The sequence below is a fragment of the Bos taurus genome, chromosome 18, assembly GCF_002263795.3.
Source record: "Bos taurus isolate L1 Dominette 01449 registration number 42190680 breed Hereford chromosome 18, ARS-UCD2.0, whole genome shotgun sequence".
NCBI lineage: Eukaryota > Metazoa > Chordata > Mammalia > Artiodactyla > Bovidae > Bos > Bos taurus.
The window spans coordinates 63164741-63441112 of record NC_037345.1 but is presented as its reverse complement, the minus strand read 5'-3'; the positions used below and the strand labels follow the sequence as shown (position 1 = coordinate 63441112).

Here is a 276372-nt window from a genome sequence, read left to right as displayed (position 1 = left end):
ACACCTAAGGCCTGTGTGTCCTTCTTTCTCCTTACCTTTGATCCCCAGACACACCCCAGCTCCTGCCACACCGCTCTGCAGAGGGAGCTGTCCTCAGGCGGGGACCCTAAGGGAGGAGGCTGAACCCCACCCCCAGGACACCCGGAGCCCCGGGGACTTTGCGAAGCGCCTCCAGCCCAGAGACCGCACCGTCCTTTGGAGGCACTAGGGTTGGCTCTGCTGCAGGAGAGGCCCCTGGGTCTGGAGACAGTGGGCTCAGGCAGACGGGAACAGGAAGGCCAGGTCCAGGGGGGCTCACTGCGGGCACAGCCTGCCCAGCGCCCTCAGCCCCGTCCCGCCTGGGGACCCGAGCCTGCTCAGGCCCCAGGGCTGCGACACCAGCCCGGGTGCCCAAGGCCTGAGGGGACAGGGCCAGCGGTTCTTCTGTCCCTTTCTCTCCCTCCCTCCATGTTTTTTTTCAATTGGCGTATATAGGTGAGTTACAATGGTGTGGGATTTGTGTGTGTGTGTGTGTGTTTACAGAAACTTAGTTCATTTATGCGTAGACACACGTGTTCTTTTCTGGTTCTCTCCCATATAGGTGGTTACAGAGTGTTGAGCAGGGTTCCTTGTGCTCCGCAGTGGGTCCTTGTGGATTCTTTTATAAACAGCAGTGTGTCTATGTTCTCCTGTCTGCTGATTTCTCCCTGCCCCACACCTTTCCCTTGGTAACCGTGGTTTCTGGTTTTAGTCTGTGAGGCTGCTTCCGTTTCCTAAGCAAGTTCGTGTGTGTCCATGTTGAGACTCCAGCTCTCAGTGATATTGCACGGCGCTTGTCTCTCCTCTCCTCGCTGACCTCACTTCGTGTGGTCGCCGCTGCGCTTCCCCGCGGCTGAGCGTGGCGTCTCTCGTCCGTTTTCGTGGCGGCTGACACCGCCTTGTGTCCGTGCGCCCCACCTCCTTTATCCAGCCCTCTGCCCTTCTGCACTCAGGTTGCTTCTGCATCTTGGCTGTTGGACCTGGTGCCGCCGTGATCGTTGTGGTGCGGGCGTCCTTAAAGTTGTGGTTTTCTTTGGATCTATGCTTGGGTGTGGGATGGCTGCGTCACATGCATGGTGGGTGTTTAGCTGTCTCCTGCTCCAGCTTAGAGAGCTGGTGATGGACGTGCTGAATCAGTACATTGTAGAACCCGGTAGACGGTGAGCAGTGCAGGGGAGAGGAAAGGAGGGGCAGGGCTGGGGTGGGGAGGGGAGGGGAGGGCGAGTGGGGCCGAGGAAGGCACGTGGTGAGGAAGGCGTGTGATGCATCCTTAACAGGATCGGCAACTACCATTTTTTTTTTTTTTTTGCTTTTACAGCAGTTGGTAGGGTCCAGATATTTTTACTTTCTTTTTAAAAGCCGTCTTTCTGGGAGTATGGCTGCTTACAGTGCTGTCAGTTCCTGCTGTGCAGCAGGGCGTCTAGACCCCTCTCTGGGATTCCCTCCGGTCACGCGGAGCGCTGATAGGAGCTCCGTGCTGGGCAGCAGGGTCTCATTAGGCGCGTGTTTACGCGCAGTCTCCACTGTGCGTCCCCATCTCCAGGCCCCCAGGCCCTCTTGGTGTCCATACGCTCCTTCTCTTCGTCTATTTCTGCTTTATAATTAAGATAATCTCTGCCAATTTTTTCAGACTCCACATATATGTAATCCATATATGATATGTGTATTTCTCTTTCTGACTCACCACATCTGACACACTGTAGGCCCACCCAGGTCACCAGGCGCCAAGATGTGAGCGGAGACTCCGAGGGGATGGAGCGAGCCAAGCGGAAATGGGGTGGGGGGTGGAGGGTGGGGGGAGCATTCCAGACCGGGTGGGGGGTGCTGGCTGGATCCAGGGCTCCAGGCAGTGGTATTTTTTTTTTAAATAATTAAAAAATTTTTTGATTGAAGGATAATTGCTTTACAGACTTTTGTTTTCTGTCAAACCTCAACATGAATCGGTCATAGGTATACACATGCCCCTCCCTCTTGAAGCTCCCTCCCATCTCCCCACCAACCCCACCCCCCCCCCAGGTTGATATGGAGCCCCATTTGAGTTTCCTGAGCCATGTAGCAAATTCCCGATGTCTATCTATTTTACATATGGGAATGCACCTTTCCGTGTTACTCTCTCCATGCATCTCACCCTTTCCTCCCCTCTCCCTGTGTCCATAGGGGTGCACTTTTAACATGAGCTGCAGTTTTGCAAAGGAGCATGTTTTCAGTGTGGTCAGGTTGATAAGCTGGAAGGTATGACTTTCAGTCTCTTTAATTCCCACGTCTGGCAGAGAAATGGTTGGTTCTGCTGAGATCACCCACAGTTCTGAGCTTATTCTCCAGCCGGGCAGAATCTCAGCATCCCATCCTGTTTCGTTTCAGAAATGTCACAGGTGTGCAGACTCCAAGATCCAAACCAGGAAGAACCAGAGACGCTGGAAGAGACAGGTTTGTAGACTACACGATAATCGCAGACAAGCTGCTGGGTGGAACGCCCGTTCCATGCGTTCTACTTTTGCTCCTGCCTTGAAATTGCCTTCCAGTTATAGTGTGCCAGAAACTAGCCGATCTGACCTTCTGATCAAGCCTGGAAGAGCAACAGGTCACCGTTAGCCGGACATTCTCACCGGGTCCCCTCTAAGGGCTTAGGTACAGTGTCTGTCTCTGGATTTTGCGCTGCAGTGATAGGTAGCTCTATTTTATTTTTTACACAATTGTAACAGGAGAAGGCAATGGCACCCCACTCCAGTACTCTTGCCTGGGAAATCCCATGGACGGAGGAGCCTGGTAGGCTGCAGTCCATGGGGTCACGAAGAGTCGGACACGACTGAGCGACTTCACTTTTACTTTTCACTTTCATGCATTGGAGGAGGAAATGGCAACCCACTCCAGTGTTCTTGCCTGGAGAATCCCAGGGACGGGGGAGCCTGGTGGGCTGCCGTCTATGGGGTCGCACAGAGTCGGACACAACTGAAGCGACTTAGCAGCAGCAGCAGCACTGTATTTACAGTTTTTAAAAATATATCTATTGGCTCTATTCCCCGTGTTGTACACAGCATCCCTGTAGCCTTAGGAACGGTAGTTTGTGCCTCCCCTCCCCCTCCCCCATGTTGCCCCTCCCCTTCCCTCCCCACCATGGGCAACCACAGCTTTGTTCTCTGTGTCAGTGCATCTTTTCTGTTATAGTCACGGGTTTGAATTTTTTAGATGTCACATAGGAGTGATATTGTATGTAGGTCTGACTTAGTTCATTTAGTATAGTGGTGTCCAAGTCCATTCCATATTGCTGCAGGGGGCATTATTGTATTCTTTTTATAGCTGAGTAGTAGTCCACCGCACACGTGCGCGCGCACACACGCACACACACACACTCTCGGTCTTTCTTATCCGTCTGTCTGTCAGTGGACATCTAGGCTGCTTCTGCATCCTGGCTGTGGTAAGTGGTGCTGCTGTGAACACTGGGATGCATGTGTCTTTTCAAACTCCGGCTTTCTTCAGATGTATGCCCAGAAGTGGGCATGCGGTAGTTTTTTTAAGGAACCTCCGCACTCTTCTCCTTAGTGGCTGCACCAATTTCCACTCCGCACCCACAGTGTAGGAGGGCTCCCTTTTCTCCGCACCCTCTCCAGCATTTATTTCTCATGGACTTTTTTATGATGGCCATTCTGACCAGTGTGAGGTGATACCTCATTGTAGGTTTTTTTTTTTTTTTTTAAGTTTTTCATTTCATATTGGAGTACAGCTTCCCCACTGGCTCCAGGGTAAAGAATCTGCCTGCCAGTGCAGGAGACTAGGGTTCGATCCCTGGGTGGGGACAATCCCCTGGAGAAAGAAATGGCAACCCACTCCAGTATTCTTGCCTGGAGAATCCCCTGGACAGAGGAGCCTGGTGGGCGCCAGTCCACGGGGTTGCAGAGTCAACACGACTTAGCAACTCTAGAGCGACCACAGTGGATTAACGATGCTGTAACAGTTTCAGGCGGACCGCGAAGGGACTCAGCCATACCTATACCTGTATCGGTTCTCGCCCAAACCTCGCTCCCACCGCCCTGTAGTTCCGACTTGCGTTTCTCTGGTCCTTAGTGATGCTGAGCATCATCTCAGGAGCCTCTGGGCTGTCTGTGTCGCCTCCCTTCCCTTTCAGCCCACAGAAGAAGATACAGGGAGAGGCTGAGGACCCGGATCCTGGCCCTGTGGGACCGCACGCCCTGGCCCGAGGACCACATCTACCTGCGGCACGTGACGCAGCGGGAGCACGCGGAGCTTCGGGGCCTCCTGCGCCCGCGGGGGGCCGGGGCGCCGCCCCTCACCATGCTGCTGGAGGGCGCGGCCGGCGTGGGCAAGACCACCCTGGCCACCAAGCTGGTGCTGCACTGGGCGGAGGGCGTCCTCTTCCGGGGCCGCTTCTCCTACGTTTTCTACATCAGTGGCCACTGGCTGGCCAAGCTCGGTGACATCAGCTTCGCTGGTCTGCTGGCCCTGGACTGGCCGGACTCGCAGGTCCCCGTGGAAGAGTTCAGGGCGCACCCCGAGCGGCTGCTGTTCGTCATCGACGGCGCGGAAGAGGTGACCCTGGGCTCCAAGGGCTCGGCCAGCCGGCCCGGCGCCGACTGGTACCAGGAGCTCCCGGCGGCCAGCATCCTAGTCCGCCTGCTGAAGAAGGAGCTGGTCCCCGAGGCGACCTTGCTTGTCACCGCTGGGCCCCCCGGAGGCCGCGCCCTCCGCGGGCTGCTGCTCAGGCCGTGCCGCGTGGACATCCCGGGCTTCACCGAAGGGGACCGCCGGGAGTATCTCAGGAGGTTCCTGGGGGACCCGGACGTGGCCGAGGAGGCCTGGCGCCGGATGCAGGGGTCAGAGACCCTGGTCCGCTTGTGCGCCGCGCCGCTGGCGTGTTGGGCCGTGTGCGCCGGCCTCAAGCGGCAGCTTGCCGGCAGCCCGGCACCGGCGCCGGGCGCGCCCACCCCCACCGGCCTCTACGCCCAACTCTTCTGCAGCCTCCTCGCGGGGGCGGAGCCGGGTCTGCGGACCGGCAGCTCGGCCGGACAGTGGAGGGCCTTCTGCTCGCTGGCCGCCGAGGGGCTGTGGCTGGCCGCCTTCACCTTTGCAGGAGACGCCCTGGAGCGCTGGCGCCTGGAAGCCCCTTTCATCGACGGTCTGCTGAGGCTGCAGATTCTTCGAAGGGTCAGCGACTGTGAGCACTGCGTGACGTTTGCTCACCGGAGCTTCCAGGAGTTCTTCGGGGCCTTGTTCTACGTGCTCTGGGGGGCCCAAGGCTCGCTGGGCGGGGTCCCCCGGCATCAGGAGATGAGGCGGTGGCTGAACCACGCCTTTGCCGACGCCAACCCCTACTGGCGTCAGATGGTGCGCTTTTTCTTCGGTCTCTTAGGAACAGACCTGGCCAGGCAACTGGAAGAGGCCGTGGGTTGCCGGATGTCCCCCGGGGTGGCCGACGAGGTGTTGGACTGGGCGGAGGAGCTGGAGAGGTGCGGCGCCGTCTCGGGGCGCTTTGACTTCCTGTGGCTCTTCCAGTGCCTGCACGAGACCCAGGACGAAAACTTGGCCCGGCGGGTTTTGAATCGCCTCCCAGTGGCCGATCTGGACATTCAGGGCTGCGAACACCTCCGGGTCTCTTCCTTTTGCCTCAAGCACTGTCAGAAGTTACGAAAGCTGAGGCTCTCTGTCAGCCACCGTGTCCTGGAAAAGAAACGGACTTCCGGCCTGGGAACTCCGGAGTGAGTATTCCGGAGGCCCTCCTCCTTAACTGACTTTGGCTCCCCTTCGCAGGCTCTGCCCACGTTCTTCCAGGAAACACTGGGGGTCTGCTCTGTTGTGTAATCCATGGTTTGTTGTTGTTTGGTTGTTGAGTCATGTCCGGCTCTTTGAGACCCCACGGACTGCAGCACGCCAGGCTCCCCTGTCCTTCAGTATCTCCCGGAGCTTGCTCAGACTCATGTCCATTGAGTCAGTCATGCCATCCAACCATCTTATCCTCTGTCGTCCCCTTCTCCTCCTGCCTTCAATCTTTCCCAGCATCAGGGTCTTTTCCAGTGAGCCAGTTCTTCGCATCAGGTGGCCTAAGTATTGGAGCTTCAGCTTCAGCATCAGTCCTTCCAGTGAATATTCAGGGTTGATTTCTTTTAGGATTGACCAAGCATCCTAGATCAGTTTCCAGTCTGTGAGCACTTTTTCCTTTAGGTTTTATGTAGGGTTCCCTGGATTCTTAACTCATTTACTTAGGGGTAATTTTTGTATCTCAGACCCTGCATGTTGAAGGTTCATGTACCAGGCATCAAGAGATGATATCTACTTGTGTCAAACAGGTGCCCGAAACTCAGTGGAGGGGGGTCTGGTGTTGTCACTCAGAGATAAGAATGCACAGTTCTCTTAGTCCGTGTGGCTCTGAAGTAGCCCGGCCCGGGTCAGTGCCCAGCTCTATTTCAGAGCTCCAGACCGTCCATAAAATGCCCTGTGGCTCTCCTCTGAGCATGTGTTGGAGCCAGAGTGAGGCCAGTGGTGTCACCAAAGTCTTAAAGCTTTCTCTGTGTTTGTCCCTTTGTCCTCCTGAAGGAATAATATTTTAAAATACTTGAGTTTCATCTGGTTCTTCTCCTGTGACCTTTTTCATCCTGTCCCTGACACTTCTGGCTTCCCGGCTGGATGATAAGGAAGCTTAGCTGTTCTCCTAAATTCAGGTCCCAGAAATGTTTTCTAAATTGTTATCTTGAAACAGGAGTTGCTGTATATGTTCTCAAACCCTTTCCTGTTTAACCCTCAAATTTTTGAGAAGCACCAGTTCAGTTTTGAGTGAAGAAGTTGAAATGCTGAGTAGCTTAATTTCTTTGTGTTCACCTGACTGTGATATCAATAAGGTGCTTGGTTTGGGGGTGTGATGGCAGGAGGAGAAGGGGACAACAGAGAATGAGATGGTTGGATGGTGTTACCAACTTGATGGACATGAGTTTCAGCAAGTTCTGGGAACTGGTGATGGACAGGGAGGCCTGGCTTGCTGCAGTCCATGGGATCACAGAGTCGGGTGTGACTGAGCGACTGAGCAACTGAACTGATACTTACTGGTGATCATTTGTCCTGTCCTGGAATCCCTAAAACTTCAATAGGTGACTATTTCGGTGATGTTCAGTATTGGGTCATGTAAGTGCTTTTACTACAAGTGATTTTCCAAAAGTAATCTCACTCATCATCCCTCCCTTTATGTGTGATCATCCTAAGGCATAAGGAAGTTTCAGACCTTCCCTGAAGTGAAGATCTTCTGATGTTGAGATTATTTCTTGCTTCTCTACAGCACAGCTTCTTACTGGCTTTTTTCCCCTCAGTGGTTTAAATGATGTATCAGTAGTACTGTTGCTCAGTTGCTAAGTCGTAGCCTGTCGAACTCTTTGCAACCCCATGGACTGCAGCACGCCAGGCTTCCTTGTCCTTTACTGTCCCCCAGAGTTTACTCAAACTCATGTCCATTGAGCCAATGATGCCATCCAACCATCTCATCCTCTGTCATCCCCTTCTCCTCCTGCCCTCAGTCTTTCCCAGCATCAGGATATCTTCCAATGAGTTGACTCTTCTCATCAGGTGGCCAAAGTATTGGAGTTTCAGCTTCAGCATCAGTCCTTCTAATGAATATTCAGAACTGATGTCCTTTAGGATGGACTGGTTGGATCTCCTTGCAGTCCCAGGGACTCTCAAGAGTCTCCTCCAACACCACAGTTCAAAAGCATCAGTTCTTCGGCATTTAGCTTTCTTTATAGTCCAACTCTCACATCCATACATGACCACTGGAAAAACCATAGCCTTGACTAGACGGACCTTTGTGGGCAAAGTGGTGTCTCTGCTTTTCGGGTTGCACACTTTCATATTCAGGGCCCCAGTGAGTCCCTGGTGAGGGTGTCTTCCTGCTGCCTGTACTTCACATGCTGGGTGTTGGTTGGGTTTCATCTACTCTCATCAGCGTTCTCTCTTGTTTCCCCCACGAAGGATGAGGGTTGCTGATTTCCGGATGCATCAGTGGGAGGATATTTGCTCGGTGTTTTGCAGCGGGAACCTGAGTGAGCTGGACCTGAGTAACAGCAAGCTTAGCACTGCCTCCATGATGAGACTCTGTCTCAAGCTGGGAAACCCACGGTGCAGACTTCAGAAACTGGCGTAAGTGTGAGATGCTCATGATTTGAAGAACATGATTGGAGAATAACCCAACTTACTTTATCTTTTGATGACGGTCATAAGTATCTATCAGCCAGAAAGTGAGCTGGGCGCTTAGGAGAATAAAATCAAGGGACTTAGAGTCACGAAGCTCCTACTTAGGCAGAGTCGACTTAAGTTTTTTTTTAAATGGCCAGCTGATGGAGTTAGAAGTGGCAAGCTGGTCAGAGACTTGACCTCTCTAGAGCAGATTCCTTCAGAGCCATTAACAGCTCAGTTACTGTCATGAATCATGGCTCTAGAATTAGTGTGTGGCATTCCCTTGTACGTGGCACCCTTTATTTCTACTTGGTTTATTTGAGTCTGACCTTTTTGTGTGTTTTTTTTTTTTTTTTTTTAAATTTTGCCGCGTTGTGTTAGCTACTGCCAGACAACAAGGCGGATCAGCCATAATTACACATCCATCGGCCTCCTTTGCCTCCCCGCTTTCTCCCCTGTCGTGGAAGGGGCTCCCCGTGCCACAGAGCAGCTTGTCACGCTCCCCAACCTTACACCGATCGTGTGTACACGTTGGTGCTCCTCTCCATCCGCCCCTCCCTCTCCTTCCCCTGCTGTTTCCACAATTCTGTCTGCTTTCCATCGCTGCCTGCAAATAGTTCATCCATACCATCTTTCTAGATTCCATATACATGCGTTGATATGCAGTATTTGTTTTTCTCTTTCTGACTTTGTATAACAGGCTCTAGGTTCATCCACTTCACTAGAATTGACTCAAATGCATTGTTTTTTACAGCTGAGTGAGATTCCGTTGTATATACGGACCACACGTTCCTTATCCATTCATCTGTCGCTGGACATCTAGGTTGCTTTCGTGTCCTGGCTACTGCAAACAGTGCTGCGGTGAACACTGGGGGACCCGACCCTTTAATCATTTAGCTCTAGGGCGTCTGGGCATCAGGAGTTCTGGCGCATGGGCTTAGTGGCCCTGCAGCATGTGGGATCCTCCTGGATCAGGGATCAAACCTGTGTCCCCAATATAGGCGGGCAAATTCTTAACCTCTGGACCACCAGGGAAGTCCCAGAACAGTTACTTCTTGCCTTATGGAGCTTACGTTATGGCGGAGAAACAAAGTTTTTTTTATTTTAAAGATTTTGTGTGTGTTGATGGGGAGACCATTTTTAAAGTCTTTATTGAATTTGTTGCAGTACTGCTTCTGTTGTTTTTTTTATTTTTTCGCTGGAAGGCCTGTGGGATCTTAGCTCCAGCCAGGGATTGAACCCACACCTCTTGCACTGAGAGGCAGAATCTTAAACACTGGGTCACCAGGGAAGTCCCTGGGGAAACAGACTTCAGTGTCTTTATGAGATGGTGACTTCTCCCAAAGCAGAAGGAAACCAGTTCAGCAACTCCAGGAGTGAAGAGGATGTTTTGTATGTGTGTGTGTGTGTGTGTGTGTGTGTTTTAATTTAATTTTTTTTTAACTTTACAATATTGTATTGCTTTTGCCATATATCGAAATGAATCCGCCACAGGTATACATGTGTTCCCCATCCTGAACCCTCCTCCCTCCTCCCTCCCCATACCATCCCTCTGGGTTGTCCCAGTGCACCAGCCCCAAGCATCCAGTATTGTGCATCGAACCTGGACTGGTGACTCGTTTCATATATGATATTATACATATTTCAATGCCATTCTCCCAAATCATCCCACCCTCTCCCTCTCACACAGAGTCCAAAAGACTGTTCTATACATCAGTGTCTCTTTTGCTGTCTCGTATACAGGTTTATTGTTACCATCTTTCTAAATTCCATATATATGCATTAGTATACTGTATTGGTGTTTTTCTTTCTGGCTTACTTCACTCTGTATAATAGGCTCCAGTTTCATCCAACTCATTAGAACTGATTCAAATGTATTCTTTTTAATGGCTGAGTAATACTCCATTGTGTATATGTACCACAGCTTTCTTATCCATTCATCTGCTGATGGACATTTAGGTTGCTTCCATGTCCTGGCTATTATAAAGAGTGCTGCGATGAACGTTGGGGTACATGTGTTTCTTTCCCTTCTGGTTTCCTCAGTGTGTATGCCCAGCAGTGGGATTGCTGGATCATAAGGCAGTTCTATTTCCAGTTTTTTAAGGAATCTCCACACTGTTCTCCATAGTGGCTGTACTAGTTTGCATTCCCACCAACAGTGTAAGAGGGTTCCCTTTTCTCCACACCCTCTCAGCATTTATTATTTGTAGACTTTTGGATCTCAGCCATTCTGACTGGTGTGAAATGGTACCTCATAGTGGTTTTGATTTGCATTTCTCTGATAATGAGTGATGTTGAGCATCTTTTCATGTGTTTGTTAGCCATCTGTATGTCTTCTCTGGAGAAATGTCTATTTAGTTCTTTGGCCCGTTTTTTGATTGGGTCATTTATTTTTCTGGAATTGAGCTGTAGGAGTTGCTTGTCTATTTTTGAGATTAGTTGTTTGTCCGTTGCTTCATTTGCTATTATTTTCTCCCATTCCGAAGGCTGTCTTTTCACCTTGCTTATAGTTTCCTTTGTTGTGCAGAAGCTTTTAAGTTTAATTAGGTCCCATTTGTTTATTTTTGCCTTTATTTCCAATATTCTGGGAGGTGGGTCATAGAGGATCCTGCTGTGATGTATGTCGGAGAGTGTTTTGCCTATGTTCTCTTCTAGGAGTTTTATAGTTTCTGGTCTTACGTTGAGATCTTTAATCCATTTTGAGTTTATTTTTGTGTATGGTGTTAGAAAGTGCTCTAGTTTCATTCTTTTACAAGTGGTTGACCAGTTTTCCCAGCACCACTTGTTAAAGAGATTGTCTTTAATCCATTGTATATTCTTGCCTCCTTTGTCAAAGATAAGGTGTCCATAGGTGCGTGGATTTATCTCTGGGCTTTCTATTTTGTTCCATTGATCTATATTTCTGTCTTTGTGCCAGTACCATACTGTCTTGATGACTGTGGCATAGTAGTAGAGCCTGAAGTCAGGCAGGTTGATTCCTCCAGTTCCACTCTTCTTTCTCAAGATAGCTTTGGCTATTTGAGGTTTTTTGTAATTCTATACAAATTGTGAAATTATTTGTTCTAGCTCTGTGAAGAATACCGTTGGTAGCTTGATAGGGATTGCATTGAATCTATAAATTGCTTTGGGTAGTATACTCATTTTCACTATATTGATTCTTCCAATCCATGAACATGATATATTTCTCCATCTATTAGTGTCCTCTTTGATTTCTTTCACCAGTGTTTTATAGTTTTCTATATATGGGGGAGCCCCACCCCCGTCTTCCCTTGTTCAGAGTTGTCCAACTCTCTGCGACCCCATGGACTGTAGCCCACCAGGCTCCTCTGTCTATGAGATTCTCCAGGCAGGAATTCTGGAGTGGGTTGCCATTTCCTCCTCTAGGGGATCTTCCTGACCCAGGGATCAAACCTGCACCTCCTGCATTGGCAGGCGGATCTTTACCGCTGAGCCACCTTGGAAGCCCACAGACACACCAAAGTATATAAGCAGACAGCTGGGGGGAAGCTGCTGTATAGCTCAGGGAGCTCAGCCTGGTGTTCCGCGATGACCTAGAGGCTGGGATGAGGCAAGAGGCGGGAAGAGGGTTCAGAGAGAGGGGCCTGTGTATGCCTGTGGCTGGTTCATGTTGATGTATGGCAGAAGCAACACTGTAAAACAATTGTCCTCCAATTAGAAATAAAAATTGAGTACAGTTCTGCACCGTGATGCCCCTCAGTGTCTGGGTTCCTCTTGTATCATGTCCCTCGCCCTGGCGGTTAGGTGTGTGTGCAGTGTTGGAAAGATGAACTGCGGGAGCGCCTCCCCTCCAGCGCTCCGTCCCTGCGTCTCTCCACAGCTGGAAGTCCATGGCCCCTGTGGAGGGTCTGAGGAAGCTTGGTCTTCTGCTTCGTGGTGACCGGCACCTGACCCACCTGGACCTGAGCTCCAACAGCCTGGACGCTGCTGTGTCCAGGGGCGTGTTCAGAATGCTGGGGCACTCAGCCTGTGGCCTCAAGTATCTGTGGTGAGTCGCTGCATTCCAGGGCTGTCCCCAACATCATGTGTGGGTTTGAGGACTCACTGGAAGGGCTGGAGTCAATGTTGCAGGAAAAGCATGTGAAGGCTAGCAAGGGGGGAGAATGCATGGGGGTGGAGCACACGTGCTAAGTTGCTTCAGCCGTGTCCGATTCTTTCTGACCCCGTGGACTGTAGCTGGCCAGGCTCCTCTGTCCCTGAGGATTGTCCAGGCAAGAATACTGGAGTAGGTTGCCGTCTCCTCCAGGGCATCTTCCCGACCCAAGGATCAAACCCTGGTCTCCTGCATTGGCAGGCGGGTTCTTTACTGTCTGAGCCACCAGGGAAGCCCTGGGTCTCTCCAATAGGTTGGAGTCCTGTGGCCTGAGCACTGAGGTTTGCCATCAGCTCTTCACCGAACTCGGCAGGAACTCGAGTCTGAGCTTCCTCAGCCTGGCGGACAACAACCTCTCCCACGTTGAGCTGGAGAGACTGCGGGAGCCCCCGGGGACGGCCACCTGTGCCCTGAAGGAGCTGTCGTAAGTCGCCCTGCTTCCACAGAAAGCCCTTCCTTGCAGGATTGCGGGGCAGAGTGGGGGTATCAGTGGGGCTGCATCTGGGGCACCTCGGGGACCCCTGTGTTGTGTCTCCCTACCCCCGACACGGGTCTCGTCACCCTCATGCCTCCCACCCCTCCCCTTGGGGCCCCTGTCTCGGCCGCCCCTCCCCTTGGGGGCCCGTCTCGGCTGCCCCTCCCCTCGGGGGCCTGTCTCAGCCGCCTCTCCCCTGGGGGCCCTGACTTGGTTGCCTCTCCCCTCTCCCTTCAGGGCCCTGACTTGGTTGCCTCTCCCCTCTCCCCTCGGGGCCCCTTCTCAGCCAGCTTCGCTCTCACCTTGTCTTGGCCGTCTTGACCATCGGCTGCTTTTGTCTCTTTTGTCTCACCTCCTCAGGCCTCTGCCAGCCTCCTCCAAACAGGCTAGTTTTCATCCAGGGGCAATTTTGTCCTGCCAGGGATGCGAGGCAGTGTCTGGACACGTGCTTGGTTTTCACATGTGGGGAGGGGAGTTTGCTCTTGGCATCTAATGGGTCAGGACCACCTGTGTGATCAGACTCTCCGGAGCCCTGGAGCGCACGTGCTCTGTTGCGTCCAACCCTTGGTTGCTCTCTGCGGCCTCTGTCCGTGGGATTCTCCAGGCGAGAAGACTAGAGTGGGTTGGCCATTTCCTCCTGCAGGGGATCTTTCTGACCCAGGGATTGAACGTGGGTCTTCTGCAATTGGCAGGTGGATTCTTTACCACTGAGCCACGTGGGAAGCCCCAATCAAGAACGATCTGGCCCAAAGGTCAGCAGGACTGAGATGGAGAAATCTTTTTTTTTTAATGTTTTATTTTGTATTGGGGTCACTCCAGTACTCTTGCCTGGAAAACTCCATGGACGGGGAGCCTGGTAGGCTGCAGTCCATGGGGTTGCTAAGAGTCGGGCATGACTGAGCAACTTCATTTTCACTTTTTGCTTTCATGCATTGGAGAAGGAAATGGCAACCCACTCCAGTGTTCTTGCCTGGAGAATCCCAGGGACAGGGGAGCCTGGTGGGCTGCCGTCTATGGGGTTGCACAGAGTTGGACACGACTGAAGTGACTTAGCAGCAGCAGTAGCATAGCTGATTAGCAAACAATGTTGTGTTAGTTTCAAGTGAAGACCAAAGAGACTCAGCCAAACATATATATGCATCCGTTCTCCCCCAAAGTCCCGTCCCATCCAGGCTGCCACATGGAGCAGAGTTCCCTGTGCTTACAGCAGGTCCTTGTTGGTGCTCCATGTTAAATACAGCTGTGTGCTCATGTCCATCCCAAACTCCCTAACCATCCCTGCCCTCATCCTCCCCCCCTGGAAACTATAAGTTCATTCTCTGAGTCTGTGAGTTTCCTTTTAAATTAAAAATTTTTTGATACATATTTTATCTTTTTTAATTTTTAAATTATGAAAATATAAACAGGTTTGGAAAACACAGAACAAAGTTACATACAGTTCCATTATATATTACAGTTGTTTAAGTAAATAAATGAAGATTTTTAGTTGGAGTTTCAATTTCAAACTCTCAGGAATTAGAGTGAATGTACAGAGAAGCAGAAGAATGTAGCAGACTTGAAAAGCATTATGAACCAATTCGACATAATTAAGATTTATACAGTTGTGTGAGCCTCCTTCTGTTCCATGAGATCATTTGTGAGATTTAGATTTCACATATGAGGAATGTCATGTGGTAGAGAAGTGTTACCTTCGCCACCTCACTCTCCTTGGTGCTTCTGTCCTTTACCTGACATGATCTTTGCACAGCCTTGGGCCCCGGGACGGAGAGTTGGGGAGCAGAAAGGGAGCCGGGGTACGGCTCACCTGGCGTCTCCCCCTCTGCAGGCTGGAGAAGGGGAACCTGTCAGCGGCCGCCTGTGAGGACTTGGCCTCACTTCTCACCAGCACCCCCCGCCTGACTCGACTGTGCCTGGGACTGAACCCGCTCGGAGATGAGGGCGTGCAGCTGCTGTGTGGCTCCCTGACTCGGCCTGAGTGTGTCCTGCAGAGACTGGAGTGAGTCCCTCCTGGCTCGGTGTCTGGGGCGGACCCTCTGTGGGGGGGCCCCTGGGACAGAAGAGCCTGGTGGGCTACAGTCCATGGGGTCACAAAGAGTCGGACACGACTGGAGTGACCTAACACATTTGTATAAAGCTCAAAAAAGCAAAACAAAAGATGCTTTTATTTTTTTTTAACCCAGCCATGAGTGACGGGCACATCCTTGGTGTGCTCGATGCGTCAGGCTGGGGTGAGAGAGGGTAATGGGCAGGTACTGGGTGTGTCCGGGACGGGGCTCAGGGAGGCCCCGGAGGGGCGGTCGGGCGGGCGTTGCCCCGAGCTGCTGTCCCGAGTGCCCGTCTCTGTGCTTCTGGGAGCGCAGGCTCTGGTGCTGCCGGCTCAGCACGCCCAGCTGCAGGCACCTGTCGGACGCCCTCCTCCGGAGCCGGAGCCTGACGCATCTGAACCTGAGGAGGAACAGCCTAGGAGACGGGGGAGTGAAGCTTCTGAGCTCAGCCCTGGGCCGTGCGGACTGCGCCCTGCAGAGCCTGAAGTGAGTTCCACCACTTCCTGCGGTCAGAGGCCGAGAGGAGGGTCGTGTCACTCGGCCTGAGGTCAGCTGGGATCTGAGTCCTGGGCCTGGTGGCCAGTCCCCAGCAGGCTCTTGGTTTTGTTGGAGGTGGGAATGTGTGGGTGGGTGTTGGTGGTGGTGGTTGTTCAGTCGCTCAGTCGTCTCCAACTCTTTGCGACCCCATGAACTGCAGCACGCCAGGCCTCCCTGTCCATCACCAACTCCCAGAGTCCACCCAAACCCGTGTCCATTGAGTCGGTGATGCCATCCAACCATCTCATCCTCTGTCGTCCCCTTCTCCTCCTGCCTTCAATCTTTCCCAGCATCAGGGGCTTTTCAAATGAGTCAGTTTTTCACATCAGGTGGCCAAAGTATTGGAGCTTCAGCTTCAGCATTAGTCCTTCCAGTGAACACCCAGGACTGATCTCCTTTAGGATGGGATATTCTTTGACAGTAAAAAAGAAAAAGAATGAGTCTGGGGGTCAGTGTTGCAGAGAGAAGTCCTGCACACAGATGAGCCTGTCGGTGGCCTGAGGGTTGGCAGGGAGAGGGCCGCGTGGCTGTTCCTTTTGCTTTCTTCCATTCACGGGTACATGGGGAGCCCAGGTGTTCAGACCTCCTAACCAGCACCCTCCTCTTTCCAGGACTCAGGAGAAGCCTGGTTTTGGAGTCGCTTTCTTCCTTAGAAGGCGGGCTGGAACATGCAGAGAGCAAGGGTTCAGGGGTTGCTTTTCCCTCGTTTGTCTTTTCTTTTATTCATCTTGCAGCTTGTCACACTGTTCTCTCACGGTGGCGGGCTGTCGCGAGCTTGCTCACGCCCTCAAGCACAATGGTCACCTGAAGATTCTGGACGTTGGGAACAATGACATTCAGGACGAGGGGGTGAAGGAGCTGTGCAGCGTCCTGAAAACTCCGAGTTGTGTGTTGCAGACACTTGGGTGAGTCAGTGCTTTTTCTTTCTTTCTTTTTTGGTTACCTTTTCTTCTAGTAATACATTGAATTTACAGAAAAGGTGCAAAAGGGGTACAAAGAATTGCCATTAACCTTTGAACAAGATTCAGTGGTAGTTTACATTCTGCCTGAAAGACTTATTCTGTAATCCCTCTGTCTCCTCTCCCATCTCTCTGTATCTATAACATCTACCATCCAGGTACCTGTGTATCTACCACCTGTGTAAACGTCTGTTATCTATGATTTGTGTGTCAGTTAACATCTACCATCCAGGTACCTGTGTATCTACCACCTGTGTAAACGTCTGTTATCTATGATTTGTGTGTCAGTTAACATCTCCCATCCAGGTACCTGTGTATCTACCACCTGTGTAAACGTCTGTTATCTATGATTTGTGTGTCAGTTAACATCGACCATCCAGGTACCTGTGTATCTACCACCTGTGTATAGGTCTGTTATCTATGATTTGTGTGTCAGTTAACATCTCCCATCCAGGTACCTGTGTATCTACCACCTGTGTAAACATCTGTTATCTATGATTTGTGTGTCAGTTAACATCTCCCATCCAGGTACCTGTGTATCTACCACCTGTGTATAGGTCTGTTATCTATGATTTGTGTGTCAGTTAACATCTACCGTCCAGGTACCTGTGTGTCTACCACCTGTGTATAGGTCTGTTATCTATGATTTGTGTGTCAGTTAACATCTCCCATCCAGGTACCTGTGTGTCTACCACCTGTGTATAGGTCTGTTATCTATGATTTGTGTGTCAGTCTCCTGTAACTTTTGCGTTAGTCTTGCTAGTAGCTAGTATTTTCAGATTTTTGCATTTGAAAATTAGAAGTAGGATGGAAAAAGTGTAATGAGGGGTGGTCGTGTTATTTTTGTCCTTTTAAGGGCCTTGTAAATGAACACGTCCACTTTATAGTGAAACCACTTCTTCCGTATTCGGGCAGGCTAAACTTCAGTTTCCTCACCTGTCAGGTGGGGTTTAGGATAACCCCTGCCTTTCGCAGGATTGGCATATGGATTGAATGTTGCCTGTCGACACTTGGACAGTGTCTGGTGTGTGTTAGCAAGTCTGTTTAAGTAGCATGTGTACTGTGTGCCTGTCTTCAGGGTCCAGCTCTTTGCGACCCTGTGGACTGTAGCCCGCCAGGCTCCTCTGTCCATGGGATTCTCCAGGCAAGTGTACTGGAGGGGGTTGCCATTCCCTTCTCCAGGGGATCTTCCCCACCCAGGGACTGAACCCATGTCTCTTGTGTCTCTCTCCTTGGCAGGTGGATTCTTTACCACTGAGCCACCTGGGAAGCCCTTCAGTATGTGTCCCCCTAAATTCTGTGTCCCTTTTGTCTGTAACTCCTCCGTCTTGGAGGACCATCTTTCACGCTTCTGTCCCACCACCCCTAGGTTGGAGAAATGCAGTTTGACGGCCGCTTGCTGCCGGCCGCTGTCCTCTGTTCTCGGAAGCAGTAAAAGCCTGGAGAACCTGAACCTTTTAGGAAACAACCTGGGGCCAGACGGAGTCAGCAGGCTGTGGATGCCCTTGAGAAAGCCGACGTGCAAGCTGCGGAAACTCGGGTAATCCCCCGACTCCTCCACGGGGAAGCGGCTGTCGGGATGGGGACGAATGGGACGAGGTCCTAAAGCAAGCCCACGGTTTGGTTTCCCAGGGCGTTCAGTTTCCTAGGGCGGTTCGGGCCAGCAAAACTTCCGGCGTCACGCGTGGTGGTCTGCATCCACATTGTCCAGTAGAGGAGCCGCTAGCGGCGTGCGTGTACTGGACGCTTGAAACATGGTTCCTGCAGTGGACAAGCTGACTTTTTAGTCTTTAGGCTGAATTAACCAGCCATGTGTGCCTGTGGTCCCCAGACGATGGCGCGGTCCTACGCACATGGTGTTTTGGGGAGAGTCCCCTACTTTTCTCATTCTGGCGCCTGCCGTGTCTCGCTCAGATGTTCACTCAGTGACTTCCTTCCCAGTGCTGACCTTGGGCCGAGCACGGGGGTGTGGTGGTTGGTGTGACACAAGTCCTGGGCCTTTTCATGCTGGTGTGTGTTTGTCTTTGGGAGATAACAAATCCAAGACCCGTGACAGCAGGGTTAGCTGCGTGAATGCTGGGAGGGAAGCTCCGGGTTGTGGTGGAGAGCAGGGTGGTGAGGGAAGGCGTGTCTGTGGGGGTCCCGGCGAGGCTGGAGGGACGAACCATGTGGCAGGCGGGGAAGACGGACAGTGACTGCAGGTGAGGGCGGCGTGTGCCCCGAGGAAGTCAGAGGAATGTGTGCGGAGCCCCGAGGTTGGACCGAGCTCTGTGTGATCTTTGGGGGCATCACAAGAAGTGCACTTGATTTTTTAAACTTTTGTTTTGTATTGGAGTACAGCCGATGAACAATGTTGTGGTAGTTTCAGGTGAACAGCGGAGGGACTCAGCCATCCATATATATACACCCGTTCTCCCCCAAACTGCCCTCCCATCCAGCCTGCCACATGACACTGAGCAGAGTTCCCTGTGTCTGCAGTAGGGCCTTGTTACCCATTTTAAATACAGCCGTGTGTGCATGTCCATCCCAAACTCTATTTCTTTTGCCACTGGCAACTGTGAGTTCGTTTGAAAGAAGAGCATTTAATTAGAACACTTCCCACCTTGTTTAATATCCTGGAGATGAGGTCAGAAAGATAAGCTGTGGTTTTACTTATTTATTTTTTTGAGAAAGACGTTAAACTAAGCATGCTTTAGCAGGAATCCTCTTCAGTACCAGGGAACCTTGCCCACTTTGAGAAGTTGGTCGAAAGCTGTACACTGAGGATTTCGTGTTATCAACTTCAGAACTAAGACACACATTAAAGTTTTTATTGCGGTCTAGTTGCTTTACAGTGTTGCTAGTTTCTGCCATGCAGCAAAGGGCGTCAGCCGTCTGCTACCTACATCCCCTCGATTTTGCGTTTCCTTCCCATTTAGGCCCCAGAGTATTGAGTAGGGTTCCCTGTGCTGTACAGAGGGTTCTCCTTAGTCACGATTCTATGCATAGTATCAACAGTGGACGAGTGTCAGTTCCAGTCTCCCAGTTCTTCTCACCCCCCTGTCCTTTACGTCTACGTGTGTGTTCTCAATGTCTGGTCTCTACTTCTGCTTTGTAAATAAGGTTGTATACACCAGCATTTTTCGGATTCCACGTATTTGCATTAATACACGGCATTTGTTTTCCGCTGACTGACTTCACTCTGTTTGACAGTCTCTAGGTCCATCTGCGTCTCTGCAGATGCTATGTCATACATTTTAAAAATGGAAGTATGGCTGATTTATAACGGTGCCGCTTTCCGGTGTAAAGCCAAGCGATTCAGTTATGCGTTCCGTGTCTATTATATCTGTTCTTTTCTACTCGCATTCCTTTCCCTTGTGGGTTATTATAGTGTTGAGTATGGTTTTCTGTGCTGTGTAGGCCCTCTGTGGTTGTGCTTTTCATTGGAATACCCCGTCTTACGTTTGTTTCATCATCTTTCCTGGGGATTTCCCGTCTCTTTCCTTTGTGCTCTGCTTTTCTGCGGAAAGGAGCGCTAGTGCCCTGGAATCTCTGCATGAAGCTGGAGGTAGAGAGATCCAGGGGACAGTAAAAGTTAGCTTCTCTGGGACACCCATCTTAGCATCTCATCCTGTCTCCATCTCTTCTCCTTCTGTCTCTGTTTTTGCAGGCTCGAAAAAGACCTGTGCTCTGTAGTGAGTGCCGAGTTGGAGAAACTACATGAGAAGGGGTGCTTTTTGAGAGTCAAGTCTCAGTGGGACTTTAATGACCCTGAAGAGAGATGGTGGTGGTGACACCACAGGTTTACCGCGGCCCGTCCTGGGAGAAAAGCCTCCCTGACGCACCGCATGTGTTGCTCAGGAATTTCTGTTCATGGGGACGAATGAGCCGTCGCCTCCAGGATGCCCCTTCAGTCTGTGACAGGCAGCACGTTAAATGCCCAGTCTGCAGAATACTAACCCAAGTCTCTATTTGGCCCAAGATCCTACATGGGCTCACCTGTTAAGTGTTTTTTTTCCCTCATTGGTGTAATAATTTAAATTCTTGGGGCCATTAAGAGGATTAAATAAAGCAAAGGATATAAAAAAATGTCTTGAGGAAATCAAAAACTTCATTTCTCATGGATTGAGAGGTGGGATAGACGTAGTTATGATTCCATAATTATAATACTGTGATTAAATTAGCCTAATGGACACCTTGACTGATTCTTTTTTGTTTTACAAATTGTATTTATTTATTTATTCTTTAACACTTTATTTTGTATGGAGTATGGCTGATTAACAATGTTGTGACAGTTTCAGGTGGACAGCAAGGGGACTCAGCCATACATACACATGTATCCATTCTCCCCCACACTTCCCTCCTGTCCAGGCTGCCACATAACCCTGAGCAGAGTTCCCTGTGTCTACAGTAGGTCCTTATTGGTTCTGCATTTTAAATACAACCCTGTTTGCATGTCCATCCCACACTCCGGGGGGAGGTGGGGTTAGACTGGTTCTTAATATGCAAACAGGCCCAGTTTCAGCCTTTGCTTCTTGTTGTGAAAGATCACAGGCTGTGTTTCCATCTAAAGCGTAATCCACCAACCTGGAAATACGGAACGTGGATCGCAACAGGATGTGACGCGACATTGATGGTGTCATGCATAAACTTTTGTATATGAAGGGTAGGAACTTACAGAATGGTCATGTTCTCTCCCTTTTCCAAACACCCAAGGTTCTTTCTTATCCTCCTTTCCAACAAGCAGAGGCTACGTGTGGTTGCAGGGCACAGATGGAGACTTTATTTTGAACTTGATGATTTGTAACACCTTCGTGGTTTTGATGTTGTTCAGTAGCTAAGTCACGTCCAGCTCTTTGCAGCCCCATGGACTGCAGCACGCCAGGCTTCCCTTTACTGTTGTTTACTACATTATCCTTCACTATCTCCTGGAGTTTGCTCAAATTCATGTCCATTGAGTCGGCAATGCCACCCAACCATCTCATCCTCTGTCGTCCCCTTCTCGTCCTGCCTTCAATCTTTCCCAGCACCAGGCTCTTTTCCAAGGAGTCAGTTCTTTGCATCAGGTGGCCAAAGTATTGGAGTTTCAGCTTCAGCATCAGTCCTTCCAATGAATATCCAGGACTGATTTCCTTTAGGATGGACTGTTGGATCTCCTTGTAGTCCAAGGGTCTCAAGAGTCTTCTCCAACACCACAGTTCAAAAGCATCAATTCTTCAGCATTCAGCTTTATTTATAGTCCAACTCTCACATCCAAACACGACTACTGGAAAAACCATAGCTTTGACTAGTAGGACCTTTGTTGGCAAAGTAATGTCTCTGCTTTTTAATATGCTGTCTAGGTTGGTCATAGCTTTTCTTCCAAGGAGAAAGCGTCTTTTAATTTCATGGCTGCAGTCACCATCTGCAGTGATTTTGGAGCCCCCCCCCCCCCCGAAAATAAAGTCTGTCACTCTTTCCATTGTTTCCCCAGCTATTTGCCAAGATTCAGGAGCAGAACTTGGGGGTTCTAGGATCCCTAAGGAGTAGCAGGAAGGGGGAAATGGTGGGAAAACACGAAGTCAAGACATCTGAGACCTGCATTAACCACAGGCGAAAATCATCATGGGCCCTGATATAAAAAGTGAAAACAGAATTCAGCAGGTAGAAGATGACAAAGGTGACCACCAGCATCAGGATGGTGTGGGCGGCTCTGGTCTCTGGGCGGCATCTGTGGTGCCCAGTGGGGGTGTGAATATACTGCACCCTCTGGTGGTGTCTGAGCAGGAGAAGCACCATGGAGCCACTGGACCAGACCACGAGGGTAAGAAACACGGCATCTGAGGTGGACCACAAGTAGACACAGCCTGCTTTAGAAGCCGAGGGTGAGCAGAACCACTTGCCTTGGGCATCAGTATAGTTGTGCTCATCCTGTGGACCAGAGATGCTCACAGGAATCCAGATATTCATGAATAGACTGAGCATCCAGCAGACCCAACAGGAAGGACCAGTGACCCTGGGGGCTCTTCCTCTGAGCATCACCCACGCCGCTGTCCTGGGGGTGAGAGTGAAGGACTGATAGGTGCTCAGGATGCAGGTGGAGCACAGGGTGGTGCTGCGAGCCACCCTCTGTATGTAATACACAAGCTTACACCCAAGACTGGACAGGGGCTTCCTTGACACAAAAGCTGCCATCATGTGGGGAACCCCAGCGGAGAGAAGAACCAAGAAGTTGGCCACGGCCACGTGGGTGACAATTGTCTGCGGGGGTCTCTGTTTGTGGCCAAGCAAGACTGGGGAGACATTACAGAAGAAGAGGATGACGTTAGCCAGAGTCCCGTTCCCAACCTGTAACAGAAATAGGGCTTTCAGAAACATTTCCCCTGATTCTTTCTGTGGGGGGAGCATCTTTCTGAATGGGGATTTCTCTGGTGGCTCAGACAGTAAAGAATCCGCCTGCAATGCAGGACACACAGGTTTGATCCCTGGGTCGGGAAGCTGCCCTGCAGAGGGGAATGACAAGCCACTCCAGTATTCTTGCCTGGAGAATCCCATGGACAGAGGAAGCTGGTGGGCTGTGGGCCACAGGGTCACAAAGACTCGGACGTGACCGAGCAACTGGCACCTTTGCTTCCTCACATCCTCCTGAGCACACGTGGAGAGGGCTTCAGAGCGGCCTGGCAGGAAGACCAGGATTTTCTAGTGGAGACATGGGGACTCTCATATCGTACAGGTCCTGGACCTTCTATTCTGAAAAGAGAGACACCATCATCCGTCACACAGGAGGGACTGAACCTGCAGAAGTGCACCATTGACACCTATTTCACGTTTTATCATTATTATTTTGTATTTCTTTCTATTTACTTTTATATTCTGACTCCCTACACAGATGTAAAACCCATGAGCTTAGAAGCCATGCCTGTGTTGGTAAAAAATATATGATTGACACATAATAATAAATTAAATTTAATAAACATGTAGTTGGTAAACAAGTGAAAGGAGACAAAAATAAAAATACACGGTTGTTCTTCAGTTTTTCAGTCGTGTCTGACTCTTTTTTGACCCCATGGACTGCGGCATGCCAGGCTTTCCTGTCCTTCACCATCTCCCGGAGTTTGCTCAAACTCACATCCATGGAGTCAGTGCCTGCACCATATTTATAATTCATTTTCATCTTTTCTACCGTTATCATGCATGAAGAAAATTAAAGGCAGAATAATATACATATTACAGGGTTACAGAAGTTATTAAAATTTTCAGGGAACATAGTTCCAACTGTGGAGAAATCTAAATTATACATTCATGTGATAGTACATAAAACACCCCTGTGAAACTGGTAGCACTCTGACTATACAGGCTGCTGGAAGTCCCTCAGGTAATCTATTTGGTATGGAAAATAACCTTAGTTTGCAAAGAATTTTAATCAATAATTTCGCAAGTCTTGACTTGCTAAGTCTGTCTGTGCAGGGATTTTTCTAGAGCAGTCTCCAGCTTGCCTCAAGCCATATGTAAAAATAAACATTTCAGTCAAAACATCCAGGTGTACACCTTCAATAAGTACAGTTTTTGCTTGTCAACTGTGTCACCTGAAAGCTAATAAAATACTTGGGTTGTTAGACCCAAGGCACAGATAGATTGCTTTACATCTTCATTAGTTTTCATTTTTGTAAAAATGAGAATCTTGCTAAACTTGGAAACGAATATGATAACTAGTCTTTTTTGTTAAGTTTTTTTTTTTTGATGTGGACCATTCTTAAAGTCTTTATTGAATTAGTTACAATTGTTTCTGTCTTTATGTTTTGTTTTTTTGACCTCAAGGTATGTGGGATGCCTTAGCTCCAGGACCAGGGATGGATCCCGTACCCCCTGCATTGGAAGGCGAAGTCTTAACCACTGGACTGCCAGGCAAATCCCAAAAGAAAGATTTTAAGGAACAATCTAACAATCCAGGAACTAAAAGAAAAAAATACTAAGCCCAATGCTCACCAGAAGGAAAGAATTAACAGAAATCAGAGCAGAAGTAAATGAAATACAGACCAGACAAATAAAAGATCAGCAAAGACGAGAGTTGGTTTTTTGAGAAGATAAACTCTCCGCCCGGTAGGAATGTGAGGGATGGTTATAACATTCAAGGTCAGGCACCTAAGGCATTTCCCATCTTACTAGCGTTTCTTGTCCTAAGTCCAGCTGAATTTACTTCCCTTAAAAAAAAAAAAAAAAAGAAACACATTTTCCTTTTATCACAACAATTCACATCCTTCCTTTTTCCTGGAATTCCCTTCTTCCCACTCCTTCAACTGTCTTGCTCCTTCAGACTCCAGCCCACTTGATTTGACTTGCTCACAGTTGCCTGATGATAATCCTCAGTGACCATTTCTGATTCTCTATCTCAGTCTCAAGATGGGATGGGGAGGGAGGTGGGACAGGGGCTCAGGATGGGGGACGCATGTACACCCATGGCTGATTCATGTCAATGTATGGCAAAAACTACTACAATGTTGTAATTAGCCTCCAATTAAAAAAATAATAATATAAGAAAACTTGAAAGAGAAGTTAAGATACTAGAAGAAGCAAAAGTGGCTAAGATCACTACATAAACACAGATGTTACCTTGGGAAAGAAGCTGAAATTCTTGCTCTGTTGGAAAGAAGATGAACTTTCTTTAACATCCCACTGTTCCTATACCCACCTCCCACTGATGCTGCTGCTGAAATGCAAGTCAGTCTATGAGGAGGAAGTGTTTTCCTGTTGCACATTGACACCAGAGAATTTGAATAATAAAATGTCATTTACCCAAAAAAAAAAACCCCACAAAAACTAAATCTATGCTTTTTCTTTTTTTGCTTTTGTTTTTACTCCACCTCTCTCTTTGGGCTTCCCTGGTGGCTCAGATGGTAAAGAATCTGCCTGCAATGCAGGAGACTCATGTTCAGTCCCTGGGTCGGGAAGATCCCCTGGAGAAGGGAATAGCAACTCACTCTTCCTGCCTGGAGAATCCCATGGACAGAGAAGCCTGGCGAGCTACAGTCCATGGGGTTACAAAGAGTTGACTGAGACTGAGCAACCAACACTTTCTCTTCCAATACACTGAGAGTCGTTTGAGGACAAGCACAGCTCACCCTGTTGACTGATAGATTGTCTACCCACAGTGTCTGGACAGTCAACATCCTGTGAGCATCAGCTACTGCTATTCCACAGAGTCTCCAACAACAGAGGGAGGAAACACAAGACTTATGCATTCTTATCTCTGCTTTGAATTACAATTACCTGCAACTTCCATGGCATTCCTAGAAAGCTACATTTCGCCGTGGCCCCAGTCATAACACAGAAGAACAAACCTAACCTCGTATTGGATCTCTTCCGTTAGCTGTGACCTCTGCGCCCTGTTGCCTGTGCTCAGCTGCGCTGGTTTGAGAAACAATGCTGCCTGCATGTGTGCCAAGTGTCTTCAGTCGTGTCCAACTGTTTGCGACCCTGGGTGTGGATGCTCAGAGTGAGGCAGGATCAGCCTGCATCCTGCATAGTCTCAGCTCCAAACTCCTCTCCTGCTGCAGAGCCTGCTCTCCTGTTTCCTGCCCTGAGACTGAACACAGGGGAGCATTTACCTGCCTGCACTCGGCTCCACACTCTGCAGGAAAGTGTCAGTTAGGATGGGCCCCAGTTATAGGGGCAGGGTCCCTGGGCCCGCTCTCCCCACAGAGGAGCCATTATCATGTCATCTGGAGCGGAGGTGACACTGTCTGCATGGAGAGTCTGGGGCGTCTCCAGCGAGGGGCAGATCTTACCCCCAGTGCTCGTCACCCTCACCCACGCCTGGGGACTACTGACAACTCCTGGCAATTACTGAGAAGGTCCCCGTGAGCAGCTGAGCAGAGGGAGGGAGAGTTTTCTGAGTTCCCTGTGGGAGAACCCAAGTTTACAGTGAAAGTCATAGCTGGGGGAGGGACACTCAGAGCACCGGGGTCCCTTCACTGTGTCTCCCGCTGGGCATTTTCCCTCATGGTCTTAAGTGTGTTCTCACTGATCATCAGCATGGGATCTGGAGGATGGGCTTTCTCCTGAGTTGAAGTTCCACAGCCCTTTCTATTTATGGCCTCAGGTCTGTTTAATCTGGAAAATGCCCCCATTGAAGCCAGAGTTTCCCTCCTCAGAATCCTCAGGTCTCCCTTGTGTCCACGTGACTCTGAAGGACTTTGTCATTTGTTTCAAGTCACCCATGGAGCCCCCTCCTTGAGCCTCTCATTGGACCTCCAGCCTGTCCCTGTGTTCTAGTCCATGAGCCTGGTCACATGCATTCCTAGATGTGCAGACAGGGGTTAGCAAGATGAATTTATTAGGACAACATTAGACTTTAGAATTCTTTAAGTTGACTGTTGTAATGATCAATTTCTAGTTGGAGATTTAAATTGGTATTTGGATCCTTGAAACCTGCTCCGTTAGGTGCGCGGTAGGCCTGGGATCATTGTCCCGAGGGAACACGGAGCAGAAGGAACACACGCACTCTCTGCATCACTCTCTGATTCTCCTTCTGTGGAGAATTGGTGCATGAAGGCAGCAGACACATCCATGTTTCATAAACATGGGTTTTCCAAGATAACCCAGGTAGATAGGACATCTGCTGCTTCTATACATGTGCACATTCCTGGCCATCTGGGACAGTGTGCTGGGACATCATCTTAATATGCTGAATGACTGTTCACCATGGGGACGTTGCTTGGCACAAGCACACAGAGATGGTTTGGACCGACTATGTGCCATTCCTCGACTAGGTAATGAAGATACAAAGAGAATTACTAATACCCTGGATTCTGATATGTGAAACCCATGACTTAGCAGATTTTCTAGCTGAGCTGGTGGAAGCGTCCAGATCTGAGCCGTCCAGTGTGGGAGCTCCCATCCCAGGCAACCACTGAGCTCCTGATACGGGCTCATCTGGACCGAGAGGGGCTTGGGTGTAACACACACACTGGATTCGCCTTCTGTATTGAGGTTCTCCCATGTTGGATGCAAAGATATTTACAACTGTTTCATCTTCTTCGTGGACCGATCCTTTGGGCATTATGTAGTGTCCTTCCTTGTCTCTTATAGCAATCTTAGTTTAAAGTCTATTTTGTCTTAATAAGTATTGCTCCTCTGACTTTCTCTTGATTTTCATTCGTGAGGAATGTCTTTTTCCATCCTCTCACTTTCAGTCTGTGTGTCTTTAGAGTGAAAGTGAGTGCTTTGTACAGCATGTGTATGGTATGTTTCTTTATCCATTTTGGTTGGAGCCTTTCAATTCTTAAATATTCTTTGAAATGCTCATAGTAGTTCTAACCAGAATATAAGAATTTGTGAACCCATATGTAATGACTAGAGCATTCTATACAAAGAGTTACACGTTAAGACTACCTATTTTAAAAATACAATAATAAATATACCACATTTTCCTAAAAGATAGTATTAGAGAAAAGGAACTCAGAAAATAGTGATTAGGATAAAACAGAAAACAAAGTCCCAAGATTTTGCACGACAGTGATGAAAACTAAATGTTTATGTGACAAACAGGACTGGGTACCTTCTACTATTCCTTCCTGTTACTCCATCCATCAAGTCAGTGATATATACTGAGGGTCAAATATGGAAAGAAAGTCCAGGTTCAAAGGTAAAATGATCCATTGTACAATATTGGTAATTATGTGTAGCATTACAGCATATTAAAGAAATAGAAGTGAAACAAAGATACAAAAGAGTGTAGAAAATCACTTCCATTTTCCAGGTTTCATAGCATCATCATGAAATAAAATCTCCCCACCACTCAGGAGTGATATTTATCGGGACCAATATTGGAATAAGTGCCAATCAATGTACATCAGGTATTGGTCAAACTAATGTGGAAATAAAGTGAGTGGACACAGTTCAAATGATACCAGATAAAGGAGAATTCTTTCAGAATTACACTGTCCAAGAGGGTAACTGATTTCCTCAATGTTTCTGTGAATAGCTCTTGAGCTGTTATTTCATGGTTTGACTTTCAGATCTCTCAAGGCAGTGCCAACACTGATTTGTCTTCTAGGTTGATGGGATTCCATGTAAAAATTTGGTACTGAGTACACATGTCAGAAGGCACAGGGAATTCCCTGGCTGTCCTGTGGTGGGGGCCTGGTGCTTTCATTGCTGAGGGCACGAGTGTAATCCCTGGTCAGGGACTAGATCCTGCAAGCAGGGTCAAAATTTAAAAAAGAAAGGAAAGAATTAGTCAAGAATACAAAAAAGGTGCAAACTTTCCTTTATAAATAATTATGGAGAGGTGGTATACAAGATGTGACAACAGTACTCTGTTCCATATCTGAACGTCGCTGAGAGCAGTCTTAAAAGTTGTCACATAGAATGAGTTTGGAAGTTTACCTTCCTCTGCAATTTTCTGGAAGAGTTTGAGCAGGATAGGTGTTGGCGCTTCTCTAAATTTTTGGTAGAATTCAGCTGTGAAGCCGTCTGGACCTGGGCTTTCGTTTGCTGGAAGATTTTTGATTACAGTTTCAATTTCCGTGCTTGTGATGGGTCTGTTAAGATTTTCTATTTCTTCCTGGTCCAGTTTTGGAAAGTTGTACTTTTCTAAGAATTTGTCCATTTCTTCCACGTTGTCCATTTTATTGGCATATAATTGTTGATAGTAGTCTCTTATGATCCTTTGTATTTCTGTGTTGTCTGTTGTGATCTCTCCATTTTCATTTCTAATTTTATTGATTTGATTTTTCCTCCTTTCTTTCTTGATGAGTCTGGCTAATGATTTGTCAATTTTATTTATCCTTTCAAAGAACCAGCTTTTGGCTTTGTTGATTTTTGCTATGGTCTCTTTTGTTTCTTTTGCATTTATTTCTGCCCTAATTTTTAAGATTTCGTTCCTTCTACTAACCCTGGGGTTCTTAATTTCTTCCTTTTCTAGTTGCTTTAGGTGTAGAGTTAGGTTATTTATTTGACTTTTTTCTTGGTTCTTGAGGTATGCCTGTATTGCTATGAACTTTCCCCTTAGGACTGCTTTTACAGTGTCCCAAAGGTTTTGGGTTGTTGTGTTTTCATTTTCATTAGTTTCTATGCAAATTTTGATTTCTTTTTTGATTTCATCTGTGATTTGTTGGTTATTCAGCAGCGTGTTGTTCAGCCTCCATATGTTGGAATTTTTAATAGTTTTTCTCCTGTAATTGAGATCTAATCTTACTGCATTGTGGTCAGAAAAGATGCTTGGAATGATTTCTATTTTTTTGAATTTACCAAGGCTAGATTTATGGCCCAGGATGTGATCTATCCTGGAGAAGGTTCCATGTGCGCTTGAGAAAAAGGTGAAATTCATTGTTTTGGGATGAAATGTCCTATAGATATCAATTATGTCTAACTGGTCTATTGTATCATTTAAAGTTTGTGTTTCCTTGTTAATTTTCTGTTTAGTTGATCTATCCATAGGTGTGAGTGGGGTATTAAAGTCTCCCACTATTATTGTGTTATTGTTAACTTCTCCTTTCATTCTTGTTAGCATTTGTCTTACATATTGCGGTGCTCCCGTGTTGGGTGCATATATATTTATAATTGTTATATTTTCTTCTTGGATTGATCCTTTGATCATTATGTAGTGACCTTCTTTGTCTCTTTTCACAGCCTTTGTTTTAAAGTCTATTTTATCTGATATGAGTATTGCTACTCCTGCTTTCTTTTGGTCCCTATTTGCACGGAAAATCTTTTTCCAGCCCTTCACTTTCAGTCTGTATGTGTCCCCTGTTTTGAGGTGGGTCTCTTGTAGACAACATATGTAGGGGTCTTGTTTTTGTATCCATTCAGCCAGTCTTTGTCTTTTGGTTGGGGCATTCAACCCATTTACGTTTAAGGTAATCACTGATAAGTATGATCACATTGCCATTTACTTTATTGTTTTGGGTTCGAATTTATACACCGTTTTTGTGTTTCTTGTCTAGAGAATATCCTTTAGTATTTGTTGGAGAGCTGGTTTGGTGGTGCTGAATTCTTTCAGCTTTTGCTTGTCTGAAAAGCTTTTGATTTCTCCTTTATATTTGAATGAGATCCTTGCTGGGTACAATAATCTGGGCTGTAGGTTATTTTCTTTCATCACTTTAAGTATGTCTTGCCATTCCCTCCTGGCTTGAAGAGTTTCTATTGAAAGATCAGCTGTTATCCTTATGGGAATTCCCTTGTGTGTTATTTGTTGTTTTTCCCTTGCTGCTTTTAATATTTGTTCTTTGTGTTTGATCTTTGTTAATTTGATTAATATGTGTCTTGGGGTGTTTCGCCTTGGGTTTATCCTGTTTGGGACTCTCTGGGTTTCTTGGGCTTGGGTGATTATTTCCTTCCCCATTTTAGGGAAGTTTTCAACTATTATCTCCTCAAGTATTTTCTCATGGTCTTTCTTTTTGTCTTCTTTTTCTGGGACCCCTATGATTCGAATGTTGTAGCGTTTAATATTGTCCTGGAGGTCTCTGAGATTGTCCTCATTTCTTTTAATTCGTATTTCTTTTATCCTCTCTGATTCATTTATTTCTACCATTCTATCTTCTAATTCACTAATCCTATCTTCTGCCTCTGTTATTCTACTATTTGTTGCCTCCAGAGTGTTTTTAACTTCATTTATTGCATTATTCATTATATATTGACTCTTTTTTATTTCTTCTAGGTCCTTGTTAAACCTTTCTTGCATCTTCTCAATCCTTGTCTCCAGGCTATTTATCTGTGATTCCATTTTGATTTCAAGATTTTGGATCAATTTCACTATCATCATTCGGAATTCTTTATCAGGTAGATTCCCTATCTCTTCCTCTTTTGTTTGGTTTGGTGGGCATTTATCCTGTTACTTTATCTGCTGGGTATTCTCACCCTAATACCAAAACCTGACAAAGATGCCACAAAAAAAGAAAACTACAGGCCAATATCACTGATGAACATAGATGCAAAAATCCTTAACAAAATTCTAGCAATCAGAATCCAACAACACATTAAAAAGATCATACACCATGACCAAGTGGGCTTTATCCCAGGGATGCAAGGATTCTTCAATATCCACAAAGCAATCAGTGTAATACACCACATTAACAAATTGAAAAATAAAAACCATATGATTATCTCAATAGATGCAGAGAAAGCCTTTGACAAAATTCAACATCTATTTATGATAAAAACCCCCCAGAAAGCAGGAATAGAAGGAACATACCTCAACATAATAAAAGCTATATACGACAAACCCACAGCAAACATTATCCTCAATGGTGAAAAATTGAAAGCATTTCCTCTAAAGTCAGGAACAAGAGAAGGGTGCCCACTTTCACCATTACTATTCAACATAGTTTTGGAAGTGTTGGCCACAGCAATCAGAGCAGAAAAAGAAATAAAAGGAATCCAAATTGGAAAAGAAGAAGTAAAACTCTCACTGTTTGCAGATGACATGATCCTCTACAGAGAAAACCCTAAAGACTCCACCAGAAAATTACTAGAAATAATCAATGAATATAGTAAAGTTGCAGGATATAAAACCAACACACAGAAATCCCTTGCATTCCTATACACTAATAATGAGAAAACAGAAAGAGACATTAAGGAAACAGTTCCATTCACCATTGCAATGGAAAGAATAAAATACTTAGGAATATATCTACCTAAAGAAATTAAAGACCTATATTTAGAAAACTATAAAACACTGGTGAAAGAAATCAAAGAGGACACTAATAGATGGAGAAATATACCATGTTCATGGATTGGAAGAATCAATATAGTGAAAATGAGTATACTACCCAAAGCAATTTATAGATTCAATGCAATCCCTATCAAGCTACCAATGGTATTCTTCACAGAGCTAGAACAAATAATTTCACAATTCGTATGGAAATACAAAAAACCTCAAATAGCCAAAGCTATCTTGAGAAAGAAGAATGGAACTGGAGGAATCAACCTACCTGACTTCAGGCTCTACTACAAAGCCACAGTCATCAAGACAGTATGGTACTGGCACCAAGACAGAAATATAGATCAATGGAACAAAATAGAAAGCCCAGAGATAAATCCACACACATATGGACACCTTATCTTTGACAAAGGAGGCAAGAATATACAATGGATTAAAGACAATCTCTTTAACAAGTGGTGCTGGGAAAACTGGTCAACCACATGTAAAAGAATGAAACTAGAGCACTTTCTAACACCATACACAAAAATAAACTCAAAATGGATTAAATATCTAAACATAAGACCAGAAACTATAAAACTCCTAGAGGAGAACATAGGCAAAACACTCTCCGACATACATCACAGCAGGATCCTCTATGACCCACCTCCCAGAATATTGGAAATAAAAGCAAAAATAAACAAATGGGACCTAGTTAAACTTAAAAGCTTCTGCACAACAAAGGAAACTATAAGCAAGGTGAAAAGGCAGCCTTCAGAATGGGAGAAAATAATAGCAAGCAACTGACAAACAACTAATCTCAAAAATAGACAAGCAACTCCTATAGCTCAACTGCAGAAAAATAAATGACCCAATCAAAAAATGGGCCAAAGAACTAAATAGACATTTCTCCAAAGAAGACATACAGATGGCTAACAAACACATGAAAAGATGCTCAACATCACTCATTATCAGAGAAATGCAAATCAAAACCACTATGAGGTACCATTTCATGCCAGTCAGAATGGCTGTGATCCAAAAGTCTACAAGCAATAAATGCTGGAGAGGGTGTGGAGAAAAGGGAACCCTCTTACACTGCTGGTGGGAGTGCAAACTAGTACAGCCACTCTGGAGAACAGTGTGGAGATTCCTTAAAAAACTGGAAATAAAACTACCTTATGATCCAGCAGTCCCTCTGCTGGGCATACACACTGAGGAAACCAGAAGGGAAAGAGATATGTGTACCCCAATGTTCATTGCAGCACTGTTTATAATAGCCAGGACATGGAAGCAACCTAAATGTCCATCAGCCGATGAATGGATAAGAAAGCAGTGGTACATATACACAATGGAGTATTACTCAGCCATTAAAAAGAATACATTTGAATCAGTTCTAATGAAGTGGATGCAACTGGAGCCTATTATACAGAGTGAAGTAAGCCAGAAAGAAAAACACCAATACAGTACACTAACGCATATATATGGAATTTAGAAAGATGGTAACAATAACCCTGTGTACGAGACAGCAAAAGAGACACTGATGTATAGAACAGTCTTATGGACTCTGTGGGAGAGGGAGAGGGTGGGAAGATTTGGGAGAATGGCATTGAAGCATGTATAATATCATGTATGAAACGAGTCGCCAGTCCAGGTTTGATGCACGATACTGGATGCTTGGGGCTGGTGCACTGGGACGACCCAGAGGGATGGTATGGGGAGGGAATTGGGAGGAGGGTTCAGGATGGGGAACACATGTATACCTGTGGTGGGTTCATTTCGATATTTGGCAAAACTAACACAATATTGTAAAGTTTAAAAAAAAAAAAAACAAACCTGTGTCTACACATTAAAAAAAAAAAAGTTGTCAGAAGACGAATCTGTGTAACTATATACAGATATGGTATTAACTAGACTTGTGATGTTTTGCATTCTATACAAATACCCAAAGAAGGGCACTGCTGAGGAATGCTCACCCTGCTGGACAACTGCACTCATTTCCCATGCTGGTCAGGTTATGTTCAAAATCCTTCAAGCCAGGCTTCAGCAGTATGTGAACCAAGAATTTCCAGATGTACAGGCAGGGTTTAGAAAAGGCAGAGGAACCAGAGATTAAATTGCCAACGTCCGCTAGATCACAGAAAAAGCAAGGGAATTCCAGAAAAACATCTGCTTCTGCTTTATTGTCTACGCTATATCACAACAAACTGGAAAATTCTTAAAGAGATGGGAATACCAAACCACCTTACCTGCCTCCTGAGAAACCTGTATGGAGGTCAAGGCGCAACAGTTAGAACCTTACATGGAACAATAGACTGGTTCAAAACTGGGAAAGGAGTACGTCAAGGCTGTATATTATCACCCTGCTTATTTAACTTATATGCAGAGAACATCATGCAAAATGATGGGCTGGATGAAGCACAAGCTGGTATCAAGACTGCTGCGAGAAATATCAGCAGTCTCAGATATGCAGATGACACCACTCTAATGGCAGAAAGTGAAGAGGAACTAAAAAGCCTCTTGATGAAAGTGAAAGAGGAGAGTGAAAAAGCTGGCTTAAAACTCAACATTCAGAAAACTAAGATCATGGCATCCGGTCCCATCACTTCAGGGCAACTAGAAGGAGAAAAAGTAGAAGCAGCAGCAGGTTTTGTTTTCTTGGGCTCCAAAATCACTGCAGATGGTGACTGCAGCCATGGTGTTAGAAGATGGTTTCTTCTTGGAGGAAAAGCTATGACAAACCTGATCAGCATATTAAAAAGCAAAGACATCTCTTTGTCAACAAAGGACTGTATAGTCAAAGCTATGGCTTTTCCAGTAGTCATGCACAGATGTGAGAGTTGGACCATACAAAAGGCTGACACCGAAGAATTAATGCTTTCGAATTGTGGTGCTGGAGAAGACTCTTGAGAGTCCCTTGAACTGTGAGGAAATCAAATCTATCAATCCTAAAGGAAATCAACCCTGAACATTCATTGGAAGGACTGATGCTCAAACTGAAGGTCCAATACTTTGTCCTGATACGAAGAGCCAACTCACTGAGAAAGACCTTGATGCTGGGAAATATTGAAGGCAAAAGGAGAAGAGGGTGGCAGAGGATGAGCTGGTTGGTTGCCATCACCGATTCAATGGACATGAATTTGAGCAAACTCTGGGAGATAGTGGAGGACAGGGAAACCTGGAGTGCTTCCATAGCAGACCATAGGGTTGCAAAGAGTCAGACACAACTTAGCAACTGTACAACAACAACAAATACTGTATTATTCTGTTGCACAACCAAAACTTCTGTAATGGTATGTGCTAATTCAGTTCAGTTCAGTTCAGTTCAGTCGCACAATCGTGTCCGACTCTTTGCGACCCCATGAATCGCAGCATGTCAGGCCTCCCTGTCCATCACCATCTCCCAGAGTTCACTCAAACTCATGTCCATCGAGTCAGTGATGCCATCCAGCCATCTCATCCTCTGTCGTCCCCTTCTCCTTCTGCCCCCAATCCCTCCCAGCATCAGAGTCTTTTCCAATGAGTCAACTCTTCACATGAGATGGCCAAAGTACTGGAGTTTCAGCTTTAGCATCATTCCTCCCAAAGAACACCCAGGGATGATCTCCTTTAGAATGGACTGGTTGGATCTCCTTGCAGTCCAAGGGACTCTCAAGAGTCTTCTCCAATACCACAGTTCAAAGCATCAATTCTTCAGCACTCAGCCTTCTTCACAGTCCAACTCTCACACCCATACATGACCACTGGAAAAACCATAGCCTCGACTAAATGGACCTTTGTTGGCAAAGTAATGTCTCTGCTTTTCAATATGCTATCTAGTTTGGTCATAACTTTTCTTCCAAGGAGTAAGCGTCTTTTAATTTCATGGCTACAATCACTATCTGCAGTGATTTTGGAGCCCAAAAAGATAAAGTCTGACACTGTTTCCACTGTTTCCCCATCTATTTGCCATGAAGTGATGGGACCAGATGCCATGATCTTCGTTTTCTGAATGTTGAGCTTTAAGCTAACTAATTATACTTCAAAATAAACAGTTCTCAGTAGATAGTTATAAAATAGAGAACTTGTAGCTAATATTTAAGCTTCATATTTACTATTTCAGCCATGATGCCTAAAAACCCAAGAGCAGCACCCACGAGTTCTAGGATCCCTCAGGAGCAGCAGTAGGGGGCTAACAGTGGGGAAACATGAAGCCAAAACGTTAGTGGTATGAAGCAACGATAGGCGAAAATCTAAAAATGCAGCAATACACAAAGCAAAAATGCAATCCAGTGTGTAGAAGGTGACGAAGGTGACCACCAGCATCAGGATGGTGTGGGCGGCTCTGGTCTCTGGTGGGTGTCTGTAGTGTCCAGTGGGGGTGTGGATATACCGCACCCTCTGGCGGTGTCTGTGCAGGAGAAGCACCATGGAGCCACTGGACCAGACCACGAGGCCAATAAACACGGCATCAGAGATGGACCATAAGTACAGAAAGTGTGCTTTAGGAGCTGAGGAGGAGCAGAACCACTTGCCATGGTTATCAGTATAGTTGTTTGTACCCTGTGGACCAGTGACTGTCACAGGAACATAGATATTCATTAGGAAACTGAGCAACCAGCAGGCGCAACGGGAAGGACCAATGGCCTTGGGGGCCCTTCCTCTGAGTATCACCCACGCCGCTGTCCTGGGGGTAAGAATGAAGGACTGATAGGTGCTCAGGATGCAGGTGGAGCACAGGGTGCTGCCTCGAGCCACCCTCTGTATGTAATACACAAACTTACACCCGAGACCTGACAGGGGCTTCCTCAAAACAAAAGCTACTATTATGTGGGGAATCCCAGGGGAGAAAATAATCAAAAGATTGGCCACAACCACGTGGGCGAGAATCACATCTGTGGGTCTCATCTTGCAGCCAAGCAAGATCGGAGAGATGGTGTGGAAGAAAAGGATGACATTACCCAGAGCCCCAACCACCATCTGTAACAGAGAGATGGTTTCCAGAACCATCTCCCCTGGGTTTCTCAGCGCATTTCTGTGAATAGCCATGGAGAGGACGTCAGAGTGTCCTGGAGCGGAAAGGGGGCTGAGCTGGTAATGACATCAGAAGTCTTCTTATGCAATCAAAGTGGAAAAGGATTCTTGCATTTTCTGTCTCCTGAGAAGGGAGATGTCATGCTCCACAGGAGGGTCTCAGCCTAGACAACAGGTGCATGGTATCAGTTACAATGTCCCACTTACTATTTTGTATTTATTTCTATTCATTTGTATAAGCTGATGCTCCACTAGCCTGTGAGATCCAGGAACTTGAGAACCATGTCTCTCTTGATCAATAACACGACTGACCAATGCGTGTGTCCTTACACACCAAGTTTCAGTTGCATCCGACTCTTAGTGACCCTGTGGACTGTAGTCGACTGGGCTCCTCTGTCCATGGGATTCTGCATGAAAAATACTGGAAGTGGGTTGCCATGCCCTCCCCAGGGGATCTTCCTGACCCAGGGATTGAACTCGAGTCTCTTATGTCTCCTGCATTGCAAGTGGGTTTTTTTTTTTTCCACCAAATAGCACCACCTGGGCAGCCCTGGTTGACCAATAATTGGTGTAAAATACTATGTCCTGAATATACATATTACAGGTGACATGAGAGAAAGACAGTGATATACCCTTCCCCTTTAGAATGTATGATCATCCTGACTATTATAGTAAAATATTAACTTTGAAAAATGAGACAATATTACTGAGATTATAGGAGAGTCTGACTAAATTTAATACAGTTGTCGCTGAACCAGTTGTCCACCTTGGAGAACTCACAGCTCATCAGAGATACAAAAGAACAATAAAACATCAGTCATGCAGTTCTGGCTTCTGCTCCCTCATGGAAGTCAACTTTCTGTCCTAATAATTAAAACACAGAATACTCTGTAAATTCTTGGATTCCTAACAGAGGCGAGAACAGAGGGGAAATCTCTGCTTCCACGATTGGAGAGATGGACAGTGAATAGAAGGGATCGAGGTTATTGGAGCACAGGTTCATGAGGGAAACCCCTCGGACCCAGGGCAGAAAACCCTGAACTTATAATGGATTTATGTAGGCCCTATGGGTTGCTGGAGGCTCTGTGTGGAGAAGTCTGGCACTCAGAAACTCCAGGAAGACCAAGTTATAGGGAGATTCCCACAGTTCTAAGTTTTGTGATTTCTTTGAGGAAAAATCAGTGGAAAAAAAAATCAGTGGCAAAATCTCCTTGTGCTTTCAGTGGGGGCTGGAAGGGGAAAAACCATTTTGAAATACATCAGAGCACGAAGTTCTTCTTAATCTGCCTTTAGGAGAGGTTAGCTAACTGGAGCCTAACCAACTGGGGTCTTCTCAGAGCCTGACTGACCTGGGAAAGGAAATACCCAGCATCCAGCCCACACTAGCCATCCTGCCCAATCTACTGGGGAAGAAAAAGCAGAGAATTGCTGGTGTGGAATCTCCCCTCTCCCCTCACCTCACCACCACATCACTGAAGGTTGATTAACAGTTCCTTTTACCCAGTACATCATGTCCAGATATCAAGAAAAAACTCCTAGGCATACTACAAGGCAAGGACAATTTGGAGACCCAGAGCAAACTTTAGATTCAGACATGGCAGGAATGAGGGAATGATCAGACTTTCTGGACTTCGGATGTGCTGTGACTAAGCACGCACAAGCCAGTGCAAACAGCAGGAGTTAACGCGATGCTGAACCTTCGGAGGAGAATGTAACTCACCTCATCCCAGCTCAGCACAGAAGTCAGGGCTGGTCTGTGCAGGCCTCCTAAGAGAACGAGAAAGCCCTGCTAAGAGAGCGCGTCGTGTGCCCAGGACCATGGACAGAGGAGTCGGGACCTCGGCCCTGCACAGAGGGACACAGGGGGTGCTGGGGAGGGCGGAGCAGGCCGCGTCCAGTGCGGAATCAATCACTCAGCCTCTTCGCAGAGCGCACCTCGATGTAAGTCCTCAGTCTTAGGCAGGACTGCCGCCTGGGGTCCTTCTCTGTGTTCACCTGTTTTAGTCTGCTTGAGGTGTTATTAAACAAAATGTATCACCCACTCAGGGGATTATAAACAACAGAAATTCAGTGCTCACAGTCCTGGAGGCTGGACGCCCACAAACAAGGCTGTAGCAAGGACCCCTCTGTGAGAGCTCCCTTCCTGATTCATGGCTGGTGCTCTCACAGCGTCCTCATGTAATGGAAAAGTCTATGGCACTCTGTAGACCCTCTCTTATAGCAACAGTAATTCCACATGTGAGGGCATGAAGCACCCACCTCCAAAGACGGTCATGTTTGGGGTTAGGTTTTCAAAGCATGAAATTTGCAGGGACTCAAACTTCAGACCCAGACAAGGAAATGGCCAATCACTCCAGTGTTTTTGCCTGGAGAATCCCAGGGACGGGGGAACCTGGTGGGCTGCCCTCTATGGGGTTGCACAGAGTCGGACTCAACTGAAGCGACTTAGCAGCAGCAGCAGCAGCAGTAAACTTCAGACCACGGACAGCCCAAGATATATTTTGGTGCATTTCTGAGTATAAAATGCAAAGTTAACTTACAAAGGCCAGTTATATTCTAATTTCTAAGTTAAAAAAAGTGTACACTGGTTACTTTCCATCACTCACATCTCTTGGCAGACTTGAAAATTATCTGAATTTCATCTCACAGCAGATTCTTTTCCCTTTCCATAATGTCTCAGGTTAAGGAAGGACAGTTGAGATTTTTTTCCATATTCTTGAGAAAAACATGTGGATCACACACAACAACACAAAACCCATGCAGAATGGGGAGAGAGTATTTTTGCTGAAAGTAGTGAAAACCTTCATCCAACTGAACAGGGATTGAAAATAGGAAAAAATGTGTCTGTCATTATTAAGCAGTGTAATTCTGTGTATTTCTGTGTGCGCACCTGTGTGTCTGTGTCATCAGAGCTTATCTGATGCTGCAGGATTTTCCAGTTCTAATGAACTCAGCACAAAAATATGTCCTCATATATTCATACTAACCCTAATCTATTAGGTCTGAGAATATCAAAGACTGCCTTTAAACATGGTTGAAGGACTCAGTAACTCTAGTCATCCAGGACTTAGCACTGATTCCACAGTGACCCTCTACCTCTTCCCCTCATTGTCAGGGACCCCAGGACCCGGGATTTGCACTGAACTCACAGCTCTGGTCCCACTCAGTTACACACCCCAGCACATTGCCCCCTTTCACCTGCCAGCCAGGGCATGGACGGGGCAGCTCAGGACAAGGCAGGGGAGCACCTGTCCTGCCCAAGGTGCTGACAACACAGCTCTGAGCTCCTCTCCTGCTGAGAGCCGGCTCTCCTGTTTCCTGCCCTGAGACTGAACACAAGGGAGCACTCACCTGCCTGCACTTGGTGCCACACTCTGCAGGGAAGTGTCAGTCAGGATGGGCCCCAGTTATAGGGACAGGGTCCCTGGGCCCACACTCCCCACAGAGGAGCCATTATCATGTCATCTGGAGCGGAGGTGACACTGTCTGCATGGAGAGTCCGGGGCGTCTCCAGTGAGGGGCAGATCTTACCCGCAGTGCTCGTCACCCTCACCCACGCCTGGGGACTAGTGACAACTCCTGGCAATTACTGATAAGGTCCGCATGGGCAGCTGAGCAGAGGGAAGGGAGAGTTTTCTGAGTTCCCTGTGGGAGAGACCAAGTTTACAATGAAAGTCATAACTGGGGGAGGGACACTCACAGAGCACCGGGGCTCCCTTCACTGTGTCTCCCGTTGGGCATTTTCCCTCATGGTCTCACTTTTCCAAACTGTTCCAAAGTGTGTTCACACTGATCATCAGCATGGGGTCTTGAGGCTGGGCTTTCTCCTGAGGTTAAGTTACACAGCCCTTTCTATTTATGGCCTCAGGTCTGTTTAACCTGGAAAGCGCCCCCTTTGAAGCCAGAGTTTCCCTTCTCAGAATCCTCAGGTCTCCATTCTGTCCACATGACTCTGCTCCACGTCACCCACAGACCACCTCTTTGAGTCTGTTTGGATCACCAGCCTGCCCTTGTGTTACAGTCCATTAGCTCTGGCAAGATGCACTCTGGGACATGTAGACAGGGGTTGGGGAAAAGAATTTATTAAAATTATATTAGGGAAAAATGTTAGAATTCTTTAATTTCATCCGTGATGATCAATTGCTAGTTGGAAGTTTAACTTGACAATTGGATGTTTGATACCTGATCCATTAGGTAGGCAGTTGGCCTGGTGTTTCTCCTGGGGGACCATGGAGCAGAAGGGACACCACCCACCCTCCCCATCAGGCACCTTCTATGGAGAATTGGTGCATGAAGGCAGCAGACAAGTCTGAATTTCATAAACAAGGGGTTTCCAAGATAACCTGGTAGATAGAATATCTTCCGCTTCTTCAAAAAATAATATTTATTTTGGCTGCGTGAGGCTTCTGGTGCTGTGCACAGCCCTTCTCTAATTGTGGAGAGCTGGGGCCACTCTGTAGTTGCAGTGTGTGGGCTCCTCATTCTGACTTCTCTTACTGCAGAGCCCGGGCTCTAGGGCACAGTGGCTCAGTAGTTGTGACACAAGCTTAGTTGCTTTGTGGCATGTGGAATCCTCCCAGACCAGAGATGGAACCCATGTCCCCTGCACTGGCAAGCGGATTCTTAACCACTGGACCACCAGGGAAGTCCTACTGCTCCTATAAAGTTGTTCATTTGTGGCCTCTGTCTGGGACAGTGTGCATAAAGGTTTTAATGTATTGAATGATTCTTCACTATGGGGATGTTGCTCAACACAAACACATATAGACAGTGTGGACCTACTATGTGCCATTCCTCAACTAGGTAATGAAGATACAGAGAGAGTCACTAACACTTCAGGTTCCCATATTTGAAACACGTGATTCATCCCAGACTTCCAGCTGAGTGGGTGAAAGCATCCAGATCTGAGCCGTCCAGTGTGGAAGCGCCAGTCCCAAGGGGCCACCGAGCTCCTGACATGGGCTCATTTGGACTGAGGGGCTTGGGTGTAACACACACACCCAATTCGCCTTCTGTATTGAGGTGCTCCTATGTTGGGTGCATATGTATTTACAATTGTTACATCTTCTTCATGGATTGATCCTTCAATCAATATGTAGTGTTATTCTTTGTCTCTTGTAATAGTCTTTATTTTCAAGTCTTTTTTGAATAAGTATTTCTCTGATTTTGTTTTGATTTGTGTGGAACAACCTTTTCCATTCCATCACTTTCAGTCTATTCGTGTCTCTAGATGGAAAGTTTTTTGTAAATAGCAGGTATATGGGTCTGTTTCTTTATCTACTCAGCCTGTCTGTGTCCTTTGATTGGAGCACTTCTATTCTGACATTATTTGAAGCAGTCATAATAAATCTAAGGAGAATATTAGAAAATTTGGAAGCTCATATGTAATTGATACAGCAATAAATACAAATAATTGTACCTTCAGTTCAGTTCAGTTCAGTCGCTCAGTCGTGTCTGACTCTTTGTGACCCATGAATCACAGCACGCCAGGCCTCCCTGTTCATCACCAACTCTCGGAGTTCACTGAGACTCATGTCCATCGAGTCGCTGATGCCATCCAGCCATCTCATCCTTTGTCGTCCCCTTCTCCTCCTGCTCCCAATCCCTCCCAGCATCAGAGTCTTTTCCAATGAGTCAACTCTTCACATGAGGTGGCCAGTGTACTGGAGTTTCAGCTTTAGCATCATTCCTTCCAAGGAAATCCCAGAGCTGATCTCCTTCAGAATGGACTGGTTGGATCTCCTTGCAGTCCAAGGGACTCTCAAGAGTCTTCTCCAAAACCACAGTTCAAAAGCATCAAGTCTTCAGTGCTCAGCCTTCTTCACAGTCCAACTCTCACATCCATACATGATCACAGGAAAAACCATAGCCTTGACTAGATGACCTCTGTTGGCAAAGTAATGTCTCTGCTTTTGAATATGCTATCTAGGTTGGACATAACTTTCCTTCCAAGGAGTAAGCATCTTTTAATTTCATGGCTGCAATCACCATCTGCAGTGATTTTGGAGCCCCCCAAAATAAACTCTGACACTGTTTCCCCATCTATTTCCCATGAAGTGATGGGACCGGATGCCATGATCTTTGTTTTCTGAATGTTGAGCTTTAAGCCAACTTTTTCACTCTCCACTTTTCTTTCATCAAGAGGCTTTTTAGTTCCTCATCACTTTCTACCATAAGGGTGGTGTCATCTGCATATCTGAGGTTATTGATATTTCTCCCGGCAATCTTGATTCCAGCTTGTGTTTCTTCCAGTCCAGCATTTCTCATGATGTACTCTGCAAATAAGTTAAATAAGCAGGGTTACAATATACATCCTTGACGTACTCCTTTTCCTATTTGGAACCAGTCTGTTGTTCCATGTCCAGTTCTAACTGTTGCTTCCTGACCTGCATAAAGACTAAGTTCTACAATGGAATATTAAAAATGCCACATTTTCCAAGAAAAAATATATTATGACAAAGCAACACAGAAAACAGTGATTAGGATAAAATATAAAACTAAGCCTCAATATTCTGTGTGTCAGTGACAAAGACTAAACGTTTAAGTGAAAAATATGGAGCAGGAAGATTCTCTTCCCTCCATCATATGACTTCATCTGTCTAATCAATCAAATTTACTGACGGTCAGCCGTGACCAACCTATATAACATATTAAAAAGCAGAGACATTATTTTGCCGACAAAAGTTCATGTAGTCAAAGCTATGTTTTTTCCCATAGTCATGTATGGATGTGAGAGTTGGACTATAAAGAAAGCTGAGCACTGAAGAATTGATGCTTTTGAACTGTAGTGCTGGAGAAGATTCTTGAGAGTCCCTTGGACTGCAAGGAGATTAAACCAGTCAATCCTAAAGGAAATCAGTCCTGAATATTCATTGGAAGGAGAAAGATGCTGAAGCTGAAACTCCAATACTTTGGCCACCTGATGCAAAGAACTGACTCACTAGAAAAGATTCTGAAGCTGGGAAAGATTGAAGGCAAGAGGAAATGGGAACAACAGAGGATGAGATGGTTGGTTGGCATCACTAACTCAATGGACATGAGTGTGAACAAACTCCGGGAGTTGGTGATGGACAGGGAAGCCTGGCGTGCTGCAGTCCATGGGGTCACAAAGAGTCGGACACGACTGAGCGACTGAACTGACTGAACTGAGCCATGTAAAGAAAATCCAATGTGAAAAATGATGTAACCCACTGAATAACATTGATTTTTGTGTAACACTACAGCATATCAGAGAAACACGAGTGAAAAAAAAAAAAAAACCGCAAACAAAAACATAACACCGTCTCCATTTCCCAGGATTCTTATCCTTGCCTATGAAATAAAACATCCACCCCCTCTGGAATAACAATGTAGAGCAATACTGGGTTGTGTGTAAGCATATATCGGATATGAGCTACACCACAGGGAGATAAACTTTGTGAAAACACTTCAGATGTTCCTGAAGAAAGGAGGCTCCTTCAGGCAGCTGAACTGGCCAAGGGGAAAACGGGTTGCCTTAGTAATGGCTGGAATCTTTTTCAAGTTGATAATCTCATGGATTCACTTTCAGACCTCTCAAGGCAGCAAGCCCATTTATCTATTTGACCTTCAAAGTTGTTTGGATTTATGTAAAAATTTGTACTGAGTACAAACATCGGTGGTAACAAATTCTAATTACAAAATAGATTAGTCATGGGTATATAAACGTACAGCATGGAGACAGTAGTTAATAATACTGTATTGCATAATGAAAAGTGGTAAGAGAGTCGATCTTCAAACTTCTTGTCACAAGAAAGTTTTTGTAGTACGTACAGAGGTGGAAATGGTGACAGATTATATTTTGGGGGCTCCAAAGTCACTGTGGATGGTGACTGCAGCCAGGAAATTAAAATACGCTTGCTCCTTGGATGAAAAGCTATGACAAATCTAGACAGTGTATTAAAAAGCAGAGAACATCACTTTGTCCACAAAGGTCCATATAGTCAAAGCTATGTTTTTCCAGTAGTCATGTATGGATGTGAGAGTTGGACCATAAAGAAGTCTGGGCACTGAAGAACTGATGCCTTCAAACTGTGGTGCTGGAGAAGCCTCTTGAGAGTCCCTCCAACAGCAAGGAGATGAAACCAGTCCATCCAAAAGGAAATCAACCCTGAATATTCATTGGGAGGACTGATGTTGAAGCTCAGATACTTCACATCCACCTGATGTGAAGATCTGACTCACTGGAAAAGACCCTGACTGAGAGAGACTGAGGGCAGGAGGGGGGAAGAGGGCAACAGAGGATGAGATGGTTGGATGGCATCACCGACTCAATGGACATATGTTTGAGCAAAATCTGGGAGATGGTGAAGGACAGGGAGGCCTGGTGTGCTGCAGTGCACATGATCATGAAGAATCAGACAAGACAACACTGAAAACAACATGGAGGTAGATAGATATCAACTAGACTTATTTGACTGATTGTCTGTAACATATGCAAATATTCAATCATAATGTTGTAAGACCTGAAGTGATACTGTGTCATGTTATTTATGCTTCAGTAAAAGTGGGTATAAAATAAATATATAAATAATTGCAGAAGAAAGGAATTGGCTGTTATTGAAGCTGTCTACTATGTATCTAAGGGGCTTCCCAGGGGGCACAGTGGTAGAGCCTGCCTGCCAATGCAGGAGATGCAGGAGACACAGGTTGAGCCCTGGTTTAGGGAAATCCCCCGGAGGAGGAAATGGCAACCTGCTCCAATATCTTGCCTAGAAAATTCCATGGACAGAGGAGCCTGGGGTTGCAAAGAGTCAGACATGACTGAGAGATTGAACATGGATGCACTATATATTTAGCTATTAACCATTTTTCTTCAAGAGCAGAACCTAGGAGTTCTAGGACCCATCAGGAGCAACTGGAAGGTGGAATCTGTGGGAAAACACGAAGCCAAGACACTAGAGGTCTGTATCAACCATAGACAAGAATCTAAAAAGGCACTGATATGAAAAGAAAAAATAGAATTCAGCAGGTAGAAGATGACGAAGGTGACCACCAGCATCAGGATGTTGTGGGCGGCTCTGGTCTCCAGGGGGCATCTGTGGTGTCCAGTGGGGGTGTGAATATGCTTCACCCTCTGGCAGTGTTTGAGCAGGAGAAGCACCATGGAGCCACTGGACCAGACCATGAGGGTAAGAAACACGGCATCAGAGATGGACCAAAAGTACATAAAAGCTGCGTAAGGAGCTGTGGGTGAGCAGAACCACTTCTCTTGATTGTCAGTATCACTTCTTGTGTTCTCTGGACCAGTAATCATCAAGGGAATGCAGATATTCATTAATATCTGAGCATCCAGATTCATTAATATCTGAGCTCATTAAACTGAGTATCCAGCAGGTGCAATGGGAAGGACCAATGACCTTGGGGCCCTTCCTCTGAGCATCACCCACTCCAATCTCCTGGGGGTGAGAGTGAAGGACTGATAGGTGCTCAGGATGCAGGTGGAGCACAGGGCAGTGCTCCGAGCCACTCTTTGTATGTAATACACAAAGTTACACAAGAGACTGTTCAGGGGCTTCCTCAAAACAAAAACTGCCATTATACAGGGAATCCCAGAGAAGAAAATAATCAGGAGATTGGCCAGTGCCAAGTGTGTGAGAATCACATCTGTATGTCTCTTTTTCTGGCCAAACAAGATTGGAGAGATGCTGTGGAAGAAAAGGATGACTTTACCCAGAGCCCCAACCACCACTAGGAACAGAAAGATGGTTTTCAGAACCACCTCCCTTGGGTTTCTCAGGGCATCTCTGTGAACAGACATGGAGAGGATGTCAGTGTCCTGAAGGTGAAAGGAAGCTGTGCAGGTGATGACAGAGTCAACATTGGGAAAGAATTCCTGATCTTTTCCTCTCCTGAGAAGGGAGACACTGTCATACTCCACATGTGGGGCTCAACCTGTAGGACACATGCATGACATCAGTTATACTTTTCACTATTAGTACATTAATTTCTACTATGTGGCATATCCTTATTCTCCACAAGCATGTAAGTTCATGAAGTTAAGAACTACATCCGGACTTCCCTGGGGTCCAGGGGTTAAGAAACTGGCTTGCAACGCAAAGACAGAGGATCAAACACTTATCGGGGAACCAAGGTTCCATATGCCAAGGAGCAAGTAAACTACGTGCTTCACCTAAGACCCAATGCAGCCAAATAAATAAATACATATATTTTTTTAAAGGACCACATTTATCTTGTTTACCAACATGGTCGATGCATAATAGATGTTACAAATATGTACTGAGTATATGACTATGTGACAGGAGACAGAAAAGCAGATACACTAAACCTCTTAGAGACATTCCTGCCTATTGTAAGAACGCATTAAGAAAAAATCGCAAATTGCGAAAGTATTGAACTTACACGATTGTCCAGCTGATTTTAATACAGTTTCAACAGAGTCAGTTATCCACACTTAAAACTCATATTTCATCAGAATTACCATGCACGGTATAACTTCAAAAATCATTTGTGGACCTGCACTTTCTAGTTCCTCAGGTAAGGAGCTTGGGAGTCACCTTTCTGTCCTAACAAGGAAAACACCAAATAGACTGAAAATTCTCGAATCAGTAAGAGAGGTGAGAGACGGGGGACATCACTGCCTCCACAAGGGAAGGGACAGCAGGTGAAGAGAAGGAACCAAGATTATATTGGAGCAAAGATTCATGAGCAGAAATCCCTCTGGAATAAGTCCTGGATAGGAAATCCTGCATCATGATCAATGGATCGATGGGGACTCAGTGTGTAGGAGTCTGACAGAATCTCCAGGAGGACCACTCATCCCACAGTTCTGTGAGTCTGGTGATATTTCCCTCAGTTAATATCAGAGAAATCCACCAGATCATGTGGAGTTGTGTATCTGCTGTGACTAAACATGCACACAAGCCAGTAGAAGCAATAATAATTAATGTGATGCTGAATCAGCAGAGAAGTGTGTGACTCACCTCGTCCCAGGTCAGCACAGAAGTCAGAGCTCGTCTGTGCAGGCCTCCTAAGAGAGGGAGAAGCCCTGATGAGAGAGCTCATCATGTGCCCAGGACCATGGACAGAGGAGTCAGGAACTTGGCCCTGGACAGAGGGACACAGGGAGAGCTGTGGAGGGTGGAGCAGGCCGGGTTCGGTGCAGAATCACTATGCCTTTTCTCAGAGATTGCCTCTGATGGCGCTCAATCTTAGCCACGACGACCACCTGGGGTCCTTGTCAATACTGGCCTTAGAATGTCTGAACTGCTACAACAAAACATCACCCACTCGAGAGGATTATAAACAGAAATTTATTGGTCACATTTCTGGAGGTTAGAGGTCCAAGATGAAGGCTGCAGCATGGTTCCTATATGGGGAGAGCTGCCTTCTTGATTCATGACTGGTGCTTCTTGCTGTGTCCTTAGGTGATGGAAAGAGTCATGGAGCTCTGGACGTCTCTTTTATAAGGGCACTTATATAGTTCATGAGGTCTCCACCTGGCAAGGCCCACATCCTGAAACCATCATGTTTGGGGTTATGATATCAATATATGAATTTTGGGCCAGAAATACTCAGACAATTCCATGGTTCAAGGTACACTCCACTGTATTTGAAAATATTAAATTCAGCATTGAATTATCACAGACAGTATTATTCTAATCCTATTACCATTTTTAAAATTTTATTGTTATGAGGTATAGGCGATTGACAATGCTATGATAGTTTCAGGTGAACAGTGAAGGGCCTCAGCCATACATGTACAGGTATCCATTCTCCACCAAACTCCCCTCCCATCCTGGCTGCCAGATCAAATTGACTAGAGTTCCCTGTGCTATATAATAGATCATTTGTTGGATTTCCACTTTCAGTTCAGTTCAGTTCAGTCGCTCAGTCGTGTCTGACTCTTTGCGACCCCATGAATCACAGCACGCCAGGCCTCCCTGTCCATCACCAACTCCCGGAGTTAACTCAGGCACACATCCATCGACTCAGTGATGCCATCCAGCCATCTCATCCTCTGTTGTCCCCTTCTCCTCCTGCCCCCAATCCCTCCCAGCATCAGTCTTTTCCAATGAGTCAACTCTTCACATGAGGTGGCCAAAGTACTGGAGTTTCAGCTTTAGCACCATTCCTTCCAAAGAAATCCCAGGGCTGATCTCCTTCAGAATGGACTGGTTGGATCTCCTTGCAGTCCAAGGGACTCTCAAGAGTCTTCTCCAACACCACAGTTCAAAAGCATCAATTCTTCAGCACTCAGCCTTCTTCACAGTCCAACTCTCGCATCCATACATGACCACAGGAAAAACCATAGCCTTGACTAGATGAACCTTTGTTGGTAAAGTAATGATTTTGCTTTTCAATATCCTATCTAGGTTTGTCATAACTTTTCTTCCAAGGAGTAAGCGTGTTTTAATTTCATGGCTGCAGTCGCCATCTGGAGTGATTTTGGAGCCCCCCCCAAAATAAAGTCTGAAACTGTTTCCACTGTTTCCCCATCTATTTGTCATAAAGTGATGGGATCAGATGCCATGACCTTTGTTTTCTGAATGTTGAGCTTGAAGCCAACTTTTTCACTCTCCTCTTTCACTTTCATCAAGAGGCTTTTTAGTTCCTCTTCACTTTCTGCCATAAGGGTGGTGTCATTTGCATATCTGAGGTTATTGATGTTTCTCCCAGAAATCTTGATTCCAGCTTGTGTTTCTTCCAGTCCAGCATTTCTCACGATGTACTCTGCATAAAAGTTAAATAAGCAGGGTGACAATATACAGCCTTGACATACTCCTTTTCCTATTTAAATCAGTCTGATGTTCCACGTCCAATTCTAACTGTTGCTTCCTCACCTGCATATAGGTTTCTCAAGAGGCAGGTCAGGTGGTCTGTTATTCCCATCTCTTTCAGAATTTTCCATTTTAGTACTTCCAATACTTTAAAAAGGGCATACATTGCTTATTTTCTAGCATTTGCACTGTTTTCACAGAGTTGAAAATTCATTAGATTTCATCTCATTATGAAGTCTTTTTTCTTTGTCCTCCTGCTCCAGAATAAAGTAGGGGGGTAGCATTTCCCCATTCAATCAGAGAGACAAAATATGAGTAACATCTATACACACAACTTAAAAACATCCAGAACTCTGACAGAATGTCTTAGCAGAAATTAGGCTGCTGCTGCTGCTGCGTCACTTTAGTCGTGTCCGACTCTGTGCGACCCCATAGATGGCAGCCTACCAGGCTTCCCGTCCCTGGGATTCTCCAGGCAAGAACACTGGAGTGGGTTGCCATTTCCTTCTCCAATGAATGAAAGTGAAAAGTGAAAGTGAAAGTCAATCAGTCGTGTCCGACTCTAGCGACCCCATGGACTGCAGCCTACCAGGCTCCTCTATCCATGGGATTTTCTAGGCAAAAGTACTGGAGTGGGGTGCCATTGCCTTCTCCAGCAGAAATTTAACCCACAGTCTGATTTGTTAGGTCCTGAGAAGTCACTAGACGCCTTTACAAATGTTCGAGAAGCTCAGTGGCTCTGGTCATGCAGACTCGACAGACTGACAGTGACCACCCCCCGCCCGCCCCCCTCTTTTTCCCTCATTGTCAGGGAACCCAGGGCACAGGGATTTGCAGTGAACTCAGCACCTTGATCCAACTCAGATACACTGTTGTTGAATTATTACAACATCCAAAACCTGGAAATAATCTAAGTGCCCACTATAAAAAAAAGATAAAGAAGCTGTGGTGTATTATACCACAGTGGGATGTTTTTCATTGGAGGATAGTTGTGTTACAATGTTGTAACACATGTTTTTATTGGAGTATGGCTGTGTTGCATTGTGTGCTTTACAATATTATTTAGTTTCATCTGTACAACAAAGTGATTCACTTATATGTATACTTATCCCCTCTTTTCTTCACCTTTAGGTCACCACTGAGCATTGAGTAGAGTTCCCTGTGCTATACAGTAGGTTCTCATCAGCTATCTATTTTACACATCGTAGTGTATACAAGTCAAACTAATAGTATTACTCAAAAGAACGGAATCATTATTTTACCCATGAAACCGACATAACATTATATCAGTTGTATTCCAATTTGAAAAACTGCAAAAACAAAAGTTGGACACTATCTTATACAAAAATGATCTGAACTGGATCACCAGCGAGGTCCCCCAAACAAGTCTTAACAGATTTAAGACTGAAATCCCATCAAGTGTCTTTTCTAACCCCCTGATATGAAACTAGATGCCAATAACAGCAGGAAAGTCAGAAAATTCACAGATACGTGGAGATGAACAACCACCTCTACAGCAAACAGAGGTCAAAGAAAAATCCAAAAGGAAATAAAAGACCTTGAGACAAGAGTGAGTGGAAACATAGCAAACAGAAGGTTATGGGATTCAGCACAAGTTGTTCTAAGAGGGACGTTTTCATAACAGATGACTGCATTAAGAAAAAAGATTCTAGTAATCAAGCTAACTTTTTACCACAAGGATCAATAGCAACCAAAAACCAGCAAAATATCACCACCACCCCTTCCCCCGCCCCCCAAAACCAAACCGAAAACTAAGGAAAAGTTAATGGATACAAGGAAATAAAAAAGAACAGAGTGGAAATAAATGAAATAGAGACCAGAAAAACAATAGAAAAGACCAAGGAAACCACCAGCTGGCGTTTGGAAAGATGAACATTCGCCTTGTCCCTGAGCACCTGCAGCAACGTGAGGAGAAACAGTGACTTTGGGCACCTAAGGCGTTTCTAACCTCACGGCCGACCTCGCTCCTTTTCCCACCACAGCGGCGGTATTACTTCCGCTCAAAGCAGGAAGCGCGTCCTGGCCTCCCCTCCCAGCTCTTAGTCGCCCCTCTTCCCGCCACTTCAACGGTCTGGTCCTTCAGGCTCAGCCTCCTGGCTCCACCTGCTGAGAATCACCTCAGGAACCCCTTCAGTCACCATGACTGACTCGCTCTCTTCAAGATGAAATTCTTACCTTTTTGTTCCTTTCCTCCTCTCCCCTATCTCTTCCTGATAAATCGTGAGCTCTCAGAAACAAGAAATACTCTCCCGGCAGATGCAGCTGTCGCTGACGAGCACCGTGGCTCCCGGCCAGCCTCTCCTTCAGCTGTGGCTCGTGCTGGAGCTTCTGTGTGCAGGCACCACCTCCGATTTTGCTAGAGTTTACCCGGACAAGGACCTAAACACGTACCATGCTCTCGCGACAGTTCCGAGACTCTTACCCCTGCTCTCGCGACAGTTCCTGGAAAGAGGACTTGTGCACATGCTCCTGCTCTCTCGATAGTTCCTGAGGCACAGGCCTGTTCAGACACCTCTGATCTCGCTGTAGCTCCTGGGGCTCGGAGATGGACAAGTCCCCCTGATATCCCGGCAGCCTGAGGAAAGACCCCGGACAGGTGAGTGGACTGTGGGTCCTGCCCTGCACGACCGTACGGCGACTTCTACCTACGCTGTGTCCTGTCCAGCCTCCTTCAGGCTGTGGTGGCCCATCCTGGGGGTTCCCTGAGCCTGGCCCTCCTATGCGACTGCTCCGTGAGTCCGATGGAACTGTATCAGTAGAAGCCCTGACATGAATCTCAACGCACAGTAACTCCTCATAGGATCCTCCAGAAGCCCCCTCATGTCTCCCTACATCACAGCTCCCAGAGACTCCTGTTCGTGCCTGTCCTTTCATCCTCTTGCACCTCTCCTTCTACACACATGGCCCCTGACCTTCCTGTGAGGCTGGGTATTCTGGGGTGAGAGGTGTGGTCAAATCCACCGGATGTACATATCCTGGGAGACACAGAAATCAACCCCACAGGTGAGGTGCCTCCCTGACACCAACAGTAGGACACATCTGCCCCCACACAGTCCATGACCTCCAGCCCCACACGGTCACACACGGGGGACACCACCACAGCCAGAGTCAGAAACTAACTCACAGCAGGTGCTGACAGGGCTCTGCTTTCAGGAAACGCCATTGAAGACAGTTCTGTCACTTTTGTTCCTGAGCACTTTTTGCTACACTAACTTTCTCATATAGTTTTTTTTTTTTTTTTTTACCTTCTGTGAGTAAAAATGCTTACAATGTAGTGGTAGCAGCAGGAATTAATTCTGTTGTGTTGACAGAGGAGTAGGTAACTCATCACAGGTGAGCCCTGAAATCAGAGCTGGTGTGTAGCCCAGTGCTGAGGGAGAGCTGAGAATGAGCTGATTAGAGGCACCATCAGGAGCTGTGGCAACAGGACTCAAGGAGCCTGGAGTAGGGTCCCAGGTGCAGATACACTGAGAAAGGGGACAGGGGGACTCCTTCCCCTGCAAGCATAGGTCTGTGAGGTCTGCTACAATGAGCAGTGAAAGTGGAAGTCACTCAGTCGTGTCCATCTCCTTTGGACCCCGTGGACTATACAGCCTGTGAAATTCTCCAGGCCAGAGTACTGGAGTGGGTGACCATCCCTTCTCCAGGGCATCTTCCCAACCTAGGGATCGAATTCAGGTCTCCAACATTGCAGGCAGATTCTGTACCAGCTGAGCTAACAAGGGAGCCCACAATGAGCAGAGTACTTTTAACAACAGGGAGGAGCTTGGTGATGGGATCATCCAAGGCTTGGCACACATTCCAGAGAGACCACATCCCTCCTCTCATCTTTAGAGACACCAGGGCACAGGGATCTGCGGTGGACCACCCAGCTCTGCTCTGGCCTGAGACACTCCTGGGCTCACAGCCACCCTCCTTCCAGCAGAGCATGGATGTGGATGCTCAAGTGAGGCCATGTTGCCCCTATCCTGCCCACTGTGAGTTAAGTCTTAAATCCCTCTCCTGCTGGAGGCAACGTCTCTCCCAGTCTTTGCCCTGAGATTGAATAGAAGGATGCGCTCACCTGGCTGGTCTTTGCTTCAGAGCTCTGTGCAGGGACGTGTCACTCAAGATGAGCCCCAAGCACCTGAGGTCATGGTTATAGGGACGGTGTTTGTAGCCTTGGTCTCTCCACAGAGATTCCATTATCATGCCACCTGCTGTGTGGGTGACACTGACTGCATGGGGAGTCTGGGGCGTTCCCAGTGAGGAGCAAATGTTATCCCCAGTGTAAATCATCTTCCTTCTTGAGAGATTAAGGACAGCTTTTCGGAATCAATGAAAAGATCTGAATGGGCAGTCAAATAGCTGGCAGAAAACTTTTTTCTGAATTCCCTGTGGAAAATGGTAGTTCAGAATCACAGTTGTCATCGGGTACTATAGGATCGCTTGAAGGTGCATCAAACTTTTTTTTCTTTTACCACACTTCCAACTGGTCTTATTCCTCCAGGTATTTTCTTTATATATAGGCAGGTGTTTACCAATTCGGTTTTGGTACAGGGTCTTTGAGAAGCTTTAATTCACATACCATATAACTCACCCATTTAAAGTATACCGCTCAGTGGTCTTACTTTATTCATAGAGTGGTCTTGGCTGTTGTTTGGTCTCTAAGTCTTGTTGGACTCTTTGCGACCCCTCTGGTTGTAACCCTACAGGCCCTTCTGTCCATGGGATTTCCCAGACAAGAATACTGGAGTGGGTTGCCATTTCCTTCTCCAGGGGATCTTCCCTACCCAGGAGTAAAATCTATGTCTCCTAGTTTAGCTGGTGGATTCTTTACCACTGTGCCACCAGGGAAGCCTTTTGTGGTCTTTACCACACTCATTTTAGGAAATTTTTATCAACCTGGAAAAAAAGCCCAAATCCTATTTTATTCTTTTTTTAGATTTTTACAATTAAACTATATATTTTATATTGGAGTATAGCCAATTAACCATGTTGTCACTGTTTCAGGTGGACAGCAAAGGAGCTCAGGTGTATATATATATATATATATGTGTGTGTGTGTGTGTGTGTGTGTATGTGTGTGTGTGTATATATAAATATATATATCCTTTTTCCTCCAAACTGCCCTCCCATTCAGCCCCCCATGTAACACTCAATGCATTTTCATGTCTCCAAAATAATGAGCATCATCACTGGATCCCGAGTCTAGTATTCCTATGACTTTCTATAAGAAATTTTGGGTGATCTCCTTGCAAGTCCAGTGGTTAGGATTCTACACTTCCAATGCAGAGGGTGCAGTTTCGATCCCTGGTTGGGCAACCAAGTTCCTACATGTCAAAGAGCCAAAAAATTTTTTTTTCTGGTCTAAGAAGTATTTATTACTCTCACGTAGAGAAAGCTCAATAGCGTACATTTAGCCCAGTTTGGTGGCATGTTCTTTGACCCTCGCCTTTTCTACCTTGCTAACGGGAGCCACTGATGTGGGACCCAGGACACGGCGTCCCCAGTGATGGTGGGTCTCATGATATCTGTCATTGTAACAGGTGCTGACAGCTTCCACCAGCTCAGCCAAAGTGGCCTTGTCGTCCAAGCTGACTTGTGTAAAGGCAACGGTAGTACAGGTCTTCTTGTGCACTAGACGCCCTGGCCTGGCCTTGCCTTGGACCACCATCTTTTTTTATTATTAATATTGTTAAAAATTTTAATTGGAGGATAATTGCTTAAAAATGTTGTGTTGGTTTCTGCCATATGACAACATGAATCAGCTATATGTATATATATATCCCCTCTGTCTTGAGCCTCCTTGCCCACCCCATCCCACCCCTCTATGTCCTCAAACAGCACCGAGTTTACCTCCCTGTGCTCTATAGCAGCTTCCAGCTAGCTATCTATTTACACATAGTGTTGTGTATATTTCAGTGCCACCCTTTCAATACATCCCATGCTGGCCTTCCCCCCACTGTATCTACAAGTCTGTTCTCTACCTCTGCGTCTCTATGCCTGCCTGGCAAATAGGTTCATATGGCATTTTTCTAGATTCCATATATTGCGTTAATATATGATATTTGTTGTTCTCTCTCTGATTAACTTCACTGTGTATAACAGGCTCTAGGTTCATCCACCTGAGTTCATCTGACTCACATTAGAGAGCCCCATTCTTACTGTGCCCAATGAGCAGGAGGGCCACCAGTTCTGGGCCACACAGTAGGTTATCTTGTTTATGTCTAGTAGTGTGAAAAATGAAGTAGAGTTGAAGTTACTTCTATTCAATTATTTTAAAGATAAAAATAGTTCATAGGCAGTTAATTCCTTATTGTTTAAGAGGAGGTTGTCTATCACTAAATATACTTCTACTATTGATCACATTTGATTACCTTTTATACACTTTAATAGGAAAACTAGGAAGTAAAGTTATGATATTTTTAGATAAATAGATATTGAAATAATCCACTCATAGTAGAACTACTTAAAAGTCAAAGGGCCTTCTTCACTCAGAAGACAAATTGTACCAAAGAAAAAAAAACACTTACAAAAAAGAACTGCAAGCATTGGAAAAGGCAATCACATTGACACTTGCATAAACTCTGCATTCTCTTCATTTCTTATTTTGTATAAGGCACAACTATCTCATGACAGCTAAAACCATAGCATTACTTGTCAGTAATAATGTATATAGATACAATACTGGGGGATCCTTACATGATGACCAAAAGATCACTGAAAGATAGTTATACATTAACACCTTAAATTTAAAAATAGGACTTAATAAATAACAGACTAAAAGGAAGGCAAAAAAATAGAAAAAAACAAATTAGACAAATAGAAACAAATCTCAAATTCACAAAATGCAATGATGAAAACTATATATGCAAGTGACGAATAAAAAAGAATGCAGCTACTAGTCTTTCCTTCAGCTCACACCATCCATCTAATCGACTAAATTTATTGAGAGTCTACCATGTAAACAATCCATATATAAAGGATAACCAAGCCATTGACCAGCACTGATTTTCCGTGTAACACTACAGCATATTGGAGAAATAGAAGTGAAATAAAGTTACACAATAGAAAAACACAGTATAGAAAAACATATTCTCCATTTTCATGTGTATTACCTTTATCTCAGAAGTCAAATCTCCACCACACAGGAATAATATTTATGGAGATCAATATTGGATTATGTGCCAGTGTGTGTCCAGTATTAGCCGCAACACACAAGGATAAAATTTGGTGAAACTCTTGAAATGTTCCTAAAGAAAGCAGATTTTCTACAGACAGCTGCATTGGTCAAGGGTGAAATGGTTTCCTTAGTAATGGTTTGTACATTTCTCAAGCTGATAATTCGTGGAATGACTTTCAGATCTCCTAAGGCATCTCTGGAATTAAATGAACCTTCTCAGCTCATTGGGAATTATGTAGAAATTTGGTGTTGAGTCCAACCAGTCCATTCTGAAGGAGATCAGCCTTGGGATTTCTTTGGAAGGAATGATGCTAAAGCTGAAACTCCAGTACTCTGGCCACCTCATGCAAAGAGTTGACTCATTGGAAAAGACTCTGATGCTGGGAGGGATTGGGGGCAAGAGGAGAAGGGGACGCCAGAGGATGAGATGGCTGGATGGCATCACTGACTCCATGGACGTGAGTCTGGGTGAACTCCGGGAGTTGGTGATGGACAGGAAGGCCTGGCGTGCTGTGATTCATGGGGTCGCAAAGAGTCGGACACGACTGAGTGACTGGTCTGATCTGACAGACATCAAAAGGTATCAACTTCTAATTATAAAATAAGTCAAGGGGATGTGATGAACCACATGGTGAATATAATCAATTATATTTCATTGCATATGTCGCTTCAGTCATGTCCGACTCCTTCTCAATACTTTAGACCATAGCCTGCCAGGCTCCTTTGTCCTTCTAATTCTCCAGGCAACAATACTGGATTGGATTTCTGTACCCTCCTCCAGGGGATCTTCCTGACCCAGGGATTGATCCCACATCTCCTGCATTGGCAGGTGGGTTCTTTACCTGTAGCACCACCTGGGAAGCCCAGCATGTATGAGAATCAAACACTACAAAAAAACCAAGAACATGGCATCTGGTCCCATCACTTCATGGCAAATAGAAGGGGGAAAATGGAAACAGTGACAGATTTTATTTTCTTGGGCTCCAGAATCACTGTGTATGGTGACTGCAGCCATGAAATGAAAAGACTGAATGAAAAGCTATGATAGGTCAAGACAATATATTAAAAAGCAGAGACATCACTTTGCTGACAAAGGTTCAGATCATCAAAGCTATGGTTTTTCCAGTAGTCATCTATGGATGTGAGAGCTAGACCAAAAAGAAGGCTGAGCAATTAAGAATTGATGCTTTTGAACTGTGGTGTTGGGACTTGAGAGTGCCTTGAACTGCAAGGGAATCTAATTATTCAATCCTAAAGGAAATCAACCCTGAGTATTCATTGGGAGGACTGATACTGAAGCTGAAGCTCCAATACTTTGGCACCTGATGCAAGGAGCCGAATCATTGGAAAAGACCTTGATGCTGGGAAACACTGAAGACAAAAGGAGAAGGGAGTGACAGAGGATGCAATGGTTTAATAGCATCACATTCAGTGGACTTGAATTTTGAGCAAACTCCGGGAGATGGTGAAGGACAGGGGAGCCTGGTGTGCTGCAGTCCATGGGGTAGCAAAGAGTTGGATACAACTTAATGACTGAAGAACAACAACAAGAGAGTCAACCTTCAAAGTTCTCATCACAGGGACTTCCCTGGTGGTTAACACTTGAATCTTCCACTGCAGGGGGTCCTGATTTGATCCTTGGTTTTGGAACGAAGATCCCGTGTGCCCCACAGCCAAATAATTAAAAAACTAAATAGAATCAATAAACATGGCAAAGTTCATATCACAAGAAAGAAAGTCGTATTGTCTGTGAAGGTGCAGGGATGTACTAGACTTACGATGATCATTCTGTAACATAAATAAATGCCCATTCTTTGTGTTGTCTATCTGAAACTAATTCACACAAGGTTATGTGTGAATCATACCTCAAAAAAATGGATACTGAGTGCTTACAGAATAATTTTGATTATTGAAAGTGACTACTAGATATTTAGCACTTTAACCATATATTCTAACAAGTCAAGAGCAGAACCTAGGAGTTCTAGGATCTCTAAGAAGCAGCAGGAAAGGGGAAATGGTGGGAAAACAGGAACCCAAAACATTAGAGGTCTGTATCAACCATAAACGAATATCAAAGAAGGCTGCAATATAAAAAGACAGAATAGAATTTAGGAAGTAGAAGGTGACGAAGGTGACCACCAGCATCAGGATGGTGTGGGCGGCTCTGGTCTCCGGGGTGCATCTGTGGTGCCCAGTGGGGGTGTGAATATACTGCACCCTCTGGCAGTGTCTGAGCAGGAGAAGCACCATGGAGCCACTGGACCAGACCATGAGGCCAATAAACATGGCATCAGAGATAGACCACAAATAGCTCGTACGTATTTCAGTAGGTAAGGGTGAACAGAACCACGTGCCTTTGGTATCAGTATAGTTGTGCATGTTCTGTGGACCAGTGATTTTCAGAGGAACAGGGATGTACATTAAGAAACTGAGCATCCAGCAGGTGCAGCAGGAAGGACCAATGACCTTGGGGGCCCTTCCTCTGAGTACCACCCACTCCAATCTCCTGGAGGTAAGAGTGAAGGACTGATATGTGCTCAGGACGCAGGTGGAGCACAGGGCGGTGCTGCGAGCCATTTTCTGTAAGTAGTACACAAACTTACATCCAAGCCTGGACAGAGGATTCCTTGGAATAAAAGCTGCCATTGTGTGGGGAATGCCAGGGGACAGAAGAACCAAGAGATTGGCAACCGCCATGTGGGTATGAATCATGTCTGTGGGTCTCTGGCTTTGGCCAATCAAGACTGGAGAGATGCTGTGGAAGAAAAGGATGACATTGGCCAGGGACCCTATCACCATCTGTATAAGATACGTGATTTGGAGAGCAGCCTCACTTGTGGTTCTCAGGGCGTCTTTGTGAAAAAACATGGAGAGGATGTCAAGAGTGTCCTGGAGCAGAAAGAAGGCTATGGTGGTGGTGGTGACATCAGCTGTCTTCTTAGAGAACTAGTACTGCACAAGGATTTCCATATTTTATTTTTCCTGGGAAAAAAAAAAAAAAAGAGTCTCACAGTCTAGAGAATGACTTTACCAGTATAAAATAATCCAGACACCAGTTAAAGCATTCACCATTATTTATTTGGTTTTGCTTTGTATTTACTTTTACATCCTGATGTTCACTCTCCATGCAGGGTCTACAAAGTGATGGTTATATCTATTTTGTTCAACAGCATTGTTGATTTAGTTCACCCATTTTTGTCATTATTCACAGAAATAGAAAAAAAAAACCCCAAATTGTATGCAACCATAAAATACTCCCAAATACTCTAAACATCTTGTGAGAGAAGAACAAAACATCGAGCTTCCTCATTTCTAAATATATGTCAAATCTATGGTAACAGAAACAGTATGGTATAGGCATAAAACAGATCAGTGGGACAGAATAGAGAGCACAGAACTAAATGTATGCTCCTTTGGCTAATCAGTCACAAAGGCACTAAGGATACATAATTGTAAAAGGATAGTTTCTTTAATAAATGATGTTTGGAAAATTGGAAATCCACATCTAAAGATACCTTAAAATTCTGACCAGAAGAAAAAAATTGTGACTATGTATATCATAGATTTTAATTAGACACACTGTGATCAACTGCAATACATGCAAACAGTGAATCATTATTTTGTACCCAGAAAACTGACATAACGTTATGTCAATTATATCTCACTTTCAAACACTGAAAAAGACTGGGCGCTATTTTACATCACACACAGAAATGATCTGAACTGGATTAAGATTTGGATGTAAGATGTGAAGCCATGAAATTCCCAGAGGAAAGAAGTAAGCTCCCTGACATTAGTCTTGGTCATAATGGTTTGGATTTGACAACAACAGCAAAGGTAAGTGAGTGGTGCAGCACGTAAGAGCCTCCTCAGAGCAAAGGAAATCATGAAAATGCAGCTGTACAATAGGAGACAATATTAGCAAACCACACACCCAGTAATGAGTGAATATCCAATCTGGGCAGATCCCCAAATAATCCAGTTTGAAACAGGCAGAGGAGGGTCAAAGGCTCAGAGTTTATACCCGGTAGTCACTTAATGGCTCACCAGCAAGGAATTCGCCTGCAATGCAGGAGCTGAGGAGACGCAGTTTCAAGCCCTGGTGCAGGAAGACCCCCTGGAGGAGGAAAGGGCCACACACTCCAGTACTCTTGCCTGGAAAAAATTCCATGGACAGAGGAGCCCTGTGAGATCATTTGTGACATGGCCTTAAGAGTGCTCCTTGGAACTTCCTTGGTGGTCTAGTGGTTAAGAATCTGCCTGACAAGGCAGAGGACATGAGTTTGATCCCTGGTTCGGGAGGATCCCACATGACTTGGGGCAACTAAGCCCGAGTGCCACAACTCTGAGCCCACACCCTAGAGCCGGGAGCTTGAACTACCAAAGCCCGCACACCCTAGAGCCCAAGCTCCACAACAAGAGAAGCCACCGCAGTGAGAAGCCTGTGCATTGCAGTTAGAGAGTAGCCTCTACTCGCAACGAGAGAAAGCCTGCACGCTGCAACAAAGACCCAGTGCAGACAAAAATAAATAAAGGAATCAACAAATATTTTTAAAAATTACAAAGGGCTCCATTATTGTCCCCAGGATTATTCTTCAAACCACTGACACCCATTCTCTTATGTGGACACTTTTCCATTTGATGAAGCCCATAAATTAGGTTTTTCCTCAATTATATACCTCAGCTAAATAGGATGGATTTCTTTTTAACAGCAAGGCCCTCAAACATGCTCTTAAGAACTGGACTTTTCTGTTTTTTAACAGTATCTCAGATTGAACTTAGAGCTTTCCACTTACCTTTTTTTTTTTCAAGTCAGTTCTTGCAAGATACTTTTATATCTTTTTTTCTTTTCTTTTCAGGAGATATTTTTGAAGGGTATAAAGGAAATGTAAAGGGGTCTGGTTGATGGCTGAAAGGGAGTGAGAATTTTAAAAAGTCACCAGAACAGACTGAAGAGCTCTGAGGACTGGAATTTAATTCTACTGGCATGGGGAGTGCCACAATCATATATAACATTGAAAAGCATGAACTTGGGACTATGTGGACAGTGAGTGGAGAGGCAGAGATACCTGGGAAGATGCTGCGACCATGAGGCAAGAGGTAGCTGTGGTCTTTACCAGAGTAATGGCAGAGACATGGGGATAAAGGATGGACTAAATCTGGGGGATGTAATATACAGCAGAATGACTATAGTTAATAATACTGTTTTGCATATTTGAAAATTGTGAAGAAAGTACATTTTTAAATCCTCCTCACAAGAAAAACATTGTAATTGTATATGGTGATGGATATTAACTAGGCTTATATAGTGATCATTTCATAATGCATACAAATATTGAATGATTATGTTGTATACTTGAAACTAGCACATGTTATATATCAGGTATACCTCCGTATAAAAAAATGGACTAGGAATGGCTTCAGAAAGTGGAAAGGACAGGACATGGAGACTGGATGGGAGGATGAAGAGTCAAAGTGGGGGCCCAGATTTCCAGGCTAGGGGGATGGAGGCATCAACCCTAAGATGGCAGGCATAAGAAATATAGCTGGGGCAAGGGTGAGAAGTATATGTTAGTTTTTTGAATAAATTGTTTAATTATAGAATATATTATTATTGTACAAATGTCAACACAAAAGAATTAAAATTCCTCTATTCTCCCTCTCCCCCCCAAAATGGGCAAAGGACCTGAACAGACATTTTTCCAAAGAAGACATACAAAGAGTTAAAAGGTGCATGGACAGGAGTTCAATATCTCTAGTCGTCAGATCAAAATTACAATGAGATAACATCTCTCACCTGTTAGTCTGTCTGTTCTCCAAAATCCAAAAGGCAACACACTGGCAAGGAGGTTGAGAGAAAAAAATACTTTACACACTGTTGGGAATGTAAACTGGTACATCCTCGTGGAAAACGTTATGGCAGTTCCTCAGAAGTTAAAACCAGAACTCCCATACCAGCCAGCAGTCACACTTCTAGGATAGATCAAAGGAAAAGAAACCACGATCAGGAAAAGATACCTGCACTCCGTGTTCACTGGTACAGTGTTACGACAGCCAAGACGTGGAAACACCCCAAGGGTCTACTGATAGAAGAATAGATAAGGAAGCTGTGGTGCGTTATACAGTGGAGTATTTTTTCATTCAAGTGTTGTTGCTTTACAATGTTACATTACATTCTCCTGTACAGCAAAGTGAATCAGCTATACATATATACTTACCCACTCCTTATTAGATTTCCCTCCCATTTAGGTCACCACAGAGCACTGAGTAGAGTTCTCTGTGCTACACTGTAGCTTCTCATTGTCATTTTATACATAGGGGTTGGCGAAGGAAATGGCAACCCACTACAGTATTTTTGCCTGGGAAATCCCGTGGATGGAGGAACATGGCGGGCTGCAGTCCATGGGGTCGCAAAGAGTCAGACACGACTGAGTGACTGCACGGTAACAGCAGCTGCTCAAGTTAAAAAGGCTGAGGACGTTTTGCCATTCAGTTAGAGAGGGGAAGACATGAGCCACACTGACATACATAACACAAATGCAGAATCTCAATGGAATACCATGACAGAAATGCCTGAGCCAACTGCAGCGCATGAAGGAACATGTGAAGGTTGTTACAGGGCAGCCTTTCTCTCTGTGTTTCTGTTTGTGTGTGTATGTGTCTGTCACTGGATCTTATTTCAGGACTTTCAGGTTCTAACCGAAACTCTGCACATCAATTTATCTCACCTTACTCACATCCAGCACTAACCAATTAGGTTCGAGGAGGTCACTAGAACCTTTTATACAAGATTGAGAAGCCTGGGGCTCTGCTCATACAGGGCTTGGCACAGATTACACAATGACCCCCTCCCTCTTCCCCTCATTGTCAGGGACCCCAGGACACAGAGATTTTCAGTGAACTCACAGCTCTGGTCCCCCTCAGGTACACACCAAAGCACATTCCCACCTTCCACTTGCCAGCCAGGGCATGGACAGGGCATCTGAGGATAAGGCAGGGGAGCACCTATCCTGCCCAAGGCGCTGACAACACAGCTCTGAGCTCCTCTTCTGCTAAGAGCCAGCTCTCCTGTTTCCTGCCCTGAGACTGAACACAAGGGAGCACTCACCTGCCTGCACTTGGCTCCACACTCTGTGCAGGGAAGTGTCAGTCAGGATGGGCCCCAGTTATAGGGGCAGGGTCCCTGGGCCCACACTCCCCACAGAGGAGCCATTATCATGTCATCTGGAGCGGAGGTGACACTGTCTGCATGGAGAGTCTGGGGCGTCTCCAGTGAGGGGCAGATCTTACCCCCAGTGCTCATCACCCTCACCCACGCCTGGGGACTACTGACAACTCCTGGCAATTACTGAGAAAGTCCACATGGGCAGCTGAGCAGAGGGCAGGGAGAGTTTTCTGAGTTCCCTGTGAGAGAACCCAAGTTTACAGTGAAAGTCATAGCTGGGGGAGGGACACTCACAGAGCACCTGGCCTCCCTTCACTGTGTCTCCCATTGGGCATTTTCCCTCATGGTCTCACTTTTCCAAACTCTTCCAAAGTGTATTCTCACTGATCATCAGCATGGGATCTGGATGCTGGGCTTTCTCCTGAGTTTAAGTTTCACAACACTTTCTATATATGATCTTGGTTTGTTTAATCTGGAAAATAATCTCTTTGAAGCTGGTGTTCCCCTCCTCACAGCCCTCAGGTCTCCCTCGTGTCCACATGACTCTATAAGCAGATTATAATCTGTTCTTAGTCACCCATGGATCCCACTCCTAGAGATTCTCACTGGACCACCAGCCTGTCTCTAGGTTCTGAGCCATTTGAGTTGGATAGGAGATAAAATAGACTGTCAAGAGACAAAGAACACTACATAATGAACAGGGGACAAGTGATCAGTTGAAGAAAAAGATATAATAATTTTAAATATATATGCACCAACATTTATTGTTGTTCAGTTGCTATGTAGTGTTTGACTCTTTGCGACCCTATGAACTACAGCACATCAAGGCTTCCTTGTCCTTTGATATCTCCCAGAGTTTGCTCAAGTTCAAGTTCCATTGAGTTGGTGATGTCATCCAACCGTCTCATCCTCTGTTGTCCCCTTCTCCTCCTGCCCTCAATCTTTTGCAGCATCAGGGTCTTTTCCATTGAGTTGGCTCTTCCCATCAGGAGGACAAAGTATTGTACCTTCAGCTTCAGCATCAGTCCTTCTGATGAATATTAAGGGTTCATTTCCTTTAGGATGGACTGGTTTGCACTCTCGGCTGTCACAGGGACTCTCAAGAGTCTTCTTCAGCACCAGAATTCAAGCATCGATTCTTCACAGGAGCACCTCAAAATATAAGTCAAATATTGATAGACATAAAAGGAGAAATCAACAGAAGCACAATCATAGGAGGGGATTTCAACTTTCCACTTACATCAGTAAATAGATCACCCAGGCAGAAAATGAAGGAAGCACAGACTGAAAATAACACATTAGACCTTAGAGTCTGTAGTTGGTAGATATTGAGCATCCATACAAAAGCAGCAGATTACACAATGTCTTCAATGGCATGTAGGTTGTTCTACAGGAGGTTCACAGGCTGGGTCATAAAGCAAGCCTCAGTAAAGTTAAGGAAATGGAAATGATCTCAAAAGTCTTTTCCAATTGCAATGCTATGAGACAAGAATCAAATACAAGGAAAAACCTGAAGAAAAAAAAAAAAAAAACACGTGGAGACGAAACAACATGCTAGTGAAAACCCAGTGGTTTGCTGAAGAAATCAAGGAGGAAATTAAAAATCCTAGAGACAAATGAAAATGAAAGCATCATGACTCAAAACCTGTGGGAAGCAGCAAAAACAGTTCTAAAAGGGAAGTTTATACAGATACTAGCCACAAAACTAGGGGAAAAAAACCTCAGCTAAACAACCTAATATTACACCTAAAGCAACTTGAGAAAGAAGAACAGCAAAACCCAAAGTTAAAAAGAAGAAATCATAAAGATCACAGCAGAAATAAATAAAATGGAGAGAAAAATAAGTGATAGAGGAGATCAGTGAAACTGCAAGCTGCTTCCTTGGAAAGATAAACAAAATGGATTACCTTTTAGCCAGACTCGTTATGAATAAAAGGGAGAGATCTCAATCAATAAAATCCAAAAAGAGAAATGAGAAAGTACAACCAACACCCCAGAAGTACACAAAATCTTAAGAGACCACTTGGGTCTATAAAATGGAAAACATGGAAGAAATGGACAAATCCTTAGAAAGGTACAACTTTCCAAGGCTGAACCAGGAAGAAATCGAAAATATGAACTGATCAAATACCACAACGTCCAAAGAAAAGGCAAAATAAAACACAGGAATAGTAAGATAAGACAAACAGAAAAGAAACCCCAAGTTGCTGTTTGCAAGGATGAAATGAAATATTCAAGGGACAAACATGGAGAGGAAATCCTCTAGGCTGTCCTTCCAATTATTGTTCCGCCTAAACAATAAAATTTAATGACGGTCGACTATATAAAGAAAATCCAGGTTTAAAGCAGAAGGTAATATAGAAACGACCTTCTTCACTTTTCAGATTTCTTATCTTCACTAGGAATAACATCTCCTTGCACCATGGATTAATATTTAATGAGACCAATAACTGAATTATGGGCTAATATATGCCAGGTATTACCCACAACTAATGGCGATAAAGTTTGTGGAAACTCTTGAAATGATCCACAAGAAAGGAGTATTCTTTCAGAAAGCTGCCATGGTCAAGGGTGAATGGTTTCCTCAATAATGACCTGTGTCTTTTCTGAGCAGATACTTTCATGAATTGACTTTCAGATCCCCCAAGTTAGCACCTGCATTAAATTAACCTTCTTTGTTCATTGGATTTTACACACAAATGTCAACAGGCATCTACAGCTTGTTACAAAATAAATAAGTCATGGGAATGGGATGTCTAGCATGGTGACTACAGTTGATCATACAGAATGGCATTGTTGGAAAATGCTGAAGGATTCAAACTTTAAGTTCTCATCACAAGAAAGCATTTGTACCATGTATAGGGAGGGATGCATAGATGGTAAAGGAGAATTGTGGTGACGATTTTGCAACAAATACAAGTATCCATATGATGTAATATTACTTATTTATTATGACTAATGTTACTTATTCAATATGACTCAATTAAAAAACTTGGTACTGATTAGTTACAGGATAATTTCTGTTATAATTCAAGCTGTCTGCTAAATACAATAAATTTAAAGTGAGAACTTTAGTCATACCTGCTGACAACTCAAAGAGCAGATCCTAGTAGTTCTAGGATCCCTGAGGAGCAGCAGGAAGGGAGAAACGGTGGGAAAACAGGAAAGCAAGACATCAGAGGTCTGTATCAACCATTGTCGAAAATCAAAAAAGGCATTGATATAAAAAGCAAGAATAGAAGTTGCCACATAGAAGGTGACAAAGGTGACCACCAGCATCAGGGTGGTGTGGGCGGCTCTGGTCTCCGGCGGGCGTCTGTGGTGCCCAGTGGGGGTGTGGATATACTGCACCCTCTGGCGGTGTCTGTGCAGGAGAAGCACCATGGAGCCACAAGACCAGATCATGAGACCAATAAACGCAGCATCCGAGGTGGACCACAGGACAACAATCTCTGCACTGGGACTTGAGGATGAGCAGAACCAATCGCCCTGTGCATCAGTATAATTGTGTCTTTTCGGTGATGCAGTGATTTTCACAGGGACATAAATGTACATTAAAACACTGAATATCCAACAGGTGCAGCAGAAAGAACGTGTGAGCCTGGGGGCTCTTCCCCTGAGCAGTGACCTCCCTTCTCTCCCAGGGGTGAGAATGAAGGACTGATAGGTGCTCAGGACACAGGTGGAGCACAGGGCGGTGCTGTGAGCCACTTTCTGTAAATAGTACACACATTTACACCCAAGAGGAGACAGGGGCTTCCTTGAAGTGAAAGCTGCCATTGTGTGGGGGATCCCCGAGGAGAGAAGAACCAAAAGGTTGGCCACAGCTATGTGGGTGAGAATCGTGTCTGTGGGTCTCCTCTTGTGTCCAAACAAGATAGGAGAGATGTGGTAGAAAAAAAGAAGGACATTGGCCAGAGACCCAACTCCCATCTGTAAAAGATACATGGTTTTCAGAGCTGCCTGGCTTGCAGTCACACGGACGTCTTTCTCAAAAGACATGGAGTGGCTGTCAGAGTGGCCTGGAGCAGAGGAGAGGCTGTGCGGCGATGACATCAACAGTCTTCTTACAGAACCAACTAGGAAAGGGGGTCTCACCCGTCAACTCTCTTGAGAAAAAAAGATGCTGTCATACTCCAGAGAAATTGTTTCACCTGGAGACCATACATTTGACATTAGTCATACCTTTCACCATCACAAACTTTTATTACTCCTATTGACTCATGTATTCCTGTTCTCCAGACGTGTGTGAGCAAGGTCCATGAAGATAGGGACCATGTCTGTCTCGCTCAACAACATTGTTGAGCCATAATAATTTTTAAAATATATAACAAGTATATGAATAAGTGACAGGAGATAAAGACAAACTCTACCCCTTTAGAAAGATGACCCCTTTTGCAAGATGACCCCTCCATGGTCATCTTGCATATTACAAGAATGTATCGGGTGATGCCACCAACATGGCAACACAGGAGGCTCCTTCCTCCCACGGACACAGCAAAAACACTTACACATGGATCAATTCCTTTGAGAGAAATGCAGAATGACTTGTACACATCGGATGACTTAGAAATCACCCCACGTCAAAATGGGTGGGAAATTCTGGGACACCTGCCACCATGAACCCCACCCCCAGCACAGAGCCTCCAAACCACAATGAAACCCCCAATGCCTTGCTTCTCTATCAAGGATCTGAACCTCATACCAGCACCCTAACTTTTTTTTATTAATTTATCTTAATTGAAGGCTAATTACTTTACAATATTGTGGTGGTTTTTTGTATGCACTGACATGAATCAGCCCAGGGGTACACGTGGTCCCATCCTGAACCCCCCTCCCCTCAGGGCTGTCCCAGTGCACCGGCTTTGAGTGCCCTGTTTCATGCATCGAACTTGGACTGGTCATGTCTTTCACATATGCTAATATCCATATTTCAATGCTATTCTCTCAAATCATCCCACCCTCGCCTTCTCCCACAGAGTCCAAAAGTCTGTTCTTTACATCTGTGTCTCTTTTGCTTTCTTGCATACAGGGTTGTTGTTACCATCTTTCTAAATTCCATATATATGTGTTAGTATACCGTATTGGTGTTTTTCTTTCTGACTTACTTCACTCTGTACAACAGGCTCCAGTTTCATCCACCTCATTAGAACTGATTCAAATGCGTTATTTTTAATAGCTGAGTAATATTGCATTCTGTGTATGTACCACAGCTTTCTTACCCATTCATCTGCCGATGGACATCTAGGTTGCTTCCATGTCCTACCTATTGTAAACAGTGCTGCAGTGAACTTCAAGGTACACGTGTCTCTTTCCCTTCTTGTTTCCTCAGTGTGTATACCCAGCAGTGGCATTGTTGGGTTTTATGGCAGTTCTATTTCCAGTTTTTTAAGGAATCACCACACTGTTCTCCATAGTGGCTGTACTAGTTTGCATTCCCACCAACAGTGTAAGAGGGTTCCCTTTTCTCCACACCCTCTCCAGCATTTATTGTTTGTAGACTTTTTGATAGCAGCCATTGACCGGCATGAGATGGTACCTCATTGTGGTTTTGATTTGCATTTCTCTGATAATGAGCAATGTTGAGCATTTTAACTTTAAGGCTGGCATCAGAGGAAGAGGCCCTCTGATCACTTAGTTCTGGTAGCCAATGCGGATGGGCATTGCTGAGACTCCACAGGACCAAGAAAACAAAAGAGCAGTGGTGAAATGGACCTACTGGCCCTCCCCATGGCCTCATCCCAGGCTCAGTGCAGCAGGAATGGGCTGGGACACCCAGCACCTTATCTGAGCTGGATGGAACGCACTAGCCACTGCTGCCTGGAGCTCTGGCTTCTAACCCTGCATCCAGCGGCTGACTGGGATGCTCTTGGGGACTGAAGGAGCAAGTGGACACTGTTTCCACAGTCTCCCTCTGGCTTGATCCAAACATAAAACCAAACCTCCAGCATCTGCCTGGAAAGGGCCTATCCACACATCTTAGGCCCCAACCTTTGTGGCTGACCCCCAAAGTGTGGACCCTCCAATCACCTCGCCCCAACAATCAAGGGTACTCAGCCTACTGGAGTCCCACAGGACTATGTAATACAAAAAAATCAGTTTTCACTGGTCACACATAGATCTAAAGAGCAGGGATGGAAAAGACAGTTCAAGGAAATGGAAAAGAATGTAGGAGTAACTGTAGTCGTCTCAGACAAAATAGACTGTAAGCCAAAACATGTAACAAGAGACAAAGGAAGCCATTCCATAACCACAAACATATCAATTCATCAAGGAAATAGAACACTGTAAATGTCTGTAAGCCCAAACTGGGAGCACTTCAATATATTAAGCACCTGTTAACAGAAATCAAGGGGAAACAGACAATCATACAACAGTGATATGGACATCAATTCCATACTCTCAGCAGTAGAACAATCGTATAGAAAGTCCATAAAGAATCACTGGATTTAAACTACACATGAGACCAGATGTACTTAACCATCCAACAGCAGCAGAAAATAGTCTTCTCAAGTGTACGTGGACCATTCTCCGTGCGAGTCGTAACATATTTGAGAAGACTGAGCTCATTTCAGGCATCTTTTCCAACCACACTGATATGAAACTTCAAAACAATTGTTAGATGGAAATAGGATAAATCACTAACATGTGGAGATTAAACTTCATGGATGAAATGAAAAATCAAAAAGGAAAAAGTTTTCAGAGAAATCAAAGTGCAAATACAAGATAACAAAACTTGTGGAGAGCAGTTTAAGAGCTGAACTGATAGTGATGAATGTCTATATGAACAAGGAAGAAAGGTCTCAAATAAACAGAATAGCCTTATGCCTCAAGGAAGTATAAAAAAACCATGAATTCAGCCCAAAGGAAAGAAAATGTGAGGTTCACAGCAGAAATATTGGCATAATTGAGAGGCGTTGTGAATTTGGTTCCAGACCACAGCAATAAAGTCAATGTCACGAAAAAGTGGATTGTACACATTTTTGGCTTCCCAGTGCACATAAAGCTTATATTTGAGATTGCAGTCACCATCTTGGTGCATGGACAAGCCTCCTATATAAGTTCTCACTCAACCTCAGAGCACCTAAATGATAAAGCAAACACTACCAGCCCAAAAGTGAGAAACACGGTCACCGTGGGCACTGCAATACCTCCACTTTCATCAGACAGAAAATGAAAACCTGAAAATGTTGGACCAAGCTACACATTAGAAGAGTTGAAACTTATAACCTGACCCATCTACCTATGAGCAGCAAAATACACATTCTTCTCAAGAGCACAGAACATTCACCAGATCAGAGCATGTGTTCAAACCCAAACAGGTCTTTTAAAAAAAGCCTTTATTGAATTTCTTATAATATTGCTTCTTTTTTTTATGACTTTTTTTTGGGGGGGGGCGCTGAGAGGCATGGGGAATCGTAACTCCTCGATTGGGGGTCAAACCTGCATCCCCTGCATTGGAAGGTGAAGTCTTTTTTTTTTTTAATTTTATTTTATTTTTAAACTTTACAATATTGTATTAGTTTTGCCAAATATCGAAATGAATCTGCCACAGGTATACCTGTGTTCCCCATCCTGAACCCTCTAGTGGACCATCAGGGAAGTCCCCCAGACAAGTCTTTAACAGATTTAAGACTGAAATCACATAAAGTATCTTTTCCAAACACAGTGATATGAAACAAGTCGCCAATAACAGCAGGAGAGCTGGAACATTCACAGATAGGTGGAGATGAACAACCACTCCAGAGCAAACTGTGGTCAAAGAAAAATCCAAAGACATTTTTGGACAACCATGAATGGAAGCACACAAACAAATTTCTGGGATTCAGCACAAGCTTCTCTAAGAGAGATGTGTTCACAACAAATGCCTAGATTAAGGAAAAGGAGATTCTAATAATCAAGCTAACTTTTTACCACAAGGAACCAAACAAGACAAAACCCAAACTAAGGCAAAAGTTAGCAACTACAAGGAAATAAGAAAAAACGGAGTGGAAATAAAAGAAATAAGGGCCAGAAAAGCAATACACCCATGGCTGATTCATGTCAATGTATGGCAAAAACCACCACAATATTGTAAAGCAATTAGCCTTCAATTAAAATAAATACATTATTTAAAAAAGATTAAAGAGAAAAACAATAGAAAAGACCAAGGAAACCACGAGCTGGCGTTTGGAAAGATGAACATTCACCTTGTCACTGAGCACCAGCAGCAACGTGAGGAGGAAACAGTGACTTCAGGCACCTAAGGTGTTTCTAACCCCATGGCTGCTCTCGCTCCTTTTCCCACCAGAGTGGCGGCATTCCTTCCCCTCAAAGCAGGAAAAGTGTTCTGGCCTCACCTCCCAACTCCTAGTCGCCTGTCTTCCTGGAGCCCCTCTTCCCGCCGCCCCAGTGAATTAACTCCAGGCTCAGCCTCCTGGCTCCACTAGCTCAGAATCACCTCAGGAGCCTCTGCACCCACAGGTGCGTGGGGACTCGACTGGGAAGGTCACTCTCTCCATGTAACAGGACCAGCTGGAAGCAACCTTTCTTAGAAAAAAAGCAGAGAATGCTGAAGCCCTATTTTTCAGCCCCTTTTCTGATGACAGAGCTCTGCTTTCACAAAACATATTTTAAAGGCAGTTGTGTCTCTCTTTTGCTCCTGAGCACTCCTTGCTACACTGGTTTCCTTGTACTGTCTTGGTTTTCTTTCCTTTTTTTACTTCTGTGAATAAAAATGCTTACAATACAGTGGAAGCACCAGGAGTTAATTCTGTTGTGTTGACAGAGGAGTGTGTAACTCATCACAGGTGAGCCCTGAAGTCAGAGCTGGTGTGTAGCCCTGTGGTGAGGGAGAGTCGAGAATGAGCTGCTTAGAGGCATCATCATGAGCTGTGGGCAACGGGACTAAAGAAGCCTGATTAAGGTCCCGGGTGAAGATGATCTGAGAAAGGGGGCAGGGGGACTCCTTCCCCTGCAAGCATAGATCTGTGAGGTCTGCTACAATGACCAGAGTCTTTATTAACAACAGGGAGGAGCTCAGTGACTAGATCATCCAAGACTTGGCACACATTCCAGAGACCCCATCCCTCCTCTCATCTTTAGAGACTCCAGGGCACAGGGATCTGCAGTGGACAACTCGGCTGTGCTCCCAGCCTGAGACACTCCTGGGCTCACAGCCATGCTCCACCCGGCAGAACATGGATGTGGATGCTCAAGTGAGGCCGTGTTGCCCCTGTCCTGCCCAGTGTGAGTTAAGTCTTAAGTCCCTCTCCTGCTGGAGGCAACATCTCTCCCAGTCTTTGCCCTGAGATTGAACAGAAGGAAGCACTCACCTGGCTGGCCTTTGCTTCAGAGCGCTGTGCAGGGACGTGTCACTCAGGATGAGCGTGGAGCACCTGAGGTCACGGTTATAGGGACGGTGTTTGTAGCCTTGGTCTCTCCACAGAGATTCCATTATCATGTCACCTGCTGTGAGGGTGACTGACTGCATGGGGAGTCTGGAGCATTTCCAGCAAGGAGCAAATGTTATCCCCAGTGTAAATCATCCTTCTTCTTGGGTGATTAAGGACAACTTTTGGCGATCAGTGAAAAGACCAGATGGGAAGCCAAATATCTGGCAGAAAACTTTTCTGTATTCCTTGTGGGAAAAGGGAATTCAGAATCAAAGTTGTCATTGGGTATTATAGGGACACTTTAAGGTGCATCAATAACTTTTTTAAACTGTACTTGTAATTGGGGTTATTCCTCAAAGCATTATATATATTTGCTCTTTTGTCAGGCTTTAATAAATTTTATTTTGGCAACAGTTCTTTGAGATTTAATTCGCATCCCATATACCTTATCCATTTAAAGTATGCCATCAATGATCTTAGTTTATTCAGAGCTGTGGTCTCTGTTGTTGCTGTTTAGTGGCTAAGGCATGTTCGACTCTTTGAGACCCCATGGACTCTAGCCAGCCAGGCTCCTCTCCACGGGACTTCCCAGGCAAGAATACTGGAGTGGGTTGCCATTTCCTCCTCCAGGGGTTCTTCCCAACCCAGAGATCGAACCCACACGTCTTGCACTGCAGGCGGAATCTTACCATTGAGCCACCAGGGAAGCCCGTTGTGGTCTCTGCTGCACTCAGTTTTAGGAAATTTTCATCAATGTGAAAAGAAAGCCCATATCCATTTTTTTGTTTGTTTGTTTCAGATGTTTTATTAAACTGTTTATTTTGTATTGAAGTGTAGCCAGTTAACAGTGCTGTGACACTTTCAGGTGGACAGCACAGGGATGCAGGCACACCTACTGCATTCATCAATTGTCCCTCAACTCCCCTCCCATCCAGGCTGCCGCATAACACGCAATGCATTTTCATGTCTCCACAATGATGAGCATCACCACTGGATCCTAGGTGTAGTGTGCCTATGACTTTACTTACAAAGTTCTGAGGGACTTCCCTGGCAATCCAGTGTTAGGACTCTGAGCTTCCAGTGCAGGAGGCCTAATTTCCATCCCCGGTTGGAGAGCTAAGATGCCATATGTCACGCAGCCAAAAAAAAGTTTCTTGGTTGGGGGTGGGGCAAAAGAAGTATTTATCACTCCCATGTATGGAAAATTCAATAGTGCACATTCAGCCCAGTTTGGGAACCTGTTTTTGACCCTCGCCTTCTCCAGCCTGGCAGTGGGAGCCACTGATTTTGGACCCAGGACACGGCCTCCCCAGTGATGCAGTATGTGTCACTGTAATTGATCCTGACAGCTTCCACCAGCTCAGCCAGAGCACCCTTGTGTTCCAAGCTGATGTGTGTGAAGGCGGCAGTGGTGCACGTCTTCCTGTAGACCAGACTTCCTAGCCTGACCTTCCCCTTCAGCCCCCATCTATTTTTCTTTAATTAATGTATTTATTTTAATTGGAGGCTAATTACAATATGGTACTGGTTTTGCTACACATTAACATGAATCAGCCATGGGTGTACATGTGTCCCCCATCCTGAATCCTCATCCCACCTCCCTCCCCATCCCATCCCTCAGGGTCATCCCAGTGCACCAGCCCCAAGCACCCTGTCTCATGCATTGAACCTGGACTGGTGTTCTGTTTCACATATAGTAATATACATGTTTCAATGCTGTTCTCTCAAATCACCCCACCCTTGCCTTCTCCCACAGAGTCCAAAAGTCTGTTCTTTACATCTGTGTCTCTTTTGCTGTCTTGCATATAGGGTCATCATTAACATCTTTCTAAATTCCATATATATGTTTTAATATACTGTATTGGTGTTTTTCTTTCTGAATGACTTCACGCTGTATAACAGGCTCCAGTTTCATCCACCTGATTAGAACTGATTCAAATGCATTTTTAGTAGCGGAAATGGCAACCCACTCCAGTGTTCTTGCCTGGAGAATCCCAGGGATGGGAGAGCATGATGGGCTGCCATCTATTGGGTCACACAGAGTCGGACACGACTGAAGTGATTTAGCAGCAGTGGCAGCAGCAACAATAAACTGTGGAAAATTCTGAAAGAGATGGGAATACCAGACCACCTGATTTGCCTCTTGAGAAATCTGTATGCAGGTCAGGAAGCAACAGTTAGAACTGGACATGGAACAGACTGGTTCCAAATAGGAAAAGGAGTACGTCAAGGCTGGATATTGTCACCCTGCTTATTTAACTTATATGCAGAGTACATCATGAGAAACGCTGGGCTGGAAGAAGCACAAGCTGGAATCAAGATTGCCGGGAGAAATATCAATACCTCCAATATGCAGATGACACCACCCTTATGGAAGAAAGTGAAGAGAACTAAAAAACCTCTTGGTGAAAGAGGAGAGTGAAAAAGTTGGCTTAAAACTCAACATTCAGAAAACTAAGATCATGGCATCTGGTCCCATCAATTCACGGCAAATAGATGGGGAAACAGTGGAAACAGGATCAGACTTCATTTGGGGGGGTTCCAAAATCATGGCAGATGGTGACTGCAGCCATGAAATTAAAAGACGCTTACTCCTTGAAAGGAAAGTTATGACCAACCTAGATAGCATATTGAAAAGCAGAGACATTACTTTGCCAACAAAGGTCCGTCTAGTCAAGGCTATGGTTTTTCCTGTGGTCATGTATGAATGTGAGAGTTGGACTGTGAAGAAGGCTGAGCGCCGAAGAATTGATGCTTTTGAACTGTGGTGTTGGAGAAGACTCTTGAGAGTCCCTTGGACTGCAAGGAGATCCAACCAGTTCATCTAAAGGAGGTCAGTCCTGGGTGTTTATTGGAAGGACTGATGCTGAAGCTGAAACTCAAGTAATTTGGCCAACTCATGCGAAGAGTTGATGTATTGGAAAAGACCCTGATGCTGGGAGGGATTGGGGGCAGGAGGAGAAGGGGACAACAGAGGATGAGATGGCTGGATGGCATCACCGACTCAATGGACTTGAGTTTGGGTGGACTCCAGGAGTTGGTGATGGACAGGGAGGCCTGGCGTGCTGCAGTTCATGGGGTTGCAAAGAGTCAGACACGACTGAGTGACTGAAGTGAACTGAACTGAACTGAATATCCCATTGTGTATATGTACCACAGCTTTCTCATCCATTCATCTGCCGCTGGACATCTAGGTTGCTTCCTTGGCCACTGAAGGATAAGTGCTTCATAGTGTTGTGTTGGTTTCTGCTGTACAGCAGTGTGAGTCAGACATAGGTATGTGTGTCCCTCCCTCGTGAGCCTCCTTCCCTCCTCCCCCTCCCCAACCCCGCTGCTCCGGGTCATCGCAGAGCACCAAGCTGAGCTCCCTGCGCTGTACAGCAGCTTTAGCCATCTGACACATGGGCATGCACAGATGTCTGTGCCACTCTCTCAGTCCGCCCACCTTCCCCATCCCCTGCTCGCCCACAAGTCTGCTCTCTACGTCTGCCACTCTATTCCTGCCCTGAAACAGGCTCATCTGTACCATGTTTCAAGATTCCATGTATATGTGTTAATACACGATGTTTCCTTCTCTCTTTCTGACTTACTTCACTCTGTACAACAGGCTCTAGGTTCGTCCACCTCAGTTCAGCTGACTCACGTTCGGGAATCCCTATCTTACTGTACTTGGTGGGGAGGGCTACCGCCAGCTCTGCACTATTTATACAGTAGGTCCTTATTAGTTATCTACTTGAATACAGCAGTGTGAAAAATGAAGTCGATTTGAAATTGCTTCCAATGAATTATATTAAAAATAAATATAAGTCAGAGGCATTTAACTCATTAATGTTTAAAAGGAGATTATCTATCACTAAGTATACTTTTATTATTGGTCACATTTTATTACCTTTTCATACACTTTAATAGGAAAAACGGTAAGTAAAATAATGGTACTTTTAGATAAACATTGAAATAATTCACTCATATTAAAACAAATTCCATAAAAGTTAAAGGAAATTCTTCACACAAAAGGTAAGTTACACCAAAGAGGAAAAAACTTAAAAAAAAAAAAAAAAAAGAACTAGGAGCATTCGAAAGCATAATCATATAGATATATAATCATAAACTATACCTCCTCATTGCTTTTTTGGTATAAGACACAACCAGTTCATGACAGAAAACTCATAGCATTAATTGTCAATAACAACATATGCCTGCATGCTACGTTGCTTCAGTCATGTCCAACTCTTTGTGACCTACTGAACTGCAGCCCACCATGGGATTCTCCAGGCAAGAATACTGGAATGGGCTGTTGTGCCCTCCTCCAGGAGATCTTCCCCACCCAGCGATCGAACCTGCATCTCTTACATCTCTTGCATTGGCAGGTGGTTTTGAAATAGATACACTACTTGGGAATCCATACATGATGGCTGAAACATCACTGAAAAATAGCTATACCTTAAATTTTTAAAATGGGACTTAAATAATTACACTCTAAAAGGACGGCAAAAAAAAAAAAAAGGCAGAAAAAATAGATTGGACAAATAGAAACAAACCTCAGGTCGCAAAATGCAATCAAGAAAACTATATATTCAAGGAACAGAGTTTTTAAAAAAAAGCAACTTCTGGTCTGTCCTTCAGATTACATGATTCATCCAATCAATTAAGTTTATTGAGGCTCCATCATGTAAACAATCCAGGTTTAAAGGAGAAGCAAGCCATTGAACAACATGGATTTTCTGGGTAACACTACAGCATACTGGAGAATCAACAGTGAAATAAAGTTACAGGTAATATGGAAGAACACATTCTCTATTTTCATGTGTGTTATCTTCATCTGAGAAGTCCAACCTCCACCCACGCAAGACTGATATTTACGGAGACCTATATTGGCTTGTGTGCCACTGTGTCAGGTATCAGCCACAACACATGGAGAGAAAGTTTGTGGAAACTCTTGAAATGATCCTGAGAAAGGAGGTTTCTTTCAGATGGCTGCATTGGTCAAGACGGAAATCGTTTCCTCAATAATGGTTGGTAGGTTTTTCGAGCAGATAATTTCATGGATGGATTTTCAGCTCTCCTAAGGCATTGCTGGCATCCAGTGAACGTTCTCAATTCAATGGAGTTTATGTAGAAATGTGGTATTGAGTGCTCAGCTGCTCATGCGTGTCCGACTCTTTGCACTCCCACGGACAGAGGAGCCTGGTAGGCTACAGTCCATGGGATTTTTCAGGCAAGAATACTGGAGTGCATTGCCATTTCCTTCTCCAAGGTATTGAGTGGAAACATCAAAAGGTATCAACTTCTAGATATAGAATAAACAAGTCAAGGGAGTGTAGTGTACCTCATGGTGAATATAGTCAGTTATATTCATTGCATACTTGAAAAATTCTAAGAGACTTGACCTTCCAAGTTCTTCTGATGGGGACTTCCCTAGCAGTCCAGTGGTTAAGACTTCAGGCTTCCACGCAGGGGTACAGGTTCAATCCCTGGTCTGGGAACTAAGATCCCACATGTTGCCCAGCCAAGTAATAACCAAAAACTAACTAAATAAATGTGGCAAAATTCAGATGACAAGAAAATAATTTGTATCATCTGTGAAGGTGGAGAGATGGTAACTAGACTTCCTGTGATCATTTTGGATACAAATATCATTCATTATGTCCTCTATATGAAATTAATATAATTGTACATCAATTAACAGATTATAACACTGAGGACTTAGAGAATAGTTACAATTATTATGGAAGGTGTCTACTAGATATTTAACACTTTATCCGTTCATTCTAACAACTCAAGAGCAGAACCTTGGAGTTCTAGCATCCCTCAGAAGCAGCAGGAGTGGGGAAATAGTGGGGAAACAAGAAGACAAGACATGCGAGACCTGGAGCAACCACAGGCGAAAATCTAAAGAGGCACTGATATGGAAAACAAAACTGTAATTCAGCAGGTAGAAGACAACGAAGGTGACCATCAGCATCAGGATGGTGTGGGTGGCTCTGGTCTCTGGGGGGCATCTGTGGTGTCCAGTGGGGGTGTGGATATACTGCACCCTCTGGTGGTGTCTGTGCAGGAGAAGCACCATGGAGCCACTGGACCAGACCATGAGGGTAATAAACATGGCATCTGAGAAGGACCACAAGTAACCTAAGCCTATGACATTACCTGAGACTGAGCAGAACCAATTGTCTTGGGAATCAGTATAGTTATGTGTGTCCTGAGGACCAGTGATTTTCACAGGAAGGTAGATGTACATTAAGAGACTGAACATCCAGCAGGTGCAGCATGAAGGACCAGTGACCTTGGGGACCCTTCCTCTGAGCACCACCCACTGCGCTCTCCTGGGGGTGAGAGTGAAGGACTGATAGGTGCTCAGGACACAAGTGGAGCACAGGGTGGTGCCGAGAGCCACCCTCTGTACATAAAACACAAACTTACACCCGAGACCTGACAGGGGCTTCCTCAAAACAAAAGCAGCCATTGTGTAGGCAACCCCAGAGGACAGAAGAAACAAAAGGTTGGACAGGGCCATGTGGCTGAGAATAGTGTGTGGAGGTCTCTGGTTGTGGCCCAGCAAGACTGGAGAGATGTTGTGGAACAAAAGGATGACATTGGCCAGAGACCCAACTCCTATCTGTGTCAGATACGTGGTTTTCAGGGCTGCCTGGATTATGGTTCTCAGGGCATCTCTGTGAAAAGACATGGAGAGGACTTCGGAGTGGTCTGGAGCAGACAGGAGACTCTGCAGACAGAGACACGAGCAGTCTTCTTACGCAACTAACAATGGACAAGGATTCCCACATTTTATTTCTCCTGAAAAGAGAAGACACTGTCATAGTCCAGAGAAGTGACTTTAATGGGATAACATGTTCCTGATACCAGTTAAGCCTCCACCATTATTATTTTATATTTTTTAATTTACTTTTATTTAAATTTTTTAAATTGAGGGCTAATTGCTTTACAACGTTTTCATAGTTTCTGCTGTAGAACAATGTGAATCAGATATAAGTATACATATATATATATATCTCCCCTCCCTCTTGAGCCTCCCCCATCTCCCAGGTGTGCCCCTCAAGGTCACGACAGAGCACCAAGCTGAGCTCCCCGTGTTATACAACAGCTTTCTATTTGCCTTTATATCCTGATCTCCTATCTCCATGTAAGGTCTGTCTATCAACTTTGGAAACATGTCTTCCTTCTTTAGCAACATTGTTGGCTTAGTTCAACCATGTTCAATGTCATTATTCTCAGAAACAGAAAAAAAAGTCCACCCAAATTTGTAGTCAATCAAAAAATACCCAAACAGTACCATACTATCTTCATGACTGTGGCTTTGTAGTAGAGCCTGAAGTCAGGCAGCTTGATTTCTCCAGTTCCATTCTTCTTTCTCAAGATAGCTTTGGCTATTCGAGGTTTTTTGTATTTCCATACAAATTGTTAAATTATTTGTTTTAGTTCTGTGAAGAAAACCATTGGTAGCTTGATAGGGATTGCATTGAATCTATAAATTGCTTTGGGTAGTATACTCATTTTCACTGTATTGATTCTTGCAATCCATGAACGTAGTATATTTCTCCATCTATTAGTGTCCGCTTTGATTTGTTTTACCAGTGTTTTATAGTTTGCTATATATAGGTCTTTAGTTTTTTAGGTAGATACATTCCTAAGTATTTTATTCTTTTCATTGCAATGGTGAATGGAATTGTTTCCTTAATGTCTCTTTCTGTTTTCTCATTATTAGTGTATAGGAATGCAAGGGATTTCTGTGTGTTGGTTTTATATCCTGCAACTTTACTATATTCATTTATTACTTCTAGTAGTTTTCTGGTGGAGTCTTTAGGGTTTTCTCTGTAGAGGATCATGTCATCTGCAAACAGTGAGAGTTTTACTTCTTCTTTTCCAATTTGGATTCCTTTTATTTCTTTTTCTGCTCTGATTGCTGTGGCCAGAACTTCCAAAACTATGTTGAATAGTAATGGTGAAAGTGGGCACCCTTGTCTTGTTCCTAACTTTAGAGGAAATGCTTTCAGTTTTTCACCATTGAGGATAATGTTTACTGTGGGTTTGTCGTATATAGCTTTTATTATGTTGAGGTATGTTCCTTCTATTCCTGCTTTCTGGAGAGATTTTATCATAAGTGGATGTTGAATTTTGTCAAAGGCTTTCTCTGCATCTATTGAGATAATCATATGGTTTTTATTTTCCAATTTGTTAATGTGGTGTATTACACTGATTGATTTGTGGATATTGAAGAATCCTTGCATCCCTGGGATAAAGCCCACTTGGTCATGGTGTATGATCTTTTTAATGTGTTGTTGGATTCTGATTGCTAGAATTTTGTTAAGGATTTTTGCATCTATGTTCATCAGTGATATTGGCCTCTAGTTTTCCTTTTTTGTGGCATCTTTGTCAGGTTTTGGTATTAGGGTGATGGTGGCTTCATATATAGATCAATGGAACAAAATAGAAAGCCCAGAGATAAATCCACATACATATGGACATCTTATCTTTGACAAAGGAGGCAAGAATATACAATGGATTAAAGACAGTCTCTTTAACAAGGGGTGCTGGGAAAACTGGTCAACCACTTGCAACAGAATGAAACTAGAGCACCTTCTAACACCATACACAAAAATAAACTCAAAACGGATTAAAGATCTAAACATAAGACCAGAAACTATAAAACTCCTAGAGGAGAACATAGGCAAAACACTCTCCAACATACATCACAGCAGGATCCTCTATGACCCACCTCCCAGAATATTCGAAATAAAAGCAATAATAAACAAATGGGACCTAATTAACCTTAAAAGCTTCTGCACAACAAAGGAAACTATAAGCAAGGTGAAAAGACAGCCTTCAGAATGGGAGAAAATAATAGCAAATGAAGCAACAGAAAAACAACTAATCTCAAAAATAGACAAGCAACTCCTACAGCTCAATTCCAGAAAAACAAATGACCCAATCAAAAAATGGGCCAAAGAACTAAATAGACATTTCTCCAAAGAAAACATACAGATGGCTAACAAACACATGAAAAGATGCTCAACATCACTCATTATCAGAGAAATGCAAATCCAAACGACTATGAGGTACCATTTTACACCAGTGAGAATGGCTGTGATCCAAAAGTCTACAAGTAATAAATGCTGGAGAGGGTGTGGAGAAAAGGGAACCCTCTTACACTGTTGGTGGGAATGCAAACTAGTACAGCCACTCTGGAGAACAGTGTGGAGATTCCTTAAAAAACTGGAAATAGAACTGCCTTATGATCCAGCAATCCCACTGCTGGGCATACACACTGAGGAAACCAGAAGGGAAAGAGACACGTGTACCCCAATGTTCATCGCAGCACTGTTTATAATAGCCAGGACATGGAAGCACCCTAGATGTCCATCAGCAGATGAATGGATAAGAAAGCTGTGGGACATATACACAATGGTCTATCACTCAGCCATTAAAAAGAATACATTTGAATCAGTTCTAATGAGGTGGATGAAACTGAAGCCTATTATACAGAGTGAAGTAAGCCAGAAAGAAAAACACCAATACAGTATACTAACGCATATATATGGAATTTAGAAAGATGGTAACAATAACCCTGTATACAAGACAGCAAAAGAGACACTGATGTATAGAACAGTCCTTTGGACTCTGTGGGAGAGGGAGAGGGTGGATGATGTGGGACAAAGGCATTGAAATATATATAATATCATATATGAAATGAGTCTCCAGTCCAGGTTCGATGCACGATACTGGATGCTTGGGGCTGGTGCACTGGGACGACCCAGAGGGATGGTATAGGGAGGAGTTGGGACGAGGGTTCAGGATGGGGAACACATGTATACCTGTGGCAGATTCATTTTGATATATGGCAAAACCAATACAATATTGTAAAGTTAAATAAAATTAAATTTAAAAAAAAAGAAAAAAAAATACACAAACAGTGAAAGAATCTTGAGAAAGAACAACAAAGCATGAAACTTCTTTATTTCATATTGTATGTCAAATTTATAGTAAGAGAAACACATATGGGCATTTAAACAGACAGATCAATGGACCAGAATAAAGAGGCAGAAACAAACCCAAGCTCCAGTGGCTAATAAGTTTTGACAGTGGCACTAAGAATAATATAATAGAAAAAGGATAGTTTCTTCAACAAGTGCTATTTGGAAAACTGAACATCCACATCTAAAGACTGAAACTGGTAGTCACAAACCTACCAAATTCTGACTGAATGAAAAAAATGTAATGCATGTATAATAGGTGTTAACAGATTAGACTTACTGTAACCACCTGGCAACATAGACAGACACTGAATCATTATTTTGTACACATGAAACTCATATAATGTTATATCAGTTATGTCCCAATTTTAAAAACTACAAGAAAAGCTGCAGACTACCTTACATCACACACAAAAATGGTCTCAACTGGGCTAAGACTGGAATGTAAGAGCTGAAACCATGAAACTCTGAGAGGAAAGAAGTGAGCTCCTTGACATCGGTCTTGGTCATGACGGCTTGAATTTAACAACAAAAGCAAAGGTAAGCGAATGGGAGTGTATCACATAAGACCTCTGCAGAGCAAAGGAAAGCATGAAGAGGCAGCTATGCAACAGGAGACAATATTAGCAATCCACACACCCAGTAATGAGTGAACATCCAAAATGTAAAAGGAATTTCTGGAAAACCCAAAACCCAGCTTAAAATGTACAAAGGACTCCAGTAGACATTTGTCCAAAGACAGCAAACCAAGGGCTAAAAAGGTTCATGGCCAGGTGCTCAGGATCTCTAGTCATCAGATCAAAATCCCAATGTGATAGCGTCTCTCACCTGTTCGTGTCTGTTCCCCAAAAGACAAGAGGGAGCAAATTGGCAGGGATGTTGAGAAAAAGGCACACTTATGCACTGTTGGTGGGAACATGAACAGGTACAGCCTCTGCAGAAAACGTTAAAATTCCTGAGAAACTAGAACCAGATGTGCCATGTGACCAGCAGTCCTGCTTCTAGTGTGTATACAAGGGGGTGAAATCAGATCTCGGAGCAATGTCTGGACCCCTATGTTCATTGCTGCCTGTTACCACAAGAGCCAAGACCCAGAAACAACCCAAGCGCTCACTGAAAGATGAATCGCTTAGGGAGCCAAGGAGCATCATACGGTGGAATATAACTCAGTTTTTCAAAGGTGGAAATCCTTCCTTTTGCAACAGCATGGATAAAACTCGAGGACACTTCGGTGTGTGAAATATCCAGACATAGATATTTGCCATTCCCTTCTCCATTTCTGTCAATTATAGGTAGAATTATAAAAAAAAAAATTAGTCTCATAGAAACAGAGTCGAATGGTGGTTGCCTGGGAACTGGGGTTGGGGGAAATGGGAAAAGATGGTAAAGGGATACAGTCTTTCAGTTATAAGGTGAACAAGGTCTGAGGGCTAATGTAGAACCCGGTGACCACAGGTTATGACACCTAATATGTGAGGTGATGTATGCATAAGTTCATTCAACTGTGGACTCCTTCAGAAGGTGTACATGTATTAAATCATGATGCACATTTTAGATCCACTGCAATTTCAGTAATCAATTATGGTACATCACCTCTTTCCTCTTAGACTGAGCATTTGCTGGGGTGAGTGATGTGGTCATAGCTACTGTTTGTCCATTGTGTGGAACACACACAAAGATCACCCCACAGGGCAAGTGCCTCCCTGAAACCAACAGATATCACCCAGAATTGCAGGACACACCTGCCCCCACCCGACCCATGAGCACCAGCTGCAAACAGTCACACACGGGGGCTCACCACCATAGCTAGAGTCAGAAATGAACCCACAGAAGGGGCCCTTGTGATGAGACAGGGACACACATTCCAGTGCCTGCCACCCCCAGGGGCCTCTCTGCACCCACAGGTGTGGGTGGACCAGCCTGGGCATGGAAGTGTCCATGAATTTGGACAGGGACTGAAAAAAAGTTATGTCTGACTCTTGGTGACCCCATGAACTGTAGCCCTCCAGGGTCCTCTCTCCATGGCATTCTCCAGGCAAGAATTCTGGAGAGGGCAGCTATTTCCTTCTCCAGAGGACTTTCTTGACCCAGGGATGGAATCTGGGTCTCCTGCTTTGCGGGTAGTTTCTTTAGCATCTGAGTCACCAGGGAAGCCCAATTTGGACAAGGTGGGAATCCTATTCACAAAGGGCCTCCCACTTAATATAAGCACCTCCAAAGGCTCTTCTCCTAACACCCTTGTCTTTAAGATATAAGATTTCAGCATATGAATATTTGTGGGACACAAACATCAATTTGTGGCATGGCCCAAGGTATATTTCAATGTATTTCTGAATATAAAACATTGAATTATCACAGAGGGTACTCCTTCAATTCCTAATTCCAATCTTTTAAAAATCTAACAATGCTTGTTTTCTAACATTTACATTACTATGCCAGATTGGAAAGTTAACTGAATTCCGTCTCAATACAAATTCTGTTTTCTTTTCCCTGCTGCTCATGGTAATAAGGCTGAGGGCATTTTGACATTCAGTTAGAGAGGGGAAGACATGAGCCACACTGACACACATAACATAAAACACAGAGAGAGTCATGAAAGGCAAATCATGGCAGAAAATACAGAGATGACCTCATCCAGTGAAGGAGAATGTCAGTATTGTTACAGGGCAGCTTTTTCCTCTGTATTTCTGTTTGTATGTGTATGTGTCTGTCACTGAATCTTATTTCAGGAATTTCAGTTTCTAATCCAAACTCTTGCACATCAACCTATTCCATGATATTCACACCCAGCCCTAATCAATTAGGTCCGAGGTCAGTAGACACTTTTATGCAATATTGAGAAGCCCGCAGCTCTGGTCATACAGGACTTGGCAGAGATTCCACAGTGAACCCCTCCCTCTTGCCCTCATTGTTAGGGACGCCAGGACACACGGGTCTTCAGTGAACTCACAGCTCTGGTCCCACTCAGATACACACCCCAGTACATTCCCCGCTTCCACCTGCCATCCAGGGCATGGACGGGGCAGCTCAGGACAAGGCAGGGGAACACCTGTCCTGCCCAAGATGCTGACAACACAGTTCTGAGCCCCTCTCCTGCTGAGAACCAGCTCTCCTGTTTCCTGCCTTGAGACTGAACACAAGGGAGCACTCACCTGCCTGCACTTGGTGCCACACTCTGTGCAGGGAAGTGTCAGTCAGGATGGGCCCCAGTTATAGGGACAGGGTCCCTGGGCCCGCTGTCCCCACAGAGGAGCCATTATCATGTCATCTAGAGCGGAGGTGACACTGTCTGCATGGAGAGTCTGGGGCGTCTCCAGTGAGGGGCAGATCTTACCCCCAGTGCTCATCACCCTCACCCATGTCTGCGGACTAATGACAACTCCTGGCAATTACTGAGAAGGTCTATGTGAGCAGCTGAGCAGAGGGCAGGGAGAGTTTTCTGAGTTCCCTGTGGGAGAGCCCAAGTTTACAGTGAAAGTAATAGCTGGGGGAGGGACACTCACAGAGCACCGGGGCTCCCTTCACTGTGTCTCCCGTTGGGCATTTTCCCTCATGGTCTCACTTTTCCAAACTGTTCCAAATTGTGTTCACACTGATCATCAGCATGGGATCTGGAAGCTGGGCTTTCTCCTGAGTTGAAGTTCCACAGCCCTTTCTATTTATGGCCTCAGGTCTGTTTAACCTGGAAAATGCCCCCTTTGAAGCAGAGTTTCCCTTCTCAGAATGCTCATGTGTCCATTCTGTGCACATGACTCTGAAGGACTTTGTCATTTGCTCCGCGTCACCCACAGACCACCTCTTTGAGTCTGTCATTGGATCACAAGCCTGCCCTTGTGTTACAGTCCATTAGCTCTGGCAAGATGCACTCTGGGACATGCAGACAGGGGTTGGGGAAAAGAATTTATTAAAATTGTATTAGGGAGAAAATGTTAGAATTCTTTAATTTCATCCGTGGATGATCAATTGCTAGTTGGAAGTTTAACTTGATAATTGGATGTTTGATACCTGATCCATTAGGTAGGTAGTTGGCCTGGTGTTTCTCCTGGGGGACCATGGAGCAGAAGGGACACCATCCACCCTCCCCATCAGGTGCCTTCTCTGGAGAATTGGTGCATGAAGGCAGCGGACACGTCTGCATTTCATAAACAAGGGGTTTCCAAGATAACCCTGGTAGATAGAACATCTTCCGCTTCTTCAAAAAATAATATTTATTTTGGCTGCACGAGGCTTCTGGTGCTGTGCACAGCCCTTCTCTAATTGTGGAGAGCGGGGGCCACTGTCTAGTTGCAGTGCGTGGGCTCTTCATTCTGACTTCTCTTACTGGGGAGCCCGGGCTCTAGGACACAGTGGCTAAGTAGTTGTGGCACAAGGTTAGTTGCTTTGTGGCGTGTGGAATCCTCCCAGGCCAGAGATGGAACCCATGTCCCCTGCACTGGCAAGCGGATTCTTAACCACTGGACCACCAGGGAAATCCTACTGCTCCTATAACGCTGTATATTCGTGGCCTCTGTCTGGGACAATGTGCATAAAGGTTTTAATATATTGAATGATTATTCACTATGGGGACGTTGCTCAACACAAACACATACAGACAGTGTGGACCTACTATGTGCCATTCCTCAACTAGGTAATGAAGATACAGAGAGAGTCACTAACACTTCAGGTTCCCATATTTGAAACACGTGATTCGTCCCCAGACTTCCAGCTGAGTGGGTGAAAGCATCCAGATCTGATCCGTCCAGTGTGGAAGCGCCAGTCCCAAGGGGCCACCGAGCTCCTGACATGGGCTCATTTGGACTGAGGGGCTTGGGTGTAACACACACACCAGATTCGCCTTCTGTATTGAGGTGCTCCTATGTTGCCTGCATATATATTTACAATTGTTTCATCTTCTTCGTGGATTGATCCTTCAATCAATATGTAGTGTTATTCTTTGTCTCTTGTAATAGTCTTTATTTTCAAGTCTTTTTTGAATAAGTATTTGTCTGATTTTGTTTTGATTTGTGTAGAACAACCTTTTCCTTTCCATCACTTTCAGTCTATTCGTGTCTCTAGATGGAAAGTTTTTTGTAAATAGCAGGTATACGGGTCTGTTTCTTTATCTACTCAGCCTGTCTGTGTCCTTTGGTTGGAGCACTTCTATTCTGACATTATTTGAAACATTCATAATAAATCTAAGGAGAAAAATAGAACATTTGGAAGCTTATATGTAATTGATACAGCAATAAATACAAATAATTATACCTTCAGTTCAGTTCAGTTCAATCACTCAGTCGTGTCTGACTATTTGCGACCCCGTGAATCACAGCACGCCAGGCCTCCCTGTCCATCAGCAACTCCCGGAGTTCACTCAGACTCACATCCATCGAGTTGCTGATGCCATCCAGCCATCTCATCCTTTGTCGTCCCCTTCTCCTCCTGCTCCCAATCCCTCCCAGCATCAGAGTCTTTTCCAATGCGTCAACTCTTCACATGAGGTGGCCAGTGTACTGGAGTTTTAGCTTTAGCATCATTTCTTCCAAAGAAATCCCAGGGCTGATCTCCTTCAGAATGGACTGGTTGGATCTCCTTGCAGTCCAAGGGACTCTCAAGAGTCTTCTCCAACACCACAGTTCAAAAGCATCAAGTCTTCGGTGCTCAGCCTTCTTCACAGTTCAACTCTCACATCCATACATGATCACAGGAAAAACCATAGCCTTGACTAGATGACCTCTGTTGGCAAAGTAATGTCTCTGCTTTTGAATATGCTATCTAGGTTGGTCATAACTTTCCTTCCAAGGAGTAAGCATCTTTTAATTTCATGGCTGCAGTCACCATCTGCAGTGATTTTGGAGCCCCCCAAAATAAAGTCTGACACTGTTTCCACTGTTTCCCCATCTATTTCCCATGAAGTGATGGGACCGGATGCCATGATCTTTGTTTTCTGAATGTTGAGCTTTAAGCCAACTTTTTCACTCTCCACTTTCACTTTCATTAAGAGGCTTTTTAGTTCCTCTTCACTTTCTACCATAAGGGTGGTGTCATCTGCATATCTGAGATTACTGATATTTCTCCCAGCAATCTTGATTCCAGCTTGTGTTTCTTCCAGTCCAGCAGTTCTCATGATGTACTCTGCATATAAGTTAAATAAGCAGGGTGACAATATACAGCCTTGATGTACTCCTTTTCCTATTTGGAACCAGTCTGTTGTTCCATGTCCAGTTCTAACTGTTGCTGCCTGACCTGCATAAAGACTACTAAGTTCTACAATGGAATATTAAAAATGCCTCATTTTCCCAGAAAAAATATATTATGACAAAGCAACAGAGAAAACGGTGATTACGATAAAATAGAAAACTAAGTCTCAATATTCTGTGTGTCAGTGACAAAGACTAAACATTTAAGTGAAAAATACGGAGCGGGAAGCTTCTCTTCCCTCCATCATATGACTTCATCTGTCTAATCAATCAAATATACTGACAGTCAGCTGTGACCAACCTATACAACATATTAAAAAGCAGAGACATTACTTTGCCGACAAAAGTTCATGTAGTCAAAGCTATGTTTTTTCCCGTAGTCATGTATGGATGTGAGAGTTGGACTATAAAGAAAGCTGAGCACTGAAGAATTGATGCTTTTGAACTGTGCTGCTGGAGAAGATTCTTGAGCGTCCCTCGGACTGCAAGGAGATCAAACCAGTCAATCCTAAAGGAAATCAGTCCTGAATATTCATTGGAAGGAGAAAGATGCTGAAGCTGAAACTCCAATACTTTGGCCACCTGATGCGAAGAAATTACTCACTTGAAAAGATTCTGAAGCTGGGAAAGATTGAAGGCAGGAGGAAAAGGGAACAACAGAGGATGAGATGGTTGGTTGGTATCACTAACTCAATGGACACGAGTTTGAACACGCTCTGGGAGTTGGTGATGGACAGGGAAGCCTGGCATGCTGCAGTCCATGGGGTCACAAAGAGTGGGACACGACTGAGTGACTGAACTGACTGAACTGAGCCATGTAAAGAAAATCCAATGTGAAAAATGATGTAACCCACTGAATAACATTGATTTTTGTGTAACACTACAGCATATCAGAGAAACACGAGTGAAAAAAAACCACAAACAAAAACATAACACCGTCTCCATTTCCCAGGATTCTTATCCTCACCTATGAAATAAAACGTCCACCCCCTCTGGAGTAACATAATGTAGAACAATACTGGATTATGTGTAGGCGTATATCAGATATGAGCTACAGCACAGGGAGATAAGCTTTGTGAAAACACTTCAGATGTTCCTGAAGAAAGGAGGCTCCTTCAGGCAGCTGCACTGGCCAAGGGGAAGACAGGTTTCCTTAGTAACGGCTGGAATCTTTTTCAAGTTGATAATCTCATGGGTTCACTTTCAGACCTCTCAAGGCAGCAAGCACATTTATCTATTTGATCTTCAAAGTTGTTTGGATTTTGTGTAAAAATTTGTACTCAGTACAAACATCAATGGTACCAAATTCTAATTATAAAATAAACTAGTCATGGGTATATAAACGTACAGCATGGAGACAGTAGTTAATAATACTGTATTGCATAATGAAAAGTGGTAAGAGAGTCGATCTTCAAACTTCTTGTCACAAGAAACTTTTTGTAGTACGTACAGAGGTGGAAATGGTGACAGATTATATTTTGGGGGCTCCAAAGTCACTGTGGATGGTGACTGCAGCCAGGAAATTAAAATACGCTTGCTCCTTGGATGAAAAGTAATGACAAATCTAGACAGTGTATTAAAAAGCAGAGAACATCACTTTGTCAACAAAGGTCCATAAAGTCAAAGCTATGTTTTTCCAGTATTCATGTATGGATGTGAGAGTTGGACCATAAAGAAGGCTGAGCACTGAAGAACTGATGCCTTCAAACTGTGGTGCTGGAGAAGCCTCTTGAGAGTCCTTTCAACAGCAGGGAGATGAAACCAGTCCATCCTAAAGGAAATCAACCCTGAATATTCATTGGAAGGACTGATGCTGAAGCTCAGATACTTCACATCCACCTGATGTGAAGATCTGACTCACTGGAAAAGACCCTGACTGAGAGAGACTGAGGGCAGGAGGGGCAAGAGGGCAACAGAGGATGAGATGGTTGGATGGCATCACCGACTCAATGGACATATGTTTGAGCAAACTCTGGGAGGTGGTGAAGGACAGGGAGGCCTGGTGTGCTGCAGTGCACATGATCATGAAGAATCAGACAAGACAACACTGAAAACAATATGGAGGTAGATAGATATCAACTAGACTTATTTGACTGATTGTCTGCAACATATGCAAATATTCAATCATAATGTTGTAAGATCTGAAGTGATACTGTGTCATGTTATTTATGCTTCAGTAAAAGAGGGTATAAAATAAATATATAAATCATTGCAGAAGAAAGAAATTGGCTATTATTGAAGCTGTCTACTATGTATCTAAGGGGCTTCCCAGGGGGCACAGTGGTAGAGCCTGCCTGCCAATGCAGGAGATGCAGGAGACACAGGTTGAGCCCTGGTTTAGGGAAATCCCCCGGAGGAGGAAATGGCAACCTGCTCCAATATCTTGCCTAGAAAATTCCATGGACAGAGGAGCCTGGGGTTGCAAAGAGTCAGACATGACTGAGAGATTGAACATGGATGTACTACATATTTAGCTATTTAACCATTTTTCTTCAAGAGCAGAACCTAGGAGTTTTAGGATCCCTCAGGAGTGACTGGAAGGTGGAAACTGTGGGAAAACACGAAGCCAAGACACTAGAGGTCTGTATCAACCATAGACAAGAATCTAAAAAGGCACTGATATGACAAGAAAAAATAGAATTCAGCAGGTAGAAGATGACGAAGGTGACCACCAGCATCAGGATGTTGTGGGCGGCTCTGGTCTCCAGGGGGCATCTGTGGTGTCCAGTGGCAGAGTGAATATGCTGCACCCTCTGGCGGTGTCTGAGCAGGAGAAGCACCATGGAGCCACTGGACCAGACCATGAGGGTAAGAAACACGGCATCAGAGATGGACCAAAAGTACATAAAAGCTGCCTAAGGAGCTGTGGGTGAGCAGAACCACTTCTCTTGATTGTCAGTATCATTTCTTGTGTTCTCTGGACTAGTAATCATCAAGGGAATGCAGATATTCATTAATATCTGAGCATCCAGATTCATTAACATCTGAGCTCATTAAACTGAGCATCCAGCAGGTGCAATGGGAAGGACCAATGAACTTGGGGGCCCTTCCTCTGAGCATCACCCACTTCGCTCTCCTGGGGGTGAGAGTGAAGGACTGATAGGTGCTCAGGACATAGGTGGAGCACAGGGCAGTGCTCCGAGCCATTCTCTGTATGTAATAGACAAACTTACACAAGAGACTGTTCAGGGGCTTTCTCAAAACAAAAACTGCCATTATACGGGGAATCCCAGAGAAGAGAATAATCAGGAGATTGGCCAGCACTGAGTGTGTGAGAATCACGTCCGTGCCTCTCTTTTTCTGGCCAAATAAGATTGGAGAGATGCTGTGGATAAAAAGGATGACATTACCCAGAGCCCCAACCACCACCTGGAACAGAAAGATGGTTGTCACAGCCGCCTCCCCTGGGTTTCTCAGGGCATCTCTGTGAATAGACATGGAGAGGATGTCAGTGTCCTGAAGGTGAAAGGAAGCTGTGAAGATGATGACAGGGTCAACACTGGGAAAGAATTCTGGATCTTTTCCTCTCCTGAGAAGGGAGAGACTGTCATAGTCCACATGTGGGGTTCAACCTGTAAGACACATGCATGACATCAGTTATACTTTCCACTATTAGTATATTAATTTCTACTATTTTGCATATCCTTATTCTCCACCAGCATGTAAGTTCCATGAAGTTAAGAACTACATCCGGACTTCCCTGGGGTCCAGGGGTTAAGAAACCGGCTTGCAACCCAAAGACAGAGGATCAAACACTTATCGGGGAACCAAGGTTCCATGTGCCGAGGAGCAAGTAAGCCTACATGCTGCACCTAAGATCCAAGGCAGCCAAATAAATAAATACATATTTTTTTAAAAGGACCACATTTATCTTGTTTACCAACATGGTCGATGCATAATAGATGTTACAAATATGTACTGAGTATATGACTATGTGACAGGAGACAGAAAAGCAGATACACTAAACCTCTTAGAGACATTCCTGCCTATTGTAAGAATGCATTAAGAAAAAAATCGCAAATTATGAAAGTATTGAACTTCTACGATTGTCCAGCTGATTTTAATACAGTTTCAATAGAGTCAGTTATCCACACTTGAAACTCATATTTCATCAGAATTACCACACACAGCATAACTTAAAAATTCATTTGTGGATCTGCACTTTCTAGTTCCTCAGGTAAGGAGCTTGGGAGTCACGTCTCTGTCCTAACAAGGAAAATACCAAATAGACTGAAAATTCTCGAATCAGTAAGAGAGGTGAGAGACAGGGGACATCCCTGCCTCCACAAGGGAAGGGACAGCAGGTGAAGAGAAGGAACCAAGATTATACTGGAGCAAAGATTCATGAGCAGAAATCCCTCTGGAACAAGTCCTGGATAGGAAATCCTGCGTCATAATCAATGGACTGATGGGGACTCAGTGTGGAGGAGTCTGATAGAATCTCCAGGAGGACCACTCATCCCACAGTTCTGTGAGTCTGGTGATATTTCCCTCAGTTAATATCAGAGAAATCCACCAGATCATTTGGAGTTGTGTATCTGCTGTGACTAAACATGCACACAAGCCAGTAGAAGCAATAATAATTAATGTGATGCTGAATCAGCAGAGAAGTGTGTAACTCACCTCATCCCAGGTCAGCACAGAAGTCAGAGCTCGTCTGTGCGGGCCTCCTAAGAGAGGGAGAAGCCCTGCTGAGAGAGCTCCTCATGTGCCCAGGACCATGGACAGAGGAGTCAGGAACTCGGCTCTGGGCAGAGGGACAGCGGGGGGAGCTGTGGAGGGCAGAGCAGGCCGCGTCCAGTGCAGAATCACTAAGCCTTTTCTCAGAGATTGCCTCTGATGGCGCTCAGCCTTAGCCATGACAACCACCTGGGGTCCTTGTCAATACTGGCCTTAGAATGTCTGAACTGCTACAACAAAACATCACCCACTCGAGAGGATTATAAAAACAGAAATTTATTGCTCACAGTTCTGGAGGTTAGAAGTCCAAGATCAAGGCTGCAGCATGATTCCTGTCTGGGGAGAGCTGCCTTCTTGATTCATGACTGGTGCCTCTTGCCGTGCCCTCAGGTGATGGGAAGAGTCATGGAGCTCTCGAGGTCTCTTTTATAAGGGCACTTACATAGTTCATGAGGTCTCCACCTGGCCAAAGGCCCACATCCTGACACCATCATGTTTGGGATTATGATATCAATATATAAATTTTGGGACAGAAATACTCAGACAATTCCATGGTTCAAGGTACAGTCCACTGTATTTGAAAATATTAAATTCAGCATTGAATTACCACAAACAGTATTATTCTAATCCTATTACCATTTTTTTTTAATTTTATTTTGTACTGAGGTGTAGCTGATTGACAATGCTATGATACTTTCAGGTGAACAGTGAAGGGCCTCAGCCATACATGTACAGGTATCCATTCTCCACCAAACTCCCCTCCCATCCTGGCTGCCAGATCCAATTGAGCAGAGTTCCCTGTGCTATATAGTAGGTCATTTGTTGGGTTTCCATTTTAGTAGTTCCAATTCTTTAAAAAGGGCATACATTGCTTATTTTCTAGCATTTGCACTGTTTTCACAGTTGAAAATTCATTAGATTTCATCTCATTACAAAGTCTTTTTTCTTTCTCCTCCTGCTCCAGAATAAAATAGGAGGGGAGCATTTCCCCATTCAATCAGAGAGACAAAAATATGAGTAACATCTCTACACACAACTTAAAAACCTCCAGAACTCTGACAGAATGTCTTAGCAGAAATTATAACCTACAGTCTAACTTGTTAGGTCCTGAGAAGTCAGTAGACGTCTTTACACATGGTTGAGAAGCTCAGTGGCTCTGGTCATGCAGACTTGACAGATTCCACAGTGACCCCCTCTCTTTTTTCCTCATTGTCAGAGAACCCAGGGCACAGGGATTTGCAATGAACTCAGTGCCTTGGTCCCACTCAGATACATTGTTGTTGAATTATTAAAACATCTAAGACCTGGAAATAATCTAAGTGCCCACTGATAAATAAATAGATAAAGAAGCTGTGGTGTATTATACAATGGGATGTTTTTCATTGGAGGATAGTTGTGTTACAATGTTGTAACATATGTTTTTATTGGAGTATGGCTGTGTTGCATTGTGTGCTTTACAATACTATTTAGTTTCTCCTGTACAGCAAAGTGATTCACTTATATGTATACTTATCCCCTCTTTTCTTCACCTTTAGGTCACCACTGAGCATTGAGTAGAGTTCCCTGTGCTATACAGTAGGTTCTCATTAGTTATCTATTTTACACATCATAATGTATACATGTCAAATTAATAGTATTACTCACAAGTACTGAATCATTATTTTACCCGTGAAACCAACATAACAATATATCAGTTGTATTCCAATTTTAAAAACTGCAAAAACAAAAGTTGGACACTATCTTATACAAAAATGATCTGAACTGGATCACCAGCAAGGTCCCCCAAACAAGTCTCAACATATTGAGACTGAAATCCCATGACGTGTCTTTTCTAACCCCCTGATATGGAACTAGATGCCAACAACAGCAGGAAAGTCGGAAAATTCACAGATACGTGGAGATGAACAACCACCTCTAGAGCAAACAGTGGTCAAAGAAAAATCCAAGAGGAAATAAAAGACCTTGAGACAAGAGTGAGTGGAAACATAGCAAACAGAAGGTTATGGGATTCAGCACAAGTTGTTCTAAGAGGGACGTTTTCACAACAGATGCCTACATAAAGAAAAAAGATTCTAGTAACCAAGGTAACTTTTTACCACAAGGATCAAAGCAACCAAAAACCACCAAAATATCACCAACACCCCCTCCTCGGTCCCCCAAAACCAAACCCCAAACTAAGGAAAAGTTAATGGATACAAGGAAATAAAAAAGAACGGATGGAAATAAATGAAATAGAGATCAGAAAAACAATAGAAAAGACCAAGGAAACCATGAGCTGGCGTTTGGAAAGATGAACATTCGCCTTGTCACTGAGCACCTGCAGCAACGTGAGAAGGAAACAGTGACTTCGGGCACCTAAGGCGTTTCTAACCCCACGGCCGCCCTCGCTCCTTTTCCCACCACAGCTGCGGTATTGCTTCCGCTCAAAGCAGGAAGCGCGTCCTGGCCTCCCCTCCCAGCTCCTAGTCGCCCCTCTTCCCGCCACTTCAACGGTCTGGTCCTTCAGGCTCAGCCTCCTGGCTCCACCTTCTCAGAGTCACCTCAGGAGCCCCCTCAGTCAGTATGACTGACTCGCTCTCTTCACCTCAAGATGAGATTCATACCTTTTTGTTCGTTTGCTCCTCTCCGCTCTCTCTCCCTGATAAATTGAGATCTCACAGAAACAAGAAATACTGCCCCGGCAGATGCAGCGGTCGCCTGACAAGCACCATGGCTCCCGGCCAGCCTCTCCCTCAGCTGTGGCTCGTGCTGGAGCTGCTGTGTGCAGGCACCACTTCCGGTTTTGCTAGAGTTTACTAGGACGAGGACCTAAACACTTATCCTGCTCTCGTGACAGTTCCTAGACTCTTACCCCTGCTCTCGCGACAGCTCCTGGAAAGAGGACTTGGACATATGCTCCTGCTCTTGTGACAGTTCCTGAGGCACAGGCCTGTTCAGGTACCTCTGATCTCGCTGTAGCTCCTGGGGCTCGAAGATGGACATGTACCCCTGATCTCCCGGCAGCCCCCGAGGAAAGGTCCCGGACAGGTGAGTGGACTGTGGGTCCTGCCCTGCAAGGCTGTACGGCAACTTCTACCTACATTGCGTCCTGTCCAGCCTATTTCAGGCTGCTCTGCCCCATCCTGGGGGTGCCCTGAGCCTGGCCTTCCTAATGCGGCTGCTCCATGAGTCCGATGGAACTGTATCAGTAGAAGCCCTGACATGAATGTCAATGCACAGTAACTCTTTATAGGATCCTCAGGAAGCCCCCTCGTGTCTCCCTACATCACAGCTCCCAGAGACTCCTGTTCATGCCTGTCCTTTCATCCTCTTGCACCTCTCCTCCCACACACATGGCCCATGACCTTCCTGTGAGGCTGGGTATTCTGGGGTGAGAGGTGTGGTCAAATCCACCGGATGTACATATCCTGAGAGACACAGAAATCAACCCCACAGGTGAGGTGTCTCCCTGACACTAACAGTCACAATCAGAAGGACACACCTGCCCCCATACAGTCCATGACCCCCAGCCCCACACGGTCACACACGGGGGATGCCACCACAGCCAGAGTCAGAAACTAACTCACAGCAGGTGCTGACAGGGCTCTTCTTTCAGGAAACACCATTAAAGGCAGTTCTGTCTCTTTTGCTCCTGAGCACTTTTGCTACCCTAACTTTCTCATACAGTTTAGGGTTTTTTTTTTTTTTTTTTTTTTTAACTTCTGTGAGTAAAAATGCTTACAATACAGTGGAAGCAGCAGGAATTAATTCTGTTGCATTAACAGAGGAGTAGGTAACTCATCACAGGTGAGCCCTGAAATCAGAGCTGGTGTGTAGCCCAGTGCTGAGGGAGAGCTGAGAATGAGCTGCTTAGAGGCATCGTCAGGAGCTGTGGGCAACGGGACTCAAGGAGCCTGAGTAGGATCAGGTTGAGACACACTGACAAAGGGGGGAGGGGGACTCCTTCCCCTGCAAGCATAGATGGGTGAGGTCTGCTACAGTGAGCAGTGAAAGTGGAAGTAGCTCAGTCATGTCCAGCTCTCTTCGACCCCATGGACTATACAGCCCGTGAAATTCTACAGGCCAGAGTACTGGAGTGGGTAACCTTTCCCTTCTGCAGCGGATCTTCCCAACCTAGGGATCGAATCCAGGTCTCCAGCATTGCAGGCAGATTCTGTACCAGCTGAGCTACCAGGGAAGCTCACAGTGAGCAGAGTCCTTGTTAACAACAGGGAGGAGCTCGGTGACAGGATCATCCAAGGCTTAGCACACATTCCAGAGAGACCACATCCCTCCTCCCATCTTTAGAAACTCCAAGGCACAGGGATCTACAGTGGACCACCCAGCTCTGCTCCCAGCCTAAGACACTCCTGGGCTCACAGCCACCCTCCACCCAGCAGAGCATGGATGTGAGTGCTCAAGTGAGGCCATGTTGCCCCTGTCCTGCCCAGTCTGAGTTAAGTCTTAAGTCCCTCTCCTGCTGGAGGCAACGTCTCTCCAAGTCTTTGCCCTGAGATTGAACAGAAGGAAGCACTCACATGGCTGGTCTTCGCTTCAGAGCTCTGTGCAGGGACGTGTCATTCAGGATGAGCGCCGAGCACCTGAGGTCATGGTTATAGGGACGGTGTTTGTAGCCTTGGTCTCTCCACAGAGATTCCATTATCACGCCACCTGCTGTGTGGGTGGGGCTGACGGCATGGGGAGTCTGGGGCGTTTCCAGTGAGGAGCAAATGTTATCCCCAGTGTAAATCATCATCTTCCTTCTTGGGAGATTAAGGACAGCTTTTGGGAATCAATGAAAAGATCTGAATGGGCAGTCAAATAGCTGGCAGAAAACTTTTTTCTGAATTCCCTGTGGAAAATGGTAGTTCAGAATCACAGTTGTCATCGGGTACTATAGGATCGCTTGAAGGTGCATCAAAGTTTTTTTTCTTTTACCACACTTCCAACTGGTCTTATTCCTCCAGGTATTTTCTTTATATATAGGCAGGTGTTTACCAATTCGGTTTTGGTAACAGTGTCTTTGAGAAGCTTTAATTCACATAACATATAACTCACCCATCTAAAGTACACCACTCAGTGGTCTTACTTTATTCATAGAGTGGTCTTGGCTGTTGTTTGGTCTCTAAGTCTTGTCGGACTCTTTGCGACCCAACTGGCTGTAACCCTCCAGGCCCTTCTGTCCATGGGATTTCCCAGAGAAGAATACTGGAGGGGGTTGCCATTTCCTTCTCCAGGGGATCTTCCCCACCCAGGAGTAAAATCCACGTCTCCTAGTTTAGCCGGTGGATTCTTTACCACTGTGCCACCGGGGAAGCTTGTTGTGGTCTTTACCACACTCATTTTAGGAAATGTTCATCAACCTGGGACAAAAGCCCAGATCCTTTTTTTGTTTTGTTTTGTTTTTCAGATTTTTACAATTGAACTATATATTTTATATTGGAATATAGCCAATTAACCATGTTGTGACTGTTTCAGGTGGACAGCAAAGGAGCTCAGCTATATATATACATGTATCCATTCTCCTCCGAACTGCCCTCCCATTCAGCCCCCCACGTAACACTCAATGCATTTTCATGTCTCCAAAATAATGAGCATCATCACTGGATCCCGAGTCTAGTATTCCTATGACTTTCTATAAGAAATTTTGGGTGATCTCCTTGGAAGTCCAGTGGTTAGGACTCCAAACTTCCAATGCAGAGGGTGCAGTTTTGATCCCTGGTTGGGGAATCAAGTTCCTACATGTCAAACAGCCAAAAAAATTTTTTTTCTGGTCTACGAAGTATTTATTACTCTCTCGAACAGAAAGCTCAATAGTGTACATTTAGCCCAGTTTGGTGGCCTGTTCTTTGACCCTCACCTTTTCTACCTTGGCACAGAGAGCCACTGATTTGGGACCCAGGACACGGCCTCCCCAGTGATGGTGGATCTCATGATATCTGTCGTTGTAACAGGTGCTGACAGCTTCCACCAGCTCAGCTGAAGTGGCCTTGTCGTCCAAGCTGACTTGTGTAAAGGCAATGGTAGTACAGGTCTTCTTGTGCACTAGACGCCCTGGCTTGGCCTTCCTTGGACTGCCATCTTTTTTTATTATAATATTTAAAAAAATTTTAATTGGAGGATAATTGCTTAAAGAATCTCCATGGACAGAGGAGCCTTGTGGGCTATCGTCCACAGGGTCGCAAAGAGTTGGACATGAAGAGTCAGACAAGAAGCAACTTAGTACACACATGAGGTACCCAGAGTAGTCAAATTCATAGGTGGTTACCAGAGGCTGGAAGGTTCAAGAAATGGAGAGGTATTATTTAAAGGATACAGAATTTCAGTCTGGGATAATAAAAATATCTGGAGGTGAACAGTGGTAATAGTTGTACAACAATGTGGATGTATGCTGCTGAACTGTATACTTAAAAGTTGCTAAAATACTAAAGTTTGTTATGTATTTTTACCAAAACCTAAAATTTTTTAACAGTTAAATGGAAAACTCTATGTTAAATGTGTTTTACCACAATTTCAAAAACTACAACTAATTCATTAAATAAATAAGCTACTGTGTTTAAGCCCTCAAGAAAAAACAAAAGTGTTGTGTTGGTTTCTGCCATATGACAACATGAATCAGCTATAAGTATATATACATCCCCTCTGTCCAGAGCCTCCCTGCCCACCCCATCCCACCCCTCTATGTCCTCAAACAGCACTGAGTTAACCTGCCTGTGTTCTGCAGCAGCTTTCCGCTAGCTATCTATTTACACATGGTGTTGTGTATATTTCAATGCCACCCTTTCTATTCATTCCATGCTCGCCTTCCCCCCGCTGTGTCTACAAGTCTGTTCTCTACCTCTACGTCTCTATGCCTGCCTGGCAAATAGGTTCATATGCCATTTTTCTAGATTCCGTATGTGTGCATTAATATATGGTATTTGTTGTTCTCTCTCTGATTTACTTCACTCTGTATAACAGGCTCTATGTTCATCCACCTCAGTTCATCTGACTCACATTAGAGAGCCCCATTCTTACTGTGCCCGATGAGCAGGAGGGCTGCCAGTTCTGGGCCACACAGTAGGTTATCTTGTTTATATCTAGTAGTGTGAAAAATGAAGTAGGGTTGAAATTACTTCTATTCAATTATTTTAAAGATAAAAATAATTCATAGGCAGTTAATTTCTTATTGTTTAAGAGGAGGTTGTCTATCACTAAATATATTTCTACTATTGATCACATTTTATTAGCTTTAATACACTTTAATAGGAAAAACAGGAAGTAAAATTATGATATTTTTAGATATATAGATATTGAAACAATCCACTCATAGTAGAACTAACTCCTTAAAAGTTAAAGGGACTTCTTCACTCAGAAGACAATTGTAGCAAAGAAAACAACATTTACAAAAAAGAAGTACAAGCATTGGAAAAGGCAATCACATTGACACTTGCATAAACTCTACTTTCTCTTCATTTCTTATTTTGTATAAGGTACAACTATCTCATGACAGCTAAAACCATAGCATTAGTTGTCAGTAATAATGTATATAGATACACTACTGGGGGATCCTTACATGATGACCAAAAGATCACTGAAAGATATTTATACATTAACACCTTAAATTTAAAAATAGGACTTTATAAATAACACACTAAAAGGAAGGCAAAAAAACAGAAAAAAAAGAAATTAGACAAATAGAAACAAATCTCAAATTTACAAAATGTAATGATGAAAACTATATATGCAAGTGACAAATAAAAGAGAAGGCAGCTACTACTCTTTCCTTCAGCTCACACCATCCATCTAATCGACTACATTTATTGAGAGTCTACCATGTAAACAATCCAGGTTTAAAGGACAAGCAAGCCATTGAACAGCACTGATTTTCCATGTAACACTACAGCATTTTGGAGAAATAGAAGTGAAATAAAGTTACACAATATAAAAACACAGTATAGAAAAACATATTCTCCATTTTCATGTGTATTACCTTTATCTCAGAAATTAAATCTCCACCCACATAAGAATAATATTCATGGAGATCAATATTGGATTATGCCAGTGTGTATCCAGTATTAGCCACAACACACAAGGATAAAATTTGGTGAAACTCTTGAAATGTTCCTAAAGAAAGGAGATCTTCTTCAGACAGCTGCATTGGTCAAGGTGAAATGGTTTCTTAGTAATGGTTTGTACACTTCTCAAGCTGATAATTCATGGATTGACTTTCAGATCTCCTAAGGCATCTCTGGAATTAAATGAACCTTCTCAGGTCATTGGAAATTATGTAGAAATTTGGTGTTGAGTACGGACATCAAAAGGTATCAACTTCTAGTTATAAAATAAGCAAGTCAAGGGGATGTGATGAACCACATGGTGAATATAATCAATTATATTTCATTGCATATGTCGCTTCAGTCATGTCCGACTCTTTCTTTGTGACCCTATGGACCATAGCCTGCCCGGCTCCTCTGTCCTTCTAATTCTTCAGGCAAGAATACTGGACTAGATTTCTGTACCCTCCTCCAGGGGATCTTCCTGACCCAGGGACTGACCCCACGTCTTCTGCCCTGGCAGATGGGTTCTTTACCTGTAGCACCACCTGGGAAGCCCAGCCTGTGTGAGAGTCAAACACTACAAAAAAGCTAAGAACATGGCATCTGGTCCCGTCACTTCATGGCAAATAGAAGGGGGAAAGTGGACAGTGACAGATTTTATTTTCTTGGGCTCCAGAATCACTGCGGATGGTGACTGAAGCCATGAAATGAAAAGACTGGATGAAAAGCTATGATAAGCCTTGACAGTATATTAAAAAGCAGAGACATCACTTTGCTGACAACAGTTCAGATCGTCAAAGCTATGGTTTTTCCAGTAGTCATGTATGGATGTGAGAGCTAGACCAAAAAAAGGCTGAGCAATGAAGAATTGATGCTTTTGAACTGTGGTGTTGGGACTTGAGAGTCCCTTGAACTGCAAGGAGAGCTAATTAGTCAATCCTAAAGGAAATCAACCCTGAGTATTCATTAGGAGGATTGATACTGAAGCTGAAACTCCAATACTTTGGCACCTGATGCAAGGAGCCGACTCATTGGTAAAGACCTTGATGCTGGGAATGACTGAAGGCAAAAGGAGAAGTGAGTGACAGAGGATGCAACGGTTTAATAGCATCACACTCAGTGGACTTGAATTTTGAGCAAACTCCCGGAGATGGTGAAGGACAGGGGAGCCTGGTGTGCTGCAGTCCATGGGGTTGCAAAGAGTTGGATACAACTTAATGAGTGAAGAACAACAACAAGAGAGTCAACCTTCAAAGTTCTCATCACAGGGACTTCCCTGGTGGTTAAGACTTGGATCTTCCACTGCAGGGGGTGCTGATTTGATCCTTGGTTTTGGAACTAAGATCCCATGTGCCCCACAGCTAAATAATAAAACAACTAACTAAATAAAATCAATAAACATGGTAAAGTTCATATCACAAGAAAGAAAGTCGTATCATCTGTGAAGGTGCGTGGATCGTACTAGACTTATGATGATCATTCTGAAACATAAATAAATGCCCATTCTTTGTGTTGTCTATCTGAACTAATGCAAGGTTATGTGTGAATCGTACCTCAAAAAAATGGATACTGAGTGCTTACAGAATAATTACGGTATTTAAAAGTGACTACTAGATTTGTGGATATGGCAATTCATAATAATAATGTTATATATGTAACCCTTTAATAGTTACAAAATAACTATGATATACATATTATTTTTAAGTCTTGTGACATATACAGGTCCACCCAAATTGCAATATGTAATGATTAATTATGGAACTTGCTTATTTTTGGATGAACAATGTTGATTGCTTGTCTCTTTTTCATGAATGTTAATTAGGAGAGGGGTCTAAGTCTGTTTTTAAACTATGTATCCTAAGTATCAAAAACATTTGCCTTTTATATAAGTGCTCAAATAATAAATATTCATTGAACAAAATAAAACATTATAATTAAAAAAAATGACTACTAGATATTTAGCACTTTACCCATACATTCTGACAAGTCAAGAGCAGAACCTAGGAGTTCTAGGATATCTAAGAAGCAGCAGGAAAGGGGAAATGGTGGGAAAACAGGAACCCAGTACATTAGAGGTCTGTATCAACCATAGACGAATATCAAAGAAGGCTGCAATATAAAAAAACAGAACAGAATTTAGGAAGTAGAAGGTGATGAAAGTGACCACCAGCATCAGGATGGTGTGGGCGGCTCTGGTCTCCGGGGGGCATCTGTGGTGCCCAGTGGGGGTGTGAATATACTGTACCCTCTGGCGGTGTCTAAGCAGGAGAAGCACCATGGAGCCACTGGACCAGACCATGAGGCCAATAAACATGGCATCAGAGATGGACCACAAATAACTCATACCTATTTCAGTAGGTGAGGATGAACAGAACCACGTGCCTTTGGTATCAGTATAGTTGTGCATGTTCTGTGGACCAGTGAGTTTGAGAGGAACACGGATGTACATCAAGAAACTGAGCATCCAGCAGGTGCAGCAGGAAGGACCAATGACCTTGGGGGCCCTTCCTCTGAGCATCACCCACTCTGCTCTCCTGGGGGTGAGAGTGAAAGACTGATAGGTGCTCAGGATGCCGGTGGAGCACAGGGTGGTGCTGTGAGCCACTCTCCGTAAGTAATACACAAACTTACACCCAAGACTGGACAGAGGATTCCTCGGAATAAAAGCTGCCATTGTGTGGGGAACGCCAGGGGACAGAAGAACCAAGAGATTGGCCACAGCCATGTGGGTATGAATCATGTCTGTGGGTCTCTGGCTTTGGCCAATCAAGACTGGAGAGATGCTGTGGAAGAAAAGGATGACATTGACCAGGGACCCTATCACCATCTGTATAAGATATGTGATTTGGAGAGCAGCCTGACTTGTGGTTCTCAGGGCATCTTTGTGAAAAAACATGGAGAGGTCGTCAAGAGTGTCCTGGAGCAGAAAGAAGGCTGTGGTGGTGGTGACATCAGCTGTCTTCTTAGAGAACCAACACTGGACAAGGATTCCCACATTTTATTTGTCCTGAAAAAAAAAAAAAAGTCTTACAGTCTAGAGAATGACTTTCTAGGATAACATAATCCAGACACCAGTTAAAGCATTCACCATTATTTATTTGGTTTTGCTTTGTATTTACCTTTACATCCTGATGTTCGCTCTCCATGCAGGGTCTACAAAGTGATGGTTATATCTATTTTGTTCAACAGCATTGTTGGTCTAGTTCACCCATTTTTGTCATTATTCACAGAAATAGAAAAAAAAATCCCCAAATTGTATGCAACCATAAAATACTCCCAAATACTCTAAACATCTTGTGAGAGAAGAACAAAACATCGAGCTTCCTCATTTCTAAATATATGTCAAATCTATGGTAACAGAAACAGTATGGTATAGGCATAAAAACAGATCAGTGGGACAGAATAGAGAGCACAGAACTAAATGTATGCTCCTTTGGCTAATCAGTCACAAAGGCACTAAGGATACATAATTGTAAAAGGATAGTTTCTTTAATAAATGGTATTTGGAAAATTGGAAATCCACATCTAAAGATAAAAACTTAGAGACTAGACCTTACGATTCTGACCAGAAGAAAAAAATTGTGACTATGTATATCATAGATTTTAATTAGCACACTGTGATCAACTGCAATATATGCAAACAGTGAACCGTTATTTTGTACCCAGAAAACTGACATAATGTTATGTCAATTATATCTCAATTTCAAAAACTGAAAAAGAAGCTGGGTGCTATTTTACAACACACACATAAATGATCTGAACTGGATTAAGATTTGGATGTGAGATATGAAACCATGAAATTCCCAGAGGAAAGAAGTAAGCTCCCTGAGGTTAGTCTTGGTCATAATGGTTTGGATTTGACAACAAAAGCAAAGGTAAGTGAGTGGTGCAGCACGTAAGAGCCTCCTCAGAGCAAAGGAAATCATGAAAATGCAGCTATGCAACAGGAGACAATATTAGCACACCACACACCCAGTAATGAGTGAATATCAATTTGGGCAGATCCCCAAATAATCCAGTTTGAAACGGGCAAAGGAGGGTCAAAGGCTCAGAGTTTACACTCGGTAGTCACTTAATGGCTCACCAGCAAAGAATTCGCCTGCAGTGCAGGAGCTGCAGGAGACGCCGTTTCAATCCCTGGTGCAGGAAGATCCCCTGGAGGAGAAAAGGGCAACCCACTCCAGTACTCTTGCCTGGAAAAAATTCCATGGACAGAGGAGCCGCATGGGATCATTTGTGACATGGCCTTAAGAGTGCTCCGTGGAACTTCCTTGGTGGTCTAGTGGTTAAGAATCTGCCTGACAAGGCAGAGGACATGAGTTTGATCCGTGGTTCAGGAGGATCCCACATGACTTGGGGGCAACTAAGCCCGAGTGCCACAACTCTGAGCCCACTCTCTAGAGCTGGGAGCCTGAACTACCGAAGCCCGCACACCCTAGAGCCCGAGCTCCACAACAAGAGAAGCCACCGCAGTGAGAAGCCTGTGCATTACAGTTAGAGAGTAGCCTATACTCTCAAGGAGAGACAGCCCGCCTCACGCAAGGAAGACCCATGAAGCCGAAAATAAATAAAGGAATAAACAAATATTTTTAAAAATTACAAAGGGCTCCATTATTGTCCCCAGGATTATACTTCAAACCACTGACACCCATTCTCTTATGTGGACTTTCCCATTTGATGAAGCCCATAAATTAGGTTTTTCCTCAATTATATACCTCAGCTAAATAGGATGGATTTTTTTTTTTTTAACAGCAAGGCCTTCAAACATGCTTTTAAGAACTGGACTTTTTTGTTTTTTAACAGTATCTCAGATTCAACTTAGAGCTTTCCACCTACCTTTTTTTTCTTTTTTTCAAGTCAGGTGTTGGAAGATATTTTTATATCTTTTTTCTTTTCTTTTTGGGAGATATTTTTGAAGGGTATAAAGGAAATGTAAAGGGGTCTGGTTGATGGCTGAAAGAGAGTGAGAATTTTAAGAAGTCACCAAGAGCAGCCTATGAAGAGCTCTGAGGACTGGAATTTAATTCTACTGGCATGGGGAGTGCCACAATCAGATAGAACATTGAAAAGCATGAACTTTGGACTATGTGGATCGTGAGTGGGGAGGCAGAGATACCTGGGAAGATGCTGCAACCATGAGGCAAGAGGTACCTGTGGTCTTTACCAGAGCAATGGCAGAGACATGGGGATAAAGGATGGACTAAATCTGGGGGATGTAATATACAGCAGGATGACTAGTTAATAATACTGTTTTGCATATTTGAAAGTTGTGGAGAAGGTAGATTTTAAAATCCTCATCACAAGAAAAAAATTTTTTGTAATTGTATATGGTGATGGATATTAACTAGGCTTATGTAGTGATGATTTCATAATGCATACAAATATTGAATTATTATGTTGTATACTTTAGACATGTTATATATCAGGTATACCTCAGTATAAAAAAATGGACTAGGAGTGGCTTCAGAAAGTGGAAAGGGCAGGACATGGAGACTGGATGGGAGGATGCAGAGTCAAAGTCGGGGTCCAGATTTCCATGCTAGGAAGATGGTGGCATCAACCACTGAGATGGCAGGCATAAGAAATATAGCTGGGGCAAGGGTGGGAAATATATGTTAGTTTTTTAAAATAAATTTTTAAATTATAGAATATATTATTATTGTACAAATGTCAACACAAAAGTATTAAAATTCCTCTATTCACCAGCTCCCCCCCCAAAAAAAACGGGCAAAGGACCTGAACAGACATTTTTCCAAAGAAGACATGCAAAAAGTTAAAAGGTACATGGACAGGAGTTTAATATCTCTAGTCGTCAGATCAAAATTACAATGAGATAACATCTCTCACCTGTTAGTCTGTCTGTTCTCCAAAAACCAAAGGGCAACACACTGGCAAGGAGGTTGAGAGAAAAAAACGCTTTATATACTGTTGGGAATGTAAACTGGTACATCCTCGTGAAAAACGTTATGGCAGTTCCTCAGAAGTTAAAACCAGAACTCCCATACCAGCCAGCAGTCACACTTCTAGGATAGATCGAAGGAAAAGAAACCACGATCAGGAAAAGATACCTGCACTCCGTGTTCACTGGTACATTGTTACGACAGCCAAGGCGTGGAAACACCCCAAGGGTCCACTGATAGGAGAATAGATAAGGAAGCTGTGGTGCGTTATACAGTGGAGTATTTTTTTATTGAAGTGTTGTTGCTTTACAATGTTGCATTACATTCTACTGTACAGCAAAGTGAATCAGGTATATATATGTACTTATCCACTCCTTATTAGATTTCCCTCCCATTTAGGTCACCACAAAGCACTGAGTCGAGTTCCCTGTGCTACACAGTAGCTTCTCATTGTCATTTTATACATAGGGGTTGGAGAAGGAAATGGCAACCCACTACAGTATTTTTGCCTGGGAAATCCCGTGGATGGAGGAACGTGGCGGGCTGCAGTCCATGGGGTCACAAACAGTCAGACACAACTGAGCGACTGCACAGTAATAGCAGCTGCTCAAGTTAAAAAGGCTGAGGGCATTTTGCCACTCAGTTGCAGAGGGGAAGACATGAGCCACATCGACATACATAACACAAATGCAGAATCGAAATGGAATACCATGGCAGAAATGCCTGAGCCAACTGCAGCCCGTGAAGGAACATGTGAAGGTTGTTACAGGGCAGCCTTTCTCTCTGTGTTTCTGTTTGTGTGTGTATGTGTCTGTCACTGGATCTTGTTTCAGGACTTTCAGGTTCTAACCCAAACCCTGCACATCAATTTATCTCAGCTTACTCACATCCAGCACTAACCAATTAGGTTCGAGGACGTCACTAGAACCTTTTATACAAGATTGAGAAGCCCAGGGCTCTGCTCATACAGGGTTTGGCACAGATTCCACAGTGACCCCCTCCCTCTTCCCCTCATTGTCAGGGACCCCAGGACACAGGGATTTGCAGTGAACTCACAGCTCTGGTCCCCCTCAGATACACACCAAAGCACATTCCCACCTTCCACTTGCCAGCCAGGGCATGGACAGGGCAGCTGAGGATAAGGCAGGGGAGCACCTATCCTGCCCAAGGCGCTGACCACACAGCTCTGAGCTCCTCTCCTGCTGAGAGCCAGCTCTCCTGTTTCCTGCCCTGAGACTGAACACAAGGGAGCACTCACCTGCCTTCACTTGGCTCCACACTCTGTGCAGGGAAGTGTCAGTCAGGATGGGCCCCAGTTATAGGGACAGGGTCCCTGGGGCCACTCTCCCCACAGAGGAGCCATTATCATGTCGTCTGGAGCGGAGATGACACTGTCTGCATGGAGAGTCTGGGACGTCTCCAGTGAGGGGCAGATCTTACCCCCAGTACTCATCACCCTCACCCATGCCTGGGGACTAGTGACAATTCCTGGCAATTACTGAGAAGGTCCCTGTGAGCAGCTGAGCAGAGGGCAGGGAGAGGTTTCTGAGTTCCCTGTGGGAGAACCCAAGTTTACAGTGAAAGTCATAGCTGGGGCCGGGACACTCACAGAGCACCGGGGCTCCCTTCACTGTGTCTCCTGTTGGGCATTTTCCCTCATGGTCTCACTTTTCCAAACTGTTCCAACGTGTATTCTCACTGATCATCAGCATGGGATCTGGAGGCTGGCCTTTCTCCTGAGTTTAAGTCTCACAACACTTTCTATATATGATCTCGGACTGTTTAATCTGGAAAATAATCTCTTTGAAGCTGGTGTTCCCCCTCCTCACAGCCCTCAGGTCTCCCTCGTGTCCACATGACTCTATAAGCAGATTATAATTTGTTCTAAGTCACCCATCGATCCCCCTCCTAGAGATTCTCACTGGACCACCAGCCTGTCTCTAGGTTCTGAGCCATTTGAATTGGATAGGAGATAAAATAGACTTTGTGAAGAGACAAAGAAGAACACTACATAATGCACAAGGGACAAGTGATCTATTGAAGAAAAAGATAAAATAATTTTAAATATATATGCACCAACATTTGTTGTTGTTCTGTTGCTAAGTAGTGTTTGACTCTTTGCGACCCTATGAACTACAGCACATCAAGGCTTCCTTGTCCTTTGATATCTCCCAGAGTTTGGTCAAGTTCATGTCCATTGAGTTGGTGATGTCATCCAACCATCTCATCCTCTGTTGTCCCCTTCTCCTCCTACCCTCAATCTTTTGCAGCATCAGGGTCTTTTCCATTGAGTTGGCTCTTCCCATCAGGAGGACAAAGTATTGTACCTTCAGCTTCAGCATCAGTCCTTCTGATGAATATTCAGGGTTCATTTCCTTTAGGATGGACTGGTTTGCACTCCCTGCTGTCAAAGAGACTCTCAAGAGTCTTCTCCAGCACCAGAATTCGAGCATCGATTCTTCACAGGAGCACCTCAAAGTATAAGTCAAATATTGATAGACATAAAAGGAGAAATCAACAGAAACACAATCATAGGAGGGGATTTCAACTTTCCACTTACATCAGTAAATAGATCACCCAGGCAGAAAATGGAGAAGGAAGCACACACTGAAAATAACACATTAGACCTTAGAGTCTGTAGTTGGTAGATATTGAGCATCCATACAAAAGCAGCAGATTACACAATGTCTTCAATGGCATGTAGGTTGTTCTACAGGAGGTTCACAGGCTGGGTCATAAAGCAAGCCTCAGTAAAGTTAAGGAAATGGAAATGATCTCAAAAGTCTTTTCCAATTGCAATGCTTTGAGACGAGAATCAACTACAAGGAAAAACCTGAAGAAAAAAAAAACACAAACATGTGGAGACGAAACAACATGCTAGTGAAAACCCAGTGGTTTGCTGAAGAAATCAAGGAGGAAATTAAAAATCCTAGAGACAATGAAAATGAAAGCATGATGACTCAAAACCTGTGGGATGCAGCAAAAACAGTTCTAAGAGGAAAGTTTATACAGATACAAGCCCAAAAGTAGAAAAAAAAAAAAAAAAAAAAACTCTGCTAAACAACCTAATATTACACCTAAAAGAACTTGAGAAAGAAGGACAGCAAAACCCAAAGTTAAAAAGAAAGAAATCATAAAGCTCACTGCAGAAATAAATAAAATGGAGAGAAAAATAAGTGATAGAGGACATCAGTGAAAGTAAATGCTGGTTCCTTGGAACGATAAACAAAATGGATTAGACTTTAGCCAGACTCATTAAGAAAAAAAAGGAGGAGATCTCAATCAATAAAATCCAAAAAGAAAGATTAGAAAGTACAACCAACACCCCATAAGTACAGAAAATCTTAAGAGACCACTTGGGCCTATAAAATGGAAAACATGGAAGAAATGGACAAATCCTCAGAAAGGTACAACTTTCCAAGACTGAACCAGGAAGAAATAGAAAATATGAACAGACCAAATACCATGATGTCCAAAGAAAAGACAAAATAAAACACAAGAATAGTATGATAGGGCAAACCGAAAATAAATCCCAAGTTGCTGTTTGCAAGGATGAGAATGAAATATTCAAGGGACAAACATGGAGAGGAAAGCCTCTAGTCTGTCCTTCCAATTATTGTGTCGGCCTAAACAATAAAATTTAATGACGGTCGAATATGTAAAGAAAATCCAGGTTTAAAGCAGAAGGTAATATAGAAAAAGACCTTCTTCACTTTTCAGATTTCTTATCTTCACTAGGAAATAACATCTCCATGCATCATGGATTAATATTTAATGAGACGAATAACTGAATTATGGGATAATGTATGCCAGGTATTACCCACAACTAATGGAGATAAAGTTTGTGGAAACTCTTGAAATGATCCACAAGAAAGGAGTATTCTTTCAGAAAGCTGCCATGGTCAAGGGTGAATGGCTTCCTCAATAATGACCTGTGTCTTTTCTGAGCAGATAATTTCATGGATTGACTTTCAGATCCCCCAAGTTAGCACCTGCATTAAATTAACCTTCTTTGTTCATTGGATTTTACATACAAATGTCAACAGGCATCTACAGCTTGTTACAAAATAAATAAGTCATGGGAATGGGATGTCCAGCATGGTGACTACAGTTGATCATACTGCATTGCATTGTTGGAAAGTGCTAAAGGATTCAAACTTTAAGTTCTCATCAGAAGAAAGCATTTGTACCATGTGTAGGGAGTGATGCACAGATGGTAAAGGAGAATTGTGGTGATCATTTTGCAACACATACAAATATCCATATGGTGTAATATTACTTATTTATTATGACTACTGTAACATTACTTATTCATTATGCCTCAATTAAAAAACTTGGTACTGATTAGCTACAGGATAATTTCTGTTAAAATTTAAGCTGTCTCCTAAATATGATAAATTTAAGGTGAGAACTTGAGTCATACCTGCTAACAACTCAAAGAGCAGATCCTAGCAGTTCTAGGATCCCTGAGGAGCAGCAGGAAGGGAGAAATGGTGGGAAAACAGGAAACCAAGACATCAGAGGTTTGTATCAACCATTGTCGAAAATCAAAAAAGGCAGTAATATAAAAAGCAAGAATAGAAGTCACCACATAGAAGACAACAAAGGTGACCAGCAGCCTCAGGGTGGTGTGGGCGGCTCTGGTCTCCGGTGGGCGTCTGTGGTGCTCAGTGGGGGTGTGGATATACTGCACCCTCTGGCGGTGTCTGTGCAGGAGAAGCACCATGGAGCCACTGGACCAGACCATGAGGCCAATAAACACGGCATCTGAGCTGGACCACAGGACGACAATCCCTGCACTGGGACTTGAGGATGAGCAGAACCAATTGGCCTGAGCATCAGTATAATTGTGTCTGTTCGGTGAAGCAGTGATTTTCACAGGAACATAAATGTACATTAAAATACTGAATATCCAACAGGTGCAGCAGAAAGAACCTGTGAGCCTGGGGGCTTTTCCCCTGAGCAGTGACCTCCCTTCTCTCCCAGGGGTGAGAATGAAGGACTGATAGGTGCTCAGGATGCAGGTGGAGCACAGGGCGGTGCTGTGAGCCACTTTCTGTAAATAGTACACACATTTACACCCAAGAGGAGACAGGGGCTTCCTTGAAATGAAAGCTGCCATTATGTGGGGGATCCCCGAGGAGAGAAGAACCAAAAGGTTGGCCACAGCTATGTGGGTGAGAATCATGTCTGTGGGTCTCTTCTTGTGTCCAAACAAGATAGGAGAGATGTGGTAGAAAAAAAGAAGGACATTGGCCAGAGACCCAACTCCCATCTGTAAAAGATACATGGTTTTCAGAGCTGCCTGGCTTGCAGTCACACGGACATCTTTCTCAAAAGACATGGAGTGGCTGTCAGAGTGGCCTGGAGCAGAGGAGAGGCTGTGCGGTGATGACATCAGCAGTCTTCTTACGGAACCAACTAGGAAAGGGGGTCTCAACCGGCAACTCTCTTAAAAAAAAAATATGCTGTCAAATTCCAGAGAAATGGTTTCACCTGGAGAACATACATTTGACATTAGTCATATCTTTCACCATCACAAACTTTTATTACTCCTATTGACTCATGTATTCCTGTTCTCCACACGTGTGTGAGCAAGGTCCGTGAACATAGGGACCATGTCTGTCTCGCTCAACAACATTGTTGAGCCATAATAACTTTTAAAATATATAGCAAGTATATGAATAAGTGACAGGAGATAAAGACAAACTCTACCCCTTTAGAAAGATGTCCGCTTTAGCAAGATGACCCCTCTATGGTCATCTTGCTTATTACAAGAATGTATCGGGTGATGCCACCAACATGGCAACACAGGAGGCTCCTTCCTCCCACGGACACAGCAAAAACACTTACGCATGGATCAATTCCTTTGAGAGAAATGCAGAATGACTTGTACACATCGGATGACTTAGAAATCACCCCACGTCAAAATGGGTGGGAAATTCTGGGACACCTGCTCACCATGAACCCCACCCCCAGCACAGAGCCTCCCAACCACAATGAAACCCCCAATGCCTTGCTTCTCTGTCAAGGATCTGAACCTCATACCAGCACCCTAACTTTTTTTTTATTAATTTATTTTCATTGGAGGCTAATTACTTTACAATATTGTGGTGGTTTTTTGTATGCACTGACATGAATCAGCCAGGGGTGTACACGTGGTCCCATCCTGAACCACCCCTCCCCTCAGGGCTGTCCCAGTGCACCGGCTTTGAGTGCCCTGTTTCATGCATCGAACTTGGACTGCTCATGTCTTTCACATATGGTAATATCCATGTTTCAATGCTATTCTCTCAAATCATCCCACCCTTGCCTTCTCCCCCAGAGTCCAAAAGTCTGTTCTTTACATCTGTGTCTCTTTTGCTTTCTTGCATACAGGGTTGTTGTTACCATCTTTCTAAATTCCATATATATGTGTTACTATACTGTATTGGTGTTTTTCTTTCTGACTTACTTCATTCTGTATAACAGGCTCCAGTTTCATCCACCTTATTGATTCAAATGCATTATTTTTAATAGCTGAGTAATATTCCATTCTGTGTATGTACCACAGCTTTCTTATCCATTCATCTGCCGATGGACATCTAGGTTGCTTCCATGTCCTCCCTATTGTAAACAGTGCTGCAATGAACACTGGGGTACACGTGTCTCTTTCAATTCTGGTTTCCTCAGTGTGTATACCCAGCAGTGGCATTTCTGGGTTGTATGGCAGTTCTATTTCCAGTTTTTTAATGAATCACCACACTGTTCTCCATAGTAGCTGTACTAGTTTGCATTCCCACCAACAGTGTAAGAGGGTTCCCTTTTCTCCACACCCTCTCCAGCATTTATTGTTTGTAGACTTTTTGATAGCAGCCATTGACCGGCATGAGATGGTACTTCATTGTGGTTTTCATTTGCATTTCTCTGATAATGAGTGATGTTGAGCACTTTAACTTTAAGGCTGGCATCAGAGGAAGAGGCCCTCAGATCACTTAGTTCTGGTAGCCAATGCGGATGGGCATTGCTGAGCTCCACAGGACCAAGAAAATAAAAGAGCAGTGGTGAAATGGACCTACTGGCACTCGCCATGGCCTCATCCCAGGCTCAGTGCAGCAGGAATGGGCTGGGACACCCAGCACCTCATCTGAGCTGGACGGCACACTCTATCCAGTGCTGCCTGGAGCTCTGGCCTCTAACCCTGCATCCAGCGGCTGACTGGGATGCTCTTGGGGGACTGAAGGAGCAAGTGGACACTGTTTCCACAGTCTCCCTCTGGCTTGATCCAAACATAAAATCAAGCCTCCAGCATCTGCCTGGAAAGGGCCTATCCACACATCTTAGGCCCCAACCTTTGTGGCTGACCCCCAAAGGGTGGACCCTCCAATCACCTCGCCCCAACAATCAAGGGTACTCAGCCTACTGGAGTCCCACAGGACTATGTAATACAAAAAAATCAGTTTTCACAGGTCACACATAGACCTAAAGAGCAGGGATGGAAAAGACAGTCTAGGGAAATGGAAAAGAACACAGGAGTAACTGTAGTCATCTCAGACAAAATAGACTGTAAGCCAAAACATGTAACAAGAGACAAAGGAGGCCATTCCATAACCACAAACATATCAATTCATCAAGGAAATAGAACACTGTAAATGTCTGTAAGCCCAAACTGGGAGCACTTCAATATATTAAGCACCTGTTAACAGAAATCAAGGGGAAACAGACAATCATACAACAGTGATATGGACATCAATCCCATACTCTCAGCAATAGAACAATCGTATAGAAAGTCTATAAAGAATCACTGGATTTAAACTACACATGAGACCAGATGTACTTAACCATCCAACAGCAGCAGAAAATAGTCTTCTCAAGTGTACGTGGACCATTCTCCGTGCGAGTCGTAACATATTTGAGAAGACTGAGCTCATTTCAGGCATCTTTTCCAACCACACTGATATGAAACTTCAAAACAATTGTTAGATGGAAATAGGATAAATCACTAACATGTGGAGATTAAACTTCATGGATGAAATGAAAAATCAAAAAGGAAAAAGTTTTCAGAGAAATCAAAGTGCAAATACAAGATAACAAAACTTGTGGAGAGCAGTTTAAGAGCTGAACTGATAGTGATGAATGTCTATATGAACAAGGAAGAAAGGTCTCAAATAAACAGAATAGCCTTATGCCTCAAGGAACTATGGAAAAAAAAAAAAAAAAACCAATGAATTCAGCTCAAAGGAAAGAAAATGTGAGGTTCACAGCAGAAATATTGGCATAATTGAGAGGCGTTGTGAATTTGGTTCCAGACCACAGCAATAAAGTCAATGTCACAAAAAAGTGGATTGTACACATTTTTGGCTTCCCAGTGCACATAAAGCTTATATTTGAGATTGCAGTCATCATCTTGGTGCATGGACAAGCCTCCTATATAAGTTCTCACTCAACCTCAGAGCACCTAAACGATAAAGCAAACATTACCAGCCCAAAAGTGAGAAACACTTTCACCGTGGGCACTGCAATACCTCCACTTTCATCAGACAGAAAATGAAAACATGAAAACGTTGGACCGGGCTACACATTACAACAGTTGAAACTTATAGACATAACCTGATCCATCTACCCCTCAGCAGCAAAATACACATTCTTCTCAAGAGCACAGAACATTCACCAGATCAGAGCACGTGTTCAGACCCAAACAGGTCTTTTTTTAAAAGCCTTTATTGAATCTCTTATAATATTGCTTCTTTTTTTTTATGTTTTTTTTTTTTTTGGCTGAGAGGCATGTGGGATCGTAACTCCTCAACCGGGGGTCAAACCCGCATCCCCTGCATTGGAAGGTGAAGTCTTAACTAGTGGACCAGAAGGGAAGTCCCCCAGACAAGTCTTTAACAGATTTAAGACTGAAATCACATAAAGTATCTTTTCCAAGCACAGTGATATGAAACAAGTTGCCAATAACAGCAGGAGAGCTGGAACATTCACAGATAGGTGGAGATGAACAGCCGCTCCAGAACAAACTGTGGTCAAAGAAAAATCCAAAGACATTTTTGGACAACCATGAATGGAAGCACACAAACAAATTTCTGGGATTCAGCACAAGCTTCTCTAAGAGAGATGTGTTCACAACAAATGCCTAGATTAAGGAAAAGAAGATTCTAATAATCAAACTAACTTATTACCACAAGGAACCAAACAAGACAAAACCCAAACTAAGGCAAAAGTTAGCAACTACAAGGAAATAAGAAAGAACGGAGTGGAAATAAAAGAAATAAGGGCCAGAAAATAATACACCCCTGGCTGATTCATGTCAATGTATGGCAAAAACCACCACAATATTGTAAAGTAATTAGCCTCCAATTAAAATAAATACATTATTTAAAAAAGATTAAAGAGAAAAACAATAGAAAAGACCAAGGAAACCACGAGCTGGTGTTTGGAAAGATGAACATTCGCCTTGTCACTGAGCACCAGCAGCAACGTGAGGAAGAATCAGTGACTTCAGGCACCTAAGGTGTTTCTAACCCCACGGCCGCCCTCGCTTCTTTTCCCACCAGAGTGGCTGCATTCCTTCCCCTCAAAGCAGGAAAAGCGTCCTGGCCTCACCTCCCAGCTCCTAGTCGCCCCTCTTCCTGGAGCCCCTCTTCCTGCCACCCCAGTGAATTAAATCCAGGCTCAGCTTCCTGGCTGCACTAGCTCAGAGTCACCTCAGGAGCCTCTGCACCCACAGGTGCGTGGGGACTCGACTGGGAAGGTCACTCTCTCCATGTAACAGGACCAGCTGGAAGCAACCTTTCTTAGAAAAAAAGCAGAGAACCCTGAAGCCCTATTTTCCAGCCCCTTTTCTGATGACACAGCTCTGCTTTCACAAAACATATTTTAAAGGCAGTTGTGTCTCTCTTTTGCTCCTGAGCACTTCTTGCTACACTGGTTTCCTTGTACTGTCTTGGTTTTCTTTCCTTTTTTTACTTCTGTGAAGAAAAATGCTTACAATACAGTGGAAGCACCAGGAGTTAATTCTGTTGTGTTGACAGAGGAGTGTGTAACTCATCAGAGGTGAGCCCTGAAGTTAGAGCTGGTGTGTAGCCCAGTGCTGAGGGAGAGCTGAGAGTGAGCTGTTTAGAGGCATAGTCATGAGCTGTGGGTAACGGGACTAAAGGAGCCTGGAATAAGGTCCCGGGTGGAGATGATGTGAGAAAGGGGGCAGGGGGACTCCTTCTCCTGCAAGCATAGATCTGTGAGGTCTGCTACAATGAGCAGAGTCTTTGTTACCAACAGGGAGGAGCTCAGTGACTGGATCATCCAAAACTTGGCACACATTCCAGAGACCCCATCCCTCCTCTCATCTTTAGAGACTCCAGGGCACAGGGATCTGCAGTGGACCACTCGGCTGTGCTCCCGGCCTGAGACACTCCCGGGCTCACAGCCATGCTGCACCCGGCAGAGCATGGATGGAATGCTCAAGTGAGGCTGTGTTGCCCCTGTCCTGCCCAGTGTGAGTTAAGTCTTAAGTCCCTCTCCTGCTGGAGGCAACATCTCTCCCAGTCTTTGCCCTGAGATTGAACAGAAGGAAGCACTCACCTGGCTGGCCTTTGCTTCAGAGCGCTGTGCAGGGACGTGTCACTCAGGATGAGCGAGGAGCACCTGAGGTCACGGTTATAGGGACGGTGTTTGTAGCCTTGGTCTCTCTACAGAGATTCCATTATCATGTCACCTGCTGTGTGGGTGGCACTGACTGCACAGGGAGTCTGGGGCGTTCCCAGTGAGGAGACAATGTTATCCCCAGTGTAAATCCCCTTCCTTCTTGGGTGATTAAGGACACCTTTTGGCAATCAGTGAAAAGACCGGATGGGAAGCCAAATAGCTGGCAGAAAACTTTTCTGTATTCCTTGTGGGAAAAGGGAATTCAAAATCAAAGTTGTCATTGGGTATTATAGGGACACTTTAAGGTGCATCAATAACTTTTTAAAACTATACTTGTAATTGGGGTTATTCCTCAAAGCATTATATATATTTGCTCTTTTGTCAGGCTTTAATAAATTTTATCTTGGCAACAGTTCTTTGAGATTTGATTCACATCCCGTATGCCTTATCCATTTAAAGTATGCCATTCAATGATCTAAGTTTATTCAGAGCTGTGGTCTCTGTTGTTCCTCTTTAGTGGCTAAGGCGTGTTCGACTCTTTGAGACTCCATGGACTCGAGCCCACCAGGCTCCTCTGTCCACGGGACTTCCCAGGCGAGAATACTGGAGTGGGTTGCCATTTCCTCTTTCAGGGATTCTTTCCAACCCAGGGATTGAACCCACATCTCCTGCACTGCAGGCGGAATCTTACCATTGAGCCACCGGGGAAGCCTGTTTTTGTCTCTGCTGCACTCAGTTTTAGGAAATTTTTATCAATGTGGAAAGAAAGGCCATATCCTTCATTTTTTTGTTTGTTTCAGATGTTTTTTAAACTGTTTATTTTGTATTGAAGTATGGCCAGTTAACAGTGCTGTGACACTTTCAGGTGGACAGCACAGGGACTCAGGCACACCTACTGCACGCATCCCTTGTCCCTCAACTCCCCTCCCATCCAGGCTGCCGCATAACACGCAATGCATTTTCATGTCTCCACAATAATGACCATCACCGTTGGATCCCAGGTCTAGTGTGCCTATGACTTTATTTACAAAGTTCTGAGGGACTTCCCTGGCAGTCCAGTGTTAGGACTCTGAGCTTCCAGTGCAGGAGGCCGAATTTCCATCCCCAGTGGGAGAACTAAGATTCCATATGTCATGCAGCCAAAAAAATGTTTCTTGGTGGGAGGGGGGTGGCAAAAGAAGTATTTATCACTCCCATGTATGGAAAATTCAATAGTGCACATTCAGCCCAGTTTGGTGACCTGTTTGTGACCCTCGCCTTCTCCAGCCTGGCAGTGGGAGCCACTGATTTTGGACCCAGGACACGGCCTCCCCAGTGATGCAGTATGTGTCACTGTAATTGATCCTGACAGCTTCCACCAGCTCAGCCAGAGCACCCTTGTGTTCCGAGCTGATGTGTGTGAAGGCAGCGGTGGTGCACGTCTTCCTGTGGACCAGATGTCCTAGCCTGACCTTCCCCTTGAGCCCCCATCTATTTTTTTAAAATAATGTATTTATTTTAATTGGAGGCTAACTACTTTACAATATTGTAGTGGTTTTGCTATATATTGACATGAATCAGCCATGGGTGTACAAATGTCCCCCATCCTGAACCCCCATCCCTCCTCCCTCCCTATCCCATCCTCAGGACCATCCCAGTGCACAGCCCCAAGCACCCTGTCTCATGCATCGAACCTGGACTGGCGATCTGTTTCACATATAGTAATATACATGTTTCAATGCTGTTCTCTCAAATCATCCCACCCTCGCCTTCTCCCACAGAGTCCAAAAGTCTGTGCTTTACATCTGTGTCTCTTTTGCTGTCTCGCATATAGGGTCATTGTTACCATCTTTCTAAATTCCATATATATGTGTTAATATACTGTATTGGTGTTTTTCTTTCTGACTTATTTCACTCTGTATAACAGGCTCCAGGTTCATCCACCTTATTAGAATGGATTCAAATGCATTTTTAATAGCTGAGTAACAATAAACTGTGGAAAATTCTGAAAGAGATGGGAATACCAGACCACCTGACCTGCCTCTTGAGAAACCTCTATGCAGGTCAGGAAGCAACAGTTAGAACTGGACATGGGACAACAGACGGATTCCAAATAGGAAAAGGAGTACGTTAAGGCTGTATGTATTTTCACCCTGCTTATTTAACTTATGTGCAGAGTACATCATGAGAAACGCTGGGCTTGAAGAAGCACAAGCTGGAATCAAGATTGCCGGGAGAAATATCAATAACCTCAGATATGCAGATGACACCACCCTTATGGCAGAAAGTCAAGAGGAACTAAAAAGCCTCTTGATGAAAGTGAAAGAGGAGAGTGAAAAAGTTGGCTTAAAGCTCAACATTCAGAAAACGAGGATCGTGGCATCTGGTCCCATCACTTCATGGCAAATAGATGGGGAAACGGGAAACACGGTCAGACTTTATTTTTTGGGCTCCAAAATCACTGCAGATGGTGATTGCAGCCATGAAATTAAAAGACGCCTACTCCTTGGAAGGAAAGTTATGACCAACCTAGATAGCATATTCAGAAGCAGAGATATTACTTTGCCAAGAGAGGTCCATCTAGTCAAGGCAATGGTTTTTCCAGTGGTCATGTAAGGATGTGAGAGTTGGTCTGTGAAGAAAGCTGAGCGCTGAAGAATTGATGCTTTTGAACTGTGGTGTTGGAGAAGACTCCTGAGAGTCCCTTGGATTGCAAGGAGATCCAACCAGTCCATCCTAATGGAGATCACTCCTGGGTGTTCATTGGAAGGACTGATGCTGAAACTGAAACTCCAATACTTTGGCTACCTCATGTGAAGAGTTGACTCATTGGAAAAGACCCTGATGCTGGGAGGGATCGGGGGCAGGAGGAGAAGGGGATGACAGAGGATGAGATGGCTGGATGGCATCACCGACTCGATGGACATGAGTTTGTGTAAACTCCGGGAGTTGGTGATGGACAGGGAGACCTGGCGTACTGCAATTCATGGGGTCGCAAAGAGTCAGACACGACTGAGTGACTGAACTGAAGTGAACTGAACTGAACAGAATATTCCATTGTGTACATGTACCACAGCTTTCTGATCCATTCGTCTGCTGATGGACATCTAGGTTGCTTCCTTGGCCATTAGAGGATAAGTGGTTTATTGTGCTGTGTTGGTTTCTGCTGTACAGCAGTGTGAGTCAGACATAGGTATGTGTGTCCAGTCCCTGGTGAGCCTCCTTCCCTCCTCCCCCTCCCCACCCCTCTGCTCTGGGTCATCGCAGAGCACCGAGCTGAGCTCCCTGCGCCGCACAGCAGCTTTCCACTGCCATCTGATACATGGGCCTGCACAGATGTCAGTGCCGCTGTCTCAGTCCGCCCACCTTCCCCTTCCCCTACTTGCCCACAAGTCTGTGCTCTATGTCTGCCACTCTATTCCTGCCCTGAAACAGGCTCATCTCTACCATGTTTCAAAATTCCTGTATATGTATTAATATGCGATGTTTCTTTCTCTCTTTCTGACTTACTTCACTCTGTACAACAGGCTCTAGGTTCATCCACCTCAGTTCAACTGACTCACAGGAATCCCTATCTTACTGTACCGGGTGGAGAGGGCGACCACCACCTCTGTGCTATTTATACAGTAGATCCTTATTAGATCAGTTCAGTTCAGTTCAGTCACTCAGTCGTGTCTGACTATTTGCGACCCCATGAATCGCAGCATGCCAGGGCTCTCTGTCCATCACCAACTCCTGGACTTCACTCAGACTCACGTCCATCGAGTCAGTGATGCCATCCAGCCATCTCATCCTCTGTCGTCCCCTTCTCCTCCTGCCCTCAATCCCTCCCAGCATCAGAGTCTTTCCAATGAGTCAACTCTTCACATGAGGTGGCCAAAGTACTGAAGTTTCAGCTTTAGCATCATTCCTTCCAAAGAAATCCCAGGGCTGATCTCCTTCAGAATGGACTGGTTGGATCTCTTTGCAGTCCAAGGGACTTTCAAGAGTCTTCTCCAACACCAAAGTTCAAAAGCATCAATTCTTCGGTGCTCAGCCTTCTTTACAGTACAACTCTCACATCCATATATGACCACAGGAAAAACCATAGCCTTGACTAGATGGACCTTTTTTGGCAAAGTGATTTCTCTGCTTTTGAATAGGCTATCTAGGTTGGACATAACTTTCCTTCCAAGGAGTAAGTGTCTTTTAATTTCGTGGCTGCAGTCACCATCTGCAGTGATTTTGGAGTCCCCAAAAATGAAGTCTGACCCTGTTTCCCCTGTTTCCCCATCTATTTGCCATGAAGTGATGGGACCAGATGCCATGATCCTCGTTTTCTGAATGTTGAGCTTTAAGCCAACTTTTTCACTCTCCACTTTCACTTTCATCAAGAGGCTTTTTAGTTCCTCTTCACTTTCTGCCATAAGGGTGGTGTCATCTGCATATCTGAGGTTATTGATATTTCTCCCGGCAATCTTGATTCCAGCTTGTGCTTCTTCAAGCCCAGCATTTCTCATGATGTACTCTGCATATAAGCTAAATAATCTCCTTATATATAGCAGTGTGAAAAATGAAGTTGATTTGAAATTGCTTCTAATCAATTATATTAAAAATAAAAATAGGTCAGAGGCATTTAACTTATTAGTATTTAAAAGGAGATTATCTATCGCTAAGGAGGTCCATCTAGTCAAGGCTATGGTTTTTCCAGTGGTCAAATATGGATGTGAGAGTTGGACTGTGAAGAAAGCTGAACACCAAAAAATTGATGCTTTTGAACTGTGGTGTTCGAGAAGACTCTTGAGAGTCCCTTGGACTGCAAGGAGATCCAACCAGTTCATTCTGAAGGAGATCAGCCCTGGGTGTTCTTTGGAAGGAATGATGCTAAAGTTGAAACTCCAATACTTTGGCCACCTCATGCAAAGAGTTGACTCATTGGAAAAGACTCTGATGCTGGGAGGGATTGGGGGCAGGAGGAGAAGTGGAGGACAGAGGATGAGATGGCTGGATGGCATCACTGACTCGATGTACATGAGTCTGAGTGAACTCTAGGAGTTGGCGATGGACAGGGAAGCCTGGCGTGCTGCGATTCATGGGGTCACAAAGAGTTGGGCACGACTGAGCAACTGAACTGAACTGAAGTATACTTTTATTATTGGTCACCTTTTCATATACTTTAATAGGAAAAACAGTAAGTAAAATAATGGTAGTTTTAGATAAACATTGAAATATTCCACTCATATTAAAACAAATTCCATAAAAGTTAAAGGAAATTCTTACACAAGGTAAGTAACACCAAAGAGGAAAAAACTTTATAAAAAAGAACTATGACCATTGGAAAACGTAATCATATTGATACATGCATAAACTATACCTCTTCATTGCTTTTTTGGTATAAGACACAACCAGTTCATGACAGAAAACTCATAGCATTAATTGTCAATAATTACGTATGCCTGCGTGCTAAGTTGCTTCAGTCATGTCCAACTCTTTGTGACCTACTGAACTGTAGCCCACCATGGGATTCTCCAGGCAAGAATACTGGAGTGGGCTGTTGTGCCCTCCTCCAAGAGATCTTCCCCACCCAGCGATTAAACCTGCGTCTCTTACATCTCTTGCATTGGCAGGTGGGTTTGAAACAGATACACTACTTGGGAATCCATACATGATGGCTGAAACATCACTGAAAAATAGCTATACCTTAAATTTTTAAAATGAGACTTAAATAATCACACTCCCATAAGAAGGCAAAAAAACAAAACAAAACAAAAAAACAGAAAGAATAGATTGGGCAAATAGAAACAAACCTCAGGTCGCAAAATGCAATCAAGAAAACTATATATTCAAGGAACAGATTTTTTAAAAAAAGCAACTTCTGGTCTGTCCTTCAGATTACATGATTCATCCAATCAATTAAGTTTATTGAGGGTCCACCATGTAAACAATCCAGGTTTAAAGGAGAAGCAAGCCATTGAACAACATGGATTTTCTGGGTAACACTACAGCATACTGGAGAATTAACAGCAAAATAAAGTTACAGGTAATATAGAAGAACACATTCTCTATTTTCATGTGTGTTATCTTCATCTCAGAAGTCCAGTGTCCACCCACACAAGACTGATATTTACGGAGACCTATATTGGCTTGTGTGCCACTGTGTCAGGTATCAGCCACAACACATGGAGAGAAAGTTTGTGGAAACTCTTGAAATGTTCCTGAGAAAGGAGGTTTCTTTCAGACGGCTGCATTGGTCAAGACGGAAATCATTTCCTCAATAATGGTTGGTAGGTTTTTCGAGCAGATAATTTCATGGATGGATTTTCAGCTCTCCTAAGGCATCACTGGCATTAAGTTAACCTTCTCAATTCAATGGAGTTTATGTAGAAATGTGGTATTGAGTGCTCAGCTGCTCATTTGTGTCTGACTCTTTGCACTGTCATGGACAGAGGAGCCTGGTAGGCTACAGTCCATGGGATTTTTCAGGCAAGGATACTGGAGTGGGTTGCCATTTCCTACTCCAGGGTATTGAGTGGAAATATCAAAAAGTATCAACTTCTAGTTATGAAATAAACTAGTCAAGGGGGTGTAGTGTACCTCATGGTGAATATAGTAAATTATATTCATTGCATACTTGAAAGATGCTAAGAGACTTGACCATCAAAGTTCTTCTGATGGAGACTTCCCTGGCAGTCCATTGGTTAAGACTTCAAGCTTCCACTGCACAGGTGCAGGTTCAATCCCTGGTCTGGGAACTAAGATCCTACATGTTGCACAGCCAAATAATAACCAAAAACTAACTGCCGGGATCCAGCCCTGGTGGATCCAGGGAACTCAAAGTGGGGATGTTGTCGGCGACCAGGAAACAATAGACCAATTAAGTGTTAATTAAAGATATAAAAAGTGGTTAAATAAGGGTAGCTCAGTAGGAAAATTCACTGGAGAAAAGAGGCTGAATAACTTGGTTTACGTGGAAAGCCAATAAAATTCCAAGACAAGGAATTTGCATCACCTACGTAGGCTGCAGGCGTCCTCCCATTCTCTCGAAGGAGAAGGCCTCCCCGGTCAGATCTTAGAAGCTCAGGCAAAATTAGTAGGCTTGACATGCCTCCACGCTCCAGATGGGAATTCAGCCAGAAAGTGAGAGAAAGAACAACATGGGGAGACCAGTCTTTCCAGGAACTGATCCGTTTCTTTATTTTCCAGGTCCACTTTTATACTTTGAGTTATACATAGAGATAAATGGAAAATACAAAGTCACGCGGGGTCAGCAGTCCTGACCCTTATTGAAACCATGCTTTTTTTCTGCATTCCTTCTGATATACAAAGTTCTCATGTGATTTACATCATCTTCTGGCCAAGAGGCCTGCTAACATTTTATGACCCTTTCTGATGATGATTAGTCAACCAGAAAACTCATTTTCTCCAAAGGTGACTTTTCTTAAGTCAGGCACCACCCTCTGAAGGCACCAGATAAATTTGCATTCCTACAGGGCAAAGGTGCAGTGGGCTATAATCAAGAAAAGAATTCACTTAGCCTAAGGTCCAACGTGATTAATATCAAGGTTAATACTTATTTCTCTTATATGTTAGTTATATTCATTAATGTGTATAAGGGGAAGGGATATGGAGATGTAGCAGCAAATATTGGCTCAACAATGAAACCCTCCACCGGTATAATTCCTAACTAGCCCACTAATACTATACTAACAATTTTCTGACTTCTCAAAAGAATCTGTTTTTAGAAAGTTTAGAGCATCTAGTGCTTCTCACGGTTGGGAGGGTGTGAACAATCACATGTGGCCGGACAAGCCTTTCAGGCAGGCTAGAGAACCTTTAGAGGAGTTTGTAGGTTGAAACACTCTTGTCACGCCCAGGAATTTTTATTAACTGGAGCTCTAAGTTAACTCCTTCTCTGAGACAGGTGGTGGGGAACAGCCCCCCATAAAGTCAGAGGTGTAAGTGAGAGCACAAAGCAGTAAAGTAGGCAGACTCTGGTTTTGGGGGTAGATGCTCGAGAATTTCCAGGGGGACTCCTGAGGCTCAGTCCTGCCTTTCCCTATGCCTAGTCTCCTTCCTCATGACCTTTGTCATGGGCAGAGTTCCTCATGCTGGCTCCTGGCAACTAACTAAATAAATGTGGCAAAATTCTGATCACAAGATAATAATTCATATCATCTGGGAAGGTGGAGGGATGGCAACTAGACTTACTGTGATCATATTGGATACAAATATCCATTCATTATGTCATCTATCTGAAATTAATAAATTGTATATCGATTAACAGGGAATGATACTGAGGACTTACAGAATAGTTACAATTATTATTGAAGGTGTCTACTAGATATTTAGCACTTTATCCATTCATTCTAACAACTCAAGAGCAGAACCTTGGAGTTCTAGCATCCCTCAGGAGCAGCAGGAGTGGGGAAATAGTGGGGAAACAAGAAGCCAAGACATTCGATACCTGGAACAACCACAGGTGAAAATCTGAAAAGGCACTGATATGGAAAACAAAACTGTAATTCAGCAGGTAGAAGACAACGAAGGTGACCATCAGCATCAGGATGGTGTGGGTGGCTCTGGTCTCTGGGGAGCATCTGTGGTGTCCAGTGTGGGTGTGGATATACTGCACCCTCTGGCGGTGTCTGAGCAGGAAAAGCACCATGGAGCCACTGGACCAGACCATGAGGCCAATAAACATGGCATCAGAGACGGACCACAAGTAACCTAAGCCTATGACATTACCTGAGACTGAGCAGAACCAATTGTGTTGGGAATCAGTATAGTTGTGTGTGTCCTGAGGACCAGTGATTTTCACAGGAATGTAGATGTACATTAAGAGACTGACCATCCAGCAGGTGAAGCAGGAAGGACCAGTTACCTTGGGGCCCTTCCTCTGAGCATCACCCACTCTGCTCTCCTGGGGGTGAGAGTGAAGGACTGATAGGTGCTCAGGATGCAGGTGGAGCACAGGGTGGTGCCGAGAGCCACCCTCTGTATGTAATACACAAACTTACACCCGAGACCTGACAGGGGCTTCCTCAAAACAAAAGCAGCCATTGTGTAGGGAACCCCAGAGGACAGAAGAAACAAAAGGTTGGACAGGGCCATGTGGCTGAGAATAGTGTGTGGAGGTCTCTGCTTGTGGCCGAGCAAGACTGGAGAGATGTTGTGGAACAAAAGGATGACATTGGCCAGAGACCCAACTCCTATCTGTGTCAGATATGTGGTTTTCAGGGCTACCTGGCTTATGGTTCTCAGGGCATCTCTCTGAAAAGACATGGACAGGACTTTGGAGTGGCCTGGAGCAGACAGGAGACTCTGCACACAGAGATACCAGCAGTCTTCTTATGCAACTAACAGTGGACAAGGATTCCCACATTTTATTTCTCCTGAAAAGAGAAGACACTGTCATAGTCCAGAGAAGTGACTTTAACGGGATAACATGTTCCTGATACCAGTTAAAGCATCCACCATTATTATTTTATATTTTTAAATTTACTTTTATTTAAATTTTTTAAATTGAGGACTAATTGCTTTACAACATTTTGATAGTTTCTGCTGTAGAACAATGTGAATCAGATATAAATATACATATATATACATATATATATATATATATATATATATATATATATATATATATATATATCTCCCCTTCCTCTTGAGCCTCCCGCATCTCCCAGTTGTGCCCCTTGAGGTCATGACAGGGCACTGAGCTGAGCTCCCCATGTTATACAACAGCTTTCTATTTGCTTTTATATCCTGATCTCCTATCTCCATTTAAGGTCTGTCTATCAACTTTGGAAACATGTCCACCTTCTTTAACAACATTGTTGTCTTAGTTCAACCATTTTCAATGTCATTATTCTCAGAAACAGAAAAAAAAAAAACCCACCCAAATTTGTAGTCAATCAAAAAATACCCAAACAGTGAAAGAATCTTGAGAAAGAACAACAAAGCATGAAAGGTCTATATTTCAAATTGTATGTCAAATTTATAGTAACAGAAACTCATATGGGTGTTTAAACAGACAGATCAATGGAACAGAATAAAGAGGCAGAAACAAACCCAAGCTCCAGTGGTTAATTAAGTTTTGACAGAGGCACTAAGAATATATAATAGAAAAAGGATAGTTTCTTCAACAAGTGCTATTTGGAAAACTGAACATCCACATCTAAAGACTGAAACTGGTAGTCACAAACCTACCAAATTCTGACTGAATGAAAAAAATGTAATGCATGTTTAATAGATGTTAATTAGACTTACTGTAACCACCTGGCAACATAGACAAACATGGAATCATTATTTTGTACACATGAAACTCATATAATGTTATGTCAGTTATGTCCCAATTTTAAAAACTACAAGAAAAGCTGCAGACTATCTTACATCGCACACAAAAATGGTCTCAACTGGGCTAAGACTGGAATGTAAGAGCTGAAACCATGAAACTCTGAGAGGAAAGAAGTGAGCTCCTTGACATTGGTCTTGGTCATGATGGCTTGAATTTAACAAGAAAAGCAAAGGTAAACGAATGGGAGTGTATCACATAAGACCTCTGCAGAGCAAAGGAAAGCATGAAGAGGCAGCTATGCAACAGGAGACAATATTAGCAATCCACACACCCAGTAATGAGTGAACATCCAAAATGTATTTCTGGAAAACCCAAAACCCAGCTTAAAATGTACAAAGGACTCCAGTAGACATTTGTCCAAAGACAGCAAACCAAGGGCTAAAAAGGTTCATGGCCAGGTGCTCAGGATCTCTAGTCATCAGATCAAAATCCCAATGTGATAGTGTCTCTCACCTGTTCGTGTCTGTTCCCCAAAAGACAAGAGGGAGCAAATTGGCAAGGATGTTGAGAAAAAAGAACACTTATGCACTGTTGGTGGGAACATAGATGGGTACAGCTTCTGCGGAAAATGTTATAATTCCTCGGAAACTAGAACCGGATGTGTCATGTGACCAGCAGTCCTGCTTCTAGTGTATGTACAAGGGGGTGAAATCAGATCTCGGAGCAATGTCTGGACCCCTGTGTTCATTGCTGCCTTGTTACCACAAGAGCCAAGACACGGAAACAACCCAAGCACCCACTGACAGATGAATGCTTAGGGAGCTGAGGTGCATTATACAGCGGAGTATAACTCATCTTTCAAAGGTGGAAATCCTTCCTTTTGCAACAGCATGGATAAAACTCAAGGACACTTTGGTGTGTGAAATATCCAGACATAGATATTTGCCATTCCCTTCTCCATTTCTGTCAATTATAGGTAGAATTATTAAAAAAAAAAATCAATCTCATAGAAACAGAGTCGAATGGTGGTTGCCTGGGAACTGGGGTTGGGGGAAATGGGAAAAGATGGTAAAGGGATACAGTCTTTCAGTTATAAGGTGAACAAGGTCTGAGGGCTAATGTAGAACCTGGTGCCCACAGGTGAGGACACCTAATATGTGAGGCGATGGATGCATAAATTCAGTCAACTGTGGACTCCTTCAGAAGGTGTACATGTATTACATCATGATGTACATTTTAGATCCACTGCAATTTCAGTAATCAATTATGGTCCATCACCTCTTTCCTCTTGGGCTGAGTATTTGCTGGGGTGAGTGATGTGGTCATAGCTACTGTTTGTCCATTGTGTGGAACACACAAAGATCACCCCACAGGGCAAGTGCCTCCCTGAAACCAACATTTATCACCCGGAATTGCAGGACACACCTGCCCCCACCCGACCCATGAGCACCAGCCTCAAACAGTCACACACGGGGGCTCACCACGACAGCTAGAGTCAGAAATGAACCCACAGAAGGGGCCCTTGTGATGAGACAGGGACACACATTCCAGTGCCTGCCACCCCCAGGGGCCTCTCTGGACCCACAGGTGTGGGTGGACCAGCCTGGGCATGGAAGTGTCCATGAATTTGGACAGGGAGTGATAAAAAGTTATGTCTGACTCTTGGCGACCCCATGAACTGTAGCCCTCCAGGGTGCTCTGTCCATGGCATTCTCCAGGCAAGAATTCTGGAGAGGGCAGCTATTTCCTTCTTCAGAGGATTTTCTTGACCAGGGATGGAATCTGGGTCTCCTGCTTTGCGGACAGTTTCTTTACCATCTGAGTCACCAGGGAAGCCCAATTTGGACAAGGTGGGAATCCTATTCACAAAGGGCCTCCCACTTAATATAAGCACCTCCAAAGGCTCTTCTCCTAACACCCTTGTCTTTAAGATATAGGATTTCAGCATATGAATATTTGTGGGACACAAACATCAATTTTTGGCATGGCCCAAGGTACATTTCATTGTATTTCTGAATATAAAACATTGAACTATCACAGAGGGTACTCCTTCAATTCCTAATTCCAATCTTTCAAAAATCTAACGATGCTTGTTTTCTAACATTTACCCTACTATGTCAGGTTGGAAAGTTAACTGAATTCCATTTCAATACAAATTCGTTTTTCTTTTCCCTGCTGCTCATGGTAATAAGGCTGAGGAGATTTTGACATTCAGTTAGAGAGGGGAAGACATGAGCCACCCTGACACACATAACATAAAACACAGAGAGAGTCATGAAAGGCAAATCATGGCAGAAAATACAGAGACTTCATACAGTGAAGGAGAATGTCAGTATTGTTACAGGGCAACCTTTCTCTCTGTATTTCTGTTTGTATGTGTGTGTGTCTGTCACTGCATCTTAATTCAGGACTTTCAGGTTCTAACCCAAACTCTTGCACATCAACCTATTACATAATATTCACACCCAACCCTAATCAATTAGGTCGGAGGTCAGTAGACACTTTTATGCAATATTGAGAAGCCCGCGGCTCTGGTCATACAGGACTTGGCAGAGATTCCAGTCACGCCTCCTTCTTCCCCTCATTGTCAGGGACCCCAGGACACAGGATTTGCAGTGAACTCACAGCTCTGGTCCCCCTCAGATACACACCCCAGCATATTCCCCGCTTCCACCTGCCATCCAGGGCATGGACAGGGCAGCTCAGGACAAGGCAGGGGAGCACCTGTCCTGCCCAAGGTGCTGACAATACAGCTCTGAGCCCCTCTCCTGCTGAGAACCAGCTCTCCTGTTTCCTGCCCTGAGACTGAACACAAGGGAGCACTCACCTGCCTGCACTTGGCGCCACACTCTGTGCAGGGAAGTGTCAGTCAGGATGGGCCCCAGTTATAGGGACAGGGTCCCTGGGGCCACTCTCCCCACAGAGGAGCCATTATCATGTCATCTGGAGCGGAGGTGACACTGTCTGCATGGAGAGTCTGGGGCGTCTCCAGTGAGGGGCAGATCTTACCCCCAGTGCTCGTCACCCTCACCCACGCCTGGGGACTAGTGACAACTCCTGGCAATTACTGAGAAGGTCCCCGTGAGCAGCTGAGCAGAGGGCAGGGAGAGTTTTCTGAGTTCCCTGTGGGAGAACCCAAGTTTACAGTGAAAGTCATAGCAGGGGGAGGGACACTCACAGAGCACCAGGGATCCCTTCACTGTGTTCCGTTGGGCATTTTCCTTCATGGTCTCACTTTTCCAAACTGTTCCAAATTGTGTTCACACTGATCCTCAGCGCGTGATCTGGAGGCTGGTCTTCCCCTGAGCTTAAGTTCCACTATCTTTCCTCATTATAGCCTCAGGTCTATTTTATCTGAAAACACAACTCTGAAGGCAGTATCTCTCCTTAGAAATGTCAGATGTCCCTCACTTCCACATACTCTGCACGGAAACTATAATTTGTCCTAAATCACCATGGATCCTTTTCCTTGGGTCTCTCCTTGGACCACCAGTGCATATCCGAGTGCTGGGTCATTTGGACTGGGAAGGAGACAAAGTAGTCTTTAAAATGGAGACCGTTTCAAGAGACAAGTGAAGTGAAGTCGCTCAGTCATGCCCGACTCTTTGCGACCCCATGGACAGTAGCCTGCACCATGCTCCTCCATCAGTGGGATTTTCTAGGCAAGAGTACTGGAGTGGGTTGCCGTTTCCTTCTCCAGGGAATCTTCCCTACCCAGGGATCGAACCCAGGTCTCCTGCATTGTAGACAAACGCTTTACCAACTGAGCTACCAGGGAAGTCCAAAAGGACACTACTAATGATCAAAGGTTAAATTTAAAAAGAAGATATAACAACTGCAAATTCATATGCACCCAACAGAGGAGCACCTCGATATACAAGAGAAATATTAACAGATCTAAAAAGAAAAATCCATGGTAACACCATCGTAGTGGGGTCTTCACCACCCCAATTATGTCAATGGACAGATCATCCAGACAGAAAATAAATCAAGAAACACGTTAAACCAACTAGATCTCACCACTTTTATTCAACCTAATTTTGAAAGTTCTAGCCATAGTAATCAGAGAAGAAAAAGAAATAAAAGGAATCCACATTTGAAAGGAAATAGTAAAACTGTCACTGTTTGCAGATGATGCAATATTATATATTGCTAAGTCACTTCAGTTGTGTCCAACTCTGTGCGATCCCATAGATGGCAGCCCACCAGGCTCCCCCGTCCCTGGGATTCTCTAAGCAAGAACACTGGAGTGGGTTGCCATTTCTTTCTCCAATGCAGGAAAGTGAAAAGTGAAAGTGAAGTTGCTCAGTCGTGTCCGACTCTTAGCGACCCCATGGACTACAGCCTACCAGACTCCTCCATCCATGGGATTTTCCAGGCAAGAGTACTGGATTGGGGTACCATTGACTTCTCTGAATGTTATATATAAATAATTCTAAAGATGTATCAGAAAACTACCAGAGCTCACTTATGAATTCAGGAACACTGCAGGAGACAAAATTAATACACAGAAATCTCTCACATTTACATTAGAACAACAAGCTGTTAGAAAAAGAAATTAAGGAAACAGTTCATTTACCATTGCATCAAGAATAAAATATCTCTGAATAAACCTACTGTAGGAGATAAAAGAACTATACTCGAAAAGTCTGAGATGCTGATGAAAGAAACTAAAGTGACACAAAGGAGGGACAGATATATTCCGCTCTCAGATGGAAGAATCAATGCTGTTAAGATGATTATACTGTTACCGAAAATGGGGTCCAGCTGCTCGCCACTCAAAAGCCGTTACAGGCCAGGTTGGTGGAGAGAACATTTGCTTTATTTTAGATGCAGGTGATACGGGGAGAGGGGTGACGTCTGTCCAATGGCCAAGGCCCTCTACTGACAATCAGCGGGTGAGAGGTTTTACAGACAGAGGCGAGGGGCTACATGCAGAAACAGCACAGTCAGCTCTGACAGTCATCTTGAAGTTGGTCATTGGTGGTCTGACCAGCGTCGTCTTGTTTTAGGCGCAGTGAGTGTTCAGTTCCGTGTTTGTTCCCATTTCTTTAAGGCCAGTTCTTGGAATTGCGGCACCTTTTGTGAGGCTACAGTATGGTCATGATGTAGTTAACGTCTTCCACCTAGTGGGAGGTTTCATTATCTGCAAGACAGCTCACAAGATATGGCTCAGAATATTATCTGTAGCCTTTGAAAAGAAACTAAAAGTCCTCGACTTTGCTTAATAGCTACATTATTATTGTTTGGACTCGTTTAACTGTTTTCCTTCGTTTTTGCATGTTTTAACTTCCCCTATTAAACTTATTCTTTGGCTAAAGTCATTCTACAGATGAAAGGCAGGTAGAGGACATTGTGAGGACTCAGCAAAGACCACAGGGTCCTGCTCTGTATCAACACTATACAAGGCAATCTACAGATTCAATGCAATCCATTTCAAATCGCCAATGGCGTTTTCCATAGAACTAGAATAGGAAATATAAACTTATCCTGTCATGAGGAGTCATGACACCAAGAAACACCAAGAGCAGGGTCATCCTATAGAGGGAAGTAGGTCAAAGATAGGATTAAAAAAGGAAAGACGGAGAAAGACTGAGACTGGGGGAGAAGGAAAGGGCGTGACAAATAAATGCAACACCAAGTCTTGTTGGGAATCTCAACCAGGAAAGAAGAGGAGCTATTTGGGATCAGTTGGAAACTCTGAACAGGACCTGTGGGTAGTATTGCTGTATCCACGTTGGTTTTCTGAATCAAACATCGGTGTGCTGGTCATGTAGGAGGGTGTCTTTGTTTAGGGAAAACCATGCTAGTCAGCTAAGGGTGGAATTCACCATGTTCCCACAGTGCTCTGAAGTGGCTGGATAAAAATCTAGTGATAAAAGGATCAAATATAGAGACAGTAGTTGATAAATGAAATGTATTAAAGTGTTAATAATTGGAGTAGTATTTAAGTGAGGAAGAAAATATATTATTCCTGAAATTATTTTAATCAATTATTTAAAAGCTAAAAATAACACAAAGGCATTTAATTCCTTAGTGTTTAAAACAAGGTTATCTGTTACTTATGATCACATTGTATTACATTTTTATACACTTTAATATGGAAAAAAGCACATAAAATTAAAATATTTTTAGACACGTAAACATTGAAACAACTCACTCATTATAAATCTAATTCCTTAAAAGGTAAACGAATTTCTTCAGAGGAAAAATTGTACCAAAATGGAAACCATTTATACAAAAAAGATGCTAAAGACAATAGAAATGGCAGTCATATTGATACATGGATAAACTTCCCTTTCTCTTTGTTTTTTATTTTGCATAGACAAAAGTAGTCCATGACAGCAAAGAGCATAGCATTAATTATGAGCAACAAATATATAGACACACTATTTGGGATCCAGCATATTCAAAAGCAGAGACATTACTTTGCCAACAAAGGTCCGTCTAGTCAAAACTATGGTTTTTCCAGTGGTCATGTATGGATGTGAGAGTTGGACTGTGAAGAAGGCTGAGCGCCGAAGAATTGATGCTTTTGAACTGTGGTGTTGGAGAAGACTCTTGAAAGTCCCTTGGACTGCAAGGAGATCCAACCAGTCCATTCTGAAGGAGATCAGCCCTGGGATTTCTTTGGAAGGAATGATGCTAAAGCTGAAACCCCAGTACTTTGGCCACCTCATGTGAAGAGTTGACTCATTGGAAAAGACTCTGATGCTGGGAGGGATTGGGGGCAGGAGGAGAAGGGGACGACAGAGGATGAGATGGCTGGATGGCATCACTGACTCGATGGACATGAGTCTGAGTGAACTCTGGGAGTTGGTGATGGACAGGGAGGCCTGGCGTGCTGCGATTCATGGGGTCGCAAAGAGTCGGACACGACTGAGCGACTGATCTGATCTGATCTGATCTGATATAACAGTTACAACCACCAATAAAAAATAGTTATACCATTAGAGTATAATATTTTAATAGAATATAAAAACACCACACTGTCCAAAGTAAAGGCAAAATTTTAAAAATTAGAAAGAAACAGGACAAACAGAAAACAAATGCCAAATTTCCATTCTGCAGTGATGAAAACTAAATATGCAAGCAACAATGCCAAGATGGAAGCTGTGTCTTCTCTGAGCTGGTAGTTTCATGGATTGACTTTCAGATCTCCCAAAGCAGCACCTGCAATAAGCTGACCTTTTGTGTTCATGGGGTTTTACTAAAAATGGTGTTGAGTACAAATGTCAAACGGTATCAACAGCCAGTTACAAGATAAATAAGTCATGGGGATGGGATGTCCAACATAGTGCTATTGTTGACTACACTGTTGCATTTTCAGAAAATGCTGAGGGATTGAAACTTCAAGTTCCCATCACAAGAAAGAATCTGTACACAGATAGTAAGGAGGATTGCAGGGACCATTTTGCAACACATTCAAGTACCTGTTCGTTATGTCGTAAAACACATTCGTTGTGTCGTAAAACTAAAACTAATGTAATATTACATGAGTTATAACTCGGTTTAAACACTTGGCACTGAGTAGTCACAGAATAATTTCTGTTATTATTCCATCAGTCTACTAAATATTTATCACCTTAATCATATTTGCTATCAACTTAAGAGGAGAATGGAGGCCAGGGGCGGCAGCTGGGAGGAGCAACCCCACGCCCGAGGCCAGGGGCGGTGGCTGGGAGGACCAACCCCACGTCCAAGGAGCTGTGGCTGCATGGGTGCAGGAGGGCCTAGAGGAGCTATCCCATGTTGAAGGTCAGGAAGGGCGGCGGGGAGGAGGTACCCCTCGTCAAAGGTAAGGAGCAATGGCTGTGCTTTGCTGGAGCAGCTGTGAAGAGATACCCCACGCCCAAGGTAAGAGAAACCCAAGTAAGACGGTAGGTGTTGCAAGAGGGCCTCAGAGGGCAAACAAACTGAAACCATACTCACAGAAAACTAGTCAATCTAATCACACTAGGACCACAGCCTTGTCTAACTCAACGAAACTAAGCCATGCCCATGGGGCAACCCAAGATGGGGTGGGTCATGGTGGAGAGATCTGACAGAATGTGGTCCACTGGAGAAGGGAATGGCAAACCACTTCAGTATTCTTGCCTTGAGAACCCCATGAACAGAATGAAAAGGCAAAATGATAGGATACTGAGGACAGGGAGGCCTGGTGTGCTGCAATTCATGGGGTCGCAAAGAGTCGGACACGACTGAGCGACTGATCTGATCTGATAAGAGGAGAATCTAGCAGTTCTAGGATCCCTAAGGAGCAGCAAGACAGGAGAAATGGTGGGAAAACAGGAAACCTAGACATCAGAAGTCTGCATCAACCACAGACGAAACTCTACAAGAACCGTGAGATAAAAAGAACAAGCGGAATTCAGTATGTAAACAATGACGAAGGTGACCACCAGCAAAAGGATGGTGTGGGCGGCTCTGGTCTCTGGGGGGCATCTGTGGTGTCCAGTGGAGGTGTAAATATACTGCACCCTCTGGTGGTGTCTGAGCAGGAGAAGCATCATGGAGCCACTGGACCAGACCATGAGGGTAAGAAACACGGCATCAGAGACAGACCACAGGTACAGATAGATAGATGGAATGATGGATGGATGTATGGATAGATGACAGAACAGGATGGATGGATAGATGATAGATAAAGAGATGGAAGATGGATGGAATGATGGATGGATATATGGATGGATGATAGAATAGGATGGATGGACGATAGATAAATAAATAGAGTCATGGAGGCTGTGCCCTTGAGATGTGTGTGTTTAACTCTGTGAATAATAGCTTTCACTTAAAAGAAATTCTTTAGAAGAAGGAAACACACATTTATTGGCAAGCTGAGGAAAGAGCCTCCCACTTGCCTAGTCCCCTGAGGGGCCTCTCCCTCATCATCCGCTCCTTGCTGGAAGTTCTCTCTTCCTTCTCCTGCTGGGAAGGCCTTTATTTAGGGCTCTGCTGTCCAGTTCAGCATAAGTCATTCCACAGGCTTCTCCAGCTCTGGGGACCTGGGATCCTTCATCCTAAAGGTAAGCAAGGATTGTAGGAATATTTAGCTGTAGAAAGTTAGCCACCATCAGAACTTCCCTGGGGGTTCAGTGGCTAAGACCCCCACACTCCCAATGCAGGGGGCCCAGGTTCGATCCCTGGTCAGGCAACTAGAGCCCCCCTGGCCACAACTAAAGATTCCCGAGGTCACAACTGAGACCCAGTGCAGACACATAAGTAAAATTTTTAAAGAACAAGTTCTATGGCAGACTATGGAGTCTAGCCCCTGTATCACGATAGTGGCCCATGAAAAGAGGTGTTCAGGACTGTTTTGCTTTTACCTGACTCCCCGTGGACGTGCCTCTGCCTACACCAGGCTTCAAGCAGGAAAGCCCCTGCAATAACCATAATTACGGCGGCTAGAGCGAGTCTGATGTGGTTCCCCGTGGTGTAATCCGAGGTTATGGAAGGCAGGGAAGCTAAAAGAGAGAAGTGGATCAGCATGGACCATGCAGGGGTGTCCTCTACCCAGAGTGACTCTCATACAGCCGCCGGTTTTCCTGGCCGGTGGTCAGCTGCACCAACACTGAAGTTTTAATCATGGAAAAAATAAACACTGCAGTGCTTCTGCCTGCCTCCTCTGTTCTTTATATTCCCTCTGCCTTGTCATTTGTCTTTCACTTATTTGTCATTTTTTTTCATATTTATTTGGCTGTATTACATCTTATTTGCTGGGTGTAGGATCCAGGGAACCAAGTCCAGCCCCCGGCATTGGGACTGCAGAGTCTTAGCCACCGGCCCACCAGTGAAGTCTCCATTTATTTGTTCTTTATCACATTTCCACTTTCCCGCATTTCCTTTTTTCCCTTCTACCTCCATAAATCAGGAATCAAGAGATAAGAAAATGGCATCCCACTCGAGTATTTGTGCCTGGAGAATCCCATGGGCAGAGGAGCCTGGCAGGCTACAGTCCATGGGGTCACAAAGAGTCAGACACGACTGAAGTGATTTCACACACACAGCCTTAGGAGCAACTCTAAAAACTGAAGTTGCTCCACAAAGCACTGAAATAATTCAGCAGCTCCATCTGCTTCCCCCTCCATCGCACAGACCTTCACGCCGGCAGTGAGTCTAGAAAACTGAGCTTAGTAGCACAGCATCTGGACCTTGGAGGATCTCCGCTTCAGCCAAGAAGGGCTCCAGCCTGGCATTGGTCTTGGTTCCTAAAGAGAAGCCTGTGTTCGTGTCTTCCCCCTACACATCCCAGTCAGTGCCAAGCTCTTCTCTAAACCATCACCAGCAGTGTTCCCTGCAGGCAAAAGCCACCAGGAGAAATAAGTAATGACACCACCTCGCTCAGTAAGCCCTCTCCCCATCTTGGGGTTGAGCACACAGACCCTGATTTCTAATCATAAACATTCACATGGGGGGCTTCCCTGGTGGTCCAGTGGCTAAGACTCTGCCCTCCCAATGCCACGGGCCTGAGTTTGATCCCTGATCACGGAACTAGACCCCACATGCTGCAACTAAAGATCCTGTGTGCTGCAACTAAGTGAAGCCAAATAAATAAATAAAAATAAATTTTAAAAAAGGGAGAAAGAGAGAAGTTGACAAAGTTGAGAAAAGGAAAGTCTGTAGCATTCAGTGGAACAAAATTCTGCCAGGAAGCAAAATCATCTCAGCCAAATTCAAACAGTAAGTGACCTGAGATATGGAAAGACATTGCATCCGTTTCTCTACATTGAGAAATCACCACATTCTGAGAACAACAACAACAAAAACTGCTCTTGAGAATAAAATCAAGATCACCAGGATAAACCAAACTTTAAGAGATGCGAGAGTGGTAGAAGGCATTCTGAGGATGGTGGGTTTGATCACTTTGAAGAAAAGCAGGAGAAATTGACCAAGAATGTACAACAACAACAAAACAGAGGAGTAGAAAGTAGGAAAGAAAAGACATTAAAAAGAGGAGATAGGGTGGACTTCCCTGGTAGTCCAGGGGTTTAAAACCCGCCTTGCAATGCAGGGGACGCAGGTTCGATCCCCGGTCCGGGAGGATCCCACATTCAGTGGAGCCACTCAGCCCATGCACCACAGTTACGGCACTGGAGCCCCCAGAGCCTGTGCCTCACAAGGAGAGAAGCCACTGCAGTGAGAAGGCTGCACCCTGCGGCAAAGCCCAGCCCGTGCAACTAGAGAAAGCCCAGGGGCAGCAACTGAAGACCCAGTGCGGCCAAAAGTAAATAAATGAATCAACTTAAAAAAAAGAAGTGCAAGTGGAGTAGAAACGAGAGCCAAAGGGTAAGTCACTCACTCACTTCAACTGGAAAAAGAAAAAAAAGCCCTCAAATCCCGCAGAACCTTACCCGCCACCCGGATCTCAAGGCGAGGACTGGCCTGTGAAGCCCGGAAAGGGGCCCTGGCCTGGTAGTACACGCAGCTGTAGTTCCCGCTGTCGCCGGCGCTCAAGTTCCGCAGGGAGAAGTCGGTCTCCCGCCCGGCCGGCGCCCGGACCTGCACCGGCGCTGCGCTTCCTGCCTTGAGCAGGGCGAACATGACCGGCCCCAGCTCCGCGGCCGGCCTCTGGCACTGCAGGGTCACCTCTTGTCCTTCGGTCACTGGCCCCCTTCGGTGTGCTTGGAGGGAAGGTTGACGGAGATACCCTGTGAGAGAAGGGAGACTCTGAGGTCACGGAGAGGGGAGCCTTGGGTGCCCCACTTGCCCTGTTCTCCTGGCAGGGGCTCCTTGTGGGACGTGTGAATGACCTCTTGCTCTTTCTGCCTGACTACAACAAGGTTTTTCCCTCCTAGGAGCCCTGGATCAAACCAAGGCATCACCTCTGTCCCTGTCTCTCTCCAACTCCCCTTCCAACAGCCCTGGAGGGGAAACCCCCTCTCCGCCTCTTCCTCCCCTGGCCCCGGGGCCGTCTGTCCTCCCCAGGTGCCCCCTCACCCGTCACCAGCAGTAGCAGGGCGTCGCTGGGCCGTGCGCTCACGTGGGGGTTCCCCCTCCTGTGGTATTCGCAGGTGTACTCGCCCGCGTGGCTGGACTTTACATCGGGGAGATGGAATTCAGCCTGGCCCTCTGTGGAGTCGGGTGACTGGACCATCTCCCAGACGCGTGCCCCCTTCCTGAGAGCAAAGCTTACATCCCTGGTGGGAGTCCCGCATCGCAGGGTCACAGAGCTCCCGTCGGGGACCACCGAGCTGGGCCAGGCCCTGAGGGAGGGCTTGGGAAGCACCTCTGGAAGGAAGCGGGTCTCAGGTCTGGGGGCACCCCACCCACCTGCTCTCAGGAAGCCCATGGAGGGGAGGGGAAAGTGGGGGCCCCTGGGAGGGAGGATCCTGAGGGCCCATGAAGAACCACTCACCAGCTCTTCCTCGGTCTGCTTGGCCTACACACAGCCCTGCAGGGAATGAGACAGAGACACCAGCCTGGAGCCCGCGTGGTCACCTCCTGGTCCCCAGGGGCCATCCTGGGGCTCCCGCCTTCGGGAGCGCGCCAGTCCCTACGCTGGACCCTGGGCCCTGCTCTGCTCCCAGCTCCTCCACGCCGACCCTCAGGGCTTCTCCAGGGCTACGCTCACATCCCAAGACCCCAGGACCTTTCTCGGCTCTGCAGAATGCCCCCGAGCCTCTTACCCTCTCGTTCTACCTGAGCCACGCTTTTCTCTGTCTCTCTCTCTTTTTGGCTGTGCTGCCCGTGGGCTCCTAGTTCCCACAGACATAGTAAGCAAACTGATGGTTACCAAAGGTGAAAGAGAAGGGAGGGATAAATTATGAGCTGGGGATGAACAGGGTCACACCACTGTACATAAAATAAGCAACAAGGACCTACTGAATAGCACAAGGAACTATTTTCAATATCTTGTAATAACCAGTAAAGGAAAAGAATCTGAAAAGTGTGTATGTATACACACACATACTACCACTAATGCCTGGATGTGGTAGATATAGGTTTACCTGAGTGCTAACATCTCTTTTGGAGAAAGAAATGGCAACCCACTCCAGTGTTCTTTCCTGGAGAATCCCAGGGATGCCGGAGCCTGGTGGGCTGCCATCTATGGGGTCGCACAGAGTTGGACACGACTGAAGTGACTTAGGAGCAGCAGCAGCAATATCGCTTTAAAACTGATATCAAGCCTGTTTTCTAACATTATTAAAAAAGAGGGATAGATCTAACTCAACAGATGTTGGTTAGGTCTGTGTGGCTAAGAGAGTTCCTCTTTTTTACCCCTGTGTGGACTAAATAGTTCTGTGTCTTGCGATGAAAGAGGGAAGTTACCAAGCCTTTGAGCTAAAATTGCATGAGTCAGTCAAAAATATTGCATTTCATGTTTTGAAAAAAGCAGAAAAGTAAATACCCAAAAGGTGAGAAGACCCAAATGTCCATCAAAAGATCAATGGATTGCAAAAATGAGGTGCATACACACAGTGGAATACTATTCAGCCATGAAAATGAATGAGGTTCTGATACACGCTACCACACGGACGGACCTGGAAAACATTAGGCTAAGTGAAACTTGCCAGACACACGAAAAAACAAATACGGTTATGACTCCACTTAAATACCTAAAATGGGCAAATTCATGGAGACAGAAAGTACAGTAGAAGTCACCAGGGGCTGAGGAGAAAGAGGAAACAGGTTATTGGTTAACAAGTACAGAGTTTATGTCGGAGATGATGAAAAAGTGTGGGCTGATGCTTTTCACAACATTATGAATGCCCAGAATACCTCTGAAATGCATACTTGCAAATGGTTGAAAGGAGAAGGTTTTAAAAGCTCAAAGGCTAGAAGATCTCCGGAAGCAGTTGTTAATGGAATCAATGTCCAAGCAGGTCAGAGGGGACTGAATGATAAAAGGAATAATAAACATTGAATTCTTTCTCAGTCCAGTGGTTAAGAGTCCAAACTTCCACTGCAGGGAGCACCAGTTCGATCCCTGGTCGGGGAACTGAGATGTCACCTGCTGCCCTGCGTGGCCAGAAAAAGAAAAGGAGTAAAAAACATAAAATAGTAGTACTTGGATTTCCCTGGCGATCCAGTGGTTAAGAATCCTCCTGCCAGCACTGTTTACAATAGCCAGGACATGGAAGCAACCTAGATGTCCATCAGCAGATGAATGGATAAGAAAGCTGTGGTACATATACACAATGGAATATTACTCGGCTATTAAAAAGAATGCGTTTTAATCAGTTCTAATGAGGTGGATGAAACTGGAGCCTATTATACAGGCCGAAGTAAGTCAGAAAGAAAAACACCAGTACGGTATATTAACACATATATATGGAATTTAGAAATATGGTAATGATGACCCTATATGTGAGACAGCAAAAGAGACACAGATGTAAAGAACAGACCTTTGGACTCTGTGGGAGAAGGCGAGGGTGGGATGATTTGAGAGAATAGCATTGAAACATGTATATTACCATGTGTGAAATAGATCACCAGTCCAAGTTCGATGCATAAGAAGGGGTGCTCAGGGCTGGTGCACTGGGACAACCCTGAGGGATGGGGGTTCAGGATGGGGGACACATGTACACCCATGGCTGATTCATGTCAATGTGTGGCAAAAACCACTACAATATTGTAAAGTAATTAGCTTCCAGTTAAAAAAAAAAAGAATCCTCCTGCTAGTGCAGGGGACATGGGTTAGATCCCTGGTCTGGGAAGATCCCACATGCTGTGGGGCAGCTAAGCCCGTGTGCCATGACTACTGAGCCAGCCCTCCGCAACAAGAGAAGCTACTCACTCGCTACAACTAGAGAAAGCCTACATGCAGCAAAGCAGACCCAACACAGACAAAAATTTAAAAATTAATTAGTTAAGAAATTAGCACTTACTGAGCACACACTATGTGTGTTCTGCCACGCATGTGCTATGCTGTGTTAGTGGCTCAGTCGTGTCCAACTCTTTGTGACCCCATGGCCTGTAGCCCGCCCAAGAATGTCATGCATACTTGACCCTAATTGTGAAGGTAAGCCTGAAAGATGAGGAAGCTTTCAGATATTGGAGTGGTTTTCCCAAAGTTCCCCCAGATGGTGTGTGCAGGAGCTGCGTCTCCAGCGAACATGCTGCAGCCCTGCATTTCCTTCTGAAAACACAGCTAAGACATGTCTCTAAAACAGCCTCTGACGTGAGGAACACGAGGAGCAGTTTGGCCATCACAAATATATGATGATAGGAGAAGTGAAGGAAGTTCAAGTGTTAGTCGCTCAGCCATGTCCGACTCTCTGCGACCCCGTGGACCGTAGCCCACCAGGCTCCTCTGTCCATGGGATTCTCCAGGCGAGAATACTGGAGTGGGTTGGCATGATAGCCGAAAGCCAAGTGCAAAGGCCCCCACGGAGGCGAGTTCTCCTCTCCAGATTTGCTGTGAATACCAAGCCTTGTTGGTTTCTGGAAATACTCGTCATGTGTCACCTCCTAGCTGCATAGCTGGAGGGCGGGGGACATTCTGAACCACGTATCTTTTCCCTCCTCGGGCATTTTCCAACCCGCAAGTCCCATCAGGCACGCTCAGAGTGCTTCCATACCAAAGACCACGTGGATATGTTCCTCTTAACTGAATATCGTGCCTGAGTGGAATCGTTTGGGGAGCTAGACCCTTCTGGGTTGAATTTGGCTTCCTCACATACCACCTGTGCAATCTGAAGCAAGCCCCTTGGTTCTGCAAACTCACATCTGAGTCCTAAGCTGTCGATGCGGACCTGATCTTCTCTTGCAGGGTTTTGCTTGGCTTGGCTGGTTGGTTGTTTGTCTGGGGAAGGATCAAAGAGGTACCTCCCAAATGTGGAATATAGTCCACTGGTGTTACGTGTGATGATTTTAGGTGGAAGGGAGGATGGTTAAAGCATTGCATGACAAGAGATAGTTAGGGAGTTTGGGATGGACGTGCACACACTGCTGTATTTAACTGGATAACCAGCAAGGACGTACTATAGACACAGGGAACTCTGCTCAGTGGTGTGTGGCAGCCTGGATGGGAGGGGAGTCTGGGGGAGAACAGGTACCTGTATATGTAGGGCTGAGTCCCTTCACCGTTCACCTGAAACTATCACAGCGTTGTTCATTGGCTGTACGTGCTCACTCGCTCAATCGTGTCTGACTCTTTGTGACCCCATGGACTGTATGTAGCCCACCAAGCTCCTCCATCCATGGGATTAACCCAGCAAGAATACTGGAGTGGGTTGCCATTTCCTTCTCCAGGGGATCTTCCCAACCCAGGGATCAAATATGTATCTCCTGAGGTTCCTGCATTGGCAGGCAGATTCTTTATCACTGAGCCATCTGGGAAGCCTTGCTAATTGGCTATACCCCAAATCAAAATGAAAAGATTCTTTAAAAAAAAAAAATTCCTGCATGACAGCGTGCCATGAGCACTCTCATATTGCCTTTGATGATATCAACAAGACGTCTATTTGAAACTAGCCTCCAATGTATCTTGATCATGGCTGATTGCCCTTCTAATAAAGAAATCATGTATTTCAGGCTCAGAAACTTGACATGGAACACTACACAGCATCTTCTCACGTTTATTATCTTGCTGCATTTTTTTTATAGTTACCTTCTATGTGACACTGGACTTTTATTAATGGTATTGATATAGAGCCTCTAACATATATTTTTATGTTAGCAAAACAGTGTGAGTCAATCTTAAGAAAACACAAAGCCAGAATAAAAGAAAAACACAAAGCCTATAAAGTTCAGGTATTCAGCAAACATCCCAAACAAAGCTGGGACAAGAGCAATCCCAGTTTGTTAAGCACTGGTTTAGAGGGAACGTGTATATTGCACTCCGATTTCCGACACATGATATGCATTCGGTAACTAAAGTTGATGTCATTTCTCTCTCCAAGCCCAATGTAAACTTCTCACCAGTTACCTTATTTTCTGTGTTCTCCATGTATGGCCCTGTGAGACTTACTGAAGCAGAGAAGGAGAAGTAGTTTGGAGAGCATCATAGCATGTCAGCTTGGCCACGGATCCTTCTGTTTTGCAGCCACAGAAAGGGGAAAAGCTGGAATGACCAGTGCCTCACCGCCCCTCGTACTCCAGAGTGAGGGCAAGAACAGTTTTCTTGGGCAGTGCAGTTCCCTCTTCCCACACTTTCCGGAAACGTGTTGCGGATGCCAATTGCAACATGTTTCTTGCACAAGAACTTGGCTTACAGGAAATCATCACCTGTCTCAGGCAGATTTCAGGCTTCAAATAGGTAGCCCTCCAGATGTCTTAGGCATGAGCCTGAAGGATTCCTGAAGGGGTGAAGGCACTTCACCATTGAGTATATTGGAAATTCCGGGCAAGCATCAGTTGGTTGGTAGACATGCCCACTGGTTAAGAACTAAGGGCTGTTGTCAAATTATTTCACAAACTGTGACAATGAGAATTCAGTTGACAAAGCAAACTCCTAGAACCTCACTGGCGGTCCAGTGGTTAGGTCTCATTCTCACTGCTGGCGTCCCCAACAGGCTGTTTTGGTTAGCCTAAAGTTTAAATTAAATCATGTATAGGCCAGAATGACTTCCCCATACCTCAGTATGTGAACATTTCTTCCATCCATTCCCCCTTTTAATTGTGACTCCTTTGATAGGAATCACTGATAATCCATGTATTTTCCCAACACTGCCAGAGTGGCTCTTTTCTCTGCCTGCTCTGGGCCCAGCCATCTCCTTCGACACTTGGCCTCCTTTTTGTTTATATATCACCTAGTTGTCCACGTTGGGGGAAATTTCATAAGATAGCATGAACAAGCTCAGAGGTATGCTAACAGAGAAATGTTTTAGAGGCCGTTCATTTTATCATCTCTACCCAGTTGTCACACAGACACTGTATGTGTACTTTAAGCGGTAAACTTAGAGCCAGCAGTCTTACAAATCACGAATAGTTATACTCTGCCTCAGCTTTATTGGGCAGTGTTTCCATCCTGAACATTGGGGTCAGAAGTATGATTAGAAACAAAACAATTACTTTCCATCAGCAGTCTCTGTTATCAAAATCAGATCAATATTCTAGGAGAACTCTGCTTTCTTAACAGAGACAAAAAAAAAAAAAAACAAGTTCAGCCTTGCATCAGCCTAGTGTTAATAACATTCATAAACAATTAAATTCAGTCTGATCTTAATCCTGACAACATACAAAATTCTTTCCTCAAAGTTCCTTTTTCATAAGTCTTTTATCATTTTCTGGATCCAAACAACTTTGTTCTTTATTTTCTCATCTAGAAACAAACAATTGTAGGACAAAATAATTATCGTCTTTTTCCAAAAATGCCTCTGTTCTTTATCCTTTCTCTTCGCCAACAACACATGTTCTACTTGTTTTACACATAGAAATGTTTCCCTTATCATTTTTACATGTCACAATTTTTAACCCTTGGAACCTTAACAAAACCAAGTGATTGAACTGATACACCAGCATTTTCTGATTGCAGACCTAAGGATATATTTCATACATCTAGAAGTATACATTTTTCACAGCATAATTTTTCTTTAATGGTACATCATGTGTGTTTAATAAGCCCAAACCTCTTTAGTTTCCCTCTTGGTCTTATGAGAAGACAAAAGTAGGTAAATTTAGATTTGTTTGATTTGTAAGCACTTATGTTTTTTAAGGCCAATTAAATAGAGCCTCTTTACAAATTAACCTCAGCAATATTATCTAATGGCAAAAACACATATTGAGACATACAAACGTCCAGACAAACAGAGATCTCTTTGCTTCATCTTTTTACATGTATTGAATTAGGCATTGCAATTAAACTTATCACTTTATGGATAATAGAATAGTCAAATTTACATTCTCAGTTTTAAAAGGCTTCTATCTTTTCTTTTTCCTTGGCTTGAAGTTTTATATTTAACCCAAGGCTGAAGATCCAGGCAAAGTGGACTGTGTTTGTATTTCAAGGACATGATAAGCATTAACTTCAGATTTTCTCCTAGGCATATTTTTGTTTTCCCAGGGTCTGATAAAAGAGTTTTATCAAACTAGACTTCTATAACTACATATGCAAAAAGAACTGGGTTTTTGGAATTTCAAGAGTTTCACCTTAACCAATCTTCTCTGGAGTCTGAAGAATATTGCTGCCATACATTGTCCAAAAAAATCATTTTTTTGGTCATGATTTCACAGCTAAAATTTTTCTTAATGAATTGAACCTGAATTTCCCATTTTACATAAGGCAACAAGAGTACCAACCACACAAACGGAATACACACTCACACACCAAATGACAGATCAGTCATAAACTCTCTCCGAGGGTGACCTGTAGAGTCCCAAACACACATGTCCCCAAAATGGTCCTCAATGGTAGATGTCAGAACCAACTGGCAAAACGCCCAAATGACACTCAGTGCTCACAAGCGGCCCCCAACAGCAGACAGGTGTCAGAACCAACTGGCGAGAATGCCCAGAATCGTGGCAGCTCATGTCCTGGGTAGAATCTGGCCATCATGTAGTTAACTTCTCCACCTGCAGTTTCAGGATCTTCAAGACAGCTCACAGAATATGGCTCAGGATAATATCTACAGCCCTTGAGAAGGAACTAAGTGTCCTCGACTGTGCTTAATGCTGCTAAGTCGCTTCAGTCGTGTCTGACTCTTAGCGACCCCATGGACTGCAGCCTATCAGGCTGCTCTGTCCGTGGGATTTTCCAGGCAAGAACACTGGAGTGGGGTACCATTGCCTTCTCCGATGCTTTATGCGGCTGCTGCTGCTAAGTCACTTCAGTTGTGTCCGACTCTGTGCGACCCCATAGATGGAAGCCCACCAGGCTCCCCCATTCCTGGGATTCTCCAGGCAAGAACACTGGAGTGGGTTGCCATTTCCTTCTCCAATGCATGAAAAGTGAAAGTGAAGTCCTTTAGTCGTGTCCGACTCTTAGCAACCCCATGGACTGCAGCCCACCAGGCTCCTCCGTCCATGGGATTTTCCAGGCAAGAGTACTGGAGTGGGTTGCCATTGCCTTCTCCGGATGCTTTATGACCACATTATTATTTGGTCTCCTTTTGACTGTTTTCCTTTGTTTTCACGTGTTCTCATTTCTCTGATTAAACTTACCCTTTGACTAACTTTTCCACAGGCAGAAAGCAGGCAGAGGACGTGGGGGCAGGGCAATGACCATACAGTCTTATTTCAATCCTTCACATGTTGGGGACAAGTTATCACTTTAATCTGGCAGTCCCCAACGTTTTTGGCACCCAGGACCAATTTCGTGGAAGGTCATTTTTCCACAGACCAAGGGGGGAAGACGGTTTCAGGATGATTCAAGTGCATTGTGTTTACTGTGCACTTTATTTCTATTAATATCACATCAGCTCCACCTCAGATCACCAGGCATTGGATCCCACAGGGTAGGGACCCCTGTGCACTTTGTTTCTATTAATATCACATCAGCTCCACCTCAGATCGCCAGGCATTGGATCCCACAGGGTAGGGACCCCTGCTTTAATTCCCTCTAGAATTGACACAGGAGATGTTTTTAGTTTCTGCTTTCACAGATGCAACCTCAGAAGGATCTGTAGGTTGTTCAAAGCTATCAGCCCAGTGAGTGGTGGGCCTGTGGCTGTCCAAAATAAAAAACAAACAACAAAAAAAAAGGAAGTCATCCTCTTCTCCCTAAAGTAGGAAGAGAGAAAGGAGAAGTTGGAAATTTTAATAAAAACAGAAGAGGATGTGTTCCCCCAAGATTAGGTATAAATCACGAACATATAAGTGAGTGGTTAAGACTTGCTTAGGAACAGAAAATGTGTGTATAACCACGAGAAAGGCATCAGATTGCCAGATAAAATGAGAATTAAATTAATAAACTTGGGAGAAACGATAGGAGTAGCCAGGGCTTCCGGAAGGTAGAGTTTAGGGTCCAGGTCAAAGGTCTACTGTGCCACTGGCTGTTGCCTGAGCAACCAACCCTGCCTCTTACTGATAAGGAGGGTTCTGGAAAATAGCTGTGAGCCCAGGAATCTGTAATCGGAGAAGAAATTCTGCAGGGTCTGAACTTGGTCTTCCTCTGGGGAGGATCTGAGCAGGACTTTGGAAGATGTTTGCTTGGCCCCCAAGAGTGATGTCATGAGAATGATGGTGACTCATTTAAAAGGTGAGCTGGAGGGACTTCCCTGGTGGTCCAGTGGCTAAGACTCCATACTCCCAACGCAGGGGGCTCAGGTTCGATCCCTGGTCAGGGAACTAGATCCCACATGCCACAACCAAGACCCATAGCAGGCAAATAAAAAATATATATATTAATAAAAAAATAAAAGGTGAGTTGGAGCATGACCAAGGGGAAAACAACACTCACAACTAGAATTTCGTTTGGTTCTGTGAGTTTGAGAGAAGCAGCTCTTATACAGGAGCTGACATTTATTGAGCATTGTCCAAAGTAATCCTAATGAAGTATTTCCAATGCTTCCGTTTTACCGCCAGGGCAGCGGTAAAACTTTCCTAACATCCCACAAGGAGTGAGTAGCGGCACTGGGATTCGATCTCAGGTCTTACTGGTTAGGAAGGCTTAACCACCGATAGTGCTTTCTACTGATCTGGGAGGTCCTGGAGAGATGACCCAGAAGGAAGATCCCGGGCGCGGTGCAAGGGCATTATTACTCGGGAAGCTGGGCTGCGGGGCTGCCGGCAGGGCCGGTCCAACCATGGGACCCCAGCGTCTTCTCCTTCCTCTCTGCTCTCCCGGGCTCAGGCCCAGACGTTGCCAGAGGGGCGATTCTGGCTGTGCCAGTCGAAAACGACCAGTGCGCCCAGCGAGATGAGAACCAGGCCGCCCAGCCCCAGGCGGAGGACGTTGCCCTGGGTGTAGTCAGAGGCGCCCGAGCCTGCGAGGCCAGCAAAGGAGAGAGGCGGTCAGCGTCCCCGTCAGACCTGCATCTCCGCCCGTCCTCTGGGTGTTTAAGCTCCAGAGCGGAGCTGAGAACGCAACTTCCAGTCTCAACATTGCAGGGGCTGCATGGCGGCAGGGCTTCGACCCCCGGGTCTGAGGGGGGAAGGGCCGGGGGCCTGGACCCCCGGGTCTGAGAGGGGAGGGCGGGAGCCTGGACCCCCGGGTCTGAGAGGGGAGGGCGGGGGCCTGGACCCCGGGTCTGAGAGGGGAGGGCGGGGGCCTGGACCCCGGGTCTGAGAGGGGAGGGCGGGGGCCTGGACCCCGGGTCTGAGGGCGGAGGGGCGGGGGCCTGGACCCCGGGTCTGAGAGGGGAGGGCGGGGGCCTGGACCCCGGGTCTGAGAGGGGAGGGCGGGGGCCTGGACCCCGGGTCTGAGAGGGGAGGGCGGGGGCCTGGACCCCGGGTCTGAGAGGGGAGGGCGGGGGCCTGGACCCCGGGTCTGAGAGGGGAGGGCGGGGGCCTGGACCCCGGGTCTGAGAGGGGAGGGCGGGGGCCTGGACCCCGGGTCTGAGGGCGGAGGGGCGGGGGCCTGGACCCCGGGTCTGAGAGGGGAGGGCGGGGGCCTGGACCCCGGGTCTGAGAGGGGAGGGCGGGGCCTGGACCCCGGGTCTGAGAGGGGAGGGCGGGGGCCTGGACCCCGGGTCTGAGAGGGGAGGGCGGGGGCCTGGACCCCGGGTCTGAGGGCGGAGGGGCGGGGGCCTGGACCCCGGGTCTGAGGGCGGAGGGGCGGGGGCCTGCACCCCCGGGTCTGGGGGAGCAGGTGTGCGGTCGGGACCCTCGGGTCTGGGGGCGGGGGGCCGGCCGCTCACCGTCCGCGCGGACCACCAGCGGCTCGCTGCGCGCCGACAGCACGTAGGGGGCGGAGGGCGTGTGGTAGTAGCAGGTGTAGGTGCCGGGCGCGCGCGCGCCGAGCAGCGGGAAGTCGGCCCAGGGCTGCTGCGAATCCTGGTACTGCAGCGGGGCCGCCTCGCCCTCGCGGTACAGCGCGAAGCTCATGCCCCGCAGGCGGCCGGCGCAGCGCAGACTCACGTTGGCCCCGGGCACTACCACCGGCGCGGGCAGCGCCACCAGCGAAGGGCGCGGCAGCTCGTCTGCGGGACGAGGAGGTGGGAGGGTCGGGGTCCGCCTTCTCCCTCCCTCATCCCACCCCCTCCCCTCCCCTCCCCACACCCCCGCCTCATTCTCTCCTCTCCCCTCCCCCCTCCTCTCCTTTCTTCTCCCCTCCCCCCACCCCAGCCACATTCTCTCTCCGCTCCTCTCCCTTCCCTCTCCCCTTCCTCTCTCCCCTCCCCCCTTCTCTCTCCCCTCCCTCACCCCTACCCCCCGCCTCATTCTCTCTCCTCCCCTCTCCCTCTCCACCCCCCCATTCTCTCCCCTCTCCTTTCCCCACACGCCCGCCTCCCCTCTCCTCTCCCCTCCCCCCTCTTCTCCTCCCCCCACCCCAGCCTCATACTCTCTCCTCTCCTCTCCCCTCCCCTCCCTCTCCCTTCCCCTCCCTCTCCCCTTCCTCTCTCCCCTCCCTCACCCCCATCCCCCGCCTCATTCTCTCCCCTCCCCTCTCCCCTTCCCAAGTGCTCTCCCTTCCCCTCTCCCCCACCCACTCCTTCCTCTTTCCACTCTTCCCTTACCCTCTCCCCTCCCCGCCCCGCCCGCTCTCCCTGCCCATCTCTCTCCTCCACTCCCGGCCGGTGTCTGCAGGCCTCTCACCTTCTCCGTGGTCTCCCTCAGCTCCTCCGTGTCCGTGTCCCTATCTCTCCCAGCCCCTGTGTGTCTGCCTCCCTCTCCCTCCCACTTTCTCCCACTGTCCCTGTGCTCACTAAAATGCTCTGTTTTTAACCCCCCGGTCTGCATGTTTCAGTCCCCCGTGGGGCTCAGAGGCTGTGTCTTTCTCCCAGGGTTTCTCCGATTCTTAGGGGATCTTAGTTCCCCAACCAGGGATTGAACCTGCACCCTCGGCAGTCAGTGCTTGGAAACCTAACCACTGGACCACGGGAGAGTCCCGTTAGTGACATTTTTGGATAAATCTGGATGATTCTTTGGGGGTGGGTGTTGAGGGGGATTGTACTGTCCTGCACACAGGGTGTGTTATAACGTCTCTGGCCTCTAACCCATGTGATGCCAGTAGCACACCCTTCCCCGGTCAGGACAAGCAGAAATGTCTCCAGATATTGCCAGACTGGGGGGGGCGGGGGGGGGGAGTGGGAAGGGCAGCATAAGCACCGACTGAGAATTCTCTCTGTCTCTGCATGTAACTCTTTTTGTATGTGTCATTGTGCAAGCTCCTCTCCATACATACACGGATTCCCTCCTTGCCCCTCCATCCCACCTGTGTCCCTTCTCCACACCCCACTCCCCCAGGACCTCACCTGTCACCAGCAGTTCCAGGGCATCACTGGGGTGGGACCAGACATCTGGGTCCCAGCCTCGCCTCCAGTAGCAGCAGTGGTAACTGCCCCCCTGGGCTGGGGTCACCTCCTCCAGGAAGAACTCCGCCAGTTCCGCAGATACATCCCGGTGAATCATAGTAGTGAGCTCTGCAGACCTGAAGACTGCAAACCTCCAGGCGGGCTGGGGTGCCTGGCACCTCAGGGTGACATTGACCCCAGGGGTCACAACTGCAGCGGGCTGAGCGCTCAGCCAGGGCCTGGGGTTGGAGGCTGGGGAGACTGAGTAAGCGTGGCTGCCTGGGTCCTCGGACTTCTTGGGAGCCCAAGGAGATGAGCGGGCAGCTGGAGTAGGAGGAGAAGCTCCTTGAGAATCACTGCCCCTTTCTCAGCCTCAGATCCCTGCTCCTAAAGCAGGGGAGACACAGGACCCCAACCAAGGCTTTCAAAACCGGCTGCACATCAGAGGAGCGAGGCATCAACTCCTGTTTTAAACATCACTTCAAGGGATTGGATCCCAGAAATCTGCAAACTCAAATTGTCCTCCAGAATACTTGTAATGTGTTTGACATATTTCAACAGTTGCCCAAACTTGCCATCTATCTGGGGGAAAAAATTGTTGGATCCCTACCTCACACACCATTCCCCCAAGCAAATTCCAGATTAATGTAAAGAAAGTACATGAGTTTTTTAAAAAGCTATAAAAGTATCAGAAGAAAATATAGGAAAATGTATTTATCTTTGGGGTTGAGAAGGCTGTCTGAAAATGTAAAATGAAAAATTCAGAAGGGAAAATTGTTCATTAATTTGGCCGTTTTAACCTTTTAAAGCTGTATATGAGAAAAGACATGTAAATGAAGCTAGAAGACAAGCGCACCGTCAGAAATGGCTTATTCATAAATCACATAGATTAAGAGTGTAGAAGGACTTTACACTCTGGTGTAATGTGGTCCAGTGGTTAAGATTTTGCCTTCCAACACATGGGGTGTGGGTTCCATCACTGGTGGAGGAGTTAAATCCCACATGGCTTGTGGCCAAAAAAAAAAACCCACCATAAAGCAGAAGCAATATTGTAACAAATTCAATAAAGACTTTAAAAAAATGGTCCACATTAAAAAAAAAAAGTGTGAAAAGAAATCTTAGAGCCAATTCAACTGAAATCTGGGCAAAACATATGAACAGGCAATTCATGGAGGAGGAAGTCCAATTGACCAAAACACATCTAGGGGTTGCGATGTGAAAGTCACTCCACGATAATACTAATTTTTTAAAAGTTAAAACAATAGTAAGACATTTTTGCCTCTCAGGTTGTCAAAAATTTAAATACCGGTTAACATTGTGTTTGGGAGAATATATAGTACAACAGGTGCTTAGCTGCACTCAACCACACCTTTTGAGACAGCAGTTTGTCAGTTTCTATTAAGATACACAAAGGATATGACCAGCCCCTCAATAAGTCCACCCTAGACAAATGCACTTACATGAACATGAAAACTTCACACTGCAATGCACACTGCAGCGATGAATGTGATAGTAAACGCTGGAAGCAACCTAAATATACACCAGGAGAACACCTAAATATACACCAGGAGAACCAACTAAACTAGAACCCCCCCTGCAATGGTGAATGTTAGATAGCAATTTTTAAAAAGAGAGAGAAAAAAAGTAGAACCATCTATAATGACATGGACAGCAATTACAAAGTGAAAAATATAAGGTGTAGAACACCTTACAAGAAATACCAGTTTTGCTTTGGGGGGGGAAAAAAAGAAGAAGCACAAAAATACATGTGTGTGTTTGAATGCATGGAAATTTTTTTATAAGGGTTCAGAGATTATATAAGGAAGATGAGGAAAGGGAAGACAGCCATTGCTATAGATCCTTTAATAGTAATTAATAGGGGTTTTGGGGCTCGCTGTGCGGCATGTGGAGCCTTACCCCACCAGGGAACGAACCCATCCGTGCTCCCTGTAGTGGAAGCATGGAGTCTCAGTCACTGGACCACCAGGGAAGTCTGATGATAATTAATTTTTAAAATCATGAATATATGTTAGCTTTAGCATTTAAAACTTAAAAAATTGATAACTAAGGTATTAATGGTTTTCCAGGCGACTCTTATTTGGAGTGTAGCTGGGGGAAAATTGAGAGGAAGAAAAGATCTCCCTCATCAGAAACCTTGGAAAGAAACCAAGTCATCTGAGGGTGGAGAACTACACTTTCCAGATGGGGAAATAATGGGTTTTGCCAGAGATCTTATTTCCCGAGCCCTGCACTTCACCAAGCTCTGAGCCAAGAGTTCTATGCATGTCATTTTGTTAAATTCTCACAACAGCCCATTTTACAGAGTAGAAAATTGAGTCTTAGCATGCAGTGGTTTGTTCAAGGTCATAAATGAATAGGGTGGTGAAACCGGGGTTCCCGTTTGGGTCTCATTCACTCCAATGGGCATGACCTTCCCTACTTCTCTACACTGGTCACTAAAGTGAATACGGGGACTTCCCTGGTGGCACAATGGGTAGGAATCTGCCTGCCAGTGCAGGGGACATCGGTGCGACCCCTGGTTTGGAAAGATCTCACGTGGGATGAGGCAACCAAGCCTGTGTGCTGCCACAACTAAGCCCACGCACCTAGAGCCTGCACACCTAGAGCCTGCGCTCGGCAACGAGAGAAGCCACGGCAGTGAGACGCCTGTGGCCACAACTAGAGAAAACACACGCGCAGCAACCACGATCCAGCGCGGCAGAAGGTAAACAAAAACAAAGTGAGGGAGGGAGGGAGGAGGGAAAGAAAGAAGAGAGGAGAGGGAAGTAAGGAAATCTGGGCTGACGGTGGGCACCAAAATAAAGGCTGAGTAGTTGGAAACGGGATGTCAGAAACATGTGGGGGAATGGGGGGTGGGGCGGGGGATTGTTACTCACCAGCTGGAGTGCTGTCTGCGTGACACACCAGCCCTATAGAGGGTTGGAGGAGGGGGCTTGGTCTTGTCAGAGCCTTCAGCTGCTACCAGCCCCACCTCACTGCGCGCCCAGGAATCTAAGTCCCCGGACTCTCTTTCCTCTGAGAAACAGGAATCTTGCCCAAAATTTCTCTTCTCTCATCAGCCATAAATTCAGACTTCCAATCCCCACTTATTTCAGAGACCAAAACTCTGGGCAGGCAATTCCCTGGCCATCCAGTGCTAACAGCTAAGCTCTCTCCTTGCCAATGGCTGGGGTTCGATCCCCGGTTTGGGGAACTAAACTCCCACAAGCCATGCCACACAGCCAGAAAAATAAAACAAAGCCTAGACCCAAATCCCTCTTTCCTCTACACCCAAGAATTCAGATGCTTGGACTCCCCTTTTTTTCAGGAGACAATAATCTGAGTGCACAGTTCTCCTCTCTGGGGTGTGGGGGTCTGCACCCCCAGCTTCCTCCTTTCCCAGGGACCCAGGTGTCTCAGCTCCCATCTTTCTGTTACATCAAGGTTTAGGACTGAACAGTCCCCATTCCCAGGAATTCAGGTCCCTGGCCTTCTCTTGCTTCAAGATCTAGAGCATCCTGCTCCCCAACTTCCTCCTCTCCCAGGAACCCAGGAACCTGAGACCCCTGTGTCCTCTTACCTTAGGATTCAGGGGTCGGAGCCCCAGTCCTGTTATTCTAACCTAGAATCCCCCTGAACCCTCAGCTAGTGCTGCACCTGCCCTCAGGGAGACCCCAGCCCAGCCAGGGACCCAGGGGGAAGGGGGTGGGTGTCTCACAGAGAGTCAGCAGCTGCAGGCTCAGCACCTCCGCCATAACGGGCAGTTCTCGGTTGGAGCGAGAAGAGCAGCCCGGGCTCACCGTGCCCGGTCCCCTACCGGGAAATGAGGCAACTTCAGAAAATCAGAGCCGTGCTCAGGGAAGGGAGGAGGAGCAGGGTGGGGCCCCCTGGGTAATTGTGTCATAGCCTTATGGTGCTGTGGGAGAAGTCGGGAGAGTGGGAGGTCATCACTGATCACTGTTGTGTTCATTAGGCTAAAAAAAAAAAAAAAAAGCCAGCACCTATTGTGTATCAGACCCTGTGCTGCACGGTTGGGGGAGCGGGGACAGAGGAGAGTCAGACCCCATTATTGTGCTCCAGTAGTTCCCAGCCTGCTATCAGGAAAGCCACATCCCGACCAGGTTAGTTAAAACAAAACAAAACGATGTGCGCTAGAGTGAGGGGCTTCCGTGGTGGCTCAGACGGCAAAGAATCTGCCTGAGATGCAGGAGACCTGGGTTCCATCCTTGGGTCGGGAAGATCCCCTGGAGAAGGGAATGGCAACCTGCTCCAGTACTCTTGCCTGGAGAATTTCATGGACAGAGGAGCCTGGGGGCTACAACAGTCCATGGGGTCGCAAAGAGTTGAATATGACTGAGCCACTAACAGTTTCACTACTTTTTCACAGGATGGAGATCACACGGGGCACTGTGAGAGTCCACAGAAGGTCCCTAACCCTTCAGGAATGAGAGGGCTTGCAGGACGAACTGATTTTGAGCTAAGACCTCAACTGATAGATTGATCATTTGTCCTCTCGCAGACTCCGTTTGCCCATCTATAAAATGGACTCTCAGAAGTAAACTATAGATGAGGACTGATGCACTCCGCTTTAGCTGGGCTGCAGCAGGACTGGAAGTTACTCCTCCGGAACGACGTTCTGAGAAAAGCGAACCTTGGCAGGTGCGCCGAAGACAGGCTTGCGTTTAAACCCACAGCGCCGCCTCCTTTTCTACAGCCTTCAGCACCGACCGCTGTTCTGCAATACTGCGCACGCGCTGACTCAGCCGGTGGAGGCTTGCGGGTCGGGACTACAACTCCCAGAGTGCTCCGCGCCGCCACCGCCTCGGATAGCCGTTCGGCGCCACTGCGCAAGCGCGGACTCAGGCTGCGGGGCCCGTGCCCAGGGACCACAACTCCCAGAGTGCCCCGCGCCCTCGCCTCCGCCGAGACCAAGATGGCTGAGAGTAAGTTCGGGTTCTGCCGGCGCGTGAAGCTGGTTCTAGGAGCCCCGGGTGGTGCAGGGGTTAGGGCAACGCGGAGCCCCTATGGAGCCAGTGGGGTCCGGGCCGGAGAGGGGTGCGGAGGTTACGAGGGGGCTCCTCCGGGGCGGTGTTGACGGAAGAGGAATAGAGGTCACCGGGGACATCAAGTGCGAGGGTGACCCTCCTCACCCATCCTTACAGGAGTCGCAGCCTTCCTCAAGAATGTCTGGGCCAAGGAACCGGTGCTAGTGGCATCCTTCGCCATTGCGGGCCTCGGTGCGTGAGTGTCCCTGGGGCGAACGTGCATGACCCCCAACTGGCGTCCCAGCTTTACCTTCCATCCTGTAGAGGTCTCATGGCTCCTCGCCCATCATTCCATCCAGTACCCCGAGCCCCGACCCTCGCCCTCAACATCCCGTGTCCGCCCATCATTCCATCCTGTACCCCGAGCCGCGACCCTCGCCCTCAACATCCCGTGTCCCTCACACCCCATCATTCCATCCTGTATCCCCAGCCCCGACCCTCGCCCTCAACATCCCGTGTCCGCCCATCATTCCATCCTGTACCCCGAGCCCCGACCCTCGCCCTCAACATTTCGTGTACCCGCTAGTGTGCCAATACCCCAACCCCTAATATTCTGACCCCTCCACCACCCCATCGCTCCGCACCCCATCCGCACCCACCCAAGAATTCTGTAATCCCTTGAAAGAAGTTCTCAATCCTAGGTACCCATTATAAATACCTAACCCCTTAAAAAAAAATAGTAAGTGTGGAGAAGGAAATGGCAGCCCACTGCAGTACCGTTGCCTGGAAAATCCCATGGACAGAGGAGCCTGGTAGGCTACAGTCCGTGGGTTCGCAAAGAGTCGGACACGACTGAGCGAGGTCACTTTCACTTTCCTCACCTCCTACTCTTCTCTGTCTAAAAGAAACTGGCATTCAGACCCAGATAAGATGATACGCTGGGGCACTAGCCTGCCATCTTCTAGGACGCCTAGTTTTGCAAATAAAATTGTATTCCTTGCTTCAAAAAAAAAAAAAAATAATAATCGCCTCACCCCCCACCAGACTCTGAATTGAGTTGGCGGCGGGTGGAGGTGGAGCTCGGGAATCTGGTATCTCCTGAAAATTCTCTGGTGACTCTGACGTGTCTCCCGGATGGAGAACCTCAGCCCTGGAGCTGGACTGCTCAGACTTTCAGGGGTGGGAGTGGGGCTCTCGTTAAAACACAGGCTCTGATTCAGTAGGTCTGGGAGGGGCTAGGGCAGTTGCACTAAGTTCCCAGGCCTTGTCAGTAGCGCTGGTGGGCAGGCCCCACACTGGGGGAGGTTCGGGACCACAGTTGTCCGGCCTGGCAGCCACGGCCCACATCGGCCCTAGAACTCTTGCAGTGGGGCTGGTATGAATTGAGATGGGCCGTGTAACGCTCGTGTAAAGTACGTGCTGAATTTCAAAGACTTCCTATAACAAAAAGTATATACCCATTTTTTTTTCACGTTGATATATTGAAGTAATATTTTGCATATACCTGGTTCATTTTTTAAATTTGTGCCTTTTAATTTTACTGTGGCTATTCAGTTCAGTTGCTCAGTCGTGTCTCTTTGCGACCCCATGGACTGCAGCATGCCAGGCCTCCCTGCCCATGTAAATTGCATCGCTGGTTCCTACATTCCTGCCTGACAGTGCTGGCCTGGAACACTCCTTTATATGCCCTGCCCCACCTCCCTGTGACTCCCAGCTCCCACCCCAGAGGGACTGTGGTTTCTCAATGATTGTTCTTTGAACCTCCCCCTCTTCCTTAGTTTGTAACAGTTCATGATGCCTCTGGAAGATTCCCAAGACACCCCCTGACCCATACCCCCAATATGCTCCATGACTCATGCGCTCCTTCCGTGACCACCCCCTTCTTCCCTCCCGTGCCCTCCAGGTTCCACGTGTCTGTAAGTACTTGGCTTTCACCCAACCTCTGAAAAGTGTTATACACCCTTCTGCTGACGTATGGGGCTCCCAGGGTGCCAAGCGGCCTCCTGGAGGTGAACCCCTGCTCCCCTCCCCTTCACGGACCTGACCCCCATTTGGCCAAAGCTCAGCTTCTGTCTGCGGGGGTCTCCTCCTTCCCCCATGCCTCATGCCTGTTGTCTCTCCACAGCTGTAATCCTGCCCACACTCAGCCCCTACACCAAGTACTCGCTCATGATCAACCGGGCCACACCCTACAACTACCCAGGTGAGTGAGGCCTGGCTGTGCGGGGCGGTGGGGGGGGGGGGGCAGTAATGGGCACGCGCGTCCTCCACAGGGCTCCAAGATTCTGCAGTGCACGCTGGACTCTGTCCTTTCATCCTCAGTAGATGGAATCCACGTGCCATCGAGTTCACTTCTTTTTTAAAATGTATCTGGCTGCTCCGGGTTTTAGTTGCGGTACCCGAGATGGTCAGCTTCACTGCAGCAACGTGGGATCTAGTTCCCTGACAGGGTCGCACCTGGGCCCCTGCCTTGGGAGCACCGCGTCTTAGCCCCTGGGCCACCGGGGAGCTCCCTCCTGTCTGGTTTTGCACTTTGTGAGTTGCTGTGGTGCTTTCAGATTTATGTCCTTGTCTGGGTTCCCAGCCTCTGTTGCTTTCCCAACTGCTGACTTTCTGGGTGTCCGCCTCTCCAGGCCTGTCCTGCTTCCTCATGTCTGTTGGGTCTTTCTCTGGGGCTCCTTTCTGTGTCCATCGTTCTGGTTTTTCACGTCTCTAGGTCTCTATCTCCCTGCTTCCCTACATCTCTTACTCTCTGACCCTTGGTGGTGGTACTTGAGTCGTTAAGTCTTGTCTGACTCTTGTGACTCCACGGACCATAGCCTGCCAGGCCCCTCTGTCCATGGGATTTCCCAGGCAAGAATGTTGGAGTGGGCTGCCATTTTCTCCTCCAGGGCATCTCCCTGACCCAGGGATCAAACCCCGTCTCCTGCATTGCAGACAGATCCTTTGCCCCTGAGCCCCCAGGGAAGCCCTCTCTGACCCTTACTTTCTCATCTCTCTCCTGGGGTCCTGTCTCCCTGTCTGAATGTAAGCTGACAGGCCAGCCCTTCTCTGGGGGCCCTGGTGATCTGCTGGTCTCAGCAGCCCCCTCCTGTCCACAGTGCCCCTCCGAGACGACGGGAACATGCCCGACGTGCCCAGCCACCCCCAGGACCCCCAGGGCCCAAGCCTGGAGTGGCTGAAGAGACTGTGAACGCCTCTGTTAACAGGGAGCAGCCCCCGCCCCAATGGCCCCAATAAATGCGTGAAAACCACCCCGAGCCTGAGTGTGTGTGGGCAGCAGCCAAGGCGAGAGTGGGGGCTAGTTTATTGGGGGGGAGTGAGTTAGTCAAAGGGGGGGCTGGCTAGGGTGGGGTAGGGCAGCAGTTTGTCTGGCCCCCGAGAAACCCAGCTTGAGTCGAGGGCCTCGTCCGCTTCAAAGCCAAAGTCTTCCTCAACCTTGATCTGGGGGAGATGAGAGTGGGGCGTGAGGAGGCCCTGGCCCGACGGCCCACAGGAGGTGGGCCCGTACACGTGTCCCCGTACATGCTCCCCAGAGCTGCCCCCACCCCCTCTCCCTGCTCTGCTGCCAGCCCGCCCGGGTATCTGTCCTTCTCTCCAGAACCTCCTCCACGTCTTCCTTCTCCACCCCCACCTGGCATTTTCCAGCTCTTTCTCCTTCCCAGGCCAGCCTCACCCCTTTCCTCCTCCTTGCAAGGCCCTCTCTCCCCAGCCGTCCCAGCCTGGCCTTTCCCTGCTTCCCCTGTGGCCCCCGCTCCCCCTGCACCCCTCTCCCTTCCCCCCAGCCCCCCTCACCGGGGCCAGTTCCGGGGTCAGCGCAGCCCCGACTCGCCGGGTGTCGCGGGGTGCTCGCCGCCTCTTCCTCCCGCTGGGCCCCTCACCGGGGGCCGGGCTGCCTGGCTCCGGGGGTGCGGGCGTCCTCCGAGGTGGGGACAGCCCCTCTTTATCTGGAGGCTCGTTCTCTGCATTGCCGGGGGTGGGGGCATCTGTGCCCTGGCTGCCCTCATCCTGGCAGACGGGAGAGGGGGCAGGTGAAGGCCATGTCCCGGGCTCCAGGCCCGCCTACCTGCCCGCAACCCCAGCTCACCTCCAGCACGATGGTGAACTGGCTGGAGCGGTAGTCATCGCCGTAGGAGTCCAGCACTCTCATGAGGAACCTGCAGAGAAGCCGTCAGGGGAGCCGCTTTACCTTCTGCCCGGCAGGCGGGAAGGGGATGCAGCGCAGCTCTGACCCTGAAGATCTGAGACACCCGGGTGCCCAGTGGACTCGGGGCAGGACAGGGGGACCTCTGCACCTCAGCTCCTGCTCTGGAACCCCGGGGTGTGACCCCCGCACCGGGGCAGCCTGCAGACAGTGGCACAGTAGCTCACGATGGTGCCACAGGCCCGGTGGGGTGTCGACTCAGTAACTGGTCAAACATACATTGTCATTTTCATTGGTAGCTAGGAGGCGGGCCCAGGGCCCTCACTCATGACCCTGCCTTCTCTTCCTGCTCTCTGCTCCCACAAGCTTTTTGGTTTTCTGTCTCTTCTGAGCTCTGACCAGATGGTCCCCATAAGCCAGCGCCTGGGCGGAGCCTCTTCCATGCACCTCTCCTCTCAGCACATGGCAGCTGCTCTTGAGGCTGTCGGCTACAGAAGCCTCTGCCACCTGTCCTCTCCTCGGGCACCTGGCATGCATTGAGAGTGAGTGACTGACGCGCGGAAATGGTAGATTCTGCTTATTTTTATTTAGTTGCGCTGAAAATCAGAACCAAATGGTTACCCGGCATGTGAAATGAGGCTCGTGTGACTGAGGGAGTGAATTTTTAATTTCACTTCTTAATGAACTTGGTCGGTTACCACTAACCATGAGAGTGGCAAGGGCCACCGAGGAGCTACGTTTTTCACTTCACGTGAATTAATTCGAAGAGTTCATGCCCCGAGGGCTCCCATTCAGTTCTCAGCAGCCCTATGATCCTGGCATTGCCCTGTCTCGATGTCTCCTCAGCAGCCTGTGATCCGGGCATTACCCTCCCTTGATGGTGGCCTAGTGCTCAGACAAGGGTGTGGCTGGCCTGGAGGCACCCAGGACCAGGTCCTCCAGGACCAGGGCTCAAGGCTGGGTCTGTGACCCTCGGGCTGGTCTCTTGCACTCCGCCCACCCCATTCATTGGGGGCACACCCGCCGCCCCAGGCCTGGGACTCAGCTTGCTGCCCAGGCCCGACCGGAGATGGTGGGGACAGAGGCTGAGACGTGAGACGCAGGCCCCAAGGGTGTTACCTCCGTTCCTGCTGGAGTCTCCGAGTTATTCTCTGCACCTGGTGGAGCCTGTTCAGGACCCGCTCGTTCACCTGCGGGGAGGTGGAGAAAGCACACATCAGCCGGGCTCTGAGATCAGCACGGTGAGTGGGGCCCCTGGGCACCAGGGATACTGGCCGGGGCCTCCAGGGCCCGTGTGTGTGCCGCTTCCCTGCTCACTGCCTCTCCTGTTCCACTGCCTGGTCCACTCCGCTCACACTCGAGTCCCCTGGCACGGGCCAGGCCTGGGGGCACTCAGCGCACTCCTCCCCAGGTGTCTATGAGGCTCACTTCCTTCAGACTGTGCTCAGGGACCTCCCTGAAGGTCCAGAGGTTAGACTCTGCACTTCCATGGCAGGGGGCACAGGTTCGATCCCTGCTCAGGGAACTAAGATCCCACGTGCCTCACAATGTGGCCAAAAAAAAGAAAAACACCTGCGTCAAAGGCCCCCTGCTTAGGCCTCCCCCACTTCCCACGCCAGAGCCCCAGGTCCGCCCCACTCAGCTCCGCTTTTCCGCCGCCTTCCAGCCTCTGTCTCTACTCAGTGTCCTCAGTGTCTCCGCCGCCAGCACAGAAGCTCCAATGGGCTGAGGTCTGTGCCCCTGTCCCCAGGGCCTGGAGCAGAGCCTGGCAGGGGGGTGCTCCCTAAACCCTGCCAACCAGAGGACTTGTTCACAGAGTGATAGTGTTTCAAGGACTCCAAACCAGGAGACAGGCTGGAGATTAGGGCAGGAGGTGGCTGCTTTAGGTAGGGCCGTCACGGGAGATGCGTGGACTGGACTGCTCCTGGGTCAGAAGGACCTAGGTTCGAATACCAAGCTGCCCTTCTCAGCTGTGTGGCCTTGGGTAAGTTCTTAACCTCTCTGAGTCTCAAGTTTCTGCACTGGTCAAAGAGTAATAACGTAACTTACTCCTGGTTGGGGTTGGGCTAAGAGCAGAGGTTCAAGCGCAGCTCCGTTTGAGCAAATGGTGAGTCTCTCTGGAACCCAGCATCCAGCTGTTAAACAGGGCTCGGGATACCTGCTGCTGCTTGGCGGGAGGGCAGGGGGCCATGGGCTGAAGGTTCCCAGCCTGGCATAGAGTGGGTGTTCTCGGGAGAGTGCTCACTCTGCCAGCGCCACCCTTGCACTGAAAGACTCTGAACAGAAGGACACAAGGAGCCTTGAAATCACTGGGAGAGAAAAGAGTCTCGTGGTCGTGGAGAGAAGAGAGGTTGAGGGGAGCTGAAGGATGGAGCGGAGCCGAAAGCCTCCTGGTCAGAAATATTCCCAGGTGGCCCAGCAGTCAAGAACCCGCCTGCCAACGCAGGAGACGTGGGTTCGATCCCCGGGTTGGGAAGATCTCCTGGAGGAGGGCACAGCAACCCACCCCAGTATTCTGCCTAGAGAATCCCATGGACAGAGCCTGGCGGGCTACAGCCCATGAGGTCACAGAGACTTGGACACGACTGAGCAACTAAACAACAACAATAATAAAAATAAATGGATCTGGTTTATATATATTATGTGTACTTATATTAGGTATCATGCCAGACATCCTGGAATGTGAAGTCAAGTGGGCCTTAGCATCACTACGAACAAAGCTAGTGGAGGTGATGGAATTCCAGTTGAGCTATTTCAAATCCTGGAAGATGATGCTGTGAAAGTGCTGCACTCAATATGCCAGCTGTTGCTGCTAAGTCGCTTCAGTCGTGTCCGACTCTGTGCAACCCCATAGACAGCAGCCCACCAGGCTCCCCCATCCCTGGGATTCTCTAGGCAAGAATACTGGAGTGGGTTGCCATTTCCTTCTCCAGTGCATGCCAGCAAATTTGGAAAGCTCAGCAGTGGCCACAGGACTGGAAGAGGTCAGTTTTCATTCCAGTCCCAAAGAAAGGCAGTGCCAAAGAATGCTCAAACTACTGCACAGTTGCAATCATCTCACACGCTAGTAAAGTAATGCTCAAAATTCTCCAAGCCAGGCTTCAGCAATACATTAACCATGAACTTCCAGATGTTAAGGCTGGCTTTAGAAAAGGCAGAGGAACCAGAGATCAAATTGCCAACATTCGCTGAATCATCAAAAAAGCAAGAGAGTTCCAGAAAAACATCTATTTCTCCTTTATTGACTATGCCAAAGCCTTTGACTGTGTGGATCACAATAAACTGGAAAATTCTGAAAGAGATGGGAATACCAGACCATCTGACCTGCCTCTTGAGAAACCTATATGCAGGTCAGGAAGCAACAGTTAGAACTGGACATGGAACAGACTGGTTCCAAATAGGAAAAGGAGTACGTCAAGGCTGCATATTGACACCCTGCTCATTTAACTTATATACAGAGTACATCATGAGAAACGCTGGGCTGGAAGAAGCACAAGCTGGAATCAAGATTGCTGGGAGAAATATCAATAACCTCAGATACGCAGATGACACCACCCTTATGGCAGAAAGTGAAGAGGAACTAAAAAGCCTCTTGATGAAAGTGAAAGAGGAGAGTGAAAAAGTTGGCTTAAAGGTCAACATTCAGAAAACTAAGATCATGGCATCTGGTCCCATCACTTCATGGGGAATAGATGGGGAAACAGTGTCAGACTTTATTTTTTGGGGCCCCAGAATCACTGCAGATGGTGACTGCAGCCATGAAATTAAAAGATGCTTACTCCTTGGAAGGAACATTATGACCAACCTAGATAGCATATTAAAACGCAGAGGCATTACTTTGCCAACAAAGGTCTGTCTAATCAAGGCTATGGTTTTTCCAGTGGTCATGTATGGATGTGAGAGTTGGACTGTGAAGAAAGCTGAGTGCTGAAGAATTGATGCTTTTGAACTGTGGTGTTGGAGAAGACTTCTGAGAGTCCCTTGGACTGCAAGGAGAGCCAACCAGTCCATTCTAAAGGAGATCAGTCCTGGGTGTTCTTTGGAAGGACTGATGCTGAAGCTGAAACTGCAGTACTTTGGCCACCTCATGCGAAGAGTTGACTCATTGCAAAAGATTCTGATGCTGGGAGGGATTGGGGGCAGGAAGAGAAGGGGATGACAGAGGATGAGATGGCTAGATGGCATCACCGACTCAATGGACATGAGTTTGAATAAACTCCAAGAGTTGGTGATGGACAGGGAGGCCTGGCATGCGGCAGTTCGTGGGGTCGCAAAGAGGCGGACACGACTGAGGGACTGAACTGAACTGAACTGAATACTTGTATTAGGGCTTCCCTGGTGGCTCAGCTGGTAAAGAATCCGCCTGCAATGTGGGAGACCTGGGTTGGATCCCTGGGTTGGGAAGATCCCCTGAAGAAGGGAAAGGCCACCCACTCCAGTATTCTGGCCTGGAGAATTCCATGGACTGTATAGTCCATGGGGTCGCAAAGAGTAGGACATGACTGAGCGACTTTCACTCACTCACTCATACTTACATTACCAACTTCCTATCTATACACATACATAAAACCATGTTACAAAGAGTACTTCTAGGAATGTCTGGTAACTGCTGGTGGGGCGCATTTGTCTTGTGTGTCTTCTGCGTATTTATGAAGGACTGGGACTGCTGGCCACAGGGTATGCATAGGTTCAACCTTCATGCACTTCAGAGGAATGTATGTAATTTAATGTCCAGAGCTGACCCTGCTCCAAGCACTTCCACTGGTCCTGCTGCCTTCAGCCTGGCCTTCAAATCCCCTCCCCCAACATCCCCATCAAACCAAGTGCCTCTCCAGTCCTGAGCAAACCCTGCGCTAGTGAAGTTCCTAACGTACTTCTCCAGCTTGCCGTGCTCCTGCTTACCCTAAGCCTCGGCTCAAACCTCACTCCCCTGTTAGTTCTCTGTCATCCCTGCCTCCTCTTCTCCTCTGCTCCTACCCGAGTGCAGGCCTCCTCCTCTCCTGCCTGGGCCACTACACTAGCTGCCCCCCTCTTCCAGAACTCACCCAACACCACTGTCATAGGCTGGATTTTTGTTGTTTAATTGCTAAGTCGTGTCCGACTCTTTGTCCCCAAAAAGTGGTGTGTTGGAGTCCTAATTCCCAGGACCTCAGAATGTGGCCTTATTTGGACACAAGCTCTTCACAAAGGTAATCAGGCTAAATGAGGCTATTATAGAGTGGGTCCTAATCCAGTATGGCGGGACAGTCACACACACACAGAGCACAGGAAGAACGCCATGTGATTCTGAAAGCCGAGATCGACAAGCCAAGGAACGTGAAAGATCCCCAGCAAGCCACTGGAAGCCAGGGAGGGTGCCCAGAACAGATAGCAGATTCTCGCTCACAGCTCTCAGGGTGAACCAACACTCCTGACACCTCAATCCCGGACTTCTAGTCTCCAGACCCTGTGACAGTACATTTCTGTTACTGAGCCACCCGTCTGTGGTTCTTGATACAGCAGCCCTAGCAAATGAGTCCAACCAAAGACAGACAGTCTTTCAAACACCCGGACCTGACCCTGTTCCTTCCTATCTGAAACCTTTTGATCGCTCCCTTTACTCTCAAAAAAGAAAAAAATCCAAACTTCTTGCTATCATATTCATGGCCTTTCAAGATCTGGGCCCGGCTTCCTACTCCATACTCATTCTCACCAAGGAGGCTAACGCAGTGATTCAGCGGAAAGAACCTGAGTCTTGGCAAAGGCTGTGGGGATGGAGGAAGAGCTGAGAGAGATCGGAGAGGCAGAACGGACAGGACCTGAGTAAATGATGTCAGGGGTGTGAGATCTGAAAAGTCAGATCAGTGGGTTAGCAGTGAGCTGCTTTGTGCTGTCAAATGAAGCTCCTAGAGGAGACAGCCCTCCAAGGTGCCTTGCAGGGTGCCGGACACACTCTAGGTGCTAAATAATGAATGAATGAGTAGACGGAAGGTTCATTTACCTGGGCAAGGAAAGCTGGGTACCTAGACAGGCAGACACTGGGAAGGATTACTAACTCAGGCCAGAGGAGCCCCAAAGAGGGGGATCCACACTCACCTACCTGCTCGATCTCCCGGCAGCGCCGACCCAGCGCCTGGTACTTCCTGCGATTTAGTTCCCTCTGGCGCCGCCGACGGCCCCGGGCTGCCTCTTCCTCTTCATCTCGCTCCCGGAGCCCGGAGCCGCCCAGACCCCCGGACACAAACTCCACTTCGGTCTCAAGCTCGCTCTCCAGGATGTGACCACCGAAGAGCGGAGGCAGCGCCAACTCCGAGCCTGGCGGCGCCGAGAACTCCTCGAAGCCCACGGCGGCCATGGTCCTGTAAGGTCGGGGGGGGCTCAGGGACCCCGACGCCCCGTCTCCTAATCCCTCCTCGTTGAGGCCTTGGAAGGAGTCCAGGCCCCTGGCCCACCCCTTCCCAGGATTCAGAAGTCCAGGCTCCCAGCCCACCCCTTCCCAGAATCCAGATCTCTTCACTGGACAGCTCAAGCCCCAACCCTTCACCCAGACCCAGGGGTCCCGGCCTCCGCCAGACCCGCAGCCTTCTGCCTCAGGATGCATCCTGCTCGAGTACAGACCCCTGACCCTAAGCTAAGGAACTGCACCCCCGCGTCAGTCCTCAGCGCAGACTGCTATCAGGCAGCTACAATGTCTCTTGAAATTCGAAGTTTTCCTCAAAATCACTCACCCCTCTCTCTGCTCCAGTTCCATCTCTCCTGCTCGGGGAGCCCCAGGCCCCAGAACTTCCAACCTCGGCAATCTCCGTAGGTTAAGTGGTTCGCAAAACTACCCGTCCCGTCAGGCTACGCGGCTCCAACATCCGGGACTCTGCCGCCACGCCTTCTGGGAGCGGTAGTTTCCTATTTCCGGTTCCGCTCCGTAACCTTTCCACCTCCACCCCGACTCCCGGCTTAAATTAAGCCTTGCTTTCTCATTGAACGCCTCCACCGTTCGTCTCAGTTGCCCTTTATTCTTATCCTGACACCCTGTCGCGAGGCTGCGGCGAGTCTGTTTATCGGGCTCAGTTCACAGCGGGCCGCGAGCTGGATAAGGCGCCTCTCCTTTCGGCCTGCTCACCCCTTCTCCGCCTAGCTTCAGGTGCTAATAAAGTTGTTCCAAACGCTTCAGGAAAGACGAGGGGCGGTGGCCAATCAAAGCGCAGCTTTGCCTCGACGAGGGCGCGAGGGTGAGACGTCATCAGTGAGCGTCGAGCGCTGTTTGGAAGCTATCTTCCTAGAGACCGTGGAGTGAGGAGGGAAGAGGTGAGCGTGATGGAGACGGGGGAAGAGCTAGAGGTCGGATTCCCGGGCCGGGGGGGGGAGGGGAGGGAGTGAAAGTGAAAGTCGCTCAGTCGTGTCCGACTCTTTGCGACCCCATGGACTGTAGTCTACCACACTCCTCCGTCCATGGGATTTTCCAGGCAGGGGTACTGGAGTGGGTTGCCATTTCCTTCTCCAGAGGATCTTCCCAACCCAGGGATCGAACCCAGGTCTCCCGCATTGTAGGCAGATGCTTTACCATCTGAGCCACCAGGGAAGTCCCTGGGCCTGGGGGGAGGAAGTATCCAAAGAGAAAGGGCGGGCATTCGTAGACCGACTACCCAAGGGTCTCAGAGCGCCTTCAGGGTTACATCTCTGGGGTTTTAGCGGGAGCAGGAAAACCGTTCCTGGGTGTCTTAGTGCTTTGCATGGTGGTGCCTGGAGAAACAGGTTTAATCAAATCATTACTTGAATAAGTAATGTGTGATGCGCCTTAGGGTACACACAGGGCGTGTGCTGTGTGTATTACCAAGCAAGCTATCTACTCTGGAGCTGGAATAGAAGACGAGAACTGAAGATAAGGAGGTGTTGAGCTGGTAAAAAAGGGAGGGTATGAAGACCTAAAGCGAGGGGAAGAAGTGGGTAAGAGAAAGAAATGTGAGGACTCGTGGGGTATAGGGGATAGGGGCAGAGGCTGAGGCTAGGAAGGTGGGCTGGTGTCAGGCGAGGTCGTGGCACCTACTCCGTGCCAGGTGCTAAGCTGGGCGCTGAAAATGGACACGGTCTCTGTTTTCATGGAACTCTTAGCTTAATAGGGAAGGTGGACATCAAACAAAATGTCAGAAGTTTAGAGAATTTCAAGTGTTGAAGTAAACAAACTGGTTCATAAATTGTATAGCAACAGAATAGGATTCAGTCTTGGAGTCAGGGAAGATCCACGCTGCAAGAAATATTGTTTGTGTCCCTGCGTTAGGAATGAAAAAAATAATATATTCAGAGACTGGAGAAAGAAAACCAGACGTGGTTAGCATAAGGATTTAAGTCACTTATTCATTCCTTTGCCCAGTATATCTTGAATACCTACCATATGCTAGATGTTTTGTTAGGTGGTGGAGATACAGGAAACAGACAGATCCGGGCCAATGGCAGCGTAAGCACCAAGTGCTCACCACTGGACCGCTGGGGAACTCCCTGAAGCTTTTTTGAAACTTTATCTTTTTTTTTTTTTTTGGAGTATAGTTGATTGACAGTGTTGTGTTTCTGTTTTATTGGCCCAGCTGCAGGGCATGTGGGGTCTTGGTTCCCTGACCAGGGATCACACCCACTCCCCCTGCAGTGTCTGCTCAGAGTCTCAACCACTGTCAGTCCCTCTTTTCCCTTATAGATTATTAGAAGATACTCAGTAGAGTCCCCTGTGCTATACAGCGTGTCTTTGTTGGTTACCTATTTTCTGTATAGTAGCATGTATATGATACATATGTCTTACTGAAAAAGAACGGGAGGAAGGAGCAATTTCTTATTTGAAAAAAAAAAAAAAGCATTGGGGAGGACAGAGTGAGGGGATTGTACCTTGTAGAATGGTGCTTTGCGTGGGCTTTACAAAAACAGTCTGTACAGCTCCCCCGGCTGGATGAGGTGCTGCTCCGTGCCTGAGGTGATTGGCCTTCAGGCTCTGGACATTTTAGGCCCTGCCTGGCTGTCCTGACATCTGAGGAGACCATTATTTCAGGATATCTATCACCCATTTGGGGCCCAGCTATTGGTGGGGTGGGGCCTCTGCAATGGGTGGAAGAAAAGGAGGATGTAAGAAGAGGTTGTATCTCATTAAGAGGAGGGGGTGTGCTTTTTCCTAATAAGTCTTAGAGACATTGGTGTGAGGCTGTGCGGTGTCTTGTCCAGTGAAGTGAGGCTGGGAAGGGTGAGCTGTGACTGGAGACCACCTGGTTCTGGGAGGTGGCTTCACACTCAGCAGGTGTTTGTTGAGCATCTGTGATGTGCCAGGCACCGTTAGGAGCCAGAGAGCAAAGCAAATGAACGTACCTTGTCCCTGCGGTGCCTGCGTGCAAGTGGGGTTGATCAAGAAGGACCAGGGCCTTCTGGCCGGGGGAGCCCCACTCCCCATAGTGAGGGGGAGCCCTGCCCTTCCTCCCTACAGGCCTCAGGATGTCTCTGGCTGATGAGCTCCTGGCCGACCTCGAGGAGGCAGCAGAAGAGGAGGAGGGAGGAAGCTATGGGGAGGAGGAGGAGGAGCCAGCCATCGAGGATGTGCAGGAGGAGACCCAGCTGGATCTTTCCGGGGACTCAGTCAAGAGCATCGCCAAGCTGTGGGACAGCAAGATGGTAAGCGGAGGTCCCAGGCATGCCGATGCGGGCAGCAGCCCCCTTTTCCTGGTGGGACCTGGGCTCTGACTCTGCTCTCCTCCCCGCACAGTTTGCCGAGATCATGATGAAGATTGAGGAGTACATCAGCAAGCAGGCCAAAGCTTCAGAAGGTGCCTTCTCCCCTTCCACTCGTGACAATACTGTCGCCACTGTCGTGATCAGAGCGTGAAGAGACAGGAACAGACTGGAGGAAGAGCTGTACCAGGAGAGGGAGCCGTGGGCCAGGCACCCCAGGGTGCAGCTTAGGGAACAGACACAGTGCTGGTTCTCCCCACCCTCAAGCTTCCAGCCTTTCAGGAGCCCTCAGACATTATTCTGGGGAGTATGGCTTCTAGTCCTCAGGGAGCCCCGAGAGGGTTTAGTTCCAGGGAGAGATAAGGTCAAATCTAGACTGGCCGGGATGGAAAGACGGGAGGTTTGCAGACATGCAAACCTGTTCCCTAGTTTCTTCTTCAGCCCCTCTGTGCCCCGCTCCAGCCACATCCCTGGCCTCACCCAGCTGGGACCTGGGAAGGGGTGGGTGCTTAGACACACACCCATACCAAGCTATTTCTCGTCCCCACAGTGATGGGACCGGTGGAGGCGGCCCCTGAGTATCGGGTCATCGTAGATGCCAACAACCTAACAGTAGAGATCGAGAATGAGCTCAGTGAGTACTGGGAAGGGCAACCAGTGAAGATCGAGAACGAGCTGAGTGAGCACTGGGAGGGCAAGCAGAAACAGCCCTGCCTGGTGTCCCCCACAGCCTCTCCCGTCCCCATTTGAGGGGCGGGCAGGATCCCAGGCCACCGTCCCTGCTGGCCTTGCCCAGGGTCTTGCCCCTAAGCCCCTGTATTAGCTCAAACATAGGTTCAGCTACTGAACAGAATGGTGACATGAGAAGGAAGTTTATTTTCCTCTCATGGGAAAGTCTGGATGAGGAGCCCAGGCTGTCTGAGTCTTACTGATCTGTCACCTGTTTCGTGGTACAAAGTGACTACCTACCTCCAGCCATCACCTCTACATCCCCATCAGCAAAAAAAAATCAGGAGAGAAGAGGAGGAGGGCACATTTTTTCCTTTAAAAGAGTGACCTGGAAGTTGCCCGTGTGACTTGCTCTCACGCCTTATGGACCAGAACTGATCTACACGGCCGCAGCCAGCAGTAGGGGCAGCCTTTGTGCTGTGTGTCTGTGAACCCAGCTGCCAGGAGGGGCTCCCTCACTGCAGGACGAAGGGCAGATGGGTGCTGGGGGAGCCCGCGGCATCTGCCTGCCCCTCATCAGGCTCCTGCCCGCCCTGTGCCCCCAGACATCATCCACAAGTTCATCCGGGATAAGTACTCAAAGCGATTCCCCGAGCTGGAGTCCCTGGTCCCCAACGCCCTGGATTACATCCGCACTGTCAAGGTGAGTGCAGAGGAGGGGCCCCCAGCCACCACGCCTGTTGAGAGCGCCCTGCTCTTGGACCCTCTGGGTCTGAGCTGGGGGGTCACTCAGCTCTAGGCCAGAGGCAGGATGGGAACAGGGAGCAGAGATCGGGGGAAGCCAAGACCCCAAGATGGCAACAGGCCCTGGAGCGTTCAGGGAGAGGGAAGAGGCAGGTGTAAGACGTCATCAAGTCAATCTGGCCCCCGAGGCTCTGGGTCTGAGGGGAAGGTCCCTACGGGAGGGTCAGGCATGTGAAGGTGGGACACCACCCAGCACCCAGGCTCCCGCGAGAGTCGAGCAGATGGGGGTGGGGAGGAGACGCGGTCAGACCGCACTCGGAGTGGACACGGGCAGCAGGCCTGTGGCGGCAGCCAGTCCTCCGCAGGTGGACTGTCTGCTTCCGGGTGAGCCCATCTGGGGCAGACAGTGCAGATGCTTTGAGCCGCGGGGTTGTGGGAACTAGGGGTAGACGGGGGCGGCCACTGTCCCTGCAGGAGAGGTTCTAGAGCCTCCTGAATCCCTGGGCCTCCCCCCCTTACCCCCTCCTCCCCCAGGAGCTGGGCAACAGCCTGGACAAATGCAAGAACAATGAGAACCTGCAGCAGATCCTGACCAACGCCACCATCATGGTCGTCAGCGTCACTGCCTCCACCACCCAGGGGTGCGTACCCAGCAGGCCCGTCTGACAGCTGTTGGTCGTGGGGCCCCCGCGGCACGGGTATCGGGGTCAGGAGGACTGGTCCCTGCACTGCCACGTGTTCGCCAAGCACCTCCTGCAAGCCGGGCTCTGGGCCCGGGGTCCCCGGCAGTGGGAAGCCAGCCTCCCCCCAGAGCCTGTGGTCCTGAGGGGTGCGGCGGAGGGCAGGCCTGTAATTAGAAGTGGCATCCCCTAACGAGGGGCACGCGGGGTCTCCCCCTGCCCCTCAGTGTCTGTGGCGGGCCTGAGAGAAGGGCAGAGGCGTATCACCCCACAGCAGGGCTCTGACCGGACAAGCCGTGAATGGGCAGGGTCGACGGCAGCTGGTGACGGTGCTCCTGGGGAGCAGGTGGACAGGGGCCTGGCTGGTCGGCAAGGCCAGGCCTGCAGGGTCCAGGGAGCTGAAGGGAGCGTTTCAGAAAGAGGGAACACCTGCGAAGAGCCCGGCTGCAGCCTGGCCTGGGCCAGCTTGCCTCCCCCGGGCAGAGAAGGGAAAGCGGCAGGGATGTGCCGCCACGGGCTGCTTCGCTTCCAGGCCTCGGGGCTGGCGGGGAGGGTGGGGCCCCTCAGCACTCAGGACAGGACCCCCGGAGGTCAGGGTCATTCGGTGTGCCCCAGCTGCACCCCCACCCTGCAGGCAGCAGCTGTCGGAGGAGGAGCTGGAGCGGCTGGAGGAGGCCTGCGACATGGCGCTGGAGCTCAACGCCTCCAAGCACCGCATCTACGAGTACGTGGAGTCGCGGATGTCCTTCATCGCCCCCAACCTCTCCATCATCATCGGGGCCTCCACCGCCGCCAAGATCATGGGTGAGGCCGGGCCCTGCACCCGTGACTTCGGGGAGGCCTGTCCCTTTCTTGCGAATCGGGGGGTGTTCTACACGTCCTGGGGCCCAGCACGCGGCCACCACCCCCACCCGCTTGTCTGTCCGGAGATCGCAGACCAGTGTGGCGGCCGGCAGAGCTGGGGCCCGGCAGCTGCAGGGGCGGTGGGGCATGGCCAGTGGGGGGGCCGGGGACCCGGGGCTGCCTGGTGATGGGTCAGCTCTCTGCGCCCCAGGGTTCCCCGCAAGACGGGGGTGCTGGTCCTGGCAGCGTGATAGGAATAGAGTGCATCCGTTCCTCCTCAGGGCTCTCTGCGGCTGCAGAGCGCCCCCCACCGCCTCCCCCAGGCACCTGGTCCTTTCAGCCAAGGAACACTTCAGGGCACATGTGTGATAAAGCAGCGTGTCAGTCACCGCAGGCGGGGCTTCGACGGCGAGATCTGTCCTCGGGATAGACTGGCACTGGGTGTTGGGGTGGGGTGCTTCCGCGGCCTCACCTCGGGGGTGGACGGCCCCTGCTCGCGTGTCCTCTCCTGGTCACCCCGTGTCCCGGTCTCCTCCTCCCATCAGGGCACCTGTCCTCATGGTTGGGGGTCCAGCCTGGGACATCGTCTCACCTGGCTCACCCCTGTAAAGGCCCTGTCTCCAGATTCTAAAATGTTGGGGGCTTAGGACTTCAGCGAGTGAATTTGTGGGGGACACAGTTCTGTCCGTGAGGCAGGCGTGTGCAGGATTGCGGAAAGGATGAACTCCTGCTTCCCCCACTGCCCACCACCTCTGACCTCACATCTTTGGGCAAACCATGTCACGCGCCTTGGTTTCCACCCTGGAGACCAGCGGGGGTGTTGCCCGCACCTGCAGGCCACGTGGCTTCCCAGACACGGGTCAGGTTCCTTGTGCGCCAGGGGCTCACTGTGCAGCCTCCGGCACGTTGCTTCGCCTCTCGGAGCCCCTCTGAATCCTCCCAAGATGGGACACGTTGATGCTCCCTGGCGGGGCCCCCTCAGAGCTGCAGCCGGAAACTCTTGTGAAGGTGCAGTGCTCGGCGGACCCCCCTGCCATCCCACTGATGCCTGCCCCCCTCCTGCCTCAGGGGTGGCCGGCGGCCTGACCAACCTCTCCAAGATGCCCGCCTGCAACATCATGCTGCTTGGGGCGCAGCGCAAGACACTGTCGGGCTTCTCGTCTACCTCGGTGCTGCCCCACACCGGCTACATCTACCACAGTGACATCGTGCAGTCCCTGCCCCCGGTGAGCGCCCCCTAGGTCCCCGGGTCACTGCTGGCGGCAGGCGTCGGGAGCCAGAGGGCGGGCCGCACAGGCGGGTGCAAGGAGGCCGGAGCGATGGGCTGGCCTGGGGTTCTGCCAGTGCCACCCACCTGCCGGGCACGGAGCCTGAGCTCCGAGCCTCAGTCTCTCCGTCTGTACGTGGGCGAACTGGACCTGGTTCGTCTGCAGACGGGAGAGGAGGTGGAAAAAGACCCCAGTGATGATCACTGGTTACTGTGACGCATCAGTGCAGGCCCACAGCCGCAGTGGAGGTGGAGGCTGCCGTGCAGAGAGGGCAGCAAGGTGGCAGTTCTGGGAAGCGTGGGCTCTGAGGCTCCTGCCTCGCTCTGACCTGCTTCCTTGTCTGTTGCCCCAGGATCTGCGGCGGAAAGCCGCCCGGCTGGTGGCCGCCAAGTGTACTCTGGCAGCTCGCGTGGACAGCTTCCACGAGAGCACGGAGGGGAAGGTGAGGGCGGCATCGGCGTCCTCGTGGCTTGTCTGTGGTCTATCTGTGGCCTGTCTGTCGTCCATCGAGGAGCGCAGTCATCAGAAGACGCCCCTGCACGGGGACTCACAGGGTTGGGGGGCGGGGGTGTCGTCAGGCCCCACCCAGAGCGGCGTCCCCTCCCCCACACTGCCATGATGATGGCCTCAAGTGCAGTGGCCCAAAGGGACACGGGTTTGTGGTCTTAGAGTCCTGTAGGTCAGAAGCCCACGGGGGTTCCCCGAGCTGAAGCTGCGGTGCTGGCTGAGTTTGCTCCTCCGGAGGCTTGAGCTCGGGAGGGCCGCTCCCGGCCGTTTCCAGCTTCCTAGGGCCACCGCGCCCCCTGCTCGGGGCCCCTGCGTCCATCTTCAGAGCCAGCACAGCATCTGCATGCTCTCCCTGCTCTGCCCCTGCCTGCACTTCTTCTCTGACCCTTTAAGGCCCCGGTGATCCCACTGGGATCCCACACACACCACTAAGCTCTCATTCCCCGTTTCGAGATCCCCAACCCAGTCACACCTGCAGAGCTCCGCTTGTCAGGTAGTGATGAGCTCACAGGAACCAGTTGGTAGTAGACACCCTAGGGCGGGGGAGGAACGTCTCTGCTGCATCGGGGTGACTGGACACCTTGGGGTGGGGGAGGAACTTCTCTGCTGCACCGGGGTCTGTCTGGACACCCTGGGGCAGGGGAGGAACTTCTTTGCCGCAGCGGAGTGTCTCTCTGGACACCCTGGGGTGGGGGAGGAACGTCTTAGCTGCATCGGGGTCTCTGGACACCCTGGGGTGGGGGAGGAACTTCTTTGCCGCACCAGGTCTGTCTCCTGTGCCAGCTCTGCCCCTAAGCTGGTATTTATCCCGTCAGCCTATCTTCCTGGGTAGGCCTGTTCTGTGACAGGAGACGTGTCCATCCCGTGCAGTATGGTTTTCCAGGCACCCAGCCTGGCACAGTGTTTGGGCCTCTCTGACCACGGGATACAGCAGTGACCCAGCCAGACGAAAGTCCTACCCTGTGGCTTCTCCACTCTGGCTGTGGGCGGGCGGTGATGGGGAGACACACGCTGGTCAATATGCAGGGCATCCAGGGTGCTGAGTAGAGACGGTGGGGAGAGGAGGTCATGGAGGTGCCGAGGGAGCTTAGACTGATGAACCTGGAAGGCGGGAGGGCTGCTCTGAGGAGGTGAGGGTTTAATGTGGACCTGCGAGCAGAGAGCAGGCGAGTCCCATGGACACTGGGGGATGGGGTCTGAAGCAGTCGGATGGTCAGCGCCAGGCTGGAGCCCAGCGAGCCCCGGGGAGGGGGAGCTGGTGGGACAGGGTGTGTCACGTTGAGCCTGTGCACCCTGGGGAGAGCCTGGCTCCTCAGAGGAGCTGATGGGGGCCAACTGGGGTCCTTCCTGAAGGAAGAGCCCAGAGGGATTCTCAGGTGTGGCGGTCTCCAGGGCATCCCCCTTACTGACCTGAGAGGAGCTGGGGCGGGGTCAGGCCAGGCCTATGGAAGCTGCTGCCGGACCCCAGCCCACACTCCGCAGGTGGGCTACGAGCTGAAGGACGAGATTGAGCGCAAGTTTGACAAGTGGCAGGAGCCGCCTCCCGTGAAGCAGGTGAAGCCACTGCCTGCGCCCCTTGATGGGCAGCGCAAGAAGAGAGGCGGCCGCAGGTGGGGCCCGGGGACCAGGCGGGGCGGGAAGGGCTGAGGCCCCCCTTCCCGGCTGACCCCCCTGGTCCGCCCCAGGTACCGCAAGATGAAGGAGCGGCTGGGGCTGACAGAGATCCGGAAGCAGGCCAACCGCATGAGCTTCGGAGAGGTCACACCCCCCTACCTCGCGCCCCTGCATCCCCTCCACTCCTATGGCCATGGCAACACCTCAGCCTCTTCCCTGGTCCCCTGGCTTCCACTCTCTCCCAGCCCCAGAGGGATCTCCGTGACCGCACAGGCCCCCAGGCTCACCTCCCACCTTCCCCACCCCACCACCCTGCTGTCCAGGGCTTCCCAGGCACCACCCCTGCCAGGCCTTTGCTACCTAAGCATCACCCCGCTGGTCCTGCCGGAACTAGCTCGCGTGTCATCAGTGAAAACTGTTTCGGTTCTTCACACGGCACAGACACACACACATTCCCCCTCAGCTCAAGCAGTAGTAACAGGACCCGTGCTCCTCACCGGGGCCCCAGCAAGGCTCCCTGCGCTCGGGGCCCAGGCAGTCCCGGGTGGGTTGGAGCCCTGGGCTGACTGAGGGGCGGCTGACACCTGGACGTCTCCCCTCCACCAGATCGAGGAGGACGCCTACCAGGAGGACCTGGGTTTCAGCCTGGGCCACCTGGGCAAGTCGGGCAGCGGGCGGGTGCGGCAGACGCAGGTGAACGAGGCCACCAAAGCCAGGATTTCCAAGACGTTGCAGGTGCGGGCTGGGTCCCGGGGATGGGGGCGGGGCCTGGGGTACGGGGTCAGGCACGGGTGTGCAGACCCAGGCCACAGCCCTGAGCGCCCTGCCCTCCCCGCAGCGGACCCTGCAGAAACAGAGCGTGGTGTACGGTGGGAAGTCCACCATCCGCGACCGCTCGTCGGGAACCGCCTCCAGCGTGGCCTTCACCCCACTCCAGGTACTGGCTCTCTGGGGGCAGCAGGCCCGGGGAAGGCCATGTTCCCCCATCCTGGGCTGCTGCTTCCTTACGTGCCCCACTTTGGGGCTGCCATTGGTTTGGGCGGGGGGCTCCAAGAAGCCCCTGAGGTTGAATCGGGATTCCCAGCACACGGCGAGGTTTGCAGGGACCACTGAGTCTCTGTGGCCCCGAGCAGGCCCAGCCGCTCCCACCCGAGGGATGCCTGCTGAATTCCGGGGGCACTGTCGCAGGCGCTGAGGTGGACAGACACACACCAGGGAGTTCTACCCTCTAGGAGTTTATCTCAGGGGTCAGACAAGTAAGATACATAGTGTGTCGGGAGGTGGAGAGTGCTGGGGATGAAAGGACTAGGGAGACGGAGCCTCCAGAGGCAGCCTCAGCGAGATGCGAATCCCCGGGTGTGAGACACTTGAATCAACGCCGGCCACGCATCAGACCCCCAGAGCAGGTCGTTAAGTCCTAGCTGGGGCTGCGGGCAAACTTCTTACTTCTTGGACTCGGTGTCCTCATTCAGGAACTGAACGGGATCAGCCTTTCTCACACGGTGGTGTATTTAAAATCGCCTGGGGAACTTGTTACAAATTCAGGGATCTAGGTCCTCCCGGCTCGCCTCACCCCCAGAACCACAGAGGATCTCCCAGGGTAGGGGAGACCTGGGGGTTGGCATGCCCTCCGCATGCTTGCCCAGAACCCCAGGCCCATCAGGAAGGGCTGTGGGCCCCTGACACGCCACAATTCCCTCACTGGGAGGCTGTTAGAGACCAGGCCGTCTCCCCACCCCGCCCCATGTCCCTCCCCTGCCCAGGGCCTGGAGATTGTGAACCCACAAGCAGCAGAGAAGAAGGTGGCGGAGGCCAACCAGAAGTACTTCTCCAGCATGGCCGAGTTCCTCAAGGTCAAGGGCGAGAAGAGCGGCATCACGTCCACCTGAGGGGGGTGCCCGGCCATCACTGGCCGGAGGGACACGGGGGCCCCCCCCCAAGGGGGTCGGGGCCCAGAGGGCCTGGGGCTGCCAGCAGGGAGCAGCGCCCCAGGCCAGCCGCTGTGGCGTGACGGCCAGTGAGGCCTGGGAGGAGCTGGCCCCCGTGTGGAGCTCGCCGCCCCCTCTGCAGACACACAGCCAGGCCTCACCACGCGTCGTCTTTAACTGGGAAAGGAGGTATCTTTGGAATGGACGTAATTAAAAGCACGTTATCAGGATCCAGTCTTGGCGAGTGAGCGTTTGTCAGCCACCTGGGTGGCTGAGGAGTCAGCGCTCTGGGGTCTGGTGAGCAGAGCTTGGGCTCCGCAGAACCCAGGTCCACCCTGGGCCTGTCACCTCCTCCTCGTGCGGTTCCGGGGCGAGGGGCGCCCTGTCCATCTCCAGGCCCCTTCGAGAACCGCGCTCATTCTGAGGCCCCAGCTTCCAGCACAGGCCACCTGGGTGCTTGCGGCATTTGGACGGTTGGTCTCCACCCTGCAGGCCTCCCCACTCACATCGCCAGGCGCACCCGTGGGGACACAGAGATGCTCAGGAAGCACTCAGCACCGGGCTCAGCCTCAGGGCCCCGTCACGGGGGCACTGTTGTTACTCCAGTGTTGGCTGAGGACTTCCCGCTCCCACCCTGGTGCGCCAAGCCCTGCTTGTGCAGGGCAGACAGGCGCCCTGCCCTGGGGGGCACCCAGCACTATGAAAGCACCTGCCAGGTAAGGAGAGTGCTGTGCCTCCAGGGGCCGCCTGCTCTGCGCTGGGAGCTGGCTTCAGAGCTACTTGCTGACCTGTGAGGTCAGCCATCCTCAGCCACCCTGGAGGAGCAGCCCCACGGGGAGCCAGGCCTCTCCAGCTCACAGTGTCTCCTTGGGCCTCTCTCCAGCTCATTGGGTCTTGGCTGAAATCTCTCTCCACGGGGCTCCCCCGTCACCACTCGGGGCTCTGTGTGTCTCTGGACCCCAGTCTCCCCCTCATCCCAGGGGTACTCTTCCTCTCCCTCACGTGAAAGAGTGTGCACACCTGGGAGGTTCTTTCTGAAGGCAGATAACCCCAGGCCACAGAACTGTCTTCCCAGACTTACCCTGGATCTGTGTAGATCAGCCTTGCTTGAAAGTGACGACCTCTGCTGACCTCTGCCTGTGGGTCTGCCAGGGAAGGGCCACCTGTCAGAGTCCCCGCCCCGGCCACACTGAACCGTTGAACCAGTGGACAGGGGCACGGAGATGGAGTCTCAAGGAATCCCAGTCACCTGGCCTGACAGTCCCGCATCCTCTTAGAACAGTTTCTCCAGGTTTAGTATGCTTCAGGATCACCTGGAAGGAGTTTGATTCAGCTGGTCTATGTGTATGTGTGTGTTTTTAGTCTCTCAGTCATGTCCGACTCTTTGTGACCCCATGGGCTGTAGCCCGCTAGGCTCCTTTATCTGTGGGATATCCCAGAATACTGGAGTGGGTGACCATTACCTTCACCAGGGGATCTTCCCCCCTCAGGGATCGAACCTGCGTCTCCTGCACTGACAGATGATTCTTTCCTGCTGAGCCGCCAGGGAAGCACACAGTCTATGGTGGGGCTCAAACACATGCCTTTTTAACAACTTCCCAGGTGGTGTTTATTGCTGCCAATGCAGGGACTAACATTTTGAAAACTACTACTCTAGAAAGTTCTCTACCAGATTAGCAGCATGTTCGAATCATCTTCAGAGTCAATTACCATGTCTGGTTCCCATCCCAAGAAACTCTTGATTTAATCGGTCTAGGGCAAGGCCTGAGTATCTGAATTGTTTTAAGCCCCCAGGTGCTTCTAATGTGCAGCCAAATTTGAGAACCATTGCCCTAGACCCTTGCTACTCAAAGTGTGAACGGTGGGCCATCACCATCACCTGGGAATCTTAGAAAGCAGGGCCTGGGACCTCCTGAATCAGAATTTGCATTTGACAAACCCCCAAGGGATTTTTAAGCCATCTTAAAAATATTACTCTATCCAGGGACCACATGTTGAATAACAAGACTGTTATGGATCAATAACTCTTCAACTCTAGTGATCAACCAAGAAGTTTGTAGAAATAGAGATCCCTAGGCTTCACTCCCCAGGCCTGGGTGATCCTGAAAGCAGTGCCTGCCTTGCCAAAGGTGATTCCAGTGTTCTCACCTGCATCTCCCCTGGAGTTCCTTAGTTTCCTCCTCCTAGAGGAGCTGGGCAGACCTGACTTCCCATCTCCACTGTGTGGCCCAGGGCAAATGCCTCCTGGTTTGCAGAAGCACCGGTACCTAGCAAGTCTTAACCACAAGTCATTCCCCGTATTCATCCATGTATTCATTCTGCAAATGGTCTACTGAGAGAGAAGACTCAAATCATTAGGAAAAGGATGGCATACTCGCAAAAGTAGGTTCTAATGAACAGGGCTCATGGGACCGCTCAGAACGGGAGGTCAGGGAAGTTTTCCCTCCAACAGAAGACCACCGAGCTGAGATGTGAAGGACCAGTAGGCGACAATCATGGTGGGGGGAGGTGCGCGGGGGGGCGGGGGACGGAATCCCATCTGTACCTTCTGCGGCGTCCTCACGACAACAAGCGAACGGAGGTGCGGAGGAGACTTACTGTCCCACAATCACGTCACCATTCAGAGGAAGGCCAAAAACTCCATGCCACTTCCCAACCAGTGCAGCTACGCGTGATGTCAGTGACTTGGGGCATTATCTTCTGCTTCCTTTTCTTCCTTCCTCTGAGTTTCAAAGATGGGCCGTGCAACTGAGAGACCGGTCCGCCTGGCCAAGACACAAGGCAGGCGGAAGGATGCGCGCTGGTCCCAAGCTTGCCTGCGATGCCCGGTTTCACACGCTTACAGGAGCGGGTACCGCCCACTCGTCACATCGTTGGACGGACAGAAATGAACGACAGCCGGGCCCACGAAGGGGAAGGGGTGGACGCTCTTGCCTGGCTCCGCCCTGGGGCTGCCTTGATTGGCAGGTGCCTTCAACCTGGCCCCCGCTTTGAAGGCACCTGTCTGTTTCCGATTAGGTACGCGGCCTTTAACGCCCACTCTCCATGCCTTCCTCCGCTTTCCCCACCCACTCCTGGACCAGCCAATGACTGCAGGGCAGAATGTCCCCCCACGACCAATGGAAGACGGCTCCAAACTTGACGGACGACTTCCCGCCCCTGATCAGCCTAGCTCCTCCCTCCGACCAATTGGGTTACGAGAGGGGGGCGGGCATACCCAATCAGGGCGACACAGGCATCTGGATTGACGCACAAGTCCTCGCGCTGGCGTGTTGTGCCCCGAGGCGGGAGGAGGAGGCGGAGCGGGGAAGACAGCGTGAGCCAATCCTAGCAGCCCGCGGGGGAAGCCAATCGAACGCCGCGCCTTGCAGCGATTGTCCAATCACCGAGAGGGAGCCGGCCGCATCCCGAACAAGAACCAATAGAGCGAGCTCGACGGGCAAGAGCGACATGCGGCCGGAGCAATGATAGGCCTATATTCGGGGGTCGGGGGCGGGTCGGCGCCAGAGACGAGAAGAGAGGAGGGGAGGCCTCCTCCGCCGCCGCCATCTTGGACCGGGCCCGGTCAGCTTCCGCGGAGCCTTCGGCAGACGCCGCGGCCTCCCTTGAGCCCCGACCCCGTCGTCAGAACAACCCCGGGCCCACTTCCCCCCACCCCACTTCCGCTTCGCGCCGCTATCGCGATAGCGCCCGGGCCCGGGGCGCGAGAATAAGGCGGCGGGCGCTCGCCTCCCCCGCCTGTCGCGATACGCTCCTCAGCGGCGGCGCCAGCTCCTGTGGTGAGAGCGTCAGGCTCGACTGGGCCGGACCCCTTCCCCTCCTCCCTCGGCGCCGTCGGCCGCCTTCCCTGCCGCCTCCCGCCCCTGCGACCCCGCCGCCTGTCGCGACATGGCCGGCGCGGCGCCCCCGCCCCCGCGCGGCCCCGGCGCTCGCCGTCCGCCGGGCGGTGCGTGGCCCTCGCACGCCCGCCCCCCTCCTCCACGCCCCTCAGCGGCGCCCGGGGGTCCTCCCACGACCCCGGCCCCGCGCGGCCTCCGCGTCGGGCCCCCGTGGGGTGTGAGGGTGCGAGGTGCCCGCCCCTCTCCGCGTCGGTATTGGCTCCTCGCTGGAAGGATGGAGGCGCCCCTGGCCGCAGGTGCCCGCCCTCTCGGGGCTCAGGTGCCTGCCCCCCACCCCTCGGCTGCAGCCCCTGTGCTGGGGGGGCGGTCTCCGGGCGAGGCTGCCCCCTTCGCGTGGGTGTGGGGCTGCGAGTTCCCCGGACGAGGAGAGGGGGTCACCCTTCCCCCTTTTCTCCACTCCCCTCCCACCGCGGGCGCCACTCTTCTCTTTGGGGAAGGGGTCGGGGGTGTCAGTTCTCCTGGAGTGAAGACACCAGCTCCAGAGCTTGGAGTCTCAGCCCAAGTTTCTGCCTCTGTAGTCACAAGTCCGCCAGGTCTAGGGCTTGACAAGTACCCCACCTCTGAGGCTTGCACGGCCTCGGCCCAGGCCTTCCTCCCGCGGGTGTCACGACTCTCCTCTCTGTTGCCCACTTGTGTCTCAGCTCTTACTCTTGAGTATCTGTCCCTGGCTCTTTGGGACGCTGTGTCTCCTGGATCCAGAACTCTGCCCAGCCCGATCCGGGTGTGGACTTCCTCTTGATGTCACTCCTGCCTCAGGGTCTTCTTGGTGGGACTGTTGAGCTCCTGTGGGTCTTGGGCACCTGGTCCTCTCTTGGGGGCCTCTCCCAAGTTCCCGCTCTCCCCGCGGCGTCAGCCATCTCCTGGTGGCGGGCAGCGCCAGCACCGCTTGTTCTAAGCAGACCCTGCCTGTCAGCTCGGGGGCGAGCCCCTCCCCACGGTTGCTGCTCCTGTCCTTTGGTGCTGATTGTTTTGGCTCCTTCCCCACCCCGCTGCCCTCACTGTGTCGGCTGTTACTTCCCTCGGTCTGAGGCTTCTGCCTCCATTCACATCAGTCCCTCCACTGGGGTGTGATCCTGCAAGGGGGCAAGGCCCCCAGCCCCTGGGTGTTCATCTCGGGCGCCTCACTGCAGCTGTGGAAGCTCCCCAGCTCTAAAGAATGCTCTTGGTGTAAGCAGTCGTGGAACCCGGGCTCAAGCCTGCCCAGACCCCCCTGCTGGAGCCCCCTCGGAGTGTAAGGTTTCTTCAGGCTGAGCTTCCTGTACTGTGCGGTGTGGGGTTTGGGGGCCGGAGTGGGGCTTTTTTCCCCGGGATGAGGAACTGCTCGGTGTTGCCTCCTCCAGGGGTAGGTTCCTGTCTGTGTTGGTGTTGGCGTTGGCCACTGTTGGACTTGAGGTGTCTGTGCCTTTCTGTGTGCCCCCCACCATGGACACTAAGGACCCTTCCCGGTGCTGGTGCCCAGGGCCAATGCCTCCGCCCTGCTCGTGATGTCCCACTGGGCAGGACTCAGTGTCTGCCCTCTCCTGAGGCCCAGCTTCCTTGATGTGGGGGGTAAGATGCCCGAGACTTGAGGGGAAGACCCCACGGTGGGATTCCCAGTCCCCTAACCTTGGTCCTGGGCCTTGCAGTGGGGAGATGACCCCCTCCACTCCAGGACCTGGTGTGTCCGCCTCCTGGTGTCAGTGGCCTCCCAGGTTAAGGGAGGCCTTCCAGTACCACTCCCCAGCAGGCCAGGGCGCCTCACCCGACAGCTTGTGACAGCCCCCAGATTTAGGGACCGCTTGGTATTGGTTCTCCAGGACTAAGGCTTCAGCTCCTGTGGCGTGTGTGCGGCAGAGTGGTCTCCCGCAAAGTGACAGTTTGGGGGCTCTTCCGTGTGAGTTTTAGTCCCGCTCGAGTGGTCGTTGGCTTCTGTGGGTCTGGCACACTGCTCACCGCCCTACCCCCAGAATAGGCTCCTGACTCGTGGGGATGTGCCTTCCTCCTGGATGGAGTGTTTTGGTTACATCTCCTGGGCCAGGGTTCCAGAGTCCTGGGTGCCGTTTGCAACTCGGGGTGGTGAGAGCACCCGCACGTCTCCCCCGAGACCCCTGCCATGCCTGTCTGCCCCGGAGCTCCCCGGGGGCCCCTCTGAGAGCAGCAGCACCCCCAGCCTAGGGCTCTTCTGTGAGGAGGGCTTCTCTACCTCAGGACTCGGGCTCCAGCCCCCTTTCTAGGCCTTTCCTGCGGATCTGAGGTACAGGCTTCCCACTTGCTGTGGGGGTTCTCAGGGTGGAGGGGGGCATGGTGCCTCCGCAGCCAAGGCTCTCAGCTCCTGTAAGTACCGACCCGTCCTGGGGCGTGAGCACCCAACCCGGTATACGTGCCCTCCTCTGGAGCCGCTGCCTTCCCCAGCTCAGGTGGTGTCTTCTCGCGGGCTCAGCCCTGCCCACTTGGAGGTGCTGTCTGAAAGATCGCTTCCTGGGCTCAGGCTCTCCTTGGCCCCAGCACCTTGTTTCCTTCACGACTTCTACTGCCGCAGTCTGTTGCCCCTCCAGAGGGTATGAACTCCTCTCCTGGGCTGGGTGCCCAGGCCCATTTTGTGTGAGGACCTCCCTCCCTGAGGCCTGCAGTGCCTTGTTCGGGGTGTAAACCCTCCGGGCTGGAGCGCCCGTCCCTGCCCACGTGTGGGGCTTCTGGGGCAGAGGTGGGGAGCAGAAGCTCTTGTCTGACGCTCCTGGCCCCCCACACCCCCGGGCAGCAGGAGGCGCTCCAGCGTCGGGGTGTTGGCTGAGACTCACCCCTGCACGCCTCATGGCCTATCCAGGCCCTGGTGTGAGCTCCTGGGCCCAGGTGCTGCCTCACCTTGCTTTGAGCCCCTCTGTGCTACTGTATCCTGGGTGCTTTTTCTGGCTGCCCCGCCTTCCTGGAGCTGGAGTTGCTCCGTGTTCCCCACCTTGGCGTGTCAGCCAGCCCTGGCTGAGGGTGCAGCTGTCCCTCTCACTTGGCCCTTTCCGCCCTGCACCCCCGCCCCCATCAGAGGTTGGCATCCCCAGAGTGGGGGCCTCTGGAGGGTGGGCCCGTCCCGGGGTGCTTCTGGTTCGAAGGCGTGCTCTCTAAGACCCTGGCCCTCCGGTGGCTGCTAGCACATTTTATTGGAGTTTCAACTAGGTAGCAAAACCTATAGCTGTGTTCTGTGTTGCCCTCGCCACGTTCACGGACAGCATAAGATACAGGATGTTCCTGTCCCCGTGCAAAGTTCTGGAGGACAGGACTCTTCCGGAGGCTCCCTTCTCCTTCTCCACGGTGGGGGCACTCTTGGCATGACTTCTCTCTGGGTCGAGGCTCCTAGTCCTCCTCGGCCTGCTCTTTCTGCCTGGGCAGTTGGGGCTGCTCGAGGGCTCCCCACCTTGGCCTGTGGGGTGCGCTCCCCATCTCTGCAGGGACCTCCCTCTCTGAGGCTTGCCATCTCTCCTGGGCTTGGGGTCGGGTCCTGAGGGGCAGTTCCTCCCAGGGAAAGCTTCTGGTGGCTCCCCTGTGATCTCAGTCCCCTCTGGGTTGCGTGTCACTTCCTGTAGGCTGGAGATGCCCATCTCTGTGTAGAGGAGTTTTGTTGGAAGGCTTAGGTGTCCCTGAGTCTGCACCACCTCTGCATCTGACGTGTAATTCCTTCCTGCGTGGGTGCAGGTAGCCCCGCCTCTGCCGAGGTTACCTTCCCCCCCTCATCTCTGTCGGAGTTCTCACCTCTCCTGATCCTCTCCGCTGGTGCTCTCTGCCCCACGCCTCTAACCCTTTTTGGTTTAGGCACTACAGGTTAGTAGTAATATCTTCTTTGGTTTCAGGATTCTCGTCTGGAGTAAACTTATCAGAGGTCGAAGGCCATCTTCTGCTTGGGGTCCATCCCTCTGTAAGGGTCGGTGGGTTTGGTTTTCCCAGTTGTAGGCACCTTTCGTCTGCCCCTACCACGCTTGCCCCCTGTCACAACTTCACCGTGTGTATACGGTATACGACTCCTCTCTGTGGGATGCAAAATTTTCTGCCTCCTGACTTGTCTGGGGAGTGATCTCTCCCTGTGTTAGGGTTCTGGTCACTTGTGTGCTTGACTCCTCTGGGGGAATCATGGTCTCTGGGTCTAGGGCCTCATCCCCAGCAGTCAGCCTGACTCGGCCACGTACCATTTTCCTGCTCCAGGAAATCCTTTTGAGTGTCATCTGTGGGAGAAGATGCTTCATGCCCTAGGAATTTTCCACTTCCTGGGTCAGAGGCGTGAAAAAAGTATATCTATTTCCTTGGTCAGAAACTTCTAAAGTCTTCTCATGGGCCAGACCTGTTCTGGGCAGTCAAGGCCAGAGGAGGAGAACGGGGCCTGGTCTCCATCACCAGATAGCTACTGCCTCTTCCCCTTCGCCATCCATGCACCCTACAGTCCCGGCCTTGTTCGTGGCCCTCATCAGCCAGGGAGTAAACGTGTGTTCTTTCTTACTCTCTCCCAGCAGCGTCCGTCTTCAGGAGAGTATGAAGAGAGTGCGTCTGTAGGGCAGGGAAGATGGCGGACAAGCGCAAACTCCAAGGTACCACGCTTCCCGCCGGCGTGCCACACGCTTGCTCCTCAGAACTCTTCTTTGGGCGCCTGCTGCCTCGGCAGGACTCTCACAGTCTCCTTTCCTCCCCACCAGGTGAGATTGACCGCTGCCTCAAGAAGGTGTCCGAGGGCGTGGAGCAATTTGAAGATATTTGGCAGAAGGTACCAGGGTTGGGCCTGAAAATCCAGGTGCACCTCCAGGGATGGGCAAACAGGACAAGGTTGGGGAGCTCCTGAGTGTGGACCGGGAGAGGGCCTGCCTGTCCAGGTGCTAAGGACCTCAGAGAAGCCGCTCTGGGTTGGCTTGGTGGGCATGGGGGGTGGGTCCCCCAGAGTTCCCGGCCCACAGAGAGACTGGAGTCTTCCTCTGCAGAGGGCCGTCGGGCAGCCAGAACCGCACTGACGCCTGCATTCTCTCCGTCCCGCAGCTCCACAATGCAGCCAACGCGAACCAGAAAGAAAAGTATGAGGCTGATCTAAAGAAGGAGATTAAGAAGCTTCAAGTGAGGGGGCTGGGGGCCTGGACTCCTGTGTCCTGAGGGCGGCGGGAACAGGGAGCGTGGACTGCTGGGTCCCGGGAAGCCGAGGGCTGGAGAGCTGGGGGCCAGGCCGCCCTGAGGCTGCCTGACCGTCTTGCTGTTACCTCCTCCAGCGGCTGAGGGACCAGATCAAGACATGGGTAGCGTCCAACGAGATCAAGGACAAGAGGCAGCTCATAGACAACCGCAAGCTCATTGAGACGGTAGGAGCCCGGGGTTGGTGCCTGAGAGGCGGGGGTGGCAGGAGTCCTGGGGCCCCAGAGGCCCTGAGTAAAAGGGCCTGGGGGAAGGCAGGCAGCAGCCCCTGGGGCTCCAGTGTGTGCTCCCCAGTCCTGAGTCAGCTGCTCTCCCGCCTTCGGGACCCCCGCCAACGGCGCTCTCCACAGCAAATGGAGCGGTTCAAAGTCGTGGAGCGAGAGACCAAGACCAAAGCCTACAGCAAGGAGGGCCTGGGCCTGGCGCAGAAGGTGGACCCCGCCCAGAAGGAGAAGGAGGAGGTCGGCCAGTGGCTCACGGTGCGTCCGGGCAGAGGAGGGCTGAGCAAGTGGGGGCCCAGCCCTGTGGGGTGAGGACTCTGCTGACTGTTTCCTCTCCTCTGCGCACAGAACACCATCGACACCCTGAACATGCAGGTGGACCAGTTTGAGAGCGAAGTGGAGTCCCTGTCGGTGCAGACGCGCAAGAAGAAGGGTGACAAGGATGTGAGTGGGGGGCCCAGAGCGCAGGGGGACGGGGGCCAGGGCGGGGGCAGGGGCCTAGAGCGCAGGGGATGGGGGCAGGGGTCGGGCCCGGAGCGCAGAGGACGGGGGCGGGGGGCAGGGGCCCAGAGCGCAGAGGGCAGGGGCAGGGCCAGGCTGGTGGGTGGGAGTCAGGGCCCGGGCTCCGGAGGCAGGTGGGGGCGGAGCGTGAACGGTGAGGGTTGGGGGTGTAGGGAAGGGTAAGGCCATCCCACGGGTGCCGCCTGGCGTCTGGGTGAACAGCGGGCTGTCAGGAGGGGCAGTTTGGGGGAAGATGCTGAGTTCGGCTCGGGTGGAGGGTAAGCATGAAGCCTGAGGCCCCCAGGGCAGGAGACTGGGGAGCTGCCGCTGTGGCCTCCCAGCCACCGAGGGCCCAGGACCTGAGGAGGGCAGGAGGTGTGGGCACAGTGGGACGTGGAGGAACGGTTGGTTTGGCCCGAGGAGAGGAGTGCTTTGAAACCAAGCCAGGGCCCAGGGCCCAAGTCCCAGAGAGCCAGGACCACCGGGTCTGCGTTCCAGGGGTGCCTCTGTCTGTGTGCAGAGGAGGGTGAAGGATGGCGCAGGGGCGGCCGGGTGCCAGAGGGAGAAGGGTCGTTGCAGAGTGGATGGATTGGAGCTGGAGCTGAGACATCAAATCCTGAAGGCGATGGGGCTTTATGGCAGGCCTCTGAATCCGGACTTAGGGGTACATGGACGAGGGTGCAGTGTCAGGGTGGTGACAAAGATGGTTACAGTTGTGAACAGTACGCACCCCCAAACGGGGTTGGCCATTACTGCTGTTAGAGCGAGGAGGAGCAAGGGAGATTGTGTGCTGCAGAGGGCGGACGCAGTGGGCAGGTGGGCTCAGGTAGGGGCTGCCACTGAGAGAGGCGGGTGGGTGGATGGGGCCTGTCGCAGGGAGCCGTGGGCTCCCTGGCTCTCCCTGCCGCTGGCATTGATCTCGGGGTGGGAGGCGCGTGCTGCCCCTGCGGGCTTGGGAGGGCTGGAGGAGCCCGGAGGGCCCGCGGCCCCTGAGCCTGGCCCGGGCTCGCCAGCAGAAGCAGGACCAGATCGAGGGCCTGGGGGCCCAGGGACTGTGGCGGGCTTGGAAGGGCTGGGGGGCCCAGGGACTGCGGCCAGGCTCTGTGGGGGCCCGGGGCCCCGCCGCCACTGAGCTGGACCTGGGCTTGCCAGCAGAAGCAGGACCGGATCAAGGGCCTGGGGGCCCGGGGACTGCAGCAGGCTCTGTAGGGGTGGGCTCTGTAGGGGGAGGGGTGGCGGGCTCGGGAGGGCTGTGGGGGCCCGGGGACTGCGGCCAGGTTCTGTGGGGGCCCAGGGCCCTGCCACCCCTGAGCCGGCCCGGGCTCGCCAGCAGAAGCAGGACCGGATCGAGGGCCTGAAGCGGCACATCGAGAAGCACCGTTACCATGTGCGTATGCTGGAGACCATCCTGCGCATGCTGGACAATGACTCCATCCTGGTGGACGCCATCCGCAAGATCAAAGACGACGTCGAGTACTATGTGGACTCGTCCCAGGACCCCGACTTCGAGGAGAACGAGTTCCTCTACGATGACCTGGACCTCGAGGACATTCGTGAGCGCGGCGTGGGCCTGCGGGGGCAGCGGGGCCCGGTGAGGGGGCTGCCCACTGACGCGCCTGCCCCCTCCCACAGCACAGGCGCTGGTCGCCACCTCCCCCCCCAGCCACAGCCACATGGAGGACGAGATCTTCAACCAGTCCAGCAGCACGCCCACCTCGACCACCTCTAGCTCGCCCATCCCGCCCAGCCCGGCCAACTGCACCACGGTGAGGCCTGGGGGCCGCATCACCCGTAGGCTCCGGGGCTGGGGACGCGTGTCTGGGCTCTGGGCCCTCGGCTGTAGATCGCCAGCAGGGCGGTCAGGGCCACTGTGGGTCCGGGTGTGGAACACGGTGGTGGGTGGGGGCGTGCCTGGGCCACTGGACCCCTGGGAGGGGGATGTGGGGACTCCCTAAGGAGAGCTGGTTCCTGGGTCCCTGAGAGGCTGGCGGGGGTATTGGCCCCCGAACACAGGAGCCCCGGGGAGCAGGGTTAGGTAGGTTTCCCTGGAGGTGAAGCTCCCAGGGCCCTGAACAGCTTTGGGGCCAGAAGCGGCCTGTGGGCGTCAGATCTGGGGGTTCAGAGGTAGGCGACTCTGTCAGGCCCCAGAGACTCCCAGGTTCTGACCGCACCTCTCAAACCTCAGGAAAACTCGGAAGACGACAAGAAGAGGGGCCGCTCGACAGACAGTGAAGTCAGCCAGGTGGGTGCGCTGGGGGTCGGCCATTGATGGGCCAGCACTCACCCATTCATGCCTCCCCAGGGGCTCACTGCGGCCTGAGCAGGGCCCTCGTGCAGGGCTCTGGGGACATGCTGGGCGGGCGGCGGTGCTCCCTGGGAGGTCTGTGCAGCGGCAGGGCATGGTCGGCGGGTGGTTCCAGGGAGAGGTGGCAGCCCTGGGCGTTAGAGGAGGATCCCCCTGTGAGGCGGCGGCGGGCAACAGGCCCGTCGTGATGGGCTAGGAAACATGGCGGGGAGCCGGCCAGGCACGCTGGGCTCGCGGAGTACAGGACCTCAGGCGGGGGGCTGAGGGGCTCAGCAAGCCTGAGCAATGAGAGGTCGGGAACCGCATGGGTTGCGTTTCTTGGGGGTGCTCTGGGCTTTGGTCGTGCTGGCCGTGTGTGCCACAGGTCTCCCCTCACAAGCCCGGTGGGCTCTGCTTGCCTCTGCCTGGACAGGGGCACACTGTAGGGATCCTGTCACACCCGAAGGGGTCTTAGGGAGGGCGAGTGTGGGTTCCTGGGAGGGCTGGTCCCCAGGGGCACGCTGAGGCCAGGGTGGTGAAGCTGGGGTGAAACGGGCTGACCGAGCGTGGTGCCAGGAAGGAGACAGAGTCAAGCTAGTGAGTCCTGCTTGGTGTGCGGTGGGCTCGAGGGCCCAGGAGGCAGCGGGGCAATGGGGGAGGCGGCGGGCAGTCCTGGAGACGGTGGGGCCGGCTGCCTGGGGGCGTGAGTGTGGGCAGCAGCAGCTGGGCCTCAGGGTGGGGGTGGGCTTGGCACTGGGCTCCAGACTCCACTTTGTGGCGTGGGGGTCACCAGCAGCCTCCCAAGTTATGTTAGTGACAGTTTTGATTCAGAATTCCTGTTGTGCTTTTAGACACGACAGGCTGGGTTTAGACATGACAGGCTGGGTTCAGCCACTTCATTCTGAGGACATTCGTGGTTCCCACTATTCCCCCGCCCCCACCCCCCAGGTCTTCAGATGGGGGCTTAGGTCCCTGTGGGACGTCATGGGGGTGTCCCCCCTCATCAGATAGGGTCTCAGGTCCCTGTGAGACATTGTGGGGGTATATCCTCATCATTAGATGGAGTCTCAGGTCCCTGTGGAAAGTTGTAGGGGTGTCCCCCCATCATTAGTTGGGGTCTCAGGTCCCTGTGGAAAGTTGTGGGGGTGTCCCCTCATCAGATGGGGTCTCAGGCCCCTGTGAGATATCATGGGGGTGTCCCCTCTCTCATCAGATGGGGTCTCAGGTCCCTGTGGGATGTCGCTGGGGATGTCCCCTCCATAATCAGATGGGGTTTCAGGGCCCTGTGGGATGTCATTGGGGGCGTTCCTTTCATAATCAGATGGGGTTTCAGGCCCCTGTGGGATGTTGCTGGGGATGTTCCCTCCATAATCAGATGGGGTTTCAGGCCCCTGTGGGATGTCGTGGGGGTGTCCCCCCATCATTACATGGGGTCTCAGATCCTTGTGGGACGTCGTAGGGGGTTGTCCAGGCAGGATGTGGTGGGCTGGCTGCCAGCTGGACACGCGTAAGTGTTGTCAGCGTGGAGCTGGAGGTGGAAGCCACAGGGTCCCTGCAAGGGCCGGGGTAGCAGTGCCAGTGCTGAGGGTGGGCCTTGTCGCAGGGAGGGTGGGCCTTGTCGCAGGGAGGGTGTGCGGGCGGCCCCCGGGTCCTGACCCTCTGCTCCCTCCCACCTGCAGTCTCCAGCCAAAAACGGCTCCAAGCCCGTCCACAGCAGCCAGCACCCTCAGTCCCCGGCTGTGCCGCCCAGCTACCCGCCCGGCCCCCCGCCCGCCGCCTCTGCCCTGAGCGCCACCCCTGGCAGCAACGGGGCCCCAGCTGCGGCTGCCCCCGCGAGCGCTCTGGGCGCCAAGGCCAGCCCGGCGCCCAGCCACAGTGCAGGCACCCCTGCCCCCTACGCACAGGCTGTGGCCCCGCCGGCCCCCAGTGGGCCCCCCAGTGCCCAGCCCCGGCCCCCCAGCGCCCAGCCTGGGGCGGGAAGTGGCGGCGGGGGCAACAGCGGCGGAGGCGGGGGCGCCGGCAAGCAGAACGGTGCCACCAGTAAGTGGGGGCGGCGGGGGGTGGGGGGAGGCCCTGGGGGCTGTGGTGGAGGCCAATGTTGACCCCTCTCGCACGCCAGGTTACAGCTCGGTGGTGGCGGACAGCCCGGCGGAGGCAGCGCTCAGCAGCACCGGGGGCAGCAGCACTGGCAGCCAGGCCCTGGGCCCCCCGCCCGGCCCCCACAACCCGCCCCCCAGCACCGCGTGAGTGTGCGGCCCTGCCACGGCCCCATCGCACAGATGTGTGCCTGTCCGCGCCAGCGGGCCCTCCCCAGAAGCCCCCATCCGAGCAGGGCTGTCCCCGGGCCCCACACTGCTGGGCGCTCTGCGTCTCCTTGGCCCGTGTCCTCCCCAGGGCCCAGCTCCGTGGACGGGTTCACGTCCATTTCTCCAAGTGCAGGTCTCTGCCCTCCTCTTCTCCGCACTCCTCCAGGTCTCAGGGCAGCCCCCCTCCCCCGCAGGGTCCTCCTTCCAGGAGAACGCCCCGAGAGCGTGCTCCCCTTCGTGGGGGATGCGGGCTGACCCCAGGTGCCTCCCTGGGCTCTGGGTGGGCGTTCGCCGCACCCTCCTGCACTGGCCACTGCAGAGGCGGCCTCCTGAGGATGCGTGTTCTCAAGCAGCGCCCCTGTCCTGGGCTGACCGCACCCCACTGCCGGCACCACCGTGCGCGCTCCCATTGTGACTTTCCTGACCTCCGAGTCTCCCTGTCCGTCCCACCCGGGACCCTTCTCTGAGCCTGCACCCGTCTGTTCTCCTCCACAGGAAGGAACCCAGTGCCACAGCCCCAGTGGGTGCCGGGGGTGTGGCCCCAGGCTCAGGGAACAACGCAGGGGGACCCAGCCTCCTGGTGCCGCTCCCTGTGAACCCCCCCAGCTCCCCAACGCCCAGCTTCAATGAGGCCAAGGCAGCTGGCAGCCTGCTGAACGGGCCTCCGCAGTTCAGCGCCGCACCCGAGATCAAGGTGGGCCTGCGCCTCACCCCGGGGTCCCTCCTCCAGCTGGCAGAGCCCCCCGGCTCCTTGCCCACACCCCTGCGCCATCACCTCTGCTCCGGCTGCTCTGCTGCTCCCTGCCGCGGCCTCTGTCCCCTGGACCCTTGCCTCGCTGTGTCCACTGTCACCTTTCTTCCAACCGTCAGTCTGTCCCCAGCTCGCCCCACGAGGCTGTAGTTTCACGCAACTCACTGTCCGGGGCTCACTGTTTTCTTCCCTTTGAAGACAGACAACTCTTAACTCCAGGAAACACTTGTCTGCTCTGAGCCACTTTGTGCTGGCCGAACTCACTTCCCACCTTCCCTGCACACGCTGTGGGGGCGGGGCTGTGGACCATGCAGGTACACCTGCCTTAACCTGGGGAGACCCGCAGCAAGGGCTCGGTGTGAGGGGAGGGGCTCATATCCAGGCTGGGCCTGGGGCCGGGGCTGGCAGGTTCAGCAGACAGGGTGAGTGCGGCCAGGCGCGGCCTCCTGGGCCATCATGTCTGCCCTCGGCTCCTCGGGAGACCCAGCCCTGCACTGTCCCCTGCCCCTTCCTTCCTTCAACCTGAAAACAGAAGGGCTCACAGTCCCGCCTCCAGTGTGAGGGATTCTTTGGGACAGGCCTCATGATGCTCTCAGAACCGTCTCTGGCTCAGAGTAAGCACCCAAGCTTGAGAGGTACAGTGAACAGGAAACTCCATGTGTGTGTTTATTTCTCTGGAGAAAAAGGAGTCTTGAGGTTCCTGACACTGGTCCACGTTTTGTTTCTTCCGGTTACTGAGTGAGCGATGGGGACAGGTAGAAAGGTTTTGAGGAGAGAGATGACAGGAGAGATGCGGGTGGAAAGGTCCCCGCGGGGCCTGTGCGCGCAGCACGCTGTGGGGTAAGGGAGCCCGAGCAGCAGGGCAGAGCCTCGTCACTGCCAGCATGGGGTGAGGAGGTCAGAACAGCTGCAGGGGCCAAGTGGGGGCCCTGGTGCCTCGCCGGCCAGGCCGGAACAGGCAGTGAGCGGGCCCTTCTGGCGTGCGGGCGCGCAGAGCAGCAGGCGCTCGGTGGGGCTTCACAGCGCTGACCGTCTGCAGCGTGGGGTGCTTGGGGGTGCCCTGTGGCACTGTGCAGCAGGGTCCACACGTGCTGGGCGCCCGGGTCGGCGGACGCTCGGTCATGCCCGGGTCTTCTCTCTGCCGCTCAGTGTTGCTGGAGCTTGTCCTATGCAGACGGCTTTGGCTCAGCTGAACCCCAGCGGAGAGGCGGGCGTGCCGACCACGAGGACCAGGGCCTCCCCGTGGCCCCGGCCTCAGCCACACTTCCTCCCCAGGCCCCCGAGCCCCTGAGCTCGCTGAAGTCTATGGCGGAGCGTGCGGCCATCAGCTCTGGCATCGAAGACCCCGTACCCACGCTGCACCTGACCGAGCGAGGTGAGTGGCCGGGGCTAGGGTGGGCCTGCCAGGCGGGCTGCACGCCGTGGCCTCACGCTTGCCGCCGCCCCGCAGACATCCTCCTGAGCAGCACGTCGGCACCCCCGGCCTCGGCCCAGCCCCCCCTGCAGCTGTCGGAGGTGAACATCCCGCTGTCGCTGGGCGTGTGTCCACTGGGCCCAGTGCCCCTCACCAAGGAGCAGCTCTACCAGCAGGCCATGGAGGAGGCCGCCTGGCACCACATGCCCCACCCCTCGGACTCGGAGCGTATCCGGTGAGGGCCTGCGGCAAGCGAGGGGGCCGCGGCCCACTGCCCTTGGCCGGCCCTGACCCCTTGTCCCCCACAGGCAGTACCTACCCCGGAACCCTTGTCCGACGCCCCCCTACCACCACCAGATGCCACCCCCACACTCGGACACCGTGGAGTTCTACCAGCGCCTGTCCACAGAGACGCTCTTCTTCATCTTCTACTATCTGGAGGTACAGCAGGGTCCCCCCTCGGGCTGCAGGAATGAGGTGGGTGCGGCTACCACAGCCCCGCTGCTGCCCCAGCCCATCCCTGCCCCCGCTCCAGCAGGAGGGTCAGGGCTGCCGAGGTCGGGGCTGGCCTGTCCAGGGCAACAGCAGGGAGCCTGCCTGCCCTGGCGCCCGTGGGCACTTTCTCAGGCCTCCCTGGGGACCGCCACAGAGTTGTCCCCCCTGTGACCCCAGTGAGTCATCAGTGACCTCTGCCCTCAGCCCTCCCTGGGAAAGTCTCTAAACTGCCTGCTCTCAGCTCTCATCATGATCAGTCACTTTTCCTTCTCAAAGCTTTTCTGAAAGCACTTTTCACCTCCTGCCTCTTCTCCCTTCAGAGCTGCACTGCTATGTTCTGTGCCCCAGCCCCGCTCGGTCTGTGGCGGGGCCTGGGGTCAGCCTGTCGCCCTGCCCCAGCCCCAACCCCTGAGCGCCCCGCCTTCCCTCCCCAGGGCACGAAGGCGCAGTACCTGGCAGCCAAGGCCCTGAAGAAGCAGTCCTGGCGGTTCCACACCAAGTACATGATGTGGTTCCAGAGGCACGAGGAGCCCAAGACCATCACAGACGAGTTCGAGCAGGTGAGGGCCCCTCCCCGCGCCCCGTCGGCCTGGTCCCCACGGGCCGAGTCCACGTAGTGCGGCCCGCCCGGCCATCCTCCTCCCCACCCTGTCCGGCTGTGGGTCAGCCCAGAGACGGGCGCCAGCCTCTGAGGTGCCTTCCTCCGAGGAGCTTCCTAGCCCCACGCAGGCTGTCCCCTGCCTCGCCTCCAGCCGGGGGTGGGGGATGCGGTGTCTCCCACCCAAGATCAGGGCGCACGCGACGCTCCCCACACCCAGCAGGGCAGGGGTTCGGCTACACGGAAGGAGACGTCTTCTCATTCTAATAAGTAACGAGAACCTCCACTTCACTGAGCCAGACCACCTGGGTTTGAACCCAGCTCTAGCTGGTGACTGGACGGTTCACGTGAACATCTGTCTCCACTCCTTATCTGTAAAAACGGGGTGACAGGACCTCCCTTTGCGCAGCTGTTGTGAGGATTAAATGAGTTGATCACTGTTAAGCACCAGTACCTGCTGTGTAGTGTCCTGCTGTGCTGTACTTCATTTCACTTGTAGCTGGTGTGTCCACAGCGGCTTTTCCTCCAGGCTTTTAGCAGAGGCCAGGGTCCTGAACACACTCCCTTGCGTTCTGGCAGGTTCTCTGAAGCACGCCCACCATTCACTCAGAACCCGCCCTCCCCACGGTGTCTCTCGGACACTGACTGCAGCCCTGTCCCCTGCCCGTTCAGCTGTAACCCTCTTTAAGGGAGTGTATTTCTAGGCGTCAGCCCCTCAGAAGTTCCCGCACCACCGCGTTGTAATAAAACGTCTGTCCAGGCAGCATGCCTGGACGCAGGCGCCAGCCTGTTCCGCAGCCTCGAGGGTTTGCCTCACACACTCAGCAGTAATCAGTGCTCCAAAGACACAGCCATCGCAAGGAGTGGCAGGAGTTGGGCGCACACGCCCAGAGCCAGACCCGGCTCCACCACGGGGCGAGCACGTTCCCGCCCGCCCGAGAAGAGCCTCGTGAGGGTGCAGGGAGGCGGCGTGTGCTCACAGCGGGCCGGCGCCCGGCTCCGCCAGGCCCTGAGCACCGGCCCTCTGTCCTCCAGCCGGACCCCGAGCCCCGTGCCCTCACTGACCGCCTTCTCCCCCGGCCAGGGCACCTACATCTACTTTGACTACGAGAAGTGGGGCCAGCGGAAGAAGGAAGGCTTCACCTTTGAGTACCGCTACCTGGAGGACCGGGACCTCCAGTGACACCGGCCCCGCCTCCCCTCCCCGCATGCGACCCCGCCCAGGTGAGGGCCCTGCGCCCGATGGCGCCTGGCCTCGGCAGCCCCGCCCCCGGCAGCGGGGGGCCGGGAGGCTCCCCCAGCCCGGCCCGGGCCAGGGCCGCCCCCTCCCCTCCCCAGTGAGGGACATTTTTTGGTAAACCTATTTTCATTTTGGAAAATATTTATGAATAAATAGTTTTATATGACGGCTGGCAGCCGCGGCCTCTCCTGTCCCCCCTTGAGAGTCAGGGAGCCACGGGTGGGTCCTGCCGGCGGGGACGCCGGGCCAGCTGGGGGTTGAACTGCGAGTTGTACCGCCTCCGCCGCTCGTCCACCTCTTCCGGCTGCTCCTCCGGGGCCGCCGTGCCGCCCACCCGGGCCAGCAGGGCCTCTGCCCGCGCCCTCTCCGCCGCTTCCCGCCGCAGACGGTCCGCTCGCAGCTGTTCCAGGGACGGAGGCCTGCAGGGAGAGGACACTCAGTGTGGGAAGCTGGAGGCCCAGCCCCTCGGAGGGCAGGGGTCTGATGCTGGGACCCGGCAGCTGGCCTCGCCGCCTCAACGGGCAGTGCCCCTCCGCTAGTCCTCGGCTGGGCGGCCTTGTGCACTGCCTGGCTCATCCCCTCCTCTGTGGGAAGAAGACTGGCCAGGGTGCCAGCCTGCACTCGGCGGTCTGGCATCCTAGGAACACAAGCACACCTGTTTACTCGAACCTCTGCTCCTCAAACCCTGGTCTCAGAAACAGAACCTCAGAGCTGTCCAGGATCTAACATATACAGCATAAATGAGAGCAAGCAGCTGAGCAGATGGCCCACCAGCCACTGGAGCAGCGGCCTTGTAATAAATATCACCTAGTCCCTGCAGACCCCAGAAAAAGGCTGGAAACGTTCAACGGTGTTTAAAAAACGGGCCTGACCTTGCAGACCCCAGAGCCCCCGCCTCAACCAGAGCTCCTGTGGTGCCTGCTTGGCCGAGGGAGGCTCCTTACCCTTTGGGTCGTTGTTTCTCAGGCGCCGCCTTTTCCTTTGTGCTGTGACCACCACTGTCTCCGCTGTGCTTTCTCTTCTTCCCCAAGTGCTTCTGCATCTCCCGCAGTGGGTCCAGGCGGCTCTTAATCCTCTCATCGGGTCCAGGACCAGAAGCGGGGCCGCCCTGCCTCGGGGGCAGCTGGTACCAAGGGGGCTGAGTCTGGGCTTCCGCTGCACTCTGGCCCAGGTATGTCAGGATGCCCAGGGCTTTCTCTTGCCTCTCCTGAGGGAGACAAGATGTGAAAGTGAGAACAGGAAGTGTGTTCCCTCTTAGGGAGCCAGGGTTCCCACGGAGGCAGAACCAGACATTCAGCCAGCAGAGCCTGTCAGGAGGCGACTCCCCCAGCTGCTGGAACTCCACAGACCAGTCCCCAGGGCACCCCTGCTGTGGGGCACAAGGGCAGCTTCAGCAACAAACAGCATAGGAAGGAGGGGACTGCTTATGTTAGGGTTCCAAGGCAGCATCTGAGGAGATAACAAACCGTGAAGAAGCCAGCCAGGTAAAGCAGTGACTGAGGGGGAGGGCGGGGAGGCAGGCTGATGGGAAACCCCTGAGGGCAGGTGAGGGACAGCTGATTTACATTTTAAGAAGCTTAACACTCTCCAACATCTTCAGGGTTTGCACATCAGGTTAGAGACCTGAGGGGGTCTACCTAGCACCCGGCAGTAACCAACACCTCTTACATGCTATGTTCTAATACTATTCTGAGTTCTCTAGCTTGTTTAATCCCCACTATCTCCCTAAATACTCCAGTAGTCACACCTGAGGGCAAGGCACACCCCCCACCCCCAGCTCCACCCGTGAAGAGGAAGAGGGTAAGACCAGCTTACCTTCTCCTGTCGCTTCTCTTCCTCGTATTCTTTATTGCCTTTTGTCACCGCTTTCCCTTCTTCCAGCAGCTCCCGAAACAGATCCACAGGGCCAGAACTGCCTGGGGCTCCCGCTTCTGCTGCTTCCAGTGCAGGAAGCCAGTTCTGATGCCTGGCTTTCTTCCGCAGGAATTCTGTGCGGGCCTGGAGGGGAAAAAAGTTACAGGCAGAACATTCAGAACCTAGCTCTAACCCAAGGGACTTGAGTCTGGTGCCGACCACCGCAGTGCTAAGGGCTCGAAGGAAGGGAGCAGGGGTGCTGGGAACCCAGAAGAGACACCTGACCCTTCCTGGGGAGAGGGCGGAGCAATGAGGCAAGGCGTGGTTTGTAAGCCACCTTCCAAACAGTAAACCAGGGGGTTTCACTTTGACACAATGAAAACAGCTCTAAAGGCAGCCAAAACATCTGTTAGGGCAGATGATCTGATCTAGGAATGGAGCTAAGTCACTATGCCCATTCGATTTCCAATTTCTATTGATAACCGTGAACTTAAAAATACTACTTTGGCTGCAGCAGATCTGAGTTTTATAGCACGTGCAATCTATTTCTCTGACCAAGGACTGAATCTGGGCCCCCTGCATTGGAAGCCACTGGACCACTAGGGAAGTCCGATAAATGTGAACTTTAAAAACCCTGACTACCTCCCAGCCAGTGCTGACGATCGGATTAGTCAAAGGACTGGAAGCTAGGTGTAAACCAAACAGGTGAGGAGTTGCATAGAGAGCCCTACACGTTAGTGCGCAGCGGTGCAGGCAAAAGGCACGCCCGGCGCAGCGGGACTGGCTTGTGCCACTGTCGCTTCGCTGTGTCCCCTCCTCTGAAGCCATCTCGCTTCTCAGCCGAAGGGAGATAACCACCCCGCTAAGAACGAACAGGGCTCGAGAGACTGCAAATCAAGCGCTTTGCACCGGATGAACAACAGCGAAAAGCGAAACTGAAGTCGCTCAGTCGTTTCCGACTCCTCGCGACCCCACGGTATGTAGTCCCACCAGGCTCCGTCATCCAGGGGATTCTCCAGGCAAGAATACTGGAGCGGATCGCCACTTCCTCCTTCAGGGGATCTTCCCGACCCAGGGGATCTTCCCGACCCAAGAGGTCGAACCCGGGTCTCCCGCACTGCAGGCAGACTCTACTGACTGAGCCACCAGGGGACAGCAGGAGCTCACTGCACAGGGTGTTTGTACAGCTAAACTAACAAGCGGCCCGAGCTTCCGTGAACTGCCCAGGGCTCCGATTATTCACGAGCCCCTACTCCGGCCCTCCAGGAGGACCAAGGAGAGGTCGAGGGGAGTGTCGGCACGGCCCGCAGGCCCCTCCCGGGAGCCGGGCCCCAGGTCCGCCAGGGTGCCCCGCTCCCGGCGCCGCCCCGCTCCCGGCGCCTGCGCGCTGAGCCGTGGCGCCGCGTCTGCCCGGGCCGGCGGCTCACCTCCTGCTGAGCGAGCAGCACCCTCCGCTCACGCTCTTTCTCCTCCTCACGGGCTCGGGCCTCGTCACGCCGCACGCGGGCGACATTGTCCTTGTTCCGGACGTGCCAGCTCTTCTTGGGTAAAATATTCATGGCGCCTCAGCCGTCCGCAGACCGACAGGCCCACCTCCTGGCACTTCCAATTGGCGAGAGGCAGGCTCCGCCCCGTTGCTCCTTCCTCGGCCACGGATTGGCTCTGCGCTGCCTGACACGCCCCCCCGAGGGCTGTAGCGAGAGGTGACTGGCCGCAGGGCCCACGTCTCCCGTCTCAGAGAATCGCGCGTGGCGTCGCCTAGCGACCGCCGCTCCCCAAGACTCTGACTCAATCATGTGTCCCCGCCCCGAGGCTCCTGAACGCAGCCGCTGATTGGCTGGCGCAGTTTCTCTCGCGGAAGAGTCCGCCACGCTCTCAGACCCACACATTTGATTGGTTTATGTCCCGCTGAAGGCTTGCCCCCCGCTTCTGGACCCGAGATTAAAAAGCACTCAGCGGCCTCCGCTGTGTTTATTGATACAGTACTATATTTATTGATACAGTACTAGAAAGAGGTTTACTGGAGTGTCAGGGGGCTCAGCAGGGAATCCCAGGGCTGGAAAAGAGCGGAGTCTTTTCCAGTTCGCTCATTTCCCAAATGATGTTGACGAAGCTCAAAAAGGATCTGGGAGCAGGTCTGGGGCTGGAAGTGGGACGTCACCCCAAGCCAGGCTGGAGAGGTCAAAGAGTTCTGTCGGCCGAGCTCAGCGCCACAGCACGCTGTGCCAGGAAGACTTTATTCTGCGCCTCCTGAGGGAAGGGTAAAGAGAGGGGGAGGTGAGACAACTCTTCTCTCCCCCGTGTTCCTTTTCATACTCTCCAGGACCCCTTCCCAGGGGCCAGGCCTGGCTCACCGTCTGTATTTGGCGTTTGAGTTCAGAGATGAGGCGTCCATATGAGTTAGCCAGGGCCACGGTATACGCCATCAAGATGCTAGAGGAGATAAAATGGAAGCCACTCCCCAAACGTTCTCAGAATATCTTCCACGTAGGGCTTTTTAGAAACCAGGAGTCTGGACCTCCTCCTTCAGACTCAAGGAGTCAAAGCATCCCAGCCCCTTCTTTTCCTCAGAGCCAAGAGTTTGGGCCCCAACCCCCTTCTCTCTCAGAAGCAGGCCCCGGGACCCCAGGTCAGACATTCAGACTCAGACCCAGGAGTCTAGCGCCCTCACCTGGAGATCAGCAGAAGGGGCACAGCAAAAGCCTGGGTACCCAGGAAGAAGAGAACATTCTGGGCCGTCTGAGGCAGTTCGCGGATAGACGCGGGGATCACCACCCAGATGGACGACTGACCCCGGAATGGACCACACAGCTTGGAAGGTGGGATCCTGAAGTCAGAGACAGGCAGAGCTCAAGGATGGCTCAAAGTCAGAACCCTGGACAGAGGGCGGAGGGTGGGAGAGAGAGGCCAGTACCTCTCACACTTACAGGAAGATGCTATAAAGCACAGGAACGGCGGAGATGGCCAGACCCAAGAGAAGGACCAAGGGGAAAAAGAAATTCACAGTGGAGGCTCGAAAGGTGCGGGAGGCCGGGGAGCAGGTGGAGAAGAGGGTGATCTGGCAGGAGGGGATGAAGGAGTATGAGACACAGGAATCTGAGCCCCAGACTCTCCTCCACCATCCAGGAGCCCTAATCCCTGGCCCCCTCTCCTCAATCAGGAGCCAGGAACCCCAGTTCTTTTCCACCATCAGACACAAGAGTCTGGGTCCCCTCCTTCCCTCAGACCTAACAATTGGGATGCCCTGGACCCTTCCTCCCACATCCAGGGGTCTGTCCTCCAGACCCATCCTCTATCAGGATCTCGTAGTCCGGGACCCCGGCATCCTCCCCCACCAGGATTCGGAAGTCACATCCTTAAGTACTCTCTTCTCCCAGAATCCAGAAACCCAAGCCCCAGTACCTCCCCGCCTCAGACCCAAGGCTGCTCCCCACCACTCACCTTCTTCAAGTAGAAAAGCAACAGGAACTTCACCGTGTTGAGCAAAGGCAGTAAAGGGCAGAAAAAACTCCCCACCCAGACCACTGTCTGTGCGTAGATGAGCCCCAGCACTTCGTCAGGCACCTGGAACTCCTGGGTCCTCGCAAAACGGCCCAGCGCCCCGGGACAGAGGCCGCAGAGCAGCCTGAGGGGCAGGATGACACCGGCAGAATCAGAGGCGGGCCGGCCACGGGTTTCCCCGCCTTTACCGTCCCGCCCACCAATCGGAAGGGAGCCTATCTGGAGGCGGGGCGAAACTTCCCAGGCCCAGCGGGAGTGTGCGTCTAGGGGGCCGGGCTTGAGTGGAGTTAATAATCTTGACTATCAGACCCGTGGAGGGTGGGCGGTCTGCATGGTCTGCGGGCCTAGGGCAGGGGCGGGACCACAGCAAGGGGAGGGATTCTCACTTCCGAGGAAACTGGTAGAGCAGGATGACTGCCAGGCCGGTTAGCAGATCAAACAGTAGGAGTTTGTACATCTCCTGTCCCATGCGGGTCTCCCAGCACTGAGGGACGAAGAACAGGTCAGAAGGACCTCAGGACCCTGTAGACCCAAACAGCTGAGTCTCCAAATTGCAGGAGTATGAGACTCTATCAATACTTTATCTGGGGGGGCGGGGGTCTTTCTTCTTTTTAAAAATCCATACCCCTGTCCTCATGGGGAAGGTATTCTAGCACCACAAGCTCCTCTTTCCTCCCAAACCAAGAATCTGGGACCCACCGGGTTGTTCCTTTCCTTCAAGGACCCAGGAGTCCCCGCATCCTCACCGGAAGTTCTTTGTAATTATAGCCACAGGTTTTGCACCTCTCATCCTCCGCATCACCCCCGCAAGTGATCTCATTCCAGAGAGAGAAGAGCAGGACTAGCAGGGAGACCAGGCGGAGAGACACTGTCCTGGCAAGTGGAAAAGAGAAAAAGGGCATCAACACTGATGGAGTGCCCACCACGTGCCCAGATTCTCCTGTGTGGAGCGTGCTCACAGTTCTCCCCGCTTCACAGATGAAGAAACCTGGGGCTCAGTGACAGGAGGAGTCGGGATCTGAATCCAGATCCCACCGGATCCCATATCTTGACGATGTCAGTCTCTTATTTGGTAGAACCAATGTCCCTCGGCCAGACCCAGCCCACGCCAAGAGTCCAGAACCTGAGTAGGATAAAAACGATCTGGCGACTCCTGGTGTAGCCCTCCAGGGGTGCAATGAGCTTGAACACAGGCGGCAGCACGAAGTTGACCAAGGAGATGAAGATGGACGGAAGGTAATCCACCACGAGCTTCAGTACTGGCGTCCGCTGGATAAGAGGCTTGTCCTAGGAGGGAGGGTGGGCCAAGAGAAGAGGCTCCGCGGTCCTGCAGGGGCCATGCCTACCATTACCCTCCCCAAGCCTCTTCTTCCTTCAGCACCACCACCACCACACACACACACACAGACCCCAATCCTTCCTCTCTGAGATTCCAAGAATCACAGGCTTCAGTCTCTTCCACCCTTGGGAAGGTAGGTTCCAGGGCCTTTCCTCCCCCAGGGCCCTCTGCACCTGCAGGCCCACAGTGGCCCCGGTAGCCCAGTAGATGCCGTAGAAGGCTGCCCCCAGGAGCGCCAGCACCACCAGGTTGAGCAGCAGGCGCACCGACCACAGCCTGGCTTGTTGGCCCAGGGTCCGCACCGCAGCCCTGCGCCGCACTCTCGCTTCCTCCAGCTCCACCTAAGGCCGGAAGAGACGTCCACTTGTGTTCCATTGCCCCAGGTCCAGCCTGCGGTCCACGCTCAACGGAAACTGATGCTGCATCGGCTCCCTAAGAACATCTATAGTCCTGGTCCCAGCCCATCCAAGACCCTCCAGGTTGACAATTCAAAACTGACTCCGCCCTTCCAACGCCCCGCCCAACACATCAAGCTCCTCCTAGGGCCCGCCCAGCACTCCTGCCTGGCCTTTGGAGTTTCGATTCTACTCTGCCAAGCCTTTTCTGGCCACGCCCTGCTCTTAACTGTGAACTGAGCTAGCTTTTTCCTGTACCCTTGACGGCAGGCATACCTGTAGTGGCCTTCAGCCCTTTTCCCTCAAGGCCCGCCTCCTAAGAAGAAAGCTCCGCCCAGCATCTCTCTGGAGGCCCCATCCCTGGCCCAGGCCCCGCCCATTCTGTCAACCCCGCCCCCTCGGGTGCCCCCTGCTCAAAGGGCCCGCCACTAAGCGCACCTGCAACTCATATAGGATCAGGCGCTGGCGGAGTCTCACGTGGACCTCCCCGCTGAGTCCAAAGTCCCAGGCGGAGAACACGCGGTGGCTGTAGCGGGTCAGGGCCTCTGACTCAGCCAACAACGTCTGCTTCAGCCCAGACACCGAGCTAAGAGAGGGGAGAACCGGGAGATGGAGTGTAGGCAAGACATCCGTGAGCAGGAGGACACCCCTCCCGTCTTATGGGGCAAATAGGGATAATGAACTCTGAGACACAGGGCATTTGGAGAGCTGCTACCTGATGGAGACACATCCAGTCATTGATGCCAAAGACTAAAGAAGAGATTCAGAAACAGACCTGGAGGACACACCCCCGAAGGGAGAGACAGAAACCTAAGAGATAAGACCGGCTCTCCCAACAGAAGGAAACAGAGGCCCTGGAGAGAGAGATTCAAAGGGGAGACTGAGACCCCAAAGTGGCAGAGAGTCCAAGAAAGGGGGACAAAGACTCAATAAGAGAAAAGGAGATGGGGAAAGTTGGGTTCCAAGGAGAGGCCCAGAGGAAGGAGGGAGCAGGTAGAGACTGGAGAGAGGGGGACAAAGACCTAGGGAGGGGACAGAAAACCCGAGAAAAGGACTAAAACAGAAAACGGTACAAAAAGGCTCTACATCCACCTTCACCACCCCCGGTGCCAGCCCCCATCACCCCCCAAGTGCACCCACCTGCCCTCCTTGCTTCCACCTGTGCCCTCTCGCCCGGCCCCCACATATGCAAATGCATACTCAATATTCCCTCATAATCTACTGATCCAAAACTGCACCCTGGATATTCCCCGCCCAAAGCCTGCTCTTTCTACAGCCCTCCCCATCTCAAATGGCAAACACCTATAGTCATTCTTTTCTTGTTTGTTTTGAAGTCATTTGTTATTATTTTGTTTAATTTCTGGCTGTACCCTGCGGCATTCAGGACCTTAGTTCCCTGACCAGGGGTTGAACCTGCGCCCCCTGCAGTGGAAGGCAGAGTCTTAACCACTGGATGGCCAGGGAAGTCCCAACACTGGAGTCATTCTTAACTTCTATCATTCACCACATCCCTCTTCTAATTATTAGGGAATCTTGCGGGCTTTAGCCTCATCATATATAGAGTCTCCTTTTATATAAAGAACAAAATGGGCCAAAAGCAAGCTACAGTGTTAATACAAACGACGGTGGTTGGGGGCTGGGCAACCTCAACCATGATCACCCTCTAATATGCCATACAATCCACTCATTATGGTCTATTGCTTATTACTTGTCTCTCCTGTTAAAATGTCAGCTCCACCGGGACCAACCAGACTCTGTTGGGTTTTGTTTTTTTTTTTTTGGCTCTGTTTTGCCAAATGCCTAGAACAATGCTTGACACATAGTATCTGCTCAGTTAATATCTATCCCTGAGTGAATGAATCACCCCTGTTTATTTCCTATTCAGCCACTCTCCCCTCCAGAAAAGATGCAATTAATTTCCTTCTTTGTTTAATATCTTTCCCTCCCCACTAGACTAAGTCACAGGAGGGAGACATCTCCCATCTATCCTCGGCCTGGAGCCAGTCATGAAGCATTTTAAAAATCCGATTGCAATTCAAGCAGAGAGAAAGGGACCCCGCAGCAGAGCGAGACTCAGGCCTATGGAGGAGGGCGCTCCTCCCACCGCTCCTCCCCGCCACGGTCCAGGGGATCTGGGTGCAGGAGTGTCACTGACCGGTGAAGGATGAGCAGCAGGTAGAGGAGGCCAATGGCAAACGCAGCGCACAAGTAGGTGATGGCCAGGTGTGGGCGGGGCGGGTAGAACCCGTAGAAGAGAGGAGACCATTCTAGAAAACCCTGCGGAAGGAAAGTCAGGACAAGGGGGTTCAGGAAGTGGGGCCACCAGGGTCAGGGGTCCCTGAGGATACCGGGACCCAGCACACACCTCTCCAGAGAGCAGGTTGAAGAGCTCGGTGGCGAAGGGGACCAGGCCGTGGGAGCCGGGGTTGTAGGAGCCGCAGGGCGAGGAGGCGTTCGGGGCAGGGGGGCCCGGGGGAGTCCCCTCCAACCAGGTGGGCAGCAGAACCATGCAGGCCGTCAGCACCGAGGCCAGCACGTTGAGAAGCAGCAGGAAACGCAGCAGGGAGAAGTAGGACTCGGTGCCAGCGCCAAACTGTCCTGCAGGGGGCAGCAGAGAGGCCGCGGGCTCCGCTCCCAGTCCGGTCCCGGCCCGCCTCCCTCCGACCCGGGGGTCCAGACCCCACACCTCCTCCCCAGACCCGGGGGTCCAGACCCCAGCCCCTCCTCCCTCAGGACAGGGAGTCCAGTTCTGCCCCAAGTCGCCAGCCCAAACCCCATCCCCCGTACCCCCGATCCTCTTCAGCGTCCACGCCCAGGGCTGCAGGGAGCGCAGGCCTTCCCGCACCTTCTCCTTGGACCTCCGAATCAGCCGAGTCCATTGGGCCCCTGTGGACCCCGCGCCCTGGGCCACTCGGTCCCTGGCAAGCCTCTGTCTGGGGGGGAAACAGAGTCAGAGACAGAAAAGTAGCGGCCTGGCCGTCCCGCATGGAGACCACCAACAGGTGGAGGCAACCCAGCCGCTGGGCGAGGAAGCAGGCTTCTGGGTGTCCCTAACAGGGGGTGCTCTGTAGCAGTAAAAAGGAGCACACCTAACACTAAGCATAAGACAGGAAACACAGACTACAGGGGTCGATTCACAGAAAGACCCAGAGCAAGCACAGGTGTTCAGGGGTGCACACACAGATGGCGAAGCCGTGAAGAAAAGCGAGGAGGCGATCCTCTGCAGAAGTCTGGGAAGGAGATGGGTGGTGCCCCATCTGGTGGTGGTGCCCCAGGTGGAAGTTATCTGGATCCTTGCTTTGGGAAAACTGTAAGCCATTGCATGATGTCTCATGCACTTTTCTGTAGGCAAGTATCATCATAACGTTAAAAAAAAAAAAAAAAAGGTAGGTGTGATATTGTGACTTATAATAAGAAACATATTTCATAGTATATGATATCCCATGTGGAATCTAAAAAAATTGACCTGAGAGTTCCCTGGCAGTCCAGTGGTGAGGACTCTGTGCTCTGACTGCTGAGGGCGGAGGTTCAATCCCTGGTTGGGGAACTAAAAATCCCACAAGCTGCAGGGAACAGTCAAAAAATGAAACAAAATGAAGTGAAATAAAAAAACTGAACTTAGAAGAGAGTAGGATGGTGGTAACCAGGGGGTGGAGTAGGTAAATGCTGATGTTGGTCAGAGTACAAGCTTCCAGTTAAAAGATTAATGAATTCTGGGAATTTAATGTACAGCTCCATGATCATAGCTCATAATGCTGCACTGTATACTTTTGCCAACAGAGTAAGTGTTCTCACCACAAAAAAACAAACAGTAATTATGTGACATGGTGGAGGTGTTAGCTAGCACACTGTGGTAATCATTTTGCAACATATAAGTGTATGTGTAACACTGTACACCTTACACTTATAAGATGCTATCTGTCAATTGTATCGAAATAAAGCAGGGGGCGGGGAGGACTTCCCTGGAGGTCCAGTGGTTAAGATAAGATAAAATAAAAAGAATTATATTATTTGGTCTTCTTCCTGTTAGCACAGAGTTCCTAAAGGCTAGAATTTCCTAAGTGGTGAGAGTGATAAAGGTGTCTTTTTTATGTGAATGAGGTTCTATCTCCAGGTAGATAGTGTTACAGTTGAGTTGTGTTGTTGGACACCCAGGTGGAGTCAGAGCATTGTCTGGCATGAGGGAACCTCCCCACACCTCGGGACTGGTGTCCAGATTATATAAGGAGCAAGGGTCAGTGTCAAGGGTCACCTGAGGAGCACCCAGGGCCGTTCTCGGAAGGGCCTCTGGCTTACTTTTACTGCTGTGCCATATGCATAGTAACTGTTGAACAAGAGACCCAGCTTTCACTGCATCCTGCAAATTATGTAGCAGGACAGGGGAAAGAAAGATGTAACAGAGTGGTAGGAGGCAGAGACTGACATAAAGCTCAGAGAGAGAGAAAAACAGTGAACAACAGATTTCAGACAGAGGCAGTCAGGCTTGGAGGGAGAAAAGACAGAAGACACAGAAGCTGGGGGAGAGAGAGCACAGGAATCCTGCAGACAGGACTCCTTGGAGCCTGAGAAGCATCAACACTGACGGGAGGCAAGGAAACCCAGAGGGGCAGCTGGGAGAGGGGCAGGGACAGACGGGCGGCCAGAGAAGGGGGCGGAGCGGCTAGCCGGGGGAGGAGGCCAGGCCTGGCGGGGGCCTCACCTGTGTGCCCGCCTGGCCAGCATGGGCCACGGCAGTTCCCGGGAGGCGCCGGGCTCCGGCTGCTCCTGAAGTGCGGCGTCTGCGGAGGTCTGCATGCTCCTCCATGCCTCCTCGTCCTCAGCCTCCTCAGACCCCCAAGGCAGCACCCCAGGGCCTCGGTACCGAAGGGTGGCAGCGCTGGGCAGCTCATTCAGCACAGAGGACAGTGACGGGCCTGGGCAGGAACAGGACGCGGGGTGGGTCCGGGGTCCAGGCCGGGAAGTGCAGACACTCGCTCCTCCTCCGTCAGACGCAGGGGTCCAGGCCCTCAGCCCCTCCTCCTCCCTCAGACCCGGGGGTCCAGACCCCCTGCCTTCCCCCTCAGACCCGGGAGTCCGGGCCCCCAGCCCCTCCTCCCCCCCTCAGACCCGGGGGTCCAGACCCCCCGCCTTCCCCCTCAGACCCGGGGGCCCAGGCCCCACGCCCCTCCTCCTCAGACCCGGGGGTCCAGGCTCCCCACCTCCCCCCTCAGACCCGGGGGTCCAGGCCTCACGCCTCCCACCTCAGACCCGGGGGTCCAGGTCCCACACCCCTCCTCCTCAGACCTGGCGTCCAGGCCCCACGCCTCCCCCCTCAGACCCGGGGGTCCAGGCCTCACGCCTCCCACCTCAGACCCGGGGGTCCAGGCCCCCCACCTCCCCCCTCAGACCCGGGGGTCCAGGCCCCCCGCCTTCCCCCTCAGACCCAGGGGTCCAGGCCTCACGCCTCCCACCTCAGACCGGGGGTCCAGGCCCCCCACCTCCCCCCTCAGACCCGGGGGTCCAGGCCCCCCGCCTTCCCCCTCAGACCCAGGGGTCCAGGCCTTCACGCTCCCACCTCAGACCCGGGGGTCCAGGCCCCATGCCTCCCACCTCAGACCCGGGGTCCAGGCCCCCGCCTTCCCCCTCAGACCCGGGGGTCCAGGCCCCACGCCTCCCCGCTCAGACCCGGGGGTCCAGGCCCCACACCCCTCCTCCTCAGACCTGGGGATCCAGGCGCCATGCCTCCCACCTCAGACATGGGATCCAGGCCCCCAGCCCCTCCTCCCACCTCAGACCCGGGGGTCCAGGCCCCCCGCCTCCCCCCTCAGACCCCGGGGACCAGGCCCCCAGCCCCGCCTCCCCCCTCAGACCCCGGGGACCAGGCCCCCAGCCCCGCCTCCCCCCTCAGACCCAGGGGTCCAGGCCCCCAGGCCCGCCTCCCTCCTCAGACCCGGGGGTCCAGGCCCCCAGCCCTCCTCCCACCTCAGACCTGGGGGTCCAGGCCCCATGCCTCCCACCTCAGACCCGGGGGTCCAGGCCCCCCGCCTTCCCCCTCAGACCCGGGGGTCCAGGCCCCACGCCTCCCCGCTCAGACCCGGGGGTCCAGGCCCCACACCCCTCCTCCTCAGACCTGGGGATCCAGGCGCCATGCCTCCCACCTCAGACATGGGATCCAGGCCCCCAGCCCCTCCTCCCACCTCAGACCCGGGGGTCCAGGCCCCACGCCTCCCCCCTCAGACCCCGGGGACCAGGCCCCCAGCCCCGCCTCCCCCCTCAGACCCAGGGGTCCAGGCCCCCAGGCCCGCCTCCCTCCTCAGACCCGGGGGTCCAGGCCCCCAGCCCTCCTCCCCCCTCAGACCTGGGGGTCCAGGCCCCCAGCCCTCCTCTCCCCTCAGACCCGGGGGTCCAGGCCCCCGGCCCCTCCTCCTCAGACCTGGGAGTTTGGACCCCCAGCCCCAGACACCAACCCCTCCCTGCCCTGCGCCCTCCAAGCACCCAAGCGTGGCCGCTCCCACCTCAGGCTGAGGGGTGGGCTCCGGACTTCCTTCCCCTCTAATTCGGTTCGTGACTCTGGCCCCTGCCAGCCCTCAGACAAGCGCGGACACTCCCGCCTCCCAGGCTCTGGGTCTGCGCACTCCTTCCGGGAGCTCTAAGTCCCGGCCCCTGGGTCCCCTCTGCCCGGGGCCCCCGTTCTCCGCCTCCCCCAGGCCGTCTCCCCGCCAGGCGGACCGGACCCGGCCTTCTCCAGGCCCCCGACCTGTTCTGGCCGCCCGGGGTGCCGGCCGCCCCTCCACGGAGCCCCAGGCCTCCGGGTCCCACGGCGGGCGCTCCTCCATGGCCCGGCCGCCGATCCGTTTCCGTCTCCAGGGCCCCCGAGCGGGGACCGCCCCGGGCGAGGCGGGGCCTGAGGCGGGCGCGCACCTGGCCGCCAGGTGGCTCGGAGGCAGTGCCCGCTCCTTCCCGTCAACTTCAGGGCCGCTGCTCCGGGAGCCTCCTAGGAGGCGAGGTCCACAGAGGCCCGGGCGGTGACACCTCGCGGCGGGATGCTGTAGGTATGCGGTCCCCCAACCCTTGCTGACCGTCCACAGACATCCCACAGAGTCTCCGTGTGACACTTTATTGGGAGAGATTTACACATTCTGAGCCTGTCTCAGGCCCGAGGATGACAGGAGGCTACAGGAGCGCGGGGACCCTTGGCTGGCTCAGATGGAACCCACGAAGGCCAGGACGTCTGCGCCGCGGCTTCTCCCTTCCAAGAGGGTCACCCTCCGAGCGGGTCTAACAAGAGGACGTGGAGCGAAAGCGGCCAGAAAGCGCCCACTTCCCCCCACCCAACTCCCGGACCCGCCCTGAGGCTCCGACCCCCACACGGTGCAGCCAAAGCAAGGCCAGCTGCCCAAGAAGCCCTGTGGCCCACCCGCCCCGGTGCGGCGGGAGACACAGCTCTCTGAACAGCAGGCCCAGGCAGGGACAATGAAGATTCTCTCTGGGCATTTATCTTGATTTTTACGGGAGGGAAAACTGATCATCAGGACGCGGGTGGTGGTAGCCAGGGAAGCAGGTGCGCCCACGCCTTGGTCTGTCAGGCAGGGCGCAGAGCCCGGGAATCCTCTCCAGGCCCGGGGCCAAATTCCGGCCTCTTCTTGGGAAGGGCGGTGGCAGCCTGGTTCATGGGATTCCCAGGCCAAAGCCAGGGGGCCGATCGACCGGCAGAGGGTGTGTGGCGAGGGCTCACTCCTCCCGGAGCTTTCCCGAGGCCGGGCTGGGGGCCGGGGCCCCAGACTTCCGCCGCCCGGGGCCACCCCGGCCCAGGGCCAGCCCCAGCCCCAGGGCCGCCAGGGCCAGGACGTGGACGCAGAAGTACACCGAGGCCCAGTAGCGGAGGGTGTCGCGCAGCGAGAGCAGCACGAAGCCCATGGACATGTAGTCATAGGCCCGCATCTTCAGAAACCAGTGCACCCAGTCCCAGGCCTTCTGGCCCCCGGGACCCAGCCGCCACCGAAGGGCCGACTCCAGCTGGCGCTCGGCTGCCAGGCACAGCGGGATGGTGAGGAAGCTCAGGTAGTAACCAGGGTGCAGGCCGTGCCAGTAGGCGCTCAGCAGCATGGTCCATGCACTCCTGCGGGGGGCCGGGAATCAGGGTTTGGGATGCAGACCCTGGCCGCCCCCCTCAGACCCAGGGGTCCAGGCCCCACACCTCCTCCCCCCCTCAGACCCGGGGATCCAGCCCCCCGGCCCCTCCTCCCTCAGGCCCGGGGGTCCAGGCCCCCAGCCCCTCCTCCCTCAGACCTGGGGGTCCAGGCCCCACACCTCCTCCCCTCTCAGACCCGGGGATCCAGGCCCCCAGCCCCTCCTCCCTCAGACCCCGGGGTCTGGACCCCCATCCCCTTCTCCCTCAGACCCAGGAGTCTCTACTGTCTTCTCAGCAACCCCCTCCCAACACTCTCCCCTCAGGACCTAGGAATCAAATCCCTGCCACTTCCTTTCTAAGGATTTGAGGATCTAGGACTATAATTCCTGATCCACGAAGACTGAGACATCTCCAGCCATGGTCCCTTTCTTATTGATTCCAAAAACGCTAGCCCTTGAAGACCCACAGATTCAGGCTCCGACCCCCACTTCCACCAGATGCCCACAAATCACAACAGGCTCTGCCAAGCACTGTGTCTGAGTTCCTGCCCATGGGCACCAAGGTCTGCCTCTGGCACGTCAGGGTGCTTAAAGTACAAATATGACCCTGATGCTGGGAAAGATTGAAGGCAGGAGGAGAAGGGGGCAGCAGAGGACGAGATGGTTGGATGCCATCACCAACTCGACGGACATGGATTTGAGCAAACTCCAAGAGACAGTGAAGGACAGAGAAGCCTGGCGTGCTGCAGTCCGTGGGATGACAAAGAATCAGATGCGACTTAGCGACTCAACAACACAAAAATCCCAACGATGAGAATGACACTGACCGCTGTGTGGGGGTAGGTGGGGGAGGGCGCAATGTCCAAAAAAAGGCTAAATCTCCCTGTTGTTGGCAGGGGAGATGTTTTCCTCCTTCTCTTTCCTTAGGCCATTTCCTTGAAAAAAAAAAAACAAAAATCTACTGTCTGAGCATCTTTCCTTTGTCCTTTGGATGCAGATATCAATCTCTGAAAAGGTGAAAGAGGCCTCTAGAAATTGTTACTGTCCAGGAATGTTTTCCTTGAGGGCCTGGGAGCCATCTCCTGGAAGCAGAGATGTGGTGGGAGATAGAGCCTGTCTCCCTGCAGCTCTGGGGCTTTATCCCACCGGTGACAGAGATAGGAGGTTTGTTGATAAGGACTCTTAACTAGCACAGCTGGCAGACCGATTGCCAGGTGAGCTTCAGATGGACCTGAAAGCAGGCACGTGCTGTGTGTCTCTTGAGAACATGCTATGTGAAGGGCTGTATGCGGCAGTGGATAGTCAAAAAAGAGAGGTTTCTAGACAACTAGTAAGGACCATGGGTTTCCCTGTAGCTCAGACGCTAAAGAATCTGCCTGCAATGTGAGAGACCTGGGTTCGATCCCTGGGTTGGGAAGATGCCCCGAAGGGAATGGCTACCCACTTCAGTATTCTTGGGGCTTCCCTGGTGGCTCAGTCGGTAAAGAAATGCAAGAGACCTGGGTTCAATTCCTGGGTAGGGAAGATCCCCCTGGAGAAGGGAATTGGCAACCGACTCCGGTATTCTTGCCTAGAGAATTCCATGTCCAGACCACGGGTTTGCAAAGAGTCAGACACGACTGAGCGACGAACACTTTCCCTTTCAATAAGGACCTATGTATAGCACAGGGAACTCTACTCAGTGCTTTGTAATGACCTGTGTGGGAAAAGAAACTGAAAAAGAATAGATACATGTATACATATATAACTGATTCACTCTGCTGTACACCTGAAACGAACACAACTCTACTCCAACTTAAAAAATAAAAATAAAATGGATGAACTTTTTTTTTATAAAAAGGGTGAGATTTCTTTCCATCTTGGAAATTCTCAGCAGGAGGTTACTTGTGCTGTGCCTTGAAATCTGGTTTAATGCTCACTCAGGACCCAAACTGTTTCCTTTCTCTTACCTCTGGTGGAGAGAGGATGCTCTGGGCTGCCAGAACCGACAGGAACTTACAGGAGGATGCACATGAGCGTGAGCCCAGCATCTCCAACTCTGCGTGTGCACAGCCCAGCTCTTGGCCCCTTCCTCAGCTACTCTCTCCCTGTTTCGAGACCCCCGCCCTCCCCCATGCAGTGAACACTCTCCAGAGAATCTTCTAGCCTCTCTTGAACCCACTCCAATCCGGCTTTCACTTCACCTTGCAAGGATGCGGGGGAATTCCTCCCACCATGCCCCTCCTCCCCCCACCCCCAGGGTCACACTTGCGTTTGTCCCCGGAGCTCCCGGCAGGGGCAGACACAGTCTCCCTCCTGCCCCTCCTCCTCGACACCCTTGCTTGTCTGAAGGTTATAACCGAACGCTGTGCTGATCGTCCTCCTCTCTCACTGGCTGTGTCTGCACTGGCCCCTCCTCCCGGCCCCCAGTCTACACCTCGGTTCCGGTTCCTCAATGTTGGCGCTACAGACATCTGGGGCTGGGTCATTCTTCAGGATGGGTGGGGGTGGGCTGTCCTGTGCCTGCGTTTAGGCCTCTGCCTACTAGACTCCATTATGATACAGCGTCTCCAGACTTGCCAGATAACCCCTGGGGGCGCAGCACAACTGCCCACCCCCCACACCCCCAGTGAGAGAGTCCTGGGCCTTCCCTGGTGATTCTGATGGTAAAGAATTCACCTGCTGTGCAGGAGACCCGGGTTCAATTCCTGGGTTGGGAAGATGCCCTGGAGAAGGGAATGGCAACCCACTCCAGTAGTCTTGCCTGGAGAATCCCATGGACAGAGGAGCCTGCCGGGCTTCAGTCCATGGGGTCGCAAAGAGTCAGACAGCACTGAGTGACTCAGACATTGAAAATCCCTGGTCTAAATGTATGTCCACTCTGTGCTTTGACCTGAGACTCAGCCCCAGAGCTTTAAGCACCATCCACAGCTGCCGATGCTCACAGGTCCACTTCTTACACCAACCTTTCACTAATAAGCCAGAATCGCTTAACTCAGTGCCTATCCAATAACCCTGGCTAGAAATCTGTCACCTCAAAGTCAGTGAGACTAAACCCAAGCCTGGCTTCCTCAGCCTGCCCGCTTCTGAAACTTCCTCCTGTGCAGACTTCCTCTCCTTCATCACCCATGCCCACCACCTGGGCACCCCGCTGCATTTCCTCTCACGCCCCCCATGCAGGTGGGGGCGGAGCCCTGACCTCACCTCTCCAGTGCATCTACTTCTGGCCACCGGTCCCTACTCTAGGACAGCATCAGTGCCCACCGGGCCAGTGCCTGCCTCATCTGCTGCTCCCCTCCCCACCTTTATTCCATGCCCCATACAAGGTCAGAGCGCATCTTTAAATCGAAACTAGACAGCACATCCAGGTAGGTCTAGCTCCAGAAGTGCCATGATTAACCGCTTCATTATGAGGACATGTTACGGTGTATCCTGACCTCACCTGGCGGCGAAGGGAAGAGGGAGGGATACTTGGCAGGTGGCCTGACCTCTCTGAGCCTAGATCTCTTCAAGATTTCCTACTTCCTAAATTTGTCAAGATCTAAATGTGTCAGTTTATCTTATCTTTACAGAAAGTCTCCACTCAGGAATTACCAGGTGAGTGAAGGATAATGAAAGCTGCTCAGGGCTCACATTAAGTGTATTTAACACTTTATCTCACTTATTCCTCAGGGCAACCTATGACACAGGTTAACGGCATTACCCCCATTGAAGAAGTGGGGACACTGGGTCGTGGGGAGGGACAAACTGGGAGTTTCGGGCTAACATATACACACTATATAAAATAGATAACCAACCAGGACTTAATGTATTGGTTACTGTATAGGGAATTCTACTCAGTACTCTGTAATAACTTATAAGGGAAAATAATCTGGAAAAAAAAAAAAAAATGGATAGGGAACTCCCTGGCAGTCCAGTGGTTAGGACTCTGCCCTTTCACTGCTGGGGTGGGTTCAGATCCTGGTTGGGGAACTAAGATCCTGCAGGTTGCAAAGCACAGTGGGAAAAAGCAAGAAATAAAAAATTTTAAAAATATATATATAACTAAATCACTTTGCTGTACATCTGAAACGAATACAACATTGTAAATCAACTATACTTCAATTAAAAAAAAACTAGAAAAAGAAAAGCATGTAGGGGAATTTTTTGAGAGGAAAAAAAAAAAAAGAGGGAACAGAGCTCAACCAACTGCTTAACGTTTCTTAGGTATTGGCAGGGTCACGATTCCAGAAGGTCTAGTCATCGAATCCATAGGACTTAGTACACTGCGCCTGTGCCACGCGGCCGGCTTTACAGAAGTAGAAACGGAGGCCCGGAGAAAGAGGAACGAGCTTGCCCCGGTAACGCAATCCGAGCCGCAGCCAGAGGCTCAAGAAACTACAGCTCCCATGACCCTCAGGGGCGGAGGCCCGCTTGGGGGAGCCGCAGAGCGCCTCCAGGGCAGCTGGGAGATGTAGTTGCATGCCGTCCTCCGCGACAGGTGGGCTCACCTGAGCACGTAGGAGCGGGCGGGAGCGCTCTTGTAGATGTACTGCGCCAGCCACCACTGCACCGTCATGTTCCAGTACCGCATGCCCTCCCGCACTGTCACGCAGAAGTCTGTGTTGTAGCAGTCGATGTTGCGGATGGTCTCATAGTCGTACTCCAGGGAAGCCGCCATCTCCGGACTGGGGGGGTGGAGGACGAGGGTGGGGGACAGACATGCATCTCAGCCAGGCCCCTTCCCGACGCTGGCTCCTGTCCCAGCCCCGGACGCTAAGGAGGGGAGTCTGGCCAGGCAACAGCTCCCTGGCTGTCGCATTTGCTAGGGCAACAAGGGATGGGAGCCCAGAGGGTGCATTTTGGGGGGGGGGGGGAGGGGACGTGCACAGTTCCACAGCAATAGGATTCTCTTTCTCTTGGGAAGGGAGCCTGCAACAGCCAGGAAAAGTCTGCAAGGGTTACAGTTACTAAGCTGAGTCCTTAGCAACCTGACCTGCCAATGGTCTCAGATGCTGGGGTAAGGCAGTTCCTTAGCAACCAAGCTCAGCATATCCAGAGAAGCCTCCAAGAAGTCCTTTCTAAATTCCTCAAACCCTTCCCTGACTGGGGAAACAGCAGCCCTAACAACGAGGTGGTCCGTGGTTGCTAGGGAGATGTTCTAGGCCTGCCTGCCACCTAGATGGTCTCTGTTGCTAGGGAAAGGGCATTTCTTAGTGACAAGCCTAGGATGTTTAAAAAAAGGGTCCTGAAAAGGCGTTTGCTGGCTATCAGTCCGTATGACTGTTCTAAAAGGATCAGCTCCAGCAATACAGAGGTTCCTGGGTCACCGGTGCCCAACGGTCCCAGCAGAAGGGGATTATCACTGACCTGCCTGAACCACTGGCTGCTTCTGATAACAGAAGCACGGCTTGCATTAAGAGCAGGGCCCAGAAGGTTTAGAAAAGCTTTCAGCTTCTGCTTGACGTCTTCTGGGGGATACCCTCTAGCAACTGGAGGCCTGCCTTTGGTTACTCTGACAGAAGGAAGAAATGTTGCATGGGGGGGCGCCACTTCCCCCACAACGGGATGGCTGCTGTGACTACGAGGGGATGGCCCAACCCTAGTAAGGAGTCGTTCAAAATTTACACCAGCCCCAGCCTGAAGACTAGAGGACGGCTGCAGGGAACTGAGGGAGGGCCCACTCCTGATTGCCAGGGTGCCACTTCCCCAGCAACACAGGAGTAACATATCCTTAGCAACAAGGGAGTCCCTAGTTACTAGGCCTGTGATCTGCCTCGTGATGAAGGAACTAGGGGAGTAGCTTCGCCAGGTACAAGCTTAATCCATAGTTACTGGGGCTTCTGGCAGTTACTAAGAATGGTGTCCCCCCGGCGACAGCATGGTGGAGAATGCCATTTCTGGGACTTCCCAGGCGGGTAAGGATCTGCCTGCCAATGCAGGGGGCTGACTAGGGTTTCATTGCTGGTCTGGGAAGACCCCAGATGCCCTGGAGCAGCTGAGGCTGTGGGCAACAGCTCCTGAGCCTGCACTCCCCAACGAGAGAAGCCACCAGAAGGAGAAGCTTGCCCCACCCCCCCCCAGACGAAGAGTAGCCCCCGCTCACCCCAACCAGAGAAAGCCTGTGCTCAGCAGCCAAAAATAAATAAAGAGAATGCTATTTAAAACAGAGGCCGTTATGTAGTGACATCTCACGGGGAGGGTCTGCTTGCTCCCAGCAAAGAAGGGGGCAGTTTAGGGGATGCCGTTTCCATAGCAACAAAGGCAGGAAGGTGTAGTTCTGTTGCTAGGGAATGGTTTCCCTAGCGACAAGGGGCTGCTCCTCAGTGCCCAGGGAGAGCATCCTGAGCAACCAGCAACAACCGGGTTACTGGGGTGACACTTTCATGGCAACAGAGGGGCAGCATGGGGGTTGCTAGAATACACCTTCCTTTTCCTAGCAACAGAGAGCAATTCATACCCCAGGGGGTGACAAGCACACAACAGGGGGCGATCCATAGGTTTTAGGAGTTTTCCTAGGACAGGGGAGGGCGGGCTGTGGTGGTCAAGAGTGACACTCTGCTGACAACAGGTGGGAGACCAGCCCCCCCCTCCTCCCCGCGCTGCTCCCCACTCTCCTCCCTGCTAGGGGCAGGGCCAGCCCGCGGTGATGGGGCTGGCCGGGTCTTGGGACACCTCCCTCCCGCCGCCTGACCTGCTGGGGGGTGGGCATTGGAGGGTGGGGCCGCCCCCGGCCCGGGCTTTGGCGGCCACGGGGTAGGCCCCGAAGCCAGCGGCAATGCAGCCGCACTCGGCGGCAATCCAGGCCACGTAGAAGCGCATGCGGAAGGCGAAGAAGACGGGGATCATGTAGAAGAGGCGGGCGGGCAGCGGGCGGGCGTAGAAGGCGTCCTCGCGCACGGCCTCCAGCGGGAAGAGGTGTGATGAGAGCAGGAAGAGCAGGCCGAAGAGCGGGGCCGGCCAGGCACGGCGCAACAGGGGCCGCAGGCTGGGCACGGCCCCCGGGAAGGGCTGCTCCAGCCAGTCCAGGTACGTGCGGTAGCGGAAGAACGGGCCTGTGGCGGGAGGGCGGGCCGCGGTCAGACGCTAGTGCGCGTGGGGTCCGCGGGCAGAGCACCGGTCTCAGGGCCGGGCAGAGCACCGGTCTCAGGGCCGGGGAGATGGGCCAGGAACCGGGGAACCAGGGGGACCAGGGAGAGAGGAGAACGGAGAGCAAGGGAAAGTGGACAAAGGAGGAGACAGGGGACTTGGCAGGAAAGAGGAACAGACACTTAGGGAGCAGACAGAGGATTCTGAGAACCAGGGGGTCCTGGCACACTTCATGGAGACAGACAGACCACATTTGGCGGGAGGCGGGCAGGGGGGGCCCCGGGGTCAGGAACAGGGAGCGCAGCAGCGCATCCCTTGAGGAAGACAGGGGCCTGAGAAGACATCAGAGGGTTGCAGGGGCAAGGCCCTGGGCGGGATCTGACCAGGGCTTTGGGTTTGGCTTTATATATATATATATATATATATATCTTTTTTTTTTTTGATTACATGTGGTTTATCCACTCAATGGAATACTACACAGCCATGAACACAAACCAGGTACATGTCCATGCAGCAAAAGTCTTGCATACCATTGAGCAAATAAGCCAGTACAAAAGAATACGTACTGTATTTGATTCTATTCACATAACGTCCCAAAACAGACAACACTAACCTATGCTCTTAGAAGTCCAGAGAATGATTACCCTTGGGAGACAGCAACTAGAAGGGAGCAGGAGAGACTAGTGGTGTGTTGGGAAGATTATTTGATGGGGTGCTGACTGTATGCACGTTTCCCATTTGTGTAAAACCACCAACTTGTTTGTATATGTTGTGCATGCATGCGTGCGCACTCAGTCACATCTGACTCTCTGTGAACCCATGGACTGTATCCCGCCAGGCTCCTCTGTCCGTGGGATTTCTCAGGCAAGAATACTGGAGTGGGTAGCCATTTCAATCTCCAAGGGCTCTGGGTTTTTTTCCTCAGTGCTAGGGTAACCATTGTAGGCTCCCCCACCAGGGAAGGGCTAGATTATTATTTTGCTTTTTCAGGAGACCCCTCAGCCACTGAGCAGGGAGGGGCTGCAGAGGGACAGTGACGGAAAAGAGGGGACTGCTGCAGTTTATATAAAATGATGGCTTGGCATAGGGAGGGAGCAGAGGGCTTTAACAGAAGTGTTTAAAGTCTCACACGTCACAGAGGACCACACGCTATATGATTCCATCAGGGTAGGCAAGCACATAGAGAAAGTCAGTGCTTTCACGGAATGGAGGCAGCTGGAGGTTTGGGAGACGATGGTAAAGGATGCAGGGGTTCTTTTTGAGGTGATGAAATTGCATGGGAGTCATGCCACACAACTCTGTAGAGAGACTCAAACCCAGCAAACTGGATGTGGTTGTGAGAGGGTGAATATGGTAATTACAGCTCAATACAGTTGTTAAGGACTTCCCTGGTGGCTCAGACCGTAAAGCATCAATCTACAATGCGGGAGACCTGGGTTCGATCCCTGGGTCGGGAAGATCCCCTGGAGAAGGAAATGGCAATCCACTCCAGTACTATTGCCTGGAAAATCCCATGGACAGGGAGCCTGGTAGGCTACAGTCCATGGGTTCACAAAGAGTCGGACATGACTGAGCGACTTCCCTAATACAGTTGTTACAGAAGTCAAAACCTTCTATGAGGTCAACGGTAATGAAAAATACGTTCTGAAACTAAAAGTCGGATCATACGCTGTGAATCCTCGTGGCCTGGGCGGCAGACACATTAGGGTGACGTCGATCTTTCTCCTTAATCTCCCGTGCGCTCCCAGTAAGTTACAAAGAATCACTGAGGCAGAGAACAATCTGTGTCTGCTCTGGAGGGGCCCTGGGGCCAGCGGGGGAGGGAGACATGGACTGGGGCTCCGAGGCTCACCCTCACAGCAGCAGAGGCTGGAATGGGGTAGGGGTGGGGCAGGAACACAGAACAGACAGCAGAGTCCAGGCAGAGGCAGGCCTGGGGTGGGCACACTCACCTGTCATGATTCCCACGTAGCAGTAGCTGTAGCTGAGGGTCTCCATCAGAGAGGGCACGTCCGGCAGCAACCCCAAGGGGGGCCCCTTGCTGAAGCCCGAGGCCATTTCCTTCCTCTGGGCCACGTGCAGGTCCTGAACTTCACTGGCCAGACTCACCAGCTGGGAGGAAGGGGCAAGTGGGAGGACAGCTCAGACCCTGGCCTCCTCACACCCACCTCCCGTTCATGACCGCCCTGGGAGGCCAAGGGCCGGGGGGTCCTGTGGGGCTGGGTGCCGAGGCGCTGCTCCTTGGGCAGCTCTGAGCACGAGTAAGGGCTCCCCCCTGGGGCCCTCTGTCTTTTTTCCTCTAAGTTCCATCTTTCTGTGTTCCCCCGCAGTTCACGGCTTTAGGTCCCACCCATGCTGTACCCTGGTGGGACTTCTTCAAGCCCCAAGCTTGTCCTTCAAGCTGCCTCTAGGGAATTCCCTGGTGGTCCAGAGATTAGGGCTTGGTGCTTTCACTACCGGGACCTGGGTTTGATGATGCTTGGTTGGCAAACTAAGATCCCACAGGCCACGTGGCATGGCCAAAATAAATTAAAAAAAAAAGAAAAAGCAGCTTCCTCTTCTCATTAATACATGGATGGATGACTTCCGGGCACCTCGAATTTAACACATCCCAAGTGGAAAACGGTTTTAGCTATTTCCCGAAGCGGGTGTTCATCTGGTCTCTTCCCCCCTCCCGCCCTGCCCCGTCATATGCCAGTCCATGGGATTCTCCAGGCCAGAATACTGGAGTGGGTAGCCTTTCCCTTCCCCAGGGGATCTTCCCAACCCAGGGATCAAACCCAGGTCTCCCACATTGCAGGCGGATTCTTTACCAGCTGAGCCACCAAGGAAGCCCCATCAAATGCCATCAGCATCCGATGAGCTGCTTAGACTGGAAACCTTCCTCGCTCCCCAGGTCGAGTCCCTGAAGTCTCTGGGCCTGTCCCTTTCACTTTGCGTCCACACTGGGCTGAGTATGTTTACCCTGGCCCCCCAGCCTGCTCTCTACCCTTCTGCACACAGACCCCAGGCTGGCCCGACACCCACAGGTCTGTGTCTTCCAGCTTCAGCCGGGGTTCAGTTGGCAGATGGCCGAGGCAGGCAGGAGTGAACCTTGGGTTTGTATTCCCGTGTTTTTATTCCCTTTATTGATAAGACCGCCTGGGGCCTGGCTGTGACCCTTGACCAACCTTCTCGAATCTACCCAAGTCCTTTTCCTTCTGGGCTCCCCTCCTCTCGTCCCCTTGGGCCCAGGACCCTACCTCATCCCGCCCTGGTCGAGGTAAACATCAACAAAAACGCACCCCAGGTTCTCCTACGTGCCAGGCCTCCTGGTGGGGCCCTGATTTGCTGCCCCAGGCCTGCCTCAAGCCTTCAGTTTGTCAACTGGACTTAGATAAAGGAGTCCCACGTCAGCTCACCTTACCCTTCCTGCTGCAGTTCTCTCAGCATCTGGAGGAAGTATTTTTAAACCTGTAAACCTGGTCACAGGTTTTCAGAAAAACCTCTTGTAGTGGCTCTTGGGCTCCCACAGGAAGAAGTCAGAACCCTGTACTGGGGCCAGCCAGGCCCCGCACGGCTTGGCCCGCACTGCGGTCTCCCCTTGAGGGACAGTCTATGTGGCTAGCACACAGCTGGCAGCATGCAGCCGGCCCCCTTCCAAGCCCACTGCTCCCTGCGTCCCAAGAGGCTCTGGTTTCCTCCAACTCCTAACCCACTCCTGCCCACCCTTCAGCTCCTGCCCGGGAACACGGGATGCCGGGCGAGCCCTGCCCGCCACTGCCGCCTGACCCTTCCGTTCCCTGAGAGGTAGCACACAGGAGCATGCGCGACCTTTTCCTCTGTGGCAGGGCCTGTTTTCTCCCATCTTCCCAGGCCGTGGGAAGCCAGACAGGGTGTCCTGCTTTTGTGCCCTCAGCTCAGTGCTCTCTGCCCAAAGCTGGGTTTTGTTTTGTTTTTTCTCTTTTGCAATGTGGCTTGCTACAAAGATGCACTTTAGCCCAGCCATCCACTGACACCCACAGTTATATAGCTTTGGGAACTTTTTTACCCCAGGGAAGAGCTGAGAGGTTAAGTCCTGCCCTCGGCAGAGTGAGTGGGAGAGACCGACCCACCTCCTCTGCCTCCCCAGGGAGGAGAAGGTAAAGCTGGGCTGGTTCCCGGGCACCCAGGGAGGGCTGGGGGTGCGGGGGGAGCCTGACCTTCAGTGTCAGCAGCAGTTGGACGGCGTTGGTGAAGGGCGTGGGAGTGGGCAGGCCCAGCAGGCTGAGCGCGCGGAAGAAAAGCAGGTAGGAGAAGGTCCAGGCGAGGGCCAGGGCGTGGCAGGAGCTGAGACAAGACAGGATGCCTGTCGCGCTGGGTGCGGGAGGTCTTGCCTCTGTCTCCCCTGGATTCCAGCTGCAGATCCCACCCCCCACCGCCCACCTTCAGAGATAGGGGAGGGGGGTGTACAGAATGAACATGACCGAAAGAGCTGCACAAAAACGCACAGCAACAGAGAACAAGGAGGAGATGAAGAGAGAGGCTGCAGGGGGAAGACCCTTCATGCCTCCACTTGTTTCTGGGAGGGAGGGAGAGAGGCGAGGGAGAGAGAGAGAGAACACCAGGGCCAGCAGACCAGTAATGCCCTCCTCTCTCCTGAATCCATCACATGGACGTCAAGGGCCAGGACAAACACACAGGGACCAGACCCAGAAAAAGGCAGGAGAGGAGGAGAAACAGACCAGACACGTGACACAGAGAATCTCGAGGCGCACAAGAGACATCCAGAGACTGAGGCGGAAACAGAGAAAGACCCCAAGAGGAAAGAGGTTGCATCCTCCACCGGCTCCGTGCTCCCCCTCCTCCTCCCACCAAATCCTCACCAGGGCTGGGCCTGAATGAGCGCCCAGGTCCCAAGGATGGTGACCAGAGAATGCAAAGTGTGGGGGCCACAGGTGAACAACGTGAGCCCCAGGCCCACGGCTGCCGCCCCCCATCTCTTCAGCCCAGGTCCTGCGGGGAGAAGGCACAGCATCAGCGTAGAACTTTCCAGGGGGTCCCCCGTTAGGCCCCCCCCCCCCTTATTTTCCGCTGAGGAGGGAACCTGACTCACCAGCTTTCTTAAAGAGGAAGCCGATGGGGATGGAGATAAGAAGAACCACTAGATAAGTCCATTCTTCGGGCGACATGTTCTAGGGGAAGGGCAGACGTTCACAGTGAGAACCCAGGAGTCCGGCCGCCAGACCCTCCTCCTTAGAGGATTTAGGAATCTGCCCCCGTCCGAATCCCCAGTTGTCAAAGATCAAGGAGTCCTACCGTCAGCTCCTCTCCTCTGAGAACACAGGAATCCCGACCTCCAAGCCCTTCCTCCTTTGAGGATAGAGGAAGTCACCCCCAGGACCTCTCTTGAGAATCCAGGCCCCCAGATCTCTTCTCCTTTGAGAACCCAGGAATCCAAACCTGCCGACCCCTCCTCCGTAGACGATCAAAGCAACACCCAGCCCCTCTCTTATCCCCGAGCCCCTCCACCCCACCCGCCGCCTCCGAAAACACTGCTCTCCAAACCCCTGCCGTTCTTCGAGGGGGCCTCAGAGGAGTCCAGGTCTCCAGCCTCCACCTCTCTCCGAGCTCGGGTTCCTTCTCCTGTCTGAAGCCGGAGAGCCGGCCCACTCCCCAGTCCCAGCCCGAGTCCCGGGGCGCGCACCAAGCACGGCTCATATCCGCTTTGGGCAAAGCCACAGGCGGTTACGCCACCCGGGAGCTCGACCATGCCACCCCGGAGCTCGGCCGCGCTCCCGGTGCCGCCCCCGCACCCCATCAGTCCGCCGATCCGCAGAGACCCCACACTGTTCAGAGCCCTCCCGGTCTCCTGGGCGCCTCCACACCCCGGCCCACCTGGGCCCGCGGTTCTGCGCCGGCCGCAGGGCAGGAGGCGGCCGAGCAGTCCTGGCCCGCTGGCTACCGTGGGTCCGGCCACGCCTACCCCGCCCAGCACGCCCCCGCACCCCCCAGCCTCTTTAGGGGGGCCTGCAGAGCTGCTTGGTCCGGGGTCGTGCGCGCAGCGCCCAGCGGTGTCCGGGCTGGGCGGGCAAGGAGCGCGGACGCGGCGCAGAGAGCACAACCCGGCGGCGGGACCCGGGCTCGGATCTACCAGGAGGCGAGCACGCAAAGGGCGGGGCTTCGGCTCGGAAAGGGGTGGGCCCAAAAGCTTCGGGCTCCGAAGGCGCCGCGGGACCCGGGAAAGAGGCGGGGCCTGGAGCTAAGCTTTCAGAGGGAGGCGGGGCCTCCGCTCCAGGTTCTTTCGGCCGGAATCCGGGGGTGATTTGGAGGCGGGGCCACAAGCTTCGGATTTTTTCGGAGGTGGTCGAGTACGTTCGTTTGTGGGCGGGGCCAAGGACTTCGGCCGGATGTGGGCGGGGCCACAGCCTCGGCTCCCTTCGGAGGTAGTCGGGTAGAAGCGACCTTGGGTTGCTCATAGGCGGAGTCTCAGGTTTAGGACAGAGGCGGAGCCACGGGCTTTGGCCAAATGAAAGAGGCGGGACCCAGAAGCACCGCCCCCAAGGGGGTGGGGCAAATAGCGTTCTACCTCAAGGGGCGGGGCCAGCGTGGCGAGCGGCCCGTTTCCTAGTCCCGGAACCGAGGAGGGAGGTGCGCTTCGAGGGGCGGGTTCGAGGGGTTTACACTTTAGGGGGAAGGCAGGGCTACGGCCCTGCGGGGCGGGCCCCACACTTCCCGCTCCGCTGAGGTGGCGGCGTGACGACACCGACGCAGGGGGTCGGCATGGGGGGTGGAGGAAGCCCCGCGTGGCGCGCTACGTAGGGGGTGGCTCCGCTGGGACTGCGAGCTGGTGTTTACGAGGTGAATAGCTGTTTCCGTCAGAGGACGGTGCCACATTCTGAAGGGAGCGCTCACGAGCGGGCTGAGCCCGCCCGAGCGGAGAACGGACCGGGCTTCCGGCTGTGGGGTTCGGTCTTAGGGCGGGAACTCCAACCGGGGCGGGGGGGTGGGGGGAAAGCCCGCGGCCAAAGCGGGCGGGGCCTCAGGCTGTGGGCTAGACGTGAGCCGAGGCCGTCCGAACGCCTGACGCCTAGGCTTCGGGAGGGGGCGGGGCCGCGATCGTCTGAGCCGAGGACTTCCGAAAGTACGAAGCGGCCCCGCTCGGGCGGGGGCGGGGCTTCGCATTCTGCGAGCCGGGCTCAAAGCGGGGACCTGAGGCCGGACCTCGAGGGCTCAGAAAGGAGAGGCGTCCCCGAGGAACCCGAAGGGGGCGTGGCCTCTGGGGGCTTTGGCCTCCGGAGGTCCCGACACCTGACGGAACACCGGACGGCGACGCCGAAACGGACCTTTCGGAGGGGGCGTGGTCCGCCCTACGGCAAGCTTTGCTGCAAGGCGCGAGGGCCCGCGCGTCCAGTCTCGCCCCTGGCCAGAATGCTGACCGCAGGGTCCGAGACGCCCCGGCGGGGCCTCAGCGCTCCTCTCGGGGCGGGGCGTCGTCTGGGTCAGCCCTGGGGCCTGGCGGGATCGCCCGGGGGCGGAGCCCGGCGCCCAGGGGGCGGGGCTAGCGCTCCCGCTCAGCAGGTGGCGAACGCGTCTCGGAGCGAGGTTCCGCCCCACGAGCCTCAGGGGTGGGGCTTCGCCGAGACCCCCGGCCAGGCTGTGGGCGCCCTCCCAGCGTCGCGAATCCTGCGGCGAGAGGCGTGCTGCCGGGTGGGTGACTGCTGTGCACCTGGCCTCCCGCAGGAGGATGCTGGTGGTGGAGGTGGCGAACGGCCGTTCCCTGGTGTGGGGGGCCGAGGCCGTGCAGGCGCTGCGGGAGCGCCTGGGCGTGGGGGGCCGCACGGTGGGCGCCCTGCCCCGCGGGCCCCGCCAGAACTCGCGCCTGGGCCTCCCACTGCTGCTGATGCCTGAGGAGGCGCGACTGCTGGCCGAGATCGGTGCAGTGACCCTGGTCAGCGCCCCGCGCCCGGACCCCCGTCAACACAGCCTGGTAAGGGGCGGGGCAGACTTGGGGCGCCCTTCCCGGGGGACCTGCGGGAGGAGAGGCCGGGGACGACTGGTCCTGAAGTGGGAGGGATCTGAGAGTCCTGGATTCTGGAATTCTGTGAGAGTAGTAGGATCCCCAGGTTCATTTCCCAAGGTTTGGAGGGGCCAGAGTCAGGATTCCTAGCTTCCTAAGGCAGGGCATGCCTGAATCCTGGTATTACAGGAAAGTTTACTTCTCAGGCACTGGCATCCTTCAAGCGCCAGCAAGAGCAGGGCTTCCAGGAACAAAGCACTCTGGCAGCTGAGGCCCGAGAGACCCGTCGTCAGGAGCTACTAGAGAAGATTACAGAGGGCCAGGCTGCGAAGAAGCTAAAGCTGGAACAGGAATCAGGGACCAGTGGGAGCCAGGAGGCCGGTGGGAAGCAAGCTGCCGAAGAGAATGAGGCCAGTGCTGGCCAGGCTGCTGGAGAGCATGAGGAAGCACATGAAGGTGGGGGTTGGAGTCCGCGGACCAGGGGAAGGAGGGAAGAGATCCTTGAGGAATTTTTGGCTGGCACTCTAGGGCTGGACCTTGCTGGGGGCTGGGGAAAAAACCTTGCCCCTTGGATTCATCAAACTCTCTTGGATTCATCCCCACCAGGCTCCTCTCCCCAGCCAGGGCCTTCAAATGGAGTGGCCCCCTTACCGAAGTCTGCTCTGCTCATCCAGTTGGCCACTGCTCGGCCGCGGCCCATCAAGGCTAGGCCCCTGGACTGGCGTGTCCAGTCCAAAGACTGGCCCCACGCTGGCCGCCCTGCCCATGAGCTTCGCTACAGCATCTACAGAGACCTGTGGGAACGAGGCTTCTTCCTCAGTGCGGCCGGCAAGTTTGGGGGTGACTTCCTGGTCTATCCCGGTGAGTTTGTGTTGGGACCTCTGGTGACATTTTTCTTCACAATCCCACCCCGTTCTGCGATTCCCCCCTTTTTTGGTCTCCTTTTCTCAGCCTCTAAGAAACAGGAAACACTTGGGAACCCAAACTCTTTTGGAGAGCAGTTTAGTAAATGAACAAAGAGAAGAAAAAAAGAACTCTCACAGAAAATATATAGAATAAAAAGCAAACCATATTTTGTAGTGTTATGTACATTATTATATTTAATAATACATACATACTGCAGATTCTTTACCAGTGAGCCACTTGGGAAGCCCTTCCATATCTTGGCTATTGTAAATAATGCTGCAATGTACATAGGGGTGCGTTTATCTTCTTGAATTAGGGTTTTCATTTTATTTTTTTCAGATAAATACCGAGGAGTAGAATTGTTGGAAGCCTTGCTTTTTTAGATTTATGTTACCTGCTAGTTTTCTGTATAGTTCCCTACTCAGGGTCCTACTTTACTTGGTCAGGTTCATCTAACCTGGGGGCAAAGTATAGCTCCCCTCCCCTCAGCCCGTCAAATGAGGCCCACTGACAGGTTTTCTTTTTAAATAAAGTTTTATTGGAACACAACTCTGTTTGTTTACATTTAATCAGTTGATGCTATGGTGCTAGATTGGCAGAGTTGAGTATTTGCAGCATGGCCCACAAAACTGAAAATATTTACTATCTGGCCCTTTTCAGAAAAATTTGATTAACTCCTTAATTCTATTTTATTTCACCCTTCTGTTGTAAATCATTCTCTTTTAGTCTGAGTCACTTCTCATTGGATATTTATGATACGATATACATGATACCCTTTTGAGTTCCTCATGGCTTTGACTGACAGCAATATATTCAGTTACTTGTTTTTTGTGGCTCAGATGGTAAAGCGTCTGTCTACAATGCGGGAGACCCGGGTTCGAGCCCTGGGTTGGGAAGATCCCCTGGAGAAGGAAATGGCAATCCACTCCAGTACTATTGCCTGGAAAATCCCATGGACAGAGGAGCCTGGTAGGCTACAGTCTATGGGGTCGCAAAGAGTCGGACACGACTGAGCAACTTCACTTTCACATAATGTGTCAACTTGCTCCACCCCCCAGGCCCAAGGGTGTCTTTTACAATATCGGTAGTGATGGCTGGATGCATTGCGATCCCTTCCGTGTTGGAGGTCCCAGTGTCTTCCAGCTTTCCACCAGTGGAAACTGCTACCTGCCTCTCTCCTTCACCCAGGTGACCCGCTCCGTTTCCACGCTCACTACATCGCCCAGTGCTGGGCTCCAGAGGATCCCATACCACTCCAGGACCTGGTTTCGGCTGGCCGCCTGGGCACCAGTGTCAGAAAGACGCTGCTGCTTTGCTCCCCGCAGCCCGATGGTAAGGTGGTCTACACGTCCCTGCAGTGGGCCAGCCTGCAGTGAGCTCCAGAGACCTGTGGGCGCGCGGCCGTCTCCGTGGCAAGACCCTTCCTAGATGGTTCCAAGCTCATCTCTGCGTGGGAGGCCCCGCCCCACCTCCTGCCTCTCTTGGTGGTTAGTGTTCGATTCCAGATTTATAAACACTACATCCTCCTTATATCCCTTCCCGATCCAAAGCACTTAGTGGCTGTGTTGTTTTTATAGTTACCAGTTTCCAACCATGAGCTTCCTGAGTGTGAAAGCTGATTGATTTCTGTTTTCTACAGGGCTTAGGTCCCAATAAATTTGTTGAATCGGTGTGGAGTTTGTGATTTGAATCCTTAAGACAATCCTGGGAGGTGTGGGCATTTGCTGCAGGTGTTTGGGCAGATGAGGAAAAGCCTGGGGGAGGGGAAATGACTTGCTCAAGGTCCCACCTCTAGTAAGGAGCAGGTGTGTTAGTCGCCGAGTCGTGTCCAACTCTTTGTGACCCCATGGGCTTCCCTGGTGGATCAAATGGTAAAGAGTATGCCTCCAATGTGGGAGACCTGGGTTCGATCCCTGGGTTGGGAAGATCCCCTGGAGGAGGGCATGGCAACCCACTCCATTATTCCTGCCTGGAGAATCTCCATGGACAGAAGAACCTGATGGGCTATAGTCCATGGGGTCACACAAGAGTTGGACACGACTGAGCAACTAAACGCAGGCTCTCTGTCCATGGGATTCCCCAAGGCAAGAATACTGGAGTGGGCAGCCATTTTCTTCTGCAGGCGATTTTTTGGACTCAGGAATCGAATCCAGGTCTCCTCCATTGCAGGCAGATTCTTTACCGTCTGAGCTGGGGTTTAAAACCTGGTCTTTCTGACTCTGAAGTCCGAGCTATTCCACTGCACTACACTTACTTTGGAAAAGCTTTCTTTAAGACATTTCAGATGCATACAAAGGCATAAATAAAAAATAACTCGGGAAAAAAAGGAGGCAACTGTTGCAGTTTTAAGGAGTAGGGAGAGGAATATCGGGGGTGGTCCTGCTCTTGGATTGGGTGCTGTTTATTCAGGTGTTCGGAGAATTACGTTTTACACTGTACATTTCTAGATCCTCCTTTATATGTATGCTCTATTTCACAATTTTTTACAAAAGCTAAAACACATACGTATGAAATATGCACTTGGGAAACAATTTGCAGAGCTGCCTTTCTGCTTAAGAAATTACTAGAACATTACCAATACCAACTTCCAATATTTAAGAAACTGATTAAAAAAAATTTTTTTTTATGTATTTATTTGGCTGCACCAGGTCTTGGTTGTGGCATGTGGGATCTAGTTCCTGACCAGGGATAGAACTCAAGCCCCCGACAGGTAATAAACGCTGGAGAGGGTGTGGAGAAAAGGGAACCCTCTTACACTATTGGTGGCAATGTAAATTGGTGCAGCCACTACGGAGAACAGTATGGAGGTTCCTTAAAAAACTAAAAATAGAACTACCAAATGACCCAGCAATCACACTACTGGGCACGTATACTGAGAAAACCATACTTTGAAAAGATGCTTGCAGCACTATTTACAATAACCAAGACATGGAAGCAACCTAAGTGTCCATCGACAGATGATTGGATAAAGAAGGTTTGGTACCTGTATGCAATGGAATATTACTCAGCCATAAAAAGAATGAAATCTTGCCATTGGCAGCAAAATGGGTGGACCTAGAGATTATCATAGGTGATGATAACTAAATGAAGTAAGGCAATGACAAGTTTTATATGGCAATCACTTTTATGTGGAATCTAAAAAAAAAGAGATAAAAATGAACTTATTTATAAAACAGACAGACTCACAGACATAGAAAACAAACTTATGGTCACCAAAGGGAACAGTGAGGGGAGGAAAGATAAATTATAAGTTTGGGATTAATATATACACACTACAATATGTAAAGCAGGTATAAAACCAGATCAGATCAGTCGCTCAGTCGTGTCTGACTGTTTGTGATCCCATGAATCGCAGCACACCAGGCCTCCCTGTCCATCACCAACCCCCAGAGTTCACCCAGACTCATGTCCATTGAGTCAGTGATGCCATCCAGCCATCTCATCCTCTGTTGTCCCCTTCTCCTCCTGCCCCCAATCCCTCCCAGCATCAGTCTTTTCCAATGAGTCAACTCTTCGCATGAGGTGGCCAAAGTACTGGAGTTTCAGCTTTAGCATCAGTCCTTCCAAAGAAATCCCAGGGCTGATCTTCAGAATGGACTGGTTGGATCTCCTTGCAGTCCAAGGGACTCTCAAGAGCCTTCTCCAACACCACAGTTCAAAAGCATCAATTCTTCGGCGCTCAGCCTTCTTCACAGTCCAACTCTCACATCCATACATGACCACAGGAAAAACCATAGCCTTGACTAGACGAAGCTTTGTTGGCAAAGTAATGTCTCTGCTTTTGAACATGCTATCTAGGTTGGTGATAACTTTCTTTCCAAGGAGTAAGCGTCTTTTAATTTCATGGCTGCAGTCACCATCTGCAGTGATTTTGGAGCCCAGAAAAATAAAGTCTGACACTGTTTCCACTGTTTCCCCATCTATTTCCCATGAAGTGGTGGGACCGGATGCCATGATTTTCGTTTTCTGAATGTTCAGCTTTAAGCCAACTTTTTCACTCTCCACTTTCACTTTAATCAAGAGGCTTTTGAGTTCCTCTTCACTTTCTGCCATAAAGGTGGTGTCATCTGCATATCTGAGGTTTTTGATATTTCTCCCGGCAATCTTGATTCCAGCTTGTGTTTCTTCCAGTCCAGCATTTCTCATGATGTACTCTGCATATAAGTTAAATAAACAGGGTGTCAATATACAGCCTTGACGAACTCCTTTTCCTATTTGGAACCAGTCTGTTGTTCCATGTCCAGTTCTAACTGTTGCTTCCTGACCTGCATACAGATTTCTCAAGAGGCAGATCAGGTGGTCTGGTATTCCCATCTCTTTCAGAACTGTCCACAGTTTATTGTGATCCACACAGTCAAAGGCTTTGGCATAGTCAATAAAGCAGAAATAGATGTTTTTCTGGAACTCTCTTGCTTTTTCCATGATCCAGCGGATGTTGGCAATTTGATCTCTGGTTCCTCTGCCTTTTCTAAAACCAGCTTGAACATCAGGAAGTTCACGGTTCACATATTGCTGAAGCCTGGCTTGGAGAATTTTAAGCATTACTTTACTAGCATGTGAGATGAGTGCAATTGTGCGGTAGTTTGAGTATTCTTTGGCATTGCCTTTCTTTGGGATTGGAATGAAAACTGACCTTTTCCAGTCCTGTGGCCACTGCTGAGTTTTCCAACATTGCTGGCATATTGAGTGCAGCACTTTCACAGCATCATTTTTCAGGATTTGGAATAGCTCAACTGGAATTCCATCACCTCCACTAGCTTTGCTCGTAGTGATGCTTTCTAAGGCCCACTTGACACTACATAGCACAGGAAACTATAGGGCTTCCCAGGTGGCACTAGGGACAAAGAACCAGCCTGAAAATACAAGGGACAAGAGACACGGGTTTGATCCCTGGGCTGGGAAGATCCTCTGGAGGAGGGCATGGCAACCTTCTTCAGTGTCTTGCCTGAAGAATCCCATGGATAGAGGAGCCTGGTGGGCTACAGTTCATGGGGTTGCAAAGAGTTGGACACGATTGAAGCAACTTAGTAGGCACACGCTGTAGCCTGACTGGCTTCTCTGTCCACTAGCGCCACTGGGAAGCCCAGGATTAAGTAAATTAACATGGGTACAATTCTTTGAATGGGGCCTGATGCATAGTATTTAAGTATTCTAGAATGCCCCCTATTATTATTATTTTTAGTGATAGAAATAATGGGTCACATGAATTAAAACATCAACAACAAAAAAACCCCAAAACCGTAAGGTGTTTAGCCCAAAGATTTAGAGTGCTTGTTAAATATTATCTAACCACGATAAAGTCCTTGGTGTGAATGGGATTATCCTAGAGAGAAAAGCACTACAGGAAATAATCCTGGGGCTGTCTGAGAGGATATATATATATATATATATATATATATAAATTGTTTCAGGTTTATAGCAAGAGGTTTCAGAACATTTCCCTGTTCTGGAAACCCAAAGAAAACCTCAGGATATAAACTTCTGTCTTTCACAAAGAGGCACAGATGATCTTTCACAATGATCTTTTAATCATTGGATCTCAAGTTAAAAAAAAAGTGGGTTACCTTTACATGTATACACACACACACACACACACACAGTTTTCATCAGTCACCTTCTCAAGGAGGCTTCCCTGACCATCCTTTCTGAAATACCATTTTTCCTTAGTCATTGAGAGATGTGCTTAAATCGCTTAATCCTGTCCGACTCTTTGCGATCCCGTGGACTGTAGCCTGCCAGGCTCCTCTGTACATGGATTCTCCAGGCCAGAATACTGAAGTGGGTAGCCGTTCCCTTCTCCAGGGGATCTTCCCAACCCAGGGATCGAACCCAGGTCTCCCGCATTGCAGGCGGATTCTTTACCGACTGAGTCATCAGGGAGGCTCAGTCATTATCAGTAATTTATTTTCTTCACAGCAGCCATCTGAAACGATCTGCTTATTATTTTCCCTCTCTTCCCTTAGGCTCAAAGTTTCACGAACAGAGGGGCTGTTGAAGGGTTCAAAAGGGCAGATTGGCTTCTGGCTGTGCCTTGCGTAGACATGGTGATATGAAAAATGATTTTTAAAAAAATTATTCATGGATATAACAGAGCATCTTGGAAGGAGCTTTGAATTCTTATAGGTCCAATCCTCTGGAGATCTTTTCAGAGAGACGGAGCATGTTGAATGAAGCCTAGCGGCGGTGGCGGTGACTACTCCAACTTTATACCGCGACTCAGACGTTAGCTGAGTGGTGACTTAAGTCACTACCCGAGGGCGGAGAGGAGCCCTCACGTCGCACCAGACGGAGCACTAATCCCTCGTCAGTCCTCCCGGTTTAGCAAGCCACTCTAGCCCAATCTCTCCTCTTGACTGCTTTGTCCGCCCGCCAAGGCCTTTTCTGATTGGTGCAAACTTGCGCTGTGCGTGATGACGTCACAAGAGGGCGACGTTGCTATAAGAACGCGGCCGGCGAGCGCATGCTCCTCTTTCTTGGTTTCCAGAGCGTTCGCTTAGGTGAGCCATGCGGCCGTGTTCGGTATTTTGGGTGTGGGTCGTAAAGTCTTGCGGGCTATTCGACCTTTAATGAGTACGCTAAAGCAGTTGGAGGTGAAATGAGCGTAACTGGAAAGTGGTAGAAATGATGGTCGATTATAAAACTCTTCAGGAAGAGTTCTCGCGATATCTTCCCTAGGCGCCGGGAGGTTCCTAGCGTAGCTCTGGGACTGCGCAGGCGCTGCCGAGTCCTCACGGGCAGCTCTCCTTCTCGCACAGGCGCAGACGGGCAAACAGAGCCAGCATGCCGGTCGCCCGGAGCTGGGTTTGTCGCAAAACCTATGTGACCCCGCGGAGACCCTTCGAGAAGTCCCGCCTCGACCAAGAGCTGAAGCTGATCGGTGAGTGGCTAGGTTTCTGTTTCCCGGGCTGGGGAAGCTGACACATGGGTGAGGCCGCCCACGTGCTCGTTCTGTTTAAAAATCTCCAGTGTGTTCACCCTCCTCACCCAGTTTTGGGATTGTCTGTTGTTTTTCTGTATCCCGAAGTCACTAATCCTTTTTCACTAGTCCATGGGACTGAGCTTTTTCACTCATTCTGCAGGCGAGTATGGGCTCCGGAACAAACGTGAGGTCTGGAGGGTCAAATTCACCCTGGCCAAGATCCGAAAGGCTGCCCGGGAGCTGCTGACGCTGGATGAGAAAGACCCGCGGCGTCTGTTCGAAGGTGTGTATGTGAGCCCGCAGGAGAGCTGCTGCTGTTCTTCCTTCTAGGGTTGTGCAAGACATGGAGCAAGACATTGGATCCAGCCTTTAGTAGGAGTTATGGAGTAAGAAAATAGGGCTGAATACGAGTACGTACCTTTCGTCTTATCTATGACTGGTTTATTCAAACCCTGCGAATCGGTTTCCAGTGGATTAGAACTAACACGGAGACGGCGATGGCACCCCACTCCAGTACTCTTGCCTGGAAAATCCCATGGGCAGAGGAGCCTGGTAGGCTGCAGTCCATGGGGTTGCTAAGAGTCGGACACGACTGAGCGACTTCACTTTCACTTTTCACTTTCATGCATTGGAGAAGGAAATGGCAACCCACTCCAGTGTTCTTGCCTGGAGAATCCCAGGGAAGGGGGAGCCTGGTGGGCTGCCGTCTATGGGGTTGCAGAATCGGACACGACTAAAGCGACTTAGCAGCAGCAGCAGAGCTAACAATGCCAAGCATTGGGCACCTGGTTATATCTATACATAGTTCAACAGAACAGTATTGCTTCTTATGTTCTTGTTCCCTGACTAGACAGTGAAATTTGAGAAGTTCCACCCAGGGTGGAACTTGAGTGTGTATATTTGCCTTCTTTAACACGATGGTGAAGGACATTTACTCAGGGTCTGAACAGTAGAGGACCTGTGGGTTTCACAGGAAAGAACGGTTCCAGGTGATCTTAGAGGGAATACAGATCATACCGTATGATTTAAGGTTAAAAAAAAAATGATGGTGCGGTATACTTGACAAACTGCCATCTTTTAGACTCTTAAGGTCTAAATGTCTGCTTTGAGATGTGAGGTTTATGGGCTTTTGGAAGGGACGATATTCATATTTTAGTAGGACCTCTTAGGTTGTCAGATGGTGAAAATACTAAGAAAGCTGGTACTTTATAAGGCTCACTGAATATCTTTTTCTAAGCTCTTGGTGTACATTATTTAATTTGCACAAGTAGACTGGCGGAGGTACTGATCATAGTCTTCAAATGAGCAAGTGATCCAAGACTTCCCTCAATAGGTGGGACTGGAGTGCATGTGAGCGCAGGGTTAGGAGTTGAAGGAGGGTTCCAGATGATGGTTAGGTAACATGCCAAAAGTTGAAACAGTTCCTAAATGTAAGAGTAGTCAGTAAACTTGGTGCTACATTGTATCCTGAGTGTGGAAGAGCTTCATATACAGTTTGTGATTCTAACAGATGCAACTCTGGCTGTAGGTGATTCTGTTTTTTGGTGTAGGTGTATCTGTTTTTTGTAACACCTTTTATTAGGATAAACTGTACACAACAGGAAGTTTGCTCACAGTATCTAAAATTTATTTTTAGTTACATCTAAAATTGGCCATTTTGTAGGTATTATCTTGATGCTGCTTTTGGTCTGACCCTAGGAAATTTTGATTCTAGTGAAAGTCAGAGGGGCTGGGCTAACTTGGGCAGCTGGCTTTTTATTTTCAATAGGAGTGGCTAGTCTGATTTTTCTCCCAAACTGTGATTAAGGATGGAAGTGCTCTTATACTTATGTTAAGCATGAGTGGTCATCCATAGTAGAGATTGAGAAAGGTTTGGAGAGGTGTTGTACTAACACAGATTCATCACTTTGATCTATCCCAGTTCCAAGGGTGTGAGAGGTTCTCATTTTTAACCTTTGTTAGTTGGGAAGCTCCTTTAACACTCATGAGAATTGAGGAATCTCCCTGGTGGATGTTGGTATTGGGTGGAACTCTGTCCCAGAGTTTGGGGGACAGACCTCAGCTTATTCTGGTCTCAGGGAAACTTGCTGGAGAGTTAATCACAGAGAAACTTAGGTGCTAAGCAGTCATGTGACAAAGAGATGGCACAGGGCAGGGTTGAGCAGGTAATCCAGGGATTACTTGGTTTTCCAGGGGGAAGTTGCACGGGGAGGGCAACAGCAGGTAATCCACAGTGAGTGAAGCTAGATTTCTGGGATGGAGAGGAGGAGCCTGGGAGCTCTGAGGTGTTGGCCTTGCTTGAGGTCTAGCCTTTCCCACTAAGGTGTGACAAGAAGAGTTACTGGTTCATTTCATTCAGTCATTCACAGGTATCAACTCTCACCTCACACCAGCACAGGGTAAAGACCAAACTTGGGTCTCCTGCACTGCAGGCAGATTCTTTACCCTGTTGTGGTGTGAGGTGAGAGTTGATACCTGGGAGTGCCTGAGTGAAATGAACCAGTAAACTGTTTTTGTCATAAGACTCACTCCTTAGTGGGAGTTTGATCCCTGGGTCAGGAAGGTCCCCTGGAGTGGGAATGGCAACCCACTCCAGCCTATTCTTACCTGGAGAATGCTGTGGACAGAGGGGCCTGGCAGAGTTGGACACAGCTGAGTGACTAACACATCATATTAGAAACTAAGGCACTTAAATGCTTGCTTCATGCCATAGAGACAAGGGCCCCTTGGCCAATGAGGTGCCCACTGGCATACAGTTTTTTTTTTTTTGAAACAAACTTTGATTTGGCTGATTCTGATTGTTAATTCTTTGGGCCAAATGAAAGCCATTTATCAGTTTTTAGTAGTTGGACACACTCCTGTGGTTGAAGGCTGCAAGCTTATCAGTTTTATTTTTGTCTTCATATCCAGTAAGATTTTTCCTGTATTGATAGCCCTCCCCACTATTAAAGGATGTAGGTGGGTTAATAATAGTAAGTGAAATGTGTTTTTGAAGTAATACAGGTTGAGTTATTGTCAGGTGTCTATTTTCTTTTTTTTTTTAATTTTATTTTATTTTTAAACTTTACAATATTGTATTAGTTTTGCCAAATATCGAAATGAATCCGCCACAGGTATACCTGTGTTCCCCATCCTGAACCCTCCTCCCTCCCCATACTCTCCCTCTGGATCGTCCCAGTGCGCCAGCCCCAAGCATCCAGTATCGTGCATCGAACCTGGGCTGGTGACTCGTTTCATACATGATATTATACATGTTTCAATGCCATTCTCCCAAATCTCCCCACCCTCTCCCTCTCCCACAGAGTCCATAAGACTGATCTATACATCAGTGTCTCTTTTGCTGTCTCGTACACAGGGTTATTGTTACCATCTTTCTAAATTCCATATATATGCGTTAGTATACTGTATTGGTGTTTTTCTTTCTGGCTTATTTCACTCTGTATAATAGGTTCCAGTTTCATCCAGACGTGAAGTGTCCAAAATGGAAGATAATTCCAAACTCACTTTTGTTTACGTTTGGATATGTTTTGTAATGATATTTGATTATTATGTTCAGTTTTTAAATTGTGTAATTTATAATTTGACATTATTAGTATAGAATGTATATTGTGAAATGATCTCCACAGTAAGTCTAGTTAGCATCAAATCATCTTCCCATTTTTTAATTGAAGTGTTTTTTTTTGCTGTTGTATTATTTCATTATATATTTTGGGTATTAATCCCTTATTAGATATGTGATTTATATTTTCTCCCATTCCGTAGGTTGTTTTTCATTTTGTTATGCTCTGCGGAAGCTTTTTAGTTTGATGTGGTCCAACTTGTTGATTTTTCCTTTTGTTACCTTTACTTTAGAATCAGATCCAAAACATCATCTCCAAGACTGAGGTCAAGGAGGTTACTGCCTGTGTTTTCCTCTGGGAGTCTCATTACATTCCTGTGTTTAGTCCATTTTGAGTTTGTTTTCCCCGCTGGAGGCTTAAGGGATCTTCATTCCCAGTTGTTGAGTCGCTAAGTCTGTCCAACTCCCAGTGGGCCCCACGGACCATAGCCCGCGAGGCTCCTGTCCACGGGATTTCCATGGCAAGAATAATGGAGTAGGTTGCCATTTCCTTCTCCCTGGGATCTTCCCCCCCCAGGGACTGAACACGTATCTCCTGTGTCGCAGGCATATTCTCTACCACTGAGCCAGGGGAGCGGCGCTGGCCACTGCAGTGAAGTCACCAATCACCGAGTCCTCACTACTGGACCTTCTGGGAATTCATGATTTTGAGTTAACTTTTGTGTTCATTCCTGTCCTTGCATGTGACTGTCCAGTTCTCCAGACACCAGTATTGAGAGACTCTTCCCCACTGTGTATTCCTAGCTCCTTTGTTGTAAATTAATTATGGGTTTATTTCTGGTCTCTATTCTGGTTTATTCCCTCGATCTGTTTTTATGTCAATGTCATACTATTTTGATTACTATAACTAATGTATACAACTTTGTGGGGTGTTTTTTTCCTCTTTATTTCTTGTTTTTGTCTTCTTTACAACTTTGTTTTTCCTCAAGATTGGCTTTAGCTATTCAGGGTCTTTTCTGGTTCCATAAAGATTTTAGGATTGCTTGTTCTTTTTCTGTGAAAAATGGCATTGGAATTTTTATAGGGATTGCCTCGAATCTGTATATTGCTATAGGTAGTATGGGCGTTTTTTTTTTAACTGCTGTTCCAGTCCATGAGCACTGAATTTCTTTCCGTTTGTGTCTTTAATTTCTTTGATTAGTGTTTTGCAGTTTTCATTGTGTAGGTTTCTCACTAAAATTTTTATGCAGTTGTAGATGGGAGAATATCCTTCACTTGTGTTCAGTATTCATTCAGTGCAAATTCGTACCTGGGGTGTTGGAAAAGGTATAGTATGTTTCTCCATTTAGATTCTCCTTGGCTCCTAGTCTGCTAGGAAGGCTGTCACAGAGTCAGCCAGCTTTCCTTCAGGCTTTGTCTAGGGGCAGGGGTGGGTGCTAATAAATGATAATCCTCTGTGATGATAGCCAGCCCCGGGAGTGCGAGCCAGCAGCGTCCCCGGAGCTCTCCTGACTGGCGCTTGGACGCCCACAGGCAAGGCCCCCTGAACCTGGAGTTGCTGGGTGCCAGGGAGAAGCTGATGCCCGCTGGTTTACTTTTCCAGGCACTGAGGTTATCCTCACCGTCGTTTTAGTAGAAAATGGATGACACGTACTCAACTCGAATGTGTGCCGCGTCTCCTCCAGGCCTAACAGATAGGTACTGATGCTGTTGAAGTGTCAGACGCGGGAGGTGGTTTGCGTGCGTTTGATTGGTAGGGCTTTCTGGACGCCAGCGTATTGGCTCGTAGCCCCTGGCTGTGTTACGGGAGGACTAGTGGAGGGCAGCGGCGTGCAGACTTACTCTTCTAAGAGCTCTGGAGGGCGCTCCCTTGTTCAGACAGGTTGTGGGTCGTCATCTGCCTCAGGGTAGTGAGGATTCTGGCAGTCACGGTGGCTCATGCAGTAGGGCGTTGAGTCCTGTATCAGAACTAGTTCTTCCTTCCTGCTGGGTCTCACCGCCGTGGTGTGGAGGTGCCGGATTTGAACTGGAAGGCTGAGACAGGCTTCTGTGCCCCCTCACCAGGTAATGCCCTGTTGCGGCGGCTCGTCCGTATCGGGGTGCTGGATGAGGGCAAGATGAAGCTGGATTACATCCTGGGCCTGAAGATTGAGGATTTCTTGGAGAGACGCCTGCAGACCCAGGTCTTCAAGCTGGGCCTGGCCAAGTCCATCCACCACGCCCGTGTGCTCATCCGCCAGCGCCACATCAGGTACTGCCTCGGGGCTCCCGGAGCCTCTCCCACCCTGCCCCTTGAAGGGACGCCCTCGCTGAGCCCCCTCCCTACCCCTGTCTTCTGTGCAGCCCTCGGAGGTGGTGAAGGTGTGAGCTCACCTTAAGGGGACAGATTGGTCCCTACAGACAGCTCATGGGGGAGCTGGGGGCAGCCTCACCCCCAGAGCCCTGCGCAAGGGTCACTGCGGCTGGAGCCGTACACCTTGCGAAGGCTCCAGCAGGCGTGCCGGGAGCTGGACAGGTAACAGCTCTTGGTGTCCCTTGGAGAGCCATCCCTGGAGCTCAGCTGACTTGGGTGGGTTGGGCCCGTGTGGTCACAGTGCACTCTCCGGGCAGCTGCTGTGGTGAAGAGCAGGGGCCAGGTGGATCTTTGGGTGCTGAGTTTACCCTATGGAGATAGGGCCCTGGTCACAGGGGCCTGTGTAGTGAGCAGGTTCCTAGCCTCTCAGGAGCCCCCGGGACTCACGGGCAGGAGCCTCTCATGCTGCTTGCGTGAAATGAAACCGCCCCGGTCCCCTTGGGGTGCCACTTCAGAGACAGTGAGAGGAGCCCTGATGGAGACTAAAGCTCAGCCAGAGGCACACAGCTCAGAACTGTCTGGCACGCTTCAGTGTTTGAGAAGCAGGCCTCAGTGTTAACGCGCTGCCACCCCCGAGTTCATTCTGGGCCTGAATTCCCCGGCCCTCCGTGAGAGGTGAGCGAGTGTCCAGGACACAGGGGCGCCCCCGAGGACCAGGAACGCCCTGCTGGCCTCGGCCCGGCCCTCAACTGCCGCTCCCCCCTAGGGTCCGCAAGCAGGTGGTGAACATCCCGTCCTTCATCGTGCGCCTGGACTCGCAGAAGCACATCGACTTCTCCCTGCGCTCCCCCTACGGCGGGGGCCGCCCGGGCCGCGTGAAGAGGAAGAACGCCAAGAAGGGCCAGGGCGGGGCTGGAGCCGGCGACGACGAGGAGGAGGACTGAGCCCGGGCAGTGCCCTGGGCCGGCGCAGCGGCCAGTGTGCCTCAGATAATAAAGCAGGATATCCACAGTGTGGAACTCGTCTTTACTGCTGTGCCTCTTCCCCGCGCTGACACACACCCTTCTGGAGCGGCAGTGGGCCGCCGCTTCCCACTCGGGGGCCGGGAGAGCTTTCGTTCCCGTCTGTGGAGCCGTTGTAGATGGTGGTCCTTGTTCCCCTTAGGCCTGGCTGTACCGTATCCTGACAGACACGTCCACACATCACTCCATCGCACTTCAGGGGACCCACAGTGCAGGCCAAGACAAAACTAGACGGAGCTTCTCAGGACCCGCCCTGGTGGTCCCAGTGAACCTGCCTTGCGCTGCTGTGATGCGGGTTCACGGCTACTCCCTGGTGGAGGAACTAAGCCAGTGCTTTCTAATGAACACCCAATGGCCAAAAGCAGTTCTGAGTGAGGGGGTCATTTCCCAGACAGGAAGGGGGAACCCTGCCGCCACCCCCCTCACCCCCCCCCCCCCGTGTTTGGGGGTTCTGAAGACTTCATGGTCAGGAGGGAGGCAGGCTTCCCTTTTCTCTGTCAAGCTGTCTGGGACAGGAAGGGGCTTGTTCTCAGGAAATGAGAAATAAGGAATTGAGCAACCCCAACAGCTGCAGGCATGGGGCACCCAAGTCCTGCTCTGGGGGCTTGGGGCTCTGCTGTCAGTTCAGTGGCCATTCTCCGGGTTACAGCTCAGGGTTTGCCGAGTCACTGTGAAGTGTGTAGTAGAGTGCTGGCAGCCTAGCCTACCTTTGGGAGGTCCTGGAGCTGCTGGTGTCAGGACTCCAGGCTGGCTGGGGTTGAACTGAGTGTCCGTGGGGGCAGCTCCTGGGGTCCCTGGAGGTGGAGTCTGGGTCATCCTGGGCTAGTGCAAGGCAAGAGCGGCATACACGCTGGGCTCTGCTGGGGGCTCTCCTGGCTGCCAGTTGGAGGGCGCAGTCACCCCCTGTCTGCTAGTTGAGTGGTCCAGTTCAGCATAGGTCACATCCTGGGGGGCTTCAGATGTGGCAGCCTTTGGAGGGTGTAGAAAGAGGTCAGGGGTGTGAGATGGGGAGAGCCTGGGGGCCTGGGAGGTAAGGATGCACTCCTTGAGGGTCTTAGTCGTTAGGGCTCTGCTAGTGAGGGGTGAGGGGTGGTCTCTGAACCATGCCTCCTTCAGTTCCGTAGCTTCGACCCTCAGGAAGGAGGGAAGTGGAGCAAGTTGAAATCCTGTGATGGATCGCTAAGTTTGATGCTGGGAGAGGATGGGGCTGGAGATGGGAATTGGGTGCGGCTGTCCTCACTGAGGGACAGTCAGGCCCCACTGCGCCCTTCAGGAAAGTGAGGGGGTCACCAGAGCGGCCACGGGAGGTGGTCCTCACTGCAGCGAACAGATGAGGTTCACCTGCCTGGGGAAAGATGGCTGAGGGCTGAGCAAGGATCTCAGAATCTTCTGGCTGTTAGAAGCCCCCCCTCTGGCCCTGTCTCCAGGCCCAGGGCTTGCATGTAGCCCATTTTGGGGGGCACAGACTGTTCAGCCCTGCCAGCTCAACCTGAGCGTTCAACAGTGTCCCGGTCGGAGGAGCCGGGTGTGGGGCGCGGCAGCCCAGGGAGCAGGTGCTCGTGGAAGGGGCCACCTGGCCTTGGGGTCAGTGTCCTCTGCCCTCCGTGTGTGAGTGAGGAGGTGGGGGTCTCACCTGACTGTCCCGCGCTCTGCCATGCTCTGGCTGTGCGTCTTCTGTGACGGCACCTGGTGGGGACAGGACAAGGGGGGCCGGCTCCTGCCCAGACCGCCTCACACCTCCCACAGCAGATGTCCAGAGCGGCTCGGTGCCCGGCCACTGCCACCCAGCCAGGCTCAAGCTCTCCTCCCAAGCCCAGAACCACTGCCACCCGATCCCAGGCCCCCAGGACAGCGCCCCCCTTCCCCTTACAGTACAAGCTCTCCGGGGCGTCAGCGGCCGGGCTGGAGCTGGGGAGGAGAGAGCAGTGTTGGGGTGGAGGGAGCCCCAAGCAGGCGGTGGGGTGGGATTCAGGGAGAGGTCAGGCTGAGCAGTGTTGGGGCGGTGAGGGAGCCCCGGGCAGGCGGTGGGGTGCGAGTCTGTGGGAGAGGTCGGGCTGAGCAGTGTTGGGGCGGTGAGGGAGCCCCGGGCAGGCGGTGGGGTGCAAGTCTGTGGGAGAGGTCTTACTTGGTCTTCTGGCCTCTGTCCTCAAGCACTGATGCTGCAGCCGCTGTGGGAAGACAGGAGTCAGCCTCCAGCCCTGCCCTCCCCGACCCTCCCCGCTGCCCCAGAGCCCTTCTCTAGGGTTACAGGAAGATCTGCAAGGGTCTCCAGGCTGAAAAAATTATCATGCCTTCCCTCCTCCACGAAGAATTCAAGAGAAGGGCTTCCGTGGTGGCTCAGTGGTAAAGAATCCGCTTGCCGACACAGGGGACATGGGTTTGATCCCTGGTCTGGGGGATTCCACATTCCATGGAGTAATTAAGCCACAACTACTAAGCTTGTGCTCTGGAGCCTGGGAGCGCGACTGCTGAAACCCGAGAGCCCAAGAGCCCAGGAGCTGGGAGCTGCAGTAAGAGAAGCCTGAGCCCTGCAACCAGAGAGAAGCCCCAGCTCACCGCCACCACAGAAAGCCCATGCACAGCAACCAAGACCCAGAGCAGCCAATAAACAAAATTCAAAAATTATTTTAAAAAATTCGAGAGCTCTAAACCATGAAATACAAAACTTGAATGTATTCTCAAGCGGCGTGTAAATTTGAAAACATCAAAGGATACTCTAATGCTCGCATGTGCGCTCACATTTAGCCTCTTCAGATTTCTCTCACGGGGAGATGCTAGAGCAGTTTTAACCAGACTCACCCCTTTCTTAGGTTTCCCTGGGCTGGTGCCCTAAGCCCACCACCTCCAGGGTTCCGAGTCACCCCGTTCCCTACTCACCTGACTTCCTGTGTCTGTCCTGACCCCGGTGTCGGAGGAAGAGGAAGACGAGGAGCAGCAGGAAGAAGGTCACCGAGACCCCGATGAGGACACTCAGGTACCATGTAAGGCCTAGGGCACCAGAGACGCCTGAGTGAGCCAGGGGTGCCGTTTAACTGGGCACCTGCTGTGTGCAGACTCGTGCTGGGGTCTGCACGTCCATCTCCAGCACATCCCACCCGTTTACAGACGAGGAGACTGAGGCCCAGAAAGGGAGATCATGGCCCCCAAGTCGCCCAGCCTGGAGGTGGTGGAGCTGGGACTGGAACCCGGAACTGTGGGTTCCCTCATATTTTTTAGAATTAGTTTTTGTTTTGTTTTCATGCTTTCACTTCCAGGCAGAACACCAGTTCAGAGACGGGTGCATCAAGCCCAGTTCTCTGCCAGCCCAGCCGGATCCGTCTCCCACCCTGCAGAGTCCTGCCTCCCCGTCCGCCCGCCCCCAGCACGGGGCCTGCGTGGAGGTGGAATGTGTGTCTGGGAGGGGCAGTGGGGCGGGCTCTGGCCTTCCTGAGGCCCAAGTAGGCCCTGCACTGCCGGGCTGACGTGCTGAGGAAGGAGGTGGGAGGCCCCCTGCGTGGAGGGTGGGCCTCTGACCCAGGGAGGAGCACAGCTGGTCCAAGGTCCCATGGTTGGAAGTAGTAGAGCCCTGTGACTCCCACGCCCAGCTCTTTGCCTGGCACCAAGGTAGCTCCTTGGGGGGCTGGAGAGCTCAGACACTGTCCCATCCAGTGTTGCTGCATCCCCATCCTTGCTGTCGAGGCTGATGCCAGTGAGAAGGGGCTGTCCTGAGGCCATTAACTCGGGAAGTGACGGAGCCGCGGAGCCGCGATAGAGCTGCTTCCACCCCCACCGCCCTACAGAGAGCCTGACTCACCCGAGCCTGATTCCAAGGCGGGGAGGAGCTCATTCCTGGAGCTTCCTAAGGGTCAGAGTAGAGATGAGCGGCGGCCTGCTTCCCCTTGTCAGCCCTGCTCCCCTCCCCCAGCCGGGCCCCAGCATCCCCCACTGCATAACCCCCACCCTTCATCCACATCTCATTCCCAGGAGCCCCGTGATCCCCTGGGACACCAGCTGAGCCAGGGCCTGTCCACTCGCTCCCTTGGGGGCCGCGGGCTCTGCTTGCCCCTCTCTTGTGCTGCTCTCTGGGTGAGGGGCCACAAGGACTGGAGACCAGAGGAGGGTGGAACCGGGGGCTCTGGCCTTGAGTCCTGCTGGTTGGCCCTGAGGCCTGTGTAGCTCAGCTCCATCACCAGGAGCGGGTCTGGACGCCCGGGATGAGGGCAAGGACGGGCAGGGAAGGGAGGCCTCTGGCTCTTTCCGGCCCCCTCAGAGTTGATCCCTACCTTCTGTGACCCCCCACTCCCACTCAGCCCAGAGCTCCCCTGGGAACAGGGCCCTGGCCTGACCTGGAGGATGCAGAGGACCAGGGCTGGGCCCTCACCTGAGACCTGGAGCTCCAGGGGGTCGCTGGGGAGCGACAGCAGGTGGGGGGCGGTGCTGTGTGAGCTGTAGCACCTGTAGGTCCCACTGTGGGCCGAGGTCACAGCACGCAGGGTGAAGTTGGCCTGAACGGGTGGAGCCGGGTCCTGCAGACGAAGGTGCTGGGGAGCAGCGAGCGACCCCTCCTTGGACAGATGGAAGGTGTCTGATTGGACCTCAGAGCGACACTGCAGGGTCACATTCTCTCCCTGGGGCACTGAGGCCCCCGGGCGGGCGGAGAGGGAGGGTTTCCTGTGCATTCCTGGGGGGGACGGGGGTGATGAGCAGAGAGCCCCTCCCCACACCCCGGACTCTGAGCAGGGGGCCTCCCTGTGAGCCCTCCCAGCTCCTCTCAGCCCGTCTGTGTGCGTCTCCTTAATCTCCGTGCCTCTCACTCCTGTTTTCACGTTCCCCCCCAGACCCCTGCCCCACCTGGGCCTTTGCTCCAGCACCCTCTCCCCAGACCCGTCACCACCAGGGCCGACCCTCGTCCAGCGCCCTGAGCAGACAGTCGGGACCTGGACCAGGACAGGGGCGCCTCACCCGCAATCAGGATGTCCAGGGGGGCACTGGGAGCTGACCACACATAGGAGTTGTGTCCGCTGTAGCATCTGTACTGGCCCCCGTGGGCGCGGCTCACGCGGCCCAGAGGGAAGTCAGGGCTCCGCTGCCCTTCTAGACGGAGGGGCGGGCTGAGCCCCTCGTCCTTGGTCAGAGCGAAGCTGCCAAAGCCGGCCTCTGAGCGACACTGGAGGGTCAGGTTGTCTCCGGCGAGCACAAGCGAGCTGGGCTGGGCGGAGAGGGAGGGCGCCCTGGACAGGCCTGCGGACCGGGCACAGAGGCACGTGGCTGCATGCCCGCCCTGCTCCCGGGGCTGCGGAGAGAGCTCGCCCTGCTCCCTCCCGAGGCTTCCGCCCTGTCCTGCCCCAGGAGCCCAGTGTCCCTGCCCCCGTCTCCCCCAGGGCTCATGGGGCATAAGGCTGAGGTCAGGGGTCTGTCTAGGAAATAGAGGGGCCTAGGGGCCTCACCTGTGACCTGGAGATGCAGAGGGTCACTGGGGTGCGACCACAGATAGGGCTGAATGCTGGGAGCATCATAGCACCTGTAGATCCCCCCGTGGGAGGTGGTCACGGGGCCTACAGGGAACACAGCCTGTTCCCGCCCCTGGTTCCCATAGCTCCTTGACGTCTTGTGTCGGAGCGGGTCAGCGCCTCCCTCCTTCAGCAGGTGCAGAGTGCCCACTGCATACTGTGAACTGCACGTGAGGGACACGCTGCCTCCTGCGGCCACCACAGGGCTGGGCTGGGCGGACAGGGAGGGCGCCCTGTACACTCCTGGGGGCGAGGGGCTGTGTTAAAGAGGGATCTCCACCCAGTGACCCCAGGTGTGGGCTGGGAGGGGAGGGGCCCCCTGAGCCCACACTCTGCTCCTCTGCCCGTGAGGAGGCTCCCACGGTGGGAGGGACCTGGAGGGACCTGCCCCGCCCTCTTACCTGTCACCACCAGGGGCAGGGAGTCACTCCGCTGTGACCAGCCATTCCTGCTGTGATATGCACACTGATACTGTCCAGCATCACTTGAGCTCGAGGATGCAAAGTGGAACCAGGCCTTGTTCCTCGAGCCCTGTGGGGCCTTAGCCTCCCAGTGTACAGAGCTCCTCTCTTTATACAGACGGTAGACCTCAGCCAGCAGAGACCCCTGACACCAGATGGTCACAGGGCTCCCCTGGGCGACCATGGTGCCTGGGTCAACCCGGATGGAGGGTTTGGGGAGAACCTCTGGAAAGGAATCAGACCTGAGGAGTCAGGGCGCCTTCTCCCCCAGGTTTCCCAGCTGTCACCCAGGCCCCTTCCAGACGGGCCACCCGCGGCCCCGACCCGCTGTGCTCCCCACTGACCAGCGGTGGTGGGTGGAAGCAGGAGGTCTGGGGGCTCACCTGGTTGTCCCTGGTCCCACGGGCCCCAGCACAGCCCTAGAAGAGAGTTCCCTGTGAGTGCCCGGCCCCACCACACGTCCTGGACGCTCCAGGTCTGCTCTGTGCCCTGAGGGCTGGGGTCAGATCTGGGCTGAGGACATTCCCCTCTCCCCCAAGAAAGTCTGTCCCCATGGAACCTCCTGCGTCCTGGGGCCGTCAGGGACCAGATGTGGGAGGAGAGGGGTTCCCACCCACTCCCTTCTCGGAAGCTCACCAAGGCAGAGAAGGGCGGTGAAGGTCAGGGTCATGGTGCTGCCTCTCATGGTCCCCAGCAGAGCAGGCGACCTACAGAGACCTCAGAGCCCGCAGGACAGACAGACGCACTGGGCGTGAAGGTCCGGGCTCGGTGGCGCCCGTCTTGGGTTCCTCCTGAGCCTCGCTCCACTCTCCCTGAAGGATGGGGCTGAGGCGACCGTGGTCTCTCGGGGCCTTTCTGACCAGATCAGACTTACCGACACCCCCTTCTGCCCCGCCACTCTGCCTGCCTGTTCCGTCTCCTCCTCGTGCCAAGTCTGGATCTGGAGAGTGACCTCACGTCCCAGAGTGCAAGGCTGCAAGAAGCCGGGCAGGCCCCGGAGCCATCTGAGTGCCTGTCCCGGTTCTTACTCTGCCTCCCACAGGGGTTGTGTGATCTTGGGCAAGTAGCTTCCCTTTCCTGAGCTTCTGCAAACGTTCTTCCTTTCTTCTGTCAGCTAGTCCAGTTCGTCGGTATTTGTTGGGCAATGACCATGTTCTGCCATGGTGACAGAGCCTGGAATTTCCTTGGTGACGCCATCAAATTCCTTCCCTGGACTTGTGGGGCTCAGATGAATAAAAACAGACAGAACAAACATTTACCCGGCAAACAGTTCAGCTGACTCTTGTGAGACTGTTAGGAGTTGAAAGAAAACAGGGAACCATGAGTACCTTTAACAGATAGACGTCATGAAGCCTGGGTCCTGGCTGGGAGGTGTGTCTGATGGGCGAACAGGCAGGAGCTACTAGCTCAGGGGCAGCGGCGGTGGAGGCAGTGGCATCCCAACCAGACAGACCTTGAGCTGCTCTCAGAATCGAGAGCAGTGAGGGGGGAGGCAGGGGCGTCGCCACACTGGGTCTTGAGTGCATGTAAGTGTTTGGGGTTTTATCTTTAAAGCAGTGGGAAGGTTTTCAGCAGCAGACAGTATTAAGTGATTTCTAGTTTAGAAAGATTACCACCATGTGGAGAGTGTAACGCAAGAGGGCTCTATTGATAATGAACCCCATTCACAGTAAAATACCAACATTGATCTGGCTTCTGGATGGCGTGTTGACCAGTGTTTTAAGTCGTTCACATAGATAAACCTTACGGGAACGTATAACTCGAAATATATTTACACTGGGTTTCCCTGGTAGCTCAGACGGTACCGTCTACCTGCAGTGAGGGAGACCCAGGTTCAATCCCTGGGTCATGAAGATCCCCTGGAGAAGGAAATGGCAACCCACTCCAGTATTCTTGCCTGGAAAATCCCTTGGACAGAGGAACCTGGCGGGCTACAGTCCATGGGGTTGCAAAGAGTTGGACATGACCGAGTGACTTCACGTATTTTACACTGGAATAAGAAAGGAAGGCTTCTTGGTCCAGCAGGTTGGAAGGGACAGCCCTGTTCAGACTGGCTGAGGGGACGGTCTGTGGAGGCACAGAGTTGTTAAGTAGGTCTGTGTTTGTGGGTGCTTGGGGATATGTGGTTAAGTGTGACGAGTCTGGTCTAGGAGGGAGAGCTGTTTAGTGGGGCTGACCCGCCAAAGCCTGGAACATGGGGCGGTGCACCTGGGCCCACGTTTTTGAAGGTGGAAACTGTTGAAAGGATTTTGAACGGGGCAGGCTCAGACCTGATACGGGTGAGGTCCTTTGGGAGGTAGTGAGAGATGAACGGGAGTAAGGGGTGGGGCCTGGGCTGGAGGACCAGGAAGGAGGCAGATGGGACAACACAGACGGGATGTCTGAGGACGGGTCAGGGACCTTGTTCAGAAGGGCTCCAGGGGCACAGTGATGTGGGCCTCGTGGTTGGGTGGGAAGTGCGGGAGGCCGGGGAACTGAAGGTACTTCCTCTGTCTGCCTCGGTTGCCTGGAGGAGCCAATGGGGCAGTCATAAATAGGACGACCCTAGGAGAGAGACGCATGGCAGATGCTTGGAATACTGATCCCCATTCTTTAGCATAAAGCACAGCCCTCCTTCCTGACCTGGGATGGTGGATTTGCTTTTCCTCTGCATTGATTTACTTGTTTCTACAATTTAGCACCATCTTTTCTTGTTGCCCGTCTTCTAAACCTCTGAGTCATCGCTGCCTCCTCAGTGCCCCTTCTCACCCTGAGCAGAACTTTTCATCTCATTCTGTGAATTCTTTCTCTAGGCAAATGAGAAGAACACAGGCTGGAGGCAAAAAAAAAACGGTTTTTAAAAATGAACACAGACCCAGGATCTCTGAGACAGTCATTGATCACCCAGCAAAAGGGGAATATCAATGAAGAAAAATAATTTTGAGGAAGTAAATATTGACCATTTTACAGATTTGATGAAAGCCATAAATTTACACATCCAAGATGCTCATCAGATAACCTTCAAAAACGATGCCCAAACATCATAATTATATTCAAATCAGTGGGGAAGAAAATTTTAAAACCATGCCCACACACATCACAGTCAAAATGGAATCAGTGGGAAAAAATTGAAAGCATCCAGATAAAAGGACCAGGTTACATACAGAGGAAAAATGATCTGAATGATTTCAGATTTCATATCAGAAGCCACTATGGTCTAAGACTGATAGTCCTGAGAAACGAGAAGAGCTAACGTGGAATTCTTCTGGGTATATTCTTCAGCAATGAAAGCAAAATAGTCATTCTGAGAGGAAAGAACACTTGAGAGAATGTGTTGCCTGAAGACCTTCTTTAAAGGAATGATAAGGCCTAGTTCTTTAGGCAGAAGGAAATAATTCTTGAGGGAAACTTGGATATACAACAATAAAGGAAGAATAAAAAGTGGTAAATAGGTAAATGTAATAGCATATTTTTCTCATTTCCTGTATATGTGACTGTTGAAAGCAAAAATAACAATGTTTGGTGGGGTTTTTAATATAGGTATAATAGATGAATACATATAACATCTATAGCATGATGGAAGGTGAGGGTGAAAGGACCCGTGTGATAAGGTTTCCATGTTTCTCTTGAGGAGATGAAATATTAACTGTGGACTGCGTGGAATTAGGTGTATATATTATAATGCCCACAGTTGCCACTAAAAAAAACAACATGTGAAGATTTACAGTACTAACAGATATAACAAGAGTACTAAAAAAAAAAATTCCAAAAAGCCAAAAGAAGACAGGAAAGGGAAACTTGAAGAGCAAACACTAGAGGGGACAAAGAAAAGACAAATAATAAAAGGTTAAACCTGAACAGTATGAAAAGGCAAAAAGGACATTGAAAGATCAACTCCCCAGGTTGGTAGGTGCCCAATATGCTACTGGAGATCAGTGGAGAAATAACTCCAGAAAGAATGAAGGGATGGAGCCAAAGCAAAAACAACACCCAGTTGTGGATGTGACTGGAGATAGAAGTGAAGTCCGCCACTGTAAAGAGCAATATTGCACAGGAACCTGGAATGTTAGGTCCATGAATCAAGGCAAATTGGAAGTGGTCAAACGGGAGATGGCAAGAGTGAACGTCAACATTTTAGGAATCAACAAACTAAAATGGATTATTGGACTGGGTGAGTTTAGCTCAGATGACCATTATATCTACTATTGTAGGCAAGAATCTCTTAGAAGAAATGGAGTAGCCATCATAGTCAACAAAAGAATTCCAAAATGCAGTACTTGGATGCAATCTCAAAAACGACAGAATGATCTCTGTTCGTTTCCAAGGCAAACTATTCAATATCATGGTAATCCAAGTCTATGCCCCGACCAATAATGCTTAAGAAGCTGAACGGTTCTATGAAGACCTACAAAACCTTTTAGAACTAACACCCTGAAAAAGATGTCCTTTTCATTATAGGAGACTGGAATGCAAAAGCAGGAAGTCAAGAAACATCTGGAGTAACAGGCAAATTTGGCCTTGGAGTACAGAATGAAGCAGGGCAAAGGCTAATAGAGTTTTGCCAAGAGAATGCACTGGTCTAGCAAACACCCTCTTCCAACAGCACAAGAGAAGACTCTACACATGGACATCACCAGATGGTCAACACCAAAATCAGACTGATTATATTCTTTACAGCCAAAGATGGAGAAGCTCTAAACAGTCAGCATAAACAAGACGTGGAGCTGACTGTGGCTCAGATCATGAACTCCTTATTGCCAAATTCAGACTTAAATTGAAGAAATTAGGGAAAACCACTAGACCATTCAGGTATGACCTAAATAAAATCCCTTACGATTATACAGTGGAAGTGAGAAATAGATTTAAGGGACTAGATCTGATAGACAGAGTGCCAGATGAACTATGGACAGAGGTTCGTGACACTGTACAGGAGACAGGAATCAAGACCATCCTCAAGAAAAAGAAACACAATAAAGCAAAATGGCTGTCTGGGGAGGCCTTACAAATAGCTGTGAAAAGAAGAGAAGCAAAAAGCAAAGAAGAAAAGGAGAGATATACCCATTTGAATGCAGAGTTCCAAAGCATAGCAAAGAGAGAGAAGAAAGTCTTCCTCAGAGATCAGTGCAAAGAGATAGAGGAAAACAATAGAATGGGAAAGACTAGAGATCTCTTCAAGAAAATTAGAGATACCAAGGGAACGTTTCATGCAAAGATGGGCTCGATAAAGGACAGAAATAGTAGGGACCTAACAGAAGCAGAAGATATTAAGAAAAGGTGGCAAGAATGCACAGAACTGTACAAGAGAGATCTTCATGACCCAGATAATCACAATGGTGTGATCACTCACCTAGAGCCAGACATCCTGGAATGTGAAGTCAAGTGGGCCTTAGGAAGCATCACTTTGAATGAAGCTAGTGGAGGTGATGGAATTCCAGTTGAGCTATTTCAAATCCTGAAGATGATGCTGTGAAAGTGCTGCACTCAATATGCCAGCAAAGTTGGAAAACTCAGCAGTGGCCACAGGACTGGAAAAGGTCAGTTTTCACTCCAATTCCTAAGAAGGGCAATGCCAAAGAATGCTCAAGCTACCGCACAATTGCACTCACCTCACAAGCTAGTAAAGTAGTGCTCCAAATTCTCCAAGCCAGGCTTCAGCAATATGTGAACCGTGAACTTCCAGATGTTCCAGCTGGTTTTAGAAAAGGCAGAGGAACCAGAGATCAAATTGCTAACATCCACTGAATCATCGAAAAAGCAAGAGAGTTCCAGAAATAATCTATTTCTGTTTTATTGACTATGCCAAAGCCTTTGACTTTGTGGATCACAATAAACTGTGGACAATTCTATTAAACCTTTCTTGCATCTTCTCAATCCTTGTCTCCAGGCTATTTATCTGTGATTCCATTTTGATTTCAAGATTTTGGATCAATTTCACTATCATTATTCGGAATTCTTATCAGGTAGATTCCCTATCTCTTCCTCTTTTGTTTGGTTTGGTGGGCATTTATCCTGTTCCTTTACCTGCTGGGTATTCCTCTGTCTCTTCATCTTGTTTAAATTGCTGAGTTTGGGGTGTCCTTTCTGTATTCTGGCAGTTTGTGGAGTTCTCTTTATTGTGGCGTTTCCTCACTGTGTGTGGGTTTGTACAGGTGGCTTGTCAAGGTTTCCTGGTTAGGGAAGCTTGTGTCGGTGTTCTGGTGGGTGGAGCTGGATTTCTTCTCTCTGGAGTGCAATGAAGTGTCCAGTAATGAGTTATGAGATGTCTATGGTTTTGGGGTGACTTTGGGCAGCCTGTATACTGGAGCTCAGGGCTGTGTTCCTTTGTTGCTGGAGAATTTGCTTGGTATGTCTTGCCCTGGAACTTGTTGGCCCTTGTGTGGTGCTTGGTTTCAGTGTAGGTATGGAGGCATTTGATGAGCTCCTGTCAATTAATGTTCCCTGGAGTCAGGGTTTGGACTTACGCCTCCTGCTTCCAGTTATCAGTCTTATTTTTACAGTAGTCTCAAAACTTCTTCTTCTATACAGCACCATTGATAAAACATCTCCTTTCGAAGACAATGGGTTGCTTTTCTGGGTGCCTGATGTCCTCTGCCGGCATTCAGAAGTTGTTTTGTGGAATTTACTCGGTGTTTAAATGTTCTTTTGATGAATTTGTGGGGGAGAAAGTGTTCTCCCCATCCTATTCCTCCGCCATCTTAGCTCCTCCTCCTAAACTGTGGACAATTCTGAAAGAGATGGGAATACCAGAGCACCTGACCTGCCTCTTCACAAATCTGTATGCAGGTCAGGAAGCAACAGTTAGAACTGGACATGGAACAACAGACTGGTTCCAAATAGGAAAAGGAGTATGTCAAGGCCGTATATTGTCACCCTGCTTATTTAACTTATATGCAGAGTACATCATGAGAAACGCTGGACTGGAGAAAGCACAAGCTGGAATCAAGATTGCTGGGAGAAATATCAACAACCCTAGATATGCAGATGACACCACCCTTATGACAGAAACCAAAGAAGAACTAAAGAGAGTCTTGATGAAAGTGAAAGAGGAGAATGAAAAAGTTGGCTTAAAACTCAACATTCAGAAAACTAAGATCATGGCATCTGGTCCCATCACTTCATGGCAAACAGATGGGGAAACAGTGGAAACAGTGTCAGACTTTATTTTGGGGGGCTCCAAAATCACTGCAGATGGTGATTGCAGCCATGGAATTAAAATTTCTTCTTGGAAGCAAAGTTATGACCAACCTAGATAGCATATTAAAAAGCAGAAACATTACTTTGCTAATAAAGGTCCTTCTAGTCAAGGCTGTGGTTTTTCCAGTAGTCATGTATGGATGTGAGAGTTGGACTATAAAGAAAGCTGAGCACCAAAGAATTAATGCTTTTGAACTGTGGTGTTGGAGAAGACTCTTGAGAGTCCCCTGGACTGGAACATGATCCAACCAGTCCATCCTAAAGGAGATCAGTCCTGAATGTTCATTGGAAGGACTGATGCTGAAGCTGAAACTCCAGTACTTTGGCCACATCATGCGAAGAGTTGACTCATTGGAAAAGACCCTGATGCTGGGAAAGACTGAAGGCAGGAGGAGAAGGGGATGACAGAGAAAGAGGTGGTTGGCTGGCATCACCGATTTGATGGACATGAGTTTGAGCAAGCTCTAGGAGTTGGTGATGGAAAGGGAGGCCTGGCATGCTGCGGTCCATGGGGTCACAAAGAGTTGGACACGACTGAGTGACTGAACTGAACTGAAACCTAAATACAACCTTGTCAGTAATTACATTAAATATAAATGGCAAAAATACAATTAAGTGGCAGCGATTGTAAAACTGGATTAACAATAAGGAAGACCCAGCAAGTGAACCTCACGAGATTCACTTAATACAGTGGTGTAAATAGGTTAACAGGATGAAAGCATGTATTATGCAAACACTCATCAAAATAAAGCTTACGTGGCTGCCTTAATTTCCTACTGGTGTGTAACAAATTACCTGGGACTTAGGGGCTTTAAACAACACAGATGTGGTATCTTCCTGTTCTGGAGGTCACAAGTACAAAGCCAGCCGCACCGGGCTAGAGCTGAGGTGTCCGCAGGGCTGGTTGCTCTCAGTGGCTCTGTTCTTTGCCTCTCTCGTCTTCCAGGGTCGGCCTGCAATGCCTGGCTTGTGGGCCCTTCCTTCCATCACTCCAGCCTCCGCCGTCAGTTTCCTACCCCTGACTCTGCCCTCTCGTCTCCCTCTTATGAAGCCTTGTGAACACACTGGCCTCCCCCAGATTATGTAGAATAATGTCCCTATCTCAAGATACTTGCTTTAGTCATGTCTGCAGAGCCCCTTTTGCCATGTAAGGTAATATATCCATAGTTTGCAGGACCAGGGCTCGGATATCTTTGGGACATCAAGGAAGTGGCATTACCTTCCTCAGTGGCTGTGCTGTGTGACACACTACAATAAAACACACCAGAGACTTTAGAGCAAGAAGATTATTGGGGGTGAAGATAAAAAGGTCAATTCATCAGGAAGACATAGTAATCCCAAAGGTCTGCACACAAAACCACAGCAGAGCTTCAAAATACTGAAAGCAGAAACTGACAGAAATGAAAAGACAGATAGATGAGTGAACAGGTATAGTCAGGGACCTCAGTACTCCTCTCTTGGTAGAGTAAAAGTAAATAGATGGGCAGTCGGCAAGGATATAGAAAACCTTAACCATCGTATCAGCTGACTTGACCTAACTGGCACACAGAACACGTTCAACCATATTGCAAATGCACTTTTTTTCAAGAGTACATGGAATATTGGCCAAGGTAGTCTTTATTCTTGGTTGTTAAACAGCTTAGCAGATTTAAAAGAATTGCTGCCACTCATGACTTGTCTTCTGACCTTATTGGGATTTAAGTTAAAATCTATCACCAGAAAGCTATCTGGAAAATCTTCAACTCTTTGGGAATTAAACAACACACTTCTAAATAATTCAGAGCACAAAGAGGAGCTCAAGGAAAATTGGAAAAATATTCTGAACTGGATGAAAGTTAAAGTACAGTAGCCCTGTGGGATGCCGGTGAAGCAGTGTTCAGAAGGCAGGTGAGAGCAGCAAGTGTTCACATTTTAAAAAAGAATGGTTTCTAATCATGAACCTAACTTTCCATTTTAAGACACAGAAAAAGAGCAGACTCACCTCAAAGTAAGCATAATAAATAATAAAGGATTCCCTGGTGGTCCAGTGGTTAAGAACCCACTTGCTTATGCAGGGGACACAGGTTCAATCCCTGGTCCAGGAAGACCCCACAGGCCGCAGGGCAACTGAGCCCGTGCACCCTGGCGCCCCTGCTCCGCAACAAGAGGAGCCACCTTGAGGAGAAGCCCTTGCACCTCAAGTAGAGAGCAGCCCTGCTCACGGCAGCTGGAGAAAGCCCGCACAGCAGCGCAGACCCAGCACAGCCATGAAGAAATAAATAATACTTTAAAACAGTAAAGGGCAGAACTCCATGAAACAAAACAGAAAAGCAATAATAGGAATGAATGAAACCCAGGTGCGGGGAGCGCGCTCCGCCCCTGGCAAAGGTCATGAGGAAGGAGGCCTGGCATACGCAAAGGCGGGATCAAGCCTCAGGAGTCTCCTTGGAAATTCTCGAGCAATCTACCCCCAAAACCAGAGTCTGCCTACTTTCTGCTTTGTGCTTTCACCTACACCTCTGACTTTACGGGGGGGCTGTCCCCCACTACCTCTCTCTGAAAAAAGAGTTAGCTTACAGCTCCAGTTAATAATTCCTGGGTGTGACAGGGTTTCAACCTACAAACTCCCTTGGAAGTCCTCTAGCCTGCCTGAATAGGTTTTTCCGGCCACATGTGATTGCTCAGAGCCTCCAAACTGTGAGACGCATGAGATGTTCTAAACTGTCTAAATACAGATTCCTTTGAGCAGTTAAAAGATTGATTAGAAATTGTATTGGTGAAGGGATTTTCACTTCTTGGGCCAATGTTTGCTGCTAAGTTTCCATATCCCTTACCTGCTGTGTCCCTGGCAGTGTATTGATTAATATAATTGGTGTAAGTAGTAGCTTTAATGTTTGTAACCTGGGACCCTTGAGTTAATTCTTTTTCTTGTTATAGCCCACCACACCTTCGCTCTGTAGGAATGCAACTTTATCTAATGCTTTTGGAGGGTGGCGCTTGACTTATCACCTTTAGAGAAAAATAAGTTTTCTGAAGAAAGGGTCTTAAAATGTTAACAGGCCTCCGGGCCAGAAGATGATGCAAATCACCTAAGCTTTTGCATATGATAAGTTTGCAGGAAGAAAGCCTGGCTTGCTGCATGACTCTACCCCTTCCCCCATTATCCTCTATGCATAACTTAAGGTATAAAAACTACTTTGGAAAATAAAGTGCAGGCCTTGTTCACCAAAACTTGGTCTCACCATGTCGTTCTTTCTCTTACCTTCTGGCTGAATTATTCAGCCTCTTTTCTCCACTGAATTTCCTCACTGAGCTATCCTTATTCTATTACTCTTTATATCCTTAATTAACGTTTAATTAAGCAGTTGTTTCCTGATCCTCGCCGACGCCGTCCCCGCTTCGAATTCCCTGGATCCACCGGGGCTGGACCCCGGCACCCAGGGCCAGTTCTTTAGAAAGGTCAGTGAAATTGACAAACCACTAGTCAGAGAAACCATGGAAGAAAGAGGGAAGACACCATTTGCCAATCAGATCAGATCAGATCAGTCGCTCAGTTGTGTCCGACTCTTTGCGACCCCATGAACCACAGCACACCAGGCCTCCCTGTCCATCACCAACTCCTGGAGTTCATTCAGACTCACGTCCATTGAGTCAGTGATGCCATCCAGCCATCTCATCCTCTGTCGTCCCCTTCTCCTCCTGCCCCTAATCCCTCCCAGCATCAGAGTCTTTTCCAATGAGTCAACTCTTCGCATGAGGTGGCCAAAGTACTGGAGTTTCAGCTTTAGCATCATTCCTTCCAAAGAAATCCCAGGGCTGATCTCCTTCAGAATGGACTGGTTGGATCTCCTTGCAGTCCAAGGGACTCTTAAGAGTCTTCTCCAACACCACAGTTCAAAAGCATCAATTCTTCGGTGCTCACCTTCTTCACAGTCCAACTCTCACATCCATACATGACCACAGGAAAAACCATAGCCTTGACTAGACGAACCTTTGTTGGCAAAGTAATGTCTCTGCTTTTGAATATGCTATCTAGGTTGGTCATAACTTTCCTTCCAAGGTGTAAGCGTATTTTACTTTCATGGCTGCAGTCACCATCTGCAGTGATTTTGGAGCCCAGAAAAATAAAGTCTGACACTGTTTCCCCATCTATTTCCCATGAAGTGGTGGGACCGGATGCCATGATCTTCGTTTTCTGAATGTTGACCTTTAAGCCAACTTTTTCACTCTCGACTTTCACCTTCATCAAGAGACTTTTTAGTTCCTCTTCACTTTCTGCCATAAGGGTGGTGTCATCTTCACATCTGAGGTTATTGAAATTTCTCCCAGCAATCTTGATTCCAGTTTGTGTTTCTTCCAGTCCAGCATTTCTCATGATGTACTCTGCATAGAAGTTAAATAAACAGGGTGACAATATACAGCCTTGACGTACTCCTTTTCCTATTTGGAACCAGTCTGTTGTTCCATGTCCAGTTCTAACTGTTGCTTCCTGACCTGCATACAAATTTCTCAAGAGGCAGATCAGGTGGTCTGGTATTCCTATCTCTTTCAGAATTGTCCACAGTTTACTGTGATCCACACAGTCAAAGGCTTTGGCATAGTCAATAAAGCAGAAATAGATGTTTTTCTGGAACTCTCTTGCTTTTTCCATGATCCAGTGGATGTTGGCAATTTGATCTCTGATTCCTCTGCCTTTTCTAAAACCAGCTTGAACATCAGGAAGTTCACGGTTCACATATTGCTGAAGCCTGGCTTGGAGAATTTTAAGCATTACTTTACTAGCGTGTGAGATGAGTGCAATTGTGCGGTAGTTTGAGCATTCTTTGGCATTGCCTTTCTTTGGGATTGGAATGAAAACTGACCTTTTCCAGTCCTGTGGCCACTGCTGAGTTTTCCAACTTTGCTGGCATATTGAGTGCAGCACTTTCACAGCATCATCTTTCAGGATTTGGAATAGCTCAACTGGAATTCCATCACCTCCACTAGCTTTGTTCGTAGTGATGCTTTCTAAGGCCCACTTGACTTCATATTCCAGGATGTCTGGCTCTAGGTCAGTGATCACACCATCGTGATTATCTGGGTCATGAAGATCTTTTTTGTACAGTTCTTCTGTGTATTCTTGCCATCTCTTCTTAATATCTTCTGCTTCTGTTAGGTCCATACCATTTCTGTCTTTTATTGAGCCCATCTTTGCATGAAATGTTCCTTTGGTATCTCTAATTTTCTTGAAGAGATCTCTAGTCTTTCCCATTCTGTTGTTTTCCTCTATTTCTTTGCATTGATCGCTGAAGAAGGCTTTCTTATCTCTTCTTGCTATTCTTTGGAACTCTGCATTCAGATGTTTATATCTTTCCTTTTCTCCTTTGCTTTTCGCTTTGCTTTTCACAGCTATTTGTAAGGCCTCCCCAGACAGCCATTTTGCTTTTTTGCCTTTCTTTTCCATGGGAATGGTCTTGATCCCTGTCTCCTGTACAATGTCACGAACCTCATTCCATAGCTCATCAGGCACTCTGTCTATCAAATCTAGTCCCTTAAATCTATTTCTCACTTCCACTGTATAATCATAAGGGATTTGATTTAGGTCATACCTGAATGGTCTAGTGGTTTTCCCTAATTTCTTCAATTTAAGTCTGAATTTGGCAATAAGAAGTTCATGATCTGAGCCACAGTCAGCTCCTGGTCTTGTTTTTGCTGACTGTATAGAGCTTCTCCATCTTTGGCTGCAAAGAATATAATCAACCTGATGAATGACAGATTATCCCTAGAGACCCCACTGACATAAATAGGATCATAAGAAGAAAATAACGAACAGTTCTGTGCCCATAATCTTGGCAACTCTCGAGAGACACAGGCTGCCAAAACTCACTTGAGAGGAAACAATCTGAATATTCCTTAAAAAATATTAAAGAAATTGAATTTGTGGTAACTTTCCAACAAAGAAGAAAGACTCCGAGGCAGAATGGGTTCCCTGGCATGTACTACTAAAAGTTTAGGGAAGAAATAATACAATTTTATACAATCTCGTCCAGAAAACAGAAGGGAAAGAAAACACTGGGCAGCAGTTTTAAGAGGTTAAGTGTTACTCCAGACTCAAGTCAGGAAAAGGAAAGAGAGTTGCAGACAGTACACCGCAGGAAGACAGATACAGAAATTCTCACCAGAATATTGATAAATGAAAGCCAAGCAAGTCTGAAAAGGATAGCACACCACAACTAAGTGTGGTTTCCCATCAGATGCTGGGCTGGTTCAGTGTTTGAAAACCAGTAGGGTTCATCCCGGAGAAGGCAATGGCACCCCACTCCAGTACTCTTGCCTGGAAAATCCCATGGAAGGAGGAGCCTGGTGGGCTGCTGTCTATGGGGTCACACAGAGTCAGACACCACTGAAGTGACTTAGCAGCAGCAGCAGCAGCAGGGTTCATGCACTATGTTAATAGACTAATAAAGAACACGCACATCATTACATAAGTTTGGGCATCAGAACCATTTGATAAAATTAATAAAATGCCCAGCTATGTAGGAAGGGAAGGGGACCTCTTTAATCAGATTGAGAGCATCTGGGATCTGTGCTTGTTGGTGCTTAGTCGCTAAGTTGTGTCTGACTCTTTTGCGACTCCCTGGACTATAGCCCACCAGGCTCCTCTGTCCATGGGATTCTCCAGGCAAGAACACTGGAGTGGGCTGCCATTTCCTGCTGCAGGGGATCTTCCCGACCCAAGGGTGGAACATGGAAGTCTTGCATCTCCTGCATCGGCAGGCGTATTCTTTACCACTGAGCCATCTGGGAAGCCCCAGGGGCCGTTCTTTAAGTAGCCTCTGGCTCTCAGTTGCAGATGGTGGGTGTGATGGCGTGAGCCCATAGGACTAAACCTCACCTCTGTTGCTGGGGCTCGCCGAGAATTCATGCAGCCTCCACTACACCCGGATATGGGGGTCCCAGGACTGAAGCTACTGCAGAACCCTGCCTTGGGGCTCCACTCAGGTCCACCAGCTTCTCAGTCACGTGAGAAGTCACTTGTTTTCCCAAGGATGACATATGCTGCTTCTGCAAGTCGAGGATGCCCACCCAGAACCGTGCCTCTCTCTCAGGGTTAAGTGTTACAAGGTGCAGTGGCCTGTGGCTTACTACACGGAGTGTCTGGACAGCCTCCGAGAACAGGACCTCTGTTAACCTCCCTGCTTTGGGATGCTCTGGATCACTGACTTTCTTTTTTCTTAAAAAGCAGAAACAAAACGACAACTCCCACCTTTCGTAGTGTATACCAGGGTCGCCAGAGTGCTCGCCGCCCCCTAGCCAGGAGGTCCAGTTAACAAGACGTCATTGACACTGCAGACAGATGGGATGTTCTGCCCGATGTCAGGGAGCTGGGGGCCCCTTTGGACTGTGCTGCGAGGCGGGGAGAATTAATTTGCCTCCAGCAAAGTGTGGACGTGAACTGCAGTCCAGCCTAGGTGAACACGAACTGCTTCTTAGTTACCAGATCCACAGCTGCGTAAAAGTGAGCCAAGGCTGCCTAATTCTGTTTTGCGGGAAGTACCCTTCCCACACAGCAGCTGTGACAGGAGCTAACGTGGGTGAAGTCTGAGGCCTGCCAACCAACCTTCATCCGTCAGGTCTGCAGAGGCCAGGCTGGGTGCTGAGCATCAGCCCCACTACCCACCGAAGTCTTCTCGGGCGGCGCTGACCCCTGCCACTCCACCCGACTGCAGCGTTGCTTTTGACTGCCTATGCGCTCTGTGATAGGACAGTTACGTCGTTTTTCGTTTTTTCGTTCGAGCCAGTCAGCTTGCAGGAACTTTGTTCCCGAGCAGGGAGTGAACTCACGCCCTTGGCTGTGAAAGGACAGAGTCCTAACCCTTGGACTGCCAGGGAAGTCCCCGAAGTTATGCTGTTGAGTATACAGATTCTGCTTCCTGTCTTTAAAGTGAAACTAACTATGTTTTGGAGGTTGATAAAATGACTAGTTCAGCTTATCCTTTCAAGGCTTAAAAACAACCTCTGGGGATATTCTAGAGTTCATTTGGCCTTACTGTGAGGGTGTGGCTTCTCTGAGTGTGTCTGATTGTCCTGAGTGTTCCATACCTTTTTTTTTTTTAATTCTTTGTTTATTTCTGGTTGTGCTGGGTCTTCGTTGCCGCACGGGCTTCTCTGTAGCTGTGGTGAGCGGGGGCTCCCCTCTAGTTATGGTGCGCAGGTTTCTCACCGCGGTGGCCTCTCTCGCTGAGAGCACAGGCTCTCCGGCACGCGCGCTTCAGTAGCTGTGGCTCCCCGGGCTCTCAGGCGCAGGCTCTGTAGTTGCGGCACCCGGGCTCGGTTGCTCCGTGGCACGTGGGATCTTCCCAGACCAGGGATTGAACCTGTGTCTCCTGCATTGGCAGGCGGATTCTTTACCAGTGAGCCACCAGGGAAACCCGCATACGTTCTTTATACTACATGGAATTCAAACATCTCCCATCCCCGTACAGGCTCCAGGAATTGAAACACAATGCTCATTTATCAACATTTCTTAAAACACTAGTAGATAAACGCAAGATGACACTATCATTGGGTGACAACGAGTGTGACTTGGTTTTTGCCCACAAAATGTGAGCCTAGTGCCCGGGGAGGAGAGCTAAGGGGGCGGGGTGGGCCCGCTGTCCTCCCGCCCACGTTTCTGTTTCCCCATTCTTCTTTCTTGCTTCCAGATGTCCCAAGATTCCTCCCGTTTCTGGGACCAGAACTTCCCTTGGCCACTGATCTAGGCCAGGCGTGTTTGTGAGGGTCCTGTCGGTTTCCCCGTACCTGAGAGTGTCTTCCACCCTTCCCTTCATTTCTGAAGGAATGGAGGAGGAAATGGTAACCCACTCCAGGATTCTTGCCTGGAAATCCCATGGACAGAGGAGCCCGGCGGACTACAGTCCATGGGGTCGCCGAGAGGTGGACACGGCTATAGAATCGGGATCGGCGGTTTTCTTTCAGCTCTTGAAGCTGTTGCACCATTTCCTTCCTGCCCTTGAGGTTCTGATAAGTGCACCATCATGTGAGTAGGCGGCACTTCGGTCTCCCCGCGTCCAGGGAGCGTCTTCCTCTTTTGTTGGTTTGTGATGCATCTTGGCATGGATTTCTGGGGCTCATCCTGTTTGGGTTTTTCTGAGTTTCATGAATCTGTAGATTTATGACTTCTGCCAAGTTTGGGGAAATTCCAGCCACTGTTTCTTGAATTGCTTTCCAGTCTCATCCTCTCTCTCTTCTCCTTCTAGGAATCAGAGACTGATCCCCGATCCGCGGGATCGGAGACTGTTGAGACTCTGTTCCCATGCCTTTCCAGAATCTGTGCTCCCTGGTGTTCAGACTGGTGTTGCTGTTGCTGCCTCTTCCGTCCCCTGTCCCCAGTCACCTCCATTCTGCTGTTGAGCCCATTCATCCACGGGAGCTTCTGTTTTAATTGTTGTGTCTTTCAGATCTGAAATATCCACTGAGTTCTTTTGTATCTTCTGTTTCTTTGCTGAGACTGTCTAGCTTTTTTAGATTTACTTTAAGTATATGTATAATTGCTCCTCAGAGCATTTTTTATCATGACTGTTTTACAGTGCTTGTGAGATAATTTCAACACCTCTGTCATCTCAGGGTTAGCAGCTGTTGTTCAGTCACTCAGTTGTGTCCAACGCTTTGCAACCCCATGGACTGCAGCATGCCAGGCTCCCCTGTCCTTCACTATCTCCCAGAGTTATGTCCATCGAGTTGGTGATGCCATCCAACCATCTCATCCTCTGTCGACCCCTTCTCCTGCCCTCAATCTTTCCCACCATCAGGGTCTTTTCTAGTGTGTTGGCTCTTCTCATCAGATGGCCAAAGTACTCAAGATGAGATTTTCCTGGTTCTTGTGTTGATGAATGAGTTTTCAAATTGAGACCTGGACATTTTGGATATTATGTTGTGAAGGTCTGGGTCTTTTGTTATAAAGGGCTTGCCTGACGCATTGCTGGGGTATGACATTCCTGCCTGGTGGGTGGGGCAGTCCAGGTACCCTACCCGGTCCCCTTTGATACGCACCGTTTCACTCCTGGGGTCTTACCACTCTTCGTCCGTCTGCTGCCTTCCCTCCACTCTTCAGAGTACAGGCAGACCCCAGAGATGTTGTGGGCTCAGTTGGAGACCACGGCAACAAAGCAGATATCCCAGCAAAGTGAGTTACGGAAACTCTTCTGTGCTCCCAGTGTCTATCAAAGTTACGTTCACACTATACTGTGGTCTGTAGGTCTGCAGGAGCATTATGCCTGATGCAACAAAGTAGACACTTCAATTAAAAAACAATGCTAGTGGGGAAATGGCACTGATAGGCTTGCCTGATGCGGGTTGCCACAAACCTTCAAGTTGTAAAAACTCAGATTATCTGGGAAGCACAGTAAAAGGAGGCATGCCTGTATTCTTGTGATTGTATATGTAACGTCCAGGAGCTTAATTGTGCCTGGTGGGGGTTAAGGAAACAAAGCTCAATTTCCTCCTGGTCTAACACTGGAAGTCTGAAATGCACTTGATTTTTGTATATTGAGTAAACTCAATGATATCAGATAGATCCTTTTCAAATCAGAAAAATAGATTCTTATTTGGATTTTCCATGCACACAGTTTTGTAATCTGTGAGCAATACAGTTTTTTGGTGTTTTTTTTTTTTTTTTTTTTTAGCAATACAGTTTTACTCCATCCCTCTGTGCCTATCTTTTTTTTTTTTTTAACTTTATTATTTAATTGGTTGTTTCTTCCAGGACCCTGCTGAATAGAAATGTAATAGTAAACATTCTTGGCTCAATCTCAATAGCAGGCAGAAAGGTTGTACATTTTTACCTTTAACAGTTATATCTGGGCTTCCCTGGTGGCTCAGTGGTGAAGAATCTGCCTGCCAGTGCAGAAGACCTGGGTTGGGTCCCTGACCTGCGGATATGCCACATGTGCCATCTGCCAGCACCGCTGAACCTGTGCTGTAGGGCCTGGGAGCCGCTTACCCATGTGCCACAACTGCTGAAGCTGGGCACCCTGGAGCCTGCTTTGTGCAGCCAGAGAGGTCCCCGCAGTGAGAAGCCGGGCACCGCAAGTAGAGAGTCCCCCCGCTCACTACAACTGGAGAAAAGCCCACGCAGCAACCAAGACCCCGCACAGCCAACAATGAATAAACAAACATAAAAAATAGATTTCTAGTGCAGGTTTTAAAAGATGCTTTGATAAATGATAGGAAATTCCCTTCTACTTACGACTTTTTTTTTTCTAATTTTATTTTATTTTTAAACTTTACATAATTGTATTAGTTTTGCCAAATATCAAAATGAATCTGCCACAGGTATACATGTGTTCCCCATCCCGAACCCTGACTTTTTCATTATAAATTGGTGGTGTATTTTATCAAAAACTTTTCATCTGTTATCATGATGTTTTAAAATTTCTCCTTTTAACATTAGAATTGTATTGATTGATTTCTGCAGATGAAACCAACCACATATTCCTGAAAAAAATACGTGCACGTGCATGATATGTGGTCCATTTTATTTACTGATGAATCCTCTTTGTGAATGTTTGTTTAGGAAAACAGAAACCAGGGAAAAATAGCTTCCTGAGATTTTCCCATTTGGTGGTTTCTCTGTCACCGTTTGGTCTCAGGTTTTTCTGGTGCAGTGAAATGTTTTGTGGAGTGTGCACTTCCTTCCTTCTCCCCTCTCTGTGTAAGCTGCTGTAAGCCCAGTAGGTGTGTGTACGAGTGTGTGTGTTTCATGAGTGCCCACGTGTTCAGATGCATTCACCTGTGAAACTCTCTGGACTCAGAGTTCACTTTAACATATAGGACAGTTCAGATTTTCTGTTTATCCTTGTGTCCATAATTTTGATAAATTTTATTTTTGAGGCTTTTGGTCTGTGTCATCTACATTTTCTATTATAATAGCATAAAACTGTCCTTCGATGAAGCTTTTACCATTCTAAAGTCTGAAGGACCTGCCGTCGTGTCCTGATGGCGGTAAAGCAACTCCTTCTCTCTTTCTGACTTGGTCCTTGTGCCTAGCATGTTGAGTGTGATCCACGCCCTCAGGGACGAAGCTTTCTGGCTTTTCTGATTTTCCTCGCCTTGTTTGTCCTCAGTGGTAGCTACCCCTGTCATTGTTGTTTCCCTGTTCCTCCCTTCGTTTGGAGTAATGTGCTGATCTTTTTCAAAATCACTGATAATTGAGAGTCTGTTGCCTTCTTTATAAAATATGAGGATATTAATCATCTTTTTTAAGGAAACTGAAACATGCCTTTCAGTTTTTTAGTAATCTGTTTATTTGTGGCTGTGCTGGGTCTTCCCTGCTTCGTGTGGGCCCTCTCTGATTGCAGCGAGTGGAGGCTGCTGCCTGGCTGTGCACGGACTGCTCACACTCGGGCTTCTCTCGAGGAAGACTAGAGCTTCAGAGGAAGCTCTGGGCACCAGGGCTTCGGCAGCTGCAGCGCCCCTAGGCTCAGCTGTCTGGCACCAAGTGGATCAGACCCATGTCCCCAGCATTGGTTGGCAGACTCTTAACCACTGGGCCACCGGGGGTCCAGGATGCTGTTTCTGAGTGTAGAACCAGTTGACCCAAAAGGGTCCGCGGGGCTCCTGGTGGTCTGTTAGGAGCCCAGGGACTGCTGCTGGTGGTTAGGTGGTGTCCACTGCTGGCAGCTCCCGTGCCTCCTGGGGTCTGAGATCTGTCCTGGGAGCCTGGGGTCGGGTCCTTCCTGGGCTAGCGAATGGCGAGAGCAGCGTACTCACTGGGCTCTGCTGGGGGCTCCCCTGACGGGGGAGCCGGGGGTGTAGCCATCCCCCTTTTGATGGTTGAGTGGTTCAGCTGGGCGTAGGTCACGTCCTGGGGGGCTTCAGATGTAGCAGCCTGCGGGGGGGAAGGTGTGTGAGATGGGGCGCCTGGGGGCCTGGAGAGGAGGCACCCATCTGCTGTGCATCTGTCCATCCTTCCCGGAATCCCCCCGACCGGGAGGACCGGGGGTGCCTCCCGCCTTCGTGATCTCGGGGGCTCACAGGGCGCCCATCCCCTCCTGGGGGCCTGCCTCCCGCCTGTTGTGCTGGAGGGAGGCAGTGAGGCAGGACAGGTGCCTCCTGGGTCTGCCGCCCTCGGGTCAGGTCAGCTCTTTCTCCTGGTGGAAACTCCAGGGGCCTCCTGATGCCCAGGAGCCTCTGGGAGCTTTGTGCGGCCCTGGTTTCTGTCTGAGCCCGGACCTCTTGCTCATCTGGCCCGGCACACGGCCGTCTTCCTGATAAAGCGCGTCCCTCCTGCCTCAGGACCTTCCTCCCGAGTGTGCCTGCCCCGAGCGCCCAGTCCTGTCTCTTGATTTACTTTCTTTGTCAGCACCTTGCATTCTGGGACTCCGCCAGCTTCTTGGCGTGGGGCCCCTCTCACCACGAGCTGAGCGCCTGCCGTACCTGCAGGGCCTGGGGGGTGGCGCCCGCTCTCCCGCGCCCTTTGCTGGGGGGTGACAGAGGGGGCCCTGGGCCATTTGGGCCATCCACTGATGCACACGTCCTCATGAAACCTGGGGCTGCACCCCCACACCAGAAGGTCAGCCAGAGGACATAGCACCCTGAAGGAGGGGCCATGAGGTCACAGGGCAAGGGGAGGGTGGGGTCACAGCAGGACCCAGGGAACCGGGAAGGACGGGTGGGGTGGGCGCGGCTGCAGCTGGGGTGTGAGCTGAGTTTGGCAAAAGGAGGTCTGTGGTGGCCAGATGGGAGCAAGGGTCTCACCCGATGGTCCAGCTGCAGCCCCACCTCAGAGTGTGCGTCGCTCACGGCAGCATCTGCAGCAGAGCAGAGGGCACTGCTGGGCGGGGTTCGGAGAGCCTCAGGGCTGGAGCCCCCGCCTTGCATCCCGGGGGATGCTGTGTAGTCCCCCACCCTTCTGAGCATCCCCCCACGGCCTCCAGAGGTCTCTGTGCCCCCCGCCACCCGGCACCTGGGGAAGTGCTGTGTGGGGTTTCAGTCCCCAGCCCCGGTCCCCCACCCTTCTCAGCGTCCCCCCCCCCACTGCCTCCAGAAGTCTCTGTGCCCTGCCATGGGCTGCCGCCTCTCCTGCTCACAGATGGCCTGGTCCTGGGCGTCTGCACCTGGGCTGGAGCTGAGGAGGAGACACTGTGTCACGGGGAGAAGGTGGGGTGCTGTGGGCAGGGATCTCGGGGTGTTGGGGCGGGAGTTACCTGCTCTGTGGGCCCCTGTCCTCGGGCCCTGGGTCTGCGGCCCCTGTGGGAGGTCGGAAATCAGCCTCAGCCTGGGCTGGATCCCGGGACAGAGGCTCGGCCCCGGGGACGTGGTGCCCCTGCCCTCCACGTGGGATTCAGAAGGAGAGAAGGCAGCCTGGGCTCGTTGTGTGTGTGTCAGTTCGTGACACTGAGAAGGAGGGGAGTGGCTTAAATGAGTGCACGTGGGCTGACCGTGGGTGTTTTTTTCCACTAGATTTTCAGATTTGAGATTCTGGAAAAATTTTTTAATGAAATATCGTTGGTTTGTAATATATTAGTTTCAGGCATACAACATATGAATCAATGTTTTTATAGGTTATACTCCATTTAAAGTTTTACGAAATAATTGCTACATTCCCTGTGCTATCCAGTATATCCTTCTTGTTTATTTCATACACAGTAGTCTGTGTCTCTAGTCTACACCCCTCATCTGCCCGACCCCCCGGTAACCATTAGTTATTTTTCTGTATCAAGGACTCTGTTTCTGTTTTTCATATATGTTCCTTTGTATTATTTTCCAGATTCAGTATGTACCAATGCTATCATAAAGTGTTTATCTTCCTCTGAGTTATTTCAGTAAGCGTAATACTCTCTAGGTCCATGTGTGCTGTTGCAAATGGCAGAGTTTCCTTCTTTTTTATGGCTGAGTAATATTCCATTCTATGTATATGTGGATACACACACACACACACACACACACCACATTTTCTCTATTCATTTCTTGCTGGACAGTTGGGTTGCTGACATATCTTGGCTATTGTAAATTGCCTATATGGATATTGGAATGTTTGTATCTTTTCAAATTAGTTTTCAGTTTATTGAAACATATAGCCAGCACTGGATTTGCTGGATCATATGATAATTCTGCTTTTACTTTTTAAGGAACCTCCATATGGTGGGAAAACATTTTTTAAGCTGACTGTTCCCATGTCCTTGGTTTCCCTCTGTCTGATGCCCTAAGGCCTCCAGGGGTCCGAGTCACCCCGTTCCCTACTCACGCGACTTCCTGCATCTGTCCTGACCCCGGTGGTGGAGGAAGAGGAAGAGGAGGACGAGGAGCAGCAGGACGAAGGTCACCGAGACCCCGATGAGGACACTCAGGTACCACGTGAGGCCTGGGGCACCAGAGACGCCTGAGTGAGCCAGGGGTGCCGTTTAACTGGGCACCTGCTGTGTGAGGACTTGTGCTGGGATCTGTGCGTCCATCTCCAGCCCACCCGACCCATTTGCAGACGAGGAGCCTGAGGCACAGAGAGGGAGATCACTCAGGGGCCCTGGTGACCCAGCCTGTAGTGGGCAGAGCCGAGACTGGAACTAGGACCGTGGGTGCCCTGAGCTCCTCCTGAGCTGGCCCCCAGGAGGACACCAGCTTTCTGCTCTGGGGGCCCCTCACCTGCAGGGTCTTAGCTGGAGCTGAGGGTCCTCCTTTGTTCCCTCCCCTCCCCCACCTCAGAGGGGGCAGGGGAGGGGCAGGCTGCATGGAGGGGCCTCTGGGTCCTCCTCTCCCTCCCCGCATGCTGCAGTGGAGGGCACAGATCCCCACAGTCACCTCCTCGGGGGCTCCCCATGCTCCTCGCTGGATGCGGGGTCACACCCAACTCAGAACTGAGGAAACCTAAGATCTTGGCCACAGGTCTCTCCTTTTACACTCGGAGAAACTGAGGCCTGCACGCGGGTGTGGTGACGGTGAGGGAGTCCAAATCAGAGTCTCCAGAGGTGCTTGAACTGGGGGCATATTCAGCCTGCCCCCAGAACTGCCACCACCTCCTCAAGAGCCTGCTCCCCTCTATGCAGTTCCTGACTCCACTGAGGGATGGAGCTGACAGAACTGATGCCTGCAGCCCCCTAGGGGTCAGCAAGGTGGGGGGTGGGGCTGTTTCCCCCCTCCGCAGCCCTGCTCCCCCCAGGCTGGGGGCCACGACCCCCAGCCCTTCACTCAGCAGCTCAGAGCCCCGAAGCCTGTGTTTCCTGTTGCCCCCTCAGCATCTCTGCTCCACCCCTCGCGAGTCCTTGACGACTTGAGGAGTATTAGATCTTCCGGCTCCCACACTGCCCTGGGGCGGGCTGTTCCCCCTGAGCACAGAGCCCCATAACTCCCCAGTGGTTGGATTGGGGCCCGAGGATGGGGTCTGGGCCCATGGGTCCTGGGAATGAGCCCAGGAAGGTGTGCGCGGGCTGATGCAGGGTCCCCACCTCACTCCCCTTTGCCTGCACGGCGCTGTGGCCTCCCCGAGACCCTCCCACTGCCCACCTGCCCCTCCCGGTCCCCAGTGGGGGAGAAAGGGGCGGGGCGTGGGCTCCGAGGCCCCTCAAGCAAGGGGCCCCTCCCTTAGCACCCCCTCCTCCACCACTGCCCTGCGCTCCCAGGGCAGAGCCCCGAGCTGCTGAGTGAGACGGACAGACTGGGCCTCACCTGCGACCACGAGCGCCAGGGGCTCACTGGGCTGTGACAGCAGGTAGGGGTCTGTGCTGAGTGAGCCGTAGCACCTGTAGGTGCCCCCGTGGGCTGAGGTCACAGGGCTCAAGGAGAACTCGGCCTGGTACCGCCCGTCTTGGTCCTGGGAGCGCAGACGCAGGGGGCGATGGGCTGCTCCCTCCTTGGACAGAAGGAAGGTGTCCGTCTTCTCTCCTGACTGACACAGCAGGGTCACATTCTCCCCCGGGGCCACCGTGGGGCCCGGCCGCACCGAGAGGGAGGGGCTGTCTCTGAGCCGTCCTGCAGAGAGGAAGGGGGTGCGGGCGCCGGGCCTGGTTCTGAGCGAGACTCCGCGGGCCTCTCTGGCCCCTCAGTGCTGTCTCTGTTTCTCAGAGTCTCTCCCGTCCCCACCCCGTCTCTCTGTCCCTCCCCGGGACCCCTTCCCCTGGTCCCAGCATCATCCCTGGGGCTCCCCAGTGGGGCCTGTGCAGAGTCTGGTCCCCGACTGACCCGCTGGCTCCTCACCTGCCACCAGCAGCTCCAGGGGCTCACTGGGGGCCGACCACTCGGAGGAGAGGCCGTGTCCACCGTAGCATCTGTACTGGCCCCTGTGGAAGGTGCCCACGGGGCCCAGGGGGAAGTCGGCCTGAGAGAGCCCCCCCTGGGGCCTCTGGGCAGGGCGCTGGGTGAGGTCCTGTCCCCCCACCTTGGACAGAGCGAATCTGGTGTAGCCGACGTCAGAGCGACACTGAAGGGTCAGGTTCTGTCCAGAGGTGACGACAGGGCCCTGCGGGGTCAGGAGGGAGGGCTTCCCAGACAGCCCTGGGGAGAGACACACGCTGAGTTGTAGGGACCGCTTCCCCTGTGGACCCTCCTCTCCGGGCCCGGCCCCAGGCCTCGTCGTGTCTCAGTCTGTGTGTCTGTCCTGTGAGCCCCACGCTCCTCTCCCCACCCTCTCACAGGGGCTCACCTGGGAGCAGAGACCCCAGTACGTTGTCTTGTCTGCACAAATGTATGGGGTCAGGACGGGATTCCTCACCTGAAACCAGGAGCTCCAGGGGGTCGCTGGGGGCTGACCACACCCGGGGGTTGTGCCTGTAAAAGCCGTAGCATCTGAACGTCCACCTGTGCCCGGGGGTCACGGGGCCCACGGGGAACAGGGCCTGGGTGTGCCCGTCGAGCATTCGCTGTCCATCCAGGGCCCGAGAGGACTCGTTTTCTCCTTCCTTGGTTAGAAGGAAACTGTTAAATCCCCGACGGGAGCCACACTGGAGGGTCACATTCCCTCCCGACATCACTACAGGGCTCGGCAGGGCTGAGAGGCTGGGTTTGACGTAGGGTCCTAGGAGAGAAGGAGGCAGCTGGTTCCGTGGGGCCCCCACCCTCGCCTCCCCTCCCCTCCCCAGGGCTGGGCTGTGAGACGGACAGCCCCTGAGAGCAGGTGCCCTCCCGAGGGCAGAGCCCGAGGCCCGCGAGAGTCCCTCACCTGTCACCACCAGCTGCAGGGGGTCACTGCGCTCTGACCAGCCAGTGCGGGTTCCGTAGTAGCACTGATAGCTCCCTGCGTGGTCGTCTCTCATGTAGTGGATGGAGAACCTGGCCTTGTCCCCGGGACCCGGGGGTTTCTCTCTGTCCCAGAAAACTGGGTTTCCCTCTTTATCCAGATGGAACTCCTGGGCCCCCGGGGGACCCTGACACCAGATGGTCACGGGGCTCCCCCAGGAGACCACAGAGCCTGGCTCAGCCCAGATGGTGGGTTTGGGGAGGGTCCCTGGAAAGAAATCAGAGGCGGGCTCACCAGGCATCTCCCCCAGGTGCCGGCTCTCAGCCCAGCCCTCCCAGACTCCCTCTCCGTGAGCCCCGAGCTGCCCTCCCCATGCCCACGGCCTGGGGGTGACCTTGTCCCCACGAGAGGAGGGAGCTGGGCCCTGGGACAGACTCACCGGCCTGCACCTGGGTCCTCAGGCCCACACTCAGCCCTGGAAGAGAGCGCCCTGTGAGAGGTGTGCCCTCAGCTCTGAGCAGCGCCTCTCCACCCCGGGAGTCTCCTGGGCCCTGGGTTCCCCTGATGGAGCAGGCTGGCTGGAGGTCCCTCCAGACCAGGGCTCCCCCTGCCCCTCCCATCTCACCAAGGCAGAGCAGGGCAGGGAGCGTGGGGGCCATGGCGTCTCTTCCCTGCGGTCCAGGCTGTGAGGATGGAAGAGACCTGGGTGTCCTCCGGACAGACGGACCACAGGGTGTGTCCTCTCTGGGACTGGGGCTTCCTGTCACGTGGCTGTCACATCAGTGTCCCCACAGGAAGGGGAACAGCCTCTTCTTGAAAGCCGGGCGTTGTTCCTGTGACAGTCCCAGTGTGTTCCTGAGACACCCGTTTCAGGTGTGGTCAAGCAGGGCATGTCCTTCCCTCTGAGAGCCTCCCCTCGGGGTCTGCTTCCTCCTCTGCCCGCCCATCAGCAGGTCCCCGGGGGTCCTCTCCGTGGACGG

At 49.9% G+C, this 276372-nt stretch overlaps 21 protein-coding genes, 1 long non-coding RNA gene, 1 other non-coding gene and 3 pseudogenes across 57 annotated transcripts in view; 6 read left to right on the top strand and 20 right to left on the bottom strand.

Annotated features, from left to right (window-relative positions):
* The window catches only part of NLRP13 (NLR family pyrin domain containing 13), a 34198-nt gene extending 8769 nt beyond the window's left edge, over positions 1-25429 (top strand). The window contains exons 2-11 of one of the 2 annotated variants that reach the window (XM_024979406.2): positions 2380-2445; positions 4142-5729; positions 7984-8151; positions 12026-12193; positions 12552-12722; positions 14599-14769; positions 15134-15304; positions 16090-16260; positions 17684-17854; positions 24091-25429. In XM_024979406.2, coding sequence (XP_024835174.2) covers positions 2380-2445; positions 4142-5729; positions 7984-8151; positions 12026-12193; positions 12552-12722; positions 14599-14769; positions 15134-15304; positions 16090-16260; positions 17684-17854; positions 24091-24202 — 2957 coding nt within the window. In that variant the 3' untranslated portion in view covers positions 24203-25429. Of the gene's footprint in view, positions 1-2379; positions 2446-4141; positions 5730-7983; positions 8152-12025; positions 12194-12551; positions 12723-14598; positions 14770-15133; positions 15305-16089; positions 16261-17683; positions 17855-19963; positions 20383-24090 lie in introns of those variants that run through there. The other variant, XM_024979405.2, reaches the window with a different exon arrangement.
* Positions 21733-22685, bottom strand: LOC107131465 (vomeronasal type-1 receptor 4-like). Its single transcript, XM_015458456.3, has one exon. It carries the CDS (start codon positions 22678-22680, stop codon positions 21781-21783), a length of 900 nt encoding a protein of 299 aa, XP_015313942.3. The 5' UTR covers positions 22681-22685; the 3' UTR covers positions 21733-21780.
* Positions 25430-35958: 10529 nt separating the features above from the next.
* Positions 35959-37222, bottom strand: LOC107131469 (vomeronasal type-1 receptor 4-like). Its single transcript, XM_015458477.3, has one exon. The coding sequence runs from the start codon at positions 36935-36937 to the stop codon at positions 36008-36010; it is 930 nt and encodes a 309-aa protein (XP_015313963.2). The 5' UTR covers positions 36938-37222; the 3' UTR covers positions 35959-36007.
* Positions 37223-45755: 8533 nt separating this feature from the next.
* LOC107131468 (vomeronasal type-1 receptor 4-like) lies at positions 45756-46708 on the bottom strand (annotated as a pseudogene).
* Positions 46709-58825: 12117 nt separating this feature from the next.
* On the bottom strand, positions 58826-60003 carry LOC107131477 (vomeronasal type-1 receptor 4). The gene has a single exon (XM_015458490.3). It carries the CDS (start codon positions 59732-59734, stop codon positions 58826-58828), a length of 909 nt encoding a protein of 302 aa, XP_015313976.1. The 5' UTR covers positions 59735-60003.
* Positions 60004-67055: 7052 nt separating this feature from the next.
* Positions 67056-68065, bottom strand: LOC107131467 (vomeronasal type-1 receptor 1-like). The gene has a single exon (XM_015458475.3). It carries the CDS (start codon positions 68031-68033, stop codon positions 67107-67109), a length of 927 nt encoding a protein of 308 aa, XP_015313961.3. The 5' UTR covers positions 68034-68065; the 3' UTR covers positions 67056-67106.
* Positions 68066-79109: 11044 nt separating this feature from the next.
* LOC107131476 (vomeronasal type-1 receptor 4-like) lies at positions 79110-80099 on the bottom strand. Its single transcript, XM_015458489.2, has one exon. It carries the CDS (start codon positions 80088-80090, stop codon positions 79182-79184), a length of 909 nt encoding a protein of 302 aa, XP_015313975.1. The 5' UTR covers positions 80091-80099; the 3' UTR covers positions 79110-79181.
* An 11963-nt stretch (positions 80100-92062) lies between these two features.
* Positions 92063-93211, bottom strand: LOC107131475 (vomeronasal type-1 receptor 4-like; annotated as a pseudogene).
* Positions 93212-104034: 10823 nt separating this feature from the next.
* Positions 104035-105526, bottom strand: LOC132342111 (vomeronasal type-1 receptor 4-like). The gene has a single exon (XM_059877351.1). It carries the CDS (start codon positions 105162-105164, stop codon positions 104256-104258), a length of 909 nt encoding a protein of 302 aa, XP_059733334.1. The 5' UTR covers positions 105165-105526; the 3' UTR covers positions 104035-104255.
* A 5805-nt stretch (positions 105527-111331) lies between these two features.
* On the bottom strand, positions 111332-114154 carry LOC107131473 (vomeronasal type-1 receptor 4-like). Its single transcript, XM_015458486.3, has one exon. It carries the CDS (start codon positions 113564-113566, stop codon positions 112595-112597), a length of 972 nt encoding a protein of 323 aa, XP_015313972.2. The 5' UTR covers positions 113567-114154; the 3' UTR covers positions 111332-112594.
* An 8066-nt stretch (positions 114155-122220) lies between these two features.
* On the bottom strand, positions 122221-128361 carry LOC132342886 (vomeronasal type-1 receptor 4-like; annotated as a pseudogene).
* Positions 128362-132752: 4391 nt separating this feature from the next.
* On the bottom strand, positions 132753-132824 carry TRNAC-ACA (transfer RNA cysteine (anticodon ACA)). The gene has a single exon. It is a non-coding gene; the product is annotated as a tRNA-Cys (tRNA).
* A 4034-nt stretch (positions 132825-136858) lies between these two features.
* On the bottom strand, positions 136859-146614 carry TARM1 (T cell-interacting, activating receptor on myeloid cells 1). Of its 5 annotated transcripts, none has more exons than XM_010815586.4 (6): positions 145959-146614; positions 141402-141437; positions 140984-141274; positions 140398-140694; positions 139144-139254; positions 136859-138066 (listed from the first exon to the last, which is right to left on the bottom strand). In XM_010815586.4, exons 1-5 carry the CDS (start codon positions 145993-145995, stop codon positions 139163-139165), a joined length of 753 nt encoding a protein of 250 aa, XP_010813888.1. In that variant the 5' UTR covers positions 145996-146614; the 3' UTR covers positions 136859-138066; positions 139144-139162. The 5 variants fall into 5 exon arrangements, with proteins under 5 accessions (XP_010813888.1, XP_010813886.1, XP_010813890.1 ...); XM_010815584.4 differs by lacking the exon at positions 139144-139254 and adding an exon at positions 138373-138510 and having other exon boundaries at positions 136861-138066; positions 145959-146606; XM_010815585.4 differs by lacking the exon at positions 136859-138066 and adding an exon at positions 138421-138510 and having other exon boundaries at positions 145959-146612.
* A 1155-nt stretch (positions 146615-147769) lies between these two features.
* On the bottom strand, positions 147770-157824 carry OSCAR (osteoclast associated Ig-like receptor). 4 transcript variants are annotated; one of them, XR_009491468.1, is made up of 6 exons: positions 157040-157660; positions 156219-156251; positions 153283-153645; positions 151726-152007; positions 150629-150852; positions 147770-149647 (listed from the first exon to the last, which is right to left on the bottom strand). XR_009491468.1 is itself a non-coding variant. In XM_024978828.2 (5 exons), exons 1-5 carry the CDS (start codon positions 157074-157076, stop codon positions 149634-149636), a joined length of 729 nt encoding a protein of 242 aa, XP_024834596.1. In that variant the 5' UTR covers positions 157077-157824; the 3' UTR covers positions 147770-149633. The 4 variants fall into 4 exon arrangements, 2 of the variants coding, with proteins under 2 accessions (XP_024834596.1, XP_005219834.4); XR_009491467.1 differs by having other exon boundaries at positions 150524-150852; positions 157040-157659; XM_024978828.2 differs by lacking the exon at positions 150629-150852 and having other exon boundaries at positions 157040-157824.
* Positions 157825-158242: 418 nt separating this feature from the next.
* Positions 158243-161560, top strand: NDUFA3 (NADH:ubiquinone oxidoreductase subunit A3). Its single transcript, NM_176659.2, has 4 exons — positions 158243-158264; positions 158484-158558; positions 160432-160509; positions 161408-161560. The coding sequence occupies exons 1-4, from the start codon at positions 158255-158257 to the stop codon at positions 161497-161499; spliced, it is 255 nt and encodes an 84-aa protein (NP_788832.1). The 5' UTR covers positions 158243-158254; the 3' UTR covers positions 161500-161560.
* A 36-nt stretch (positions 161561-161596) lies between these two features.
* TFPT (TCF3 fusion partner) lies at positions 161597-169240 on the bottom strand. The gene is made up of 6 exons (NM_001075274.2): positions 169158-169240; positions 168530-168788; positions 163570-163640; positions 162394-162463; positions 162102-162314; positions 161597-161750 (listed from the first exon to the last, which is right to left on the bottom strand). Exons 1-6 carry the CDS (start codon positions 169178-169180, stop codon positions 161631-161633), a joined length of 756 nt encoding a protein of 251 aa, NP_001068742.1. The 5' UTR covers positions 169181-169240; the 3' UTR covers positions 161597-161630.
* PRPF31 (pre-mRNA processing factor 31) lies at positions 169193-180613 on the top strand. The gene is made up of 14 exons (NM_001206285.2): positions 169193-169731; positions 171884-172068; positions 172160-172220; positions 172676-172759; positions 173400-173497; positions 174073-174179; positions 174853-175022; positions 176130-176287; positions 176682-176771; positions 178319-178446; positions 178522-178594; positions 179057-179185; positions 179289-179387; positions 180214-180613. The coding sequence occupies exons 2-14, from the start codon at positions 171892-171894 to the stop codon at positions 180337-180339; spliced, it is 1500 nt and encodes a 499-aa protein (NP_001193214.1). The 5' UTR covers positions 169193-169731; positions 171884-171891; the 3' UTR covers positions 180340-180613.
* An 86-nt stretch (positions 180614-180699) lies between these two features.
* On the bottom strand, positions 180700-183830 carry LOC101905303 (uncharacterized). Of its 5 annotated transcripts, XR_813019.4 has the most exons (4): positions 183596-183830; positions 182527-183143; positions 181628-181691; positions 180700-181523 (listed from the first exon to the last, which is right to left on the bottom strand). It is a non-coding gene; the product is annotated as an uncharacterized lncRNA (long non-coding RNA). The 5 variants fall into 5 exon arrangements; XR_009491471.1 differs by having other exon boundaries at positions 181628-183143; XR_009491469.1 differs by having other exon boundaries at positions 180700-181691.
* An 86-nt stretch (positions 183831-183916) lies between these two features.
* Positions 183917-199386, top strand: CNOT3 (CCR4-NOT transcription complex subunit 3). Of its 3 annotated transcripts, none has more exons than XM_010815561.4 (18): positions 183917-184157; positions 188750-188824; positions 188930-188997; positions 189264-189338; positions 189488-189577; positions 189761-189889; positions 189980-190075; positions 191463-191685; positions 191765-191898; positions 192318-192374; positions 194096-194456; positions 194536-194659; positions 195218-195416; positions 196749-196848; positions 196924-197122; positions 197196-197328; positions 197817-197942; positions 199065-199386. In XM_010815561.4, the coding sequence occupies exons 2-18, from the start codon at positions 188800-188802 to the stop codon at positions 199161-199163; spliced, it is 2238 nt and encodes a 745-aa protein (XP_010813863.2). In that variant the 5' UTR covers positions 183917-184157; positions 188750-188799; the 3' UTR covers positions 199164-199386. The 3 variants fall into 3 exon arrangements, with proteins under 3 accessions (XP_010813863.2, XP_005219830.2, XP_010813862.2); XM_005219773.5 differs by having other exon boundaries at positions 188747-188824; positions 191466-191685; XM_010815560.4 differs by having other exon boundaries at positions 188747-188824.
* LENG1 (leukocyte receptor cluster member 1) lies at positions 199362-202659 on the bottom strand. Its single transcript, NM_001034804.2, has 4 exons — positions 202502-202659; positions 201036-201218; positions 200165-200427; positions 199362-199639 (listed from the first exon to the last, which is right to left on the bottom strand). The coding sequence occupies exons 1-4, from the start codon at positions 202631-202633 to the stop codon at positions 199426-199428; spliced, it is 792 nt and encodes a 263-aa protein (NP_001029976.1). The 5' UTR covers positions 202634-202659; the 3' UTR covers positions 199362-199425.
* A 381-nt stretch (positions 202660-203040) lies between these two features.
* TMC4 (transmembrane channel like 4) lies at positions 203041-213147 on the bottom strand. 3 transcript variants are annotated; one of them, NM_001435258.1, is made up of 15 exons: positions 213046-213147; positions 211009-211222; positions 209097-209242; positions 208675-208907; positions 208465-208586; positions 206748-206895; positions 206088-206255; positions 205699-205862; positions 205322-205448; positions 204962-205059; positions 204516-204699; positions 204002-204132; positions 203746-203901; positions 203429-203507; positions 203041-203324 (listed from the first exon to the last, which is right to left on the bottom strand). In NM_001435258.1, the coding sequence occupies exons 1-15, from the start codon at positions 213122-213124 to the stop codon at positions 203256-203258; spliced, it is 2118 nt and encodes a 705-aa protein (NP_001422187.1). In that variant the 5' UTR covers positions 213125-213147; the 3' UTR covers positions 203041-203255. The 3 variants fall into 3 exon arrangements, 2 of the variants coding, with proteins under 2 accessions (NP_001422187.1, XP_024833913.1); NR_198915.1 differs by having other exon boundaries at positions 205322-205862; XM_024978145.2 differs by lacking the exons at positions 203429-203507; positions 203746-203901; positions 204002-204132.
* Positions 213148-213389: 242 nt separating this feature from the next.
* On the bottom strand, positions 213390-227578 carry MBOAT7 (membrane bound O-acyltransferase domain containing 7). Of its 3 annotated transcripts, XM_005219756.5 has the most exons (9): positions 227322-227578; positions 226743-226796; positions 226540-226618; positions 226310-226439; positions 225647-225773; positions 223418-223577; positions 221071-221431; positions 218888-219064; positions 213390-214407 (listed from the first exon to the last, which is right to left on the bottom strand). In XM_005219756.5, the coding sequence occupies exons 3-9, from the start codon at positions 226613-226615 to the stop codon at positions 214020-214022; spliced, it is 1419 nt and encodes a 472-aa protein (XP_005219813.1). In that variant the 5' UTR covers positions 226616-226618; positions 226743-226796; positions 227322-227578; the 3' UTR covers positions 213390-214019.
* Positions 227579-228040: 462 nt separating this feature from the next.
* Positions 228041-232020, top strand: TSEN34 (tRNA splicing endonuclease subunit 34). Of its 2 annotated transcripts, none has more exons than XM_005219759.5 (5): positions 228041-228074; positions 229167-229413; positions 229650-229899; positions 230050-230304; positions 231538-232020. In XM_005219759.5, exons 2-5 carry the CDS (start codon positions 229171-229173, stop codon positions 231723-231725), a joined length of 936 nt encoding a protein of 311 aa, XP_005219816.1. In that variant the 5' UTR covers positions 228041-228074; positions 229167-229170; the 3' UTR covers positions 231726-232020.
* A 4795-nt stretch (positions 232021-236815) lies between these two features.
* RPS9 (ribosomal protein S9) lies at positions 236816-244134 on the top strand. Of its 2 annotated transcripts, none has more exons than XM_024978366.2 (5): positions 236816-236846; positions 237025-237226; positions 237429-237551; positions 242892-243078; positions 243887-244134. In XM_024978366.2, exons 2-5 carry the CDS (start codon positions 237130-237132, stop codon positions 244062-244064), a joined length of 585 nt encoding a protein of 194 aa, XP_024834134.1. In that variant the 5' UTR covers positions 236816-236846; positions 237025-237129; the 3' UTR covers positions 244065-244134.
* On the bottom strand, positions 241948-252913 carry LOC107131323 (leukocyte immunoglobulin-like receptor subfamily B member 3). 7 transcript variants are annotated; one of them, XR_009491465.1, is made up of 13 exons: positions 250729-251173; positions 250476-250511; positions 250033-250317; positions 249569-249874; positions 249084-249362; positions 248503-248802; positions 247936-247980; positions 247020-247130; positions 246268-246310; positions 246013-246050; positions 245776-245828; positions 244850-245111; positions 241948-243489 (listed from the first exon to the last, which is right to left on the bottom strand). XR_009491465.1 is itself a non-coding variant. In XM_059877650.1 (13 exons), exons 2-13 carry the CDS (start codon positions 250775-250777, stop codon positions 244965-244967), a joined length of 1692 nt encoding a protein of 563 aa, XP_059733633.1. In that variant the 5' UTR covers positions 250778-252636; positions 252841-252913; the 3' UTR covers positions 244128-244964. The 7 variants fall into 7 exon arrangements, 5 of the variants coding, with proteins under 5 accessions (XP_059733633.1, XP_059733635.1, XP_059733634.1 ...); XM_059877650.1 differs by lacking the exon at positions 241948-243489 and adding an exon at positions 252841-252913 and having other exon boundaries at positions 244128-245111; positions 250729-252636; XM_059877652.1 differs by lacking the exon at positions 241948-243489 and adding an exon at positions 252715-252835 and having other exon boundaries at positions 244128-245111; positions 250729-251382.
* Positions 252914-267942: 15029 nt separating this feature from the next.
* On the bottom strand, positions 267943-276129 carry LOC112441494 (leukocyte immunoglobulin-like receptor subfamily A member 6). 9 transcript variants are annotated; one of them, XM_024978808.2, is made up of 11 exons: positions 276018-276129; positions 275832-275867; positions 275375-275659; positions 274928-275230; positions 274399-274710; positions 273886-274188; positions 272471-272587; positions 271431-271473; positions 271314-271351; positions 270982-271034; positions 267943-270112 (listed from the first exon to the last, which is right to left on the bottom strand). In XM_024978808.2, the coding sequence occupies exons 1-11, from the start codon at positions 276049-276051 to the stop codon at positions 269966-269968; spliced, it is 1671 nt and encodes a 556-aa protein (XP_024834576.1). In that variant the 5' UTR covers positions 276052-276129; the 3' UTR covers positions 267943-269965. The 9 variants fall into 9 exon arrangements, with proteins under 9 accessions (XP_024834576.1, XP_024834577.1, XP_024834585.1 ...); XM_024978809.2 differs by having other exon boundaries at positions 274414-274710; XM_024978817.2 differs by lacking the exon at positions 273886-274188 and having other exon boundaries at positions 274414-274710.
* Positions 276130-276372: the final 243 nt, after the last annotated feature.

Bases quoted from the DNA above. Each gene is read 5' to 3' on its own strand.
- MBOAT7 (XM_005219756.5), bottom strand. From the start codon at position 226,615: ATGTCGCCCGAAGAATGGACTTATCTAGTGGTTCTTCTTATCTCCATC. The intron at 225,774-226,309 runs GTGAGGATTTGG...GTCTTGTCTCAG, and splicing joins CTCATTCAGGCCCAGCCCTG to CTCCTGCCACGCCCTGGCCC. The intron at 223,578-225,646 runs GTCAGGCTCCCC...CCTTCCTCCCAG, and splicing joins AACTGCTGCTGACACTGAAG to CTGGTGAGTCTGGCCAGTGA.
- PRPF31 (NM_001206285.2), top strand. From the start codon at position 171,892: ATGTCTCTGGCTGATGAGCTCCTGGCCGACCTCGAGGAGGCAGCAGAA. The intron at 176,288-176,681 runs GTGAGCGCCCCC...CTGTTGCCCCAG, and splicing joins TCGTGCAGTCCCTGCCCCCG to GATCTGCGGCGGAAAGCCGC. The intron at 176,772-178,318 runs GTGAGGGCGGCA...CACACTCCGCAG, and splicing joins ACGAGAGCACGGAGGGGAAG to GTGGGCTACGAGCTGAAGGA.
- LENG1 (NM_001034804.2), bottom strand. From the start codon at position 202,633: ATGAATATTTTACCCAAGAAGAGCTGGCACGTCCGGAACAAGGACAAT. The intron at 201,219-202,501 runs GTGAGCCGCCGG...TTTCCCCTCCAG, and splicing joins TGCTGCTCGCTCAGCAGGAG to GCCCGCACAGAATTCCTGCG. The intron at 200,428-201,035 runs GTAAGCTGGTCT...TGTCTCCCTCAG, and splicing joins AAGAGAAGCGACAGGAGAAG to GAGAGGCAAGAGAAAGCCCT.
- OSCAR (XM_005219777.5), bottom strand. From the start codon at position 157,076: ATGGCGGAGGTGCTGAGCCTGCAGCTGCTGACTCTCT. The intron at 156,252-157,039 runs GTGAGACACCCA...AACCCTCTATAG, and splicing joins CCTGCAGCTGCTGACTCTCT to GGCTGGTGTGTCACGCAGAC. The intron at 152,008-153,282 runs GTGAGGTCCTGG...CTCGTCCCGCAG, and splicing joins CCTGGAACTGCTGGTGACAG to ACGAGCTGCCGCGCCCTTCG.
- LOC107131477 (XM_015458490.3), bottom strand. From the start codon at position 59,734: ATGTTTTTTCACAAAGACGCCCTGAGAACCACAAGTGAGGCTGCTCTC.
- LOC112441494 (XM_024978808.2), bottom strand. From the start codon at position 276,051: ATGGCCCCCACGCTCCCTGCCCTGCTCTGCCTTG. The intron at 275,868-276,017 runs GTGAGATGGGAG...GCTCTCTTCCAG, and splicing joins CCCTGCCCTGCTCTGCCTTG to GGCTGAGTGTGGGCCTGAGG. The intron at 271,352-271,430 runs GTAACTCCCGCC...TCTCCTCCTCAG, and splicing joins GACAGGGGCCCACAGAGCAG to CTCCAGCCCAGGTGCAGACG.
- TFPT (NM_001075274.2), bottom strand. From the start codon at position 169,180: ATGGAACTGGAGCAGAGAGAGGG. The intron at 162,315-162,393 runs GTGAGCTGGGGT...CCCGTCTGCCAG, and splicing joins AGTTCACCATCGTGCTGGAG to GATGAGGGCAGCCAGGGCAC. The intron at 161,751-162,101 runs GTGAGGGGGGCT...CATCTCCCCCAG, and splicing joins TGACCCCGGAACTGGCCCCG to ATCAAGGTTGAGGAAGACTT.
- RPS9 (XM_024978366.2), top strand. From the start codon at position 237,130: ATGCCGGTCGCCCGGAGCTGGGTTTGTCGCAAAACCTATGTGACCCCG. The intron at 237,227-237,428 runs GTGAGTGGCTAG...CTCATTCTGCAG, and splicing joins CCAAGAGCTGAAGCTGATCG to GCGAGTATGGGCTCCGGAAC. The intron at 237,552-242,891 runs GTGTGTATGTGA...CCCCCTCACCAG, and splicing joins CCCGCGGCGTCTGTTCGAAG to GTAATGCCCTGTTGCGGCGG.
- TMC4 (NM_001435258.1), bottom strand. From the start codon at position 213,124: ATGGAGGAGCGCCCGCCGTGGGACCCGGAGGCCTGGGGCTCCGTGGAG. The intron at 206,256-206,747 runs GTGCGCTTAGTG...TTCCGGCCTTAG, and splicing joins TGATCCTATATGAGTTGCAG to GTGGAGCTGGAGGAAGCGAG. The intron at 203,902-204,001 runs GTAAGTGTGAGA...CTCTGACTTCAG, and splicing joins GTGCTTTATAGCATCTTCCT to GATCCCACCTTCCAAGCTGT.
- LOC107131467 (XM_015458475.3), bottom strand. From the start codon at position 68,033: ATGTCTTTTGAGAAAGACGTCCGTGTGACTGCAAGCCAGGCAGCTCTG.
- LOC107131476 (XM_015458489.2), bottom strand. From the start codon at position 80,090: ATGTCTTTTCACAGAGATGCCCTGAGAACCATAATCCAGGCAGCCCTG.
- LOC107131473 (XM_015458486.3), bottom strand. From the start codon at position 113,566: ATGTCATCACCGCACAGCCTCTCCTCTGCTCCAGGCCACTCTGACAGC.
- LOC107131469 (XM_015458477.3), bottom strand. From the start codon at position 36,937: ATGGCTATTCACAGAAATGCGCTGAGAAACCCAGGGGAGATGGTTCTG.
- CNOT3 (XM_010815561.4), top strand. From the start codon at position 188,800: ATGGCGGACAAGCGCAAACTCCAAG. The intron at 197,123-197,195 runs GTGAGGGCCTGC...TGTCCCCCACAG, and splicing joins TCGGACTCGGAGCGTATCCG to GCAGTACCTACCCCGGAACC. The intron at 197,943-199,064 runs GTGAGGGCCCCT...TCCCCCGGCCAG, and splicing joins TCACAGACGAGTTCGAGCAG to GGCACCTACATCTACTTTGA.
- LOC107131323 (XM_059877650.1), bottom strand. From the start codon at position 250,777: ATGAGAGGCAGCACCATGACCCTGACCTTCACCGCCCTTCTCTGCCTT. The intron at 245,829-246,012 runs GTAAGGGGAAGG...TGTCCCCACCAG, and splicing joins CGCCCCGGAGAGCTTGTACT to GTGCCGTCACAGAAGACGCA. The intron at 245,112-245,775 runs GTGAGACCCCCA...CACCCTCCAAAG, and splicing joins GCAGAGCGCGGGACAGTCAG to GCTGCCACATCTGAAGCCCC.
- NDUFA3 (NM_176659.2), top strand. The intron at 158,559-160,431 runs GTGCGTGAGTGT...GTCTCTCCACAG, and splicing joins CTTCGCCATTGCGGGCCTCG to CTGTAATCCTGCCCACACTC. The intron at 160,510-161,407 runs GTGAGTGAGGCC...TCCTGTCCACAG, and splicing joins CACACCCTACAACTACCCAG to TGCCCCTCCGAGACGACGGG.
- TSEN34 (XM_005219759.5), top strand. From the start codon at position 229,171: ATGCTGGTGGTGGAGGTGGCGAACGGCCGTTCCCTGGTGTGGGGGGCC. The intron at 229,900-230,049 runs GTGGGGGTTGGA...CATCCCCACCAG, and splicing joins GCATGAGGAAGCACATGAAG to GCTCCTCTCCCCAGCCAGGG. The intron at 230,305-231,537 runs GTGAGTTTGTGT...TCCTTCACCCAG, and splicing joins TGACTTCCTGGTCTATCCCG to GTGACCCGCTCCGTTTCCAC.
- LOC132342111 (XM_059877351.1), bottom strand. From the start codon at position 105,164: ATGTTTTTTCACAAAGATGCCCTGAGAACCACAAGTCAGGCTGCTCTC.
- LOC107131465 (XM_015458456.3), bottom strand. From the start codon at position 22,680: ATGCTCCCCCCACAGAAAGAATCAGGGGAAATGTTTCTGAAAGCCCTA.
- TARM1 (XM_010815584.4), bottom strand. From the start codon at position 145,995: ATGATGCTCTCCAAACTACTTCTCCTTCTCTGCTTCA. The intron at 141,438-145,958 runs GTAAGTCTCACA...CATTCCCTGCAG, and splicing joins ACTTCTCCTTCTCTGCTTCA to GGCTGTGTGTAGGCCAAGCA. The intron at 141,275-141,401 runs GTGAGTGGTTCT...GCTTCCTTCCAG, and splicing joins AGCAGACCGAGGAAGAGCTG to AGGTGCTTCCCAAGCCCTCC.